The sequence below is a fragment of the Lacerta agilis genome, chromosome 11, assembly GCF_009819535.1.
Source record: "Lacerta agilis isolate rLacAgi1 chromosome 11, rLacAgi1.pri, whole genome shotgun sequence".
Taxonomy (NCBI): Eukaryota; Metazoa; Chordata; class Lepidosauria; order Squamata; family Lacertidae; genus Lacerta; species Lacerta agilis.
In genome coordinates this window covers 41507235-41757167 of record NC_046322.1, presented here as the reverse complement: position 1 = coordinate 41757167, position 249933 = coordinate 41507235, and the positions used below count along the sequence as shown (strand labels likewise).

General features: G+C 42.2%; 3 protein-coding genes across 7 annotated transcripts; 1 reads left to right on the top strand and 2 right to left on the bottom strand.

Moving 5' to 3' along the window:
* Positions 1–106751: 106751 nt before the first annotated feature.
* Positions 106752–117887, top strand: STARD4 (StAR related lipid transfer domain containing 4). 4 transcript variants are annotated; one of them, XM_033164383.1, is made up of 7 exons: positions 106752–106767; positions 109414–109416; positions 111468–111582; positions 112183–112232; positions 113183–113309; positions 114887–115001; positions 116102–117887. In XM_033164383.1, coding segments are annotated over exons 2-7 (636 nt in total). In that variant the 5' UTR covers positions 106752–106767; position 109414; the 3' UTR covers positions 116329–117887. The 4 variants fall into 4 exon arrangements, with proteins under 4 accessions (XP_033020274.1, XP_033020275.1, XP_033020276.1 ...); XM_033164384.1 differs by lacking the exon at positions 109414–109416 and having other exon boundaries at positions 106755–106767; positions 111472–111582; XM_033164385.1 differs by lacking the exons at positions 106752–106767; positions 109414–109416 and adding an exon at positions 108605–108753.
* Positions 117888–123073: 5186 nt separating this feature from the next.
* On the bottom strand, positions 123074–200949 carry CAMK4 (calcium/calmodulin dependent protein kinase IV). 2 transcript variants are annotated; one of them, XM_033163990.1, is made up of 12 exons: positions 200646–200748; positions 169778–169856; positions 163789–163842; positions 160843–160905; positions 160500–160582; positions 148202–148274; positions 133597–133687; positions 131753–131827; positions 128759–128834; positions 126263–126389; positions 125123–125275; positions 123074–124409 (listed from the first exon to the last, which is right to left on the bottom strand). In XM_033163990.1, exons 3-12 carry the CDS (start codon positions 163840–163842, stop codon positions 124188–124190), a joined length of 1017 nt encoding a protein of 338 aa, XP_033019881.1. In that variant the 5' UTR covers positions 169778–169856; positions 200646–200748; the 3' UTR covers positions 123074–124187. The 2 variants fall into 2 exon arrangements, with proteins under 2 accessions (XP_033019881.1, XP_033019882.1); XM_033163991.1 differs by lacking the exon at positions 163789–163842 and having other exon boundaries at positions 200646–200949.
* A 17027-nt stretch (positions 200950–217976) lies between these two features.
* WDR36 (WD repeat domain 36) lies at positions 217977–249605 on the bottom strand. The gene is made up of 23 exons (XM_033164075.1): positions 249426–249605; positions 247189–247216; positions 246547–246647; positions 245856–245973; positions 245621–245753; positions 244752–244806; positions 242391–242523; positions 241798–241973; positions 240454–240574; positions 239341–239406; positions 238868–238951; positions 237299–237453; positions 235990–236104; positions 234160–234325; positions 232889–232997; positions 231822–231901; positions 229524–229631; positions 228558–228655; positions 225271–225413; positions 224600–224719; positions 223719–223800; positions 219801–219988; positions 217977–218414 (listed from the first exon to the last, which is right to left on the bottom strand). The coding sequence occupies exons 1-23, from the start codon at positions 249588–249590 to the stop codon at positions 218265–218267; spliced, it is 2694 nt and encodes an 897-aa protein (XP_033019966.1). The 5' UTR covers positions 249591–249605; the 3' UTR covers positions 217977–218264.
* Between the last annotated feature and the right edge of the window lie 328 nt (positions 249606–249933).

Here is a 249933-nt window from a genome sequence, read left to right as displayed (position 1 = left end):
ACACTCTGCATCTCAGTTTTGCTTTAATCCATTACATTGTGGGAAGAGCTATCAACACCTTTCTATAGCATCTCTTGCTGTTACCTTCATTTGAAGCATCTTTGGACACCACATGGCATCTTAATCAAGTTCTTAGGTTCCTGTTGCCTTGCCCATCTGTTGTTTTGGCATCTACTGTATCATGTTTTCTCTAGGTGAATGGGTAGCTCAGTGTCAATAGGTTTCTGCTAAAAAAATAAAATAAAATAAAGAGGCATATGGCATTCCTGGGATAGAGGAAGAGCTCTTTGAGGAAAGGGAGAGCACTGCCAGCCTTAATAAGGACCTGTTACAAGAACTGACATAGCAGCTTGCAAGTGGGAAGAAGCCTGGTGCTTTAACCGATGGGATTACTGCAAACTGTCAAGGTGATACGTTTTAAGAACCAATGAGCAGGTGGGGTGCATGATGTCCAGGAATCAATGTGCCAATTTATCTCACTAGGAAGTCCTTTTTTTAGCTGATGGCTGCATAAAAAGTTGAGGTCAGTTTTCTTTTTTGTGTGCAAGGGTACCACAGCTTCTGTATTGATTTCCAGTACTCATAAATTTCCCAGATAAAAGGGACCTTCATTATGATAATGATTTCTGCAGCAATAACCAAAACGAAGGAAGTATAACCCTTAATTCAATTAACAAAAAAGCCTAGGGATGGTTAGATTTTCTTTTTCATCTAGATAGCTGAAAAGGTTCTTCTGAGTTGATTCTCACCATTCATATCTGGAGAAATCATTTCGGTCACTTAATATAACATCACTTCCATCTCACATGGTTATTACAAATGGTTCCACTTTTTGGATTTCCCCCAGAATGGTTAAATATGGTTTAAGTGAGGAACAAAACAGGCTGTCGTTTTGATGGAGGCCCCCTCAGCAAAAGTGAAGGGATGTTTCTTCTTGTGCCAGGCACTAACATAGAGGAGGTTTCGTTCCAGGTGTGTACAGCCCATTGTTCTCTTTACTTGGTGCACCAAATATATACAGTCCATACAAAGTTCTTATTATTTCTTAAACTAGGTTGCAATTGGATATCAATAATCACATCTACTATTAATAGCTTTCTTTGAGCTCAGACTATCTCTGCTGTTTGTAGTCCAACTGATGTAATTGTTAAAAGTGTAGAATTCAGTTCTTGTCAATTTTTACTGGAAGGGCAATGTGACGTTGGTCTTCTGCACTTTGCACTGTATAATTTCGGTGCTTCCCTGCTCCCAGCATCCTCCCTTGTGATATCAGCTCGCCTACAGGTGGAGGAGGGCTATGTGATGCACTCAGCACCATGCACAAGAGACCATTTGGATGGGGCCCAAAGCATACTAACGGTATATACGGTAATATTGTAATGACATTCAGTACATTCAATCAGTTTATCATGGGCATATTGCCCAGTGAATAACACATGCTCAAGATGGATGGTGAAATAAATGATTTTCTAGCACTTTTGAACACTGCAAGATCTCATCTGAGAAATGATTGCACCACGGAGAAAATTATGGAAATCATCTTACGTTGTTCAAAACTGATCTTCACAACAACCCCTTTTGTGCTTGGATATTCATTTACCTTTTGGATTCTTGTGAATATAATTTGTTTTAAACTCTTTTTAGTACCGTATTTTTAAATTGCTATAAGCCAACCCTGGAAGGGAAAGTAAGAAATGGAAATAATAAGAATAGTAAATTGCACTTAATCAACGTAGTTCTTTCATTTTTCCATTACTGCTGCCTTTGATGTATTCATCTACATATTTAAGTGCATTTTAAATGAATTATTATTGATTTGCTGCTGTTCTGACAAGCCCAGGTAACGAAGAGGGAATGTTGTCATGGAAACATTAACTAATTTGTTGACAGAGATTCACAGACAGTTGTAGGTAACAAGGTGTACTGCGATCCTGCCTCTCACAGGTAGTCAGAAGTCAGAACATGCGGCAGCCCCCTGTAGTGGATATGAACGCATTCCTATCTGAATGGCCAGCACTGTGCATTGTGCTCACAGGTTTTGCATGCAGTGCATACAGATTTCCATGAAGATCTGGAGGTGCATTATTCGCATATTATCTCTGTTGATTATGTGCAACCTATCATTGCTAATCCGATCAGGGGCTCCATGCTTACATCCCCTGGATGCACAAGTAAAAAGAGCTGTGCATGGAAAAATTGTTTCTGAACAGATTTCCCCCTAAAATTAGGCCAAAGGTTTCAAATACAGTATTCACATTTGATTAATACACTCTATTGTGCAGGTCCATATGCACTACATAAGCAAGCCGAAGAACCACTGTTGGAACAGCAAGGTCTTTGGAAGAAGCTATGTGCCATCTGGCAATTGCACTCACAGAATACCATGCAGTGTTACAGTGGATACCAGAGCACAATATCATACCCTCCAACATTTCTCCAATGAAAATAGGGACATAACACCTCATGCTTCAGGAAGAGCCTCAATGTTACCCTTTGAAAGGTACCAGTGGACCTCAGTCAGCTATAACACATGGTATGTGAGGCTACCACTGAAGATTTTTCAGTTGGCACAGAATGCTGCTGCAAAAAACCTCAGCAGCCAGCCCTAAATTTAGAGATCCTGTTATTCTGACCGCATCAACTAGTGGTTCATTTCTAAGTGCAATTCAAGGTGCTGATTATTATCTTTGAAGCTCTAAATGGCTTGGTACTGCATTTTCTTGAGGTCCGCCTGCTGTCTACAGTAATCTGATCGTGCCCATTCACTCATGCCACAGACGTCCAAAGCACAGATGGTGGCAGTATAACAAGGCCTTTTCTATATTGGCACCAAGCATGTATAACCCCCTGCAAAGTGGCTAGGTTAGCTGCTTCTCAGGGTTCTGCCAACATTTGAAAACCTTTCTTTTCAGCAAGCTGTTGATTTTTCAGTTGCTTTGAGTTACCGCTAATTATTATGATTTTTTTAATTGCTATTCTTGATCCTTTCTTTTGAAATATATATATTATGGTTAACTTGTTTTATGTTGTTTTTATAACTCATGTTAGCGGCTTCAAACATCTCAGTTTGGATGGGTGAAGGAGAATATAAACTCAGATATAACTAGCAAAACAATCCTATGCATGCCTTCTCAGAAGCAAGTCTCACTGTCTGCAATGAGAATTATCCTGACATAAGCCTGTATAGGATTGCAGCCTCATTCAGAGGTAAGTCCCATTAAATTCAGTGGAAATTACTCCAAGGTAAGTGTCTGCTTGCTTTGCTGGGAGTCACCTCCTCTGAAACCAATGAGACATATTTCTAAGTAGACATGCATAGGATTGTGTTGCAAATAAATAAAGTTCACTTCCACGTATATTAAGAATGGTATTTACTTAAATCAGTTTTTACTTAAACTGATTTACTTAAATCAGTTTAACCATTTGCAGTAAGTGTTCCCAAGGGTTTATTTTTAGAAAGGCTGGAACTATTAAATGCAGGCATTGCTACTGAATGCTAAAAGAAAGAAAGAAATCAGTGTGTGCAGGCTGCATTGCAAACCTCTTGTGTATGAGTATCTATTTCCTCTGCTAAGCCTTATTTGCTTATGGCTTAAAATAACATTTCAAATTATTATAATTGCTATTTAGCTCTTTTCCTTGGAAACAGTATTCTTATTCATGCATCTAACCTTTACTGCAGTTGGATTGTTCAAAAACCTCATTCTATCTCTAGATATTTTCTGTGTTTTTCAATAAAAATATGTTGTGAAAATGGTGCAGCAAAAAACCTGCTAGCGTATTTGCAAAGCTAAGCACAGGGTCCAATATGGTTTCAAATTGGATGGGAGACCGCACATTCCTGCATTGCAGAGGGTTGGACTAGATGACACTCGGGGACCCTTCCAGCTCTATGATTCTATGAGCATGAATTCTCTCCAAAGGTGGTTCCAATACTTTTGCAAGTTTAGAGAATGTGCATTCTCATTCTACCGCTAATGGTATCACACCAGCATTTGCAATGATGAACTATCCCTGTCCTTATTGGGAGAATACCTCTGAGGTCCAATATAGCACTACGTGTGTAATCAACTGTGTGAGTTTGGCCTAGTATGTAGCATTTTTCATGTGTAGGGCCCCATTCCGACAACCTGTTCACTTGTGGCTGTGGAGCCAGGGTGGATGCATCAGTAGAGGTGAAAACCCAGGAAAAGAAATAAAGAAAACAGTGGAGAGAGCCCCCCCCCCATTTCCCCCAAAGCGTTGTTTGTTTTTTTGCAAAATTGGGGTGGTGATGGTTATGAACAGAAGCAAATCTGATGACATATGCAAGCCTTCTATAGCATAGGAAGCATTCCCTGTAAATGCTGTCAGTAGTCATCTGTAACCAACATAAAAGATTGTTGCAAAAACCCCAAAACAGATCAGAGGTACAACACCTGGCATAGAGATGATCCACTTTAAATGCCAGTTTATTAGCTTCTCATCAAAAGGTTGCCAGGGGCAAGTTAAGACATGATCTTTTTAAGAGAGCTCTACATTCAATGAACGTTAGAATGAGTTGCATTGCCATGATTGCGTTCCTTTCTCTAATTATGGTGGGAAAGTGGAAATTTGCAAGTGCCTCAAGATCCAGCAGGATGCACCCAGATAACTTAAATCCTGCTTTGGGTTCAGAGTGGTAATAATCTCATTTTGACATATATAGTTGTTGGCATTTAGAAAGAGGTGGTGGCAGACATGCTGAAAAATGGGTTTATAAGCTACATCATAAAAAGGTAGTTTGTGATTTCGTCTTAGAAGATTTTGATCCATCCTAAATAAATCAATAGCTTGAGTACATTCAACTAGTAACGCTATTTGTGGTATGTGTGTCACAGCAGCATTACACATGATAGCTGAAGTAATTGTTTCCATCACAGTATCGTGGTGTTGCAGGCAAAAGAGGCAGGTCCATTTTGCTATGCTGTGTGTCGGTTCAACCATTCTACTGCAACTAAGTGTTGCATCAACATTGCTCCATGGTGGTTGGCACAACTTTAGGATGCTATAAAAGTGCTACCACCCACCATTTTGTCCATTTCTCTGTCTCATCAGTTCTGTATGCTGGCATGAGTCTGCAGTTGGTATTGGTGGCAGTTCTTGGCAAAGTGGCACCATCCCATTGCCTCTCGTTAATCGAACCTGCCTGGTAGGCTTCCCCACACAGGTCTAGTGCAATGGGCTGTGATCAGGAAGGTGTGGTGGGTTGTCAGCCCTCTTCATAATCATTTGTTTATTGGCAGTCTTGAACTCAGGATCAGCAGCATTTTATTAGCAGGAAACAACAACACACCAACGTCCCTGGTCCATCTTAACTCAACAGAAGCATTGCTGAAATTAAGCTCAAGGCACACCCTTCCTGCTCTGACATCTCACTCTGGATAGAGGCTGTGTCTAGGGGGTGAGCTCCATCTCTGGGACTGTCTGGCACAATGCTCAACAACATTCAGGACTCTCCTCAACCCAGGGGGGGGGGGTCAGAAGGGAAGGAGAGTCAGCAGGACTGGGACTGTCTGCACACATGCTGTGACTCTCAGCTTCTAATCCTGTGCTTTAAGGCTCCCCCTCCTTGATCACTCAACTCTCTTGCTTCTATCAGCTCCGAGCTCATCCCTTCTGTTGACTGCTCCTCAGTGTCCCACCACCAGGCTCTAAGGTGTCATCTTCAGAGCCTTCCCTGGGGGGCTCTTGGGAGGCAAGCCCCCACCACTGTTCTTCATCTAGCCAGTCTCTGACAACCAGCGGAAGTATCAGGTTATCTATTCATGGCCTGCCATCCATTTTAAGAGCCAAGAGGATATTGGTTACACCCTTCAAAGACGCAGCACTTTTCTTGGTTGTGTTGGTTACTGGTATGTGACTTCGAAAATCCTTTATGCCTATTAATAATGTATTTTATGGCATTGCAGTAGCAATTAGCTCTCTCTCCCCCCCCCCCCCGGGCCAACTGAACACTTTGCATGATGCGCTGAATAAACCCAATCGCTTAACATTCTGCTGAATAAAACTGCTTGATAGCTAGTATCGAGCTGCTCAATCCAGACCATCTTAAGTGCTCCCTAAAGGAAGGAAGAAACTCCCACTTAGAAGAAATCTTATCTGTTCCTTTCTGCAGATGTATTGTGCTGATGTTTATAGCCAGCTAGATGGGTTCTTGAAACCATTCTGCCTTGCATTGTATCTGCTTTTTTTGAACCTACAATGTAATTGTTCCTCTGGGTGGCAGTTTTGCATCTGAAACCAACATTAAATGCTAGTTTATGTAACCAGCTGAAGAATCAAGAGAAGCAACATATTTGTTTTACCACCCTGCAAAATCTCACTACCTAGGATCATGCTGAGACTAGAATGGCCACATAAATGCTCAAGCTCACTGTTGTCCCTAAAACCTTAAGGTTGCTTCCCATGTCACATTTTAAAACCTTGGGTTGTTCTTTCTTGAGACTGAAAGCATTTTCCTGAGCAGCAAGGCTTTCCAGGGACAATGCTGAGTCAGTTTTTGGTGTGTGTGTGTTTTTTGTTTTGTTTTTTGCCCCGGGTGAAGTCTCCAGAGGGATGTCACTGTGTGCGGGTGCCAAACTGTGTCTTTGACCTGAGTGAAATAAAGCCTCGTTTCATCCCTGAGCAACATGCGCATAGCTAGAGCTACATGCAGCTTAGCGCTGCTGCACACAACAAAACCACTGGTTCCACATCAGATCTTCAGAAAGCGCTCCAGCTCCTGAGTTGGAACCTTTCTCTCCTTGCCTCTGACTCAAGCTGCAGTCTTTCAATGCTCCTGTTCACACACAGGAACCAGATGACATCACCCCCATTAAAAAACCCTCAAGGAGGATCCATCTATCTCCTAGCTATTGAGAAAGTATCCGCCTGCCATTCTGGCCCGTCAGCCAAGTCATTTGCCTGACGAAGGTTCTGGCTGGCTGTTGAGTATTAAGGAACTTTAAGCAGCCCCCCTGGTATCATTCATCATTTTCTGTCCAAACCCAGAAGCCTTCAAAGCAAGTGATGTTCAGAGGAAAGCCATGCGTCCAGGGCAATTTTACAGATGCCTATGTTCCTTGCTCGATAACTGCAAGTGGTGATCAAGTGTCAAAAATTAAGATTAGCCTAAGAAACGATGGAACCTAAAATTATGGACAATCCTCAATGATAAGCTAATAACTGACACACTGCTGCCCTTTATCACTTCAAAACATTTTTTTTAATGGAGCCAATTTTGCTTTTCAGCTCTGATTCCATCAGGTGTTGTACATGCATATGCAAACCAGGTCACAAATCAACACATTATTAATATACAGCAATGAACACTTACAGTCTCACTTTTCGTACCTGTGAATATTTTTGCGTTCTGATCTATCTTTGCATTTTTGTTGTTTGCAATACCCACCCGGCCATTGGCATGGCTCACAACAGTGCAGCCACAGATTAGACAGATCGCACAGGTTTCTGGGGGCAAAGAAGGAAGCGGGTGGAATGGCAGCCATCTTCGTTACCTGCTCAGGGCCTTCACAATGGTATCTGGCAGCGTCCTGTTTCATCAGATACAGGATGCTCCATTAGTTGGCCCACATTGGTCGGATCCAGGTGGGTGCTACCCAACCCCAGTGCCTTGTTATCTTCCTAATCCATAGGCTTCCCCGCTTAAGTGAAAAACCCAGAGGGCACAGCTCTTCTCCAAGTGCCTCTTAGGCAACCATTGGATGCTGTTTCCAAACAACTCTGTCAGGTTTGGCACAGCTTGGAACAGGGGTTGGCAAACTTTTTCAGCAGGGGGCCGGTCCACTGTCCCTCAGACCTTGTGGGGGGCCGGACTATATATCGCAAGTGGTGAAGAAGAAGAAGAAGAAGATATTATTTGCGTGGCCAGGCGGAGTCCCCTGAACCCCGGGCAGCCTCTGAGGGAAATAACAACACGTGACAACGTTCTATGGGATTAAATTGACCACAACTTTATTAATATTCAGATGTAGGGAGACCTTGGCTCAGACATTGGGCGTTTATCCTTCCCAGCCCCACAGCCGGGGTTCTGGGTAATTTCAGGGTTATTCAGCATGTGTGGGGAGTGGGCTAGCTCTGGAGAACATATGTTCAAGCAGATAGCTCGCCCCCCTAATTCGCCGCCGCTGGAGGGGGAGGGCAGTGACGACCTCTGGGCGTATGGTCAATGCCTCCCCCTGAGACCCCTTTAACGGGAACCCTGTTTTTGACGCCGCAATGGGGGCGGGGGGTCACCGCCCCACGCCCCCCCAATCCTGTAGATGACTAAAGGATTCCTCCCAAGGCTTGCAACTGCCAAAGTTGTGACGAATTGCTACGGGAAAGGCCAATGCAGGGAAAGTCCTTTCCAGCCCTTCAACCGCGACTTTGTCATAGCAGCGCCTGCGTGCCTGTATGGCTGTGGAAAAAAGGTGGTTAACCTGCAACATAAACGACAATTGAGGGAGTGAAGGGTGGGGAAGCTCTGAATCCAATGGCAACTTCCCAGGTATGACTCAGTTCTATTGTGTGTACTGTATAATCCCTCCTACTTGGCCAATCCCCACGGCAACACCTCCCCAGCCAGGATTGGGCGGCTGCTGGAGTAGGTGGAGTCCACAGTTATCCAACCTGGGAAGGTGGTGCCAGGCCGTTTAGGGCATTAAAGGTCAGCACCAACACTTTGAATTGTGCCCAGAAACATACTGGGAGCCAATGTAGGTCTTTCAGAACTGGTGTTATGTGGTCTTGGCGGCCCCCAGTGAATTCCGTGAGATGTACTCCCAGGTAAGAGGAGCCTACATGCACTTTTATAAAATCATATGCTACCCAGTTATAGAAAACTCATTATTCAAGTGTGGATCCTTAATAGGGATGAAGGAGGAATTCGGTTTGGTTTGCCTTTAAAATTAATTCAGTCTTGAACAATAGGAAAACTGAAACACAGCCATCCTTCAAAATTTGCACTTCTCTGAATTTTAAAAGTCAATTTTCAACCAAGTAGTATGTATAAAAATAGGACAAAGAGTGAATAAAAATGCATATAACCATGAAGGTATCAGGTGGCCTGAGGGACCAACAAGATTGTCAAAAGTACAAAAGCAGTTTAGAAAAGAAACCCCTAAGGCAGTTTATCTGTTTTCACATTTTCAATGCTGTTGCTTCTGCAAAAGTTTCAGGGCACATATACTGTTCCCTCTCCAATATGTGCAGGTTCTGTAGCTTCCTGCTGAAATCCTGTAACTTTGCACAACAGTACAGGGCAAGTGTGTGGACGCAGGTGGCGCTGTGGTCTAAACCACAGAGCCTAGGGCTTGCCGATCAGAAGGTCGGCGGTTCGAATCCCCGCGATGGGGTGAGCTCCCATTGCTCGGTCTCTGCTCCTGTCCACCTAGCAGTTCGAAAGCACATCAAGTGCAAGTAAATAAATAGTTACCACTCCGACGGGAAGGTAAACGGTGTTTCTGTGCGCTGCTCTGGTTCGCCAGAAGTGGCTTAGTCATGCTGGCCACTTGACCCAGAAGCTGTCTGTGGACAAAGTCTGGCTCCCTCGGCCTATAGAGTGAGATGAGCACGCAACCCCAGAGTCGTCCACAACTGGACCTAACTGTCAGGGGTATCTTTACCTTTTTTACAGGGCAAGTGTGCCCCTCCACACAGCAGTAATGCAATAATATTGGGAAAACACGGCAAAACAACTAATAAAGAGGAATGATTTGTGGATGGTTCAGTATAAATCTACAACAAATGCCCTGTTATTGTGTTAATGACATGTTGCAAAAAAACACCACCACCGGTCTGGAGTGATCCTAACCACTGCAAAAGCTTTGTGCAAGCAAATCAGAATAAATGCTCAAGGTCAGGTGGAGGAATCCTTACTTAACATGCTTAGGTTGCATTCCTAGAAACACTTACTAGGAACGAGCCCCGTTAAAGATAGTGAGACTTACTTTCAAATAAACATGCGTAGCAGTGCATCAGACATTTTAAGAAGAAAAGCATTCAAGGCAACACAGGAATGTTGTCCTGGCAATTTCCCCCTGTCCGTAGTTGTTCTGATATCTGGCTGTAGTTAGATACTGTACCCAGGGCAGACAATCCTGTGTGTAATGTATTCCATCTGTCACAAGACTGAAATGAACATTTGGTTCTCAGGCCTGCCAAGTGAGCCTCAGCTTGCTGCCAAAATGTTGCATGTTCAAAAGGAGGGGAGATGGTTGAAGTCCACAATTCTCTTGTGTCTCAGAATGTGGCTTTTGGGAAGGAACTCCTAGAATGGTACAAGAGGGAAGCATTCTGAGGGAATTTTATGCACTTTCTTGTTCCTTATTTCCTTGTTCAAGTCCTGAATGCATCCATGGGTGCTTGAGGAGGGAAATGCAAAAGGCATCCTCTGCTACAGTAAAATAATAAAAAGAACAGCAACCAACAACCACCTAATAGCAAGATCCCAAGAGCATGAGTCTTCTTCTTCTTCTTCTTCTTCTTCTTCTTCTTCTTCTTCTTCTTCTTCTTCTTCTTCTTCCATAAACACGGTTTTAACACTGAGTCCGTAAGTGACTGTGGAGGCCAATTCTGGATCCACACGCCCTTCCACAGTGGGGACATAGGTTTCCAGGTGGGAGTTGATCATGGTGAGGGTTTGCCAAGCGTGCCTTCCTCTTAGTATGTTTCTTCCTTCTGTCCTGAGTTTGAGTGTCTTCAAAGCCCACGACACCTTTGGTAAAGGCTATTCTCCAATTGGATGAGTATCCTAGAGTGAAAGGGGGCAGGTGGTTGGCCATACTTCTTCAAGCAGCTTGTCCACATATGCATCAGTTGAAACCAGGGCTTTTTTTCAGCCAGAACTCACCAGAACTCAGTTCCGGCACCTCTGAGGTGGGTGCCAGTGCCATTATAAGAGAACAAGGGAGATGTTCGTGGTGAGTTCTGGTGCATTTCCCCCCCTAGAAAATAGCACTGGTTGAAACTGATCATGTACAGATGGAACAATGTGCTCCAATGGACTTGCTCATGGCACCCAACTCTGTCTGAATTTGAGCAACATTGTCCCTAACATGAAGTTATAACAGCAGGCCCCTGAGAGTGTCAGAGCAATGCTTCCTTGGCTAGATGACAAAAGCTCATTCACTACTTGGGAAAGCTCTGCTGGACAGCTACTTGTGGGTGCCATGGTAGTGGAGAAGTAAACTCTCTTTGCTGCTGCCACTGCTGTGTGTAGTGCAGCCTCACACATCTCCAGTCAGGTTCAGACTGAGACTCGCATCACCTGCATCCCTGCCACTGACCCCCCCATTCCATCGCACACAGGCCTCTGGGATATGAGGGGGGCCTACATGCTGGCAGGGACTGGCAGGCTGCTGATGAGTGCATACCATGGGCAGGGGGGCTGGAGTCGGACTCAGGAGAGAAGGGCAGGAGTTTGTGGGGACCTATACCAACCAGGAGGCAAGAATCAGAGGCAGGGGAAGCTTCAGAGCTGGAGGGTGGAGCACAGGATGGGTCAGAAGAAGAGAAGGCCAGGTCAGTGAAGGACCAGGTGCTTCCTCACCCTCTCCTGCACTGCTGTGTCCCAGAACCAGGAGGGAATTGAAACGGGAGGAGCAGAGGAAGTTTCCATGCGGGCGCAGTCTCCAGCTGCATGTGTGCAGCCCATCAGGGGAAGGTACATAAGTGGGAGAGACCCCTTGTTGCTGCAACTGCTCCATGGAGCACAGACCTGGGAATAGCTGCCTAGATGTTAGATTGGTAGCTGCAGAAGTGACTGTAAGTGTTATCTCTGACAAGTGTTATCTTTTGCGCCCCGAACAACTTTGTTCCCAGGGTAACTGCCCCTGTACCCCATGCTACGTCACTAGGTTCACAAACACCCCATTCTAATTTGTGCTGTCTGTTACACGGTGTGAGGAATGACAAAACTGTTGTGCAGAGAATGGCCTCTTTGTAGTGAAAAGAAGTCAAGGTTGAATGTTATTGATTGGTAGTGAAATGTCATTGAACAGCTGCAGACTCCCTTCAGCTTGCAGTTTTCCTACCTCCAGACTCTTTAGTATGTGTGTCCTTTCTCTCCTTTTGTTTTGATCTGGAAAGGAGCAAAGCCCAGTGGCTTTAGAGTTCAGATCAGTCCAGAATTCTTAATTCAGTTTATTCATTATGCACTGTTACCGGAGGAAATTGTGACTAGATTTTGAAATGCAAAAAAATATATATTCTTGCCTTTAGATGAAAGCCAGGGCTGATAGTTGCCAGGTCTTGATAAGTGAAGTAAGAATCACACATTTTATTCTTTTTAAAATAATTTGTCATAACTGAGATTATAAACTAATGGACATGTGCCAAATCTTGCAGCTGTTGCAATAGTGCATGAGAATAATTCAAAATGCTATTATTTTGCATTTCTCATGAACACAGCCCTTTGGCTGGATCCAGTTATCCCACCCCTGATTTAAACAGTTATGAACCTACAGACACGCCTCAGCGGTAATATTGTGTTAGCTGTAAAAGGGAAGTATTAATCTGTGTAAGGTCATTTAACGGCCAGCATTAGGGCATTGGCCATTTTCTCCACAGAGGCGGACAGCATACCTGTAATTAGTTCTTGATTTACAGAAACATTCTTATAAAGTAACAATCACAGCTTTAATTTGACACGAGGACTCATGCTCTTGATATGTCATCTGAAAACATCAAATTAGCAATTAATTTACCTTATAGAATCATAGAATCGCATAGTTGGAAGGGACCCCAAGGGCCATCTAGCTCCACCCGCTGCAAAAATGCTTAAAAACCTCCAAGGAAGGAGAGTCCACAACCTCCCCAAGGGAGACCTTTCCACTGCCGCTTACCTCTTAACCGTCTGAAAGTTTTTCCTGGTGTTTAGTTGGGCTCTCTTTTCAGGATGTTTGTGGAAGCTTGATTTAGAAAGAGCAGTTGTCAAATGTGCATATAAGTTTTATAGTAGCACACCAAGCTAATATTATTCTATTGAATTATTCACATCGATTCTGTTGTATTCATAGATGGCGTGTAAATAATTCAGAGCCTGGCTTTCCATTTCTCGTGTAGGAAGCCTTTTACAGGAATCATGTGACGGAATGTGATTAGACGGAATGCATTTATTACCGAAGGATCCTGGTACAATCAGTGTGTGCTAAGAGGAGTCAAACTCACATTGCCTAGACGTGTCTTTTTTATTATTAGTACCCAGGCTGTATTTCATCAAACCCAACACAGTGAAGCTGTTAACCCAAGGAGGGACCTCTGTGTCTTTAATAATCGTGTGTGACAGAGAACTGTTTAGCAAGTATGGCTTTCCTGTAAAAGAAAAGCTGCTGTGGGGAAAACCACACCTCCTGTACATTTGCACTGCATCGTTCTGCTGCACTGAATCATACAGTATACATCCTTGCTGGAAGGGTAGGTGTGGGATGCAATCAACAGGGCATCTGCCAGATAGAGGCTAATGGAATTAGCCAATGGAATTACTGTCAGAATTTCATCCCAGCAACAACTGAATGTAGGGCTCTTTCAGTTGACCTATTTATTGAGCGTCCATCTTCTGCAAAGCTTACCTGAAGAGTAGATTGCGTCCAGTCTTCATGGGCCATTTGCTCTTATTTGTTTATGGGGAGGTTATATGACTGAGCTTTCATCCTGATTTGCTTGCAAAGTGCTTATGCGACTTCCCATTAATTACTCCTTGTTCATTCCATGCTTTTGTATCATTTCCTCATCACTTCCCTAACTGCAAGAAGCCAGATCCATCCATCCTTCCTTCCTTCCTTCCTTCCTTCCTTCCTTCCTTCCTTCCTTCCTTCCTTCCTTCTAGTGGATTGTCACACTAGGGAAAGGTTTCCCAAACTTGGGTCTCCAGCTGTTGTGGGATCACAACTCCCATCATCCCTAGCAAGAAGGACCAGTGGTCTGGGATGATGGGAATTGTAGTTCAACAGCAGCTGGAGACCCAATTTTGGGAAACCCCGCACTAAGCTGACAATTTTAATTGCACAAACCTATATTTCCAAGTATGTGCTGGAATCCCTCCTGACACCCTAGAGGTTTCCTCAGAATCTACCTTACCCATTTTTAAGTGGTTTGACTCTCACAGGTGCATTCCCTCTAACATTTATCCGATGAAAATAGGGACGTCCCATTCCATAATGATAATTTTACTATTTATACCCCACACATCTTACTGGTTTGCCCCAGCCACTCTGGGCAGCTTCCAAAACATAATAAAACATTGAACTTTTTTTTTTAACTTCCCTATACAGGATTGCCTTCAGACAGCTCAGAGGTTCGATAACTCCATAAACTCCAACATTTCTGCTATGAAAATATTGTTATTTAGTCATTTAGTCGTGTCCGACTCTTCGTGACCCCATGGACCAGAGCATGCCTGGCACTCCAGTCTTCCACTGCCTCCCGCAGTTTGGTCAAACTCATGTTGGTAGCTTCGAGAACACTGTCCAACCATCTTGTCCTCTGTCGTCCCTTTCTCCTTATGCCCTCAATCTTTCCCAACATCAGGGTCTTTTCCAGAAGAGTCTTCTCTTCTCATGAGGTGGCCAAAGTATTGGAGCCTCAGCTTCAGGATCTGTCCTTCCAGGAAGCACTCATGGTTGATTTCCTTAAGAATGGATAGGTTTGATCTTCTTGCAGTCCATGGGACTCTCAAGAGTCTCCTCCAGCACCATAACTCAAAAGCATCAATTCTTTGGTGATCAGCCTTCTGTATGGTCCAGCTCTCACTTCCATACATCACTACTGCTTTCATAGGGACATCCTAAGGAAAAGTGGGACATTCCAGGCAGGATCAAATCAGAAACCAGGACAACTTCTCTAAATCAGGGACATTCCTGGAAAATAGGGACACTTGGAGGGTTTACAGGTATCCAGGAAGCCTTAATGGAAACTTGGCGATTGTTCTCTGAGATTCCTGCTGATCTCCCATGTTAACCTGCATGGCCAGGTGCTGGCAGCCTATGCAGGACAACAGCCACCTGGCCCCTTTCTTGTTCCTTCTCCCCCTGAGGCTCACAGCCAGTTCCTTGGCCAAGCTAACAATCCCTCCGCAGCTGGTGATATTGTTTATTCACATATTCATGATTGCATAACAAATTTCATAACATCCACAATACACATAGAAACAATTAGCATAAAATTATCAAGAGAACAATTAGCACCAAGTGAAACACAGCAGTTACAGCTAATTGAGCACTGCCAGCCAGCAGCAGCACCAGCCAGCCATTTAATTCGGAGAGGCAGTGTGGTTCAGTGGTTGGCCTGTCAAACTAAGGCTGGGGAGATCCATATTCAAATCCTCACTGAATCATGCTGCTCACTGGGTGGCCTAGGGCCGCTCACTACCTGTTAGCTTAACCTAGGGGAGGGAGCCATTTTCACCACCATGAACCTTGAAGGAAAGTTGGGCTATAAATGCAATAAATAACTTCAATACTCTGAAATGCCTTCTGAAATAAAGCAGAGATTTAGCAGAGCAAACCTCCCTAGAAGGCAGTTTCACAATCTGCTAAGAAACCCCTGTCCCAAGCAGCTGTCACTGCTGTTTCATCACCTGAGCTCCCTGGAGCCAACTGGGATCTAACCAAGGGGAAAGCAAGCCAACAAATGGTTGTGCCATTTCTCCATGTCAGAGGTAGGCCAAGGTTTCAGCAGGACTGTGACTCAAGTCAATAGGAAAAAACCCCAGGAGCATTCAGAAAACCTTCAAGATACCATAGTTTGCGAGATTTGTGGCCTCCGATCCAAATCAGGACCCTGGTTGGGGGGTGGGTATGGGGGCTTTAATCCTTTACCTCAGCTGTGGTCTCAACACAGAATGGGGGCTGTTATGTACTGAGTTGAATAGGATCCAAACTGCAGCAGGCTGATTGGTCCTAGAACAATAGGATTGAGATTGCAGCAGTCTGACTGGTCCCAGAACAATAGGATTGAGATTGCAGCAGTCTGACTGGTCCCAGAACAATAGGATTGAGATTGCAGCAGTCTGATTGGTCCCAGAACAATAGGATTGAGATTGCAGCAGTCTGATTGGTCCGCAGGAGCCACCCAATCCAGCTCCAGGTGGAAGTGAATCTGCACTCTGATTGGCATACAGGAGTATCCCGGAATTAGCCAATCACGTGGGGCCCATTGTGTAAATAGTGTATATAAAGCAAACGTTTTGGGGGAACTACAGTCCTCACTACTATGAGCTGAATAAAGAGCATGAAATTCACACTCGACTCCGAGTATCTTTCACTGGCGACGAGGATGGGATCCCGCTGAGCTGACTGCAACACACAGCACCGCAGCAACGCCACCTGCCGCACAGCTGCCTCGCACCGTGTATCCAGGCTTCAGCTCCGGGTCCCAAGGAACTCAAGATGGCAACAGACAGCAGCTTCTCGCCGTTCAACCCAGCATCAGGAGACTGGGAAGGATATGCCACCCGTTTCACCTTTCTTCTAGAAGCTAAAGGGGTCACCAACGATGCCAAGAAGAGGGCGATATTCTTCAGCGTCTGCGGAGAGGAGACATTCGAAATCGCCCGGGCTCTCCTTGCGCCTGATGATGTCGCTACCGTTCCTTACAAAACAATAGTGGAACGGCTGAAGGGGCACTTCTCGCCACAGCCCTCGGTGGTGGCTCGTCGAAATGCCTTCTATGCAAAGCGGCAAGCCCCTGGGGAAACCATAACGGGGTTTGTGACCTCCCTCCGCCAAGCCGCTCGGTTCTGCAACTTCTCAGAGTTGGAGAACATGCTGCGTGACCGCCTCGTCGGTGGCCTGAGGGACGAGAAGCTGCAACGACGCCTCTATGCCAAGAAGGACCTAACGTTCCAGGTCGTTCTGGAGGAGGCCCTGGCAACAGAAGCCGCCGAGAGGTCGATGCAAGAGGCACGGCCGAGCGTGCCGTCCCAACCAAGGGTCCACCAGGAGGACCTCATCGACGATTCAGGATCAGACAGGGAGGAGGTGCACAGAGTACAGCAGCGCACTCAAGCCGTGCACACACCACAGCTGCCTCGACCAGAAGGAGGGAACTGCGCAAGCTGCGGGGAGAATCACGAGAGGAGGACCTGCCGTTTCCGCAATGCCGAATGCAGGCAGTGCAGAAAATCAGGCCACATCGCCCGGGTGTGTCGGGCTCAGCCCACCCGACGCCAGGCATCAGATGACCGCCCCAAGAGCCCCAGGTCCCGGGGCCCAACGCACCAAGGCAACTCGACGGAGACCACGGACTACCAGGTATACCAGTTGCCCCACCCCAACATAGAGAAAATTTATGTAGAGGTACAGATAGAGGGGGCCCCGTGCCGCATGGAGCTGGACACAGGTTCAACCCTATCCATAATCTCGGCACGGACTTTAAGGAAACTGTGCCCTAGTGGGGGTCCCAAACTCAGGCCGGCCCCATTCACCCTCCGGGACTTCCAGAAACGTAAGGTCCCCACAATGGGGGTGGGGACCTTCAGGGTGCAATATCGAGGGCGGACGCGGCAACTGGACTTGCTCGTGGTCAAGGGCTCCTATGTTAGCTTACTGGGATTGGCATGGTTTGGACCACTGGGGCTAGCCGTCACCGGGGTGAACCGCACTAGCTTACAAATGGATGTGGACGCCATATGCAAGGAGTTTCCGGCGGTTTTCGATGGGAAATTGGGACAGTATACGGGCCCCCCTGTTGCCCTACAGCTGGACCCCACAGTACGACCTGTCAGGCTCAAGGCCCGCCGGGTCCCGTTCGCCCTGAAACCCCGTATAGACGAGGAATTGGACCGGCTCGTGGAGCAAGGAGTGCTGGAGCCTGTACCTAATGCCACCTGGGAAACCCCGATCGTCACACCCGTCAAGCCTAATGGTTCAGTCCGCATCTGCGCAGACTACAAATGTACCATAAACAAGGCCCTCATGGCCCACGCATACCCAGTGCCAGTGGTCAGCCATGTCCTCGCCACCCTGGCTGGGTCAAAAAATTTTGGCAAGCTGGACTTGGCCCAAGCCTATCAACAGCTGCCAGTAGATGAAGCCACAGCAGAGGCACAGACGATTGTGACGCACAGGGGAGCGTTCAAGGTAAAGCGGCTGCAATTCGGTGTCAGCGTGGCACCAGGCATATTCCAGAATCTAATGGACTCGCTGCTTAAAGGGATTCCTGGCGTCACCCCCTTCTTCGATGATGTGTTGATTGCCGGGCCCACGGCAGAGGAGTTTGAGGACCGCCTTCGCACCGTTCTGCACCGTTTCCAGATGGCGGGTCTCAAGGTGAAGCGGGAAAAGTGTCTACTAGGAGTGCCTCAGGTGGACTTTCTGGGATTTATGGTGGATGCAGAAGGGGTCCACCCGACTGGGGACAAGGTACGGGCCATTTGTGATGCCCCAGCGCCCAAGGGCAAGACTGAACTTCAGGCCTTCTTGGGGCTATTGAACTTTTACCATGCCTTCCTTCCCCATAAGGCAGCAGTAGCAGAGCCCCTACACAGACTCCTGGACAAGCGGGCCCCTTGGGTGTGGGGCCAGCGCCAGGAGGCCGCATTCCAGGCAGTCAAGGACTTGCTCGTCTCAAACTCGGTCTTGGCACACTTCGACGAGAGGCTGCCGGTGGTGCTAGCATGCGACGCCTCACCCTACGGCATTGGCGCTGTCCTTGGACACCAACTCCCAGATGGAAGAGAGGTGCCAGTGGCATACTTTTCCCAGACACTCACCGCAGCCGAGCGGAACTACTCGCAAATCGACAAGGAAGGTCTGGCAATCGTGAAGGGCGTAAAAAAATTCCATGATTTCTTGTACGGGCGGCCCTTTACCGTGGTGACTGATCACAAGCCGTTGCTTGGTTTGTTTGCCCCCGAAAAGCAGACCCCCCAAGTGCTGTCTCCTCGTGTCCTCAGGTGGTCAATTTTCCTTGCCGGCTACCAGTATGTACTGATTCACCGCCCTGGGAAAGCGATGGGCCACGCAGATGCTCTCAGCAGGCTACCACTACCAGAAACAGGCCCCGACCCAGCACCCGCACAAGAGGTTATGAGCCTGGAGCTGCTTCCCGACCGCCCTATTCAGGCACAAGAAGTTGCACACCATTCCAAGAAAGATAGGGTCATCTCCCGGGTCCTGGACTGGGTGTGGAGGGGATGGCCCAGCAGCAGCCCCGGGCCAGAATTCGCTGGCTACACAACCCGTAAACATGAACTGTCGGCCCACAAGGGGTGCCTGTTATGGGGAAGCAGGGTCGTCGTTCCTGAGCCCCTTCGCAAAAGGGTCCTTGCAGCCCTTCACGAGACACACCCAGGGGTAGTGAGAATGAAGGCCCTCGCCAGGAGTTATGTATGGTGGCCAGGGATTGACGGAGAGATAGAGACCTGGGTCAAACACTGCCAGGCCTGCCAAGAATCCCGCCCAGATCCCCCAAGGTCCCCAGTGCAGTCCTGGGAGTCCGCCCGAGCACCATGGTCACGGCTGCACATGGACTTCGCGGGCCCCTTCCAGGGGAAAACATTCTTCATAGTGGTGGACTCCTACACCAAATGGCTGGAAGTCGCACTGGTACCATCCACTTCTACGTCCGCAGCCATCAAGGTACTACGCAGGCTGTTTGCAACCCATGGACTCCCTGACACTCTCGTCTCAGACAACGGAACCGCATTTACGTCAGAAGAATTCCTGACCTTCACAACGCAGAATGCCATCCGCCACATCCGCTCAGCACCATTCCACCCTGCCACCAATGGCCAAGCAGAGCGCATGGTGCGGACCACCAAGGACACCCTACGCCGCATGACGCAAGGGGACTGGGAGTACCGCCTTGCCACATTCCTTCTAGCACAGCACAGCACCCCCAGCTCAACGACTGGCCGGAGCCCCGCTGAACTACTAATGGGCCGGCGCCTTGCAATCAGACTGGACCGCCTCCACCCCGACAGAGCTCAGGATGAGGTAGTGGTGGGTGAAGGCAGGAACCCCCGGACCTTTGTGGCCCAGGATCCAGTGTACGCAAAGAATTTTGGAGCAGGCCCAGCATGGGTACCCGCCACAGTCACCAGGGTGACGGGCCCTGTGTCATACGAGGTGCTAACAGAGGGGGGGCAATGCTGGCGCCGCCACTGCGACCAGCTACGGCGACGATTCCCAGGAGAAAACCAGGAGGAGGACAGGTCAGAGGAGTCCCAAGGGAACAGTGGGGCATTGAGACCCGTAGAGCAGGAGGGGCCGGCAGGGGAGGCAGAATCAGTAAATACTGAGAGGACCCGAGAGGCCGAAAGGGCACCGGAACCAGAGCCACGACAGAGCGAGCTGGTTGCGCCAGACCAAACAGCCCCATCACAACCAGCAGCCTCGGAACACGAGCCAGAACCAGAACCCCTGACCAGGGAACAGCCTAGGCCGCAACGCACACGTAGGCGACCAGCGTACCTTGAGGACTATGGATGCAACCTCCCAGGCAGGACTGGAACTTAGAGGGGAGGGGTGTTATGTACTGAGTTGAATAGGATCCAAACTGCAGCAGGCTGATTGGTCCTAGAACAATAGGATTGAGATTGCAGCAGTCTGACTGGTCCCAGAACAATAGGATTGAGATTGCAGCAGTCTGATTGGTCCCAGAACAATAGGATTGAGATTGCAGCAGTCTGATTGGTCCGCAGGAGCCACCCAATCCAGCTCCAGGTGGAAGTGAATCTGCACTCTGATTGGCATACAGGAGTATCCCGGAATTAGCCAATCACGTGGGGCCCATTGTGTAAATAGTGTATATAAAGCAAACGTTTTGGGGGAACTACAGTCCTCACTACTATGAGCTGAATAAAGAGCATGAAATTCACACTCGACTCCGAGTATCTTTCAGGGGCCCTGTGCCTGCGATTTGCATTGTGGAGTAGAGGGGGAAACTCTTATTTGAGCAGATTGGCATAGTGGTGGTGGGTCACCCAAACTGGGTGAAGGGGTATTAAAATGGCAAATGTGGTTCAGTGTGAGCTAGGGTAAAGTGATGCACAGCTGGGGAAGGAGAAGGGAAAGAGGAAGAGGAAGGGCAAAGCAAAGCATTAATAATTGACCAGGGACTAAAGTATTTGGGTTGTAGTAAGCATATTAATAAGAAAATTGACCAAATGTCAGGGATGAGTATCGATTTTGGTTTCTCTGTGTCTCATTTTTCCAATCTTAAATTCAATCCTCCACATTTGCACATTAGTTTGTGATTTTTTTAATTAAACAAAAACCAGCATTTTACTAGGACTTTTCCCTAACACAGACGTTTTCGTTCACATTACATGGTTGGAAAACTGCATAGCAATACAAAACAGAGGACAGCAACTTGCAAAGGATGGCTGTGTTTCAGTTTGTGCATTGTTTCAGAAAGTGTGAACTAGGTAAGTTGATTTTTAAAAGTGAACTGTATTGAACTTCTTCCTCCATCCCTACTCTAGACTGGGAAGGAGGGGTGTGGAATATAAAAACAAGGATAGACAGGGCCTGTTTTCAATTCCCCCCCCCTTTCATTTTTTTTTCTTGGAATATTCAGCCTGAGGAAGAGTTCTATATCTTTTGCATATTGTATGAATTATAAGAAAAGGCATTACTTCAATGTATTTGATGCAAATTTCATGCTATTAAAAAGAAAGCAAGTGGTATGGTTGTTTTCAGGTGCTATACATAAGAACAATCTCTGCACTTTATCATTTCCTCCATTTTGTTCCCATGCCCTTGAATTACATTGTCTTGGCTATGATCCAGTAATAATTCCAGTACGTCCAAAATGACATCACTGTAGAATCTTAGTACATAAGATGTACAGTTTGTTCCATATATTTTGGCCCATCTTGTGGGCTCTGCTTCTAACTCCAAATGATTAAACACGTGCCTAGATGCATTGTGGATTCTTTACAGTTTTTTTTTTAAGCATTCGTTACAGAAAGACACTTTCTATCCCAATATTTCTATTTTTCTTTACAGCATCAATCATATTCCATTCTGATGAGTATTTGGAGATATTATTCCTCACAATTGCCAATTAAACCCAATTTCCATGTTGGAAGGTCATGGTAGAAGTCAGTACTGTCAGAGAAGACTGTCACCAGTCAGGATTTGATGAAATGTTAACAGGAAACTCTTGACTCCACCATGGATATCGGGGGGGGGGGCGTTCCCTCCTTGAATGCTAAACATATTTATTTTTAATGTACACAGACACATGCACATCCAGCTTGTCAACATGAGGTTTGAGTGATTTCTGAGACCACTTCTATTGAGAGTGTCTACCGGACTGGGAGGCTGAGGTGAAAGTTAAGGAACTATTCCAAGGAGAAATTTATAAAAGAATTGACCATTTTATCCAGTACCCTCAAAGACTCCAGTTTTTAAAGAGTGATCCACTTTGTACAGACTGTCTGTGATTGGAGACAGACAGACAGGTCGTGTATCCACAGCAGTGACCGGAGGAGAAATAACTGCTGGGAGGAACACAGAGAGAAGAAACACTATAGTGTACCTGTAGCAGCAAAAACTGGATACCTTCATCTGCCCCAGGTGCAACCAAACAAGACTGGGGCTGGAAGTGGGCTCGTGTCCTTAGACCCACAACATAGTTACAACTTCCTAACACCCAAGGGGGCTCAAGTTTAAGTGGCAAGGTCTGAAGGGGGCTTGGAAGTGTGCTTGCTTGAACACAAACACAGAACTTCCCATAACTGGAAGCTCTTGCTGCTGGGGATGGAGGGGTGGCATGGCACACATTGTCCTGTTCCTTCAACATTACTGCAGCTTTCCTCGGCCTGAAGAGGTCTGAAGAGGACATCCACACAGCCCAAGGCCCCCAAGTCTATGCAGAAAATGAGACCAATTATAGATGATGTTGGGGAGGCAATAGTTATGGGGCCGTTGCATGGTATTTCCAGGCAATGTGATTGGGTACGATGAATGCTATTCACTTCATGGCATGTAAGTCAATCTGGTCATGCAAGATGAGTCTGGTGACCACATGGTAGCATGCAGTTAGCCTATAAAGTATATTATTGACTGGTTGTTGGATGTGTAGCTCAACCTGGAGTCTTCCTGAATGCCAAAGTTCTGGCCCAACTTCCAAAATAAATCTTCAGTGGCTGTGATCGGTGTTACAATCGACAAGCTCAAATGGCAGCTTTGCTTTGATTTCACCGCACACAGTCCACTCACTCCTTAATATGTTGAGTGGGGCTTGTAAGGACCATCCCTTAGATGTCCTCCATTGTGCAGCCTGCCTGCCTGTTGAACGGATGATGATTTGTTCCCTTCACAAGTCTGCTGGGAGCGCTAATTTGCCAACCGTCAAGGACATCCGATGCCAGTGCTGCTCTCCCAAATTGCAATGTGTTCTGGTGACCAGAATGTGCTCAATTCTTTCCTTCGCCCTCCCCACGTGGGCGGAAGCATGGCTGTGAAAGGCAGCAACATAGTCAGGGCAGAAGCAACAAGAAGGATAAATAAACCTGATGTAGACAGGGAAGGGCAGGTGCAAGAAGACAGCAGGGAAGGAAACAAATGGAAATGCTTACAGGTTATATAGTTGTGCAGAACTCAGGACTCTTCAGGCAGCAGTGGTTGGTGTGGGAACAGGGGAGGTGGTGTAGGCAGGTGAGGGCTGCTCCCAAGTTCTTACAAAACCCAAGCATCACTGCTGATTCCTGAGAGGGAAAGTCTGCAGGGTGGGGCACTGGTGCCAATCTGATACTTCTGTTGCTGTGCATACACTGTTCCCAGCGGTTCTCCCTCTCTAGGGTTGGCCATGATGCTGCGTGTTCAGAAGGCGGATGAAAAGCAGTGCCCTAACTGAGTTGCTCCACTAATCACTACTGTCTTTGCGGCATCCAGATATACCATATTGGCCTGAATATAAGCCTCACTCCCCCCCCCCCAATTCCGACCATGAAAAATTAAAGTGCGGCTCATATTCGTGACCTTATGGTATGCTGCCAGGAGCACGGGGCAAACAGTGGCAGGAACGTGGGAAAGCAGCGCCTGCCCAGCGCGTAGCCCCCCCCCCGTCCTCTTCCCCAAGACTGGGAAGGGAGAGAGTGAGGAAGGGAAAAGGCCGCTGGCAATGCAGCGCAGCCCCCCCCATTTTTTCTTCCCCCCCCTCCAATTTTAAAGGTGAGGCTTATATCCAGGTGCGGCTTATATTCGGCCCAATACGGTAAATTCTGCTTCTTTGTGTGTGCATGGAATACATCCTACATTGGCTTTGGGTTTCCATGAACATCTGTATCATGTCCCAACATTCCAGTACAGAGATCCACATAATTCTGCCAACCTACCAAGACTTTCTGCAGAAACTTTGCTTTGTTTTCTATCACCACCAATATTGAATTGTTGGGTATGTATGAGACATTACTTTCTCTGTAGTGGTGCCTAGGCTCTGGAACTTCATTTTTTTCCAAGTGTTTCAAAGCACAATTATTTTTAAATGTGCTTATAATATTTAGCTATTCCCAATGTTTAACTATTTTGATAGCCCCTGGTTGCTGATTTATTTCTGTGTATGTTATTTAAACTATTTGATTATCTGATCGTGATTTGATATCCTGGTATGTAAGGAGCCTTTAAACCACAGTTTCCTGTTTGAATGTAATGAGAAACTGTGGTCGAAGAAACTCATTATTGTAGATTTATTATGGTCAACAGATCAGAAATGAGGCCAAAAATAAAACCATACAATGTGCCATGATCTTAAGTAGAAAGCAAAACGCAAAGGAAGGCATAATATAAATGCTATAGCTAGATGCAAGATAACAAATTATGTGAGTGATCCTTACAACTTCAGATAGCCTCCTTGTTCTGATAGTCACTGATAAAAATTGGACATTCATAGAACTTTATCTCCCAACCTTTAACATAACATTGAGCTGGCCTTCCTGGTAGTTTAGGAAAGGGGCAACCACTTCTTAAATTATCTTGAAAACTGAGGAAAAAATTGCCAAAGTAAGATGTGCAACGAGAGGAGACGAAGGGAGGGGAGAGAAGGGCGTTCATGGGCACACCGCCCACTTCCAGTACAGCGAGCCATAGTTTATTGGACTTGGGTTTGTTAAATTAAGCTGCACCATAGACTTTGTAATACTGCATATTATTTGGTCTAATTACAAGTATTATAAAAGGTTCTCACTTTAAATATTATTGTATTAATTTGGCTGCATTAATTTGAAAGCGGTGATGGAAGTGCCTTTAGAGTTGGATACGCATAAGAACAACCTGGTAATATCTGTACCAGTGCAGCCTTTGTTGGCTGAGTATTTTCATTCATGGTGCACGATTTTGTACAGCTGGCAATTTGAAAGCATCCCCTGAGAGACACTGACCTCATCCTCCTGACTGTGTGTTTTCACCTTGTATCTTTTGATTCATGGTGCTTCATTTCACTGAGCAATTCATGGCGTGAGATATCACTGTACCGGCATCATCAGTGTAAGAAAGAAGTCACATCTACGGGTTATTGCATTTCTCAATCCAAGCAATTTCCTAAGGGAAGATATAATACTAAGCTTTCTGGCTATAATCTTTGATCAGGGGCCTTCTAAATTCAATTAATACAATGTGCTTCTTTTGCAGGAAGAGGTCTGTTTAATCAGCCATAACTTCAGGATTAATTTGTCAGGGATTATTGGCTGTGATCTAAACCACAGAGCCTAGGGCTTGCCGATCAGAAGGTCAGTGGTTCGAATCCCTGCAACAGGGTGAGCTCCCGTTGTTTGGTCCCAGCTCCTGCCCACCTAGCAGTTCGAAAGCACGTCAAGTGCAAGTAAATAAATAGGTACCACTCCATATTGGCCTGTTATATGTGTCTTGTAGACCATAAAATGCTCACTCTTGATTGACACAAGATGTATCCTATTATGTTGGTCTTTAATCTACTGTAGTTAACTTCTTTTAATCCTCTTCAACCGCTGAGCACTAGAGCTGAAGGGCCATTTCACACACTGCTCAGCAACAAATTCAGGTTTCTGAATCTTTTACCTGAAAACCAGGCAGCAGAGGAAAGAGAATATGAAATCCCCCCCCCCCCCCCCGTGGACAGAGTGCTTTACAAAACGTGATCTTCGGTGCCAATCCCTCTCAGGTTTTTGTTTGTTTATATTTGCCTTTAGCAGAAATAGCTTTCAACCTTGCATATGTTTTTGGCAGTAAGAAGAATGCCTAGAAACTTAAATTCAAAAGGTCTGGGCAAGTTGCTAGAGCTTACCCAGAAAGACACAAGGCTCAATTTACCCAGTAATTACAGCACAATTTCTTTTGAACTTCTGAATACTAGTCTGCAATGTACAGAACAATGATAATTCTACCCCAACATAATGTGACTGTTTTGGTGTGATATGTTTGACCAGGTGAATGCTCTGTGATGTCACCTTACTTGAGAACTCCAGCTATGGCCAGAGACCCCTGACGATTAGGTTTGTGCCCTGACAATATGAATTCCTGATTCGCCCCAAGACACCTGTTTTGAACCTACCCATCTAATTTCACCTGCATTCATTGTCTTCCCTTCCTGCTACTTCCCTTCTCCTTTTTTTAATCTGGAAGTTCTGTTTCTTTATCTCTCTAATCCCTATACCTTTACTGTAACTGACTTGAAGTACATCTAGTTGAAATAATTTACTGCTGGATTTTTTTATTGCGATATTTCAAATATGTATTCTGTTTTTATGCATTTTATTTTTATAACACACACCCACATCCAACAGATCATGAAAAAGATGAAGAACAGGATATAAGTACAAGAAACAAATAAGTCAACACATTTTGCTGCCTACCTATGCTTCTATTTCCCCCTGCTTCTTCTGTTATTTCCAGGTCTCTATTTTAGACTGCAAGCCATTCCAAATACACCATGAACATAGATGGAATAATAACAATAACAATTCTTGAACAATAATTTAATACCATTTTCATTCATGAATATTTGATTCAATTAAAATCATGCTGCTGCTGCTGCTGTTGTTGTTTTTAAAAAATAGAATTGAAAGTGAGTATCATCAATGGAAATAATATTTTAATCTTTCATCTACCCAGCTGTTGCTGTAACTCTTCATAAATAAGCATGCATAGTCCCTAATTACTTCATCTGTCCTTACAAAATCTTAATCTGTAATTAAAATATATTTGATATCAAGAGTAATTGATGGTTTTAACGAGTGTTATCAATGCAACTGCTGTGTTTTCATTCTGTAAATATAAGATGATTAACAAATCCAATTACCCAACAAGCTGGCATTCTTCTCTGTGTTGATTTATAGCTTAATTGTTTGGTACTCTTGTCTCAGAGCAGCTAAGCCCATGTGCCTAAGTCTACTTGTGGCACTGGGCTGGTACCAGTAACTGCCCTTTGTTTTGTAGAAACGGCTGCAGAAAAAAACTTACATGCAGTGTGAAATAAATTGTGAATACATTTAAATGGTGGCAAGCAAAGTTCCTACCGCAGTCAATAGAAGTCTACAGTATTGTGTTGTAGAATAATTAACAAATTACATTAGGCTTTTGTTCTTGATTGTCAACAAAGAGCGTGCCCAAACTGTTATTTTCAGATGGGAGTCACTCATATCCTAGCAAATCCAAGTTGCAAAATTATAGTTGATGCACATCCGCAAAGACCAGACTTCTTCTGAGAAGAAAAATGGCAGGAAAATGTGCTAAAAGTGCGTGATGATTCTTGCTTTGACACAGCACCATCTGACCTCCCTGCAAACAAATCAAAATGCATATGCATTAAATAGCTAATATCAACTATGCTCACTACAAACAGGATGAATGCTCAATAAACAGGCCATCTGGAAGGGCCAATAATCACAAGAATGATGTAAAAATGATCTGAGTGTGCCCATTTTAATGACATGAGGAACATTGCCATGTCCACTAGTGCAAACAGAACACTGTGCGATCCACACATACAGACACGTTATGGCTTCCCTTCAAGTGTGAAAAGCCAGTTGCAATTCCAGATGTAACATAGCAGACGAAGAATGATTATGTAGCCCCACAAACTACCAGGTCATATCCACACCATCCATTTAAAGCAGTGTTATACCACTTTCACAATCACGGCTTCCTCCCAAGATTCTTGGGAACTGCAGTTTGTGTCCTAACTACTCTCAGCATCCTTAAAAGTTCCCAGGATACTTTGGGGGCAATAATAACTGTTGAAGTGGCTTTAAATGGATGGTGTGGGTGTGACCTCAGTCTGGAAGCACCCAGAGAATATCCCACCCAATTGATATTGAAATTCCACCGAAGAAAGTAGGATACATCAACAGAAAACTGAAGTCTGAGGAAATAATATTGAACTCTAGCTGTAGTAGGGAAGAAAGTTATTTGATTTCATAATATTGTTTCCTAGGTAGCAGCAAGACTTTTTGTTTCCATCTCCTACCTTGTTGCCTCAAACTCATCTATATTTTTCCTTTTTTTATATCTAACTCCTCAAGCAGAATGCAGAGGTTTATAAGGATACGGTTTTGTTCCCTTTGTTGTCATACAGCTAATAATATTCTGGCTGATTCCTGGAGGGGGTGGGCTTGGAAGAAACCGTCTTGAATCTGTCTGCAAAGTAAGCAGATAATATAGCTTTATCAGCTAAAGGGCTGATGCTCACAAACAATTTATTAGCTGTAGTCCTAGACTCCATCCAGCAGCCTAAACAAGTTGTGTGGTTAGGAACTGTGTTCTGCCATGGACCTTGGCCAGCAGTGGAGGCTGGGCAAGATAACTTCCTGGGTTGGCATTTCCCCTTTTGCGTGTCGAGGTCCCCAAACCACCCCTCAAGTAAAACACACTTCACACCAGATATAAGTTTTAGGTTTTTGGCATTAATTTGGCCACAACTTTATTGAATACAAATTAAGTGAGTGGTTGCTTAGGCATTGGTTAAGACTATCTGTCCCTCTGGGGACAGAACTGACATCCACCCGCCTGTGGAGTCAGTATAGGGGAAAACACTTTGGGGAGAGAATGTGCACCCGTTCTCCCCAAATGCTCCCAGGGGCTCTTGCGTGGGCCCTGTCCCCCGACCGGGGGGAAACGGACAAGCATGGTGAGCCCCTGGATTCCTGTAACGGAATTCCCCTCGCAGCAGCAGCTTTGAAGGGGCAACCACAGCCAACCTGCCCCTTCGCAGCATAGGAGGGGCAACCACAGCCAACTCTGCCCCTCCTAAATCAATTTATAACCAATGCCTAACCGCCAACCTTACAAGTTGTGACTAATTGCTACGCAGTAGGCGAAAAACCAAATGGCAACATCCAATCAGCCAAGTGGCAAAAATTCCTACCAGGCCCCTGCTCAACGCAGACGACCCCATGACAGGCATAGCAAGGTCAACGCAGAGGCCTAATAACAGGGCGGGAGGGCGGGCGATCCGATGCACGAAGCCAGGAGGGCTCCGACGCTGAGTGCAGGGTCATATATAGGCTCTGGGCTGTCCATCAACAAATTGCAACATATGAATCTCCCCAACGACAGCCAGAGCCCAATCGCAGTAGTGGCCATCCAAACTAACCCGCCCAGCAGCAGAGGGGTGACTTGTTAGCCCCCACCGCAACACGTGCTCTCCATGAAGGGGAACACGCTTTGTCCCCTGCTATGGCTAAGACAGACCAGCTGGAGATACATAGACAGACTCTTTTTGGATCCAGGTTCCCAAAACAATTACTCAGGAGGTGGTGAAACACATGCATACTTTTGCAGAAAGGAACAGAATGAAAATGGTTTTGACTTACAACCTTTTCAGCTGGAAGGAGTCCTCTGGTCAAATATCTTGCAGCGATCAAATGATAATACAGTATTTATTTATTTCTTCTGATTTGCGTGATTTTTCCGGAGACTCTGCTGCCCTCTAGTGATCTTTAAGAAAGTAGGTTAAAAGGTCACGAGGCAGTGCTGGGAGCGGTGGGATTTGTTTGTTTTTGGTGTGTGATCTCTAAAGGCTCTCTAAGGACTAGGAGCTGAGCCTTCACCTGGTTACTTCCACACTAGGATTCCTGCTGATGAAGCATCAGTCTTCCGCTCTCTCAAGTAGAATCAAAACGGCGATTCCCCATAATGTAATATTATGGTTTATCTCATTAACATCCAGTAATGCCGATCCATCCAGGGATGGGGACCTGGGGAGAAGGGAAATGAGACTGCCATTTGGTGGGACATCTTTGACAAAGAGCAGGTGGGTCTTTGTGTGCAGCAACCACATTTTAAAAATACCGGTACTTTCTTTGTTACACTACTTAGGGGAGGGAGCACCTAAGGGGCTTTCTGCTGCACTGAGCCAAAGAGGTTCACAAAACATTTCATTTACCACATTCACACCATAGATTTGAAGCACCGGTTTGCTGCGTAAATTACTCAGCTTGTGGGGTCAGGACAAAACGTGGGGTATCAAACGGTTCAAAACTATTGCAAAAGCTGGGCACCAATTTGGAGTGAACCGGACAATGTTGGGTTTGGGGAGAATACCTATGGTTCCTGGTTTCAGTATCAGTTTGGGGTGTGGGGTAGGTACAAAATGTAGGGTTTGCAGTACAAAATGGTAGAAAACTTTGGCATCAGTTTGGAGGGGATCAGACAATGTTGGATTTTGGGGTGTTAACTTGGAACCCCCGTTTGCTGTGTCAGTTACTCAGTTTAGGGGTGGTACAAAATGTGGGATTTGTGGCACAAAAGGGCATAAAACCAGCATAAGACTTTGGCATCCGTTTGAAGGGGATTCAAGATTTCAGGGTTACATGTTAATGAAGCTCCAGTTCCCCCCCCCTCCCCCTGGAATAATTTGGTAGCTTTGGGGGAGGATTGCAGAACAAACCAAAGCATAATAAATCCGCCACTAATATAGTGTCAAGAAAATGTTGCAGAATATACCAGCCATGCCTGGAGGTAGTTTCTAGGTGGTCACCCATCCTAGCACTGATCAGAGCCAGATCTTCTTAGCTTCAGCAAGACAGTTGCCCCATGTGCCCTCACACGATACCATCGGCTTAGCAAAATAGTGTATACGATATTATTTCCATTCGTATGCCACTTTTGCCCGAGAAAGGGCAAAGGAAATGAGACGGCAATACATCATTATGATAAACAGTCTAGTTTCAGTTCGTTTCCAAACGTAATATCACAATCCAAATAAACAATTCATTTTGATAATGTGAATATGACAACATTTTAAATCCACTGCAAGATAGGCAGTGTCAATCACGAAAACAAGTCAGCGGATATGGTTTCTGTTAAAATCTGTCAACACAGTGAAACACTGCCCCAGCTCCATGTGGCCCCCCCTCCCGCCATTAACATTAAGGAACCCAAAAAAGAAAAGAAAACTATGTATAGACCCCTTTCTCTGACTCTGCCACATTCCCATTGCTGGTGTTTGAAGCCGAGTAGACGTAACGTTAATCCACACATATCCTGTTGTTTCTTGAGAAATACTCTTGAAGTATTTTCCCAAAGCAGCTTCCACCTGTTTTGAAAATATAAACCATGATTAAACGGAGGTGTGTACATTTGAGACAACCTTTGTGTATGCACAGACGACAGCGTCATTGAATAGGAGGTTGGCATGGGGAAACAAATCAAGTATTGCACATTTGATTGGTGAAGGCATCCCTGCCTCCCTCTGGTGTGTAGAGCAGCCAGGGGTGTCCCAGCCCATTTTGCTGCCTGAGGTAAAAGTGCTGTCCAGCCCACCACACACTGCCTGTCTCCCTTGCTGCCCCGCCAAAGCTTTGCTTACTGGGGTCATGTGGCAGAATCTTCCAGTTTCTGGTAAGCTCTCATGAGAGTCCCATGAGATTTTGAGGGGCTCTCACAGGAGTCTTACCGGAACCTGGACACCACCACCACAGCTTCTCCTTACTGCTCCAGTGGCCGGGTAGGTGGGGGCACACTCACAGAAGTGCCCATTGGATTCTGCCGCCTGAGGCAGCTGCCTCAGTCTGCCTCATGGACGGGCCGGCCCTGACAACAGTGTAAAAACAGTGACTTGAAATGCAGCGTGGGGGGGGGGGGGCGGGCGAAAAAAAACCTCCCTGTGTTTTAAGCTCTGAATGTGTACGTGGCCTAACAAGCATTTTCCCAGCAAAACAAAGGACTGCAGCACTAGATGAGTTATACAGTGGCACCTCTAGTTGCGGACTTAATCCGTTTCGGGGTGCACCCTGAAAAGTCTGCAACTAGAGCGCCTCTTCTGTGCATGTGCACAGTGTGATCGAGCACTTCTGCACATGTGCAAAGCACACAGATTGCTTCTCATGCATGGGTAGCGAACCTGGAAGTAAACACTTCCGGGTTTGCTACGTTCGTAAGTTGAAAGTCCATAACAAGAGCAGAACGCAACATGAGGTATGACTGTATTCACAAATCTTCTGATGAATAGAGAAGTTTATAAATGCAAGAGACATGGACCAGATCAAGACTGTTTCATACATCCCCAAATGAAATTGAACTCAATGGAACTTGCTTCTGAGTAGACATGCATAGGATTCTGCTGAAAATATCTGAGATCCTCTGAATTAGACTTGCTAATTGTTAGGGTTTAAAAAATAATTTTAACTGGGACCTGGCTACGGGCAGAATGAGCTTGGTGGGGCAGTGCCCCATCTGCTGTAATAGAGCAGCTTCCACTGCTTGTGTTATATTTATTTACATATTAAGAATATTTCTGCCATACCTTATCCCCAAGGCCTCAAGAAGGGTGGCAGAAAGAGGTCGGGGCTCCTGCATCTTTTGTAATTTTGCAGGGGATGGGAAAACTAACCCGACTGAGATATAGCACCCCCTGTCAGCTCCCCACTCCTTCGTCTCAATGGTTCTCTTCAGCAGGGAGCAGGATGGGGAGAAAACTAGAATTACGGTACTTGGCTCTACCTGTCTCCACCTACAATTTGGACTTCCTGTTTTCCACCCCAACAGCCCCAAAGGACGCCAGCTGCCACATCTGCCAATGAACTTCAATATCTTCAGCTTCCAGTAACAAAAAGTTAATTAAAACCGAAAACCTAATTATAGTAACCATTACTTCATATTCAAGCATTCGTAATTTTATAGTACAATGGTACCTCTGGTTACATACTTACCGGTAATTCGTTCCAGGGGTCTGTTCTTAACCTGAAACTGTTCTTAACCTGAGGTACCACTTTAGCTAATGGGGCCTCCCACTGCCACCACACATGCAATTTCTGTTCACATCCTGAAGCAAAGTTCTTAACCCAAGGTATTATTTCTGGGTTAGCGGAGTCTGTAACCTGAAGCGTCTGTAACCTGAAGCGTCTGTAACCCGAGGTACCACTGTAGTTAAATTACGTTTTCTTTAAAAAAAAATCTTACTTGTGACGAGAACAAATTTGATGTAGCACTGAAGCACTACAAAAATATTGGTTTTCCAAGACTATGTTTATTGTTGTTTGCATGGGTCGCTAAGGGAAGCTGCTGGCTGTGCACAGAACATTTATCATTATTTAGCCTTCTTGGTAGTATTTTCTTTTATGTCCCCCCCCCCAAAAAAAACCTACCTTAGGCACATTAACTACATTTAAATACATGTGTGCCTGTCCTCTCAGACTCAAAAGTCATGTCGCCATGTTGCATTTCAGTAAGTTCTCCCCTCCTCAGGGAGCAGGAGAAGTTGGAAATAACTCATTTGCTGTATTGATAACATATTATTCTTATATTTTCTTGTACAAGAAAGATGCTAGATTGGATTCCAGTCAAAAATATGAGTCAAACAAGAGAGAATTCTCCAAGTTTTCATCTCTAAAGAGAACAACTCCTGCTAATTACATTCAGGGAACTATATGATAGGAGATTTCTCTATCTGCATCTTGTTATGGTGGAATGTGCTGCTGGATTGTCACCAGAAAAATGTGGGCAAATGTATGTAAAGAACCAAGAAGGCTTGGGCTCTTGGGAAGAAGAAGAAGAATCCAAACTGGCAAATTTTCACCTAGGAAAGGAAAAAAGAACTAATGCTCAGGCAGCTGGCTTCTGAACAAGTTGGAGCTATGCTGAACTGAGGGGAATTCAGGTCACAGGAGTAATAAAAAAAACCTAGTTAAGAAGAGATTAATTGCTGAAGTCTTAGAAGAATAAAGCTCAACTTCAGGGGTAGGAAGAAAATCAGAAAGTGGACCTGGAAAGTTGCTATTCACTTTGATTTATTTTACCTTTTAAAATTAAAGTTGTGGTGCTTCCTTTGAAGTTATGCTCCTTCATTAATAAAGAATTTTTTTTGAGAGAGATTTGTTTGGTCCTTGGGGGGAGCTATAGTGTTTACCCTGTCTATGTTAGGATGTGTGATGGCCTGGGAGTCAGACTCTGATGCTGAACCTGAGGGATCCCAGCCTGCACGGGATTCCCCGCCTCCAGAACCAGCTGAGCCGGGGCCAGGGCTTGAGCCTGAAGGATCCCCACCTGTGCTGGATCCCCAGGTGCAGGCATCAGCAGAGTCTGCTCTGGCTCCTGATGGGAGGGAGGACCCATTGCCTGCAGGTGCTCCACTCCCAGCCTCTTCAGAGGAAGCTGAGGCATCCCCTGGGTCCAGTAACCCACCATCCTCTCCTGAGCTACAGAGGCTCAGGGCAGAGAGGCGAAGGGAGTTAAGTGTCTGCAGGAGGAGTGCTCGCCTCCAGGCCCGGAGGAGAGGCGAGTCTCCGGAGGATCGGGACCGCCCTAAGCATAGGGCCAGATAAAAGCCAGCCAGACCCAGCCCAAGTTGCGTGAGCAACTTAGTTGCAAGCGTGTGCTCAACCTGCAACCTTGTGCCTGAACCTGCCTTGGACCTTGATCTGCTCCCTGCCTCGCTCCCTGCCGGATTGACCTCCTTTGGACCCCTAGACCCAGGACTGGATTTGGACCTCGCTTCATGGACAAACCCTTGGGGCCAGCACAGGATGAATCAGTGCTTCAAAAGTGGTACATTAATGTGAGCAGCAAACAGGGGGCATGACTTTGCTTCTTCATGTATGTCTTATGTTTGCCAAAATCCAGCATTCAAACACAGCAGCTGTCTCCATTTCCAGTTTGTGGTGTAAAGCCTGGAATGTTAACTTAGGATCCTTCTAAGTGCTGAGTCTGCCGCCTCCCAAGATGGAAGGGTAACCCTGAAAATGTCACTTGATTTCAGTAATGACGCCATGGTACCCCATCTGACATGTTTAGTTGTTCCACAATTCAGCAGTGAACCTGCAGGTGTTGGTCCTGAACTGTTTTCAAAGTGGTTCTGCCATGACTATATTCATAGTTGTGCTGATATGTCTGGTGACAAAGAATGATTCTAGGGGAGAAATTAGATTCTACTACTCATATTTAAAGATTATCATACTCAAACCCGCACTTTCTGAAACAATATGCAAACCAAAACACAGCCACCTCTCGAAATTCACACATTTCTCCAAATTTTGCACTGCAGTTCCCCAGCTAAGTAATGTGTCCAAAAATGCATATACAGTGGTACCTCGGGTTACGTACTCAATTCGTTCCGGGTCGCTGTACGTAACCCGAAACGTACGTAACCCGAAAAACGCGCTTTGCGCATGCGCGAAGCACGCAGACCGCTTCTGCATGTGCGCACACCACTTCTGCGCATGCGTGGATTGTGCGCGTGTCGGGAAACACTTCCGGGTTATGGGAGTTCGTAACCCGAAAATTACGCAACCCGAAGCATACGTAACCCGAGGTACGACTGTAGTAAAGCCCCACTCACCTCACAGAGTGTTTGTTGTGGGGGAGGAAGGGAAAGGAGAATGTTAGCGGCTTTGAGACTCCTTCGGGTAGTGATAAAGCGGGATATCAAATCCAAACTCTTCTTCTTCTGCATATGAGTGCATATATTAGTGGAAATAACATACAAAAATGTTTCTACTAAGAAAAAAACATTGCTTTGCAAATATCTCTCAGGAGAAATTTGCACTAAAATGCTGGCGAATTTTCATGAGGGCTTGTTTTTATTATTGCAAACAGATGTGAAGAACTAAACTTCAGAATGGGAAAATGAGAAACGGAGAGAAACCAAAATTGTCAGACTTGCCTGTTTCTAAGTGAGACTTACATGGTGTCACATGCAGAAGAGGCAGCAGAATGCCTCACACACCATCCTGTCTTGGTAGGGTAAAATTACAGATTCCCCTCATTGCTATAGCAGCTTATGTTCTCTGTGCATTAAAAATAAAATAAAATTATCTCATGGCCTTGGGGTATGTGTGTCTTCTGCACAGTCCTTGTCAAGATTCCTACATGTCGTTTTTATGCTGCTTTCAAAGTTCATTCCAGCAATATGCTTTGTTACAGGTCACCATGACACACCAAATGCCTCTCTTATCCCCTCTTGACCATGGGTTGCCAAGTCCTTAACACAATGGAAGTCGCTATCTGTCTGATCTTTATTAAGCAACTACAGAATACACTGAGTCAGTGTGGGCGGGGGGGAGTGAGGACCTTGTTAGCAGGCTCCACTCAACAAGGATGCTGGGGAATGAAAAGAGCAGCAGAACCATTTTGTGACTGTGATGCTAGCAGTCTGCATGCTGTCAAAGCTCACAGTGCTATATCTTACCAGTGATTCTTAAAAGGGAAGAAAAGGTTTTCCTTTACACTTTGTATCTCCTGATGGTGCTCCAGAAGGTTCTGAAAACCAGACTGTATTCTACAGAGATATGCCACAGAAAGAGAGATTTTTTCAAGGAATCTCCAAGCTAGGCAATTAATGCAATGAGCTATTATGAGTTTGTGGGTGCCAGACGCCCCTGAATTCCTGGGTCCAGTAGGCTTGGGGAGCTTAACTGGATGCCAAACTCCTAATCCCTGTGTTCAGGAGATCGCCTGGGAAATGAGCCATTAGGAGAGTAAAGGAAAGGTAATGAGTAATTAAGAAAGCCACGGAGAGGAGGCTCTGTGCCAGATAGTAAATGGGTGAAGTCCCTCCTCCAGCTATGAGATAGTTAGAAGAACATAAGCCAGAGTTTAGAGTTGGTTGTGATGAGACCTAGAGGGGGGAAAGGTTGCAGGCTGGTAAAGGCAGCAAGCTAGAGAGAGGGTCAGAGCAAGGTGGTTGGTTTCTGTTCAAATCCAAGGCCGCAGCTATTTAGGGTGCTGATGTGGTGAGCCCCTTCATCATAGGCTCAGGTTGTATATATGTGTAAATAGACCATATATCATAAAGACACCACAGTCTCCGCAGTTTCTCCAAAAGGAAACAGGAACCCTGGGTAAGTGTGCCTGGGACCCTTGGAATCTCACACAGCTCGGCGATTGGGGTGGCATGCAACAATAATATTTAGCTACTCGGTGTTTTATGGAACTGTTGTGAAATTTGCCATTGCATGACACCAGACATAGTTTCCCTGAAGACTGTACAGATAGCAAAAATGTGAGGCATACTGTATGTCTCATGGCCAAGATTTAAGCCTCAGGATGCAGGGAGGCAATTCAGCCTGTGACAACATGAACCTGGCAGTGCAGCCATGCTTGCCATGCTCTTTTTACCCTGGAAGATCTGCTGAACACTCCCATTTCTGAATGTGGTGATGATGAGCAAAATTGTCTGTGCCTCTCAGTGTGATGCATTCCAGTTGTACTCTTTCTCCCTGCTCAACTGAAGGTTGCAATGATGACAATTTCAAAATGAAGTGATGGGCGGGGTATAATTAATAAATTATTATTATTATATTATTCTTATCTGCAACTCCAAAGCTTTTGTCATCGCCTGGTAACTAACTCTCTGTGCAAGAGAAGCGGGTTCAGGTGAGAACTGCTTGCTATTCTGCCTTGTTTTTACAACTTCTTCAATGAACCCTGGGTTAGAAATGTTCATTTGAGACATTCTTCCAATTCCTCCTCCCATCAAGTTCTATAAAGGAAGACAGAAAACAACCCACTGCTCCAAATGTGGAGATGCAAGCAGAACATAATGATTTTAATGCCTTATAAGAGCAACATTTTTTTGGGGGGGGAGATAAATATATTGAGAAGAAAATGATAATAGGACTTCACTGTGAAGAGTTGGCAGTTGCATTAACCCATTACCCTGTGCTGGTCTATAATCAGTGCAATATGCAAGGTGTGATACCGTGCAATGAATTCTTGCATTTGACTCTACCCACTTAGTTGCCTGTGCAGCTGTGGATAGGAGTTTTTTTTTCTTAATATGAGGGAGTTATACCCCAAGGTAACTTCAGTAAGAGAACTCTGGTCGTTATTGAACGAAGGACCATAGATCAGTGGTAGCAGAGTACATTCTCTGCATGCAAAAGGTCATAGGTTCAATCCCTACCTACTGCGTCTGTTCTGCATGGCTATATCTTCTGCCCGAACTCATGGAAACCCACTGCCATCAATGGTCTGACCTGGGAGAATGCGGATTCATAAGTTTGCTACCAAATTTCTTTAAAAAAAATTTTTTAAGCAAGACAGTGTCTTAATTTAAGCAAAGACTCAGCTCTTAAACTGTTTCTGTTTCAGCTCCCCACCCCCACCCCAAATTGGTATAATAAAATAGTTTTTGATGATATCCAGAATGCAGTTCCTTCACTGAAATACTCCAACCAGCTCTTTTGCACTAATGGTGGTGGACCAAGGGCATTCAGTCCATAAGATCCTTGGCACCTCTCAGTGTTGTGGGATGTAACAACAGTGTAGCCATCAAGTACAACATTTTCCATTTGCCCAGAATAGTCACACAGTGGGGTGTTACTCCAGCCTGGAGGACTTCCTGTGACACCTGGAGCATCCTTCCCCTGCGTGTGACCAGGTAGATGGGTGTGACCCTGGGAGACTCCATAAAGGACCATCTTCCTCTTGATGCCTTGAACTCTTGCTGCTCTTGATGCCATGTGCTGGCTCTCAGCCAGCAGCACATGGGCTCATTCCCCACATGGGATGAACCCACACTTTCTTCTGTAACTACAAGCTAAAGCCTGCCTTCAGGGAACCTACTGTGATCTGAATGTGAGCAAACTTCTTATTGCTTTTAATAGAAGACTGTTGTGTCTTTATTCTTTTAAGAGTGAATTAAAAGGGAATTTACCAGGAACAATCTGATCTGGACAAGCCAGACTGGATTGGTTAACTCAAGAGATTCAAACGAATCTACCAACTAGCTTTCTGCAATATAGTGGTACTCTGCTACCGGCTCACTAGCATAAGTGAGGAAGGATAATACTGAATCAATATATCCTCTTCTACTATCCACAAATGTAGATATTGGTGCCACTTCAGACATTCAGTGGGAGGAGGGTGTTGAGTACCTCGAGTTACAAACGCTTCAGGTTACAAACGCTTCAGGTTACAAACTCCGTTAACCTGGAAGAGTTGCCTCAAGTTGAAAACTTTGCCCCAGGATGAGAACGAAAATCGTGAGCCGGCGGCGCAGCAGCAGCAAGAGGCCCCATTGGCGAAAGCGCGCCTCAGGTTAAGAACGGTTTTGGGTTAAGAACGGATCTCCGGAACGAATTAAGTTCATAACTAGAGGTACCACTGTACTCACGGAATAAAACCGCTTCAACATGTACATATAGATTGTGCAGGTTGTAGGTGGAAACCCAACAGCAAAACTCTCCCACCATATAGAAAGTTTCCACATCAGAAAATCAGTCTCTCAAGAATTCCTGCAGAAATCATAGGGATTTAGAACGCTGGTTGTTAATAACTACAATGCAAACCTGTGATTTGAAATGTTCTGGCATATGCTCTCTTCTTTTTCTGTTTATCCCTCTTCTCGCTAGCACAAAATGACAGCCTGCTGAGCCTCTCTATACTAAATGCCCAAATGGATTTGGACAACTGGGCAACCCTTTCTATATGTCCCCTCTCTAAATACTTCTTGGAAACAGGTGCTATTTCTGGACTGAACTCTGCCCTTCCATCTCTCTGCCTCTAACCTTTCGATCGTGGCTGCTAGCTGGCTAACAATGCTGGATTTTGAAGAACTGTATGGAAGCGTTTTCATCTGTGTTGTGGGGCAGGTCTGTTCTTGTCTATGTAGTACAATTTCATAAAGAGTGCAGAGATGTCTATTTTTGACAGCGTTGACACAGTGAATTCTATAAATAATAGCTACTGTGACAGTTTTTATCACACCACCTTCAGTTTTCTTCCAAACGCATCATACAGGAATTGGCTCTGAAAATGCAGCTTATGGAAAGCCTGACTCTAGGCATATCCGTACATTACAAATTTTGAAAGTGATCCTACAGATATTTCTGATGTCGGCGAGGGCCCAAGAAATCTAAAGCTGTGTACTGGCAGTCCCCCTTCAATTTTTATTTTTTGGTATCTGTTAAGAATTTCCTTCTGATTGCTCCCAATGGGAGGGAAATTCACTAGGCACTGACAGTCCCCTTTCAATTTTATTTTTATTTTTTGGTATCTTCTTTCTGATTGCTTCCAATGGGAGGAAAATTCACTGTGTCACCTTCTGGGTGGTTCAGTTTTCTTCATGGGTGTGTTTGTCTCCAACCTTGGAAAAGGGAGGTTCACTCTAATCTATGGTCCCCACCACACTCTCCCAGAGACCATAGGATTGCAGGGCCCAACTATTTTGAAGCCTAACTTAGGGTTGCCATATCTTGAAGAGCAAAAAAAAAGGGACAGCCCAAGCCACTGACAGCCCGAGACAGGGAAAGAGGCGTGTGGGTGCCACAGTCCAAGCCCGAGCCCCCCCCCTCCGCCGCCGCCCATGTTAAGTAGTGGGTGGACACAGCAGACGACACAGTGATTTTCAAGCAGCTCTTGTTTATTCTCAGGCTGGAACATAAGTGAACTGAAGGGCTCAGCAGCCTGCTTATATAGAACTCAGCTGCAAGCAACAGCAACAACTTTCTGTAGTTACCCAATCCCTGAACGTCACTTTCAATCCCTCATTTGCATGTGCGGACCTGAGTGAAAACTGCAGCAGAATGAACTATCTACACACACCCCTAGTGGCCTAGGGTGAGAACTTCAATACATAACAGCCCAAATCCGACATTTCCTTTAAAATGTAAAAATATGCCCAGATGGACATGTTGGCTCCCAAAAAGAGAACATGTCCGGGGTTCCCTGGATGTATGGCAATCCTACCTAACTCCCATATAACCTCACAGTAACCTTAGTAACTTTGCTGTTTGGGCGGAGGGTCAGGCCTTTTAAACTAAGAAAATAAATCAAAGCATCCTCTCACAAAATTACAATTCCCAGTGTTTTCTACAGGAAGGCATGAGGGTCAAATTAGATTTTTGCCATTAATTGCAGAACCTTATTGAACTTCAGCTGCATGACAAGATTTCCTCATTCCAGGAGGAATTTTAATGTATTGTTCAGTTTTACAATTATTATTATTATTATTATTATTATTATTATTATTATTATTATTCTATTGTCTTGTTTTATGTGGGTTGCTTTTATGTACACTGCTTTGAAATGTGAATAATTAAGTGGTCTATAAATACCTTAAATGAAATAAATATTTTTTAAAAATACTTCAGTAATCAGTAATTGGGCCTGTTGACCTCCCTTTATCAGCAATGCATTGTAGGGAGTAATACTGCCCATTGCACTCTCAGTCATGATCCCCCACCTCCCCCCAAAAAAGCAATTTTAAAAGGGAGTGGAGAAACATCACACATAAAAACAAATTATTTGGAAACGGAAAGGTTAGAGTTGATTCCTAGAGAGAAGAAACAGACCACAGAGCAGAAAAAACTCTACAGCATAATCTAGAAAATGGCTATCAATCTAATTCCCATGAGAGCAGCTCAACAGGCCATCTATACCTGGGGAAATTTTGCAGCTATTTCATTGATTTAAAACATGTTGAGGTTGTTAAACAAAGTAATTTTATGTAAGTATGGTTCCCCTTTTTCACATCTGTTTTTTTTTTTTTTTAATGGAACAGAGGTCTTTAAACCACCAGGGGCTCAAAAATCAATTTATTTTGTGAACGTTTGACGCCTGTTTTATACTGTAAGTGTAAATGTAAACCTGATATCATCTGCTCTGTAACTATATAAGGTTGGCTCACTTTGTATATGAGTGTCTTTTAAATGTGGCTTGTCTCTATATATCAGAGAGGAAAAGACCTCCATCTGGCTGCTTTAGAGGTCCTTCTCCAAAACTATTAGAACAGAGTGGGTGAGTTGAGGGAATCCATTTGTTCCCACTGACACAGAGGGATTCATAGTAGAATTTCAAAGGAGACTGTAAAGAGGAAAATATCCTATGTCTTGGCCATTCCTTTGCTTTCACCTGTGAAACATTTCACGGAACCGTGCGCTAATTCTTAACCATTAGCTTTAATGAAAACAGAGTCCGTCTGAAAACTTTTCATGCATCAAAGACATCATCTACAGTCACTGCATATATAAGTGTGATCACACACTGTACAGAGCCAAAGGGATGGGGGGGGGGTTAGGGTGTGCCTGTTATTACATCCTGTACATCTGGTTTATTCCTTTTCAGCAGCTGCACTGACTTGGATGTCATTGTAACATTATTACTTTTCATTTTGGATTTATAAAATATACAGAAAGTGCTCTTCTTTGGCATCTTTCCTAACATTTGTCCCCAAAATTTGCTTAGAAGTTCTGACTTCCTAATAATAATAATAATAATTTTTATTTATACCCCCCCTCCCCAGCCAGGACCGGGCTCTGGGCAGCTAACATCAAAGTATGATACATTAAAAACATAAATCAAACAATTGATTAAAATACACCTTAAAATCAAATTTGGAGCAGAATAAAATCAGACGCCAACTCGCGGATTATAGCTATAGGAGATGGGGAACACTGAGTGGCTGGGGAAACCCAGCCAGATGGGCGGGGTATAAATAAATTATTATTATTATTATTATTATTATTATTAGGCCCAACTATTTGTGCTGGTCTTATATGAGCCGGTGGAAAGGGTTAGAGAGGCCACTTACACACTGGGTATCATAACAAAAAAGAAGGGGGGTGGGTCAGACTGTGCTCCGACCAAAGGCCTGTCGGAACAGCTCCATCTTGCAGGCCCTGCGGAAAGATGTCAAATCCCGCAGGGCCCTGGTCTCTTGTGACAGAGCGTTCCACCAGGCCGGGGCCACGGCCAAAAAAAGCCCTGGCCCTAGTCGAGGCCAGTCTAACCTCTTTGAGGCCTGGGACCTCCAAGGTGTTATTGTTTGTGGACCGTAAGGTCCTCCATGGGGCATACCAGGAGAGGCAGTCCCGTAAGTATGAGGGGCAAACCAAAATGCATTGCTACAATGTGTAGGCACCGATTGTGATGCTTTCTGTCTGATTTGGATACGGTTCCACTTTTATTTTTAAAAAAACAAACAAACATCTGAACATTTGTTAATTACGAATCTTTTCAATAATCCGTGGACCTAAGATTCTTGGAGAGGAAAGAAAAACAAAATGTCCCGGATACACAACTTGACATTCATAGGTTGGTTGTTGTGCCCATATCACTCTCCCCAGCACAGATAGTGCTCTAAGATTGGAGGACTGGCTTGGATGTCATCTTTAGTCCTTTCCAAGCCTGTGGTTTTAAAGTTGCAGTAACTGATTCTATAGCCAGAGAAGCTGCTATAGTGGTCTCTTTGGGTGCTTCCAGAGTGTTCTAAAACAGAGATGGCAGAGGAACTATGTAAGGAGAATGTCCCTGTGAAAAAATGTAGCTATGTTATCACTATTTGTAGACTATTTCTTTTGCTGGGTGGAATCCTTTAGTCTTTTCTTCCCTATATGGGGGGGGGGGGCTGAAGTGGTGATTCACCCCCCTGCGGCAGCAATTCCAGGGTCCCCCTCTTAAAGGGGTTCTATATATGGGTGTCACTGGCCATACACTGAAAGGTCATCAGTGAACTACCCTGCGTGCGGGGATATGGGTTTGGCTGCCGGCTACACTTACATCTCGCAGAGCACCCCCATATCCCATTTACCCTGATGAGCCCCAGTTTCCCCCGGCTGGGGAGCTGGGAGAGATACACGCCCAAGGTCTAAGCTACAATCGGAAGTTTAATAAAGTTGTGGCCTAATTTTAATTCCATATAACGTTGTCAGAGTCTTTATTCCTTCCTTATGACCCCTGGGGGCTGGGGATGTCGCCGCCTGGTCACGCAATGTCTCCGTGAAAAAAAATGTAGCTATGTCATCACTATTTATAGACTTCTTCTTTTGTGCATCTCTGATGCTCAAACAGCTAGTTCCACTTTCGGTGTGGTGGGGTGACTCCTTTGTAGAAGGCAAAATTGCTTGCTAAGGTTCAAAATACTGACTTTCCCAAGGCTTTCCTTCCCCCCAGCCAGAACTCATATGGGGGGGGCCTCTAAGGGGTTCAGAATGTCATTTTCTATGGACCTATGCCAGTGTAAATTCCACCAGCTGAGCCTTGACTGAGCCAGCATAGTCCCAGCTAAGTTGGACTGAGGAACTTACAGCAGTGTATCCCTGACTGACCCAGCATAAGGGGATTATGTTGATGGAGCCCTGAGTCATCTTGGACAACCCATGATCCGTCTATTCCAAACTCTCCCAGAGGATCTTGGGTTTGGATTACACTACTAATCTGGGAACTGCTATTTGAGCATAGGTATTTTATCCAAAAATGCTGCATGTTGTCCCTTAGCCACCACCGCACAATTGAGTAAGCCTGTTGTCTGATTGGCCTTTTGATTTAACCATAGGAAACTTTCCTTACCCATTGCTTGTTATATAAAACCAAATCCTGGCTGGAAAGCTTAAATCTAATATATAATTTCTGGTCTTAATCAAGTTTCCATTAGCATGCATTTAGATATTATTGATATAATAAACCTAACTGAATGTTGATGCTGCATTTTTCCTTTGCTGGCTACAGTGCGGATGGTTAAATACCCTAAATGTATTCAAAAGACAGGAGTCTTTCTCCTCCATAAACAAAGATTGCCGAGGATAAAAAAAAACACATCCATGTATGAAACTTTGAACTTTGCAGTTTATATAATGTACTGCTGCTATCACAATATACATGAATGGATTCACACAATCACAATTTTCAACATTCAGCAGCTTTTGTGGGAAATTGCAAAGGAGATCAGCGCAAGGAGCAAGAGAATGAGAATTAAGTCTAGCAAGGACCCCAGCTTTTTAAAATCTGCAGCATGTTGAGCCTCCTGGTTAATCAAATTCTTGCTTGGCTGCTTTTGGAACTGCAAAATAAAATCTTGATATTTGCATTTCTAATGCAATTTTGAATGCTGTCTGAAAATACCTTGAGGTGCAGGCTTTCTAGTTTCTTATGAAGAGAGATTCATTGTTAAACCACTGGAGAACTACAGCTACTAGGATTCTTTCTGAAAGTCCATTAAAAGTATGGTGTGAATGTGGTCCAGAATTGCCAAGGGAGTTGCCCTCACATGCCCAGCTTGCACATCCATGAAATTGGCCCAAAGCAAGTGAGCTGGTGATGTCACTGGGTAGTATGAGATTTCCTGAGACTTATCCAGGAAGTTTCTCCACACAGCACAGCCAACCCTCCAGACCATAGCAGGCAGGCTGGTGATGCTGTTCATGCCATGAAGTATAACTACTGAAGGCCACTTTAAAGGCCTTCAGGATAGCAGGCTGGGAGCTGTGAAGAAGATGCAACCAAGGTTAACTCAGGTAAGCTTGGATGTGACATAGCAAGCCATGGTTAATCCAATCACCCGCAAGGTACCTCCTCTTTAACCAAGGTTCATAAATCAGAGTTAGTGTTAAAAATGGGGGTGAGACCTATGTACCTTTGTCAAAAGTACTTGTGGGCAGATCCCAACATAATGAAAAGACGAGACAAAAACAGATGCACTCAAGATCTAATAGACATTCAAACGTTCCCATCCAAACAAGAATTATGAATACAGATGCTTCAAGGTGTGCATGAAGGAAGTTCTCAATCTGGTACGTTGGGGGGGGGCTGCTTATACATCACCAACAAAAAAGGGGGTGCTGATTTGCATATATAGAGATGCAAATTTAGAAAGAACCACCATAATTAAAATAGCAATACAATAGCAGGGAAGACTGTGACCGAGGGACCTCATTGAGCTGTCTGCATGCTGACCACTGATGGTCAGTTTCCAGGATACTGATGCTCTCCCTTCTTATGGATTTGGACTGGATAGCCCTTAAAATAGAGGGCTTTTTACAACAGAGGATTCTTCTCTATGAAGGACACATGGGTACTATTGCCATGTCTGGTACATTGTTGTGTGCCCAGCTTAATACTGGTACATCCCACATGGTAGGGGTGGGGTGGGGAGGCAGCTGAACCTTGAGGAACCCCACTACGGCCTGCTCTTCACAGCCATGGCCTGGATCCTTACTTCACAACTTAATAATTTGCCAGGCCTAATATCCACCATGCCCAGCTATGCATTATATCTTTTAGCAGTTTACCTTTATAGCCCAATTTGTGTCAAAGAAAATGTAGTACAAAGAGTTTAAACTTTGAAAGGAAAAAAATGACAAAACTGAGCCATAGTCTTCACATTTGCTCTGTAACAAATATCAGCTGTTAGCATGGATGAGTTGCCGTGCACACAGCCTAAGCTGTCAAGCCGAAGCACTTCAGTTTAGGCACTCATCTCTTCACGAAGTTCCTTTCCTTTCCCACAGAGAATTTATTTTAAAATAAAGTTAGCGAGCGTAATATGGTTCCAATTATTTCCTGAGACGGCTGGAACTGAATGAATGTGACACGCCACTTTGGAGGGGGAAAGAGAGAGAGAGAGGCTGGTAGCGCCCACATTCTCGTTCCCATTAGGGCTGACATTAGTTATGTTGTGCTGCCTACGAACATTGGTTGTTCATGTCAGAGTCCAAAACACGTCCAGTCATTTCCAGACTGCTATAAGTAGTTTACTCAGGTAGATCCGGAACGATATACCTCATGCAAGAATTATTGCTTTTAAGGTTCAGGCTTGTCCATTATTTGATGGTACCTGCTGCAATTTCATCCAACCATAGGCAGATTTATTTGTGTTTATGACAAACAGGCAACAGCTTCATGCCAAATGCCTCATCTAAACCAGTGCCATGGGTAATCTGAGCAGAATTTGTGTTTGCTGCCATATGGGAAAAGAAGCGAGGGATCTCACAAATAGCAGAAAAACCGAAAAGCCTGATTTAAAGATGCCAGGAGCCTGATGAGATGAATCATAGAATGGTAGAATTGGAAGAGATCATCTAGTCAAACCCCCAGCAATGCAGGAATCTGTTGCCTACAGTGAGGCTCAAACCCACAGCCCTGAGATTAAGAGTCTCATGCTCTACCAGCTGCGCTCCAAGATTCTAAGAATATTTATGGTTTCCTTTGAAAAGCAGAGAAGGCTGTTTTCAATATGTGTGTCTCTTTCTTTTAAAAAAAAAAAAAAATCCTCATTTATTCCTCCACTGTGACTTTGAAATATTCGTTAGTGTTCCAAAACCTAAACTTTTTGCCAGTGTGTAAAGAAAGAGAGCTCTGCTACAGTAGAAAGCCTGTTGTGAGCTATTCAAAGGGGCTGATCAGCAGTGGGTGTAATCAGACATAGCTCTGCTGGAAAGGTCAATCGAGTCTTTTGGCTTCTCAGAGTACAGAAAATGCTCAATGTTGTGGGACTTTCTTAATGGCAGATGTTTAGAGCCCTTGCGCTCCTGATGCCGGGCTAATTTCACAGGACTAAGTGGAACGAACACTTGCTGCTCTCACTCCAAATTGCTCCCTCTACTTTTTCCTGCTTAGCATGTAGTTAAGCCTGGTGCATGAGGTGAACAACAAAAGAGGTCAACAAAAGAGGTTTAAAGACTGTCTCAAGGCAAATTTTTAAAAATGTAGTAAAACACCAACAATTGGGAAACACTTGCCTGTAATCGCTCCAATTGAGGAATAGCCTTTACCAAAGGTGTCATGGGCTTTGAAGACACTCGAACTCAGGACGCAAGGGAGAAACGTGCTAAGAGGAAGGCACACTTGGCAAATCCACACCGTGATCAACTCCCGCCCGGAAACCAATGTCCCCACTGTGGAAGGATGCGTGGATTCAGAATTGGCCTCCACAGTCATTTACGGACTCATTGTTAAAACCATATTTATGGAAGACAATCTTACTCGGCTATGATTGATCGCCAAAAAAGAAGAAGAGGTGAAACAATCGTGCGGTGTTTATGTGTTTCCTTATCATCAGCACCAACAGAAAATGTTGTGATGCACATTCTAAAAGTTCACAAATAATTCCTGTAATTTAAATAGAAACACACTACATCTCACTTTAGTGGGGAAGATGATGACTGGGTGACCTGCATGCTTGCATAGCTTACTGCCCAGGTGCTAACTGCTGCTGGGCAATTTCAAGGCTGTTCTCCTACCCTACGGTTCTGAGATGGCTCAGTTGGTAGAGCATGAGACACTTAATCTCAGGGGTGTGAGTTCGAGCCCTGTGTTGGGCAAAAGAGTCCTGCATTGCAGGGGGTTGGACTAGACGATCCTCGTGGTGCCTTCCAGCCCTACAGTTCTGTGATTCTATGATCCTATAACTGGACTTGGATCAAAAAGTAAAAAGGTAAAGGACCCCTGGATGGTTAAGTCCAGTCAAAGGTGACTATGGGGTTGCGGCGCTCATGACTAAACCGCTTCTGGCACAATGGGACACCGTGATGGAAACCAGAGTACATGAAAACACCGTTTACCTTCCCGTCGCAGCGGTACCTATTTATCTACTTGCACTGGTGTGCTTTTGAACTGCCAGGTTGGCAGGAGCTGGGACAGAGCAACGGGAGCTCACCCCGTCGCGGGGATTCAAACCACCAACCTTCTGATCGGCAAACCCAAGAGGCTCAGTGGTTTAGACAACAGCTCCACCCGCTGGATCAGTCAGCCCTTAAAATAGCGGACTGTAAAGTAAGACACATGCCCCCCCCTGCACCTTGCTCTTCACAGCTGCAGCCTGGACCCTTGCTTCACGTCTTAATAATTTGGCAGGTTTCAGAGAGACAACGTCAAGTGCGCATTATTATTTTACAGTTCACATTGACAGCACAACTAGGGGCTACACCCTTGCTCACTCATCTTGCCAACTCGCTCCCTTGCCTTGCAGGATCCCAAAATGCCAACTGTCTGAGAAATAAGTCCGGGTTTTAAAACGTAAGGTTTTTGTTTCATAGTTCCCACAGCAGCAGCTGTGGGAGAGCCCTGCCATATCTCAGTGCTACCAAAGTGTTTTCTTCCTCACTACTCATGGCAGAAACAAGGCAGCAATGGGACATGGGAATGAAGGGAAGCAGGCCTATACAGAGGGGGGCAGCTGGGTACACTTGCCCTGGACTAAGCCGGCCAGGAACCGACTGCTTTTTTGTTTGAGTTTATAACTTTATTCCAACAAGATTCCCACCCCGGGCCTCAGAAAAATTCTGCACAGGCCTGAAGGGAAGAAATTACTTTGTTCTAGTCCCCTCTACCTCTGTTAGCAAGGGGAATGCGGGAAATCTTGCAAAGTCTGCCCCACATTGCTATTTTCCACCTTGGACATCAAAGGTTGAAAAGATCAGCACAGGGCAGCTTAGATCCTGAGATGCAGCCGCAGATCCTGAGGCCACTGTACCACTGCTTCCGGGCACCTTCCTCATTCCCTTTTCACTTCATGCCACCACTGTTGCAGATCCTGAGAGAGGCTGGTGGCTTCTTCTGGACACCTTCCCCCTTCCTGCACCACTCCCGTGACTCTTCATGCTAATCTGACAGCAGCTGCAGAGGAAGAAGGCGGTGACTAGCGGTACCAGCTGCCCCTCTGCAGCTCACCTAGGCATCCCCTTAATTGGCTCCCATCCCTCTGTAGTCTGAGGTGGCATCTGTTTGCAACCACACAAACTACCACCAGGTTTACGCAGAAAATGAAGGAAGTGTCTTCTGTAATACTTAGCTGATGACTGCCAATTTTAAATCTCTACATGGTTTTTGTTTTATAGTTCTTGTAAACTGCTTTGATTTTTTTTTTAAAAAAATTAAATTGTGGTGTACATATAAGAAGAAGAAAATGGATGACACATTTTTCTGGACAAGCTATATGCTTTGATACTTTATCACCAGTATGGTTCACCACCAAATTCTGACGAAGATAGAGAGATGTGACATCAGCTTGTGAAATAATGTTGGTTTTGCTGGTTTTCTTTTCTTTTTTCCATTGCTATATGCCATTAGGCTAAATCCCAGGAGCATATGCCTTGCTCTTCCCAGAGAACAGACCTTGAATAGATTGTTGCTTACCAATGTATATATCTATAGCCATTTTTTATTGTTACTTTCCATGCGAATTATCATATCAGTAGAAATATCTTAACCAGAGTCCCTCCAACCATAGATTTCTATCTTCTTGTTTCCTTCTCCTGAACATCGTAGCATAACAATAATTTCTTGCTATTACAGTTTAATTTTGTTATGCTTTCATTATACTTCTTTGTTGACGTCATTATGATCAGCGCATGGCTTCTTGAGAACTAGCCAAAGGCCGCAGCGCATGTGAGTAGCTGGATGAAAGGTGAGGACCAGATGGTTTGTAAAAATTAGCATAACGGAGCACATGGCAGCTGCTTAACAGTGCTGCAGGTTGCAGATGTGAAGGAGGAGAGCAGATCGATGTAATGGCTGCTGATGCAGTGGTACCTCAGTTTTTGAACATAATCCTTTCTGGAAGACCGTTCAACTTCTGAAATGTTCAAAAACCAAAACTCAATAGCCATCAGCTAGGCCTCAGGGTCTTGCATTCAGTGGAAGCCATGTTTCCTGTTCAACTTCCGAAAAGCGTGTTCGAAAACTGAAGCAGTTACTTCCGAGTTTGGGGTGTTCGAAAACCGAAACGTTTTCTATAGCACGAGTTCAGTAACCATGGGCAAGGCAAGAAAATTATTCTTTTCATGTATTTTCAATGTTCCTTTTTAAAAACAAAACTACCCCACCTTTTAGGGCAAGCCCAAACAACTCTTCTGGCTTTTAAACATACCTTCTCAGTCACTGATTTACAAGGTGGCCTTGAGCAAAGCATTATTCCTCATCTTGTTATCTCTCTCTGTAAAATGGGGAGTGTAATGGACCTGTCCGATGTGAGGGAAATGGAAGAACATTATACATGCAATACTGCTTCTTCTCAGGCCTCTGAATCATGAAACTGCTGCACATTTTCTGAGCTGCTATGAAGTCTAGACTTGACAAGAATCCCAGACATTCTAGAGTTTTAAAGGCTTTAATAGAGAAATCAAAGGAGCTCAGCAACCCCTTTTCTTCTGAAGCTTTGGAAGCTGTTGTTTGTCTCTGACCTTTTGGTGTCCCCTCAGTTAAAGACATAATGGAAATAACTGTTTCCATTTTAGCATCTTCACTCTAACAAAGTATAAAACCTCAATCTAGTGAAGTTCTTTAGGCAGCTGCTTTCTTTTATGGTTTCCATGGAAAACATCTGTGACTCACACTCATGGGGAAGAGAGCATATCACCTCCCCAAATGCACACATACAAAGAGCCCTGAAAAATGGATATTCCCCTCAATTAAGATATGTTTTTATATGTTAATTTGAGTATGATGTTATGGATTCCAAAGAAGCCTGCAGAACTGGTGGTATTAGATATATGCACAGCTGTAAATCTTATATGTAAACAAATGGGGAGGAATGTGTATGGACTGGTCTGTCATTGGTGTGAACAGAGATAAGCTGATCTGGGATGCTGATATTTAAAAGGGCCTCTCCCAAGAGATCCTAGCTAGTTTCATCTCTACACCTTCCACATACTTTCAGGGTTTCTAAATGGAAGACATGTCGTGTGATATGTCAGAGTAAAGAGCTGTTTTTGTTCTTAGCATGAATTCTTCAAACATGCTTACATGGTGGGGTGCCTCATTCAAAGAGTGCAAAAATCTGATTGAAATTCAGATTAGATTGTTCCTTTAATTGCCTGGGACATGTTAGCTCTCCTATCCTAGCTATCCCCTCTTCACACAAGAGATAACAAGAACATCAGTCTAATGTAGGCTGGCCATATTTCAAAAAGTAAAAACCAGGACACCCCGAAGTTGTTGAGCCTAGTCTCCCAGAACATGCAGAGAAATGAACTTGTTTCTCCACTAGGAGAAAGTTGCTGTGGTCTAGAACACAAATTCCAAAATATAAATACGCAGCTTATATTAAAAGCCATGCCCTGATGGTGCTTTGGCTCCCTGATTGGTTACTTGCTTACTTTGATGTTCCCTGTATCCAGCTCTTTATTGCTGCCATTGATTCAAGGTTGGGTTTTACCTCTTGTAGTTTCTTAAGACAAGACCTACAGTTGCTCATCAAATATGTTAAATAAACCATCTTAGGGTTGCCATATTTCAAAAAGTAAAAACCAGGACACCACCAAAAAGATCCAGAACAAAGTGCCATCCTAAGTCTTTATTGGTGAAAAATAATAAGTGATCCAAAACCTGCTTGATCCCACTTTGGCAATGTTTGGCAATTATTTGAGAATAACATTTCAAGCATCTGCTGAAGTGGACTCTAGCCCATGAAAGCTAATGCTATCATACGTCGGATAGTATTGTAATATTAATGCAAATATTGGCACTTAATAGAACTGAATACTGTATGTACAATGTGTTCTGGTGCTGATCTGTGAGGATCACCTAGAAGTTATATAAGTCATATGGACCTCTATGACTGAACACATGTGAAACTGACACAGAACAGAAGTAGGCAGGTGCAAACACTGTATTATATTTTGTCTTACCAAGAGCAATGGCAGATACATGCAATTGTAATCGTATTTTTAAGCCTTAAAATTATATGGACTAGTAAAGAAGAACTGTTAGCTCACACTGTGTCTACAAATTGCAAGCTACTGATTGTGAAGGACATCTAATTCTGGAGCAGATTAATTGACTGCAGCGGAATTACCCTACAATAAATGATGAGTGTTTGAAGCAATTTCTACCAAATGAGGCATCTTAACTATCCCCCTCCTCTCTATAGACATGAACGCATAAATGAAAGCCAGTAAACATGGTGAGAGACAAGTGGGAAAAAGAAGACATTGGGTTTCACATCTGTGAAGGCATTTGAATGAAGAGTTCCCTGCAAGGCTGCCTACAAACACCACCAAACACTTGTTCATGTTCATTGCAGGAAACTGATGCAAAGCCCCCTTGATTTTATTTTAGTGTACAAAAAAGCTGGCTGAGATGGAAAACTGGCCTCACTTTTATGCAGGCGTGTTGAGGAAAAGGTCAGGTGGTTTTTGTGGAGTGCAATGGCTCTCAAGTGGGCATTAGATGCTAGCTTTAAATCCAGTTTGCATGAAAACTTGTGAAATGCTTCTTCTGCATGTTTACAGGTGAGTTATACTGATCTAGACATGTGTATATTGTGGAATCTAGACAGATTTATGAACGGCGATCTTAGGAACCCTTCTACTGTAATGGTATTGTGATGATTTTGAACTGTACAATAAATGCAATGCTGCTAGCCATTTTATTTACCCTTTTATAGGCCTGATGTCAGTGATCTCATTCATCCTTCCATTTATTAGATGCCATGTTCTGTAATTACTTAAACAACATAAATGGACCATGAAGCAAGGTAGCCAAAGACAGTTACCTACACTGCTATAAATAAATTCCGTATGGATAACTTCTGATAGATGTCAGATGCAATTATGTAAAATATAGCATTTCATACCATGTTACATAAATGCTACCAAACCTGAACAACATGACCATTCCATCACAATTACTGGTAAATTATTTTTAAGTTGCCAAATCCAGCTACCTCTACCTTTTTGCTTTACTTGGAGAATACTGAATTTAGCCAATGAACTACAGGGTTCTAAACCGGAGGAAGGTGATTTCATATAATACTGGGAGATAGGTCTTTATTCTCAGAGGGAACATTCTCTACAGCTGTTAGGTATGGTAGTGTGCTAGATTTTTTTTTTAATAGTACCTAAATTGGGGAAGCTCTACCTAACATTAACCTGCAGCTCTGCTGATTGATATATATATATATATATATATATATATATATATATATACACACACACACACACACACACACACACACAATATATATATATATATATATATATATATATATATATATATATATATATACACACACACACACACACACACACACACACACACACACCCTGCCCATTCCACCCCCACCCCTTCTCTACCCACCTGCTGAAAGTGTTGAGATGCAACTGTCATGGACTGGCTGCACCCAGAGGAATGGTGGGAGGCACCAGCTGGGGAACCCCCAAGGGAACCCCCAGGGGAAGAAGGTTCAGAGCCAGGGGATTGTTGGTGGGACAATAATGAGTGGTCAGAGGGAGAAGAGGGAGCAGGCTGGGAGAGAGATGTGTTGGGAGGTGAAGAGGTGACAGGTTTTAGTGTACAAGGAAGAGGCTGGGGCAGAGATCAGTTCAGAAACAGAGGCATAAGCAGAGTGGGGGTCAAGAGGCAGAGCGGAGGCAGGCTGCTGAAGGAGCCAGGGAATCTCCCCCTCCTGCTGCGGCCAGTTTCCCTCCCACCTAGTCTCCCAGAACACACAGAGAAATGAAGAGGGTGGAGGAAAGAGAGACAAGATGAAGGAGCCTTCGGTCCTCACAACTGTCTCACTGGGGCAAGACCTACTGAGAAGAGTTGCTGTGATCACTGAGTGGGCTATGACCAAATCTTTTCTAAACAAATTTATATATGGTTTTCTTCCCTAGCTGCAGAATGTTTCTTCTTAGTCTTCCAGCGAATGCTCATCTGTAGCTATTTCTGCTTTCCCCCCATGCTAAGATCACTCAAAGAATCATGCTTAAGATGAGAAAATGAACGTGACAGGTAAAGTGAAGCAGGCCCATGCCGGGCTGTTGAAATATTTAGCATTTTGGAGCGTTCTTATTGATTGTACTGCAGTTGTAATGGGAGTCCTGTTCTGGTGAAGGCAGCAGCTATTCTTGTGATAAGTTTTCAGAGGAAGTATAGAATGCCCACAGAAACTATTTTAACACATAAAAGGTAGAAAAGGAACTCAACATTTTTCCAATAAGCAATCATCAGGTTTGATAATGTTTTGTCTCCTACTTTGCTATGATTCAGGTGCAGTTTTCAAACTGTTTACTGGTCTCTAGTCTATGCTTGCATAGACTTGCTTTGCCATCATTCTTTGAAAGGTAATACTGCTTTAGCATATTAAATATGTTGATTTCCCTCAGTTTCTTGCATCTTCTTAAAACAGGTCCCCCCCTTCTAGAATGGGAGCATTTCTGTATCAGCAAACAATAAGATCTGAAGTGCTCCCTGAAGATTAATGCAATTGTCTAGAACTTCCTCCTTTAATGTTTATGCATCTTTGCTGAGTCAAATACAGTAACAACAAATATTCTGGTAAACAAGGGTACTTTCAGGAAATGTGGCATACAAGTCAGCAATATTCTTACAGCCTTGTATTTGTGATAGATCCCTACTTTGGTCCTTGTTGTCCATATCCCAGAGTACCCTGAATAATTACAAATAAATTCATCCCAAATTATATAATGAACCAAAAAGACAGAGAAGGAAGAATTAGGTAAGATTTGACTGTAGGGTTATGTATATTACATAAGATTAAACACCTTATAATTAGGCCTTTTAAGATCAAGTCTCAATTCCAGCTGTGTCAAAGAGTCCCACTATACAGTAGTACCTTGGTTTATGAACTTAATCCGTTCCAGAAGTCCGTTCTTAAACCAAAACCGTTCTTAAACTGAGGCACGCCTTCCCTAATGAGGCCTCCCACCGCCGGTGCCCTTCCACTGTTCGGATTCCGTTCTTAGACTGAGGTAAAGTTCGCAAACCGGGACACTGCTTCCGGTTTTGCGGCGTTCGTAAACCAAATAGTTCATAAACAGGGCTGTTTTTAAACCGAGGTACCACTGTATAGGGATTCAACACACAATATATATCACTTAAAAATGCCATCGGAAGAATTTATGGTAGTGTTCTGCTCATAACGAGATTCTGCCAAGTTGAAATGTGCAGTAAATGATAAAAGCGTTCGTGGTTTTTATACTATACACAGACAAATATACACAGGTATAGAAATCTAGTTTCTACAGGACAGTGAATATCCATGGGGGTAAACACTAACTTTGCAACTGAAAATATTTGCACCAGTACATTGGGCTGTGATCTCTCCCTCTCTGATGAAAGCATAACATCATGTTCTGTGCACTGTGGTCTACGAAAGCTTATGTCATAATAAATAGGAAGATAATTTATGAGGGTGTGATTTCTGCTCCATTTGTTCACTTCTGTGCACTGATGTAAATGGGAACAAGAACAGAAAAAGGACAGTTCCATGAGGAGAAATATAAATTATCTCAGACAACATTTGTATAATATGCAAAGATATGACAAGGTTTTTACAGAAATGATACTTGTCATGACACCTGGGCCCATCCAGAGTTTTATTTTTTGTGTGTGTGCATGCATCAACATGTTGTTGACACATTAATAGTACATTTGCAGTTTATACTGGATCATGCACATATCACCCCATTTTATCAGTTCTGAGATATTTTCCCAGTGTTCTTGCATTATTGCACCCACATTTTAACTCGGCCCATTCCATCGTGTGCATTCCCATCATCTCCACTTTCATTTTTGCACTTAAAAAAATTATGTTCAGCCTGTGATTGTTGTGTTAAACCGTTACTCTCTTCCACAAAAACACACAGGAATGCCAGTATTTGGCAACAAAATTAAGTATGCAGGGCTGGCTACATCACAAAGAAGTGGATACATTTTGGCACATTGCTAAGGCACTCTTGTGCTATACAGTATAGCACTTTAAAATTAGGGGGGGGGAATTGTAGTATAAAAAGTTGTGCAGTTTTAGCAGGAAACCACACACCAATTGCAGCTGAGGGAGTATAACAGTCCCAGAACTCATGTGGGCACAATGGTATTGAAAGTGCAATTGTAACTGTCTTGATAGCATCATGATTAGAGGTCTTAATGAATAAAAAGGTTATTCTTGTTCTAGTGATGTGAATCAAACGTTTTTCTTTATTTTATAAAAGAATGGAACTGAACGAAGTTATAGCTCATAAAAAGAAGAAAGAAAGAACTCAGAAAACCTATGACCCTTGGCAGTATTCAAAAGCTGCAAAACGATAAGTCTGGGAACTTTTGCTAAAATTCTAAGGAAAATATATGTCCCTATTCTTTAAGCTGCAACAAGCCAACTAGAGGCCCAACTACACACGACACTAAACTACACGATGCTGGCAAAAGACCTTAGCTCAGTGACAGAGAAAAAAATGCTTTAAATGCAGAAGGTTCTAGGTTCAATCCCTGGCATGTTCCCAGGAAAGGCTGTGAATGTTCCCTGCCTGAAATTCCAGATAGGTAATGTCAGCCCTTGCAATCCTATACTGAGCAAGGCAGTCCAATGGTTTGACTCCACTTCCTTCATTCCTTATCACATTGGTGCTTTCTGTTTATTTCATGTCAAGGGTGGGGGGCTCCTGATTTTAATCAGGACTGAAACATGTAGGGAGGGGCAGTTTAACTCAATGCTGATCAAAATTCTACACACACACACACACACACACACACACACACACCTGTCATACCCGTCAACTGCCCCCTGCCAACAACAGGACACCCCATTTTTTCTCACAAGAGGACAAAACGTCCAAAACGGCCGCCACAATCTCTAATGATTTTGAGCCGCATTGTTTTTAGGCATGGCACCCAAAAATGTGAAAGTGCTTTTTTAGGATAGCAATCTTGCACAGCGCCCCTAAAAGCATGGATGTGTGAAGCTGGAAGATGGCTTCACATCTTGTTGGAAGCTATGCCCTGTGCTGCAATTAACAATATAGTAGAGGGGAAAGTTCCCATTGACACAAGCCCTAAATGACTCAGGCCCTATATATCTGAAAGACCACCCCCTTTTACCATATGTGGTGGTCATGTAAGGTAATAAAAGCTCTCTGGGAGATGATATATAATGAACTGAAAAACATGTTTAAAATAACTTTTGTTAAAAAAACAAACAAAACCAGAAGCTTTCTTATTAGGAATTGTAGGTACCGACATTCCAGAAAAGACTTTTTATGTATGAGACAACAGCTGCATGGATGCTACTAGCTCAGAGATGAAAAGAAGAAAGAGTCCCTACCAGAGAGGAATGGCAAACTAAGCTGTTGGATTACGCCAAAATGGCAAAACTGATCGGAAAGCTCAGGAACCAAGAAGACAAAAGCTCCAAGAAAGAATGGGGAGACCACTGTAAGCAGATGAAATCATTAGCAGGATTTTAATCTCACTTGTAATGTAACAAATTCTGTGGATAATATGGATAGATATGATATGGATAGATATAAAATAGATATTTGATATAATATGCAGCTGCAAACGCTGACATTAGGACCCATGGAGGGGGTGGGGGAGGTCTCGAGATTCAGAGAAATCTCTGTATATGGAAATGTATTTGGTTTGGTTATAAATCTATATTTGAAAAATCAAATAAAAACAATTTTAAAAAATAGAAGACCACCTCCTTTCCAACAGACCCTCTTGGCAGGAGGCAGCCCTCTTGGCAGTTCCTCTGCCCTCAGAACCTTTGGGGATGGTGGTCTAAGTTGTGGGACTCTCTCCCCAAAGAGGTGCATCTGGTAACTTCATGTACACCGTTTTTGGTGAATGCTTGAGACAGATCTCTATAACTTGCCCTTTTGACATTTGAGGTGTCTGTTTTCAGGACCCACCTTTTTGGTGACTGAAGTTTCTTTTAATTGTAAGTTTATTAAAATCTGTTTTAATGCTGTATTTTAAATTGTTGCAACCCATTCTAGGACCTTAGGGGTGAAGGACGGGCAAGAAATTGAAATAATAACAATTTTATGTTTTCATTATGGGGTTGGATTACTAAATGAAAATCATTTAATGCATTATTAAATAAATAGCTTTAACAGTAAAATGTTATTTTAGGAACAACATTTTGCAATATGATTTCACACACACTGGGGCATTAATGCAAGTAAAGTTGCTCGAGTCAGGCTTTCTTGGTCAAATTACAAGAAATAGATTTTTTTCTGTGTGTCGTTGTACAATAATTAGGGCCGGTTTTTTTTTGCCAGTAAGAGAGTACACAACAGTACTGTCTTCTGGGAGCCTTGGCTTCATTGCTGTTTTATATAACGAAAGAACTTAAAGGAGGAGAGGAGGTTATTCCCTTGTTTGGAATATTATCTTCACAGACGTGCAGCAACAGAGGAACAAGCAATCAGAACAGAACATAAAACATCTGGACAAACCCAGAGAGAGTTGGGTGGAAAATAAAAACGAAAAGTAAAGAAAGCATAGCAGATTAGATTTTTTATTCATTTCATTTCCCTTCATCTTACAGGATCGCAGCCATGTGTTTATGCTGTGAAGCAAGCACATCTTTCCTCCAGTGATAAGTCTCTGTGAATCAGAGTGCACACACTCTCTTCTTGCTGAACTGAGCAGATCCTAGTTTCCTGGCATGCAGAAAATTCCTGGAACGTTTTTGGCAACGAAGCTGCAGCACTTATCAACTTTACGGAGAGTGCATGCTCAAAGCCAAGGCAAATGCTCACCACTTAGTAATGCGGCTCTTACTAACTTATGTGATTATTGATCTCCTTTCTTGGTTTTAAGAGCTGACTTGTAACTAAAATAACTGGGAAGGGATTACAGTCATGGAATGCTGCTGTTGTACAACACCAGAATGAACTCAAAAGTCCAAAGGTCTGTCTGTCGTTCAGGACAAATTAGATGTTAGGAACAGAACTTGGGTGTCCCTAACTCCATGCTTCCCTTATAATGTTTTTACAGGAGCTGGGCGGTGGGAGCTGCCGGGAATAATCAGTAGGTGGCAGGTGGGTACTTCCTTCCCCTGTTAATCTTCCCCTGCAATAATGCCCCTCCCATTAAAAATATAGACTTAGGATCTGAAATCTGCCTATCAGAGGGGACAGGGGGACGGGACCATATTTTGTGAATGTTTTTTAAGCCAATAATTGGTGGAGATGGGAGAGGCATCCATAGGCCTGCATTATAAGGAATGATATCTGCAATCTTACTCATGCCTGCTTGGAAGCAAAGAAACCCAATAAACTATGGTGATCCAAATATCAGTGACTTGGATGGAGCCTATCAATAGTTACCTTAGTGCTCCACAACATTTCCCCATCTCATCACGGACAAAACAAAGTAAGCTCATTGAAATACAGATGATATAGAAAATCACTCCAAGTACGGTATGTGAAAAAGTGAATTTACAACAAGTAATCATAGGAATTCAACAAGAGGAAGGTGGGTGGGAGTAAGCTGCTTATCTTGGGTAGTGATAATCCATCTCTGGAAAGGTTAGTAAGACACTGCTTCAGTATATACTTGAAACTGATGCACGTAGAACTTACTCAGAAGATAAATATCAAAGTTGTACACCTATCATAGTTTAATCTTTTGGAGGTAGGCCTGCGAGTCTCAGTTCAAAAGCCCACACATAACAGATTAAGGACTAACTTTGCCTCACCGAGGAAGAGCTCTGTCACTTCTCCTCCCTCCACTTTTAAAAGAAGTGTGAATGTCATGCACAGGAAGAGCCTCCACCAAACTGGCGGCTTCCAGATGTTTTGCACTACAGATCCCATCAGCCCCAGCCAACAAGGCTGTGCTGGCTGGGGCTGATGGGAACTGATCCAAAATATCTGGAGGGTACCACTTTGGCAAAGGCTACACAAGAGGAAGAGAAGGTTAGCTTGGGAGTTGAAAGTGACCAGTCTCAAAACAAAAATATGAAGAAGCTCTTGGCAGTTTCACTTTAGTTAGGAACTTGGCTAAGATCAAAGTCTGAAGAGTGCTTACTTTGAGAGCAACAGAGAAAGGGATTGTCTTGTCTTTGTTTGAGACTGCTGAAGTTCAGCTCCTACAACAGACACAAGCTTAGAGGCCATTCCATGGCTTCAGCATGGCAGATAACTGGGTGGGTCGTATTGTTCAACTCCATTTATGTTGCAAATACTGCTTAATAGTTGCCAGGGATATGTACTTACACAAGTCTATTCTAGAGGGTACTCCAAAATTACAATGGCTCCATTAGATCATGAAGCAATACCATTTTCATAGCAACAGTATGTTGTGGATTGTTGGGTCTGAAACAGAAGTTATTCATCTGAGAGATGTCTGGATTCCTCCCACACAAGACCTGAACAACACGTAAACCTTTGTAGCACAGTAACAATTGATCATCTGGAAAAGTTACATTATTCACAAAATTTGCAGACTTTGATGCAAGTTGCTTTAAGAACATAAGGAGAGCCTGCTGGTCCATTTAGTCCAGCATCCTGTTTTCGTAGTCAGAGGTGGCCTGTCCTGTTTCGCCACCTGAAGCAAAATGGGAATTTGCTGCTCACTACCCTCCGCCTCCCCACTTCTGCCACTGCTGGAAAGCCCACCCCCACTCTTCTTCTTTCCCCGGGGATGCAGAAGGCAAGCGACAGTGCCACGTGCCACAATGCCTCCCTCTCACCAGCAAGAGGGTGGCATTCCAGTGGCAGCAGAATTGGTGGGGCAGGTGGGGCACTGCCTTTTACACTTCTGCTGCCTGAGGCAGGTACTTCACCCCACCTTATCAGTGGGTCTGCTCTGCTCAGTGGCCACAAAGATGCCTATGGGAATCTGAATGCATTGCTGAATTTTGTCCTTGCAACACTTTATTTCATCTCTAAACTGTTCTTTACCTGTTGATCGCAAGATGGTGTACAAATACATAAAATTCCACATAATGCAAGTACAATAAACATATTAAATATTGACAATAAATGCTATGCACCACTACACCAGGGTACAACCAGAATCTCAACAAGGTGATGAACTTTTCATTATTGCCACTGATATTTACATGTTGCAGATTGGGGTCAGTGAGGAGAGGGGGACTGGCTTCATCAAGGAGTCCGTCAACCATTGTTGTTGTTATATTGTGTACATTTGAGCTTTGTATAGAAATGGCATATGTGGTACCTCTTGCATTTCATCCCCTTTGGGCTCTGCTATTTTTTATTTTACATATTTTTATTAAAGATTTATTGGTTTACAAAAGTATATGCAATGTCTCATTTTTCAAGTTACATTTTCTACAGATCAATTTCATTTGTTGAGACATTAGTATTACATTAGGAAGAAAAGAGGGAAAGAGGTGGAGGGGGGTATGGTGAGTGGGGTTCTGCTAGTTATACTTTTCCATTATTGTATATATCTACCCATTGCAGATCTTCATGCACATGAAGAAGGGGCTCCAGTCCAAGAAAGTTTCTGCTGCTGTAAAGCTGCTTGAAGATGTCACATGATAGGACTTGAATACAGAACTCACAAGTGAAACTTTATATTAACTGCCTCTCAAGTGTTTTCAATGATTATCAGGAAGATTAAAATGGGAAATTTGGGCAGCTAAGGCCAGTCCAACCCAATCTGGATGTGCATGAGTAATATTTGAAGTTGGGTAGCACATACAGAAGGAATTTTTAGCCGCATACACACAAGTACCTCCTTAACCCTCTTTGCTTTCCCTTTACTGAATTAAATTGGGTCTTTTTTCTTTTGGTCACTCACATGTGTATAAGAGGACGACCCAGCCTGCTCAGGCCTGATGTGTGATGCTAATTATTTCCTCCAGAGGCAGCTACCGGAGAGTTATGAGATTCAGATGATTTGTCAATCCCAGCAGGTATATAAGAGGACGACCCGGCCTGCCCAGGCCCCACAGAGCACAACTATGCTCAAATTGATAAAGAGGCATATGCCATTCCCTCTGATGCAGACTATATATATATATATATATATATTTGGGGGGGGGGGGTTGCACATGTGCCCATCAAGCTGTGTGTGGGAATTATCCCTCCGTGTGTGGTGCTGTCAGGAGGGGGTCGTGCAAATGCTGCGCGTTGTGCAGAATGGAAATATTTAGGTGTGATGTTCTATCCATGGAATCCATGGATGCAGCTTGCGGAGGGGAAATTCGAGAGGGCGAGGGAGCATGGGTCCGTTGTGGGGAGCGGAGCGCATTTCTTGCGCACGGGTGCCTGCCTGTCTGCAGAAGGGATTTGTGCTGCAGAGCTGCTGTGGAAAATGCCTATGTGGTTGTGTTGACAGGTGTGCAAAGGAGGGGTGCAGAAGCCAAAGGTATCTGTCTATATGGCCTTTCCATATGCCAGGTTGTGCAGTCAGCTGGGGCCTGTAAAAAGCCAGGCTGGGAGCCACCTTAAGTTGAGGCTGCATAGGCCTTGTGGTGCATGTGATTCAGATTATATTCAGTTGAACCTCTGGTTACAAAGTTGACATATTTTTTTTTTAGCAATGCCCCCCCTAGTAAGCCTTCTTTTGTTCACTTCTTTTTATTTCGAGGCAGTGCACACCTATGTTTGTGGAACTGCAAACCTTTCCAGTCATGTTACTCCATGTGATCCCTTATTTTGAAAATCTGAAACTTGACAGCTATCGGGGGAACCCCGAAGAGAAGCTTATCAAGGCACACAAGACAACCGGGTTTGGGGAAAGTCACGAAAGGTCGTCGAATTGTTTATTGTTGCGTTTCATTTATACTTCCAGGGGTACGAGAGGCTTGTGGGCTCCTCGGCCCTGGCCGCGCGACCTTCACAGGTTAAACTTGAGGCGAGTGAGAAGAAGGCGCCGTTTGCTTTTCCCGCCTCAGGGCGGCCTGGGCCTGGGGTTTCTCCGATCTGCGCTGCGCGTAGTCTTCCGTCGGCGCCTCCTTCTCCGGGTGTGTTCGGGTTGCGTGCGCCAGTCCCACCGGCTCTCTCTCTCTCTCCCCCCCCCCAACCGCCTGCCCCTCTTTCCCCGCTGCCTTGTGTGGGTGTTTCTGTGTCAGAGCGCCGACTTCCCCCTCCCCCCTCCCCCCCGGGCCACCATTTCCCCCTCCTCTCCACGGCAGGCGGCGACGGCTACTGCCTCTACCTCTCGCCTCCCGCCCATTCTCCTCAGATGCCCTTTGCCGCCGCCGCAGGTTTATTATTACAGTATGTGGCTGCTCCCCTCCCGCCTCCCCCTCTCCCACCCCGCTCCGGTCTGGGTTGGCGCCGCGCCGCGGCTGTGCAGATCCCCTTGGCTGCGCTTCGCGATTGGCACCCCTCCCGCCAGCTCTGCTCTTTATTATTTGTCTGGAAAGCGGCGGCGGCGGCATCCGCGGGTAAGAGGGTGGGTGTAGGGGGGGGGGGGTAAGGCGAGTGACCGGCGGTTGAATTTACCAATGAGTGCCCTCCGCTTTGCCCACAGCTGGGTAGTTTCAGGCCTCTGGCACAACAGCGATTGGGGGGGGGATGGGGAGGCTGGGAAGGAGAAACTGAACTAGTTCGAAGCCTCCGCTGCCTCCGTCTCCCCCCTTCCCTGCTGCTGGGTTTCCAGCATTCCCCGGTCTGTGTGCCCAGTGATTGGTCGGGTGGTTCTCCGTCTGCTAGACAGGAGCAGAGGAAGGGCGGGGGAGAGAGAGGTTGGTTGGGAAAAGTGGGGGGCGGGGGAGATTTTGAGCTGCAGATTATTGCAGACTAAGCAGTCTGGCTCTGCAGCAGCAAAGGGAAGGGGGAGGGTGTGTGTGTGTGTGTGTGTGTGTGCTTGCAAGCTGGGGGGGGGGAGAGAGAGAGAGCTTGGCGCCCAGCCAGCTACCATCAGAATTAGCTCATTGTTCAATATAACCAGCACAGGAGGGAGGGCGAGAGAGAGAGAGAGAGAGAGACCCCCCCCCTCCTCGAGCTCTTGCTGTTGCCCCCACCCCCTTTTTCTTTTCTCCCACCCTCCCTTTGCAAGGCTGCCTCTGAAAGAGGTGCAGTCATTCCTACCCACACCCCCTTGCCCAACCCCCCTCTCTCCCCCCCTCTCCCCTTCTATAAATTCCCTGCTGTAGCATGCTGCCCTTTTTGAATCCACATTTGTGTTTCAGATCATGTAGAAAGGACAGAAAGTGAGGGAGCGGGGGCTTTTGTCTGTAAGTATATACGTTTCCCCGTCCAAATGCAGATTTTCTTCTTCTTCCCTACTCTTTCTTTGTTTGATTTCCTTTCCTTTCAGGGTTTTTTCCTTCCTCCCGTTTCCTTCCCTTCTTTTACTTGACTCTGCTGGGGTTTTAACTCTTCTTTTTGTAACACCCCCCCCCCCACCTTCCATATTGCTTAACGTTTCCAAAGAAGGCAGTGTTGAAGAAGGAGAGACTGTGCAGCATATGTAGATTTAACTCTGTCTTTCTGCGCAAAGGGAGGATTTTTAAGCTTGGGATATTAATGGTTGCCTTGCCTTGGGTGTATATTTTTAGAAGCAGGCATTCTTCCTGCAACAGCCTTCTACACATTTGCTTGTGCAGCAGTTAAGCTTGGAGTGAATTTTATATTTTAAATTATGCAATTTTTTGGGGTATGTGTGTGCAGATTCTGTCATCTCTGTTAGGTTGAAATTTGGTTTGCATTGAAGAAGGTTAACATGTTTTATGTAGCATATCTAATTTTAAAAAAAAACTAACCCCAAAACCCCAACAGCATGCAACCATATATTAAGTTTATCCCTGTAGTATTTCACTTAATGAAATTTTGCATGTTAATGAAACAGACATTACAGGCTAAACTGTGTGTATGTGTGTACTGTATAATGAACTCACTTGGATGTCATTGAAGCTGTATTCAGAAAACTGTTAATCAGTTGATTTTCTTGTAGCCAATTGAATGAAACTCTCCTGCAAAATTGCACTGAAAGTTAATATTCTCACAGAGAAAGAGGTGTGAACTTGCATTTAGTGCTTGAGAGAGCTAGAAACGGTTATGTAATGCGGTACCATTTCCAAAAATATCCCCTCTCTGGGCTATTACGTTGTGAAAGTGTGACTGTAATGCTGCTGTCTTCAAGGAGGGAGGGGGCGGACCCAGCTGCTAATGTGTCTGAGAACAATGGACAAGCTATGCAGTTGGCAGAGAATGCACTATTTTCGTCTTGTCTGGTTTTTAAAGTGGGTTAAGCATTAGATGTAGTGTACTTCAAAGAGTCCAGTGTGCTAAGAATAGCATAGAGTTTTTGCAGATCCAGGTATCAGGGATTCTGCTATCCTATAGTTAAGCCTATAGACCACTGAAGTGCAGAGAAACATGATGCATAAGCACATGTGGGAAGATTGATTTGCAAGCCTTAGACATGCATTTTCCTTGCTGTTTGTCAAATCGCCTTTTGTATTTTTAAATACAAATAGCCATTTTCTGTTTTAATTTTAATCTTTTACAGAGTGTTCTTCCTGTGCTGCTCGAAAGAACGTGCAGCCCTGTCTTAATTGAACCTGAGAATGGTAAGATTTGTTATAGTATTTTATGTATTTATTTTAAAAAACAGCTTCTGTTATAAAAATGAAATTGACCATGCTTATTACAACACATGTTCATAACATGGCCTTTAAAAATGCATCCATTGGAATTTTGAGGATCTGCCATGAAATGAATAATGCACTTGAAAAGTCCTTGTGAGTTGGATTTTCCATTTCCAGGCATTTTGAAGGGAGACCTGGAAGTTTCTCTTGAAATGAGACTTACTCAGAACAAGAGGAACTCCTTAATGCACCACATGCATTAAAATATATAAAATAAAAATGCAAAGCAGCATGCTGGCATATCTGTTCATTTGCTTTTAAAAAGCCATCAAAGCTGGTGCAGAAATAATTTCTATTTTGTCTGTCACATGTTCCTGCCACACAGGAGCTTTAATTACATAGCCTTTTGTAAAGTTTTATCTGGACATCCTTGGGTAAAGCAGTTTTAACTCAAATGTACCTTGCATGGTGGTGTTTATAAATCTACAGTAGAAGTACACCAGCTATAAAGTAATTTCCATGTGTTTTTCTTTTCAGCATCGTTTATGACTTAGGTATTTGGAATAGGGGGGTTATTTTGCTTCACACCCCCCCCCCCATATCCCTTTCTCACATTAAAGAGATTGCCATAATGACCTCTAATGGCAAACTCTGATGCCAAGATTGCAAACTGAGGAAATGGGTGGGAAGAGGGTGGCCTCAACAGTACCACATATATTAACCAATATATTATACTGTGAGGTCCAATTAATAATAATGATAACCAATGGAATGAAGGGGTGGGTGAGTATTAAGCAATGAAAGGGACCAGATGTTTAATGTCTGAGCATAGTCTGATGAGCCATTGTTAAAAAACATGGGAAGTCATGCGGGGTGACTCTTTTACAGTATTGCCTTCTGAGCACGAAGCTCCCTCTATTACCAAAGGAAGAAAGTAATGCAGACCTAGCAGCTTGACTGCAGTTACACTGCAATTACAGTGTTACAAAAGTGGTTCCAAAACAAAAGACAAAAGGCGGGATAGATGTTGTGAAGGGATTTGTACGTGGGAAAAGAAAAGGGAAAACAAACAAGCACCACGATCCTATGTACTATTGACTCTTTTTAAAAGCTGTTTTATTATGTATTTCATTTGAATTGTTACTTGTTTCATAAAATTTATACACCGCTGGATTGTAAACCAAACAAAACCTCAGAGCGGTTTACAAAAAAAAGGTAAAACAAAAAAAAAACCAGTTAATGTGATCATTTGTTTTTCATTTGTGTTTTATGAATGTATCTATGTTTATTTAGTTGTTGAGTGCAACCACAGAAGTGCAGGATATAGATAATAAATTTACTAATTACTTAGAAGTAGTAAGCCCCAGTGAACACATGCACAGTCTTGCAGTGTGAAACAATTAAACCAATAAAACAAGGAATGCATGACAGATTCAACTTTTCCCAAAGCATAATGATTAGTACTTTATATAAATTATTGTAAATCCTTTTTCTTTCTTGAATCCTTTATCTATGAAGTAATTTTCTCCTTTAACTATTGTGCTAGAAAGTTATTATTATTAAGATTTATCAGTTGCTTGTAATCTGAATGTTTAAAAATACTGTTAAAATACTGTTTAAAACACAAACAAATAGATCATACTTTAAAATGAAATGAAGAAAAAGCAACAACTCCATAACAGCCACAAGAAACTTTGGCAGCACGCTTTGTGAATATGGATTATATAGTTAGATTGTTCAGCTTATTTCACCAGACATGAGTCCTAGTTTACTATAGCCAAAGAAGACTTTTCATGTTCTTTACTAGGGAAGATTAATTTTCAAGCAGCAAACAAGTGGTTATAAATACCAGTTGAACCACAAGTGTACTAAAACTAACCACTGCTATGCATCTGTCATCACAACTGAGGACACAGAAGAGTCATTGTGTGTATTGGCTGGTGCCACACAACTTCCATAAAGCTGCAATTTGTTCAGCAATCTTCCCTCAAAATAATAAAATATTGCAGTATGTCCTAAGCACATTCACTGGGAAGGAGGGTCCACTGATTACAATATCATTTGTCTCCAAATAAAGCATGGTGCAATCCTATACATGCTTAGTCAGAAGTAAGCTCCACTGAGTTCAGCGGGAATTACAGCTAAGTATGCATAAAATCAGTGCCCAACTTTTTCAGGATTACAGACTACTATGGATTAACAACTCTGCCATCACAGAGCTTCTACACAATTGCTAAATTGCTGAGACCTTGTTCAAAAGGATTCTTACTATCTCCCATAGACATTCCCTATTCTTCATTACTTTATACAAACACTGAGTGGATCCAAATGGCTGAGCAGGCATTGGAGTCATAGGGGCCAAGGTCCCTTTGCTCCCCCATAAAATTGAGGGGGCCACCTTCCCAAGTTGATGGACATTCCCATTCAAACATTGTATGTGTGCCGCATTGTGTCATCGATTATGTGGGCGAGGTTTACCTGCTCCCCCCATATTTTATTCAAGATGGCACCCCTGATTGGAGTCCAATTGTGGTCTCACAAAAAAACCTGATAATCCACTCCTGAAGTCTCTGGAACTTTGGGAAGAAGCTTCAACACGATGAGGAGCCATGTATTAGGAGAAGAAGGGCATAAAAAACAGGCCTAGCAAAGCCCCAGTATGAAGGTGGAAGTGGTGGTGTATGCCCAAGGAGTTCCTGGTGTCCTCACCATAGTTTTTAAAGTCAAGTTTTAAAAATGTCCTAATTCTACTTAGAAGGGGCACTAGTGTCTTTAAGTAACCAGCATCTGGCTTTATTGAAAAACTGCCCTGAAGTATCTGGCTAACTTTATTATAATTTCTGCCCTCTGATCCGACCAGGAGCAGCACATGTAGAAACACCTGTATGCTACTCAGTGTCTTAAGCCTTATCTTTGATCTGCATCTTGCCCTCAGTCATCATCCTGGCTATGCTTCAGCAGTTAGCCCCTGGCTTTGACCCTCTTTTCTTCTCCAGTTACATCTTTCTGCTGTGCCCTGCACTTTGGCGCTGGCCCCCGGCACAATATTTGTCTGCCTGGTAGTCTGATTCTGTCTTGTACCCAAACTCTGATCTCAGTAAGTCTAATTCTTCATCTTGCCATGGAACATGGCTGCTTTTTGTGCAGGTAGGTCACTCCCACAGTTCTTAGTTCCCCGCAGGTCTCCACAGGGCTGGCCTTGGAGGGATTCAGTGTGCATCATGCCCAATCATATTCCAGAAATCTAAAGTGGGCGGCAGGATTGTGCTGCCCTCCACTTCCTATTAATTACATTCCATTTCCTCTCTTGCTTCCTGTGGAGCCAAACCTAAATCAGCATTCATTGAGATGTTAAATACTGAGGTGTGCTCCTGTCCGTTTAGTGTGTCCCCCCTTCTATGGGTTGGGGGACAGGGTCATGTGATATGCTAATGCAGCAGGTCCATTTCCTGAAAGGCGCATGGCTCCCACATGTAGCCTCTGCAGATGAAAATGAAGTTTAATGTGTTTGTTTGGCATGGAAACTGAAGCGGAGTTATTTGCCCTTCATATTTCAAGAGTTCCGGATGGGCCATGTGTACAGTGGTACCTCTGGTTACGAACTTAATTTGTTCCGGATGTCCGTTCTTAACCTGAAATCGTTCTTAACCTGAGGTACCACTTTAGCTAATGGGGCCTCCTGCTGCAGCCACGCTGTTGGCGCGCAATTTCTGTTCTCATCCTGAGGTAAAGTTCTTAACCCGAGGTACTACTTTTGAGTTAAAGGAGTCTGTAACCTGAAGTGCTTGTAACCCGAGGTGTTTGTAACCCGAGGTACCACTGTACAAAGATTCTGCAGGTGGTTCTCCCTGCTGTATTGCAGGGCTGCCCCCAAGAAAAGCCTGAGGCAGAAAAGCCTACCCTCCCCATCCGTTTACAAGTTAAGATGCATTGAACTCCTGGCCTGTCAACTTACTTTGGCGCCTGAGGCAGAAAACTCCACAGCTGTGTCTCTGTCTTGCTGGCAGTAAAAATGAAATAGCTGACAATCTGCTACCCTTTTGTGACATCAAAAGCAGATGGCTGTGGTGGCTGTCTCATTCTGCCTGAAATGGGTCATGCATCCAGCCCCCCAAATATGCGTGTCTGGATGATGGAAGGAACTGAACCTGAAGCAGGTGCCCTTTGGCACCATTGTCTAAAAATACCTGCCTGTCTATTTCTCTATCTATAATAATCTTTGTTATTTTTGTTGGTTTACAAATACAGTGCTACCTCTACTTCCAAATGCGATCCATTTTGGGGTGCCATTCACACCCCGAAAGGTCTGTAAGTAGAGCGCTGCTACTGTGTGTGCGCGAAGCGCGCAGATCGCTTATGCACAAAGCGCACAGATCGCTTCCGTGCGTGTGTGCGTGGCGAACCCGGAAGTAAACACTTTCGGGTTTGGCGCATTCGTAACCTGAAGAGCCATAATGTGAAGCAAACGTAACACAAGGTATGACTGTAAGATTATACTCTGCCAGAGAACTGGTCCATTGAGCCCAGTATTGTCTAATCTTTTGTGGCAGCATCTCTAGAAAGACTCAAGCACAGATCTTTCCTAATCCTGCTATCTGGGCCCCTTTTTGTTGGAGCTGTATCACTGAGCTATAGCCCTTCCCCTCAGTCTTAGCGTCTGTGTTCATATATGTAACTAGACACATTATATTTCACCATTCCTAATGGACGTCTGCAAGTATCCCCCCCCCCCGAAAGACCAGCTTCTTGCACATGCTGTAGAACCGATAACACTGCAGAAGTAGAACATTTAAACTCTGTGAAGAGAAGCACAATGCATAATTGTTTAGTGATTTTGTTTGTTTGTTTGTTTGTTTATATAGACATTTCTGTCCCATTCTTGTTTTGCCTATGAACTACCGAGAGTGACTTTCAATGGCACAAAACCACAATCGTATAAATTAAAAATACAACAATAATAAAAAAAAACAATTAAAATAATTTTCGCTTTTCTGGAAGGAAAGACCAGCCGCATGCGCTGAGTGAATCCTTAGTCTTATTCCTACAAACTCAAGATATAAATAAGGCTGTACATATTTACTGGAGAGTAAATCCCATTGAGCTCTTCCAAGTAAACCAGTATAGGATTGCACTGCATGGGTACAATCCTAATCCATTCCTGTAAATGATGGTATATCATTGATGGTATATTTGGGAGACAGTTTGTCCCCAAGCCTGTTCACAGTAATGATTTTGCCTTTGCAAAGTGGCTCTAAACTCCTTCCAAGATTATGGCACTGCATAAGCAAGTAGAAAGTTATGGTAAGGAACAAGTTTTTTTCTAGCTTGTAGTATAGCTAGTTTCTTTTCTAGGCTGCAGCGTTTCAGTTTAAGAGTGCCTGCATTTTTGTTATTTATTGAGTAGGTTTTTCATGCCATATTTAAAATGGAAATGCATTTCCACTGTCCACACCATGACTTTTCTTTAATATATTAAGTAGCTTTTAGTTAGTACTGCACTGCCATATTATTGCAATAGGAAGTAAAGCTTGTTTATTAGCTCTAACCAAAACATGAGGTCATAAATTTTTAAACATAAGGCCGTATTATAGTCACTTGAGCTAAACTGAGGAGGCACAGATTTGTGTGCACTAACTGAGCCACCAAGAACTATACCTTGTGAAGAAAGTGACCAATAGAAATCACTTTGGGATGCAAACCTGCACACAGCTACTGTAGAATATAATCTTCTGAAATTAATGGGAATTTTTGAATCACAGCCTAAAACAATTACTGACTCATTGAAAAAAAAATATAGATGACATAATATCCTCTGAAATGTACTGCGGCTAGGTGCATAATCCTGTGGAACGAATCTTCTAATTAATATCCGCAGCTGAAGAAGAGGAAGAAAAGGGGTGAACACAAGGAAGGTGTTAAAACGGGCAGGTGGGATTTACTTATCCGCATTTAGTTGCTTCCAGCCTGTTAATGTTTAGCAACTTGAGTCATCACAGATATCATAGAATCAAGTTGGAAGGGACTCTGAGGACTGTCCGTAGCCCAATCCCTGCAACTTAGGAATATACAGCTGTCCCATATGGGGGGTCAAACCTGCAACCTTGGAATTATCAGCATCATGCTCTTAACCAGCTGAGCTATGCAGGCACATCGTGTGGGGGTGGGGAGCAAAGAAGATCTATAGAAGAATGCCAGCGTAAATGCAACGCCGGAGAATTTGACTATGAAAACAAGAGAGGGTTTTTTTTTTCATGGAAGGCTTAGCAATGCCATTTACCTTTACTGGCTCTCCTTAAATAAATAAATAAATAAATAAATAAATAAATAAATCGCCAGCCACACACTGCTGGGCATTGATTACTACTATAAAGTTGAGCCAAAAAGAACGCTGGCCTATTTCCAGTAAGGAAAACTACGACAGAAAAGCATCCTTGTTCACAACAGCTGGCTGGCAACCACAAAGTCTACAGTGCACTGCTATACTGAAGTTGCTGAGACTTCCACTTCTGCTTGCCTTCCTCTCCTGCGATCCTGGTCATCTCCAGTTGCTTACAGTCAAAAGCTTTCTATACCAAGGAGTGATCCACAATAGGTTTGGGCAGAGTGGATGCTTACACAAATTGGCCCTGACACCTTAACTACTGGCTGACAGCCTTGCTGAGAAGGATCAAGCACCAGTTCATATCATGCCAGCTCGTGTGCAGGTATACTCATATCACATCTGGGTGTGCCCCATGTGGATCTTGTGAATAGGTCTGCAGGAAACAATGCAGGCTGCTGAGTGCTTCTGTCTATGGCGTTTGCTTCTTGCTACCAGCCAACTAGTGCATTCCCTTTCATCTTGCAGTATGTTAGAACATGTCTTCTAACATGTCGTTCCCTATCTCCCTGAGCATCTAGCTCTGAAGTGCTTTGAGAAGCTATAGGGGCCTCTGAAGGCTGACGGCAAGTTCTATTTATAAATTTAGTATGTCACAGCAATACACTAGGGCACTAGAGCAACGAAATGCTTTCTGTTGGTTGCCTAGATCTTATCCTGCCTGCAGAATTCTGTAAATATGAAGGGCACCGTTTTTCCTATATTTTTGTTAACCAGAAAAAGTCGACCTCCTTATTACCTAGGTACCTGTAGTTATCAGTGTAAAAAAGTCAAAGATATTGCCATCTCTAGCTAGCTACCTGATAATGAATATAAGACAGAATGGGACTTAATTCAAATTGTTGCCTTACCAAACTAGTTAATCATCTGGTCTATTGTAGTTGACAACTATAACCAAGGTCCAAACTAGATGGTATGTGAAATGCATTTACATATTTCATGTAACTGTTTTCCCTCATAAGTGAAGCTATCATTAGCTCTAGAGGTCTTCCTCCTGAGATGTATGGCAGCTTCAGGTAGGGAATTTTCTCATTGGCCATGGTGCTGTGTGAAAGTCTTAACATCCACCTGAGGCAGCACAATCCTGGTTCTCATCTTCCCTTCTGGTTACCACTCATTTTGTGTGATTTTTTTTAAATCAAACAAACTGATAAAGCAGATACATGAAATGCTTCAACACACTTCACATATTTCCCAGTTTTGCTTTAAGGTGAATTGAAATTGGGGAGAGAGGGAAGCAAGATTTGTAAAGCAGTTTGGCCCTGTCTGCATTATCTGTTTACCATGGGACCAGTAATGGAGGTTTCCCTCAAAATCTGACAGGATGTGGTTGTCCCACCCATAAGACACCTCTCTGTTTCCAGTCTTAGCTTCATAATTTCCACTTCCTAGTCCCTTTTTTTCTCTCAGCTTCCATTGTTGCTGCGCCACTCCTTCTGATTGCATTAAAGTAATCTTACAACCGAATTTAAGCCACATACAGTGTCTTAACAGAAGCATGGCAAATGAAAGATTAGAGGGGATGCCTTCTTCTGAACCGTACCATTATTTAAGCTTCTGTGCTTTTAAATTTCTGTGCCTCAACATTCATTTAAAGTTCCAAGGAGTGGACAGAGCAGTCTATTTCTGGACCACGCCACTTCCACATGTTCTTATTTCTAATTCCATATTAATGTGCAGTTGGGGGGGGGGAAATCCAGGTGATTTAAAAAAATTAAATCTGTACTTGCAGTTTTATGAGGTGGTCCTCATATTGGCTTTTTTAAAAAAAAGTTCCCATCTTACTCTACCAGTAACAGCTTTTCCCAAGTGGCCAGAAAGCCTGGCTGATGTTGTAACAGCCACACACTTTAAAAACACTGCTACAAATGCCCTTATGCTTTCCTTCCTAGCGAAGCTGTATGGGGAAAAAATGCTGCCATTTTGTTTAAAGGCCACCTCATAACACTGCTCATTTTCAAAGGCAGGATTCTCACCGTCATCAATTTACAAATCACCACCTCAACAACTATCTCATGGCGACCCACACATTAGAGGATTAAAAACAGTTAAAAACATGAAACGGCAAATACCTGAAACCCTAACAAGGAGACACTTGTGGAAAAGACCAACTGGGAAGGCTGTCAGGAAAAAAAAAATATCTTCAGCTGTGCTGTACCTCAACAGGAATGCTATTCACAGAACAGCCACACTAAAAGCCCTGTTCCAAATTACTGCAGAGTGGGCTTCTGTGATTATTGGAACTTGCTGGAAAAGCTCGACCACAACAATTTACTGGAATATGTAAGGGATGTCTCTCAGATAACCTTAGGTTACTTCTCCCACATTGAACTTGGCCCAGTAGCAGATTGGCATCTAGCCCAAATCGTGCAAGCAGGGTGTTCTGTGGTGGCTTTGCCTCCACAAATAACCAAGCCACCAAATTCTGCATCAGCTGCTGCCTCTGAACCAACCTTGGGTAGTCTCACATAGAGTGTGTTGTAATCCAGCTGTGAGGTTACCAGTGCAAGGACATCTGTGGTCAAGCTATCCTGATCCAGGAATGTATGTAGCTGCCTTATCAACCAAAGTTGGTTAAAGCATTCCTAGTCACCAAGGACACCACCGCCGAGCTAGAGATAGATAGATCCAGGAGCACCTCCAAACAGCACACCTCCTTCAAGGAGAGCATGGCTTTCCTTCTTTGCCCTGTGCACCTACCTCTCCCCTCCCAGACTTTGTGCTTCATACCGCATCATCCTTATCACAAAATTTGAAGCCCAGTCATAGCATTATTCCCCAGAAGCAGTGATTGGAAGCAGCAGCAGCAGCAGCCTGTGGACAGATGGTCAACATTTCAGAAATGCTTAATCCTATTGCTTCTGTGGTGGTCTTCAGGTAAAAAGCAATGAGGAGGAACTTAGGAATTGTGCAAAGAAACTCCCTGAAAAACTATAGCCTACTAAAACTTGTCCTTTGCACTCCTTCCCTACATTCACAAACTGATTCTAAAAAAATATTTCAGATTCAGCTATTTTTCACACAGTGGCAGTTATTACATCAATTTACAGAGCAGAGGGAGAGAAGGGAAGCAGGCCTATTGCATCGCTTCTGCTGAGAGACTAGCTGCCTTGGGCTCTCCCTTGGCTGTCACTTGTTGGCAATCATCCCATCAGACTGCTTGATCTGTGTCCATCAAAGCTGATAACTTTAAGAGCTGGTACCTGATGTTGCTTTTTCTTAATTCCTTATCCCGTTTTCCCCCCTTGGGCGTTGTATCTTTTAGATTGTAAGGCTGAGTGTGAGGACTATGTTGCTCGTTATTTTTCTAACCTAAGCTGCTCTGGGAGCCTTTCTTGTCTAAAGAAGCGAATACTAAACCATTGGTGGCTTTCCAGGGCTGAAGATTGAGTGTGTCCCTCATCCAAGCCCTACATGGAGATGCCAGGGGATTGAATTTGGGATCTTTAACATACAAAAATGAGTTCAACCATTGCACAGTGCTTCTAGGAGATTCCTCACAAGTGACTTCTCTTGTACACCCTGTTTCAAGTTTTTGCTAGTCAGAAGAACTAGAAATTTGCTTTAAAAAACTAAGGAAACAGAAGGCTGGTGGAACCACTGGGCACCAATGTGGACCCTTCTTGCATTTTGTTTCAAATTATGCACTGCAATTCTGCAAACGACCACAACCTCATGATTAAGTTTTGTTTCATTGTATTAATATTTCTGTAGGTTTATCATCCGAGGTTCACAGAAAGCCAGAAGCACATTCCAATCAGCCATGAGCATGGAGGGTTTCTTCAGGTACTTTTCAAAATATCTCAGTTGGCATTTTAAAGCTTGAACTGTGTGTTTGCATAGAGTCTTAGTTCTAGCTGCACACAGTCCCACACATAAATTACACACAAACACATGTTACAGAATTTCAACAGCATTTTGAAGAATTGAAAATGGGGGGGGGACATTACAGTGGCTACACATATTTACATGCAAGACATATTTGGCCCCTGAAGTTCTATCTTCACTACCTTTGAAGCCTTCAGTGGAATTAAATACAAGTTTTTGGTTGTATTGTTGATAAATAGTAATATTATTGTTAAAATGGCTTTAGGTTTCTTAAGTCGTCCTGACAAATTTAAACAGCCTTATTTCTGTTTTATTATATCCAAAATTGGATCTGAAATTTGCACAGGATAAAAATGGTTTCCTCAAAGCCACAAACATAACTGGTCTTATTTTCTTATCCCTCTTTACTGATGACTCAGATATTTGGCAGCAAAATTGGCAAGTAAGCAAAACAGTGAACAGTTGAAAAATAGTTTCAGTTATAGTCCTAGAGCTGTCCTAAGAAGATTCCCACAAACAAATCTGTCATTCAGGCAACAGCACATTTTCTATGCACTTCAGTGAAGGGAATTTCTGAGCTGCATGCTGGTTTATATTACAATATGGAAGTGGTTTTATGATAGTCTGACACATTTTAGGACTCTCATGGACCTGAGGCTATATCAGGCCACATGCAGAATGGAGGTAATTATAGTACTTAATTAAAGTCAGTACTATAAGTTCTAAAATTAATATGTTCTGTAATAATATGATCATTTTTAATGCCATACTTTTGTCCATTTAATCAAAAATTATATTAGATAGATGTGAATGTATTGCTATTGTGTATCTATCTATCTATCTGTCTGAAAGATAGATAGCTATGCAATAGCAATACAGTGGTACCTCTGGTTATGAACTTAATTCGTTCCAGAGGTCCGTTCTTAACCTGAAACTGTTCTTAACTTGAGGTACCACTTTAGCTAATGGGGCCTCCTGCTGCTGCCACACGATTTCTGTTCTCATCCTGAGGTAAACTTCTTAACCCGAGGTACAACTTTCGGGTTAGCGGAGTCTGTAACCCAAAGTGTTTGTAATCCGAGGTACCACTGTACATTCACTTGAAGGGCAAGTGTACAGAGATGCTCAATGTGAGAGTACAGCTGTTTCACAGAAAAACAAGCCAACTGCATGCTCATTTGTAGAGCATTCAAAGCAGCCTCCCACTCCTCTCAAGTCTCCAAATAGCCTCTGTGTTTATTAAGAAACAGCTACAGTGGAATCTTGGTTCTCAAACAGCTTAGGTGATGAACAAATCAGCTCCCAAATGCTGAAAACCCGGAAGTAAGTGTTTTGGTTTTTGAACATTTTTCGAAAGCTGGACATCCGACGTGGCTTCCGCTTGAGTGCAGGAAGCTCCTGCAGCCAATTGGAAACTGCGCCTTGGCTTTTGAACGGTTTCGGGAGCCGAACGGACCTCCAGAACAGATTAAGTTCGAGAACCAAGGTTCCACTGTACTTTCACATGCCACACAAAATTTGCAAGCTTTGGTATGAAGATTGTCATGCACAGTCGTCATGTAATTTCACCCACATGGTTCCTGAAAATGAAATTATGACCTATCTTAATTGCTAATCACATTTATGCATTCTGTTACAACACTGATTGTAGACCACTTCCCAATTTTCATTACTTCATGTGTATTATGTATATGTATGGGTGGGTGAATCAACCACTATACCTTAAGGTCTGATTTAATGCTGCAGTGTACTGCTCACACCTCAGAGCATAGCTGTCAACTTTCCCTTTTTTTGCGGGAAATTCCCTTATTCCAGCACCGTTTCCCATTGCAAAAAAGGGAAAGTTGACAGTTATAGCCATTTCCCAATGCAAAAAAAAAGGAAGGTTGACAGCTCTGCCTCAGAGCATGGTGATGGGAAATTACAGTGGTATCTCAGAAGTCGAATGGAATCTGTTCCAGAAGTCCATTCGACTTCCAAAATGTTCAAAAACCCAAGACGCGGCTTCCGATTGGCTGCAGGAAGCTCCTGTAGCCAACCAGAAGTTGCGAAAGTCACGTCGGACGTTCGGGTACCAAAGAACATTTGCAAACAGGAACACTCAATTCCTGGTTTGCAGTGTTCGGGAGCCAAAACATTCGACTCACAAGGCATTTGGGATCCAAGGTATGACTGTATTCCAGTGTCTGTTGCTGCCACTGTGCCATCCATTGGATCTTTGCTGCCCTGTGCAACATGGTAGTGCTATGGTAAGGCACAGGCAGTATGGACTAGGGACAGGAAGCCTTGTTCCCAGGGTTATGAATATCACTTTATTACTCTTATAGTATACGCCCATCAGGTAGAGAGGAAAGCTTGATCCATACACCCTTTTGGCTTCGTCTGGTGGGAAGGGTCACTCAGTTCCTTCCCCTCTGGCTTCCTCTCTGACCATGTGGAATCCAGGAGGTCAAACGCTGGCCAAAGGCCTAGGTCTCAGAAGGACCCTAGACCAGCCCAACGTGCCCCCTCCACACTGCTGGGCCTGGGTGGTCATGTTTGGTTATGGTGGCCAGATAGCTTAGAAATCCTTCGTTCTCAGTCTCTCCCTTCGTTCTTGGACCATCTGATGGGGAGAACCAGCTGCTAGCTGCCTCTGTGTCCATGCCACTCCCCTTGTGATTCTTCTGTCTTCTCATCCCTCCACCTTCTTTTTCCCTCTGAATGATGGGCTCTTCTATTGCATCAGGAGGTGCTGGCAAGGGGGAGGAGCCCTCTTAACTCCCACAGTGTGATGAGAGTCTCCATTGTAGGGAGTAAAGCTGAATAGAGGATTGCCAGCATGCCACTGCAGCAGTGGTTCAATAGGACCAGGTTGCTCATTTATTTCCATAGTGAAGGCTCTGGGGAATGCTTTGGGCTGGCAAAGTGCCCTGTGGGTTGCAGTTTCAAAAAAAAAAAATTCTATCTCCCCTCCCCAATGTAAAGAGCCACCTCTGAAACCTAGGGAAACTTCAGAAATTGCCTCTTCCAATACAACTCTTTGGTTCATGGCTAGAGTTTTATTAACCAAGGAAGAAGCTTACAGTGCAGCCCTATTTGTGTTTACTCAGAAGTAAGTCCCACTGTGCCCAATGACTTGTTTCTTAGTAGGTATGTTTAGGATTGCAACCTTATGGATGTTATTAAAGACTTAAATCATTGCAATTGGTCTTTCTGGATATTATCGTTAGAATATTATATAGAAATAGAGAACCTTTATAATCACAATCTTAAATTAGGTTTATACAATCAGAGCTAATGGAACATAACAGACAAATAGTGAAAAGGGCTCAGTCTTTCAGTTTTATGAACTCCTCTTGCTAATCTAAAACAGCCTTATATAATGAAGGAGCAATAAAAAAGAATAGATTCATGAATTAAGAATTACAGACAAAAAAGCCCTTTCTCTTTCTCATGGACTAGACAAGTGGAAATGGTTTGCAAGGAACAGAGAGACTGTATTTGCAGATCCTAGTATGGTCACATGGAATATATATATATATATTTAATCTTATGACTGTATGGCAGAATTTCAGGGTTGAGATTGTTTTTACAGCTGAAAAGGAACTGCACAACACAATACTTTTGGCACCCTGCCCAGATCTTTCATCTGTCTGTCTGTCTCTGTTGCTTGCATGTTAAGTTTTTTTTAGTTTTCTTCCTATATCCTCTAAGAGTAAAAAAAAGAAGAAGCCATGAATAAAACCAAACGACAAGCAAAAACAACTGAGGAAATAATTGACTTATTTAAGGGAATGTTCCTGTGTTCTCTAAAATGCAACAAATGGAGCTTTGAATTCTAAAGATCTCGTGGCCAAATTCTCGTGAACCAGAGCTTTAACATAAACACATACATTATTTTAAATGTGAAATGTGTCTGTGAATTCTCAGCTCAGGAGTAGACAGGATCATAGCACAAAACTTAGCGCTGTGTGTGTGTGTGTGTGTGTGAGTGAGTGAGGGAGAGAGAATTGTATTGCACATACAATGTGTACTGCTTCTAAAGCCAACGTTTCTTAATTGTTGGGTTTTCCTTATAGCAAGAGATGAGCAGGCTCTTTCTCTTGACTTAGCATTTTTGACTGTGATTGCCATGCAGGCAGCCTGGCCATGTTCACTTCCTGGCATGGGGTCATATTAGATCAGTACTTCTGGAGGTAGGGGGCCGCTGTGGGAAAATAACAATCTCCACAGAGGTTGTGGTTAAAGGCAGCAAAATACTAGATGAGCCACTTCATCTCCTCCATTTTATCCACGAGGAACAGGAAAGTCAACATGGGGCCCATATGCCATTTCTGGCCTGCCAAGATTCTTTCTCCTCCCGATTCTTCTTAGAACAAATGGCCTGCTGGAGAGTTGCCACATGGCGTCAGGGCAGGAGTGCATGATCTCAGGGTGAGGTGGAAGACTCACTGCAGGGAAGGGGAACCCGTGGTCCTCCAGATGTAGCGTTAAGTACAGTTCCCATCATCCCTTGGCCAGGCTGGCTGGGGCTGATGGGAGGTGGAGTTTGAAGGAACCACAAGTTCCTCACCCCTGCCTTAGTTCCCTGGAAACAGTTCAAGGACTTTATATATGCCTACGCCTGCCCCCAGAGTGCTGCTGTTTCCACCCAGTGCCAATCTGCTTTCTGCCAGCCCCTGACACAGAGGCCACTGCTGGTTTGTGCTCCAGCTGATGACCCCCCCTTTGCTGGTGTTGCAATAAAATGGGATTGGGCTGCTGGATATTCTCTTGAGTGGGTATAACTGCAGAGACAGCTTGAATTGATAATGTACAACAGTTGGATTCCAGCTTCAAGATAGCTTTGCTTGAACAGGCTCAGCGGTAGGGCCGTAGAGTAAAAGAATTATTAGCACAGCTAAAAATGCTGGATATGGATATATCGTGAATATATGAGATATGGTTGTGGGCTCCTCTTCCCCTTTTCTCCATTTTTGCTTGGCATAGAGGCTAGGAAAATATTCCACAGCCAGTATTTTATTCTGATCGGGAGGCTGCCGTTATTCAAGAGTTTGCCATTTCTGAGTTAAAGAAAATGACACAAGTTTGGATAAGGGCAAGCAAGTTGAAATGTAAACTGGATAAGAGGGAGGTGCTATTGCTGATCCGAATGGAGAGAAGCAACCTGATTTGGATGAGAGGGCAACTCCCCCGCCCCCAATAATCCCATTTGTTGCATTGTGTTTTTTGTTACAATGTTGTGTGTGTGTGTGTGTGTGTGTGTGTGTGTATTGTTTTATTATGTGTTATGTGAACCACTTGGGGGATTTTGAATATTATCAGTATAGAAATATTATAAATAAGTATATTAGAATACTGAAACTAAACAAGGTTCATTTAGAGGTATGAAAACTGCTTTTTGATGCAGAATTTCAAGAAAGAAATGGGAGCATTTAATACTTACTGGAATTAATATATCCTAATTTTCAAGACTAATGAGTCTAGCCTATTTACATGTAGTCACAGAAAAGCAAAAAAAAACCCACATATGTTTAACTGTCTTGGTTACAATCCTGCACACACCAATCAGATTTATGTCCTACCTGTGTGCTGGATTTCACCTATAATGATTAGGACTTTGTGGAATTTATTGTTGGGACTCTCTTTCTGCAGTGTCTCTCTGCTCAAGATAATGCATAATCATGGGCTTTACTTTAAATCTCACTGACATTAAATAATAGACAGGCTAAACAGAGGTTTAAAGTTAGAGCCAGGCTTAAGCACTTGGTATAATATATTATAGGAACTAAGAACTAAACATTAGAAGTGACAGTGTGGGAAAGAAAGTGTTAGCAAGACAAACTAGATAGTAAAGCACAGCTTCTGGCAGCATGGCCTGTTACCATTCCTTACCACTTTGAGAGAATAAATATGCTTTTCAGTAAATTATTGCAGGAAAAGGGTTCATTACTGGGTGCCAGGAGCCTAAGAAACAAGCCATTTAAGAAGGCAGGAGAAGCCAGGAAGCAAAAAAGGTACATTTCAATAACTAGGCAATTTTTTGCAGCACAAATGGCTTTTCTGTGCACCAAATTAGAAATGCCAGTAAAAATGGATCCTCTGATTAACACCCAAATGAATTCATTGGCAGGCAAACTTGTTAGCATTAATGTTCTGTGCCTTTGAGTGATGGTTTAAAGCAATCTTCTTCATGCTATTATCAGTAAGTTATCTCCCTCAGATGTTTATTAGTTGCACTTAATATGATCCTCACCTGGTCTGTAAATTTATGCAAGCAGATTTTACCTTATTTTTTGCACACTTGCTTACACTTGGCAATTGTGTGCAAAGCACACAGCCAGGTGTCTAACTGCCTTAAGCACCAGCCTTGCACAACCGCATCTCATGTGTCCAAACATATCCAAAACATGCAGAATAAGGAATGCACTTGTTGTGGAGGTTTGCAGATACATTAAGAATAGGAAGTCTTCCCCTCTGTGCTACCTTGTGCAAACAATCTACCGGTATCTTGTTTTCTTGGTCAGAAAAAGACTAACAGCTGCTCCTGTTTGTATCTGAAGAAGTATGCATGCACACGAAAGTTCACACCAAGAAGAAACTTAGTTGGTCTCTAAGGTGCTACTGGAAGGATTTTTAAAATTTTGTTTTGACTGTGGCAGACCAACACGGCTACCTACCTCTAGCTGCTCCTGTGTCAGCTTGTTGGGGTTAGGTATTGTTCTTTTACCTGTAGAAGGCCCCTGTGATCTTGAAAAATTTATTGGGAAGGAGCTATCCAACAGATGGGGCCATACTCTTCAGTGTTGCAGAAAGAGGAAGAGTCATTAACTATGAAAATGGTAGGGATTCCCTTCCGGCCAGAAGTCTGAAACTTTACACTGAGGAAATCTCATGTACATTGCTACGAGCTCCTTGGAAGCAGGGTGCGATACAAATGCAACTGATAAATAATACTGCCCTTTTGCTTTCCAAGATGTAGGAAAGGAAAAGCTGTGCAATGCTCTACCACTTTGTTACACCAGCCAAAGAGCAATCTCTGTATGTTGGGATTACTGCTGCTATAATTGTGAGGAATTGTGTGTACCGTATTGACATGGTGGAAATTTCCCAAGGCATTGCTTCTCCACCTACCAAGACCCAGAACTCTAGAAAGCGAATTGTAGTGTGTGGTGTTTTCTCCATTCATCATAGTTTTGTTGATTGCATTATGTTTGGAAAACAATATCCTAAACAACATTCTTCCACCTAATACTTTGAACTTGAAGTAGTGTATACTTAATGTTTAAACCAAGTCTGTACCAAGTCTGTCAATTGTATGTAAGGGAAAAGGCTTTAAAACAACAACAACAAAAAACCCAACATTGGTATGGTAGAAATGCAGCTAACTCTTTTCTCTCCTCCCACCCTGCTTGTGTAGGACAACCTACCCATCCCAAAGGAAGTCAATCGCAAAAAGAACAAAGTGGAAGCTCCGTTCCTGGCACCAGCAAATCGCTATGGACACCATTTCACCAAAATAAATTACCTCTCCTCTTTTTAATCATAACTCCTCATTTGTATTAAATATGATGTATGGGTGTTGATGAGGTCATCATGGTGTCATATATCGGGAATTGTTTCTGTGTAATTCATACGAAGAAAACTATGGGACTCTGAGCCTTTCTATAGAGAATTACAGTGGGGAAAAATACGTATCATGAAACCGGTTTATAACCATTCTGACTCAAGTAAAAGCTCTCAGAATTTCACACTGTGAATCCATGTTTACAAACTTTACAGGTGGGCCTTCAGGCCTGGTTCTACCACAGCAGTGTCTTCCACTACTCAAAACTCAACAGACCGCATGCAACTAGTAACTTGCTGCCTCTTCATTTCCATGATTCCGAACTGCTTCTTGCAGAGGCTGAGAGTCCCCCTTTTATTTCATTTTAGATGTAACAAGCCTAGTAGTTTATTTTCATCGATTGTCTGTATATCTCTATATTTTATCCATGTACTCTTTTGATGTATAGAAGTAGTATGAAACTCATGGTTTCCTTGTGGTAAGTGACTGAGATGCTGCCACGGGATTTGAGACACTGATGAATGGTGCTATTTTGGACTTTAAACGTGCTCCTTGGCAAGGTAGCTCTGATGGAGTTATTTTTAATTTCCATGTTCTAAGAAGGTGTTGGTACTTCGTTCTCGTTCTTTAGACTGGACTGACTTGTTTCCTTTGTGTCTTCAGTGTGGCTTTCTTATTCAGTGTTGTAGGGTGAGTAATTACTAATACAGTAAGTGCAGAACCGATTCCCACCTGGGTGTGCTCACAAACTTGAAATGGTAAGTGGGAGCAATCACAAAACTGTAATTTACTACCAGTTCCTTTCTGCCATCCTGCTTATATCATTTGGATAAAGAATAGCAATAATTTTCATACGGTCTTTAGGGGTCTTAATGTTTTTTGTCTTTTTTATTTATTAGGAAGGCTTTTTTTTAAAGGGGGGGTTAGCATGTTTTTACATGTCCTCTTAAAATCAATAAAAATTGGCTGGTTCCCCTCCCCTCCAAAAAAACGTAATTCCTTTAAATGTGTAAAATGACAAACTCTTAAAAAGCAATGAGCAGAATTCCACAGTCTTTCCAATGTGTGGGTTTTACATTTTTGTTCTTGCTCCCAGGGAATTAGGAAACAAAATACAATACAAAATTGTACCATCTCCTCATGGAATGTTGTTGTGTTAGACACAGTCTGGAAGCCCACCTTGATTTTTTTATATAACTCTGTCTTTCAGCTCTTCCTTTGACTGGGCAGGTTTTGACCTGAACTGTTTAGCTTCTGACTGTTAAATACCAATGCATGCACTGCAATTCTTAGTTTTCTTTCCACTTCCTCCTCCTCCTCCTCCTCCTCTTCCTCCTCCTTCCCTATTCTTGTGCGCTTTCTTTCTAGTAGATTAGATAGTATCAGTTGTGCTGTATATACATATAGCAAGAATCAGTATTCAGCAGTTGTGGCATTTATGTATAGTTGCAGTTGTGTACTGCTGAAATGTAGGCTTTTGTAACAGTGTGATCATTAATAATGCACTACAAGTACCCAATGTATTTTAGCTCTTTTAGTAGGATTTGTTCAATAAATATGCAAGCTCTAAGAGTAACTATAACATCCATGGTCTCTTTTTCTTCTTCTTATCCTGTGTGGTCTGTGAAAGTGGGTTACGAGAATGAATGTTGAAAAGCAAATAATAAAAACAGTACCCACCAAATCGACAGAATTCCTGAAACCGAAAGCTTTTTGGAAATTACAATAGGTGCTATATAGCCTTTTCAAAATGTAAGCAAGGTGGTACTCCGGGAGGAACACCCCAAATTCCTGGGACCATCAGTGTAAAGGCCCTGCTTCTGCGCCTACAATTCAAATTTCCTGAACTGACAGAAATGAGAGGTATGGTCTTGTTCAGATAATACAATAGAACTGGGTTGGGCTACTACAAGGAAAGGTGGTCTCTAGGATATGGAAGCAACTAGGATCCTACAACTTGTCCCTGGATCTTAGCACAAAAATGTGACTGCATATATTAGTTCTTTTTTTATATGTTTCCAAGATTTATATCCTTGTTAAAAAATAAACTAAAAGCAGTCACCCCAATCCAAGCATGGGAAATACTTTGCAACCATGACACCAACTAGACTTCCCAGTGCACAAAGCATGCCTTCTGTGTTGGGTCCTTTCATTCAGCCCCCATGCTATGTTCGCCATTTTCCTTGCTGGATTTGCACATGCAGTAAGCAGCTGGTAGGTACTGCTAGAAGTGGCAGCATTGTGTATGCCTGTTTAGGGATGCAGAGAGTGAATCATTCGGATTACAGATAACTGGAGCCGATGGCTATCTTCACCAAGCATAGCCATCCAAGCATTTGCACCCAGTTGTGCAAAACACTTCAGATGATCTATTTACATACTGTAGGTTTTTGTAGTCTAAAAGGGAAGTTCTGCACATGTTCAGGGTGAAAGGGGAGAGAAATGCTGGCTGCACTGTTTGGGCACAGTGCAAAACGAATTAACAGGGCACACATTCCTATGTTGGCCCGTCAGATTCCTAGAAGCAATCTGCCGTTCGTGACTTTTGAGTAGATAAGATACATGAGCCCTTGTGATTTCATGATGGTAGTTACTTTGACTTTTGTACAAGCAATTATTTTAACATTTGCTGCTCCGACAAATAAGTGCACTCTGGGAACAGGCTGACTACTGGGATAGTGAAATGTCACATATATGCTGGTATTAGGAATAGGGAAACAATTCACATTTAAAGGCGAACTTAACCAAATTTGCATTTTCTGAAACAATATGCAGGCAGAAATGCAGCTACTTACTGAAATTTACACTTTTCGAAATTTTGCAACACAGTTCTCCAGCTGAGTAACGTTTACAAAAATGGAAGAGTCCTAAGAACCCATCAGTCTCTGCAGGCAGATCATCTTAACTGGTTTCCAGTCCCTGTGGAGGTGTTATGGTCTCCATGCTTCTAAACCCCACCATGTTGTGATTTCTCCATGGCATCTCTCCCACCATCACCTCACCTGGCAGAGAACACCAGATTGAACATATGACCCGTCACATTTATAGGACCACAGGCATTCTTGGACAACCTCCATGGTTGTTAACAGAAGTTACACTTGGTAAGGAGGTCTTGGCATGAATGTTGAAGACCTCCTCCACCCCCAGAAAGAAAAGCTTGGGGATTCTCAACATCAGGTCCAAGACCATCTCTATCAGGAGTAGTCACTGGGGTGGTTTAAACATGAACCAGAATCCTCCTTCAATCCCATGTGTGTGATATCGGGGGCTAATGCTTTAAATGTGAGCTCTGCTAGAAAGGAAATGGAGAGGGTGGGGAAATGCACATGCGAACTCCATCCATTCCCCACCCCACACACACCCTACACATGACCCCGGGCACTGACAATCAACGCTACGCAACCAGCCCTGCGCAGCATGGCCGATGGTCATGGATAGTTGCAGACCAGCAACATCAGGAGAGCCAAAAATCCCTCTCACCTGCTTTACGTTGTTTTTGTAAAACTACCTAAATCTATATCACATATGCTCATAGGATATCAAAACCTATTAATGAAAAATGCTGCATTCCAAAGAATGGGCTCTTATGTTAGCCAGGATCTTCAAGAGGCTGAGCGGTTCGCAGATAAACACATGCTGACTTCTCATTTCAGAGCATCAGGATAATATGCTGAAAAAGAATATCCCTGTTTGTGATGTAAGACTCTTGAGGTCCCCTTGCACTTGTCTCTTGATATCTCAAAACCACCTTCTCTGTGTGTACTACTTGTAACCTCAGAGCGTTCCTCTTAAGTCATCTCAAAGCTGTTTAAGAAATTATGCATTTACAAAGAGTCTGGTTTTTCCATGAATACATCAGGGGGCGGCTGGTTTTCCCTTCCAGCTGCAGCCCCATGTGCCACATCAAATGCTGGTTTGGAGATTTAAAGAAGTGTTATTAAGGGGGCTGCAACAGGAGGGGACTGAAAAGTCCCAGTACACGTTAAAACCATTTCTGTCTCTCCCTCTCTGTGTGTGCCATATTCCTAATCTCTGTGTAAATGTCATTTTTATTCTACTTGAGTAGCAAAAGTGGCTGGCAAAAATGGAGGAAATGTGGCAAAAATGGCAGTATGAACACTTGTTGGATGCTAGGGCATGTTCTATGTACTTAGGCTGTGCATTAACCTTTCAGATTTTCTAGTATAATCACAATAATATGCACATGGTCATAGTTCAAGATTGAGCTTAAACAGTTTACCACCTGAGCACAGATTGGACATGCTTCTACAGTGCTATCGTTATCTGTGCAAACATGAATTTGCAGCATTTCCCAGTTCCTCTGGCTTCCTCTTCCTAGATTCCCAATGCATTCTTAGTATCTTATCCAAGGTTGTGTATTTTAGAGCTCAAACATCTTGTTATTGAGGCATCATTTAGCAATTGTTTTTTAGAGTCAAACCACACATGATAGGTGAGATCTAGGATAGGTGAGATCCAATACTTTAATTTCTCTCTTTCCACTATCCTTTATTGCACTTAGCATGACAATATGGAGAGGACATTACACTAAGACCAATTTTGTGTGGGCTGCAGAGCTTTGCAAAATGGATAAAATGTGGATGGGGAACTCTTTGGATGATCTTCTGGGAAAACTGCGTGCAAATTAATTTTACTGCTGTCCCCACTGACCCCTGTGCACATCAGTTGTTACAGTGTGGTTTGCTAGCAAATTCTCACAGCAGAGTTTTATATAGTCCTGTTTCATTTCCCTCTGAGTCATTTTGGCTCCTACGGAGTTCTCCCCTTCCTGTTTGCTTAAAGGCAATGTTTCTGCCCGTGACTCACTAACTCCATTTGTAAAGTCTGCTTGCTCCGTTGAAGTCTACTCAGAAGCCACACACATTTCCTGCACAATCCTAATTTCCTCTTCAAAACCACCTGGATCCTCTGCACATCTTTAAAATCCTGTGTAAGTTCTCAAGCAGTTCACAAACATCTGCAGCCATAACTATTTATCCAGAAGTAGAGGAGGCTTTGAGAAACCTCCCGAGTGTGGTAGGTCTCTCCATCTGAATACCACTCTTCTAAGTAAACAGCAGTTATCTGAAACTGCAGGTTACTGTAGGAGCAGTAAAAAATTTCCATTGGGTTCTGGAATGTTAATTTAGCCACAGCAGGAAATTATTACACGCCCTGAAACCCTGTTAGTATGTAAGATTTTAGCCAGCAAAGGAAGGAGTCAACTTAGGTGAATTCATGTTGACCTGTGTGTTGAAATATTGTGACTCCAGCAGTTTGGAAGAGACCTTTTCTTTAGGACATCAAAGTGCCTTGTGAATCAACATGTCTAGAATGCTTCCAACTTTCGCTAAACCCCCCCCCCCCCAACCCTGGCAGAATGGTGACTTGCCCAGGAAAGCAGATATATAAATAAGTTGAGCAAATACTTGGAGAGATGAGACGCACTCATTTCTGAATGCTGCCTTTCTGCTTTGACTAATCTGAGCTTGCAGTTGTGCCCGTAATTACATTTAGGCTGGACACATGCAATATTGGTATGACAGAGACATTGTTGATCTTTGTATACATATACACAGCGCTCTTTCTGTGACGGTTTTCACTGGTGCAGAGTAACCTTTTATCTGTACTTTTATCAAGAGAGGTGTACCAGCACCTCATTTTTCACACACAAAAGCATTACATAGACATAACTATGGATCATTCACATGGTGCTAAACCATAGTTTCTATGCAGTGTTGGCTAATGCAAACATTTTTGCAGAACTTTTCTCCCCTAACATAATGCATTTCATATATTCTTTTCACTAATATGTGCACTTTTATGTACATTTTATTCCAGTACATGCATTTGGGTATATATTACTTTGCTGGAGAATGGCACTGCAAAATTAGGAGAGCTTCAGTTGTCAAAGGATGGCTGTGCTTTTTGGTTTGCATATTGTTTGAAAAGTATGGATTTACCTTTAAATGAGAACTAGATCAAATTGATCCTGCATTTGGCTTCTTATACTATAAAGGATGGATCGCCAACATGGTTATTGTAGGCACACGAGAATTTGCAGACATCTTCCCTGATTCCCGCAGGATCCCCTCCCTCTGGGAAAAAGAAGCATGAAAGAAGCATTCTGCAGTAGTCAACAGGATAGATTGCAGTGTATGCTTGGTTGTGGTTTTTGTGTAGTTCCTGCAAGTTTCTCCAGTTTTGCAAACAGGCTGGTCCTTGTTATATTATTATTATTATTATTATTATTATTATTATTATTATTATTATTATTATTATACATTACATTTATATACTGCCCTTCATCAAATGATCTCAGGATGGTTCACAAGATAAAATAATACAAAATAAAAGCACAAATGAATAGTTAAAACAGAAACAACGAAACAATAACCTCCCTCCCACAAACACATTTAAAAGACTGTAGAATACTAATCAGCCAAAAGCTGATATTATGGAGTCTATAGACTTCTCAATTTTGCTTCAGAGCCTCATGTTAAATTCCTGGCATGGTGCCTTAAAAATCAGTCCTGATGGTTAACTATAAACTTTAACATATTCCTTTCTTTTGCTGACAGTTGCTTTCTACAGATCATATCTGTACGATCTGCATTCGTTTATTTATTTGGTTACTTTTAGAAGTTGTGTCCTGCCTTCTCACCAAATTGTGTTCAAGGTGGCTGACAGTAAGATTCAAAGTGAAATGTAACGTAGCAATCAAAATGTAAAAAACAACAACAACAACAAATGACGCTCTTGAGACTAGAAAATGTATTCTCTTTCTCCATTAATAGAGCAAAGGAAGGGAGGACTAAGAGTTTAAAATTCTTTAAGATCTTCAAAACCTAAAACTCATTAGAGCTTGGATGCAAATGAAGTATGAGTGCATGAGAAGCATTACTAACTGATGTTGTTTGTGACAATTGCCAAGATTTCCTTCCCCCTTCCCTTTTGGCACCAGGTTTCTGCAAGGCTGCTGTTTACTTGAATGTGATTAACCTTGTGTTCATAGATCTCTCAAACTAAATGACTAATTATTTGGCTGGATGGGAATGTCAATGTCCTATTATGGTGTCTCTCGCTAAGGGACTGCTACTTGCTTTGGTGAGTGCAGAAGAAACCCAGTCCTTGTTTGGAAATTCTGATGTCAAGGCAATAGATGCAACCCTGATCAAGTTACAATCTGGAGGAAGCTTTACCAACAATTTCTTTTGAGGCAGAAGTCCCTCCGTTTGTACAGTATGTGTGTGTTTGTGTTTGTGTATGAGAGACAGACAAATAGTGAGCAAAGAGCAAAGAAAGAACAGGGCCAGCACTACCATTAGGAAGAGTAGAGTGGCTGCCTCAAGTGGCAGATACTGGGATGGTGGGCAGAGGTAGAAGCAGACCCTGTCCTTCTTCCTGACTTCCCAAGCCATTCATCTCTGTTGGAGGCAGGGATGTAAGAAGGCATTGTTCTGCCCTGTATTTGTCCTGTGCAGCTCTGTTTCCATTCCACTGCAGTTCGTCTTCAGCCAAAAGCTACATTATTCGTCTCGCTGTCTGCTGTGGCAACATTATGCAACTTACCAGTACATAGTCAATTACTTCATTACACTGTCTTTACATTATACCAACCCATTTATTTCAATGCAATGGAAATGCAACGCAATGGCGGGGAAACTGTAAGCAACTTAATGTGTTGTTTGAAGACTGAAAGCAACAACAACAACAACAACAACAACAACAACAACAACAACAACAACAACAACAGTGACTACTGATCATATTCACAGGATTGATTTCTGTTCTGGATATGGGACAAATAAACAAACACTGGCAATTTGTGCTCTAATTTCCATTTTGTCAGAATTCTCCCATAGCTGAAGAACACCCTTAGTTCAAGGACAGAACTAGTTGTGCCATGGAATCTACTTTGTGCCCCTACATTAGCCTCTTGCCCTCAGGTGTGGTTCAAGACACTGTCTCATCACTGGTGCTCAGGTAAGAGTCAAGTTCTAGTCCAGTTAGCTGGGATGGGGAGCGGTGTCATTTCAGGCAAAAAATGTCTTGGACCAACCCCAGCAATGTAAAGAGACAGGATGGATCTTAACAGTGCAAACACTGAAATCTAGAACACACCCACTAAGTCTCTGTTGGAGGATCATTCTACAGGACTGAACCAATGAAGCTAAGGTTTGCTTTAATTAATTAATTTATATCCTGCCTTTTCCTCCCAAAGGAGCCCAGGGCAGCAAACACATTGGTGATTTTAAAAAAATATACCATTTAAAATAACATTAAGACATCTGAAACACACACTGCTGCTGCTAATAATTTCATGGCTACCAGGAATAGTACCTCTTAACCTTCAAATGCCTGGTAAACCAGAATGTTCCTCTTTCCTCTTAAAAGTTCCTCCTGAAAGTTAGTAGCGAGGGAGAAATACCTCACCAGGGAGGGCATTTCACAAGTGGAGAAGCACCACCAAGAAGGCCCTGCCATGGGACAACACCAACCGGACACCCCCCTAGGCCTTACGAACAGGGCCTTCAATGGTGTTTACTGCCAGGAAAGTGTGTATGAGACTGCAGCCTCTCTCTCTCTCTCTCTCTCTCTCTCTCTCTCTCTCTCTCTCTCTCTCTCTCTCTCTCTGTGTGTGTGTGTGTGTGTGTAAAAGTGTGTATGAGACTGCAGCCTCTCTCTCTCTCTCTGTGTGTGTGTGTGTGTGTGTGTGTGTGTGTGTAAAAGAGCCATCATAAATGGGAAGAACAAGGTGATGGAGCCACTACAGTATCCAAGTCCCTGCTGACTTCTGCCAGCCAGAGTGGAAGGTGAGGGGTTGGGACATTTTCCTCTGTTTTTTTTTTTTGTTTTTTTTTTTTTTTGTTTTTGCTGTACTGACACAATAGAGGGTTTTGGGGACTAGCCCCCTCAGGGGATCAGCCAGGTTTTGGCTCCCGAAGCTCCCAATGCCCTGCCCTCAAACAACTCCTTGGGCACTTTGATACTGCCAGCAGGAAGATATTGTCCTCCTTTAAGTCCAATCAAGTCTATAGCACATAATTTGCTATCTAGAGAGGATCCCTTCCATGCCTGATGTATCGATATTATTTGGCAGCGTCTGTCCCATTATTTGCTTATTATGCAACAACAAATACTGTAAAAAACCTAGAATAAACACTGTCTGCCCTCTGACCACTTTTCCAAGAAACAGTTCAAGTATTTTCCAAAAAAGCAACAGCAATGTAGGAAGTTTTCCAATTTGGCATTGCTTGCATGCTAGGCATGCCAAAGGTTTTGTCCTACTTGCTGGGGTCAGAAATGCACACTGTACAGTGGGGCCACGTTACCATTCCTCCCGCATGGCTTATGTAAGCGATGTTTGTCGCGGATGAAATACTGTAACCATAAGGCTCAGAGCACTTCGCATAACTTCATTGCAATCCTCTTCTTGTCGAAAACAATTGCTTTCGACTGATTATAAATGCAACAATCCAGAACACTTGCTTATTACCATCCATCATTTATATAACCATTTTATATGGGTTCTACAGCCTTTTTTTGCTGCTTGTTCTCTCTACTACCGGGTAAGAAAGGTACAGAGGGTGACTTGAAGTTTACAGCATGTTATTCTTTGAAGGAGAACTACCTGAAAATGATTCACAGGTGGTATTTAACTCCGAGTAGGCTTGCTAAGATGCATAAGTCTGAGTCAGATAAGTGCTGGAGATGCAAAGAGGTGGAGGGACTTGTGGTCGACTTATAAAAGGGTAAAAGAGTACTGGGAAATGATCCATAATGAATTGAAAGAAAAATGTTCAGAAGTACTCCCCCCCCCCCAAACCAGAGTCCTTTCTGTTGGGGATAATTCATGCTGAAATTCCCAGGTGTCAAAAAAGGTTATTTATGTATGCTACTACTACGGGCCGTGTTTTGTTAACCCAAAAATGGAAAACGAGCAAGTTCCCAACTAAAGAAAAATGGCAACTTGAATTGACAGAATATGCACAACTCGCAGACTTAAACATATAGAATAAGAGAACCAGAAGGACATACCTTTAAAGAAGATTGGAAAACGTTTATTGAATATATGGAAAATAATTGTGCACAGCTGGAAATGCTGGCAGCATTAAGATAAACTCAACAGTGCAAACAAGTTTTGATGGATGCAATAATGGAATACTGAATGGTATAGTTTTTGTAAAATATGCAGGGATTTATGATATGTAAATTGAACCTATATATATGAGAGAAAGGTACAGAGGAGATTTTAGGGTAGCGCAAGCAGGTGCCACGCTGCAGGGGGCACTACAACAACCCTGTAGAACAGCGCAAGAGAGGCAGGGAGGGACAGATTATAGTGTTGCACAGGGTGCCGCTGAATTTTGAGAGCCCCCAAAATCCGCCACTGGCAAGTATCATTTATCTGTGAGTGGGGAACTAAATCCAGCCCCCTTCTTTCTAAGTAGAGAATAGGTGCTATGCTATCACCAACTCTCCCTCCGGGACTATGCAGACATGGCCCTAAAATCCAGATAAAGCCAGGGTCCATTCGTACAACACCAGCATATATGCCGAGTGCCGCATTCAGCTATGGATTTGTGCAAGAAGAAACATGTTTCCATTTGCATATACCCAAACTGGATTGGGGTTAAGAGTAATATCTATTCACTGTGGCAGGTAGGATATGCAATTCAAAATATTATACCACCATATTTTTTTAAAATATCCTTTTATTATTATTTTTTAAAATCACATCAGTGTGCAATAAAACACTATAATGTTCACAGCGTTAAAATGTCACTAATAGAAAATATTGATTTCTTATGTATAAGAAATTAGCATCTAAGCAAATTATTTATCTAATTTAGCGTTTAGGCTAATTTCTTTATCTTGCAGGGTAAAATTTGATTGGGATACCAACCTGGCTGGTGTGCTTCTTTAAGACAAGGTTTCTATTCAAAGCCGAGGCTGATGCAAAGACGTGACACAGGTTGTTGCTGGCATCTGTCTGTCTCGAGAGACAATGGAGTGCGTCTCCGGGCGTAAAGTCAAACCGCTGCATTAGCAGCACTGATGTGGCCTCCCCTGGGCAGCGTGTATGGAGGTCCTGGGCTGCCCAGATGACAAGACCTCCCTCTCGGCCTCACTGCTGTGGTCAAAAGGAAAGGAAAGCAATGCATTTGGCACCAGCTTGGCTGCAGGAGTTGTTAGATGGAGGATACAAAGACTCCACTCCAGACTTGGTTAGGGTTTACTCCTTAGCCTCTTCTTCTTCCAAAGATATCGCCCAAAGCACTGGAGGTTTAGGACCAGAGTTTTCCTTCTCCTAGATGGACTACCTTCCTAGGTTGATGAGCCCCATCTGCCCCTCACTTCCCTTTACAGCACATGCAGAAAACGCCTTCTTGACCATTGGACCTGCTATTGGTCTTGTCCGCTCAATTCACCAGTGCATGTCTTCACCTGCAGGGGAACTCCCATGTCCCATGTCCCAGGAGATCATCAGGAATAGGAATGTCAGAAAATGCTCAGATCAAATCGCTGACTTATTAAGCACTTCTTGAGACTTACGCTGTTTTAGGAATGTCAGCGTAAACATTAGTTCAAAGCTTGACACGACCAGGTTGTGTAAGAACAAACTTTTAATGAAAGATAAAACTATTCTGTAAATATTGTCTCCCTGCTTATTTAACTTATATGCAGAATTCATCATGCGAAAGGCTGGGCTGGATGAATCCCAAACCGGAATTAAGATTGCCGGAAAAAATATCAACAATCTCAGATATGCTGATGATACAACCTTGATGGCAGAAAGTGAGGCGGAATTAAAGAACCTTTTAATGAGGGTGAAAGAGGAGAGCGCAAAATATGGTCTGAAGCTCAACATAAAAAAAAACTAAGATCATGGGCACTGGTCCCATCACCTCCTGGCAAATAGAAGGGGAAGAAATGGAGGCAGTGAGAGATTTCACTTTCTTGGGTTCCATGATCACTGCAGATGGTGACAGCAGTCACGAAATTAGAAGACGCCTGCTTCTTGGGAGAAAAGCAATGACAAACCTAGACAGCATCTTAAAAAGCAAAGACATCACCTTGCCGACAAAGGTCCATATAGTTAAAGCTTTGGTTTTCCCAGTAGTACGGAAGTGAGAGCTGGACCATAAAGAAGGCTGATTGCCGAAGAATTGATGCTTTTGAATTCTGGTGCTGGAGGAGACTCTTGAGAGTCCCATGGGCTGCAAGAAGATCAAACCTATCCATTCTCAAAGAAATCAGCCCTGAGTGCTCACTAGAAGGACAGATCCTGAAGTTGAGGCTCCAGTACTTTGGCCACCTCATGAGAAGAGTAGACTCCCTAGAAAAGACCCTGATGTTGGGAAAGATAGAGGGCACAAGGAGAAGGGGACGACAGAAGATGAGATGGTTGGGCAGTGTTCTCGAAGCTACTAACATGAGTTTGGCCAAACTGCGAGAGGCAGTGAAGGATAGGGGTGCCTGGCGTGCTCTGGTCCATGGGGTCACGAAGAGTTGGACACGACTGAACGACTGAACAACAACAAATATTATTTGCAGGTATTGCACACATGTCCTGCTTGTGAGCTTCAACAGGGATCTTTTGTGAAGAAGAGTCCTGGACTAGAGATGGAAATGTTGGAGTACAGAATTCTTTCTCCCCTCTTGTTTGCTAATGTCTAACTCAGCATATATTGGGCATTTTGCTTGCTGTGTTTTCAAAATAATTCACAACCGCATAGAATAGTGTCTCCTCTCCGGGACTACAGATGATTTAAAACATATGCCTGTTATGAGAAGAGGAGCAGATTCAAGAACTGCAATGGCCTCACCAAACATCTTGCAGCTACTGATTGTGCTGCACAGAACCGCAACCCTAAAAGCCCTCCCAGAGGGCTACTAAATGGCAAGACAGGCCACCAATGAGATGGAAGAATTTTTTTTTAATCCATATGATTACATCATCAGAGCATAGTTTCATTGGCTGATGCTGTTTCTGAAGGCAGGGTGCTGTTACCTAGCAACGTCTGAGAGGCTATGACGAAACCCCGTTTTAACACTTTCTGTTGTTTTGTAACAGTGACCTAGTTTTGCTTTATAGGTCATTTAAAAATGCAGCAATTCCAATTGAAGTTGGATTTTTAATTTTTGCACACAGAATATCACATTGCAGCTCCTCTGTAGGTTTGGGCACTAACATCAATAGCCTGAGAAAAATACCATACCCTCCAACATTTCTCTGATGAAAATAGGGATGTTCTATTCCATAATACTAATAATTTTATTATTTATACCCTGCCCATATGACTGGGTTGGCCCCGCTACTCTGGGAGGCTTCCAACATATATAAAAGCATAATAAACATTAAAAATACTTCCCCATACAGGACTGCCTTCAAATATCTTCTAGAGGTTGTATAGTTACTTATCTCCTTGGCTCACGGGTGACATAACTCCATACCATCCAATATTTCTCTGATAAAAATAAGGACATCCTAAGGAAAAGCAGTTGGGGATGTGGGTGGCGCTGTGGTATAAACCACTGAGCCTTGGGCTTGCCGATTGGAAGGTCGGCAGTTCGAATCCCCGCAAGGGGGTGAGCTCCCGTTGTTTGGTCCCAGCTCCTGCCAACCTAGCAATTTGAAAGCACACAGTGCAAGTAGATACAGTGGTACCCCGCTAGACGAATGCTTCGCTAGACGAAAAACTCGCTAGACGAAAGCATTCGTCTAGCGGGAGGCTGCCCCGCTAGACGAAAAAGTCTATGGGGCTGCCTCGCAAGACGAAAAAATTTCGTCTTTTTTTTTTCCGTTTTGCGGAGCGCGGCTCCCATTGCCGCTCCGCAAGACGAAAACCCCGCTAGACGAAAATTTTCGCGGGACGAATTATTTTCGTCTAGCGGGGCACCACTGTACCAGTAAATAGGTACTGCTCCGGCGGGAAGGTAAACGGCCTTTCCATGCGTTGCTCTGGTTTCACCAGAAGTGGCTTAGTCATGCTGGCCACATGACCCAGAAAAACTGTCTGCGGACAAACGCCTCAGCCAGTAAAGCGAAATGAGCACCGCAGCTCCAGAGTCATTCGCGACTGCACTTAACTGTCAGGGGTCCTTTACCTTTACCTTTTTAAGGAAAAGCAGGACATTCCAGGAACAAATCAGAAACTGGGATGGCTTATGTAAATCCCTGGAAAATAGGGACACTTGGAAGGTATTTGTTCCAGTGGGAGAAATAAAACAGAACTGAATGCTGTTTCTCTCACCCAGTGGCCTCTCCAGGCGACCTTTTTATTGTGTATTCATGATGATTTGTGCTCATGATGAAATTGGGGACGCTTTCCATGCACCCCCATGTTCAATATTCTTTGTGCCTGCAAAAGTTTTGGGGCAGACATACTGCTTTGTTTCCAGTTAGTGTATGTCTCGTAGCTTCCTGCTGAAATCCAGTAACTTTTCATACCACAAATGTCCTGGGGTAGGGTAATTGTGTGTGTGTGTGTGTGTGTGTGTGTGTGTGTCACTTTTTTGTGCTATACCACAATCATGCTCCTTCAGACAGCAACAATACAATAACATTGATGAAGCACTGCAGAACAACTAATAAAGGGAGGAATGTATAGACAGTGTAGTATAAATCTATCCCTGGGGTATTGCTCAGTCAGTAGAGTGTGAGCCTCTTAATTTCAGGTCGTGGGTTCAAGCCCCATGCTGGGCAAAAGATTCCTGTTGGTTGTGAGGAAATCACTGACTTTCCATTCATTTTTTTAAAGCCCCACTGAAAGTATGGCCAACAACCAGAATTTTTTATTTCAGGGGGTGGCAATCTATCTGGTTAAAGTTCTGTATTCTCCTCACAGAACTGCAGTTTACAGGGAATAAAATATGAGTGTTCAGCCAGTGATTTTTTATGGCATTAATTACTATACAGTTTGCCTTGAAGGAAAAGAAATGTGCTCGAGAAACGTATTCCTTCATGAAAGACCATTAGTTGACGCAAACAATTTCTTAATCAGTCCCTAATATTAAAGTTGTAAACTTTATGTCTGTTTTCTGTCAGCTGTTCTGTATCATCTCAGCAAAACAAAAACTTTGAAATGCTAACACATTTGTTTACTTTAAGCCCAGAACTGCTCCAGTGAAGTGAAAAACGGACAGGAAATGTATGCTCTGAGGAATATATGCTTTGAATATTTGGCTTAAAATAGCTGCTATTGATTCAATCTGTGCACAGATTAGTATGAAGCATTTAAAATGGCTGCAGCAGTTCTCAAACTTTTTTCTCTGGGCCACGCCTTCAGAATAATTTGCTCAAGCCACACCGAATTTTTAATGGATAAGAAATGCATTGCAAAACAAAAATAAACAACTCCACTTCCCTAGGGAAATCCAGTTTTGATTTATTAACCATTGGATCAGACTTGGCTGATAGATTAATTGTACCACTATCAACAATTAAGAATATGCAGGGCAATAAAAGGGAAACGTATAAGAATATTTGGGGATGGAGGTGGACTGTGTGGTTTCTGTGTCAATTATATATCAGCCATGCTGTGATCCCCTCACCAAATTTCTGAAAACACATATGCAGAAAATGCTGCATACAAAATGATCTGTGGGACGGAAAGCAAAGTTTCAGCATTTAAACATCAGGCCAATTCTCAACACACTTGTGGGTAATAGCATAATTGAAATGAATGGGGCTTGCTTTGGCAGGCTGTTGGATGATCGCAGCTACAATCTTCCTCCGGCAACACTTTAATAAATGCTTCAAAATCACATTTATTCCAACAGATAAAACTTCACAGGCATTATATTACATGTTCAGCCAACCAGACTGCCAGATCTGATTGCACGTAAGCCAGCTATTATGGAAACTCAGCAATAATTTGGCCAGAATCCCTCTAAACAGGTAGATAATCTTTCCAACTGGAACAGAGAAATAAAATGTGTTTTTGCTTGAACAAACCCTTTAGACAGCAATTTTTGGCTCAAAATACCGGTGTTAAAAGCAAAATACAGAACCATTTTTCCTGAAGAAGAGCTGCACTATGCTCAAAAGCTGGCAAATGTTTGCTGGTGGTGGTTGATCTAGATCCTGTGTCTTGCTGGAATTGCTGTGTAGGCAGACCATCGTGCTTCAACAGATGAGGACATGTTCTAACATATTAACAATGATGATTTTACCTGGGGATCACTAGCTGTCTCGAAGAATTTGGTTAGTACTTATACTTTGGTAAGTATAAGTACCGGTAAGTACAGGCCTCTTTTTCAGCCAGAACTCACCAGAACACAATTCCGGAACCTCTCAGGTGGGCGCCATTGCCATTGTAAAAGAACAAGGGAGCCATTTGTGGTGCATTCTGGCACCTCTTTTTCCACAAAAAAAGCTCTGACTAAGTATACTGTTATGTACTGAGTTGAATAGGATCCAAACTGCAGCAGTCTGATTGGTCCTAGAACAATAGGATTGAGATTGCAGCAGTCTGATTGAGAACAATAGGATTGAGATTGCAGCAGTCTGATTGGTCCGCAGGAGCCACCCAATCCAGCTCCAGGTGGAAGTGAATCTGCACTCCGATTGGCATACAGGAGTATCCCGGAATTAGCCAATCACATGGGGCCCATTGTGTAAATAGTGTATAGTGTATATAAAGCAAACGTTTTGGGGGAACTACATTCCTCACTACTATGAGCTGAATAAAGAGCATGAAATTCACACTCGACTCTGAGTATATTTCATATACTTAGTAAGTAAAGGTAAAGGATGCAGTTGACGCTGTGTCCTAAACCACTGAGCCTCTTGGGCTTGCTCAGCGGAAGGTCGGCGGTTCAAATGTGCACAACGGGGTGAGTTCCCGTTGCTCTGTCCCAGCTCCTGCCAACCTAGCAGTTTGAAAGCACGCCAGTGCAAGTAGATAAATAGGTACTGCGGGAAGGCAAATGGCATTTCCGTGCGCTCTGGTTTCCGTCACGGTGTACCGTTGCGCCAGTAGCAGTTTAGTCATGCTGGCCACATGACCCAGAAAAGCTGTCTGTTGACAAACACTGACTCCTTCAGCCTGAAAGCAACCCCATAGTCACCTTAGACTGGGCTTAACCATCCAGGGGTCCTTTACTTTTATCTTTACTTAGTAAATATAAATACCTCAAACAAACAGACTTCTACTGAGATCCTTAAAACTTGGTCTGCGTTATTGCAGAGCCAGATGAGGTGTCCCATATGACATCTTGCCTGATCAGTAACTTGAGCAAATCATCAGAAATACAAAATATTTCAGATTATGGTCATAATCATGACTTGCAAAAAATAGCAAATTTGTATGGTGTCTGGTACAAGTGGACAGATCAGGAAAAAGAGCCCCGCCCCCCCAGTCACGAAAGTAGAATTCCTGTTGCTTTAAATTTAATGGAACAGAGCTGGTCCAAAATATTTTGCTACCTGAGGAAAAGTAATAAATTTAGAAATTATTACTACAATTTAAAGAGAAATACAACACCATAGTGAATAAATCTCCACACCTGCTCAGTCCATGGGATGTTCATGGGCAATTTCAAGGTCCCTTCTCTCCCTACTTATGGTTCTTCTAGAGCAGGGTTCCCATACCCTCCAACATTTCTCTGATTAAAATAGGGATGTTCTATTCCACAATAATATTATTAATGGTAATTTTACTATTTAGGTTGCCCAAGCCACTCTGGGCAGCTTGCAATGTATATAAAAACATAATAAAACATTAAACATTTATAAACTTCCCTATAAAGGGTTGCCTTCAGATGGCTCGGTGTTTGGATAACTCCATACCCTCCAACATTTATCGGATTAAAAAGAAAAAGCAGGACATTCTGGGATCAAATCAGAAACCGGGACAGCTTCTCCAAATCCAGAATTGTCCCTGGACAAAAGGGACACTTGGAGGGGTCTGGGATTCCCAAACTTGGGTCTCCAGCTGTTTGTGGAATACAATTCCCATCTCCCCTGACCACTGGTCCTGCTAGTTAGAGATGATGGGAGTTGTAGTCCAAAAAGAGCTGGAGATCCAAGTTTGGGAAACCATGTTCTAGAGTTTGACTGAACAGTCCTTCCCATAGAGGACTGCCCTCTGTACAGTAGGACACACAGTCACCCTATAAAAGTTGCAATTAACCTTTTCCTGTTTTTGGTAATGAACTCAAATCAGTCTAAAGATAAAATAGGTTGCTCAGTGAGTCAGCTGCATGGGAAGAACTGGGGTGGGTCACTCCTTCATAGGAAAACAATAGACCCTTCAGTTACAGGAAGTTTACAGATGCTTAGAGCTAGCTACCCCTGTACTCTGAATGAATAATATTTCAGCACTCCCTATTCTGTGTGCTTTTCTCAAACTTAATTGGAGGTTTTTTCCCCCTTGCTATGGCATAGATTCCACCACTCTCCATCACTGTGTACAACATATTCCATACGCTTGTGCCACCTTGTGGCATTCACTTAGATTTACACCACATACTGCAACTCATCTGATTCCTCAGTATTTTGATGTGTTCAGTCTTCAGCTGTATTCGTTCCAATGTTATCTAGAGTTGACTGTGCAAAGCAAGTATCTTGGGGTTAAATGACAACAGATTTGCTCTTAGGAGGAATGTCTCTGGTATACTTGGCAGTGGCGAAGCTGCATGCTCTGGCACTGGGGGCGGAAAGCAGGTGAGGGTGTGGCTGGCGCACGATCTGGGAGCATGGCGCCCTGCTCCTGCAGGGGAGTGGCGCCCGGCATGGTGGGGTGTATGCGGCGGCGGCGCATGGGGGGCGGCTGCGATGGTACCCCCCTCCCTGATGGTGCCGGGGGCAGTGCGCTCTCCCCGTCTCCCGTTCCTCCGCCAGTGATACTTGGTGCAATATATATGTGTCTATATCTACTGGGTTTTTTTTTTTTACTGTTGCTACGATAATTGCTTTTGTTTCTGATGTTTCTGATCTGTTTTGTATTTGTTTTGTGATTCTCTTTTGTAGACTATCTTGAAAATTTAGATTGATAACATTATGTGTTTGTGTGTGTGTGTGTGTGTGTAATTTAATAATAATAATAATAATAATAATAATAATAATAATAATAATAATAATAGAAAATTCTTTCCAGTAGCACCTTAGAGACCAACTGAGTTTGTTCTTGGTATGAGCTTTCGTGTGCATGCACACTTCTTCAGATACACTCTTCTGTTTCAGTGTATCTGAAGAAGTGTGCATGCACACGAAAGCTCATACCAAGAACAAACTCAGTTGGTCTCTAAGGTGCTACTGGAAAGAATTTTCTATTTTGCTTCGACTATGGCAGACCAACACGGCTACCCACCTGTAACTATTATTATTATTATTATTATTATTATTATTATTATTATTATTACCTTTATTGTCATTGTACAACCTGTGTACAATGAAATTAAACAAGCCTCCCCCCCCCCCAATACTCAATCTCTTATGGAACAACACACCACCTCGCAAGTGTAACAATTGTAACAAGGCAGCTTTTGTTTCCAAGTCCTGTGGATTCGTTTCATGGGCAATCAGTTCAACCGCCATGTAGGTAACTGGAAACAGCAAAGTAAGTACAGATATGCCAGTTCTAGGAGTTCCAGGAGTCATCAAGATCAATAACAGAACTTCTTATGTCCATAAACCAGTTGCTTAGCATGATCTCAGCTGATGCTGTGGAACAGATGCTGGAAGGCTTAAATGAAGATGCTTCTTCCCTTTACCCCTCTTTTCCATTTTACTGCACTCCAGGCTCATGTAATTGGGTTTGTTGATTTTGTATACAGTAGTGAGGTTAGATTCTTATCACCAGCTCTCAACCCTAACTCAGATAAGCAGTGATGGTTCCTCTTAGAAATATACTCCTGCATATCTGCGTATAGTTAGGAACAGCTTTCATGGGAAAACACACCTGCTGTATTTGATTTCGACTTGTTGGAGGACTGTTGTAATAGGATTAAGAGGGAATTATTGTACTTTTTTTTTAAAAAAAAAAAACCAACCACAATAAGAATAGAGATCTTGGAATGTGGAGATTTCATGGACATTAAAAGAAATCAAATCATGAATCTGATCTAGCACAGAGAAATATGGATCTGTAAGTCTTGTCACCCAAAATGAAAGGTATTGTTTCTGGGGAAAGTACTTTTGAGTGGGAAAGTACTGTAAATCTGTGAACTCATTCTAAGAAGATGGCGCCTCTGAGTTCCTGAAGGAAAAGATTCGGCCAAGCACTGCCGCTGGAAAAAAAAAGGAAAAGGAAAGTCTCAACTTCTCTTTCTGGAAAGGCACAAAACTGCAAATTGTTCTTCTAGTTTGATTTTTGTTATTTCTAGCCTGAGCCATAGGTTCTTGCTCAGTCACAGGAAGTGACTTGAGGATCTTGAAACGTACTTTTGTTGCCATGTCGGCTGTGGTGACAACTTCTTCTTGTTGGTTGATTCATTATTTTGGGGCGGCCTTAAGCAGTTAATTAGTTCATTGCTTAGATCACATGTAAGGCATGCAAACAGGCATTCTGGGCATTGTTGCTTTAAAGCCAAATGTGTTGATCTTGATGAGCTGTCTTTTTTGGGGGGGGGGGTTAAAACTTTGTTTGCCTCAGAGGACAGGCGCTGTCCTTCAGGTCCCCAAAGGAATTAGAAGGAAATGATACATAGAGAGGGATTTTGCACTAATTCTTTTGGGTTGTGGAGGGGCCTTGGAATTTTGGTTATTTTGGTTGAATTATTCTGATTGCAGGGGGTACAGTACACTCTAGGAGGCTAAAGCAGGCAAGGACCCAGGGCCGGCGCATCCATTTAGGCGAACTAGGCAATCGCCTAGGGCGCCAAAATGGAGGGGGTGCTGCTGCTTGCCTCTCCACCCCCCCCCAGCTCCCGCTAAAACAGGCTTTGGCAGGGGGCGGGGGGCGCCAGAAGATTGGTCTCGCCTAGGGCGCCAGAAGCCCTAGCACCAGTCCTGCAAGGACCCATGGCCCAGGTGGGGCTCACTAGCTCGCAGAGGAGGTGTGTGATTCCTCAGCTGGAGTAGGCTCACATGCTTTGTCAAGCCCAGATGCTGCAATGAACGTACAGTGGTGCCCCGCTAGACAAAAATAATTCGTTCTACGAGTGTCTTTGTAGAGCGAATTTTTCGTCTAGCGAAGCGGCAATGCAGCGCGGAGGTTTTCGCACTGAATTTATTTTATTTTTTTGTCTTGCGAGGCAGCCCCATTGACTTTTTCGTCTTGCGGGGCAGCCTTCCGCTAGCGAATGCCGTTCGTCTAGCGAGTTTTTCGTCTAGCGAGGCATTCGTCTAGCGGGGCACCACTGTACAAGATATAACAGGAAAGCTGTCCTGGCCAGGCCTGCGTACCATTCTCCATTCTGTCCTGTATTCCTTGCATGCAGCACTGCTTCTGTTCCACTGCAGTTTGTCTTCCACCCCAGACTATGCCATTTGTCACACTGTCCACCGTGGCAAAATTGCATATCTTATATAATTTATGCAATTAATTGTGTAAATTATGTTGTCATTACGTTATTCCACACCATTCATTTTAACGCAAAGGAAACGCAATGTGAACTGAAAGCAACAACAGCAAATACTGAACACATTTACGGGATTGATGTCCATTCTAGACATTAGACAAATAAATAAATGCTGGCAATTTCCACTCCCGTTTGTTCTAATCAAATGACATCCAAAAATGCATTATGTTAGGGGAAATGACTTAGCAAAAATGTGCAGATTTGGCAAAGCAGCCTACAAAAATGTATATAAGGAAAAATTCACACTAACATGCTAATGAATTTTCATGAGGACCCTGTTTAAAAAAAATGGCATACTGATGTGAAAACCTGAAGAACTGAATGTAAGATTGGAAAAATGAGAAACGGAGAAAAATTAATTCAGGTGGGCAGCATATAAATAATAAAATTATTATTATTATTTGCCATCCTTAGTACTTAATTCTAAATGTGCATCTATATGTATAAATTTACCATGCAAATTTTATGCAAATTCATGTCCCCCTTTCTCCTCTATTAAAGCAATGCATAAGTGACTATCTTATCAGAGCAAGGATTTGAATCCAGGTACCCCCAGCACACTATTGACTATGCCATACTTGTTTCTGCAGCTGTACATTCTGAGGGATTTCTGATGTCATCCTGCCAAAGGCGACTTCATCTTGCACAGAGCATGTATACGGGTTTAATGATCTTATTTTCTTTTAAAACCTTATTGATTTTTACATGAAGATGGATAGCTTGGTTAACAGTACAGAAAATTGCAGAGCGGGAGAAAAGAAAGATGTGGCAGCCATCTTTCTAATTGTTCATCATTATTGATCAGTTTGCAAGGCAGAAAGCTTAAGAAACCTGACCTTCAGTAAACCTTTCGACTTTCAAAATTAATCTTGGTTTAGAAAAGCTATTCTTAAGGACATTTTGAGAAGAGACAAATTAAAGTAGCCATATTTTTAATTTGGTGTTCTTAGCAATTGCACGGCAGCCCAAATTCAATCTTTGAAGCTTTCCTAATCACTGTCTTCATTCTAAGATAAGCATCACCTGTTGACTATCTGCCCATTAGGAGCAGATGCCATGCCAGTAAGCGGCAACTTCAGAGGACAAGCCTGTTGACTCAGAAGTAAGATCCACTGTGTTCAGTGAGGTTTACTCCTATGTAAGTGTGCACAGGGGAACGCGGGTGGTTCTGTGGTCTAAACCACAGAGCCTAGGGCTTGCCGATCAGAAGGTTGGCGGTTCAAATCCCCGTGATGGGGTGAGCTGTTGTTTGGTCCCAGCTCCTGTCCACCTAGCAGTTCGAAAGCACGTCAAAGTGCAAGTAGAGAAATAGGCACCATGCCAGCGGGAAGGTAAACAGCGTTTCCGTGCGCTGCTCATGGCGTTTCCATATGCTGCTCTGGTTCGCCAGAAACGGCTTAGTCGTGCTGGCCACATGACCCGGAAGCTGTCTGCGGACAAATGCCGGCTCCCTCGGCCTATAGAGCGATATGAGCATGCAACCCCAGAGTCATCCGCAACTGGCCCTAACGGTCAGTGGTACCTTTCCCTTTCCCTTTAAGTGTGTACAGGATTGCAACCTAAGTTTTTAATCTTTTTTTAAATGTTTTTTTTAATTGCAGCTGAAATCCAAGAGAGTTTAAAGTTTGGCCTGATTTTACAGTGTTTTCTCCTTTTGTGTTATAGATGCAACATAAACTTCACTGTTCTTGAAATGCTTATTATTTTAGGTATGATAGAAACTTTGATAAAAAATATTATCAAAGCCCAACGAAATTCCATCGTTTTAAGAAAGCCAGACCTTCCAATTGTCCCTCTTTTCCATGGACAGTCCCAGATTTACAGAAGCTGGCCCAGTTTCTGATTTACTCCCGGAATGTCCCACTTGCCCTTAGGACATCCTTAAGTAACTATACAAACTTTAGAAGACATCTGAAGGCAGCCTTGTATAGGGAAATGTTTTAATGTTTAATGTTTTATTGTGTTTTTAATATTCTATTGGGAGCTACCCTGATTGATTGGGGAAACAGCCTGATGGGCAGGGTATAAATAAAAAAAATGATTATGGTGATTTTATATACAGTATGTCGGAAGCAGCCGAGAGTGGCTGGGGCAACCCAGTCAGATGGGCAGGTTATAAATAAAATAAAATAAAATTATTATTATTATTATTATTATTATTATTATTATGGAATAGGACATCCCTATTTTCATTGGAGAAATGTTGGGGGAGGTATGAAATATGTGATTACATCATAGCAGAACGTATTATATTAAGTGCTTGAGTGTTTAGTATTCCTATATCTCAAATGGCCAGACGTTTTCTGGAAAGCCTTCCGCCCTCTTAATTCTTTCCTGTCATCTCTGGAGAGGAGCATCCTCAACTCCACTTTTACTCCACTTTTACATTCACACTCCTAAGACTGGGGTGGGTCCAGTTAGTCTGTTGCACCAAAACATCAAAGAATCTGGTGGCACCATTAAGACCAACCAACTTATTATTATGCCACAACAAGGCAGCTTTCCTGGACCGCACAATCCTCCAGGTGATGTTTTTGCACCACATGAGCCGGACTTCGGTCCAGAAAAGTTTCTGCCAAAATAAACGTGGCAAAAGCCTCTCTCAGGCGCCGCAAAATTCTCTTTGCTGGTCTCTCTCTCTCTCTCTCTCTCTCTCCCCGCCCCCGCCGTTTTGTCACTCCACATGCACGTCAGCCAATCCCCGCGCTTCATCCCGCCTCCCTCTAGCCATGTGCCCAATGAGCACGGGCTGCCTGTCATCCGTTTTGCGAAGAGAGAGAGAGGGGCGGACAGTTAGGGCGTGGTTTAAGGGCCATGAATTTTGCATTGGGAGATCGATACCGACGGCGGGTTTGGAGGCGAAACGGTGGGCGGGGGAAGGAGAGGTGAGAAAAGACGGGCGCGCTGCGATTGGCTGCGACGAGGATGCCGGCTGAGCTCTGATTGGCCCAACAACATGAGCTGCTCGACCGGGTGAGCGCTGCAGAAGGAACAGAAGCGCAGAGCTGGGGGGAGAAGTAACGGGGACAGCGGCGGGGCTCGCGTGGCCGGAGTCCGGGGGACCTTCGACGTGGCGCCGAACCGTCCGCGGCGGAAAAGTCGCTCCTCGCAGCCCGGGATCCTGGTAAGCGTACGCTGCCTTTTTGCCCGGCTGGGGAAGCGGGGCAGACGCAACGAAAGATCCTGTCTTGCTTGGGTCACCCGTGGTGGTGGAGATGCATCCCTGACCCGCGAGACGCTTCCGCGCGTGAGCACCTCTCACTACCCGAAAAAACGTGCCGTTTTCACACGTGACGTTTTCTCACACGTGCCCGCATTCCGAGGCACGAGCGAAACCTCACGTGTGGAAAAGAGCCCAGCCTTGTGGAAACGGGGAACGCGAAGAAAACCGCCCCCCCCCGCGCCAAACCTATAACATTGGATGTTGAGATTAGAAAGCGGTGGGCTGATTAGACCCCCCACCCGCCCCCATGAACCCGAGGACAGGCAGCATGTATCGAATTCATTGGTATTTATATTGCATCTATATCAGCCTGCCTCCAACGAGCTCACTGGTGGCATATATGCTCCCCCCCCCCGCCCCCAGTTTTATCCTCAGGAGAATATCTGGTGTGAAGTTGATAGTGACTGGCCCAGTGATTAGGCTATACAGTAGATGGAGGAGTAGGGATTTGAACCCTGGCCTCCGCAGATCTTGGCTGACACGTACATATCATCACAGTGGCATTCAGGTTATTCTGGAGTGAAAGGATATGTAGCCTTACTCTTTATTCTGGAGTAGAAGAATGTGGGCCATTACTCATCTCAGATGAGTAGGTTGTCGGTTTTTTTATCCACTTGGCTAAGGAGAGGCAGGGCAGGAGCAAATAGTTTTCAGCTCCTTGCTCTGAGCGTGGCACCTGCTTTCGTAAGTAGACGTCTGTTAGAGAGCTGGCACACAAGCCTCAGCTGTTCTGGTTGGCCAAGCACCTTATTATCTATCTGTGAGAGAGATAATGGGATGGGAACAAACAGCACATTTAATTAAGACCAATTTGCATAGTTGTATAAAAGTAGGTCACAGGTGCTTCTAAATAGTAAACATTCAGACTTGTTTTTTAGCAGCTGCACATTGTGCATAGATGGCTCTTTGGCTCTATTGGTCACCTGCCATGGTGTAGCCGGGGGGGCAGTTGCCCCTCCCCCAATCAAGCAAATAATTTAAAAATACCTAACTAACTAACTAACCAATTGTATCACAGATAGCTGGGTTCTGTCCCCTGGAACATAAATCCTGGCTACGCCTATGCATCTGTATCAGAGGCCATGGGATCAGTGTTTGGTTATGCAACCTGCATGACCAAGACATTGGTAGAATTGTTGTGTATTGATTCAAGGGTTATCATATCTGTATTACTATTGTCTGTATTCAGACAATAATTACTGGCACAACAAAATAACTACACGTTGTAAGTTTCTCTTAGGCCAGCTACATGCCGTCTCTGTTTAATGCCCAACTATGAGCCAGTGTTTCAGTTCTAGGAGTAACTTGGAATATATTGATACCAGTGGATCTTACTTCTTAGTCGCCATGTTTAAGATTATGCTAAGAGATGTAGAAGTTACCAGCTGGATGAGCCATTAGAGAGGGGATAGGAAATCTGTGGCACTCCAGATGCTTTTGGCATGCTAGTTTATTTTATTTTAAAGGTTTAATCAACTACAAAAGTGTCTCTCAGTTAATCAGGCATCAGATATTATAAGAACAATATTTTAATACATGCACTTACTGAAACTGAAAATGGCATCTTAATGGCCATCCTTAAAAAGGCATACTTTTAAAATCTTCAGTCTATATTTGTACTGATTGGCCTTTCAGTGAAGGTTTCATTTCTCTGTTAACAATAAGCATTTAATTTAAGCAATCTGCTTTACAAATGCCACTTGTGAAAGTAACAACCCCTTCACCCACAGTGGTTTCCTGCAGAGAAATAAATTTCATGTAGGAAAATGTGTGCAGTCGTATAAGATGAGCATGCACATGGCAAAACAGATGGGTGCTTATCATGAGTGTGACATACAGATAGTGGTTGTACACACAGAAGTGACACCCATCACTGGAATCATTGTATGTGAAGCACTTTTACTAGATGGTGCAACAGGGGACACGTCAGTCACCATTTTAACAGGTTGCTATGTTAATGGAGACATCTGGGTTAATGTTAGGTTCTGTTTTTGTCCAACTGACTCTCATTTGACAGTCTTCCTGTGCCGTTTTTCATAGTCTTCTCTTGAGCTTCTTCATGTTTTTGGCACTAATATCTGATCTTGTAGGGGGCCTGTTCTGGCATGAGCCACACAGCCCCTCGGAATGCCATTTGCTTACCTTCCCTGATGTCACAGAGGCGCACGCCAACCTGGAGCCATGGAGCAGTGTAAGCATATACCCTGTGAAATCTTAGCACCAGAGTTCCAAGCTCCATGTTCAACCTGTGTGAACCTTAACCACCTTATCTGGGCTAGCGCACTACAGCCTTTCAAAGGTCACTTTCTCACTTGCTTAGATTGTTTGGTGTTCAGAGCTTCTTCCAAGAAGGAGGCTGGCAGCACTTGCAACATATGTGTTTAGATCTTGAAATGTGTGTATTTTAATTGTCGGACACTGCAATAATATATTGCTTCTTCTTTGATGAGAAAAACACTTGCTGCTTGCTCAAGATGATCCTGAATCATGCAGCTGTGCAATTTAGAGAGAAGTTGAGGCTTGTATGATTATTATAGTGTTAATGCCAAACAGGGAACTGAGAAGGAGCAGTAAATCACTGTGTTTTGTTATTTTTACCTCCTGATTTTCTGTAGGCAGAAGAGAATGGCAGACTTTCCTGATGTAGCTTCTGTGGCTACAAAGCTTAAAAATGCGGTCATCCGGTACTACAATGTGGAAGATGGTGAATGGAGACTTACTAAGAAAACAGTAAGTTACCAAGCCGTTACTTTTCCAGATTCTTTTCTTTTGTTAATAAATGAGTATGGTGATTTATATTCTATTTTTGTGTTTTAGGTGGGCCTATATGGTGTGATGATATGTGAAGTACCATACATTTGAGTGGGTAGATGTCAAAGCCTTGTTTTTGGTGTTTAGTTTTTTTGAGTGATGAAAATCACACAAGGAGATTGAGGGCACTTTCCTCTTTTTTCTACCTTTCCACAATCTAGAGGTCACACAGGGATCCTCCACATGGGCGTAGCCAGGATTTTTGTTGGTGGGAAGGCAGGCCTTTTGTTGTGGGGGGACAGAACCTGAGTTTGGTGTTTGTTTCTCTCCTCATTCACCAGAATAATTTACATGACAATTTAATGCATGCATTTATTTATTTTTAAAAAGCTACAGTTGAATTAAAATGTGTGTACTGATGAACAAGTTGGTAAAAGATGCACTATATTTCAAAAGTTCCCTCTGTGGTCTGTGTAGTTCTTGATTCTGTCATTATATTTGTACATTCAGAGGTGTGAAGTGATTGAGTCATTTTTAATAAAGTACAAATATTGTGATCTTCATTTTTTTTTCCTGCAGAAAGATACGACAGTTTGGCGTAAGCCGTCTGAAGAATTCAATGGATACGTGTAAGTTAACTTACAGAGGAGATGAATTCTTTCATAAATATAATTTCCAGTAGAAAGGGAGGGGGCTGTTTATGAGAGGAAGAATCTTGCCATATTAGAGCAGGAGTGAGCCACTCCCCAATCCATTGTGCCCTCCAGCCATTGTTGCTGTATCATACTTCATTTCAGGATAGTTTCTCTGCATCTACAATGGACATACTGTAAAAGCATAAAAATGCATAGTGGGAGGCTTTGATTGCTTTGTGGAATATAACGCCTCTGGTGCTAAGCATCCTCCTCTCTGCTACATTTTGTTTGTTATAAATATGGTTATTTTATTTGTAGACAGTTCTCTGAGGCTGAGTAGGTCCTGTTGTAGCTTTCCTTTTAGGGAGTCCTCATTAAAAAACCTTTGGCAGACCTCCTTTTCCCTCCGCCTCAGACTGAATGAATGAAATCCAACATGGTATGCCTCCATCCCCACCCTCAAAGTTCATGGAGAATAACTTTTTGCTTTGGCACAAGAGGATTGGGTAATCTGAGGAATAATGGATGGAATTTAACATTCCCAAGGCCTCTAGATACTGATGGAAAATAAAAGAGATATTGGCACGTGCATGACCCATGTATGAATTACTTTATTTATTTATGAGTTACTGCTGCTGTTGATGCTCCTGTGAGTGCTTGGGAAGACCGCTCCCTCCTCCGGCCAACTCCATTGGGCCTAGGAGGCGGGGCCTACACTCACCGCCACAGCTTAAAAGGCGCCGAGAAGGACAGCCTCGGCTCTTGCTCTGTAATGTACTAGTGTTTGTATACATTTACATTGCAATGTAGCCAAAGCAAATTCCAAGTATGTTGGAAAATGCACTTGGCCAATAAAATTATTCCTATTCCTATTTAAACTGGTAGAAAGTTGCTAGGTGCATTGACATTTTCTAAGCATCATTGTATTAAATCTGATTCTGTAGCTACAAAGCACAAGGAATTGTGGAGGATGTCGCCAACAGAATAGTAGATCACATACGTCCTGGACCCTATCGACTCTACTGGGATAGTCTGTTGACCTCGATGGATATTGTTGATGAGTTTGAAGAGGTAATGCTTCACTCATTTATCACACAACCGGAAGTTCTACTTGCATGCTTTTCATTTGGCACAGCAGTTGCAATGCAAGTTAAAGTGTTACAGTCAACAAGAAGGGAGCTTCTCTGCTTGCATATATCCACACTTCATACATTGTGCTTTGAGTGACACTTTGACATTCTTGTTGGCAGTGGTAGAACCTGTGATATATAAAAAAACCCCGAAGTGAACAAAATAGCTTTTGCAGTTTTCAAGAAAGCGACTCATTTTGAGGAGTTGAAAACTAGGGCGTACAAATACAACCATATCCAAGCTGTTTTGAGCGTTAATTCTGATATAACTTCCAACTAAATTTGAACTGTCCAGAAACAGTTTTAAATCCCATTGGCTTCAGTGGGAAAGTTAATCCCATTGTGATAGATTTAAACTCCTGACCTTTGGCAGCATCGTGCTCTCAATTTTTAATTTAAAGCCTATTTTCTTTTGATGTCCAAGGTCTCTTTTCTTGGCCAAGAAGTGACCTTCAGCAGAACTGTCCTGGTTTCAGCACAGCATCTTAATGAATCCTGAAACACAAGCAAATACCTTTTTTTTAAAAAAAGCCTGCAGATTCTTCACCAGTTCTGACTATTTACATTTTGCCAGGCACCTTTCATTCTGATGTGTGTAGCTTTAAGCTAGCTCCTTACTGTTTCTAGTGAATTTAACTCCTATTAAGAATCTGTTCCTAGCTTTCTTAAATATGTTTATTATTTAAGATAAGACTGATGATTCATCTCAGCGTGTTGGAATAATCAGGAGCACTTGTAGGAAAATCTGATTGTTTCTTGAAGTAAGAGAAATCTGTATAGTTCATTATTTGAGTCAGGCAGTCAATTAAATCCATATTAGGCCTGTAGCTGGATTTTTTTTTAGGTGGGAGACCTAATGGTACACTGGGTAAGTCTCTTGTCTCTTTAAACTTAAAAAAAATTCAGCTACATAGGGTCCTGAGTCATAATAATAATAATAATAATAATAATAATAATAATAATAATATAATTTATACCCCGCCCATCTTGCTGGGTTTCCCCAGCCATTTGGGGCAGCTTCCAAAAGAACATTAAAATGCAGTAATCTATTAAACATTAAAAGCCTCCCTAAACAGGACTGCCTTCAGATATCTTCTAAAAGTCTGGTAGTTGTTTTTCTCTTTGACATCTGGTGGGAGGGCATTCCACAGGGCAGGTGCCACTACCAAGAAGGCCCTCTGCCTGGTTCGCTGTAACGGCTTCTCGTAGTGAGGGAACCACCAGAAGGCTCTTGGCACTGGACCTCAGTGTCCGGGCAGAACTATGGCAGCTGTATCTCTTCACATTCAAGAGACAGCCCTCTAACCACAACCCCCAATACCACAGACCTGATCCAAATTGGGGTAGGGTGTGGAACTGCTGTTGCAGAGCTTAAAAAGATGAAACTGTCATGATTTATTTCTGGTCTCATCTAGTTTGACCCTTCAACACAGTCTCCATATTGCTTGGCATAGCTATAAACACTAGGTTTCTACAAATGAATACTACCTAAACAGGCATTTTGTGATTGCACTGCAGAACTGTTGTATTATGCGGTACACCACAGCTGGCCAGTTGTGGAACATCATTTCTCCCAGAGAGTTTGTTGACTTCTCTTGCACAACAGACTACGAAGACGGGATTCTGTCATGCGGTAATTCTAATTAAACCTCTTTTATCTTCTAATCTTGCTGTCTAAAGCACACCTAAACCTGTAGAAATCAAATCTGTGTACGTTAGTGCTGCTGTCTGCAACAAATTATTGGTTTGACACCCACTTCTTCAAAGCTAAAATTAGAAATAAACTAGCGCCACGAAGAAGGACATCCTGTCTGTCACTTGGCAGATCGAAGTACTATGCAAAAGTCACTTAGTGCAAAGGAAAGTAGAATGAATATGATTGCTAACTTGCATTTTCTGGTGAGTGAGCTGCACTTGGCCTCAGATTAGGATTGACAGGTTGAACCTGGACCCTGTGCCATTCCTGACTGCCTAAAATGCGGAATTTGAGCAGGTGCTGCTATGCTTGCCATTCAATCATAGAATCGTAGAGTTGGAAAGGACCTCGAGGGTCATCTAGTCCAGCCCCCTGCAATGCAGGAATCTCGGTTAAGCATCCATGACAGGTGGCCATCCAACCTCTACTTAAAAACTTCCAAGGAAGGAGAGTCCCAAACCAGTTCTCTCTTCTATGTAACTGTTTTGGGGAGCAAAGAACCAGACCTAGATTTTGCTTGGGAGATTGCCATGTTTCAGACCAGATTTAGAATATTGTAAATATTTCACATTGACTTAAAAATGTGTTCTTGGGTAACTTTGTCCCCAAATTCCGCCTCTCTCTGGATGGGGGATGGTTGGTTTGGGTAGCTTCTTTTAGACAGCACCATTTCTTGTTCCAAGAAATGGACACGTTCCCCATATGATTATAAGGAACTGCCTTGGACAGAAATCTCTCAGCTTTACTAGCACAACTTGAACAGGGGCAAGACAAATGATTACATATTGGGACTTCCCTTTTTAAAAAATAAATAAATAAATCTGCATATAGCTTCTCCAGATTTGTCAGCGAACTGCTGACACTCTAGATCCCCTGAGTCTGGAGTTTGGGGTTGTTAGAAGGAAGCCTCCCTCTACCACAGGATCCTTGGGATCCTGGCTGTAATAAAACCTTTAAAAGATTCCTCAGAAATAAAAATAGGTGCATTCCCTTTACTCGAGAGGTTCAACCCACAACTGTGTTTTATTTTAAAACAGGTGTCAGCCTGGACTATGGTGAAGTAAAACCGGGTTATGTTCGAGGTTTTAACCACCCCTGTGGCTGGTTCTGTTTCCCTCTCAAGGACAATCCTAGACACAGCCTGTTGATAGGCTTCATCCAGACAGATTTGCGTGGGATGCTCCCCCAGTCGGCGGTGGACACGGCTATGGCCAGTACTCTGACTAACTTTTATTCTGATCTCAGAAAAACCCTGAAAGCATAATCTGTGCTGACCTCAAGCTCTGTGTGTCTCTTGCAATCATATTCTGCACCTCATAGTCGATTCTCAAAACCTTAGGATAGGTTGGAAGCTTCCTGCATGAAGGTCTGTAGTATTTTCCTTATAGGTGCTGGTAGTCCCATTTGCACAGGAGAACTGAAAACATGGTTTACTCTGAAGTAAGATCCACTGAGCTCATTGAAACTCACTTGGCAAGCCTTCAGCACATCATTGCTTCTCAGCCAAGCCATGGACACAGAAGCCCGTGACACTCGCACAACCACATTCTGGACAGGACTCTAATTCAGAGTATTCTAGCAAGTTGATGGAAAACATGTGTTCCCTGCAGAAATACAGTCTGTGGGCTGACCTACACAACATAATTTCCAGAACGGTTATAGCTCCAAAGCATGCAAATCACAGTGCTCACATTTGTAGTACCCCCATGGAAGATGCTGGTTTTCACAAAGGGAAGGTGAAGAATGGGAGGTGAAAACATGTTCTGCTCTAGCTAATTTCACCCCAAAGGTAACTAAGCAACCCCTTTATTTAGTAAGACTGCTTTACTAAACGTTATTACTAGGGAGAAGCCCCATTGAGCACAGTAAGACTTGCTTCTGAGTAAACATGGAGTTGATCTGCAAGAGTGGGAATAGCAATACATTGGCATCTTTTCTTTTCAAGGGCTAAATGTATGAATGCGAAATACTAATGCTTTCATGTACTTTATGTTGCTTGCTAATCCTGATCTAAAAGATGGTTCAGAATCTATTATCTTTAACCTAAAAAGCTTTATGCACTGTAGAGAATTCTGTGCTCCTGTTTCCATACTTTACTGCTTTATAGAGTAATTCTGTCATTGGTTATTTGGGGTGGGATGCAACTGATTCTTACTCAGAGTAGACCCACTGAAATTAATGGACCTTGCTTAAGCTTTAATTTCAGTGGGCCTACTCTGAATAAAACTTACTTGCATACCAGCCATTGTAGCCAAAAAGTTAGCAGTAGTTGTTACTGGTAACAAAATAGTAAAGCATGTGGTTATTTGCAAAACTGCTCTGATTATTACTAGTACATGGTGACAAGTTTCAATTAGTAACATCTGTAAAATGTATCATCCTTCGATAGGAGATTGGAGGGACTTAACAGTGCTTAACTTTCACTGGGTGCACCTAAGAATTGAATCTAGATTTTCCGTAAAAACAGTTTAATAATATTTAAGGCCTATACTCCAGGACATCGTTTTCTTAAGATTGCTCTTATGTTAACTTACCAGGAAAGAATTCATTTGAGACGTTGGTAGAGCATAATCTTCTTAAAGCTTCACGATGATGTTTATTTTTTTAAATTGTTAATATGCTTCAATTATTTAAACAGATGTTTTTAAATCCACTTGCTGGTACAAGTGACCCACAGTTCTACTGAAATGACTGCTAGTCATTGAGATGGTGCTAGTGCTGGAAGAATATATAGGAATTGTGCTGCAGTTCTGTATTATAACTGGTGAGAGATTATTTATATAAGATGCTTAAGATGTATATTAAAGTATTTAGTTCAAAATATTGGTGGTGGTTGTTTTTTTAAAAAGAAAAAAATAAGATGACGTTTCCAGTCACACGAATCTGCTTTATACAGAGTAGCTGTGGAAACCCAGCCAGATGGGTGGAGTAGAAATAAAAAAATAAATAAAAAATTTATTGATTGTCTGCCTATTCCAGCACGGTCTGCTTCAGCCAGCACTGAGGCTCCAATGTCTTGGGCAAACATATTTCCCAGCTTTTTAGCTGGGGTTAAAGCAAAGCATGTGCCCTTACATAAGAGGTAGGGGAACTGGTTCTGGCCAGCTAGTCCCACCCACCTGTCAATTGCCTGTTGTCACTAGGACATCAGGCGACCCAAACAGGGCTTGAGCTTGCTGTCAATCAGCTGCTTGGCACTGACTTCAAGCCCTGCAGCCAATCCCAGCAGGCTCGACACTGGCACTTATTAGCTGTTTGTTCATTGACTAGAAAGGCTTGCCAATCAGGCATGCACCTTAAGATTGCCAGTTGTGCACTGGCAGCTGCATCTCTCTACCTGCCTCATGCCTGACACCCCATACCATCTTTGTGACAGGTGTGGGTGATCTGGAGGAAGCATCATGTTGGGGCTGTGGACTTTTAGCACTTGGTGTATTTTTATTGTGACAACTAAGTGCAAAAGTCCATGAGCGTATTTTTGAGCTTTCCTCCATAACTACAAGTTCACGCGTGCCTATTGTGAGCCATCGTATCATAAGGCACCAGCTTGAAAGCTGGTGTTGGATTTCAGGAGTTACTAGGCAGATCTTGGGATCCTGCACAGATGTATTTCCTGTCAGCTCATCTGATGTAAACATAACATAAAGCACAGAACCTGGGCACACTGTGGAAATTATTCCAGATCCTATCCAGTGCTCTGTCACTCAAGCATCACCCATCCAAATCAGAAACTCTGAAAGGCACAAAAGTGGGGCTGACTCTTGGGTTGTCACTGCATTTTCAATTTTCACAAATATATGGTGTTCTAAGTACCCCCCCCCCCCCCGCACAAGGTCTTTATATAAAACTCTGATATCACAGAATGACAAACAGACTTCTCTAGACATATGTGTTTATTTTTATGGTACATGCAAAGTACTAAAACTTTTCAGCATCAAAGTGCATTCTCTTCATTCTCCAGATAATTTGTTTTCATATGGGCATATGCAAACATGCCTAATTCTGAGACTTCAACAATACTTACTTTATCATGTGATAGAAAGGTTTTGCAAGCTTGAGCCATCAGATTCTTGGTTATAGTTTTCAGGCATTTCCACACACAACTATTTCTTGTTCTTTAGTAAGATTGCAAATGGTTTTTGTTTTTTTTATACACTAAGCAACCAAAATGTGCTAGATGTTTGGAGCAAATATAACAAAGCAAATATAACGAAGGTGGGGAAAATATACAGTACAGGGAATGCATACATAGCAATCACACATACACAAGTGTTGCCCAAACCAACTCTAAGGGTCCTTTGCTAGTGCTACTTTTGTGCAACATATCTTGGGTTAACCATAATCATTCAATGCTTTACCTGAAAGTGGTCCTAGGTGATAGTCCCACAAAAAGTGCACATATTTCATTAATGGGGAAAAGGAAGGTTTTTATGCTTCAGTCAAGTGCCTTGGGCCACAATCTAACACAGTTAAGTGTGCTTAATCTCATTCATTTTAGTAGGTTTAAGGCTGCAATTTTTATATACCTTTGCATCACTTCTATTAACACTGTTTACTTCCAAGTAGACATGCATAGCATTGTGCTGTTCTGTGTTGGACGATGTCTCCTTTTAAGAGTCTAGAAGTACACATCCCAATATTGTGCCCACCAAAATCCTGAGCAGGAGAGAATTCCTGTTCCTTCTTCAGTCAGAATATTAGCATTTGTAGACTGTTTTCTATACATTGATAAATAATTAGCACAGTAACTTTTACAACAGTCCTGTAAGGTAGGCCTATATCATGAGCCTATATTGCACATGGTGCTGGAAAGTTGAGGTTCAGAGATGGTAGCTTGCCAAAGGCCACCTAGGGAGTTTGAGGCAACCTCTCTTCACTTAGCCACTACACTAACAGTGCCAAGCTTCTCCAGTACGAGCCAATATTAGATGAAAACCCATAAACTACTTTATGGTTGTGCAAGGGATTGCAGCTGTGCAGCAAGCCATTCAATTTTTGCAACGAGAATCCTGAAGTGCATTGCAAACTTTTTGAAAGTTTCATGGTGCAATTGAGACCTTCCATATCCATGCTTTTCAGACATACTAATAAGGTAGACATACTACCTGCATTACAAATTGGTTATTAACAACCTAGTTCTCTTATACTAGACATGTATTCTATATTGCACACTTGAGATTATTCAACGGCAAATGGGCTGCAGATGCATGATCATGGTTGGGTTTCTGCCATATTCCTTGATCCCTGTTGTAAGAGTCAACCTTAGGCACTCCTAATCTGCTTCCAGGTCTGTGCAGTCTCTTTACCTGCTGTTCTCAATGGTCATGGTGCATGCTGACCCCTGAAATCCTTTCTGCTGATTATCTACTGATAATGCAAAAGTAAGAGACACCTCAGTGGCTGAGCAGTGGAGATTATGTACATGAAAATGCAGCAGTAGGAGCAGCAGCAGGACCAGTTGCTCTGCTTGAGGGAACCCTATGTCCTCAAGGTCTGCAGGAGTACAAAAATATTTAGGGCAAAAAAATCCCCCCCAAACCCATGGAGGGCTCAGTATGCTAGGTAGGCATGGGATGTTCTCTGGCTGTTAGAGAAAAAATGGGAAACCAGGTGGGAAGGGGGAACACAATGAAGTGGCTGGAAACTTGAGCAGGGGCAAGCCCCAATGCAACATTTAATTGCAGGTCCCCTTGACAGGGTGTAGCCTGGCTGAACAGAGACTTAAAATCAACTTAAGTCATTTGATAGATTTGTTGCTGTTCTGCAACCAGGAACAGTTGACGTGGCGAAATAAGTTAGCACTCACAAGAAACATACTCTGTGAAATAATTTTATAATAGTACTTGCTATACTAGACCCTAATCTTATCTCACCTATCAGAATAATAAAAATGCCAGTGTCTAATTAACTTTACCAATAGCATGCATCCAATGTTAGTCTACACCTCATTTTCCTCCCCTGTCACAGTAAGCTGCTTTCATACCATTATGTGAAATGGTAATGCTATTCCTTAGGCAACCACGGAATCAAAGTCGCATTTTAAGGCTGCAACCTTATGCACACTGAACCGGGAGAATGTCCCGCTGAATTCCACAGAGCTTACTTTTGAGTAAGTATACGTAAGATTGAGCTGAAAGACTCTTATAAACTGGAATTTCCATGACCCATACAGAATCAGATATAACACACTCCCTTAATTTTAGCTGATGCTTATTAGAGCATATGGTCCAGCATGGCAGAGATCATAGAATCTTAGAGTTGGAAGGGACCCTGAGGATCATCTAGTCCAACTCCCTGCAATTAGATCTGGTGAACAGCAACAGCTTCTGAACTGTACCATTGTCTGTTAGCCATACCCCATAACCTTGCATGGGTTTCATATTCTGGGTGTCTTTCAAACATTTGATTACAGATCACACCCACAGAACTATTCCTATGACATAACGAGCAGTAGTAATAAATCCTCCTTAACAAGCAAGGGTGTGATTTTTATGTCAGGGGTGGCCAACCTGGTGCCGTTCAGATGTGGGGGCTACAACTTGCATCAGCTCAGCCAGCATGACCATTGGTCAAGGCCAGGGATGATGGGTGTCCATGGTCCAACAAGACTGGTGCCATGTGGACTATCCCTGCTCTAGCAGTTTGCAATTTCATTGCTACAGAAAATGGGTAGCACCAATGCAGTGTGGAATCTTGGTTTCCCAAGAGCACAGATAATTTTGACATACCTGATCAAGTGCTTATCGTGATCAGATTTGCACACCAAATCAAATGTATCTAGAATAAGTATAGCTGAAGGTTCTGGACCGAATTTTGAACCTTCATGAGTTTTGATTGTCCCCAGACCTCATTGCTACCAAGATGCTGATTTTTAAAAATATATTTGGTGTGGTTCACAGCACGAGTAGCTTCCAGACTTCTGATAACATGCTACCAGAGAGAGGGGGGGTGGGGGCTAGTTTTCTGGAAGGATTTCTGAAGCAATTGTATAAGAAGCTAGGAAATCACTGCATGTACCCTGTGTTTCCCGAATGGCTGGATTTAAAAACAATTCTGTTTTCCTGGCAGCAATAACCTGCTTCCAACTTCAGGCTCAGTACCCAGAACACATAATGCAAGTCACAGTGTGCAGCTGAGAAAGCCCTTGATTCATTTCAAGCAGACATGCAGCTGATTGTACCCAGAAGCTGTGATCTGGCACTTCTGATGTGTGCACAGAATTTCACATGCAAAGGGGTCACCAGCCTTCTTCTATATCAACTCATGTTGCATGCAGTGGGCAATCTCCATGCAAGTCCAGAGCATTCCTCTTCACAGAAGAAAAAGAAATAGCCCCACCTGCGAACTGCTTGGGATTGTGCTGTGCTTTTCTAGCTAAGCACTTCGAATTCTTCCTTTTGCCAGACAAGCAAACACTTTCCAAGAACAACATTTTGGAATCAGTTCGTGTGCTTGGGCACAATGATTCCATGTGCAAAACAAATATTTTTCATGTAAGATCTACTTATTTATCCATTTATAAATGAGTTAAAATATCATGGCAGCTTTCAAAAGTCATATAGGAAACTTTCACTGCAAAAAACTAACTGTCGTTATCAGAGTTGTTTTAATTTACCAAGTCTTGTAGAAATATTTAACTACCTTTCTAACTACAATAGAACAGAAGACACAAAATATGTGCATCCTCCTGGTTTCTGTAGTTTAACTGATTCTTGTTTCTCTACAAGATAATACTATTTCAAAGGCAAAGAAAAAAGAATGCAAGAAATAACTAATGTATTGGGGTATTGGCTGTGTTCCTGAAAAGCAACAGAGGCTGCAATGCGACACCCACTTACCTGTGAGTAAGCTCCACTGAACTCTGTGGGGCATACGTACTTCTGAGTATAGGACTGCACTAAAAGTTAATTGTTGCATGCTAATTTCTTTGTATTGCTTTTATCTATACGTTAAAAAATTCAGGTGCTACAAAATGTATTACAAATGCTATCCATTCTGCTTCCCCCCCCCAACTCGCATAGGTTACACCTGGCCGAGTAAAGATTGTAACACCCAATATACACAAGTGCCTGAATAGAACATTTTCTTTCTTTTTTGCAGTGACAGTGTCCTATCCTAACCTCAACCTGTTCTTTACTGGCACACTTATACAGATCAAGTCTATGCTGACGGATTAAACGAAAAGAAAACAACAACTGGCTGCACAATTCTCATGTATCTCTAATCATGCAAGCATTTCTATTGCTGCCCATGGCAAGTACCTTGACTGGTATCCTAAAGCAAAAGTATCATGCTGTTGAATATTCCTCTTGTAGGACATTAATTGCAGAATCCCCCTCTGTATAAACAGGTGCACAGTTTCATAGTCATGACTAATTCCAATTGTACCTTAACAATGGCACACATACCTGCTCGGTTTGAGTACTATCCTTAACATTGTTTTGTAAAAGTAATACTAGATAGTAATGTGACCAAAGTCTGAAGATATTCTAGTTATCATCAAAATACTGTACAGAAATGGTTACTTATAGAGGTAAGGCATTCTTAAGGAACATAGTTTCATAGCCATTCAAATAAATCTTTCACAGGAATCAGTGGAATGTTTTTTTTTTTTTGCATATAAATATTTAAGTTTTCAATTGTAAACAGTTTGTAAATTATCACGGATGAATGGAAAATATTTCATATGCCATTTAAAAAACACTTGGCGGGTCTTAGCGCCCATGATCTACTAGGTGATTATGAGTTTGAAAAGAAGCAGATTGAAGAAATGTCAAGATCTCTAGAAAATCTTGTATAATAAGCCATAATCATCATTCACTTCTATAAACACTCTACATGAGATATACATGTTGGTAATAAGGAGTGTTCCCTGCTCTCCACTTCATTCGTTGGTATTACTGTAAATATCACTTTATCCATGGCATGCCATTAAAAGACTGTGAACTATTTATTTTTTTCAGAAGCAGTCACATGCATTTTGAAGTTCAGGTCACCAGCTAGAGCATTTTCCATCCCGAGGCAAAGCCACTCAGAGTAGCCATGCTTGTAATTTGTTTCTGAATGGTATCTTGGCTGGTGCACGGAATGTCAGAACTTGGCTAGAATAAGATACTCCAAGATTTAAGATTCTCCTTCAGTTGCTTCTTCATGAGCGTCCTCTTCATGAGATTCAGTGAAGTTTGCTTCTTCTTCTACTACTACTACTTCTTCTTCTTTTCCCTCCACGCTGTCCTCTCTTTCTGGGCGCAGAGACTGCCTTTGGCTGGGCTTATTGCTGTCGTGGGTGCTGTGACAGCTTGCACTCCCAAGACGAGTTGATGCAACAACAGCTTTCACTGCAGCCTGGGTTTTAATAAAAACAAACAAGAATGGTTGGATTTCTTGGCACCTATGCTGTGGTTTCGTGGCACCGATCCCATCTGTCTCCACTGTGCACCAACCCAGGCAAGGCTATAATCACTTCCCAGTAGATTCTCTCCTACATAATGTATGAATTAACTCTATTTAGACTTGCAGGTGTCCAGACAGAATGTGTCTCCAAACTGAACAAATCAGTATGGTCTAATGAAGGAGAATATTTTGCTAAAAGCCAGAATAATTGAAGTTACTGAGACACCAGCCTGTTTCTGCTAAGACTGGGTGATATGCATCTGTGCACAGAGTAGGTTTTAGGGGAATAAGCATGTTTTATCCACACATTTTTCACCTTTTTAGGTATTCTTTAGAGCAGCCCCTCCTTACCTTTTTCTAAGTGTGTTGCTATGAGGGATGGGAGAGAAATTCAATTCACTTTACATTTAAAGGGCAAACCTACTTCTCACTCTCCAAAGCAATACACAAACAAAAAAAATAGCCACACTTCTCTGAAGTTCTCTGGCCAGGTACAAAAATCCATGCACTTTGGTGACGCATGCATAAAAATACACACATCGGTGAAAATAGCATGCAAGTGTGGTGCTACGTAGAGGAGCCCTTGTGCTGTCTTCCGTTAACAAAGTAAGTTACTTGAATCCACCCAAAAGTAAACAATAAAACCCCACACCCCTGAAATGTACCTTAAGTTTACGTCGAGCATTGAATTCTTGGAGTTTCTTTTGGGCTGTATCCATATGAGCGAAATTGGCTGCCTTGCCTGTGACCCAAGGGTGTTGTAAGGCTTGAAATGTAGTGAGACGTTTCTTGGGGTCAAGCACAATTAACTTCTTAACCTGCATAATAAGATGATTTAAAAGTAAGGGGGGGGGAAATGCATTCCTCAGAAACCTTGTAGCCTCCAACCTAAGGATGTATGCACCCAGGAGAGGCTGCTGCACAATTTCATATGCTAGCAACTTGCTACCCAACCAATATACACTTCAAGCATCAAACAACTGTTTAGAAGCAACGTTAAGAGTAAACCTGATCTGAGTGCTCCACACATATTATTTATGATTATTTATTGCATTTTTATCCCACCTTTTCCTCCAAGGAGCTTAAGGTGGTGTATATATTCTTCTGCTCCTCTTTCAAACCCCACAACAACCCCACGAGGTAGGTTAGGCTGAGAGGTAGTGACTGGCCCAAAGTCACCCAAGGTAGCTGAGTGGGGATTTGAATCCTGGTCTTCTAGGTCCTAGTCCAAGACTCTAACCACTGGGTAGAAACATCCAGTGAATGCATGGATAGAAACTCTCAACACACATTATCCCTCCCCCTCAAAAATGGAGATGGAAAGGAGTCGGCCAAGCTTGTGCCTCTAGCATCCAAAGACTGTTGTCAGCTGAATCGGCATATGAACTGGGCTAGTAACGTGCTAAAAGTGCATCTGAACAATATTAAGATTCAAAACTTTCAGGCTATAATTTTACTGGGTGAAATCCAATGTCACACAAGCAGATTTCTGCTGATGCAAAGAGACTTCTCCTTGCTCTTCTGTCTCCTGCAGCCCCATGAATCCCACCTCCAAATCCGTTCCATAGGGTCCAGCAACCCTCCACAAATTTTGACAGTATGTGGGGGCTGCAGAGGTAAGGATAGGAAGTAGATGTGCCATTGCATTGGTGGAAGTCTATTTTGCTCATGCACAAACACTGTGGGGATAAAACCTATAATGAAGGATATAACCTATAATAAAGTAGATTCCACATGTATAGTACAATGCTGATTATCCGGATAAAATTATGGTGATGGTAAATGGCAGAATTAGCTGAACATACCAGATCCTTGGCATTTAGAGACACATCATCCCACCAGGGGGAAACAAAATCATATTCACAGTTCAGGATCCTTTTGAACATGTACTGGTCTCCTCTTTCATCGTAGAACGGCTCGAAACCACAGAGTCTAGAGACAAGCAATAAACAAACTTGTTACATCATTATTGGTGAGATAGCACAACCCCGTAGATCAGCTTTCGCTTCCTTGACACAAAGCACATGTTATGTCTGCAAAATACGCAGGAATGTGTAACCTCTGTAGTAATCTACCTTGCCCTGCATGTGCCACTTGACCACTTCACTTCAATCAGCGAAATTGGCACTACTACACATCATGCCACATAATATCTATTCAGCGTTTGTAAGAACTCAGTCATTTAGTGTGGCAGCATCTACACTTTGGAACTCCCCACCTATTGAGATCAAGCAGGAAGCTTCGCTGTACTCTTGTTGGCACCTGCTAAAAACATCCTTGCTTAGACAAGCCCACCCAGATGCTTAGGAAGTTGAGGCAATTTTAAACTGTTTTAGCATTTTAACTTTTGTGTGTTTTAAAATAGGCTTGTAAATTTCTCTTGATTTTACTGTTTTATGCTTTGTAAACTGCTCTGAGGGTTTGTTTGTTTTTACAATCAAGCGGTGTATTAATTTTAAGAAATAAATAATATTGGACATGCTATTCATATCATGTTTAAAAGTCTTCAGTACCAAGCGTCAAATGCAAGTGTGTACAGTAAGGAACATCAGATAGAATGGCCCTTCTCAGACTGTAGGGGCACATGTTCATCTCCCCATAAAATATCCCCATGCCTAAAGGAATAAAGGAATAAGTCCTAGACCAGCTTCTTCCTGCTACAGCAGCTTTTCACATATGTTCTTATGTGCTACTCTGTTCGGCCAATGGCTCACAGGATCAGGCCATAAGAGATTAACAGAGCACGTAGGATTTTGCAATAGGTATGAAGAATTTTTAATCTATTTATTTCTCTTCACAACATTTGGGAGGATTAAAAAGTATCTAGACAATTTGAAACCTAAGCATATCTCATACTGGGCTGTAGGTGGAAGCAAAGTAGCATTAGAAATATTCTGTTCTGGGGCTGACACAGCAGAAAACCTGGTAGGTATCAAGGCTGCCATCTATTGGTTTCTATGAAAAGAAAAGGATGTAGCAACACTTGGGTGTAAATAGTACAGTTGAAGAGTGGGATATAAGTAGTCTTAATAGATATCAAATAGTTGGATAGATCTGGAGGGTGGCAGTTTCCCCATTGCTGTTCTAATGGCACATCTAGGTTTACAAAATTGCAGCCACAAACACTAAAAGAAGGAGCACCATTGCTGCAATGGCGATTGCCTTCTCTGTAGATAACAATTGGCTCTATTCAGTGCTATTTTTTCTAGAAAAAGAGGTGCCGGAACTCACCATGACCACCTCCCTCGTTCTCTTGGAATGGCAATGGCATTGGGACTGAGTTCCGTCAAGTTCCGTCTGGAAAAAAAGCCCTGGTTCTATCATAGTTAACCAGGCAGAGGGCTTTCTCAGTAGTGGCGCCCTCCCATCATCAGATGTCAGGGAGAGAAAGAATTACACAACTTTTAGGAAACATCTGAAGGCAGCCCTGTTCAGGGAAGTTTTTAATGTCTGACATTTTATTATTTTTTTATATTTTGCTAGAAAGCCACCCAGAGTGGCTGGGGTATTAATAATAATAATAATAATAATAATAATAATAATAATAATAATTCAGATTTAACAAAAGAAGCCCCAATGCAAGTATCAACTCCAGTATAATTAAAGACCCAATGCAAAAGGGGTTTCCAAAAAATTGTTTAAGCTATCTTGGAGAACAGCCCCCCCCTCTCACCCTGTTCCCTATTCTCCTGGGAGAGCGCTGGGAACTTACTTCTCAACTTCTCCCACAAACATGAGGCAAATTGGATGTCCAACCTAAGGGGGTGACAATCTTTGATACTACACCTTCATGGCTGCCTGTATTGGCTAAAGGATAATGCTGATACCAGAGCAGAACATCATAGGAGTGGACAAAGGTGGTGTGTACTGCAATTGTACCCATATTAATTTGGAAGTAAGTTTTTACTGTGTTTAATAAGGCTTCCTCCTGTGTAAAGTGCATAAACTGCAGCCAAAAATAAATTCCAATTCACTCATGATCAGTGTGAGGGAAGCCACTCATTCCAGTTAAAGATCAATGGCTATTCCAGTTAAACATAACGGCTATCCATTAAAAAAAGCGTAATTAGAAGGAGAAGCATGCCAAAAGACTTCAATTTTCAACAAATGAGGGGCAGTACAAATTTTTAAATGTACGGTTTGAACCATCTTCCAAACACATTTCAGAACACAAAATCAGGTGGCTAGAAAAAAAAAACTAGCTCAGTAAGGCGAAATATTTATACGCTCTGAAGAGAAACCAAGCAAACTAATAAATGAATCACATCTGCTTATATAGGGTAAATTTTAGCCAAACTCACAGGATATAAGTGATTATTCCCAAGGACCACATGTCCACTTCTGGGCCATAGGCACAGCCTCTCAGTATTTCCGGTGCTGCAGATTATAAAAACCTTGTCAATAAAACAAAAAATTAATGTAGAAAGAAATAACAGTGAAACAGAGCAGCGGCCAGCATGGATGGGCCCAATGCAGAGGCAGTGGTAAGAAAAAGCAAAATTCTAGAAACCTAGAATTCCTATGTGAGAGAAGAAGAAGAAGAAGAAGAAGAAGAAGAAGAAGAAGAAGAAGAAGAAGAAAATAAAAATAATAAAAATAAATAAATCAGCTTAAGCTCAGCAAAGGTAGACCAATTTCTTTACTGAAATATGTGCATTAATTGTGCATTCATATGTGCCAGGAGAATGTGTTTCAGGAAAGAGATATAGTGAAGCTATTCAGAATGAATATTATTAAACTATTATTCTTAGGTAATATTATCATATAAAGCCTCTCCAGAAGCACAGAAAAAAGCACAGCCCCCTCTCAAACAATTGTCTCCTGCACTTCAATTGATTGATGATACTGGCTTATATTGTGGGACCTTTTGTTACAACCCTTAATTTTTTTTAAAAAAATTGAAATCTGGACCATGAAATCTGACTCTGCAGCTGTGTACTGTATATACTTTAAAGGACATTCGAAGCACATCGTTTCCCTCAAAGAATTCTAGGTACTGTTGCTTGGTAAGGGTTGCTGAGAATTACTGGTATAACTCTTTGTAATTACAATGTCCTGTTCAATTGTCTAGTTCCATGTCTGGCAAAAGGGAAAGAGCGAAAAACATTTGGTTCCAGACTCCAGTGGAATGTCCCCCAAATAGGTTCAATTTATTTTAGTCAAGGGATAAGGCTCTTTTTAAAGAAAAGAAAAGAAACTAGCAACAACCCCTTTTTCTTTCTCCCTCGTTCAGGATGCACACTCTTGCTGGTAAGTAAGTGCCAGGAAGCTCAATAGGGCTTAGTTTTGAGTAGGGATGCATAGGAGTCCACTGTTAATTATCCATACTTTTAATTTCCTTTCAGATTTGAAAAGTGAGTTTGTATTCCTTGCATGTCTTAATCAGTGCATTATCTGAGATGTCAGACCTTAGCTCGTTATACATAATGTGCTCAAAAAGTGATAATCTATTATTTCCATTTTGTGGTTGACTTGCCTTGCTACCCTCAGGCAATGCATGACTATTCTCAGAAGTTAATTATTCATGGACAAGTAACACCACCATTTCTCACTGCATGTGGTTGTTTCAAATTTTCCTGTTTGGAATCCTGCTTTTGTCTAGACATTATTTTGCTGCGTTTCTAATTTCTGAATCCCCTGCCCTTTATTTACATCTATTATTAAAAGCCCCAGGCTGGTGGTGCGTCGAAACATACAGATTTATTTCTTCCTATCAAAACGCAACATAATCTAATCTTGACTCTTGCTAATGTTTTAAACATTTACAGGGCAATTTTAAGATTGGGAAGGGAGGGGGGAATGACTCTATGGTGGAAAAACCACCACTTCCTAAGCTGGCAGTGGCCAGAGCAGAAAGTAAGTCTGAATGGATTTTCTGGAGACATTCCCCCAACTTGGCTTTTTAAATTCCTCTTCTCACTGACACCGATGGCAAGGGAAATAACTAGCTACAGGGCTGGTGTACATCTTCCAGCTTTTCTGGGGTGTCAAAGGAACAAAGAGACTTTGGATCCTGTGGATTCAAAGCTCTTCTGATATTCTGCCAGAACATTCCATTTTGGGGCCACCACCTACAGAACACTGCCACTGCTAGAGCGATGGCAGAGGAGCTTTCCAGTGCCCTACCTGGAGGGCCTCCACCTAGGGCTCAGTACATTTTGCTGCCTGAGACAGAGCAGCAACGGCACCCCTTTAGTCAAGGTGCATACTACTTAAAAGCCAGTCAAGATATTTTGGCATCTTGAGGCAGAAAATGGGCAGAGGCGCTGAGTTCTGCTCGAAACAGGGTGTGTGTGTGTCTTGTCACGTGGCGGGGAGGCCCGGCAGGGCCCAGCCCCTCAAGATTGGGGGGGGGCTCAGCCCCATCTCCATATATTTTGTGGGGACTGAGCTGTCTTCAGCCTCATAAGAGTTAGCACATATACAGTGGTGCCCCACTAGACGAAAATAATTCGTTACGCGAATATTTTCGTCTAGCGGTTTTTTCGTCTAGCAAAGCGGCAATGTAAACCGCGGTTTTCGCTAGACAGAAAAAAAAGACGAAAAAAATTCGTCTTGCGAGGCAGCCCCATAGACTTTTTCGTCTTGCGGGGCAGCCTTCCGCTAGACGAATGCCTTCGTCTAGCGAGTTTTTCGTCTAGCGAGGCATTCGTCTAGCGGGGCACCACTGTACCACAGGCACCTCTTAATCTCCTTTGCAGAAAAAACCACAGCAATAAGAAATGATTTAACCAGTCATTTGCTGTCATTTCATGACACTCAGAACCAGCTGCCTGACATGGCTGCCTCACCCTGCCTGATAGTAAGGCCACAGCTTCCAGTGGCCTTCAGTTGGGACTTTAGGAATGCTCACCTAACATTACCTCAAACAGAAATACCATTAATTTTCCTAAAATGCCTTGTCCTTTGTACTTAACGCCACCTTCTATACTTTACTATTTTTGCATTTAACACCCTTAAATGTGTCTTTAACACTGTTCACTCCATGTTAGTAATATTCATTTTGTGATTTATATTGACAGAAGTCAGGATAAAGAAAATGCAGTAAAGAATAGTAATATTCTTGTGTATCAGTCATAATCTGTATCAGTCATAAATGATGCCCCAAATGGAAGGAAATATCCAAAACCCTTTACAGAGCCCCCTATCAACTGTGCCTTTTTAAAGTGAAGCTACAAGTTATTTCAGTGGGTCTAATCTGAATAAAACTTAGGTGACCACCACCCTAAGCATTTAAGGCAACTGAATTCAAATAAATAGATAGCTAACATACTGTAAGGAATAACGGAACGTACCACAGTATCCTGGAGTCCCACAGACTGTTTTCATGGTCACTTGATCTGCAACAATCTTGGAAAGTCCAAAATCAGCTGTTACATATAAACCAGAAAGGATTCATTATTTGTTATTATCATTATTTTATATTTCTTGCACGATACCATGGAATGAAATGAACATAATATTTTGTCATTTGGAAATGTTATACTAATCAAATAGCAATCAAACACTAATCAAACTACTCATCGTATAAGGTACAGGAGTGAAACTTTCTGGTGGATGAATACATCCAATCCTAAATTCATTGAATCCAAAGTTGTCAGTGTATGAGTGGGAAACACTTCTGCTCAAGTGAGAGGGGCTTTCTTGGTTTGTGTTGATTTGCTTCTCCTGGTACATATCACCAGAGCATATTCCATGGCATCCCACTCAGCAGAGAAGAACCAGCAGACACCTTTCTGGTGCCTCGGTGAAAAGGCTTACAAGGTTAAAGCTTTCTCTCTGTCCTCCAAGGAGATTCTCCCACCCAGGGCCGGGTTTGGGTTTGATGAGGCCCTAAGCTACTGAAGGTAATGGGGCCCTTTATATGTCCAGCTGTCCTTTGTCAACAACAAATTGTCACTGTTTTTTTGTATTGAATATATGCTGTATGGTAATTCATGGACCTAATAGGTATCTAAAGCCATTTCATTTGTTTTTTATCTTATATTTTGGAAATGTACATCCAGTCCCCCCCCCCTTTTATTTTTTTGGGGGCCCCCAAGAGAGTGGGGCCCTAAGCTATAGCTTGTTTAGCTTATACGTAAATCCGGCACTGCCTCCACCCCAAATCCTATGGCTTCATGGATGCTTTTCTAGGGACCACAGGATTATATCCTCAGTTGCTTAGATAATGAACATTATTATTTTAACTTATAACTGAAGGACTCATATGCCCATTGGGGTAATAAAAGGTACCTATTCATTTGTTGATTATTTCCAAAACAGAATGCACAGAGGTATAGGGAAAGGAGGACAAGAGAATCCTGAGAAAATAATGTAGTTCAAAATAATGTATTTTTATATGGACAATTGATTCTATAGGAATGGGGATCATTGAAATTCAAAGGGTTTTTTGGCGACTTAAGCTGATGGAATATGCGCAGCTTGCAGACCTAACATATAGAATAAGAGAAGAAGAACAACAACATACGTTTAGAGAAGATTGGAAAATATTTGTTGAATATATGGGGGGAAATTGTGTACATTTGAAAACGTTGGCAGCACTAAGATAAATTCAACAGTGTAAATAAGTTTTGATGGATGTAATGATGGAATACTGAATGGTTTAGTTTATGTAAAATATGCAGGGATTTATGATATGCAAAATGAACCATGAAAAGAGAAGAAGGGGAGTCATTGATATTTTAAGGATGTTTAAATGAGTATTCTAGACTGCAAAACAGAAAAATTAAGAAAAATTACATAAAAAAATAAAAATAAAGGAAACCACTTCCCATTAAAAAAAAAAGGGTGGGGGGGGGGGAGAAAAGAAATTCAAAGGGTTTTGTAGGGCATGCAGAGGTCTCTGAAGCACCGGGTGCCCTATTCAAAGCTGTGAATAATATGAATGAAATGAAAGCATGAGCATTCCCTGAATTGAAAACTGTCGGGCAGCTGCACTAGACTAGAACATCCTTTTCCCAGTCCTGGGTCCCCAGATGCTGTTGGAAAACAACTCCAATCATTCCTGACCACTGGCCCTTCTGGCTAGGGGTGACGGGAGCTTATCCTGTGAACTGCCCAGAGACCTGCGGGGTACAGGGCAGTATAGGAAAGGCAACACGCCTTTCCAAAGCTGGTACAGAAGAACAGTATTTACCTATTTTTAAAGATGCATCCGGAGCTGGCGTTGCATACAGTAGATTTTCTGGTTTCAAATCACGGTGAACAATTCCATTGGCATGTAGATACTTGGAAGGAATAAGTGGAAACGCACAATTTTAAACTTGCATTTGTGACGAGTATTTCTCCCCCACCCTCCATAACACTGTGCATTTAAGAGTACTACAATTCCAACAGCAAACAAACCAATTATCTGAAAAAGAAAATTCTATCTCAAGACATTTGAATGCAAATTGTAACCTCAAGAGGAAACGGAAAATAATCACTTTTTATACAGCAAAAATGTATCTGGTGGATTTTTTTTAAAAAAAATTCCTTTAGGAATTACAATGGTAGCCATAGTTTTCTGTGTCTGCACAAAATGCAGCTACATATATTTTAGTGTAATTATTTTACTACTACAAAGGTCAATTTATTACGTTAATCTTGCTTTCTAACCATTCCTCTGTCATCTGTTATGTATTTTGGAAAGTGACTTGTCAATTTGTCCATCCTTCTGTTGTCTGTGGTGTTTGTAAAAGAGCACATTCCCCAATATGAACTATCTCAGACCATTATGATCAGCGGGTGAAGCCTTGGTGGTGATTCATGACAACAACACCTTTTCAGTGACAGATATTGACTGTGGAATGCCTTTCTTTGTGATGTGTGTCTATCTTTCTCATTACTGATTTCTCAGGAAGACCTTCAAAACTTTCCTGTTTACTTAGGCATTTGATGGCTGAAAGACACTGTTTTCTTGGCAAAACTCAGATCGCCAGCTGAGAAAATGTTTTAACTGTTTTTAGAATGAGCTGTTTTTATGTTTTAAATTGTGGTATGTTTTTTTTAGTGCCTTAATTTATTTTACTTATTACTGATGTCCCACCTTGGGCTTCTTCAGGAGGACTGAAAAAATAATTAAAATCAATCTTTTTTCCCTTGAAAAAAATTAAATAATAAGTAAAGGATCTGATTACAGTGTTAACACTCCAAATCACTGTCTTTACTCCACTACTCTAAAAATATTTAAGCATGGCAGATTTGTCTAATCTAGTATTCCATGAATGGTACCCTTCCATGGTAGTTAACTGCATTATTATTATTATTTTAAAAACTAGTTTATTCTGTAATATGAACTTTTTAAAATGTGTGCATACCATACATATGAATGACTGGAATAAAGCAAAATCTTCAGCTGGAAAAGAAATTAATTTACCAGACTTACATTAAGTGCTAAATATATTACTTGGAATTAAGTTGCACACCCTTTCAACATGTTACACTGAAGTAATACAATGCAAGTTAAGAATTGCTTCCATTATGAAAAGGAGGTCAAAGAAACAGAAGCTACAGGTTTATTCTCTGTAATAGATGTAACCTGCTTTGGAAGGGGAGGGGGGAGTAGAATCTAAAATGACACATGAATAAAATGATGTGTTTTCTGCTAGTGAATGCTAGGTGATTTCTGACTGCTTCTGAATGCAAGGGAATAATTCACATCACACCAAGTGTTAGCAAATTTGACAGCCTTATTAAAGTCCTCTCTTTTTTTGGATGACTAATGCTACAAGGTTAGAATTTTAAGTAGTTGTGAGCCTAGAATACTAACTATAAGAAGATGTTGACTTTTTTGGATGTGGATTTCTGCTGGACCTATGAACATGTCACATGACATGTTGATCAAGATAATTTAATAAAACACCTATGTTTATTTATTCAATGCAAGCGTATACATGCATTAATGTTTCTCTCTGTTGAACCTCACAAAGCAGTTCACATTTAAAAGAAGAAGAGGAAGAAGAAGAGTTTGGATTTGATATCCCACTTTATCACTACCCGAAGGAGTCTCAAAGCGGCTAACATTCTCCTTTCCCTTCCTCCCCCACAACAAACACTCTGTGAGGTGAGTGGGGATGAGAGACTTCAAAGAAGTGTGACTAGCCCAAGGTCACCCAGCAGCTGCATGTGGAGGAGATGCGAACCCGGTTCCCCAGATTATGAGTCCACCGCTCTTAACCACTACACCACACTGGCTCTTAACCACTACACCACACTGGCTCTCACTGATGCTTAATAAGCATCACTAAAATCAATATAGGGGGGGGGGAGCATGGTATTCAACTGAGCTTTAATCAAAGTCTGGTATTTTTCCATGTATAAGACGCCCCCATGTATAAGACGCTTCCTATTTTGGGGGACTCTGAATTAAGAAAACACCCCTCAGCACCACCCATGTATAAGACGAGCCCCAATTTTAAACCTAATTTTTGGGTAAAAAAACAACCCTAGTCTTATACACAGAAAAATACGGTAAACCTATTGAAAATAACAGACCTAACTTAGGCTGTGTACACACCATACCTTTAAAGCACATTTGAAGCACATTGTTTCCCTCAAAAGAATCTGGGTACTGTAGCTCAAACCTCACAGAATCACAACTCCCAGCAACGCTTAACAAACTACAATGCCCATTATTCTTGTGGGGGAGACCAAAGGAATGAAGGGGGTTAGGCTAGATTCAGTTATGTCCACCTGAAAAGAAGTGGGAAGGATAAATATCTGCCTAAAAGAAGTAGGATGCCATTCTATTTCCACCCCATTTTTAACATAGCTTCTGTTAATACTGTTTCTTGCTTCTTCTGGCCTCTCGCTTGGTCTCTGCATTTGGATGTGAGGGCGATCTGACTGCGACATCTGTCACCCCATTGATTGCCAGGGTTGATTCAACTGATCTGGCTGGCTAGGCGGGTGTCCCCTCCCTTCCTCACCAGTTCATGTGCGCCCCTCCCGAAGCTGTGCGCTTGGTGGAAGAGGATGACCATCCCAGATAGGAGTGTGTCATTCTTCGGAAAAGTCTCTGCATTTACTTGAGCTAGCCCTGCCCCTAAATTCCACCCTGTCTTGCTTTTCCTGTTGTCTGATCTTTTCTCTCTTTTGCTTTCATTTTAACCTACAACATAACACTCTTCTTGACTCTCTCCCTTTCCCCTCCACTAAAACCCACTGCGCCCACCATTCATGTCTTTTATCTATAATCTCTATCTTCTGTCACTAAGATGCATCTGAGTTTCCATTGGGCAAATGAATTTTCTTCATGAAACGTGACTGATGTACCCAAAGGAAATTAATGCCTTGCTGAGCACTTCACCACACAAAGCTTTTACTTTTCGCTACTGCAAAGAGCTACTTTTATAAATCTGTAGAGAGTCCTCTCTGCTTTTGACAGTTGCATCTTCTCTGATTTCTTGATGCATCATGATGTTTGAACTGCAAATGCTTCTTAAGAATGAAAAGCATAATATTTCCATTTCTTGTAGTTTTTCCAGAGTTACTGTCAGGGCAGAATGTTTGGGACTTCATGGCCCTTTATTTCCCTTGTCACTAGCTTAATGTAATCAACTAGGCAAGCAAACTTCCCATTTTCCACTTACAAATCACTGCAATACTAATCTGGCAGGGTTGATGTAAATCTCAGTTCTGCCTCACTTCTACTTCTCTCATGTTAGCGAAAGATTTCTTAGAAGGTACAATTATTATCTTTATCAATTCACCAATGTCATTATGCAGCTTTCAAGCACTCCATTTTACAGTGCAGTGAGTGAATTAAATCAGAGGATCCAAAATAAGGATGAAGAAGGCAGACATTATAAAGTATGGCGAATTTGCTGCATTCTGACTTTGTTTCCAGGGCAGTCAGAATGGCTGTCTTCATTCTAATATAACATTGGTTATTTGATTTCATGATTTTGAATTACAGATATATTCCCCTAAGGTGGAAGGCAGATTTGAAATATACCGGTACATTAGGACAGCATTATTAACTCATTATAATCACAATTAGAGTGCAGGTCACCTAGAAGCAGAAGCTAGTCTTTGGGAAGTTAACAGGGCTGAGGTTAAAATTATATTTTAATTCTGAGGTGCCTATTTTCAGGAAGAATCTTGCAAGAATATTTGAAAAGCAGCAGATTGTGGACTTCTAATTGTGGAAAATGAGTCCGCTAATAAATTATATAAGGAGTACACCTTGTATCCATGGGGAATATGCCTCTGGATGAAAACACGACCGTTAAAAGTAGCCCTCGTTTTTCAAAACAGAACCTACTATGACTGCGTCATTTCAAAAACAGCAGCTAGAAATCTAATTACTCTGTACTATTAGACACACAACACACACACACTTGTCCTGCTGAGCTGCACAGCATGGCAGCTTGCTGAAAAGAAAGGATTGTATTCAAGTAAGTTGAACCACAGAGCCTAGGGCTTGCCGATCAGAAGGTCGGCGGTTCGAATCCCTGCGACGGGGTGAGCTCCCGTTGTTTGGTCCCTGCTCTTCCCCACCTAGCACATCAAAGTTCAAGTAGACAAATAGGTACCGCTCTGGCGGGAAGGTAAACAGCATTTCCATGCGCTGCTCTGGTTTGCCAGAAGTGGCTTAGTCATGCTAGCCACATGACTCTGTCTGCGGAAGCTGTCTGCGGACAAACGCCAGCTCCCACGGCCTATAGAGCGAGATGAGTGACCCCAGAGTCGTCTGCAACTGGACTAGCAGTCAGGGGTATCTTTACCTTTACCTTTAAGTTTTAATGAGAGTAGACCCATTGAGATTAGTAAACACAACAAAGTTAGGTCCATAATTTCAGTGGGTCTACTCTCAGTAAAACTTACTTGAATACCACCTTAAATGAAGGAAGAATATGCAGTATATTCTTATGGGTTTGTGGGCGCTAGATATTTGTAAATTCCTGGAAGCAGCAAGTGCTAGAATTTAATCAGGATTCAGTGTGTTAAAACTCTGGGTGTCAGACCTGTGTGTATTAAGCCAGACCCATGTGTATTAGGCTGTGTGCTGGACATTTCTAATCCTATAATTAAGCCAAGTGTTAAAAGCTAATTAAGCTAGGCTAAGCTTCTTGTGTTGAGGCGATAGCCTACAAATGATCAAGGGACTCTGTCTGAGACAAATGGATGGGCCTCTTCTCTCCCTCAACAAATAAAGCCAAAGCTTAGAGATGTTAGAAGGAGGTGTTATGTGACTGGGTGACACAAAGCAGCAAGCAGAGCACAATGTTGGATCTCTCTTTTGGCTACACCTATGGAGGAACAAGACGCTCTTGGAGTGCTAATGCTATGAACCCCTCCATCGTAGGTTCAGGCTGCATATATGTGTACCTAAGCCATATATCATAAAGACACCACCATCTCTGTTGTGCCTCATTTCCTAAAGGAAACAGGGAACCTGGGCAAGTGTGTCTGGAACTCCTGGAATTTCATATCACTGTGGTGACTGAGGTGGTGTGCAACGATATATTGAGAGAGGTGCATGCAACATGGATGAAATATAACACACATGCATCCCAATGGAATTTTACAATAAATGTCTAGTTGAAGTATTGGAATTCAGTTACATTTTTTAACAGATTGTTTAGAGCTGCCATACACCTGGATTTTCCCAGATATTACTGGGATTTCAAAGGCGGAATTGATGTTCCTGGCGAATTTCTAAAAGGCAGTGCTTCGTCCTGGATCTCAGGCAAGTTAAGCAAGAAATTGTGGTTTGTTTGGCATTTTTGTAAAAGAAAACACTCTGGGGTTTGTAAAAAAAAAAAAATTCTGAACAACTTGGGGGTTTTCCTTAAAAAAGCTCAAAAGTTTTGGTGGTTTTCTTAAAAAAAAAAAGCTCAACAGGACATGAGTGCAAGCTCCTGGTTTTTACTTTTTGAAATATGGCAACCCTAACATTGTTTATTTAACATATTTGATGAGCTACTGTAGGTCTTGTCCTATGAAACTACAAGAGGTAAAACCCAACCTTGAATCAATGGTAGGAATAAAGAGCTGGATTCAGGGAACATCAAAATAAGCAAGTAACCAGCAAGGGAGCCAAAACACCATCAGGGTATGGCTTTTAATATAAGCTGCGTATTTATATTTTGGAATTTGTGTTCTAGACCACAGCAACTTTCTCCTAGTGGGTTTTTACATCTGCTGTATCTCTGCTCTGCTGTTGAATCAGAATGTTACAGCTACAGTCAGCTGTCCTCTTCACCCCTGTTTACAAATTTCACCTCTATATATTCCAACGCTTGTGATACAAGTCACCTTCTTATGGCAAAATATCCAGGCTTGGACATGTAAAATTAGTGTTAGTGCTGTCTTACATGGACTGCTGCACATTTGCAATCCTCATTTGTCATTCATTTCATGCACAGAAGCAAGTGAGAGGATGAGCTTCGCTGGGAATTTAAAATGATCGTAGGCAAATAGTCCTGAAACCTAATCTGACAGGACTGGGTTGTCCAAACAGCTTTCAGTCTGCTTCTTCCTCTGCAAGAGTCAAGAATCCTTTAAGATCAGTGTCCCACTTGTAAACAATGAAAGCTTCGTACATTTTGGTCCGTATGTTAGCAATAGCTGTGAGAAGAGGTGAAGGTAGTTTGACAGACCCTCCGTTGCCCTGGATGTATTTTCTACTCTAAAAACAAAGTTTCCTTATTTCAGATCAGATTATTTCCTTCTCTAGCCTGGGATGGGGAATCCTTTCGGCTCCACAAACAAGATTCTTATCAGGACCAGCCTTGTGAGCGTTTGGCAGGTGGACTGGGAGCAGGCCTGGGACGGCAGGCACAAAAACCATGCCTTTCCACTCTGATTTGGAGTGGCTAGGAACCTGCCCACCAGTCTGTGGACTCCCTTTTAGACTTTCAGGTCCATGGTATCTCCCAGTATAGCTCCTTTCCAAGGGTGTAAGGGATGGAGGGGAGGGACAATATAGCTCCCTCTCAATGGTGCAAGGGAGCCTAGGTACACCTCTACACATGCACAAAAATACATTGATGCATTTTCCTCTACCCTGTTGCATTTGTATTTTTGCAGATTAATATACAAAGCTGGGGAGCAAAGGAACTTGTTATATAAAGCAATAAGGCACCAGTATTTTTCTAAAATTGCCAGTGGTTTCTTGCTCTTTATGAGAATGGCAGGCTTTAATTTAGCTTGTACACAATGTCTCCAAATTACCAAAAGTACTAGTACAAAAGAAAATGGCCAAAAGAAAGGAAAGAGTAATTTAAAATATATAACCATTAATAAAACATTGTATCTGAGTTGAATAACTCATAAATATAAAGCAGCTTTTTTTTTTTTGGAATACCAAGTCAAGTGCAGTGAACTCAAAGGGTTTCAGAACTGCAGTCTTTGCCTTCACAGATGAAAGGCTTCCTGAGGATATGACAGTATCTGCAGTGTTACAAAGGATGTTCATTTAAAATCGATTTGATGCAGGCTCATATCTAAAGGCAGACCACAACAGAGCTGGCACAATGCTGTCTGCAGCAGGATGTAGAGTCAACAGAACTTGAGCTTTAACCTTGCATGTCTATACTTAGAGCATGAAGTCCTAGCTTATTCGAGAACGCTGGCAAAATCAGCATTACTGAATTTTCAGGTGCACAGAGGCACCCTTTTTGGTATATTTGTATGTTGGCAAGGTTAGTTTTCATTACTATGTAGGTGTGCTTCATTTTCTAGTGGACCTGCAGAAAATACCCATAATTTCCTCAAAACAGAAATGGTTCTAACGCTGTTAACAATTCCACATGTTTTGTGTTTTTTAGTGTCTATCAGCTGTTGTCAAATTCAGCCAGGAAATTCTCAGTTGGGCAGAGCAGCAATGAAATTACTACTAACTGTTCCCGCTGACTAGAGCTCAAGTAATCCCTTGTGCTCCATGTGCTGAAACATCAAGGATGACAACTAAACTGCAGGTAGAGAAATAAAGCCCCTTCTGCCCCTTTAGGAAGGGGGGGTTGCAGTTAGCACGAGCCCCACATGTGGGCAGGGGATGATTCCATCCCCTGCCCCTGTTGGCTGAACCCTGGGCGCGGTGCCCGGCTAGTTGACCAATTGGTACAGCTGTCGGGCATGGCTGGCTGCATTTAAGCCAGCGCGCGGGCAGGGCTCAGCCTCTCGCTTCTGGACCCCATCCTGCTCATGTTCCCACCCTCCCACCCTTTAGGTAGGCAGCCTCATGACCTTGCTATGGACCATGGTTGGTCGCCGTTAAGGGGCCTGGTAGGAATTTTCCCATTAGGCAAATTGGCACCAGCCTGGTGGTTTTCGCCTACCTCGTAGCAACTCGTCACAACTTGGTTTTGGCGGTTAGGCATTGGATTAGCTCAGGAAGGTTGAAGGTGGGGGGGGGGAGGTTCGGCCATCACCTTCCCCCAAGGCTCTGAAGGGTACTTCAGTAAATGAGTCCGGGGGGCGTGTCCCTGTCCAAAGCCGTGGGAGGTGAGGGCCAAAGGCACGCCCCAGATCGGTAATCACAGGGTGAGTCCCTAGCTGATGTGCAGCAGCAGGGCTCTCTCCCATCGGTGGTTAACCCTTCCCGGACTGCCAGCACAACGTGCTGGAGTCGGATATAGTCGGTAGTTCCAATGCCTAAGCCAATACCGCTCAACATCCGTAACCAATAAAGTTGTGGCCTTTTCATGCCCATTTAACCTTAATCATTGCATCCTGTGTCTTTATTTCACTTTGGGGGGGGGGGAGATCGGAATATAGACATGCAATTGGGCAAAAAGAACTAAGCACATCTAGATTCCGCTTTTGAGCATACTGAGCAGTCATGGTGGTGTGATCAATGAAATGATTATGGTTCTTCACTGTTGCATCAATGAAATGTTGGTCATTTGAGGCTTTTCTGGGTAATTCTGAGTCTTAGGATATCTGGGGACAATGGAAATAGTACATAGCCATCATGGTCAATGGCTACCGTACCAATGCTGGCTGTGTACTGCCTCTGAATACTACGGGCGAGTCCTTTAAAAGAGGCCCCATGGATACAGAGTACACATGTTCCATGGGACCTCTTTTAAAAGACTCGCCCTGTATTTGCTGGGGATTGCAGCTGGGAGAGTACTATTGCACCCACGTCCTGCATCTGGTTGTCCACTGTGAGAAGAGAATGCTGGACTAAATGGACTTTTTGTCCAGCAGGGGTCTTCTTAGGTTCTTATGGACTACTCAGTTGAGTGATTACTCAGTGATCTGTTATGATATGTTAACAAAACACTTTGTGAATAAAATTTATTGCATCCTGCTTTGAACGGCCTGCTGGTTACAGAGCAGTTTAGTGAAGTGTCATGGGCCTCGTATTAGCACAATTGCTTCAATATGTTTTGTTTGCTATGGACACATTCCAGAAGGTATTAGGTTGATGACCTACACTCTAGAACTTTGTCCATCATGTCTAATTGTAGCTTGCCAGAAGAGAATGACCAGCTCTGGTAATAGGCCTCTCTGCGAAGACTCTTGGCTTCTCAGTGGAGTTCTTCCCAACTTCCTGATTCTCCAGCGGCTTTTGTAGCACCCAAATCCTCCAACCTTAGGTCTTGAGTTCTGCTTTTGCTCTGTGCCAAACTGACCTTCCAATTTCCTTAAGCATAGTTGCAACTGACCTTTGTTTTACGAAGGGTAAAATAAATGGATATTTGGAAGTTGCAATAAAACAATGTTTCATATTCGACAGTAAGTTGGTTGTCATTCAATTGTATTTCATGTCTAACAGAGTTTGATAGACAACATGCAATGATAATTAGTAGTTGAAGGCTTCGTGAGATTTCGCATGTTTTGATTTTGACAGGTTTCAGTCAGGAAAATCTGTTAAGGCTAAAAGCTTTTTGATTCAAATTTCTGAGGTAAGTGTTTCACATTCAAAAATGAATTTGGATTCTCCATTCAAAATCTGGATAGATATATTGGAAAGTACATTTTTTAAAAAATCATAAAATTAATTTTAATGTTTGGTTCAGACCTAATTTTAACAGTTATATTTGAGGAGCTGCCTTTATTTGAGCTGGATTTAGGGTCTGCAGTCCAGTATTATTTACCCTAGCTGGCAGTATCTTTTAAAGGGCTGAGCTACTTCAGCTGGAGAAACGAGTCATGAACCTGGGACCTTATACATGTGCACTACCACAAAAATTTGCCTCCTCCCTGCTCTAACGTATAGTTAGCACAAAAAACTATTTTTGTGCTAAGATGTGTGTTTAAAGTATCCATATGATATAGGTGACCCTTCCAACTCTATTATTCTATTACAGTTCAAGAAAAACAAATTAAGACTACTACATACTTTGCAATGTTTATGTGCTAATCGTCCATACTAATATTTATGTTCATACTTCATTATAGAATAAAAACAAAGGCAAAAAAATTGACTCCTGACAATAAATTAATGACCAGAGCACTCAATATTTCATGAAATAAACACTGTCAAAAGTTCAATTTCTGAATGGACACTGAATAATTGCCCAATTTTTCTCATGAATTTAAAACCACTGGAAGAAGGCAGAGTTCTAGGAATCCTACTTCGGTTCCCCAAGTTGATGAATGTGAGTTCTCCTTTTATAGTTTACTTCATTTATCAGTTTTTGAAAGGGGTTCTTAATAGACACAAACAACGGAAAAATAAAAGCCCTTCTACTATTATTTAAACTTTGTCCTAAAGTCCTAGAGTAATGTTTTTATGGGGCATGGTGTGTACTGTTTTTCTATACATTTGCTAAAGGACATCATCCAGAGCCTTTAAAAAAGTGGTTAGAAGAAGAAAGGATGGTTCGTTTAACAGAGGTAGGCTTTGTTTATTTCCACATAAAAGCACAATGCACATAACACAGCATTGTGACTGGGGATTATTTTACCCTAGAACTTCTAATTATATGAATCCCAGGGTCAATCATCATCCTGGATCATGTCTACTGTAGAAAATTATAACAAAATAAAATAAAAAATTCCTTCCAGTAGCATCTGAACAAGTGTGCATGCACACGAAAGCTCATACCAAGAACAAACTTAGTTGGTCTCTAAGGTGCTACTGGAAGGAATCTTTTATTTTATTTTGTTTTGACTATGGCAGACCAACAAGGCTACCTACCTGTAAGTAGAAAATTATGTCCCACAAATCATTTTAACTAGGATTTAGGGAGGGTGACATGCTAATCCATTCCTACCAGCTGTGTGATACATCTAGAAAAGCTCAGTGTGTGGAATTACCTGCCAAGGAGACTCCTGGACATTCTATAACCTGGATGTTCAACTTGGGAATCAGATGCACTGGCAGAAAATGAGGCAAAGGGAAGTGGCAGAACATGGGAATGAGAATAATTCTTTCGGACATAAAAGACATGCACATAAGCATGAGGAGCTACAGGGAACTGGGGTATGTAGCCAAAGCAGAATTGAACTTCACCTCCTGCCCATCAGCTGTCACCCACCCATTGGAAGAATGTCAGCTGATTGACAGGTGGGCGTGTTTTTGGGGGGGCTGGGATGCCCTCAAGGACTAAACTGAGACTCCTGGTGGGCCAGGACTGGCCCGTGGGATGTTGGTTCCCAATTGCCTAAGCCACAGTGGGGGCTCTGGGGTCCAAGAACCCTAAGTCAGTTCTTTCAGAGCCTGCACTCCTGATGAACCAATCACCTCCACATGGACACATATACCCAGGCTGACCTACCAATGTATGTGGTAACACATCTCGAGGGAACTTCTAGGCTCCAAGCCATGTGTCTGCCCTGGTAGAACAAAAGTCTTAAGTCCTCTCTTTGTTGGAGCCACTTGCTCACTTATAGCACTCCCAGGGGCTGCAACTACCAGCATGCCTTGTTCCACCATACTGCATTGGTTCCTTGGTTTAAGGCCAGAAGAAAACACCCAACGAACTTCATGTTGAGTGAAAATTTGAACTTCTACCTCCTCAGTCTTAGTCTGACCTCTATGCTACATTGGCTCTCTTTTCCTAAACTTTATATCTCTATCGCATTTGCATCCCAGCTTTTCCTTATACAGTGGACGCTCGGGTTGTGAACGCGATCCGTGCGGGAGGCGCATTCGCAACCTGCAGCATTCACAACCTGCGCCACAGCATCTGTGCACATGTGTGATCCAATTTGGTGCTTCTGCGCATGTGCAAAGCACGATTTAGCGCTTCTACACATGCGCCAAAACCCAGAAGTAACCTGTTCCGTTATTTCCGGGTTTGGCGCGGTGCGCAACCCGGAATCGCGCAACCTGAAGCAGCCGTAACTTGAGGTATGACTGTACTATGACATTTATTCTAACAAAATACCTTTTGTTAACTTTTTCTTATGTGGCTACAAACATGAAGTAAAGGAAGTCAGTTAGAAGCCATCAAGTATCAGTTCAGTAGTCCTGTGTGAGTCATCATATTTAAACTAGCATATCATGAACAGGATTCTAATGAACTTCATTGAAAGAGCAACAGAAGATCAATTAGTTCTGAAATTCCTCAGTTCCTACAGAATGGAACAGATTATTCTGGCACTTCAAAACCTGACATTTGTAGTATAAACAACCATATAACCAAGGCAATGGAATTAAAATGAGACACAATGCCTCACTTTCCCCCCTTTTAGTTAAATGGAACATAATATTTGGCTAATTCCCCTACACCCTGCACACACACATTTTTGGGGCAATTTGCTTCAATGTCTTCCTGTAACAGTCTCTTTTCTCTCTGGACATTTGTAATTTCATGTGTTTCCAAGTTAATGCTTTTAAAATAAAATTGTGCATGCTGATGCACATGGATAATAAGACTTGAATTCACTGCACAATAAACGCAAAGGGAGTAGTGGTGGAATATTCCTGAGGTGCAAACCACTGTGGTGATTAAAATAGTTTCTTTAACTTACAAGGATTTCTCATTCATTTCAGCATCATGCATGCACCGAATGTATGTGCAGAGATGATGCTGACGTGACAATGAATGGGGTAGCATGTCATGACCCTTTACACAGAAACAGACTTGGAAAAAAACTTACAGATGAGGAGGATAAGCTTGAAGAAGCCATGCTGGTGGGGGTGAACACACAGGAGGAACTCATGACAAACTCTTGTTACTGGATAGCACTCCTTGCTGATTCCTCCACCAAAGAGGAGAAACAACAACAACAACAACAACAACAACAACAACAACAACAACAACAATTTATTTATACCCTGCCCATCTGGCTGGGTTTCCCCAACCACTCTAGGCAGCTTCCAACAAAATATTAAAAATACATTAAAACACCAGTCATTAAAAACTTCCCCAAACAGGGCTGCATTCAGATGTCTTCTAAAAGTCAGATAGTTGTTTCAAGCTGAAATCGGTATGGGGATGAAGCAGAGCCTTCCTAGTTATTGCCCCAACTTTAAGCTAACAGGTAATCATTTAGAAGAAAACATAGAACTTGATACTTATATTACTAGGCAACATGATAGCTGCTAAAAAAAACCCATTTGCTCATGGTTTGGATCAGCAGTGGAACGCAGTGGACCTGTTTAAGTATGATGACTCACACAGGACTACTGAACTGATACTTGATAGTTTCTGACTTCCTTTACTTCATGTTCGTAGCAATGTACGAAAAAGTTAGCAAAAAAGGTTAATTTGTATTTTGTTAGAATAAATGTCACAGAATAAGGAAAAGCCGCTCACCTGACCTCCTTCCAGGGGAGGGGGAGGCAGCAGAGACGTCAGCGCAGTGCAAACATATTGGAAGTAGTGCCAGATTGGCTCCACATTGTGTCTGCATTACCCTTATGTCATTGCTGCTTTACCTGCCCCCCTCCAGAAGCAATGGAGCTAGAGGGAGGTCGGGTGAGCAAAGCAGTCCCAATGTGCTGATTTAGTTTCCGCAACGCAATGATCTGCTCCAAGCTTAACCCAACCCTCTGGAGCAGATTTTGAGGGTGCACAGTGGGCTGCAAGAGGGAAAGAGGAAGGTGATGTCCTGTTGCACAAGCAGAAGTCTGTTCCACTCATGCACAGAGAGCATTGGATCACAACCCAATGAATGCAAGGTCCTGTCCTGCAGATTGCTTGGATTGTATAGTTACTTCTCAAGCCTACACTGGCAATGGCTCAGGTATGAACGCAGGCTAAGCTTTCAGTTTGGGACGAAGCAATCTTTAACTGCTTCACCACATGCCCAGCCACTCATCATGAGCAAAATGAATCATGTGGATTTTAAAACCTTCTCCGTCAAATGGTAACCAGGGGAGATGGTGTGTAGAATGCTATCTGGCCTCAAATTTTTGGACTCAGTTTATACCTTTCCAAGGGCTACAGATCCATTTCCCATTTGAATAGAAAACTCAATGCTGCCCTTGAACATCTGCTGTTATTTTGTTAACTCTCTATACAGTAAGAAACATACACCCCAAACTACCTAAATATAAAAGCAATATACTAAAGATGCTTTACCAGAACGAACGGATAGCTATTGGCACACAGCAGAAAGTGTCAAAGCTGCCTCCTCATTCTTGATATAAATGACCAAGAGTGAAAATCAATAGGTTTCACAGAAAGTGAGCTGTGATAACAATCATTCAGGTATGCAGCATGAAAGATGATGCTGTTGCAAGATCACTTTTGTCTCAAAGATGCCGCTGATTTAGACAGGTAAGCAGAAAATCAGCCCAAGAACTGTAGGCAAGAGCTGTCACACCTATATGTATATTGATTACATAAATTGCTCCAGGTAAGTGAAAGATTATTCTAAGCCGAGTCTGCGAAACTAGTAATGCTTACAGCAACTGCCTCCAGGATTTGTTTGACAGCATCAGCAGCATCTCGTTCACTGTAATATCCTTTTTCCACAATCCTATAAAGAAATAGAAGATTTATTTATTTATAATAAATTTGTATACTGCCCTTAGCATAAGCATACAAACCATACAAAACACAGCATAAACATACAAAACACATAATAAAAGCAAGAACAAAAATGAAACACACCCATAACCCCTCCCCCCAACACATTTAAAATGACAAAGATTGCAAAGCAGCCCAAGGCCTGGCTGAAGAGGAACGTTTTCACGGCACGAAATTTCACTTCAGACTCAACAAGTTACAAGGAAAGCACAGTCCTAGGTAAATGTGCTATTAAAAATTAATCACACAGTAATCAGAGCAGACACATCTTATAGTCTAGGAAGTCTCCTGCAGAATAATAATAAAAAATGCCACTTCCTCATAGCTAAAAATAGATTTACCAAGTATACAGCAACTCTTGATTCTCAGCTAATAACAAAGAGATTGTTTTTCAAGACACCAGCTTAAGTGCTATGGGAATGAAATGAATTTGTGCTAATAAATGCAGGATCCTTAAAAGGCTACCATAAAAAAAATGTTCATACTTATGAACTCCAGAATTAAAGGGCAGATACACAAACGCCATACTCTTAGTCAGGAATAAGCCCTTCTGAGTCCAATGCTATTTATTTCTGACAGTGTGTAAAGGACTAAAGTCATTGCTTGCAAGCCTAACCAAGCTATAATGAAATAAAAGTGACATACAGGAAAAGGCAGGAATAGGTAAGGCCATAATATGCTTTCTATTTTGTGTATATATGCACTAGTTTCATTCATTCTGTGATACAGCATTCAGGTCTAAGTGCTGTTCCGTATTGCCTTATTTTTACAGAATGGAAATCTCAGTGTTGCCATTGATAACTACTGAAAAGCTAGGCCACACAGTTGGCTTCCCAAACAAGGAAACCATGAACCAGGCTCTATGGATATAGCTGAAACTATTCCCAGGGTTATCTTGGCTGGACATGCATATGGCTGAGAGATTGGCCATACTCCTGGCATTTAGGTAGTAACAGTGATTTTATGATTTAGTCTTAAGTAAACCATCTAGCCCTAGTTAAGAGGGCAAGTGAGGTGACTGCACCCTAAGGCTAACAAAGCATCAGGGTTTCCTAAAGGTTGTACAGGATGCTACTTGCATTCATAACTTTTTAGGAGCTTTTGATTGCACTGCAACTGCTAAAAGCTGCAGCATAGGACCAAGCATTCACACTGCCATAGCTCCATTGCACAGAAGATCATTTTAGAGCAGGGGTAGGCAACCTAAGGCCCGGGGGGCTGCATGCGGCCTGTGAGGGATCCTATCCCCGATCCCTCCCCTTCAATGCTTCCCCAACAGTGACTCTCCCTAGGTTTCACTGACAACTAGGATGAATCCTAAAGTGTTCATATGGGAGATGTCTCTGGGGTACCTCAGGGCTCTACGTTTGAAAACCTCTTGCCACCTATGGGATCTCCCTACCAGGGTTCCCAACTACAGCAGTTTGCCTTCCCTTTAAGCAACTACGTGGCAACTTTGGCTTCACTGTCCAGCCCTCTGTATGACAGGAGAATAAGCAAACCGTTTCCTCTTCCACAGGAAAACTTTGTTCTCTCCTCTTGGTCACACCTCTTAAGGTACGGATACACTGCCAGAGTCAACGAACGTTGAAACACATTTAACTTTATTAGGTAACTTAAAAACATGGATGTCCAGGGTTATTACTGTTACAAATCTTCTTCTCATGTAATTCAGCTTGGTTATAATATAGCAATGGTAAAGACCTTTCCTCCCATCCCCCCAAAGCCTAACCTCTCATTATCTCTCTCCAACCCTCTAGCCCTCCTGACCAACTGCCATTCTCCCCTTTTTAAAGGGCGAAAAGTCCCGCCTCCTGCGAGTGAGCCGCCAGTCACATAGAGTGTATGTTAACTCCTAACACGCTGGGCTCCTGACCATACCCTCCCTAAGGGCTGATCCGTTACACGGCCCAATCGCCTTCTCAATCCGGCCCACGGAATCAGCGTGTTTTTACATGAGTAGAATGTGTGCTTTTATTTAAAATGGATCTCTGGGTTATTTGTGGGGCATAGGAATTCGTTCATTATTTTTTTTCAAAATATAGTCCGGCCCACCACATGGTCTGAGGGACAGTGGACCAGCCCACAGCTGAAAAAGGTTGCTGACCCCTGTTTTTGAGGAACAATCCTCATACCTTTTACTCTGTGGCAGTTGCAGTGAAATCAATGGATCTACTCCAGAATAAATGATTTGAAGACTGCAGAAATAATCTGTTGTCTCCTGTACAGAAGCAGCATTTTGTTTTCAGGCTGTTCACTGACTGAAGGCTCCGTGAACTAAAATGTGATCACAGCACAGCTCCTTAGAAAAGAAGATTGCTTCCATGCTATAGTAATAACCACAGTACAATGAAAATAATACAGCAAAATAACCTTGAACAATCAATTATTGCAAAGTGCTTCTGAGTTAGAAATAGAAAGAAAGGAAGTTGGTATATTTTGAGGCACTGAGGCATTCGACAGCCAACCTTTCCCACAGACTCACTTTTATTACTCTATTGATCCGAAAGAGAAAGAAAAAGATTAATCTAGCTCAGCTCGGGGGGGGGGGATACCACAGAAACATTGTTTTGTACAGGGTTTCCAGCTTTAAATTTAAGAAATATTGGCCGCCTGAGTCCAATGGGGGAGAATCAGAGGAGGTCAGAAATGGCACTTGGCAGGTCAAGGGTATGAGGTAAAATATCATTGCCTGGGCTTTCTCTGATATTTACCGGGTTTTTAAAGATATTGATTCTAGTTACTTCCCAGAACATTGTTTTACTAATAATAATGGATAGTTTGGCAATGCTGCTTCAGCAGTTCATTAGACAATTGAGACACATGTGAGTATATGGGACACAAAAGAAATATACTATCTTGTCAGAGGCTATAAACACACACACACCCCACACGCACACAAAGAACACGCCTAGATCATTTATCAGTGCTCTCACCTTCAATTGTCAGCTCATGCTTTTCAAACTGCTAAATTATCTAATTTATTGATGTCCAAAAATATCTCAACAATGCAAAAAGTTTATGCTATTACTCATCCCCCTACTCCTCAGTTTTAATGAAATGAGAAGGCAACAATAACTTCACTGTATGTTCAGCAAGGGTTCCCCCTCTCCTTCCATTGAGAAACGACCAATGCAATCCCCCACCAAAAAAACCCAAAACTTATTTCTTTCTGCTCATATGAAGACCTGATAATTATCACTTTGCCTTTTAACCGCCTACTCTCAGAATAAATTTTCATGAAGAAGCAGACAACTCAGTGGGTTGCATCCAGTGGTGGCTTTGCCTTACACAAGTCAGGGCATTCGAATTTTGCCAATCTGCCATGCCCACTTAAGTCCCCCAATCACCCTGGAAACTGGTTCTGAGAACTAGTGGGACACCCCCACAAAAAATAAACACATAATGGGATATGGCTCAGAGGGCTGCAGTAGGTAAAAGGGAAAGCATGATGTCACAACCCCATTTCCACTAAGGCAAAATCGTATTTGGACTCAATGCAACATTTTAGATTGCTAAAATTCTTTACATTAGTAAAGAAAAACCATTTATATGTGTTATAACACTGTGACACCAGGAGGCGCTGTGGAGTCCCGTCTTTTGTCAGAGTGATTTCCCTTTATGAAGCTTACAACGCATTTAAGTGAAACACTTCTTTGATGTGTCTAGATCCAGCCTGGGTTATATGAACTTTTTTTTTTTTTTTAAACTGATTTCCCAGGGACAGAAATCAAACATTACGTTTCTGGATCAAATTTTAATAATAAAAGACGTTAAGGTTTGGAGCTGACAGCTATGAGAATCACCACGGAACACACTGAATGACAGGTTTTGCTTTCTTTAAACTTTTGCAGCTTCCATAGTACTGTATTTCAAAATTCCATAGAGGGATCATCCAGAGCTGTGGAGTTTGTTGTCATCAATACGCCTAGGACACTGAATTTATATTTAATTAACTTAACTTCCAGAACAGCTATCTCAACTTGGAACCAATGTCTGGAAGCAACGGATGTAGTAAAAAGCAAGGGAAAAAGAAAAGCCCAGGTGTTTAATCCAGAGAAGATGGAGGTGATGCTGGTGGATAACTTCAAAGACCTTGAAGGACTTGTTAGGAGAAATGGTAAAAAAGGTAAAGGTAAAGGACCCCTGGACAGTTAAGTCCAGTCAAAGGAGACTATGGTGTTGTGACGCTCATCTCACTTTCAGGCTGAGGGAGCCGGCATTTGTTCATAGACAGCTTTCCGGGTCATGTCATGACTAAACCGCTTCGGCGCAATGGGACAAGTGCCAGAGCGTACAGAAATGCAGTTTACCTTCCCGCCACAGTGGTACCTATTTATCTACTTGCACTGTTGTGCTTTCAAACTGCTAGGTTGGCAGGAGCTGGGACAGAGCAATGGGAGCTCACTCCGTCGTGGGAATTTGAACCGCTGACCTTCTGATCGGCAAGCCCAAGAGGCTCGGTGGTTTAGACCACAGCGCCACCCGCGTCCCTAGGAGAGATGGTGTCCCGTATCAGAAACACTGGGGGATGGGGAAACATGAACTGTGCCTTGCTCTTCAAAGAGCAGGTAGTGGCAGCAATCAGAGGTTACAGCAGGATTTCTTGACCTGGCCCCATTATGATAGGGAATGTCTTATCTCATCACGCTGATCCATGTTTTGCAGCCCCAAGGATTAACTACTGAAATGTGCTTTATGTGGTGCTTCCATGAAAATGGTGTTGAGGTCGCAGCTTGTGCCATGCCTCCTGATGCATGTATGGAAGCAAGAACACACATAACCACTTTTTCAGCAATTGCACAGATTGACTGTGAGTTTCCATGTCCCATTCTAAACTTTCTGCATTAGCTGGCATGAACTAGCAAGGGTTGGGATGTGGTGACGAATCCTCTATGCTGCTCCCTCCCCCGTTTAGGTTTGCTCTGTAAGGCTGTAAACCTATTTACACTTAACTTCCAAGTAGGAGTGGCTAAATCTTTCCATTTCATTCTCTCCCCCCCCCTTCATTATTTTCTCAATTGAGAGCCAGTGTGGTGTAGTGGTTAAGAGTGGTAGACTCGTAATCTGGTGAACCAGGTTCGCTTCCCCGCTCCTCCACATGCTGCTGCTTGGTGACCTTGGGCTAGTCACACTTCTCTGTCAACCCTCCCTGCTGTTTCCAATGCTATAATAAGGGAATTTCCCGCAAAAAAGGGAAAGGTTGACAGCTATGCGTTCTTCTTCTTCTTCTTCTTCTTCTTCTTCTTCTTCTTCTTCTTCTTCTTCTTCAATTTCCCGTTCTCAAGTTAAGTTTGTCACATTTCCACATGAGCTTGCAATTTTTTTTAAGCATGTTGTTTTGGAAAGCGCGAAGTGGGTAAATTTGCCTTTAAATGCAAACTGAATTAATTTTCTACCCACCTTCCCTCCATCCCTACCTGCAAATAAGGTCCATGGAACTCAATGGCTCTTCCTTCTAAGTAGACATGCATAGGGTTGCACTGTAAGTGGCCTTTCACCTTGTAGAATGTTTATGGGCCTTTCAAGATGTTGTGCACAATAAGAGGAAAAAGCAAAGCATTGAGTCTCATTGATTTCAATGGTAGAATTATGCACATGTTTAAGATACCCTGCATTGAAATAAAGTAAATTAAAAACCTGGCTGAGGCTGCTAGACGTTGTGGTCCAAAACATCTGGAAGGCAGACTAAGGTGGGTGAGGACTTCTATAGTGCATTCCTGGAAACCACATTCCATCTTGAATGGCAGGGTTTGACCCTTAAGCGTGTGTGCTCATAACAAAGAAGCATGGTGCCTCAGCATGCTATAAAAGATTCCCCCCCCCACACACATCTTGATCTTGCTCTGAAACTAACAAACTAAAAATCTACTTTTACCGCAGTAAAAAACACACTGATCCTGTTTCAACAGTGTGCAACAGCTGGAGATGCACGTGTAAAGCCCTTTCAGAATATTGGCAATCATGCTGATTAGTTGCTCTTGGAGAGGGAGATGAACAGCTGGTCAATGTTAACACATATTTTCTAAGAAGCATGAGATATGCATATAGCCCCATTAGCTGAATCAGTGTAGCTCTCTTCTGTATGTATTGCTTCTCAACCAGCAGGACGACGACATACATATGGAAGCCTGCTCCCTACAGGTGTACTCCCAAGCAGGATCAGAGATTTTAACTTCAACTTGCCTTTATCCCTGTTTGCTACCCTTTCTGAGAACTACTGGCGATAAACAAAGTGCAAGCTCTACCTGTTTCGCTGAACAGGTGCATTCTCCAGCATGCCATCATTTGTGTTGCATTTGCTGCACTTTTCTGTGCTAGAAGCTGATTTATCATTATAAATAAAGTATACAATTTATTTTGTGCTTCTGATTAGCAAAAATGGAATTTTATGCTAACCAGACCCGTCAGTTATTGCCCAATTTGAATCTTGTGCCACTTCAAAGCTGTCTTCAGCTCCTGGTTTTACTTAATGCTGATGACACAAACATTTCAAACAGCAGTCTTTTGCTACGACAGAGTTGGCTGCCATTTGGAAGCAAAACTGGAAATGCTTTCAGGAACCAGCAGTCCCCATCCTGGGATGAATTATACATTCCAAATATCAGTTGCCCATTGGCTTCACTGAACTATATTATTGCAGTTACAGGTATTATTGCATAATGTGAAGAATTCGGCACTCCACTGAATAAATATTTCTTCTACTCTCCTATTTTAAATAGCTTATATTATTTCATTTTTCTAACATTGTATAATAGCTAGATGCTTGTCTAAAGCAGAGACTGATGCACAGATTAAACTTGCTACAAAGCAATGCTTTCAAAATTACAGATATCTTGGGATTTTTTTTCTTTTGCGGAATGAAAGTGTTGAAAAGTTTGTAAAATATTTAAAACAAAATGGGATCTCTTTATTCCGCTAAGAAATCTGAGAGCATATGGAAGGCTTTCCCCAGTGCCTGCCATCAGCATTGATGCAGTTCCAGTTTCTTAAGCCAAGATGTCTTTAGATAGTTACAAAGTGATGTGTCTTTGGAAATGAATCCAGTGTGCTAGTTTTGCACTTACTTCAGAATTTTTAGCAAATCTCAGCTAGCTAGCCTTGTAAGAGGTCATAATATCCTGACTTGTCTAGCTGTCACAAAGGAATTGTGCTTGGCAATGGTGCTTTCCCTGCTTCTGACACTTGCCTACACAGCGTGACGCTGTCTCGGGATCCGGCCATTTAGCACAGATGAACATGAACTTATGTTGCAGTTATATAACCCCAAAGACCTGGAAACAGTGTTATGTTTTCTGTATACCTCACCGTCATCATGTGCACAGCAGTTTACAGCAGGGATGGGGAACCTCTGTCAGCCCTAGATTGGCACTGCTTACTAGACCTTCAACCACCACCACCCCAGCCCTTCAGACTGAAATGTCTGCAAAAATGCACTCAGGCTTTGTCACTGGACTTCACTGATTGCCCTTTCTGCCTTGCTCCTTATTCATGTTTTCCTGCTCAATATTCTTGATTAGAAACTGTTCCAGTGCGGGCCTTGAAAACAGATCCTTTTATTTTATTCTTAATCCAGTTCATGGCTCCACTCTTAAGAAACAGCCTGTCATTTCTCTGCACCCTTCACAACTCCTTCTTAATTTCTTTGGTGGGGGAGTCAGCTGCAGACTAAGCCAAGATAACTCCATTCCAGGACCATTCGGAAGGAGAGTGTTTAAGGCAGGGTGGTCCAAAATCGTGCACTCTTCTTCTTCGCAGGCTGTGTTTATTTACATGTGAAAGTGAGGCTGCTTCATGTGGTGGGCTCTCGTGAAGGAAAGACAGACCATACGTGCTGAGGTATCAGTCGAGGGACGAGAGCGTCGGGCACTCCCTTACCCACATATTTATTGGTGACAATTACATACATATGTAAAAGCAATTAACCAATCACCATTATACACTTATATTCATATGTATAAACCATTAACCAATCAACGTTGTGCACTTCTATAATAATTAAGTGATTAATCAGTTATATTAGCAAAGCTTAATCATGCCCTTGATGGCAGCAGCCCTTTGTTCTCTTGCAGCACACTTCAACCTTATGGTATGCTTGTGATCTTAGCAACACACATTACTCTTAGAATATGTTATGATCTCAGAGGCATACTATATTGTGTTTGTCAGGGATGTGGAACGGACGAACTTTCTGCCCTACTGCACCTGCAGTTGCCATAGTGCCCGCTTACCAGTTGAGTGTGGAGAGTGGAAGCACGTTATGCTGCAAGCACACAGGCACATCCTGTATTATTCCCACATGGTCTGTATTATCCTGTATTATTCCCACATGGTCTGTATTATTCCCACATTGCAAGAAACTCAACTAGTTTTAAATATTCTGAAATATTATTATTATTATTATTATTATTATTATTATTATTATTACCCCGCCTTTTATCCTGACAGGAACTCAACACAAGTGCTTTCGTTAACAATGCAGACAACCAGTGGAATGTCTGAGTTAGACAATTCTTCACCAGTTGACCGATGTCCGCCTTGAGGTTGGTTGTTGACATTTGCAGGCAACTCTCAAGTGAATTATCTACTAAGTTGTTTTGAGTTTGGGACTTTATGAAGTTCATGTTTGAAAATGATTGTTCACAGTTCACCCACCTACCCTCTCTGGCACCAAAGTTCCCTTCTCTCCCCCACCAATTGGTGCACCCCAAAGCTCAAACTTCTCTGCATTGCAAAAAAAGAAAGAAAGCAAAGTCAGTCTCTCTCTCTCTCTCTCTCTCTCCCACACACACACCCTGTGATTCTTCTCTGCACCCGGTGATGCTCTTCTGGAACAGCAGCAGTAGCCTGTCTTTGGCTGCGGCGACCGTCTTCACCACCCTGATTGTGCTGCCCCGGGTGAGGTAGAGGGTGAGGAGCTGGAGGGCCACAAAAATAGCCTCAAGGGCCACATGTGGCCCACGGGCTGCATGTCAGACTGCCCTGGCCCAGGTGATATGAAAGCCATATGAAAGAATCCATGTAATGTGCTCTCTGCAGACAATCACCCATAGGAACCTGCATTAATAAATTCTCAAAGTTCGCAGATATAAGCAAATAAGGAAAACAGGGCCTCCCTGGTTAAATAATGTTTAGCACAGAAAAATGGACCTAATTACTATCTATCTTACCTCTAGGATCATGCAGCACTGCCGTCAGAAGGAAAAATGCAAGAATGGGAAAGTGTTCAATGTGGTCTGATTTTTACAACTCATTATAATGAGACATATCTTGATGATTGGTTATTTTATCCTCTACTTCCTTTTCCTATTAAATGCCCATCTTTTTCTTGTATACTTTTGCCTCACCTGCAGATCTGTTCACATGCGTTCGCTGGCAATTTGCCCACATTCACCTTCTGAAACTCTCACTGTTCATTACTCACTTCTGCTCTGTTGACCTTCTATAAATAATAAACCTGTTTGACATATTGATGTGACCAGAATGTTCATGATACATGCTGTTTACTTTTTGTCAGGGTATTTGAGCCTAAGAGGTATGAAACTTTGAAGCTATGATCCACATTCGTGGTATAAAATGTTATCTTTGAAAGAATATGCCTGTGTGTACGTATGTATGGCATTTTTATCTCAGCTTTTATCCAAGGAACTCAAGGCAGCATACATGGTTCCTTACACCCTATTCTATACCCATTAACAACTCTGTGAGATAGGTTAGGCTGAGAGAGAATGACTGTCCCCCAGGTCACTCTGCATCATAACCCAGGTCTCAGAGATGCTTAGGAAACAGGAATAAGCACCCCTTCCTGTTTCCTCTGTTAGACCTTCTAAAAACGGCACCACACCAGAGAGAGAATGGGTCATTTTGCAAACTTAAAAGGAGGCTTTGCTTTTGCTCCCCAGGGTAATACTGGAGCATTTGGAGAGCATAAATGCTGCTGAGTCTGTCCAGCGGCTGTGGGGGATGGTAGGTGCATGTACATGGTTCTGCTGTGCGTATATCTGTGCATGCAGGAGCGTGGGGTAGCTGCACTCATTTCTGGCAACATACGCTGCTGGCATGCAGCCCCTGATAGCTCAGCTGGTAAGAGCATGAGGCTCTGAATCACAGGGTTGTGGGTTCGAGCCCCACTTTGGGCAAAAGATTGCTGCATTGCAGGGAGTTTGACTAGATGACCCTCGTGGTCCCTTTCAACTCTATGATTCTATTATTTCTATGATTGGCCAATGGTGAATGCAGCCATCTGGCCCTCTGCCCTGCAAGGCTAGTCACTCCTGATAAATATTGGTACATAAAATATGGTTTATTGTTACATCTGAACCCAGCAGAGTGCCTTAACTATAGTTTATTAACTTTTTAAGCCATGATTTGTTGTTGGCTCAGTGACCTTAACTATGGCCAAGTGTTATGTATAAACATGAGCACCTCCCTAACTATATAGTTTAAGTGACTCTTGTAATGTCACCCTTCCCAAATTGTCCCCCAAGAAACAGAGACACCAAACAAGAGTGGCTGAAAAATGAATCCACTCCTAGTGCTCGGTTCCTCTCATTGGCACTTTTCTTGTAGTTGACATTGCTGCTAACTTTGCCTGGTAACGGGATCCTTTTCGCCTTCTATTCAAAGTTGCAGCTCAAGCTGGATTTGAACACTTAATGGAAACACTGATGAATTTTTGCTTTGCAAATGTTTCCACTGTTGGGTCCTGGAATGGTTTTGGTTAGTGAGTGGAATGATTTCTGGGAATGTGCCTCCTTTAAATTTGGGCAGCTTTTGAAGGAAAAACTCATTATGCATGAGTTCGAAATGAGATTCTGTTCCTGACAGTCATTACAAACAATTAACATATGAAACTACTTAAGTGTGCATTAGTCAAATCAGTCTTTCAATACCCACCGAGCAGGAGAAGAGCATAGATAGGGGGTCCAATGTAAGGAATGCTTACTTAAACCAATTGCCAGTTGGGGGGAAGAAAAGTAAAAGGCATGGTTGCAGAGGAAAGGAGTGCACTGTAAGAAACAACAAGCTGCAAAGTAGTGTGGGTGTTTCTTTCCTGGCAGAATGGAAAGAGGGAGCAGCCGACCAGTGGAAAGGTAAATGGTGGCATGGTAAGGCGATGCCAGCAACTAGGTGCTGCAAACACTTAAGTGATGTCAGGAGGAGGGGCAGAAGAGAGTTAGAAGCCAGCTGGGATGAAAGGGTGAAACAAACCAGAATTACTTTGATAATTTGCAGTTCATCCTTTGGTTTAAACAAGGTTCATTGACCTGTTTAAATAAACCACGGTTTAAGAATGGTTTAACTTGATGTGTGAACCACACCACTGCTGTGACAAAACAGGCTTCAACCTTATTAATATTGACCAGGTACCAGAAATGTCAGCAGAGACACCATGTGGTGTGTAATGCAGCCACAGTTCTTGCTAAGAAGCCTAGGTACCTCGGGTTATATACGCTTCAGGTTACATACTCCGCTAACCCAGAAATAACGCTTCAGGTTAAGAACTTTGCTTCAGGATAAGAACAGAAATCGTGCTTTGGTGGCGCAGCAGCAGTGGGAGGTCCCATTAGCTAAAGTGGTGCTTCAGGTTAAGAACAGTTTCAGGTTAAGAACGGACCTCGGGAACGAATTAAGTACGTAACCAGAGGTACCACTGTACATTAGAAACAGGCTGTGCTTGTGTCTGAGGTCATGGCTTCTTTTGCAATTGTAGTACTGGCTATGATGCATTTGTGCCCTGAGACATTTAAAGTACTGCATGCAACCTTTCTCTAGCTTAGAACCCCAGATGTTGGTGGACTACAGCTCCCATCATTCCTAGCTAGCAGGACCAGTGGTCAGGGATGATGGGAGTTCACCAACATCTGGAGATCCAGGGTTGAGAAAGGCTGCCTTAGGGGCTTAGCTGGGAAGGGGCCTGAGGCCTGTTCCTCTTACGCCCTAACAGGGAGGTCCTTGAGAAAGACTTTTGCTTTGAAGTCCACCCTGTGAGCCACAGTAGAGCAAGATCACAGCAGTTTTCAGGGCACGACAGTGTGCTGAAGTCCCTCCCCAACACCTTTGGCTTCCTGCCTTCTCATTCACTCTATGCCAAACTAGTCCCCATTCAATGGTAACTCTTCATTATAACAACATTCCTTCAAGAGATATGGAGTAACTTTCACACATCGCCTACCTGTCAAACAGTTCTCCTCCCGTGACCAGCTCCAATACAAGGCTGATTTCTGTGGGGGTTTCAAATATCTCCTTCAGTCTTATCTGAGAAAGGCACAAAATAAGGAATTTTTCAATTCCAGAGAAAGTATGTATATACTTTGAAGTTCAGCAGCAAGCAAGTTACAGTGAAGGATGAATGTCTCATTTATCCCATTAACTTGGTCTTGGGGTTTGTTTGAACTTATTCTTGTTTTTAACTACTTCTTAAAACCTCTGCTTTTCATTCTGCCTAAAGGTTCCACAATAAAACATCTGTATCGCAAGCAAACAAAAAATTGTGTTGTAAAAAATACCCAACTTACAATATTTGGATGTGAAAGTCGAAGTAGAACGCCTATTTCTGTTCGGACAATCTTCTTGTCTACCTAGTTAAAGCGGGGGGGGGGGAGAGATGCATAATAAGTTGTTGGTATTCATCTTAGACATTTTTAACTATTACTGTGCAATCCTAAACACATGTCCTAGGAAGTGAGTCTTACTGAAGTCACTGGGACTTGCTTGCATGCAGCATTCTTAAAGAAAATTCAAAGATTTCAGTGACGTTTCATACAAAATTATGATGGAAATTTGATCAGCACCCATTGTTTCAGCTGACAGGAAGTTCCACTGGATCAAAAAGTTTTCTATCTGCAGATAGCACAACCTGCTACAGCCACCTCTCTCATTCAGCAAGGCTACTTTTAAAAAATCCTGCATTACTATTCAAACATCCTATATATTTACACAATATATTAGAAACACATTATTATTCTGAAAGCTGCCTTGTGCGCAATTACCTTCTGAGCACAGTTCCAATGAAATCAGTGTGACAGCAAAAACCAATATAAGAAAATATGCCTTCCTTCCTTGAGTTTAATGTCTACATAAAAAGACAGTATGTTGTTCCAAGACTAGAGGTGCAGCAATAAAACTGCTAGCACATTTGCAAAGCTCAGCAGGGTCCGGCATGGTTTCAAAGTGGATGGGAGACTGCATGTTGAGATTCCTGCATTGCAGGGGGTTTGGGCTAGATGGACCTCAGTGTCCCAACTCTATAATCCTGTGAAGTGGAAGGCAAGAAAAGAAGTCTCAGGGGCTGGAGGGGGTGGGGGAGGGAATCTTGCTAATACCAGTGAGAGGAGAAAATGCTCCAGGCACCGAGGTCAACATCATTGAAACCTATATAAGGAAAAGAAATCATAAAAATAAAATTAATAGAAGGTGTGATCAGGGCCACGAAGAGGTCTGAAGACTGAAACAAAGATGATCAGCTGTTTTAGACAGATTTGAGAATATTGCAAGATACTGAGGAGACAAGAGAAATAAGTTTACACCAAGTCTGAGGAGGGGGGGGGGATGTGTTCAAGAAACAGAAGCAAGGTGTACATGAAGCAAGACTTCCCTTTGTTTTATTAGTTTAGTAAGCACTCCCTGCTGGCGAATATCTGTGCCCCTAAGCTCCTTCTGTGTGAGGCAGCAGTGACCCTCTAGTGCCAACATGTCACAGAGGATTCTCTTTTTACAACACTACAAAGTTAATTTTAGAAATGTGCTCAAAGACAGAATTTTATATCACTTGTTTACACATTTGGGAGAGGGAAAAGGTTTCCTCTGCACTCTGAAAAGACCCAGCAAGCTAGCTGAAACAAGAGGGTAAGGAATAAGTGCCTAGAGGGTAAACAAGAATGGAAGAAAGGAACAAGGGGGGGGGATATCTTACTGTTTTGTAAGCTCCAGTAGTTTTTCTGACTGCCTCTCCACTTAAGATGAATGTTGCATGTTTCAGCAGAACTCATCACTCAGTTTTATAAAATAAAACATTAATTACTCAGTCCTTCAGTGCACTCTGCCCACCCAGCAGATTTTTGTTTTTGTTTGTTTCCAGTTTCCAGTTCATACAATGCTCAGAAATTCCATTTGGCAGTTTCCATCCTTGATTTGCCAGTATGATATCTACACATGTTCATACCACGGTGTAATAGTTGGCATTTATTATTGTCCTGCTTTAACATTTTGAAGTCTCAGGATGGAATTCAACGTCATGCTATTACAAGGTTCCATCTGCAAGCATATTTGCTTGCCAGATGGAACATCCCCCCTCTGCGTGCTGTTCTGGGGGTTCTCCTGACCCCCTCAGATGCAATTTCAGGGCAGGGGGCATGTTGGTGTTGGGAAAATGCTCTGGGGCAGACGGCAAAGTCCCCAAGACTCCGGAGCGTCCTCCCGGTGGCCCTCTCTGGCTGGAACATCCCTTCAGTCCAGAGTGCCAGTAATCTGCGACCCTTTCCTTATGAAAAGAGCACAACAGGTCTTCCAGCATCATGCAGCAAGAAGAAAGACTAATCTGTAGTGCTAAACTACTTTATTTACAGTCTATATACAGAGACTCCATTTCTACGTCTGTGTTCTCCAAACAAGAGTACAGAACTGCGACACGACAGAAGTGAAACTAAACATACAATAACAACACTTAGACGGAAGAGATAAAGCAGACTTCTGTTCCCATTCTATCTCTCAGACTCATGTGATTTACACTAAACATAGCAGTCCTGCTGAAGCAGCATAGGATAAATAAAAATCCCAACAGTGGGGTGTGTGTGTGTGTGTGTGTGTGTGTGAAAAAATGAGGAAGTTCTATTGCACAAGTGGAAACTCTTGCACAAAGCTTCCGCTGGCAGGGTTCATTAGGTGAATCCTGTCCTTAATGTTTGTTCAAAATCGTTACATAGAATTAATGACAAATAGTTACAGTAAATGCTATCTACCAAGCAACAGCTGCTACACACATGTTATTTATTTCCATGCAGAATGAATGCTGCACATTTAGCTGAATGAGTAGCATAAATACTAGGCGAAATGCACTCTTTACCATTACAACAAACAGGCCACCGTCCAGGTTCAAGGGACAATGTTCTTCTTACTGTTCCTCCCTGCTATATAGTCCAAGTAACAAGGCTACTGACTAGCAATAATTTATTTACATGAATGGAGTTGACCTAAGGCTGCTTTAAACACAAGGCTTCGAATGTGCGACTCAGTGTGTGTGCAGACATCAAATTCCTGCGTGAATTAGCCTTTCACTTCCCATGGAGTAGGCAGCCCAACATCCATGAAGAGAACGGAAAAATACTTAGAGAATTTCCCCTGCAAGCAGATCTTTTGCTGCATGGGATTACTAAACTGGGCGGGTATATTTTTGCAGTTCTAGTTTTTCTGAAGCCACTTAATACTCTTTTCCTATTATCAAATAGATATAAATATAGCAATACCTTTTCTTGATACAACTTCTTTAGAGTTGCACAGAGCTCTTCAGCAGGCAACATCTGAAATAACATGTTTGTTTACAGATTACTATAACAGCTTTACGCCCAGTTTAGCCTTGGCCCAATGGATACATTGGAGCTCATGGTACAAAAAATAGTAAATCCTTATACAGTGCTATTTTTCTAGAAAAAGAGGTGCCGGAACTCACCATGAACGCCTCCCTTGTTCTCTTATAACGGCAATGGTGCCCAGCTGAGAGTTGCTGGAACTGTGGTCTGCCAAGTTCTAGCTGGAAAAAACCCCGTCTTCCCTAGGTCTTGTTAAAAATGTATCCAATCTCTAGACTTTGCTCTGAATACATGTGTGAATTAATGTTTGTGAAACATACTACCTATGCTTACCCTTAAAATGTTTTAGCAGCCACTACCATAGCTTGTCGATCAGAAGGTCAGCAGTTCGAATTCCCATGACGGGGTGAGCTCCTGTTGCTCAGTCCCTGCTCCTGCCAACCTATCAGTTTGAAAGCCCGTCAAAGTGCAAGTAGAAAAATAGGTACTGCTCCAGCGGGAAGGTAAATGGCGTTTCTGTGCGCTGCTCTGGTTCAGCAGAAGCGGCTTAGTCATGCTGGCCACATGACACAGAAGCTGTCTGCGGACAAATGGCAGGTCCCTTGGCCAGTAAAGCGAGATGAGCGCCACAACCCCAGAGTTGTCCGTGACTGGACTTAATGGTCAGGGGTCCCTTTACCTTTACTTACCATGGCTTTAGTGAGCTTTTCATGTCATGACAATTCAGGTAAATGTTTATGAGGATGCTCACTGGTATATCACACTGCAGTGTTTCTGTGTCTCAACGTTGAAGGCCATATTTATTTGATGATAATAATAATAATAATAATAATAATAATAATAATAATAATAATTATTATTATTATTATTATTTATACCCCGCCCATCTGGCTGGGTTTCCCCAGCCACTCTGGGTGGCTTACAGCAGAACATTAAAATGCAATAATCTATTAAACATTAAAAGCTTCCCTAAACTTACTTATCATTTGTTATATAATTTATAAATGATAAAGTATGCATCATCATTAACAATGCAAATGTTTAGGATAAAACCTTGCAAGGAGTGGGGGGTGGCGGCAAAGCAATAATCTGGATAAAGTGATAACCATTCTACTGCTTACAAACCTATTACCAAGCCCTACTCTGGCACTAGTTTGGTGTTCATAGAAACAAGATTCAGCTGCATATTACCTGGCTTAGTTCCAACAGTCTGGTCAACAGATGGTACAGTGAAATATTGCTGGCTGTTTCTTGCTTTACTAACCTTGAGCTTCAGGATTCAAGCTGTGTTTGGAACCCTACAGAGTGAGTGCAGCTTATATATGAGGGAAGTAGCAATTGGGAGCACAGGAAAGGGTTAAATAACTGCTTTCCACTATGGCTGCTGTTATTTAGAAAGAGAGCTGGTGCAACAGCGGGTCTCCAATCAGTAGTACAGCCGCTGCTTGGCATGCAGAAGGTCTCTGGTTCAGATCCCATCATCTCCAATCCAAAGGGTCAGTGCTAAGTTGCTGTAGTCAAAACCACTGAGTCTCTTGGGCTTGCCGATCGGAAGGTCGGTGGTTCGAATCCCCACCAGCTCTTGCCAACCTAGCAGTTTGAAAGCACACCAGTGCAAGTAGATAAATAGGTACTGCTGCGGTGGGAAGGTAAACAGTGTTTCCGTGTGCTCTGGCAGTTGTCACGGTGTCCCGTTGTGCCAGAAGTGGTTTGGTCATGCTGGCAACATGTCCCGTTGTGCCAGAAGTGGTTTGGTCATGCTGGCAACATGACCCAGAAAGCTGTCTGTGGACAAACGCCGGCTCCCTCAGCCTGAAAAAAAGGTGAGCACTGCAACCCCATAGTCGCCTTTGACTGGATTTAACCGTCCAGGGACTTTTACCTTTACCTTACTTAAATTAAACATCTGGCTGTAGAACAGCAGCTAATTGGAAAAATGGAATCACAGCACTGCCAGCTTTACTTAGCTGAGAAATAATCATGCTAGGTCTAGAAACTAGAGTAATAATGAAGACGGGTCTTCTTTACAGAAGCAAACAGGTTTTTAAATGATTTTTTAAAAGTTCTCATAGTTAAACTATGCTACATTTGACATTCAAGCTTCAGGTTATCACTTTATCAGAGCCAGACTCCATATTACATTCAAATGTGTGTAATGAATCTCTGACAGTCACTTTCGTGTAAAGAACCCCCTTTCAGCTAAGCCTTCTCTTTTGAAGGACAAAGGATGGACAGCGAATAACGCTGAAGTAGCCATCCAGGCAGGCAACCACTGAAAATGTTATCTCCCTCTCCCTCAACCTGCATGACAATTAAAGCTATGGTATGCCACCCCAAATTCAACAACATTATGCTGAAGTTTCACAGGAAGTGAGATAACCCAGTGTAATTCAGCGTTCAAAAGGAACAGTATGATGAAAACATAGGAATGCAAATGTTTTAGCAGCATTGTCATCTGGATTTTCTGTAATCACTAGGTCAATGAATTATATTAATTTCAGGGTCCAGTTCAACTCTGCCACTTGTGTGGTGCAAGATCTTCTGAGATCTGAATCTCCCTTCTTTATCTTTCCGCTCCTCCTCCTGCTCCCACGGAGAGGCTGCATTCTCATGGACATGTTCTTTTAAACAAATCCTGCAGAATCACTTGGGACTTTCAAGAAAGCATAGGCTGTTGCCCATGGTGATGAACATTGCGGGAATGGTTATGATATATGCAGCACTGCATGGAATTGCTGCTTTGATTTTGCTTACAGTGGACAGTGGGAAAGCAATGCCCCAGGACTACTAAAAGGCCAGACTGTAGAAACAACCCAATAATGCTCCCTCCCTGATCTCTGAAGCAGTTTTACACTTTAGAAAGCTCTGTTGTGTAATTAATTAGGTGATGAATGAACAGAGAAATGCATAAACGTTCTTGTATTTCAAGTTTAAGCAGCGAACACCAAACAGAATGTGGAGAGCAAGACTGATGGCTGGACTAGCTATAAGTTTGCTGGTATGCACATGGAAGCAGCAGGGGACTGTAAATGAGCAGGAGATTTGATCAAAAAGGGGAGGAGCAAGTTGGCAGAATTTGGGTGAAAGTTGACATGACAGTTGAATGGTTCTTCATACATTCCTGTGTATGTCCACTCACTTTTGAGGAGGACTTACTTTTTCCTATTGAGTTCAATTGTGCTTACTTTCAGGTAAATGGGTGCAGGACTGCAGCCCAGTGCAATTTTACTTTAGTGTCTCTTAAGCCTGAGCATAACCCTCAATCTTTAAAGACATTCAGTTAAAACTGCCTCACATAACCTCAACTGCTGTAGGTAGGTAAGATTTATTTTTGAGGGACAAGTGGACTTGGCTCCATCTCTGGGTATTTTATCTGCTGGGATGTAACCTAAAATTGCCTCAAGTCCCACATTAACAGTTGCTGTAAAAACTGTTGCCAGTTTGGGTCGTGATCAGGAATAAAACATATCTTTTTCCTCTTCTCTGGGAAGATTAGTAGAATGATTTTCTCAAGGATCATCCCCGAGGGACTCCCTTTAATGTGACTACTTTAGAATGCTTCCACGTCCCTCAGGGGATCTGTTTTAATTTATAAATGTCATTGGTTTATCCCAAAGGTGCTCTCTATCACAACACACTTTTCATTCCAGTTTCAAGAGAGGAAGTTGGAGTCAACCAACAACTAGGGAAGGGGAGGGGAGCCATTTTTTATATTACCCTTTTTAATTTTTTTTGATAACAAGACACCTTTAATCTATTTTCCTTCATTTGCCCAGAGTGTCCAACTTAAAAGCTCCAGCTTCATTTCTTTAGCTTATTGAGGACTCTATACAAAACATGGGGATTAAGGACAAGCTGTTTTCAAATAAAAGTCACCTATCGTGAACTCCCCTTTTCAGAAGGGTAAGCAAGTTTTGCGACCTGTATATACCTTGATCATCAATGAAATTCCACAGGATCCACTGAAAAATAATTGTTAACATAAATGTGCCTACACAGCCGTGTATGCCAAATTTTGCATTAATCTATTTCCTTCATAATGTTCTACTTGGTCCTGTTAAACTAAAATCTCAAAATGGAAGAGGCCATTATAAATTTATTTAACCAATGTTTCCTGCAGCTTTGGTTGGATGTGCTGAATAACCATGCCTGTCATTCAAGAAAGCATCCATCCGAAAGCACTTACTGACTTCTCTCCCAAGATCATGGGCCTTAATCTGGATTTTTTCCATATAGAAAATGTTCCATACCCCTTATTATTAATTTGCTGCTTTTTTGCATATTAACCAATTTGCCAATTTCTTTTTAACATGAGGGGGCTAGAACTATACATATTAATTCCAGGCAGACAGATAGTTGCAACATGGTTGCATAGCTCCATTGCACTGTGTTTACGCTTTCAACGGTGGTGTCAAGATATTTTACCACATAGCAAACAGCTACATGTGAGGCTGAAAATGAGGAAAATGAGGTCTCAAATAGGAATATCTGCACTGTACTAAATTTTCAGCTTGCAACTCTAGTCTTTCAAGCCCCTTTGGTGAGAACACAATAAAACAATCTTAAAGTAGGACTAATTAAATTTACTGTCAGAACATTTTAAAATTTGGAGGAGCTACTGTTGAAGATAAGTCTAAACTCCATGGAAGAGTAAATAGTGCTTGAAGCTCCCCCGGTGAAATAAGAGGAACCGAAAGAACAGTCCTCTTATTTGGTGGAATAAGCGGCCTACAGCGATACAGTTGGTACAGACGTGCTATTCCACATACAGAAGACCTCTTTCCATTTGCAGAAGTGACTTGGATCTCCACTGATACAAATCTCATTCCTCTCTACTGAATGCCTCCCCTCACTTACCCACTGAAACCTGAAAATGTTTTCACAGTCAATATGGCTGGATCATAAAACTGTTGTAAAGGAAATGCATCTAGCTTGGCCGCCCCGCCCCCCACCCTCCTGTATCCAAATTCTCTCCCCTCACCCCACTATTCTGCTTACTAATTTGAAACTCCATAACTTATATGAATTTCAGCCTCAAAGCTAAATATGATGCTTGAATAATAGCAACTCTTTTGAGAGAGTTGCAGGTGCTTATGTAATAACCAGCTCTAGATGAATCTCCTGACTGTACTTCTTTTGAATTTTTTAATCCTAATGCTATTTTTATAATACCATGAAACGTTCAGCACTCAGAGAACATGCCACAATGCAGAGTTCTCAAAGTACGGCACGCTAGCAAAGTTGAAGCAGCACCTGCCATTAACCTACTTACAGTAGAAATTAGCAATTCTCTAGCAAGACATAAACAGTTTTACTCTTGTTTTAAACCTCTCTTTCCTCCCCCCCCCATCCCTCTCCTGAGGGCTGCATTGAGGGTTGGCCACCCCCTGAGTCAGAAATATTGCTCAGGTAAAAATGCAGCATGAAACAAAAGAACTGTTGTATTCTTTCTGGCATGGGGTCTTGGGGTGATAATATCTTTCTTCTTCCCCCACCCTCATGCCTGTGCAGAAGATTCTGCTTTCCACAGAATGCTGAGTTCAAATCAGGAAGTCATACAAGATATACGGGTTAGTTTGCAGAACCTCTTATTTTTCATGTCCATTACATTGCTTCCTACTGCTTTGTTCTCATCAGGAATTCATGCACTTGGTGTTTTCTAAGTATAGATTTTCTACTAACCATTTTACAATATGCAGATAGAATAGTAATATACAAAAAGATGAGTAAATGCATAGCATGTCTTTGGGAATAATTTCCTCTGAAGGCTGCTGGTGTGCACATCATGAATTTAAATCAAACGAAGCTGGAAAGTCCTCATTGGTCAGACTGTGCAATTAAAGCCTAAATACATTTGCAATGGATCCTCTGAAGAAAACCTCTGTAAGAAAAATTTGAGAATTTGGGGGGGGGGAATGAAACTTACAGTTTTCTTCAAGATTTTGACAGCAAATGGCTTTTGTGTTCCCTTCTGCCTGCATCTGTAGACAATAGAGGTTGCACCCCTGAATAAAACAGAATATAAAGTTATGTTCAGATATGTAGAATGTATTCTATGCTATGCTATGCTATGCTATGCTATGCTATGCTATGCTATGCTATAAAACGTTATTTCTCTGAAAGCTGAGCTTGCTTTAAAATTTGAAATTTAATTCTTGGAAATTAAAATAAGTTACGATTTTTCACTGTACTGTTTTGATTTTCAGTTTTGATCAAGTGCTCGCTTGGAATTTATTTTGGCTATTTTCCTCAACAATGTAACACCTACACAAAGTAATTCTGTTCATTATTCCAATCCCATTGCCCAGAGATACACTATTTAACTACAGTACTAAGGAATTGTGAAGAGTAAACAAATAAATAAAATCCAATGGTAGCGACATTGTAACACTCCTGCAGAACAGAAAACTGTTTCATTTGTAGCTCTTACTGTTCCACAGGAGAGTTGTTATTTCACTGCTGGAATGACTTTGGCACATTGGAAAATGCAATCTTCAGCTGTCAGTCTTGAAAATTTCTTTGCTCTTTTCAGTATTCAACTTTTCATACATGCCCCAATTCCTTTTTAAAAAAAAAAAAAAACCCCCCAACAACGACAGAATTAGGTGGTGTGTTTTCTTATATGGAATATTGATACTGCAGTTCTAGAAGTGTTGTTTGGTAGAACTCTTTGAACATTAATTTTAAAAAAACCAGACGCATCCACCATTTCCCTAATGCAAAATGTGTTACTCTGAAAAATATTTTAGCCAGACCTTCCAGTTGCCATTTGTGTGTTCACACAAACTTCTTATCTACATGTTAAGAAGGGAGGGAAAGTGATGTGTGAATTTGCATCTATCCTGAGCATATACTCACTGAATGAAGAGCATCCATTTCTAACTAATATATTTGTAGGATATATTATAGAGAAGGAAGGGAAGTTGAAATAATAGGAAATGCAGTTAATGTCAAGTAGGCCTGACCCAGCAGCATAGTCAGAACATTTTAAAGGAAGTTGTGGCACAAGGCAGATGTGGAAGACACAAAACGAGAAAGAAAAGAAAAAAAAGATCTCTGAGTAACGGTCCTTTCAATAAAGGTGAAGCAGCCAATAATTCTGTGGCCACTCAAGAAACTGTCAGAATTGCAGTTGAGAAGAATCCTGTTATTATAGCTGAACTTCCTTCCATTCCCATCAGCAACCCTTCCTTCTTCTGGGCATTGCTTGACAGACAAAATTATTGCCTCAAATGTTTCCATGGGACATAAGTGTCTCTTTGTTCTATTTCAGATTCTCTGAGAAGGGTGAGCAGGGAGTGGAATGAGGTGGTGCCAGATTTTAAAGGATTTGGGAACTATGGTACATGCTAGGCCTGCGTGAACCATTTGCAAAATAGTACGCAAAACAGCATCAGGTTTAAGGTGCTGGTTTTAAGGCCTAGGACCCTCGTATCTACAGGACCGCCTCTCCTGGTATGTCCCACAGAGGACCTTACGGTCTGCAAATAACCACACCCTGAAGATTCCAGGCCACAGGGAAACCAGACTGGCCTCAACCAGAGCCAGGGCCTTTTCGGCCATGGCCCCGGCCTGGTGGTACGCTCTCTCACAAGAGACTAGGGCCCTGCAAGATTTGACATCTTTCCGCAGGGCCTGCAAGGCGGAGCTGTTCCGCCAGGCCTTTGGTCAGGGTTCAGCATGACTCATTTTCTCTTTGTATAAGAGCAAGCATGTAGCAGGTTTCCCAGCCCGCTCATAGGTCCTTATAGTATCAGTGGAAACAGTTGGTCTTGGCGAGTATTAACTGCTTCCAATTTTAACCTGAAGATTGCCACTTGTCCAGTTTTAATTTTAATTTTAATTGTTTGAATTAATTCTGGGATGTATCTTAATTGATTGATCACTTGTATTATGCATATCATCTTATTTATATGCTGTTAGCTGCTCTGAGCCCGGCTTTGGCCAGGGAGGGCAGGATACAAATAAAATTTATTATTATTATTATTATTATTATTATTATTATTATTATTATTATTATTATTGTTATTGTTATTATTTATTAGGTCACATGGTGCCAGCAAAGCATGCATGCATAATGCTGAATAAAGCCAGGCTGTATACATTTTTATTTTTAAAAGCATCACATGATGCATTTCTGTGCTCATTCGTTATTAATAATTTATACACTTTTTATTATTTAAGTGCAAGGCTGCTCCAAAGTTTGAAGAACCAGAGAAGTTTTTTTTCCTTGGTATGGAGTCAGCCAATGAGCACCATGCATAGCTGGTTTCTGCAGAAAATTTGCAGAACCTTTTTCGTTCGAGTTCGAGTTCAACAACAGAGGGGAAATGTGGATCAAATGTAGTGAAGGAGTTTCCAGAGTTGCTCCACTGTTCCAAAATGTCACATTTGTCTTTGCTCTATGTTTCACAAACCAGCTGCAGCACATTCAGAAGGAAAAGAAATGTTTTGCTTAATAAAGCTACAATTGCACTATGCATCTTTAAAAAAGAAACAGATCAACCGTGTACTGCATTTCAAATACAATAATCACCACCACCACAAATCCAATCCTGCCTAAATTTGATCTGGATAAATTATTCAAGTCTTAAACAGATTTGTGTGAGTATATTTTCAAAATCCAATTTCTATTTTATCTAATCGGAGAATTGCTACCCAAATCAAAATAAAAAGATGTAAAAGGATGAAATGAAAACGGGTAAATGCTTTGCATGAAATGGTCCTGATAAGGTACTGGATCGAATACTATAAAAGCTAACTTTTTCTACATGCATAAGAGATTAGGTATGTAATTTTGTAAGACCATGCAAAATTGGTAGTCTGTACTCCACAGTAGTCAAATTTCTGCATAGATCATAGAATCATAGAGTTGGAAGAGACCACAAGGGCCATCCAATCCAACCCCCTGCCAAGCAGGAAACACCATCAAAGCATTCCTGACAGATGGCTGTCAAGCCTCTGCTTAAAGACCTCCAAAGAAGGAGACTCCACCACACTCCTTGGTAGCAAATTCCACTGCCGAACAGCTCTCACTGTCAGGAAGTTCTTCCTAATGTTTAGGTGGAATCTTCTTTCTTGTAGTTTGAATCCATTGCTCCGTGTCCGCTTCTCTGGAGCAGCAGAAAACAACCTTTCACCCTCCTCTATATGACATCCTTTTATATATTTGAACATGGCTATCATATCACCCCTTAACCTTCTCTTCTCCAGGCTAAACATACCCAGCTCCCTAAGCCGCTCCCTAAGATAATGATTCAGAGAATGTTGTAGTCTCAGAAACCTTGTGTGTTGCACGTGAAACTCCCCCCTCCATTTATTGAATGTCCCTGTGATTATCCAGAAATAATTTGTGGGGAAGGCAACAAGGCCTCTCACCACCTAACAATACATGGTGAGTTGGAAAATCTGGCTTTGGGCACACTCATTTCTGGCTATTGTTTCAGAATTTGACTCTGTTCCTTTCCCCTTTTTGATTCAGCTCCTTCCCTGCCTTTAATTATTATACAATCCATTTCCCCAATTTCTTCTCAGGACAAAGCAGATGATTTATTTTATCATTTAGTATTACATCCATATCTCACATGTCCTCTAAGGTGGCATAGTTTCAGTGCTTTTTTCTGGGGGTACTCAAGAGGACACAGTACTGACACCTTTTTTCAGATGTTAAAAGTGTGGCACTTACTGTTATAACTTCATGGTGAGTACTGGCACCTTTTTTTCTTAAAAGAATATGAGAGCACTGCATAGTTCTCCCCCTCCTGTTTGATCCCAACAACAAAGCTCTGAGGTAGGTTAGTAGCCCAAGGTCACCTAGTGAGCTTCATGAATGTGCGGGGATTTGAACCCCCATCTCCTAGGTCCTAGCCCAGCTCAATGACATGAGAGATCCAGGAAAATTATCTCCTGCATGTTTGTTCTGTTGATAGCAGCTGTAGAGGAACAGGCACTTCTAGATTTTGGATCTATATCTTTTAGCTCCCAAATGGATTTTTGTTTGTTGGCTTGTTTTACTATTGGGTCTGACAAGTGAACCTATCACCAACACTGGTTTATTGTGCACTACATTTCCATCATAAGCCATGCCCAAAGGAGCTCACCATAATTTAAAAAAATCTACTCTAATCTGTGTAGGCTTACAAACAATAAGCGGAAAATGTTCTGAATTGTCTGCACATCAAAGAAACCATGGCTGGAAAGCAGAACATACAAAACTGTTGTGCAAAACACTCTCTTCCCACTTCTTCTGTCTATCTCCTTGCAATTAAGACAGCATCATCTCTAAAACATGTCACAAAATACAGTGGTACCTCTAGTTACAAACTTAATTCTTTCCGGAGGTCCGTTCTTAACCTGAAACTGTTCTTAACTAGAGGCCTGCTTTCGCTAATGGGGCCTCTTGCTGCCAGCACATGATTTCCGTTCTCATCCTGGGGCAAAGTTCTCAACTCGAGGTAACTCTTCCAGGTTAGCGGAGTTTGTAACCTGAAGCGTTTGTAACCTGAGGTGTTTGTAACTTGAGGTACCACTGTACAGTATAACCAAATCGGCATAGTTCATTTTTTCTTTACTTATGCAAATCAAACACTTCACCAAGCCAGCTATTTCAGCATCAGCCTAATGATAGCAAATTTATTCCCAAGCTCTAAAGAGTGTCCAGGCTTTTCCTAGCCCAGTGGAAAGTTTGTTTATTTTTCTGCCTTGAATAGCTTCCTACCCTACTTACTGCCACTATGCCACATTGTGAACTTCTTTTGAAATGCTGTTTCAGTATTTGTTTGCCATACAGCATAGGAAGTCCCTTGCCAGGACAGCCTCTTCCTCTGCTTCTGACATGTCCTGCACTTGCCCCTCTGCCCTGGACTGCTCTGACCTGTCTTCTTCCCCCCTCCCTGACTCTTGCCTCACGCAGACACCAAACCCTATAAATCATTAGTCTGCTCTCCTGTGTCAGCAGCCCCCAACCCCCTGCCTCCACAACTCACTCATCAGAGCCCCACCAGTCCCTGACAATCATCCCTCAAAATTTGCAGTTCTCCAAATTTTGCAGCGCAGTTCTCCAGCTAAGAAATATGTTAATACTACTACTACTACTACTACTACTACTACTACTAATAATAATAATGCACAGACTAGGTTAAAGTGTGCATAAAATGTTTTACTGAAAACAACATACAAAAATGTTATTTTTGTTTTTTGCAAAATTGTTTTTGCAATTGTTTCACAAAAATGTGTATATTAGGTAAATTTGCATGCATTAAGAAAAATTTACATGGAAATGCTGACAAATGCACTTATTTCTACATATGCACATATGTATTGCCAAGAAGCCCACTACAGTGGTACCTCGGGTTATGAACCATCCTACTTACGAACGCTTCGGGTTATGAATTCTGCAAACCTGGAAGCAGGGGCTCCAGGTTGCAAACTTTGCCCCGGGATATGAACATAATCTGCTTCCAGGGCCGCGGGAGGCCTATGTAGGGAATGCGCACCTCAGGTTAAGAACGCTTCGGTTAAGAACGGACTTCTGGAATGAATTAAGTTCGTAACCCGAGGTACCACTGTACTGCAAATGAGGAAAGCAGCCACTTGCTGTTTGAAAAACTGAGGCAATGCAGTGGGGGGGGGGATGAGAAAAGGGGCACTTTATCTATATCCCTTCCTCACTTTGTGACCCTTTCTCCCTGTAGCACATTCTGATCCAGTTGGGGCTTTCAGTTACTTGTGGCAAAGGAGTCTATATGACAATCATTGTGCATAAGGGTGTGGTGCTGCATACAAAATGAGAGCCAGCTGCTTAGCAATTCACATGGGTCAATATAGATATAGATGTATATACCTGTACATGGCTGTGAATATATAATCACACGGAAAAAGAAAAGCTATTCCTGTTGGGTGGCTTGCTTCCTTTTACTCCCCCCCTCCCCACTTTTCTGCAGAATCTTTAACATATTGAAAAAACTAGATATAGAACAATAGTATCTAGTTAATAATATTTAATTTTAAAAAAATCACATGGTGGAATAATAAAGGTGCAGGTCAGGTAGATGTGGTCATTTATAAAAATGAACAGTGGTCATCTGCACAATTGTCAGATAATAACAGAGCAAGCACTGAACAGAAGGCTAATGTCAAGTCTACACATGCAAATTATGACAGTTATGAATATGGGCCTCTGGCTATAGATGTAAGCGCTGTTTTCTAAATCACACTTCCACAATCCTCCAATGAATCATATTTCACCCGGGGGGGGGGGGGATGTTCCGTAGAACTACACAAGTAGAAATACCTACTGTGGATTATTGAATCTACAGCCGCAGCAGAAAGCCTAGTAGATTTTGTGACAAAGGACAAAACGGGTCTATAGTAAACGTGAGTAACATACAGCAAAAGTGAGCATAAGCACACACACACACACACACACAGAGAGAGAGAGAGAGAGAGAGAGCCAGAGATGTGGCAAATAGAGCAATTCAAACAATAGGAAGCCAGCAGAACTTATGCTAGAGGGCTGGGATTTATGCCAACTGAGCCAGAATGGGGGATTTATACTGGCTTAGTACTGGAGAGCTTCTGGGTTGCGGGCATTCTTAACTCGAACGTCCGCAACCCAGGGTGTGCGCAACCCAGGGTATGACTGTACTTGACTTATGGGATAATATGCAAGTCTACAATACTCGGAGCCGTTGTGTTAAATGGGTCTTCCTCTCAGATTTCCGCTTGAGGTGCCATGGATGATGGCTGAACATTCCATTGCTCCTACTCTAACGGGGTAATTAGAGGCTGAGATGGGAGCCTTTAATAATATCTCATTATATTTGTACGTCCAGTTTGACTTGGCAACCCTCCCCTGGAAAGGTTAAAGTTTGATGCAGCCACTTTGGAAAAGTTATTGAGCAGATGCTTTGTTTGGATTTTTGGATTTGACAGAAACACCAGTGTGTTAGAAGGTACTGCAATTCATGGAGGAGAACCATGGACATTAAATCCACAAAGAAATATATCTTGGTTTGTTTTACCTTGCTTGTGGGAACAACTGAGAAAGAATGAAGGATAATATCAGAAAGGATATGGGAATCATCGGAAAGGACTATGGAATGCAATAGAAATTTGATGTTGATCAGAGCCCTCCAAATTTGAAGCATGGGAAGCCTAATAAATTTATAATTTGGCAGATTATTTGGACTATTTGATATCTATATGTATAATGTGGAACATTTAATGTGATTATGATTGGTTTGTTAAAGTGGAAAATCTAATAAAAATGATTTATTTTTAAAAACGGGTCTTCCTCTCACATTAAGTGTGTATCTGAACACAGCTTTAGTTGCGATCCTAAACAGCTGAACAATGAATAAGTCCCACTGAACACAGTGGAACTTATGTCTGAGTAAACATGCAAAGGAGTTTCTTGTTAGGCATCATTCACATAACAGATATTAGTTCTAACAGTAAAACCACTGGGAAAGAGAAAACATTCATTATTAAGGTATAAACACTTCCCCCCCACCAACATGAATTGAATAAATATTAAGGCTGTTTAATACAACACTGCACTGCAGTAACTTCCATGTAGGAAAAATGTATACAAGAAGATGTGTGAAAACTGCAGCCTGTTATATTTTGATGCATACAAACACCTAGAAGGAACTTCATGCCCTGGTTTCTTAATCCCATGTACACATAACAAAATAAACTATGGCATGATTTTCACACATGATAATTCTTCCTTGACAGTTCTCTATTTAGGAAAAATCTTATGCAAAAGATTTTAATTAAAACATATTTGGAGATAACAATTTTTGTGTGTTTTTTTCAGACTGAGTAATTCAAGTAACAGAAGTTGTCAAAAATAAATGACTTAACCTGGATAATTACCAGCCGTGAGAAACCCATTCCGTGTTGCAAATATGATTTTTGTGACAGCAGTAGCTTTCCTCAGACAAGTGATATGATTAGCAAGGAGAAGAGTGACTCCAGAGTGTTATTTTCTCTCGGATGGGAGAGAAGGAGAACTGTACTTTCTGAAAAGAAACAAATTACTGTAAAGAAGTCAAGGTTGTGCCAAGAAAAAAAGCTTTCGCCATTGACTGCCCACCAGCGTTTTCATAAGTAGCCTGGGCATATGGAGACGGCCACATGCCGGGGTGGGGTGGGGGAGTGAAGTGACCTTGCCATATGGAAGCAGTCTCCATAGAGGAAAAAGTTGGAAGACAACATCCAGAAAGGTTACTTTGACACAGAACAGCGGCATGTCTCCATCTGATTTATCTGGGTCATAAAACAGCTGCTGGCTTATATTGTTTGATTGCTCTCAGTGGGCAAGGAGGTGTGGATGGCAGATATGATGCATCTGCACATGGAAAGGAATAGCCCAAGAGAGGGAGGGATGGTCAAAGTTAACAATTTTGCTTTGAATTGAATATATATATAAAATAGCCTCTTTTTAGGTGTCAAACACTTGTCCCATAAATCATTTATTTATACTTTAAAAATAATATTTAATTCTTAATAATAGTAATATTTACTGCTAATAATAATATTCAGTATACAGTGGTACTTCGGGTTACAAACTTAATTTGGTCTGGAGGTCCATTCTTAACCCAAAATGATTCTTAACCTGAGGTGTGCTTTCACTAATGGGGCCTCCCGCTGCCGCTACACAATTTCCATTCTCATCCTGGGGCAAAGTTCTCAACCCGAGGTACTTATTCCGGGTTAGTGGAGTTTGTAACCCGGAGTGTTTGTAACCCGAAGCGTTTGTAACCCGAGGTACCACTGTACAGTACTCGTAAGGCAATTTCTAGCCCACCTTTCATCATATGATTCCAGAGCAGGTCGCAATACAATAAAACAGTGGAACAGTACTGCAATAAAACTGAATTTAGTGCCATTTATAAAAGCAAATAAAATTACACACGTTCTTAAAAGCACACAAGGAGCCACAAACCAAGTTCCTAGCTTGCGGCAGTGACAAAACTCCTAATTATCTCTAAAAAGCCGAGGTGAACACAAGAGTTTTCACATGGTTCCAAATGACAAAAGTGTTGTAGTCAGTTGTGCCTCTAGGGGGAGGACATTCCACCGGGGTGGGGGGCTTTCGCAGGGTGCCGTGTAATGTCATGCGCTCGCCGTGTCGGGTATCACACACATGCGCGGGGCACCCCCAATGGGGGGCAGAACTCAGCACACATGCTGCTATTCTTTTTTATTAACACCCCCATACACATATCAGCATGCAAGGGTAATCAGTAGCTTCCTCATAGATTCACATATCAAGATACTAATGCTCTCTCTCCTATATATTCCTCTGAAGCTACAAATAAAGCCAGCAGCCAGTAAATATGACTTGTTTAACTGTCCATCTTTATGCCAGAGCTACATTTGTGCAAAGTGCTGCAGTGGAGCAGTGCCCATTCTTATTTAACTCAATCAAATATTAAAGCACTCTAGTTCCCCCCGCCTCCCACCCGCCACAGACTTTTGACCCCAAGCATTTCAAAATATGCTAAAGTGAGGGCAGGGTACCATGACCTAGATTATAATTTTCAAGAACTCATGCATGCCTTATCTATTGATTCCAATGTGCAATTCATATATTACTTTGAAAAGTGAGATTATGAATCTTACTATGACTCAGAGAGCTGAGCTTTAAGGTAATTAGTGATATTATATGGGTCAGCTTTTGACATATCAACTTGCAGCAAAATCCTATGCGTATCTACTCAGAAGTCAGCTCCATTTAATTACCGGTATGTGGAATTCAATCTTAGGTAAGTTTGCATAGAACTATGCCTGTTAGTGACAAGAATTAGCCATGTGGTAAGAATTGTGCATATCTCATTGTGGAGCCACATCAATGATGTTCTGTGGGTTTTAGGGTTCATCACATTCTCCCTAATTTTTATGTCAGAATCTTAATAACTATACTGTAAGAAGTATAGAAAGGTTAGGTGAATAAATTCACATAGCCTTCCAACATTATTAGCATTATTTTTAAGTAAACATATTTATTTTGTTTTGTAACATTTAAACATTCCACTAAAATCCACTTTAATACAAATAGTCTGGGATTACATCAGATGACTTTCTGTCAAGAAGTGTATCTTCTTCACAGCTTTTGTTCTTGGTCTTAAGCAAAATCTTTGAGGAAGGAAAATGATTTTTACTCTTAACGTTGGCAGCATTGAGATAAATTCAACAGTGTAAACAAGTTTTGATGGATGCAGTGATGGATTACTGAATGGTTTAGTTTATGTAAGATATGCAGGTTTATGTAAATATATGCAAAATGAACCATGGAAAGAGAAGAAGGAAAGTCATGGATGTTTTAAGGTTGTTTAAATGAATATTCTAAATTGTAAAACAGAAAATTTAATAAAAATTATGCACAAAAAATGATTTATACTCTTTAGACATAAAAGACAAAAGGATTAAATCTGGAGAAGATTCCGTTTGTATTTCTGAAACTGGTATTTGTTTAACTGGAAATGCTGTCTATTATACTCAATTTCTTCCCTTCCTTTTTAGTTTATATTCAGTAGTAATTCAATTATTATGAACAGATGGTTACCATGGCCTTTGTTTAATGCATGTGATTTCCTGGTACCCCTTTCTGCTTGTGTTTCATGATCAAAATGGATTTCCTTGCATATTAAATTTTAGTCTCTGCGCCATGTGCATGTCCAATGAAATTCTCACCATGTCATGTTTACAGGCATAAATTCCCATTGCATCACTTTATTAATATTATATGACTTGTTTGGTCAGCTTTAATTGGCCCAGGCATTGTAATTGTGATTTATTTATTTATTTTGTGCTGTAACAATGATGTTCCTGTATGTTTATTGCTGTTGCTTCTGATCGGTTGTAAACCCTTTGGGGATTCACATGAATGTGAAGTGGCAAAGAGTTAAAACAAATGAGTAAATAATTAATCAAACCAGAAACTAGGTAAAATCCTAAATGGCAAAACCGAGTGGATACCTGCTACAAACCACTGTTCCTTCCACAGTTCTGAATGTTCCCTAATGCTTACCGGTATTATTCCTCCTGGAAAATCAAATATTTAAACAATATCCCTTTGCCAATAATTATTGCCAGGTTTTACAAGGGGCGGTGTTGTAATTCTGGGACAGATGGTCTTTTTTTCTTTTTTTTTCTTTTCTTTTTTGAGCTCAAGTTCTAAAGCACTATTGATGTATATACACTACCACTCCTTCAAGAACAGAAACCTTTTTAAACTTTAAAATGGTCACATCCCGACTTGAAGATAAAAGGTTCTTGCATAACTTGGGATGAGTTTAACTCCTGCTTAGCATTTGTTCACATTAGCAGCTCAAAATGCAGCATGGTCACCCCCATATTTCAAACCACATTTGCACAGCCCTCACATCAGATAAAGGGTGAGGAGCCCTTCACCTGATCCACAGGGTGCTTTGGGTTTCCCGATCCTGCAACCCTGTCGGAACTTCTACTCATGAAGCTGTCCTCTGTGCATGGGTGCTCATCTGCACATGCACAGCGGCTGTTAAGATATGTTCACATTACCTCTAACGTCACATCCAGTTTTCTAGTTGGATTGAAGCTTGTCGAAGGGAAAAAAATCACATCCAACAGCAGTGCTGGTCAAGAAATGGGAGGATCAATATGGATTGTGGCTAATGTCATGTGTGACTGAAAGCATAGTCTGTGGTAATGTGAATATACTGTATTTTCCCATGTATAAGACAAGCTTTTTAGACCCAAAAATGAGGTTCAAAATTTAGGCTCGTCTTATACACAGGTAGCGCTGAGGGGAGACACGTGAATGGTTTTTTTGGCGCGAGCTCAAGATTGTAAGTGGCGATTGGCAGCTTGATTGTTTGGGGAGATGCCGAAAACCGCTTACCCGCCAGAACGCAGCACACAACCGCTCGCGTTGAGGCTGCCTGATCGCTTCCATTAGCCCTCCTGCTTGCCACTTCGGCAGCCACTAGACAGCTGCCCTTGTCACAGCAAGCGGGAGCGTAATTGGCGGCCACTGGTGGCAATTGGGGAGCTGATAGCAAGCGGAAACCACCTATCAGCTCCCCGATCGCTGCCAGTGGCCTCCAATCACACTCCCGCTTACTGTGACAAAGGCAGCTGTCTATTGGCTGCCACAGCAGCAAACAAGAAGGCTAATGGCGGTGATCAGGCAGCTGCAACGCGAGCGGTTGCATGCTGCGTTCCGGCGGGTGAACGATTTTCGGCACCCCCCCCCAAATAATCCTCCCCAGAAGCTCAATCCCCCCCTATTTTCTAAATTTTGAGGCTCCTAAAATAGGGGGCGTCTTATACATGGGGAAATACGGTACTCCTAGTTAGTTCATCTTTCTCAAATTAAATTGGCCAGAAAACTTGTAGAGACCTAGGTGGCTTAAACTTTTACATTTCATCATTTAGCCTCTACTTTATCAAGAACTGTTGCTTATCTTGTCATTGAAATTCTACTCAATGTTGATCCAGAGCAGATTCCAACATATAGCTAGCAGAGTAACAACTTAAACGCGTTGCAGGATTCCCCAAAAAATAGACCAGAGGCAATTATATTTCATCCAGCAGAGCTTTACTGCTACTGAAGGCAAATGTCCACAAATCCAATACATTCAGGATTGGCACTGTCCAAAAGAAATCCAGTTGCAGCAGACTTAACTTAAACTTACAATAACTTATAATAAGTCCAAATCTTAACACTAAGCATACTACAGTATGCACAGAACCCCACACCAGAAGGAAAAGAGATAGAAAGAGAAACTGAAACCCAGGCTCCTTCTGGCCCTACTTTTATAGTCAGCATGACCTTGATAGAAAAAGATAAGAGAACCAGTTTAAGCCAGCTGCACTCAGCTTCTCAGAAGGAATAACCCAAACACCATTAACCTTCTGCTTGTTTCTTTCACAAAGAGAAGCTTCCAGAACCCTCTTGAATTAATTAGAATAGGAAAGATCTCTACACATCGGATCAATATTTTCTGCACTAAGAAATGCAAACTGACATATCTTTCAGTTAGCATCACTTCATAAACATCTGCTTGATTGATGAAGGTTTCAAGGCTAGTTGGAAAAAGGAAAAATATATATTCTCTTCCCTACGCCACCTAAAACCTCCTGCTCCCACCATCTCATGAGCCCTACACAGTACTGCAAGGCTCCAGTCCCAGGCTTATATAATCTGCATTGGCAATTGGAGATGTGTTTTGGAGATTATCTCAGGAATGAGAAGATTTAAAAGTTCAAACACCTTATGTAGTCATTCTTTATTAAAAGAAAGACGTGGGCACACCCACCAGTGGGCTACATGGGCATGTTTCTAAGTATAGCAGAAGGATGAGGGTTTTGAATGACAGGTAAATAAATACTGCTACACTTCACAGTATACAATTCCTAGACCTTTATTGCTACCCAGCCTCCTCAAAACCACCTCCATGAAACTATTTTAAAGAATTTATCTGCTTTCTGCACCACACACCTGCAGTTCCCTCTGACTTCACTGCCTATTTAAAAATGCTTGTGTTTAAATAGTAATTCTGACCAATTTATCTTTCATCTTAGAAAAATAAAAGCAGAAGCACACAGCAGAACTTTAAAATCAGCAAAAGCACTGTTAAACACTACTGAAAATTTCAGTTGGCTCCCTTTTCACGTGAGGCTTGTGCATATTCAGAAATCAAAACCACCCTTTAGTATAATATAGTTTTCTTGGTACAGATTACTTTCAAGGCTGAAACAGTGCTTCCACAATACAAACTTACTGAGAAATTGCTGTGGTTTGTTCCCTTACTTTTTGCAGGACATCCATACAACACCATCATGCAATTACAGTCTTTCTGAATTTCCTCCGTGTTTCTTCTATCTTCTCTCAGACCACAGAAACTGGCATTTTTTTTAGAAGGATGGAAGGGTTTTGCAGTCTCCATTGGTATAAATGCTGTTAGCACTACTATATTTTTAATGACGTGTGGTTTTGAGATGGGCAGCGATCAATGAAAAACACAGTACAATGGTTTGGACATCACACTGTGCCAAGGCTCATGGTTTGTTGCTCCTTGCTAGACAAAAGAAAGAGCAAAATGAGAGCTGTGTGATTGTGCACGTTGTCGGTTAAGCAAACCACACAACTTGGCTTAGCTTTATGTGTGAATGTGGCCATTGTGTCAGTTATTTAAAAAAATACATAAATGTAATTAAGTGGTAATAATGAACGTACCCCACATCAAATGGGATGCGCCTTTTGCGTGGTCGCATGTAGCCCCCTTGGATCACGGTGCAGCTCCTGGCAGTTGGTCCTGGTACCGCCTTCCCAGGTTGGATACCTGTGGACTCCACCTACTCTAGCAGACGCCCAATCCTGGCTGGGGAGGTGTTGCCGGGGGGATTGGCAGGCAATTGAGCGGGAATAATAATTTCTACACATCATACAAGCCTCTGCTGTTGGTGAAAGTCTTTTTGAGCCTGACTGGTTATTTTCAAATGCAATAAACTGTTTCCTTACAATGAAATGTTCTTATTAACATATGGTCTACCTAACAGTTGCAATGCTGGGCACAGAAGGGTTTGTTCTGATTTAAATATAGCACGTTATATATAAATAATAATAATACCAACAGTAGCAATTACAAGAGATACCCGTTTAACTCACCAGCATAAAAGAGGATGCCAACAAAAGTGTATTTTCAGTTTTTTTGGAAACACACATAGAAATAGAAGTTAAAACAAAAAGACACTAGAAGAAGTGGGATAGGCCAGTCAGTAGAGCATGAGATTCTTAATCTCAGGGTCATGGGTTCGAGCCCCATGTTGGGCAAAAGATTCCTGCATTGCAGGCAGGGGGTTGGACTAGCTGACCCTTGTAGTCCCTTTCAGCTCTATGATTATTCTAAGTATCATGCCGGACCACACAAATAAAGGATAATGTGAGCCAGCACTAAATATCTCACATGGCCATTGAGATGCCCCAGGGAAGCTTACAAAGATTGCACAATAAAGACAGTCTCACAGACCATAGTGTGCTACAAGGGTTATTGGAATGTGCCTTGAAAAATTATACCATGTAAGACACATCCACTATTCTCTCTCTCTCTCTTATTTTAGTTATAAGATAAATAAAAAATATAAGGGGAAAGTAGAAACATTTTTAAATGAGTTTACAGAATATTAGGTATCAAAGACTATACGTATACAAAATCTTAAATAACACAGGAAAAATAGGCTGCATTTGCAATGTTATACAGACTTACCTGGAAGTCCAATTGGGATTGACTTCTTAGTAGATAGGTACTGACAGAGACTTACCATAGTTCATGTCATCGTCATAAATCAACTTCATACCATAAAATCAATCCATTTAACTGGGTTTTTGAATTGTGCCAGATCAAACCTATCCATTCTCAAAGAAATCAGCCCTGAGTGCTCACTAGAAGGACAGATCCTGAAGTTGAGGCTCCAGTACTTTGGCCACCTCATGAGAAGAGAAGACTCCCTAGAAAAGACCCTGATGTTGGGAAAGATGGAGGGCATAAGGAGAAGGGGACGACAGAGGATGAGATGGTTGGACAGTGTTCTCGAAGCTACTAACATGAGTTTGGCCAAACTGCGAGAGGCAGTAAAGGATAGGTGTGCCTGGCGTGCTCTGGTCCATGGGGTCACGAAGAGTCGGACACGACTGAACGACTGAACAACAACAATTGGATGTGGTTGGGTGGTGTCTTGAACCTTCTGATTTTAGTACATGTAACGTCCTTCAAGTATACTCAAGGTACACCAGTAATGACTTACAAAGCCCTAAACAACTTGACACCTACATTTTTGAAGGAGCATTCCTCCAGCATGAATCTGTCCATGTGCTAAGTTCAGTAGCTGATACACTGAATTCTGGTTGTCCCACAGCATAGGGAAATATGAAATTCAGCAACCAAATGGCCTATTCTGTGGGGGTGTTTGGAATGTCCTCTCCCATAATTTACCACTGGCATGGTGATAAGCTTTCAGCAACTCTTGAAGGTTCAGTAGGACCTTATGGTGCATAAATGCGTACCTAAGTTTTGGTACTATTACCGTACGTCTGGCCAATATAATAATAATAATAATAATAATAATAATAATAATAATAATATTTATTATTTGTACCCCGCCCATCTGGCTGGATTTCCCCAGCCACTCTGGGCGGCTTCCAACAGAAACCAAATACAACAATATCAAACATTAAAAACTTCCCTAAAAAGGGCTGCCTTCAGGTTTTTTCTGAATGTCAGGTAGTAGTTTATTTCCCTGACCTGTGATGGGAGGGCGTTCCACAGTGCGGGCGCCACTACCGAGAAGGCCCTCTGCCTGGTTCCCTGTAGTTTTGCTTCTCGCAGTGAGGGAACAGACAGAAGGCCCTCGGCGCTGGATCTCAGTGTCCGGGCTGAATGATGGGGGTGGAGACGCTCCTTCAGGTAAACAGGACCGAGGCCGTTTAGGGCTTTAAAGGTCAGCACCAACACTTTGAATTGTGCTCGGAAACGTACTGGGAGCCAATGCAGATCTCTCAGGACCGGTGTTATGTGGTCTCGGCGGCCACTCCCAGTCACCAGTCTAGCTGCCGCATTTTGGATTAATTGCAGTTTCCGGGTCACCTTCAAAGGCAGCCCCACATAGAACGCATTGCAGTAGTATTTTGCTGACTGAGGCAAAGCAACAGATGAAGACTCCCTTTGCAAGTCAAGGTGCATGGTAGGAAGGCCCATAGTTCAAAGACAGAACATCTGCCTTGCATGCAGAAGGTCCCCAGTTCAATCTCCAGCATCTCCAGGTAGGACTCGGAAAGACTCCTTCATGAAACCCTGGGCAGTTGCTGCTAATCAATGTACGCAGTAATGAGCTAGACAGACCAATGCTCCTCCTCAGCATAAGGCATTTTCCTATGTTTTCTACTGTTTATTACGATAATTTTTATGTCACATAGGACAATGGTTTAGACGCATTATTATTTTATTTATTCATTTAATAAGAATGCTTTTAGGCTGCCCTTCATCCTCACAGATACAACAAGGTTTATGTTCTTTAATCACACCAAACCATGAGTGCAATAAAGCAGTAAGACCAAACTGTCATTAAAACTTATGAAAGACTTTGGAGACCTAACTTATTTTCCTAGTTGCATATTATAAGGGGAAAGGAAAAATCCATTGTTGAAAAACAAAAAACATCCACGTCAACCAGTCTCACGTTTGTCAATTCAACGTTTTCTTGCTCTTCTTGATTCTTTTAAACTTTCCTGTCTTTTATTCACTTTTGCGTGCCATGCTTTGAATCTAGCAGTATCCCCTACTCACCCCTGCACACACTTGCTCCTTGTTTGCATTTCTTTTCCATTGTCCGTTCATTTCTAGTTTTTCTAGTTTTGGCTATATTTCTGGTGTCTACCTCCCTCTTTCTTTCTTTCTTTCTTTCTTTCTTTCTTTCTTTCTTTCCTTCAACCAAGAGAACTTGGTCTTATTTTGTTATATGTTCTTTTTCTCAGATTTCATCATTTCCTAAGTTTTGCTGTGTTCACTTGTCAAACAATGTTAACATTTGCTCTTTTCTTTCTGTTTATTCTGCCCACACTTATTTTATCCTGACTGGATAATTGGTATGCTCTTTTAGTTGCTTTTTTCCTTATGCTCACCTTAAGCTTTTTGTTTGTGTTTTGCATTCCATTACCTACCTTTTTTATAATGATCATGTATTTATTCTCATTCTCTAGTTCTGACTTGACTTTTATTTTTTATTTCACTTTGCTAGATGCTATATCGTTCCCACCACTTCATGCTTCTTCCTTCCTCTCATGTATGGAATGCTTTTACCAGCTAATTTACTCACTTAATTAGTCTCTTAACATTTCTTTAAATGTTCCTTATCATTCCTTATTAAAAAAAATTTTTATGTCAGCTAGCTTATGCCTAATTATTTCTGTTCATCTGTTCCTCCTCCAGTTTTCAGTCTCTTAGTTATACTTATAGTTTTAGTTTTGCCTAATTAGAATGCAAGCCCAATGGACAAGGTCTGTCTATTTATACGCACTGCATCGGGCCTAGATTCTTTAGACACTTCACAATTATATTGTTACAATATAACCTGCAACAAAATATTGTGGTGTATCATAAGGTGGCTACGTGTGTATCACCAAAAAAGTATTTTGGGGGGTAAGTGTGCTGTGTTCAAGATTTGGGTAAGAGTGCTGAGTTAGAGCTCAACCCACTGGGGCACCAGAAAGCAAATGTGTTCCAGCATCTATTTGACAGTTCTTCAAATACAGTTGTACCTTGGATCCTGAACGCCCTGGTACTTGGACGTTTTGGCTCCCGAATGCCGCAAACCCAGAAATGAGTGTTCTGGTTTGCGAACGTTCTTTGGAACCTGAACATCCAATTGGGCTTCCGCTGCTTCCTGCAGCCCATCAGAAGCTGTGCTTTGGTTTCCGAAAGTTTTGGAAGTCAGACAGGCTTCCGGAACAGATTCCATTCAACTTCCAAGGTATGACTGCATTTTTAAATGGCCACCATATCACCTCTTGGTGGGGACGTGGGTGGCGCTGTGGGTTAAACCACTGAGCCTAGGGCTTGCTGATCAGAAGGTCGGCGGTTCGAATCCCCACGACGGGGTGAGCTGCTGTTGCTCGGTCCCAGCTCCTGCCCACCTAGCAGTTCGAAAGTATGTCAAAGTGCAAGTAGATAAACAGGTACCACTCCTGCAGGAAGGTAAACGGCATTTCTGTGTGCTGCTCTGGTTCGCCAGAAGCGGTTTTGTCATGCTGGCCACATGACCTGGAAGCTGTACGCTGGCTCCCTCAGCCAGTAACGCGAGATGAGCACCGCAACCCCAGAGTCGGACACGACTGGACCTAGGCCAGGGGTCCCTTTACCTTTACCTATCACCTCTTAATCATCTCCTCTCCAGATTGCACATACCCAACTTCTTCAATATTTAAACATTCAAACATATAATATTCCAATATTTTATTCCCCACAACTGGGACAAATTGAGCTACATTTACCTTTTTGCTTATGTAGCTTTCTTTCACGATACTAATAGCTATGCACACTTGCCTTCACAGCCTCCACCCTACCCCTGATTTGGGAATGAAGACTGCCATTCCATGGGGAAGTGGGTGTTAGGGGGGGAAACTCTCAGAGATTTCACCGCACTTGAACTAAAATCCTTCCGACAAAACACCTGTGTTTTCAGGTTGCCATCCCATTTGAAAGAGCTTCCTTCCACATGAGCAATTTCTTAACATTGCTCACATAGGAGTTTCCCTTTCAGAGAGTCTGGACACTGGCTTTAACAAGTGGGCACAGTCAGAAGCCACTGCACAGGATCACTTGGTGTCTGCATCATCTACGCAGCATGTGGCTTTCTCCTTGATCAATAGAGCAGAAGAAGATTTGGTAGCATCCTTTCTAGCCACAGCTGCTGTTAAGAAAGACCTCTTTCCTATGGAAAGCTGGGCTGCAGGTTCGTGCTTTATAAATGAGCATGTGCGTAAGAAAAACTAAGTGCATTAATTGTAGAGCTGGACATCTGGTGGAGAGCATTTTGCTAGAATGTGGGTTTTCTTTGGGTAATTGTTTAGAACCTCAGGACTTCATCAGGACTCTTCAATAACATATATGCTTTGAGTCAGTGTTGTTTTATCATGCACTGCAATGCTTCAGAGGGGAAGTCAGTTCAGAAGAAGCTGCCTTATGCTACATGTTCATCTAGTCCAGCCTAGTATTGTCTAAGGACCACCTGACTTCTTATGCTTCACCTGTATTGCTGAGGTCTTCCAATGGGGCATTTTCAGCAGTCCCACATACTCCTGAAGTTTGGCTGGCCTTTACCAGGGACGGACAAGCCCTGCTCTGTGGAGCTCCTTGCCAAGAGAGCTTTGGCAAGAGTCCTCCCCACTCTGTTTCAGACGTCTTTTAAAAACTGTATTATTCAGACTGGCCTTTTGTTTTGTTTTGTTTTGCTATCCAGCTTTTACTGGTGTGTTTGACATTTTTATTATGTTTACTGTAGTATTGCATTTTTAGGTTGTCCACTACCTTGCAACGTTTCATATGAAAGTATGGTCTATAAATATTTAAACAAATAACATAATGACTGTAAGTAAGTCCATTTGAGTCTTTCCTGTCTTTTCGTTACCAGTCTCCCCCGTGTCATGAATTTTGCAGCACACTGAACCCCTGGATTCAGCAAATGTTAAAACATAAGCCAGGCCAGTTTCCTGATGAGGAAATCACCTGGGGTGAAGGTCAAGAGGGGCTCTGTGCCAGACAGCAACCCCCCCCCTCAACTCATGATTAGTTTTTGAAGACAAAGGCAGAGTTGGAATAAGGTTTTTAGAGTTGGGAGTTATGCGACTGGGAGAAGCAAAGCAGCAAGCAGGAGAGTCAGAGAGATGTTTGAGAGCAATGGTTAAGGTCTGCTTGAATCCAAGGCTGTGGCTATGGGAGAAACAAGTCCCTCTTGGGGTGCCAATGCTGTGAACTACACTATAGACTCAGGTTATATATGTGCGTTGCTGTCATTGACAACCATCTGTCTCAAGAGACAATGGAGTGCACCTCTTCCAGTGATAAAGTCAAACCACTGTGTTAGCAGCACCAAAGTGACTTCCCTGGGGCACAAGCCTGAGCAGCATGTATGGAGATCCTGTGCTGCCCAGATGACAAGACCCCCCTCTTGGCCTCGCTGATGTGGTCCAAAGAAGAGCAGAACAATACGTTTGGCACCAGCTTAGTGGCCAGGAGTTGCCAGAAGGATGCACACAAGGCATAAACCATAAGTCATAAATACACCACAGTCTCCACGGTGCCTCATTTCCGAAAGGAAGCACGAACCCTGCATAAAGCATCTGGAACCCCCCTAGAATCTTGCACTACTCAGAAATTGGGGGTGATGTGCAAACAGCACCCTTCTGCATACAGCATATGCTCAACTTCTATGGTCCCTCTCCACTGCAAAAGGTTTTCTCAGCAGGTAGCAAAATTCAGAGCCATATGCACAAAGGTACACAATGCACATTTAGGCTGAGCAAATAAGAGTCTTGTGGCACCATAAAGACTAAATTGTTGCACTGCAGATTGTTGCTCAATCTAATAAGAGTTAAGGGTAGCCCATAAACATCCATTTAGCATTGCATTTCATGCTGATCAATCTCTAAGGGCTTGTTCATTCACTTTTTAATATATTGCAAGATTTATGGTTCCCCAGATAGCACTGGCCCAGTTTCACAGTCTCCTTCAAGAGGTACTGGAGATCTTGTACAAGCTGGAAGCACAGTATGATAAAACAGTGACAATGACTACAGCTATTCTTATCTTATGGCCATTCAAATTCTTTCTTTTATAGCTGTACTGTGCACCATGGGTAGGAAAATCAAGAATTTTTTAACTTTGACACCCACTAAGGTATTGAAAGATATGCATGGAAGATATCTAACTTGAACTCAGCAGAAAAATAGGCAGTAACTCACATGGAAGTGAGAGAACCGCCTCTAATATACCAATGGTGTATTGGAACAATTGTACTTCACCTTCCATTTTCCTTCTAATACTTTTTACAAACTGTTCGGTGCTGCTTCATTATTAGAAGCGCAGATACTCAGAGGTAACACATGAAAGGGAATGAATACCTGATAACTAAAAGGAAATTAATTAGTTGTTGAATAGCTGCAATGATGGTACCAGAGGTATCCTTTACAGCAGGGGTCAGCAAACTTTTTCAGCAGGGGGCCGGTCCACTGTCCCTCAGACTTTGTGGGGGGCCAGACTATATTTTTTTGGGGGGGGGGGAGAGATGAACGGATTTCTGTGCCCCACAAAAAACCCAGAGATGCATTTTAAATAAAAGCACACATTCTACTCATGTAAAAACACGCTGATTCCCAGACCGTCTGTGGGCCAGAATTAGAAGGCGATTGGGCCCGATCTGGCCCCCGGGTCTTAGTTTGCCTACCCAGGAACAACTTCTAATCTTGAGGATTTGCATTAAGTCTAGAAAAAGGTAGAGACCTTCTTTGAAGTGGATGGTATTAGCTTTGGCCATGATCCAAAAGACTGAGTGTTTGAAAGATGATTTACATGTGCCCTTTGAAAGCAGCTCTTTGCCTTTTCATAACCAACTGCAGAAGCACCGTGGTTTTCCTCAACCGTAGACTACTGTCCATTGCTGTTGCTTATATTAAGACAAGACTGAGGCTGGATCTACATAAGTAGCAGAATGAAGTGATGGAATCCTAAAGTGGTAGGCTATACATTAGATATTGTAATCCAGCCTTCTCATGTGGTTCTTTTTTAACATTTGAGATCATTAAAAAATGTATCTGGCACCCTCTACCTCCAGACTTGATACAATTCTCTCCCCTACCTCATTCTGCTGCACTTGTGGCTAATTCACACAATATTTGCTACATGTATACTAAACATTATGACAAGACTTCCAAGCATACAAGCTTCACTTAAATTGTATGAACTCATTCGAACCAAATAACCATGCACAAGATGATGCCAAGTTGCCTTTGTTTTTAGTGCAGGTGTTATGAAGCAGGGACGTGGGTGGGGCAGGGATGCGGGTGGCGCTGTGGTCTAAAGCACTGAGCCTAGGGCTTGCCGATCAGAAGGTCAGCGGTTCGAATCCCCGCGGCGGGGTGAGCTCCTGTTGCTCGGTCCCAGCTACTGCCAACCTAGTAGTTTGAAAGCACATCAAAGTGCAGATAGATAAATAGTTACCGCTCCAGTGGGAAAGTAAACGGCATTTCCGTGCACTGTTCTTGTTCGCCAGAAGCAGCTTTGTCATGCTGAACACATGATCCGGAAGCTGTCTGCGGATAAACGCCAGCTCCCTCGGCCTATAGACCAAGATAAGCGCCGCAACCCCAGAGCCTTCTGCGACTGGACCGAACAGTCAGGGGTACCTTTACCTTTACCTAATGAATCAGGTCAAGTGCATGCATCTGTGTGGGGATGAGATGAATGAATGAATGAAATGAGACACTGCAATACAGGGAGCTGATTAGCACAGGAATTGTGTAGAAAAAGATTATTGCTCCTGAACAAAACACTATATTGCATTGTGTTGCTGCTCTCAAATTATAAATTATTAGAGCTTTGTGTTTTCCCCAAACACAGATGTATGCAAAGGGTGCTGTAATATAGGGTCATGGATAATTGTTTGCCAAAAAAAGAAAGGAAAAAAAGGTCTCAATTTGTCAGAAGGCTAGTCCTGCAAAATGAACAATAATTACCTGTCCAGCCATGTTGTGTATATATCTTTTATATTCTAGTGACTGGCTATTGTCAAGCAAAAAAGTTTAAATTCCAAATTAAGCTATAAGGGGGTGGGGAAGCATAGTTGAGACACTTCCATTGCCAGACTTGTCCTATAATTATAATTATAATTATAATTATAATTATACTTACTTACTTACTACACCAAACCTTCATTAGGCATTACAAATATAGGTAAAGGGACCCCTGACCATTAGGTCCAGTCATGTCCGACTCTGGGGTTGCGGTGCTCATCTCGCGTTACTGGCTGAGGGAGCCGGCATACAGCTTCCGGGTCATGTGGCCAGCATGACTAAGCTGCTTCTGCTGAACCAGAGCAGCGCACGGAAATACCATTTACATTCCCGCTGGAGCGGTACCTATTTACCTACTTGCACTTTGACGTGCTTTTGAACTGCTAGGTGGGCAGGAGCTGGGACCGAGCAATGGGAGCTCACCCTGTCGCAGGGATTCGAACCGCCGACCTTCTGATCAGCAAGCCCTAGGCTCAGTGGTTTTACCCACAGCGCCACCCGCGTCCCTATTACAAATGTAGGCCGTCATAAAACATCCATGTATAAAATTTTAAAATATATACAAATAAAGAGCCATGTAAAAATATGTAATAACGAAGGTTTTCATTGGAGTTTATTCCCACTAAATAGTGCCATTCACCACTCTTAGAGATACTATTGATAAATACTCAGTTACTTCCGGTTTAATGTCAGACAGATAGAATCTGATATTTTCATTGTGCCGTGATGTTAGACTACCCAAAAAAGAGGATAGCATGCATGGGCGTAGCTGGTTGAGACAGATACGAGAGAAACAATTCAACTTGTGTTTGGCCATTATTATTAGTTCAGCAGAACATTAAAAAAATGCATAAATAATATATACAACGAAACAAGCCTCTTAAAAAGCAAAACAGTTTAAAAATCAATTAAAGCAATTAGATCAGGAAGTTCTGAGTTCAAGGGAATGCTTGCCCAAAAAAAGTGTGTCTTCGAGAGCTGGCAGAGTGCCAGTACGGAAGGGAGCCTCTCATTATTCAGCAGGGAAGGGATTCCACTACACATCACCAGTTGTTGTGGGACTACAACTCCCATTATCCCTGGCCACTGCTCATACTGTACTGGCTTGGGTTGATGGGAGTTGGACTGCAACAACATGTGGCAGGCACATTTGCTATCCCTACTCTAGAAGATCTATTATATCTTGCCATTATCCATGAAAGAGAACAAAAGTTACCCAGATAATTCACATACCTTCTAGCTTAACTTCAGCTGAATATCTAGTAAAGGAAAGTTTTTGCCTGGCTGAGATCCTGGGAAAGTTCTCACTATCTCATTATATTTAATGTATCCCAATATCTGTTGGAAGCCGCCCAGAGTCTCTGGGGAAACCTAGCCAAATGGGTGGGGTACAAATAATAAATTATTATTATTATTATTATTATTATTATTATTATTATTATTATTATTATTATCATCATCATCATCTCTTTCACTCTTTCACATACGCTCTTATCTTTCTGGGGCATCAGAGGCCACAATGGAAGGATGAAAGTGAATTATAGTGCAATCTTGTACATGTCAGAGGTAATCCTCACTTCATCCTAGGTAAACGTTATGCATCCATACATGTGAATAAGATTTCTAAATTACTTCCTGAGTCAATTGCAGCTTTTTTGTTTTGTTTTCAGGCAAATTTTCTTACCGGAGAACACAGTGTTGTTGTTATTGCCTACTTTTGCTACTCTGTGATCTGATGTGTGCAGCATTGATGTGTTGATGGTCATGTTTTGTGACCAGGGTTTAGAAAGAAAAATAAAATAGCATTTTGGTCCTTCAAACACAACTGGTGTCAGCAATAATAAACCATACTTGAGCTTCTACTAAGATCATAAGAATAGCTGCATCAGGCCAGCACCCTATTCTCATAGTAGCCACCCAAATACCCACAGGAAGCAGGACTCAAATACTGTACAACAGCACTCACTCTCGGTCAGTAGTGTTAAAATGGGAGAGGGGAAAACAGAAGGAAAAACGAATGGGCATTCAAGAAATGTAGGTTTCCTTAGAAGCAAATTGCATTCTCATGTACAGTGGTACCTCACAAGACGAATGCTTCATGCAACGAAAAACTCGCTAGACGAAAGGGTTTTGCGATTTTTTAGGTGACTCGCAAGACGAATTTTTCTATGGTTGTGCTTCGCAAGATGAAAATTTCAATGCATTCCTATGGGAATTAAATTTCAATGCATTCCTATGGGAAACCGTGCTTCGCAAGATGAATTTTTCACAATACGAAACAACTCGCGGAACGAATTAATTTCGTCTTGCGAGGCACCACTGTATAAAACAACTTACATTTCAACAAAACCTTGCCTGGGGTTGTTCAACTCCACTCTGATATGAATGGCTTAACAATAAGCTCCAAAGCAAAATGAATCAGAACTTTTTATGTATCTGGAGTTTCTAGAATATATTGCTAAAGTGTTTCGCAAAAGGAGATTTTGCTAGCAAGAAATAACTTCATCATAACTGTGTAAGATAGATGTACACTCTAATGTCTTCACCACTAGTCCCAGAACTCTGTGTGCTTTAAATATTAACACCATATTACAGATATATACGACTAAATTATGAATCCGTGTAAAACATTAAAATATGAGCTATAGAGCTTTGAAACTTCACCCATGAAAGTTTAATACCTTCTGGAATGAATAAGTCAAGTAACTGTGCCAGTTCAGATTTAGTATGGCACAATTTTTTTTACTGTCAGATTGTTTATAGGGAGAAAGAGTAGAACTGTTTTATAAGCATTCTCCTTTATATAAAACACTTTTATATTTTCATACATAGGCATTTTTTATTTTTCATTATTATTTTAAGAGAATGATTAAGATAATTACAAAACAAGAAGGGGGGAATAATTCATTATTTACAAAAACAAATTCCCTTTGGGGAAGAGTGAATGCTCTCAAAATGAGTATTATTCCCAGATTCATTTATATCCTGAGAGGACTTCCAGTTTTTATATCTGAATCATGTTTTCAAAAGACAAACTCATTGTTTAGGAAATGCCTTTGGGGCTCAGCAACACCAAGAATATCCTTGCAGAGAATGCAGCTACAAATTAAAGAAGGCGGTTTTGGAATCCCAAATTTGGATTTATATCACTAAGCTTACATACAGTCAAGTACTAAGCATTAGAATCCCACTATTGGCCCTAATTTTCTGATGTGGGTAACCCTACAATATATGTACATAGCACCTTTGGTTGGTTGGACAATACTAGGATTGAAAAAATTGAAATCTCAGGTGACTCTGGAAAAAAATTAATCACTTAGAATAATACGGAATATATTGGCTAATAAAAACAATTTTGATCCATTTTCACATGCTAAACTTACTCTGTGAGGAAACCCCACAGTAAGAATTGCAAAAAAGAGATGGCGATATGGAAAAATTGGATGAAAGCAGGTGTTTTGACATTGGACCAACTGATAGATGGGGAAGGTGAATTTTATACTTTTGCTATTTTAAGACAAAAATACCATCTATCAGATGCAGCCCAATGGCAATATCTTCAATTACAACATCTCCTAACCAAGTGTGTTTGCTCCATCAGCCCTTTCAGCTTCCGAGATACCTGAGATACTGGAGCAATTGGAAAACTCATTCAAAAATAAAAAGCCAGCAATTACTTTTTATAGATATATATTAACAATACAATAATTCAATACGCAGACAGTAAGAGGTGATTGGAATAAAGAATTAGAACTTTCATTATCACCCAGACAGTGGGGAAATGTATTTAAACAAAAGCAACATTGGACTAAGTTGCAGTGCAATCCACATCATTTATTTCACGGTACATATTATTTGCCTCGAAAAATCATATACCTTCTTAAACGTCTGTCACATAGGAGGTTAGTGTGCACTGGTGCCAGAAAACTTTCAACGTTCTAACTAGATAGACTTTCTTAAGTCTATCTGGTGTTAGATACTACCAGATAGACTTTCTTAAGTCTATCTGGTGTTAGATACTACCACAGCAACAATTTATAATGAGTTTCCCATATTACAATATTTTAATACAGATGCTACCAAATATCTGGTCTTAAATTTATTTTATTCCATGTTTTTAACAGTTTATATGGAATCAAATTGTGTTTCTGCTCTTGTTCTCCATCTTGGCTGTCAGTCCTGGCCTTGGACGGTGGGACTATGACTGACTCCAGCTACAAAAACTGAGGCTGCATAACAGATTCGGGTTGGGGGTATTGTTTAGAGGGTTTTATAGCTGCTATTGATATTAAATTTGTGTGTCTTTATTTTGTATCTTTGTTATGATTTATGTGGAAAGTGTTCAGTTTGGCTGTGTGCTTTTTTGATGTTTTACTTATTGTTTACGACTACTTTTGTTGTCTTTGAATTGTTTTGTTTTTAATCTTGTAAGCCGCCTTGAGCATGGTTTTAAATAAAATGATGTATGTTTGCAGGTATGTTCTCTCTTCCACATAAGAAGGGATGCTTAAAGTGTATTTTAACCTACACATACACTTTGTAATTTGGAACGTCGCCTAGACCCAATATCATAATGTAACTATTTCATGCACTTCTAAAATAGGTTATAAAATGGCACCAGTCAATATAAGCCACTGAGAATGGGAATTGCCCCATGATGCGGTTTTGTATTTAGATATGATTGACTTTATGCTTTAACAAAGTCTAGATAACATATATTTTTGTGGATGCTTACCTATTCCCTCCTCCCCCCGCCCACTCATCCAGGCTTTTTCTACCTTGTTTAACTCCATTGGCTCCTACCAAGTGACTTCTGTTCTCCCAGTTCTGCTTCTGCCATTGCTCCTACTTCCCTGTGTCTGCAGATGCTAGGCAGCCATCATAGTGCTACTTTCATTAGAATCTAATTCTGCAGCAAAAAGAGGAATGCAGTGCTTCATAGCGCTGAGATGCCATAAGACACGTTTCAGGAGTACAGATGGGATGGGATATACCGGTAGGTGCAGTTTGTCAAATGGCAACTCACTGGAGGGTCTCTGCTCTTCATCCCATATTGAATAAGAAAGTTAGAAAATGCATGGATGACTTCGGCTGCAATCCTATATAAACTTGTCAGGAAGTAAGTTCCACTGCACACAGTGGAACTTATTTCTGAGTAAACATATACAGGGTCGCGCTGTTAATGGAGTTTTGGCTACTTGATTTCTTGATGGTTGTGAAGTGTCAGGTTACAGGTACCAATGGCATACGGCTGTATTATAACCATGCCTATTGCATACCACCCAGGGTCTGAAAAGATGGGTAGTTTTAAAATATTTTAATAGTAAAATACATAAATGTTTTCAGCTGAGATTTCCAGTTGCATATTACTAAATCTACCGCTGGATTATTCAGCACTGGTACAGGCTATTAATTGATATTTTTCTTCTCCCCTTCATTGACTTCCCTGATGTTCTTACCCCCCACCTTATTTGGGCTTTACAGACAAGGCGCTGAAAACTCCTCTTACACTTGTATCAATGTGTGTGGAAAGGGATGCCACATGACAGCACCGTCCTCCTCATATCTGAGTGGGAAGCTGCTGCACTCACTTATCTCCCCACCATTAGCCAACTAAAATACTGGCCCAGCAGCTAAACCAAAGGTTGGTGTTTTCACAAACTCTCCAATTAAATAAAATATTGCTTCAGGAGGAAGCTACTTTCAGATGAGATGGAGAAGGTTAGATAAATGTTCTAAACATTTTTCGCCTGTAAAAAATTTCAACTTGAATCTTTCAACTTGAATCTTTCTTTCCAAAAGAAAACCATGTGGGTTTTTGTTCAACCTTTCTATCATCCCCTGTTTAGATTGCAGGTTGACACCCCCCTCAATTCAAGAGGAACACAGAATTTTTGGAAATGCTTTATCCACGCAAACACAAATGTTCTGTCAAGTCGTAAGTATGCAACAGCTGTTACCATTAAATAATTATCCAGAATAATAATGCTCTTGAGATGGTATTTGCAAAACATTTCTTCATGTTTCAGAAGATGATGCTGCAAGCTTAGCCTCTTCCTAGATAATTAGTGCTAGGCTGTTCATTTCTTTGAACCAGGGCATCACTTTATTATTCTTCCTTTCAACTGCTTTAAATGATTCATTCCCACTCTCTAGCACCTACTGACAGAACCACAAATCCAAACTAGTATTTAAATTCCATTTTCAGTGTCACTTGCCTCCATACGATAACAATAAGTTTAACATGGATAAAATAACGATGCTGATTACCCAAATCTGTATGTGGGTTAAAAAGAAAAAAGATTTTCCATCTCCTATTAAGAGCACTACAGATGGCGCATCTTTCAATACTGCCTCCTACACATGTGAAACAAGCGGCAACAGCTCTATCCGTTTACAGCTTTCTTCCCTCAATATAAGAGGGTTGGTGGGCGGGAGGGAAGGAGGGGAGACTTGGGGGGAAGAGGAATAAATCTTTGGCAGTGTGTGGATGCTGAGCAGAAGTGCTGAGGCAGCAACCCAGCACACTCGCCCCAGTCAGACCCCTGCTCCCCAACACCAGCAAGAGAAAGATGCCAAGCAGTTGTCCCTCTCACATATACGGCCTCTCTCTCCTCTCCAACTTGCCGCCTCTCCCGCAGAGGGACGGGATATCCCTCTGCCTTCCGGGATCAAGCCCTGAAACTGTCGCACCGCTTTCTCTTTCCTAGCCAGGGGTGTCCTAACCAAGGTTGTGCCAACTTGAAATAAAAAAGGGGGGGCAGATAAGCCCCACCCTGCAAAACTGATCACAAGACACATACTATTTGAATAGCAATGCTCATCAACTTGGGGTGGGGGGCGGACCCCTCATTTATTGGTTGGATCGAAGGGATCCTCGGCTCCCTAGGAGCTGGTTCCTCTGGTCCTAACTCTCCAGTCCCCAGCAGCGCCACCTGGCTGTCTTTCCCCTCTCCATCCCCGCTCTAAAGCGAGACTGCTGGCCGCCCACACGGCTGTCTAGGAATGTCTCCTCTCTGCGGAACCACGATCTCTCTCTCTCTGCCTGGACCGCTCCGCGCACCCCCCACAATCCCTTGCACCGCGCAGGACTTCGCTGGCCCTGCTGTGCCCCCTGCATTGCCTCGCCTGCCGACAAGCGCCCCTGCTGCTGCACCACCGGCTCCTCCTCCGCCCCTCATTTGGCCGGCGCTTGGAAGCTGCCCCCCCCCCGCCCCGCTTTGTCCAGGAACGCCTCCCTCAGCCTGGGCATCCCAGCGCCACCCTGCCTAGTGATAAGGGGACCGCCGCCGCCACCCTGACGCGCCGCCAGCAGCAGCAGCAGCAGCAGCAGCACACAGGATGCTGCCCTCCCTGAAACGCTCGAGAGCCCTGCTGCATCCCTCCCCCCCCCTTCCTCACGCCTCGCCCCCTCCTCTTCCCCGGCGGCGCCCGAGCAAATCTGCCCCCTCCTCACCGTCCCAGCTCCGACTCCAGGTCGTAATAGTCGGACAAGGTGTCTCTGTTGGAGCCGTCGATCCAGTAGTCCGGGACGACGGTGGCGGTGGGGCCGGCGGCAGGGGCGCCCCCAGCCCGGCCCGAGGTCGGGGCAGAGGCGGAGGGGGCGGCGGTGGACGTGGTGGGGGCGGAGGAGGGCGACGACGAAGACGACGACGACGAGGGCATGGTGACTTTCAGCATGCTGCGGCGCGCGGCAACGGCGCGGGCGTCCGGCTCTTCAGGGGCTGAGGGGGAGCGAGAGGAACAAAGCGGCGCTAAGCAGAGAGGCGGGCTCGGCGGCGGCGGCGGCGGCGGCTCCGAGAGAGAGCGGCGCTGCTTGCTGGCGCTGCCGGCAGCGGCGGCGGCGGCGGCTGCCTGAAGAGCCGGAGCTGCCGGCCAAACTTCGAGGCGGGCGCAGCAGCAACAGAGGCGCTCGGAGACTGGCGGAACGGAAAGGGAGCTGGGGAGGAGGCTGCGGGAGGAGCGCGCGCGCCCGCTGTAGCGCGCGCGCCCCCGGACACACCGAAAGTGTGTGTGTGTGTGGAGAGAGGGGGGCGTCGCCCCGAAGAGAAGCGGCTCTGGCTGAGGAGAAGCCCACCCTTCTCGCCCTCTTGGCAGCAGCCTGACTAGGAGGGCAAGTTGAGGTTGGGCGCAGCGCGTAACGTGAGGGAAGGCGAGAGGGCGCGCGCGTCTCCCTCTCTATCTCTGCGTGTATATGAGTGAATGTGCGCGCGTGTGTGTGCCAAGTGGACGGATGGTGGAGGGAGACAGCCCTGCGCCGGGCTTCAGAGGTTCATTTGGTCGAATGAGGGGGTTGCCGCCGCCGCCGCTGCCATCGCAACACACGAAGGCAGCAGTGGCTGCTGGCAGCCGTCCCGGGCTCGGCTCAGCGCAGCGCTGCCCTGCCAGCCAGCCACTCTGCGCGCGCGGGCAGGTGGGCGGGGTGTGTATGCGAGACCCAGACAGGCCGGGCAGAGGGACCCCGCTTGGGCGCTTTCCCGCAGGGCCCTAATGCCCCGGTGCAAGGAGGCAGCTCGCGCACCACACTCCGCTCCACTTTTGTGTGCTTCAGCAATGGAAGCAAATTAGAGAAAGACTCCTCGCTATCATTCCTCGACCTCCTTTCTCTACAAGGGTCAGGTTGCAAAGTCATCAGTCCCGCGCAAAAGGCGGTTTACTTTGGATTCGAAACAGGGGTACCAACTTGAACGAAATATTGGAGTGGGTGGGTGTCAAGGAAGCTCCGCTCTGCATAATCGATCACAAGACCCAGCACACACACACACAGTCACACCGCATTTGAATGGCGATGCCCATAAACATGGGGGGGGGCAGGCCCCCTCAAACATTTTATTGAGGGGGAGGCGAAGGGTTCTCTGCCCCTAGGAATTGGCTCCTATGATACAAGAGGATGATTTGGGGTTCTGGACCTAAGTATCAACCAACCCCATTGGTCGAGTATCAGCATAGGCAGTTTCACACACCAGGCAAAGGCCAACCCAAGTTGCCCACCAAACTTCCACTCAAGCCATCACAGCTCCCTAAGGAGTGTGCCATGTGATATGATGCACATATTTGCAAATGTGCCTTTTTCCTTATCATATTCATCCTACTTTTTTTAAGGCAAAGCTTTCCTACCCTAGAGTCTGCTTCACATGCAAGGAGTGTTATCCTCCATTGGAGATTGTGCAGGCATATATATCAGAGGTAAAAAGGTAAAGGTAAAGGGACCCCTGACCATCAGGTCCAGTCGTGTCCGACTGGGGTTGCGGTGCTCATCTCACTCTATAGGCCGAGGGAGCCGGCGTTTGTCCGCAGACAGCTTCCGGGTCATGTGGCCAGCATGACAAAGCCGCTTCTGGCGAACCAGAGCAGCACACGGAAACACCGTTTACCTTCCCGCTGGAGCGGTACCTATTTATCTACTTGCACTTTGGCGTGCTTTCGAACTGCTAGGTGGGCAGGAGCAGGGACCGAGCAACGGGAGCTCACCCCGTGGCAGGGATTCGAACCGCCGACCTTCTGATCAGCAAGCCCTAGGCTCTGTGGTTTAACCCACAGCGCCACCTGGGTCCCATATCAGAGGTAATGTGAGCCAAATGGCTGATGTGCATAACAACCAGACACTGCACCCATTTACCGTGCTTTGTGGATTATGTGCACACAGTCTGAAATCACTTTGTTGGAAAACAGTGAAGTATTCTGGGAGACCAATATTATGTTCCTTTGGTTTCTGAATGTTGCCATTTCTGATACTAGAGATGTGTCCATCTATTTGTTTGCACAGCAACTGACCTGATGGTCCTATGTGGAAAACTGTATGCTGAAAATACTTGGAAGGTAGGTACATTTTGACATGTTTAAGTGTACAATTAAAACATCTAAACCATATAGGCCTATAGGGTTCTTACATAGATTAATGTATTGCCAGTAAGCATTAGAAATAATGAAATTTAAGGAAAGAAGAGTGTAATGTGAAAGCTAGCCCAGGTGACCTTTGGAGTAAGGTAGGTTGGAAATAAAAGGGTAAAACATGATGTCAAACACCTGAGAAGTGATGCATTCTATTGGTGGCATGGAACTGCTGTACTCAGAAATTATCTGTAGATTGATGTCCACAATTATGAACTATTGAAATTATAGTGTAAAAATCTGGGGGGGGGGGGTAGAATAAGTTAGTGCAGGTTTAAATATTACAGGTTTGCCGGCCACACCACAAAGGCTTCCTTGCTTTTTAAGGATTTGAACAGATTCTCAAGCTCTCTCTATAGTCAGTGAAGATTGTATCTGACATTACCAAAAGGCATTAACTGCAATATTGTATGCCAAATGTGTGTAGTTCTGCTGGTGGTCTAGTGGTAACTTTGATCGTGACATTACATGTGCCATGCAGGACATTTTTCAGCCCAAAGGCCAACTTGCTTAGCTGTGATTTGTTCCATCCCTGCTGCCGGAGCCAACTCCCTTTCTTTCCTGCTGAAAGGTACCTGGTGAAGGCAGCAAGAATGGAACAGGCTGCAGCTGTGGCTTTCCTTCATCACTTCAGTATCATTTGAGCACCAAGACCTTACAAAGGGGCAATAAGGCCTGGGAAATTATAATTCTCATGGATCCTGGTGTCCAATCCACTGTTCCTCCAACATTCCAGGGTAAGGGACGGGGAACCTGCGGCTCTCCCAATGCTGTTGGATTACAAATTCTATCACCCCAGAAACATTGGCTTGGGGATGATCGTTGGAATCCAACAATATCTGGAGGGCCACAGGTTTCTCGTACCTGACCTAGTCAATGCTGCTGCTGCAAATCTTCATTTTTCACTGTCCGCAGTATAGGTTTGTGGGGAGGATGAGAAGGGGGTCGCTTAAGAGAGCCCCAAATGGACTTGCTCTTAAAATGAGCTAATTTGGGCTCGATCTAAACCAAGTCCTAATTTTAAGCAAGCCTGGGAAGGCTCACCCATCACTTGTTAAAAGATTCCTGATATACTCACCAGGGCGTTGTTTTCATCAGTGTTGTTGGATTGTGAGGCCTTTGTTCTTTTAAGACACCCAGTTGACGCATGCATGCTCCCTCCTTGATGCCCCGCTTGCTGTTTCTTTCTGCCCAGCCTGGAACTTTTCTTGGCTCCTGCACTGCACTTCCTGTTGCTAGGTGACATGCTGCTTGATTTTGTGACACGTTATTTTGTGAGAGCAGAGATAAATAAATATCAAACAGTAGCCAATGACTACAATGCATTAGCACACTGCATGATCTATAAATAAATAAAAAACCAGCACTCGTAACATTATAGTTCGCTGTATAGTTTCAGCAAGGCAACATTAATATTCTGTTACAGTGGTACCTTGGGTTAAGTACTTAATTCGTTCCAGAGGTCCGTTCTTAACCTGAAACTGTTCTTAACCTGGAGCACCACTTTAGCTAATGGGGCCTCCCACTGCCACTGCACCGCCAGAGCACAATTTCGGTTCTTATCCTGAAGCAAAGTTCTTAACCTGAAGCATTATTTCTGGGTTAGCGGAGTATGTAACCTGAAGTGTATGTAACCCGAGGTACCACTGTACTAGTATTTATGCATTCCTTTGTATTGATGAGGCGATTTATCATTATAGCCTCATAATTCCAGATACGGTGAGACACATTTATGTGGGAGAGTTCAGCTGCCATCCCCAGTGTGAAGCGCTGTCACCTTGTACATTGTAGACATACAGGGCCACATGTCACAAAATCAAATATGGAGAGGGTTATGAATTTAAATGGTGCCCACAATCTGCTGTGAGATTAAAGGCAACAATGACCACAGTGCTGACAAATCCATCATATATATAAATGGGCAATTGCAGATCATGACTCTGAGTTTCCTCCATGCTTCCTCCAACTTTTCAAACAAAAACTGCATAAAAAAGCTTTCGGGTTTAAAAGTGGCATATTAAGTCTGGTTTGCTAAACCAAAACTAAGCCAAAACTTAGCTTAGTAAGTGTGAGGAAATGTGGGCTTCTGGATAGATTATGGCCACTTTTCCTGCTGCACTTTGGTGAGACATAGTTTGGCTTACTATATCACCTGAATCTGGACACGTGTTTTTGCATTCCCAGACAAACCACGAGCAATTAACCATAGCACGAACCACGTTACAGCTTGTAGTTTGTTTGGAGTGAGACACTTCCATATGTCTTCTGACACTTCCATATGTCACTGTCTTCTGACTCTGCTCACAGCTACTACTGGTGTATTAAACCAAGCACAGGTCTACATTAACCAAACTCATACTGACAACAACAAAAAAAACCCCAAATGAAACAAATGTGAAGTTGATTGGATGAAGAAGGCAGTGGCAAAACAAAAGGCATTCTAGGAAATGGTTGGTTCTGTTACCTGAAATAATAGAATTGTAGAGTCGGAAGTGGACCACACGGGTCATCTGTTCCAACCTCCTGCAATGCAGGAATCTTTTGCTCAAGGTGGGGCTTGAACCCACAGCCCTGAGATTTAAGAGTCTCATGCATAGGCCATTGATTGGTCCTTGAATGACTCCCTATGGTGGCAACACTGTAGGCTTAATGGCTCTGTGAGAGCCTACCGCTCACCCCAAGCAGTAGTAGCCATTGTCACCTGTCTTCTCTGTATGATTACCCAGGAGCAGTGAACTTTGGACAAAAGTTTCCCGAAATTTGCCATCCTTAAACTGTATCACATATTCACCGCCAGCAACAGAATGGCCTTGTTCTTCACTATTATGTTACTTGAACTGAAGGCTGTATGAAATAAAGCTGTGAGGAGGGCAACTTTCTCAAAGGTCCAATGTTTATTTCCTATATAATCACAATCACAACAAAGGAATTAGAGCGATTAAAAGAGATTAAACATTTCCCGGTAATAGCATCACACCAATGGCTTAAACACTGGCAAATGGAGTATGCTATCAGTTGTAGCTAGCCTGGTGTGTAAGGGACAAATAACAAACTGCTTTTATAAAGCATGAAATGGTATTGTTTGTGTTTTGACACATTGAGGTCAAGCTGGAATATAAGCATGCAGTAGCTAATAGATATTTCAGCTCTTTAGAAATTATATAAAGCAGAGGTGTCAAACACATTAGCAGGAAGGCAATCTTCCCCATGCTGATACAGACATAAAAACTTCATTCGCAAAAGGCAAACATCTCATTCCAGTTGAATTTTCAAGCGCAGCAAAGCTAAATAAACTATTACCGTGTCTTCATGCACAGCAACTATTTGTCTGAATTTTCTCCCCCGTTGCCTGTGACCCTGCTCATTATTTTTTTTATTCATTGCCTTGCATTGCAAACTTAAATATATAACGTGGAAGCGTATCTCATGAGTTTCATTGGGACATACTTCCAAGTAATGGGCTGCAACCAACACTCCCATTCTGCTAGTGCAAAAGACACGGGCTAATAGAACCAAATTTTCATTTTCTTTCCCTTTCAGTCCTCAAACTCTGCTGCAGAGAAGAAAAACCTCTGGATAATTTTGTGTGTGTGTGGGACATATGTCAGATGGAGAAGGAAATACTATATGTATACATTTACAGTGGTACCTCAGGTTACATACGCTTCAGGTTACATACTCTGCTAACCCAGAAATAACGTCCAGGTTCTTGCATTTAGTCAGAAAGAAGATGTCGGTAAAAATAACGCTTCAGGTTAAGAACTTTGCTTCAGGATAAGAACAGAAATTGTGCTCTGGCGGCGCAGCGGCAGCGGGAGGCCCCATTAGCTAAAGTGGTGCTTCAGGTTAAGAACAGTTTCAGGTTAAGAACGGACCTCCAGAACGAATTAAGTTCTTAACCCGAGGTACCACTGTATTAGTAATTTGTATTAATGGATTTATTGTCTATTTTTGTGATGTTTGCTGCTGTTCTAATTTTATGTGCACTGCTGAGAGAGATTGGCATTTAAAAATGTTGACATATTACAATTTGGCATCTAAATATGAGGAGTTAAAAGGGATAAGTGAGATAGAGAGACAGGAGAATTGGAAATCATTTAAAGAGTATATGAAATTGTATGTTGAGAAGGCCGACCTCTTGGCAGAATGTTAAAGACCCAAATAATTGACGTAAAGGAATATGATGGATACAAGGGACAAAAGAGCATGTAGATAGAGTAAAGATTGATACTAATGCAGTAATGGGGAGGTTGAGAAGTAACAGGGGGGAGGGGAGAGGGAAATCAGGGAGGGTGGGGTAAGGGCAGGGAATGTAATTGTGATACAGGATTTATGTTTTGTTTATCCAAGTTATGTTGGTTTACGTAATTTTTATGTATTCATTTGAAAATGTAAATCTGGAATTTAAATAAAGTTTATTTTTAATTAAAAAAAGAGAGAGAGAGAGATACGGTGTAGAAATGGCCTAAACAAAACAATGCATTTGTGCCTGGAAAGGAAAATAAAATGTTTTGTCCTGTATGAAAACCTCAGAATGGCACTACCTTGGCTAAATACCTGTAGCTCATCGATCCTTGCAGAACCTGAGCCAGTACAGTGATCTAAAGCAACTCCTCATGTAGGATGGAAGAGTAATGGCTTATCCAACCGGGGAATCCTCAATGCATGTCGTTCAGCAGTTGTTCATAGAGATTTTTAAAAGGGGGAGACTGGCACAGGGCAGAAGAGCTTCAGGCCACAAAATCCTGGGCGCATTTACGCAGACGTCAGTCTCATTGTGTACAATGAGGCTTGCTGCTTGGCAAGCTTAGAGTTGCAGCTTTCACCTTTTCGTAGCTTGGGCGACAGAGAATAATCACCACTTCCGTTGATTTATGCAGAAGTCATGTTTGGTTATTGCGCCAATAGCTTAACAACTGACTGTGGATCAAGAGGTAAACTACTTCCCTCTTGCAGCTACCCTATTATTTTCCTGTTGAAAATCCTGATTCCCCCTTTGGGGAGAATATACAACTATCCATACTTTCTACCTTTTAAAATCCTTATCATTCTTGTGATCTTGCACTACTGAAAAGATGATGAAGAAGAAAAAACACTTTTCTGGCTTATCAGTGAAACAAAACCCACCCATTTATTTTCAAAATAGACTACTTTTTAATAATTTAAATGCAAATTATTTCTTTTTCAAAACCAGAGCTTATAAAATATGCAGTATCTTTTCCTGGGCTTATTATGCATAATGACAGAAAACAGATATAAAAATACTGCAATTTTTAGTGTTGGCTTCTAATGATTTTGGCAAATGACTCTAATTGTATTTGTGTAATGCATCGAGAACCATTGCTAAAAAGCCATTTAAATATATATTACATCAAGTCAATATTTATTTCTTCCATTTATTTCCTGCCTTTCTTCAGTTTTAAAGGAATCTATTTTTATAAGGGGGGGTTAATTGATAAAAAACATTTCTATACAGTCACATGATAACATATCAGGGTGGTGTACAACAACAACAACAACAACAAAATACAAATCTCATATGTGCACCATTCCTCCCCCCACAGAAGAATTAGTTATTTTGTTGCATGATATAATTGTTCGTATGTTTTGAGGAAGAAGTTGAGAGAATGTTCCTCATGATCCTAAGGTAAATAAATGCACAGCTGGGATGGTACAGAACAGTTATCACTGTCGCAGAAATAAGTAGTGAAGTGGGGGAGGACTCAGGACTGGTGCTAGGGCTTCTTGCGCCCTAGGCGAGACCACCTTCTGGCGCCCCCCCCCGCCAAGGCCTGCTTTAGCGGGAGCTGGGTGGTGGTGGAAAGGCAAGCAGCAGTTTCTCCGCTGTAGCGGATAAGCTGCTGCTCACCCGCCCCGCCCCCCGCCAAAGCCTGCTTTTGCAGGAGCCGGGGGTGGTGGTGTAGGGGGCAAGCAGCACCTCTCTGCTACAGCAGAGAAGCTGCTGCTAGCCCGTCCCGCCCCTGCCGCCCAAGCCTGGCCAGCGCCCCCTCCATTTTGGCGCCCTAGGCAATTGCCTAGTGCGCCTTAATGGACGCGCCGGCCCTGGGAGGACTATCATATTGTGTTGAAGGTACAGTCTCACAGCATCACCGATGATGTGCGGCTACCCTTTGGTCTGGCCCAGAGGCTCCAGCTGGTGCAAAACACCCTACCGCCCTAGACTATTCAAGGTGACAAGAGATTGTCAGCACATAACAGTGCTCAAAACTGTCATGGAATTCTACTCAGTATTGATCCAGAGCAGATTCCAATGTTTAGTTAGCAGAGTAAAAACTGAATACTGTACACGTTGAAGGTTTCCCAAAAAAATAGATCAGAGGCATTTAATATTTCATCCAGCAGAGCTGGGCTTTGTATAAATAATAAGTTGTTATTATTATTATTATTATTATTATTATTAATGAGCATAATGGTCACAAATCCAATACATTCAGGATTGGCACTGTCCAAAAGAAATCCAGTTGCAGCAGACTTAACTTAAACTTACAATAACTTATAATGTCTAAACATTAACACTAAGCATACTATGTACAGAACACCACACCAGAAGGAAAAGAGATAGAAAGAAAAAGTGAAACCCAGGCTCCTTCTGGCCCTACATTTATAGTCAGCATGACCTTGACAGAAAAGATAACAGAACTGGTTTAAACCAGCTGTACTCAGCTCTGAAGGAATAGTGCAGGCATCCCCAACCTGCAGCCCTCCAGATGTTTTGGCCTACAACTCCCATGAGCCCTAGCTAACAGGACCAGTGGTCAGGGATGATGGGAATTGTAGTCCAAAACATCTGGAGGGCTGAAGGTTGCGGGTGCCTGGAATAGCCCAAACATCATGAACCTTCTACTTGTTTCTTCCACACAGAGAAGCTTCCAGAACCCTTTTGAATTAATTGGAATAGGAAAGATCTCTACACATCAGATCAATACTTTCTGCACTAAGAAATGCAAACTTGACAAATACATCTCACCCATCAATCACAGATCTGATTTCATTCATTAGCTAAAAATGGTTGGGGAGCAACCAGGCTGGTACATCTCACAGAATTCACTTGGGGGCAGTTTGCTTCTTATCTTCCTTTCTAGTGCACATACAAAATTAACCTTTCAAAGAAGAAGAAGAAGAAGAAGAAGAAGAAGAAGAAGAAGAAGAAGAAGAAGAAGAAAGTGAAATGAATCCTTAGTTTCAGTGCTTGTATCACATGGTCAAAACACACAGCTGTGAGCACTGTTTTGCATGCTACTACAATGGCATATATGTGGAGCAACAGCAACTCAGCCGACCGGATAGAGTTGAGGACAACACAGGCCATGATCTAGGAAATATGAATTTGGGGAGAAGTGAAGGGTATGACAAAAAACATTGGGGAAAGGCATGGGGTGGGGGTGGGGAGTCAGCTGGTGGCAGCAAAAGAAGAGTTTGTTATGTTGTTGAGCAGTGGCAAGTGGTACAATTTTGCTGAATCAACACCTCATTCCAGTCAAAGGAACATCAAGGAAAACTGACCCGAACTTCAACAACTCGAGATTTATAGCCATTTCCCCCATCTGTCCTGTTTCATTTCATTTCATTTTTTAATTTATAGTCTCACGTAAATTTCATTTGCTGCACATTTCTGTTTTAGATTTATTGCAAAACAGTCTTTCCAAGTCAGAATCATCTTTATTTAAAACTAAAATCAGAAGAATATTCTCTTTTCTTGAACAAGTAGCTTTGGCAGAACCCACATTTGGCTAAGCCCTGCATGTTCTGCCTTTCTGAACCACACATATTAATAAACGCTGGGTTTTAAAATCTTGGCTTGGACAGAGAGTAAATAGAGAATAGGGGAGAATCCAAGAACAGCATTTACGAACCGCTGGGTTGTTTGCTTGCTAGGCCGTCTTCCAAACAAGATTTATTCATTCAGGTCAAACCTAATAAATTAAATACATATATGAAGAAGCAGGAATAGTTCAAATATTTGAAGTGCAGGCAGATCTGGCTTTTCCATTAAAAAGTCATTTTGCAAACGGAAAAAGGCTCCTGTAACTGAGTCATCGATACTGATAATTAAAGGGGGAAGAGCTATGTAATAGTGGGGAATGTATTATCAATGTATGTACAAGTGGTATCCAAAAATATTTCAAAGTCAGAAATGGTGGGAATGAAAAAAAATACTGCTATTCACATAACAGCTCCATATTAATTTGCACAGTAATATTCTATATGCTGCGATTAAACCTTTTGGTAAATTATTATCATTCTGGCCTCCTGATTTCCTCCTGCCAGCTACCTCTGGTACATCTAGCTACGAACTTTCACTAATGGGGCCTCTTGCTGCCGCTGCACCGCAGGCACATGATTTCTGTTCTCATCCTGGGGCAAATCTCAACTCGAGGTAACTCTTCCAGGTTAGTGGAGTTTGTAACCTGGGGCGTTTGTAACCTGAGGTACCAACTGTACAAGCTAGAGGCTCAATCAGGTTCATTCCTGTAGCACTAACCTATGGTTTAGCACCTCATACAAATGCAGACCACAGTGTTTAATGAAAATATGTTAAAAGCCTATTTCATTCTATGTCCCTTTAATGTTTGTTGTCATTTTGGCATCCTGACTGGCACTCTCACATTGTGTCAGCAGGAAGAACTAAATACAGAAAAGATGCAGTGAAGTAAAACAATAGTAATACAGTGGTACCTCGGGTTACAAACGCCGCTAACCCGGAAGTAGTTGCTCTGGGTTGCAAACTTTACCCCAGGATGAGAACGGAAATTGCGCGGCAGCAGCGGGAGGCCCCATTAGCAAAAGTGCACTTCAGGTTAAGAATGGTTTCAGTTTAAGAACAGACCTCCGAAATGAATTAAGTTCATAACCTGAGGTACCACTGTGCAGTCGTACCTCAGCTCCTGAACACCTTGGAAGTCAAACGTTTTGACTTCCTAACGATCAGAAACCAGAAGTGAATGGTCCGGTTTCTGAACTTTTTTTGGAAGCCGAATGTCCGACGCGGCTTCTGCTATTGTTTCCGGCATGCCTGCGCAATCGGAAACCAATCAGAAGCCCCGCCTTGCTTTCCGAACTGTTCAGAAGTTGAACGGACTTCCGGAACGGATTCTGTTTGACTTCCAAGGTACGTCTGTACTTAACTAACTGACCAATCTCATTGGTTCTGCCCCCCCCCAAAAAAATCCTGGCTATGGCCATGCAGTGAAGGGGTTAATCAACCCCTACCCTGCTCAATCAACTGGGAATGAAAACAAAGTCAATTTACGGACATCAGGTCAAAATGGAAGATCAGGACTATGTGTGTACCACATGCCTTAAGAACATATAGGTAAAGGTAAAGGGACCCCTGACCATTAGGTCCAGTCGCGGATGACTCTGGGGTTGCGGCACTCATCTGGCTTTACTGGCCGAGGGAGCCGGCATACAGCTTCTGGGTCATGTGGCCAGCATGACTAAGCCGCTTCTGGCGAACCAGAGCAGCGCACGGAAACGCCGTTTACCTTCCCGCCGGAGAGGTACCTATTTATCTACTTGCACTTTGTTCTTTCAAACTGCTAGGTTGGCAGGAGCTGGGCCCGAGCAACGGGAGTCACCCCATTGCAGGGATTCAAACCACTGACCTTCTGATCGGCAAGGCCTAGGTTCTTGGTTTAACTCACAGCACCACCTGCTGTGTATGTGTGTGTGTGAACATATATCTCAACTCATTTAAACAAATTATGCCCTTTTTGCATTTGCCCACTGTCTACACTCTTTTGAGCAATGAATGGACAGCCTGTTCAGCCCTCCTTCCTTCTGATTCATCAGGTCCTGGCCACACCTTTCCAGCATTTTTTGTTTTGTCTTGTTAAAGGACTGATTCCAAGAGTGCTGAATTCTATGCTAGACAACCCTTCTGTGCTTTCATGGTCCAACCACGTTACTATGGAACACACCTGGTCCTAGCAACCGCTTTCAAGGAGAGCTACTTGGATACCAAATGCAACCAACTTCAAATTCAGCACATGACCCCGCCATTTTAACAAAGATACTACTTGCTGTCATATTTGGCGAGATGGGTTATCACTTTATTCACAAATTAGCACCCATTTTAAAAAGCACTGTTTGGAACATTCCCTTCCCCTCATAATTGCCTATTCAGTTCCATAATGGCATTCGCAAAGAGATTCCTTTGAAGCCCAGATAAAGATCTTGTCACCAAGATACTCATTTTCACTCAGCGATGAGAGCACTATAGTAAGCCTTCATTTTTAGGATATAATGGAAATTTAATTTCCATATCCATTTAGTGTATGGCCTTTCCCTAAAGACTACTCATAAAAGTATTTTTTGATGTCCTGAGGGAAGAGCTCTTAAAGCTCTTAATCTCCACTCTGCACTTCTGTACTGCTCAATTTGTACTTATATTGCAGAATAACGGGCACCTTTCCAGAGCCGAGGAAAAAGACAAAGGAAAGCTAACAGTACACAAGGGTTAGAAATTCTTAGTAGCTGCAGCGGAAGAGACTCAAATCATTCAGTTTGGAAGAAAACTGCTCAGGGGGTTGACATATGAAGTATGCTAATACTTTGCTTTTCCCTCAATGAGTAAGCTTTTCTGCTTTCTCTAGTCTTTAATTGATAACACTTCAAAGATTCCTTTTGTTCGATGGCGATGCATTCTGGGATTCAGGGCAATGTTTTGTTTAGATTTATATCCCACCTTTCAACTTTTGTGATCCCAGTGGGTAACCGTTTAAAAAAAACTATAGCTAAACAAAATAATTTACCATAAGAGACACAAAGTAATACAGCAGCAAATGTAAAAAGTATCTCCAGCAACATTACTCCCCACAACAATAAAAAAATGTTTTTAAATGGCATCAAAAGAAGGCCAAAGGTGATGCCAATCATATTTTAGAACCCTCCATTACACATTATGGCTAAAGAGCAGAAGGAAAGTGAAGCCCAGATAAAATAGCCATTTCAAATGCCCAAAATCAATTGCTAGGTAAAACCAAATCACAAATAATTTCACTTTCTATATGGTCTGTGGAATTTTCAGATTTTTACACCAATCTGGTTCACACATCATGCAATACCAAACCATTGCTAAGCAAGCAGGCTCCAAGAGAGACCATCGTGGCCACTTTGCTCCCTTCTCAATTGTGCTACTGCTGTGCTGCACTAAATCAAAGTATGGCTTAGTGTGGGTTCAAGGTTTACTTTTCCTAGCAAATTGTGAGTCATAAACCACAGGACAAACCTTGGCTACAGCTCACAATTAGTCTGGAGAGAGCTAAACCACAAGCCTGGGCTAGGGTGAAATACTAATCCAAACCAAGGCTAACTAAGTTCAGCATGGCTATCTCTCCCCACCCCCCAAAAAACATATACTGATGTCAGACATGTTATTTTTATGTTCAAAAGTCACTCTGGGCATGCCAACCTATGCCTTGAGATGATCAAGCTGGCTCTCAAGATTTACAAATGTTTTTGAATCCCTGCCTAGACATAGTATTACAAACTGGCAACCAAGTGGAAAAAAGAACAACCAAAATATTATTTCCCTGAAGGGAAATAAATACCATATCATGGTATTTATAAATACCATATCATGGTATTTATAAATACCATATTAGGTTCAGGTCTGGTTAACTGCAATAACAATCCCCCCCTTTTTGTAATGTACGCAATATTCTTTCGTTTGTTCTGTTTTGTTTTCTACCTGGCTACTATTTCTTGTTCCTTCTTCTTTGCGTCTTATCTTACTCTGTGCACTAGGCAATTTTGTACTTTTTATTATTTTTCAATAAAGAATATAAAATTAAAAAACCAAAATATCATTTCCCCGAGCTATTCATCCCTCAGACAAGATTTCACACATTTCTTCATAAAATGTTGAGTAGGACCACCAACACACGTTGAGCATTGAAGCTGAAGTGCCCTTGATGTTTATTACTGACATACAGTTGAACACAGGACAGAACCAAAATGGTAACTTAAAGGGTAGTCTTAATAAAATCTTGCCCCTTCAACTGTAACAAAATGGCACAGAATGCAACAATTTCTAGTAACAAGTTACACAAAGACCTATTTCCAAGTTACTATTCTGAAGGTAAAGTATTAAAATAATGGGCCTCACCAGGTACTTCCTAGAACAAGTGCCTAAATATTATTAAAGTTTATTCAAAGAATTATGCACAAGTTTTTCTTCTTACTTTATTCAACATTCGCCTTATCAGCTTACTACAATTTGCAACTATTGGCTTGGATCCAAACTTGGTCCAGCTTAGAAAACAGCCCTTGAAATTAAGCCTTGACTAACAAGACCCATTTATTTCAAGGGTTCTACTCACAAGCATGACAATCCAATTTGTTAGGTGCAAAAGGATCTGAAGACATTTGATCAAAGTTTGTGGCTACTCTAATCTGGTTAGTATTGGCCTTGCCTGATAAAACTCTTTCCATGCCATGGTGTCTGGATTACAATCAGTGCTTTGACTTAAATTTAGGGAAAATGCTCTGGGCTCCACACATTTAAGGACCCCCAAAATCTTGCACAAAATCCTGTCTGCCTTGCCAATAACTCAGAAGCTCTATAGACAATCAAGTCCTTCCCTGCAAAAATACAGGCAGAGGAGGGCCTCCACCCCACCCTTAAACCAGGCCCATCTGCACCAGATCCTTGGCTAGGAGCTCCTTGTGCCTTTTCTTCTGCACAGGGCCAGTTACAGAGTTCACTCACAGGACATGGTTCAGGAGGAGGCAGCCATTGTGTTTTAGTAAGAGTGGGAAAGGGAAGAAAATCACAATTTCACAGGTACTGCTTCAGCAGAACGGAGGAGGAAATAAGTCCTGCAGCGTTTTTCTGTATGTTGTGGATGGGAACAACATCTTTACCCCTCTGGAGCAACAAACAGAAAAGCTAATACAGTGTTATTTTGGTTCTCAAACGCCTTGGTAGTCAAACAACTTGGAACCCAAACACTGCAAACCTGGAAGTGTTCTGGTTTGTGAACTTTATTCGGAAGCTGAATGTGCTCCATTTTGAGTGACACGCTTCCAATTTAAGTGCCATGCTTCCATTTTTGAGTGCCACGCTGATTTGAGTGCCACATTTAGAGTGCCACACTTCGGTTTTGAGTGTTACGCTGAGGTCTGTCTGTTTTCGCTATATATATTGCATTTTTGTTTTTGTGGCTTTTTTGTTTTGTTTTTGTGACTGTGTGGAACCCAGTTCAGTTACTGATTTGATTGATTGTGTGACTGCAGTACATTGTTTATTGCTTTCATTTTATGGATCAATGGTCTCATTAGACAATAAAATTCATGTTAAATTGCTCTTTTAGGGGTTGCTTTTAAAAGTTTGGAACAGATTAATCCATTTTGCCTTAATTTCTATGGGAAAGCGTGCTTTGGTTTGGAACGCTTTGGTTTTGGAACGGACTTCCAGAACGGATGAAGTTTGAAAACCAAGGTACCACTGTTAAGGCCGCAACAGAATCAAGAGTTAGGCAAGGAGTGAGGTGCTTTGGAGAAATACATCGCTGCTACACAAAGGAGGAAAGCATAGCCCAATTCACAAGAACAAGTCGCAGCTGCAGGGCTGCCTGAAACTGCTCTCAACACTCAGAACAACAAAGTGACAGTTATTTTGATGAAAAAGCAGCTCCATGAGAATTCTCTTAGCACCTCATTAACGCCAGACCCTGCAACACGAACAATTCACATGTCACAAAACAGAGATGGTTTGATTCAAACCGGTGCATTAAAAGACAAAAATTTACATGATCCAGTAATAAATGGCAGGAGAGGTTTATATCATCCAGCTTCTTCAAAATTCTAAGGAATGGACCCAAGTGACTTGTATATTCAAATATTAGTGTTGTTCTTTGCTGCATTCTTTCACTGCAGCTTCATGTATTGAATTAAGTGAAGCTTTATGCTCTAACTTGACTTCATACCTTTGATGGGTGCCCAATGACTTGCTTGCTCAGGGCCCCCAAATCCTAGGGCTTCGCTATGTGCAGAGCATAGCACTGGGCTCCAAGAATCCTTTCAATCAATACGTTAAATAGCAATATCCTTATTTTATCAACTTTTTGTTATAGCTAAAATTTAAATGCAGCAAAAGTTGCTTTTCACTCTAAACAGAATTCTGTATAATTCTAGAGCTGGGTTTTCAATATTCTTTCCAAACAGTATTTTTGTATTACTAAATCAATATCCAGTGAAAAGTGTAAAAAGGCAAAGCGCCTTCCATGGTTGAAATTCTAATGGCCATTTTAGTTTTCCTAAACTGAATTAGTAACAATAATGGTCTGAATTAGTCAACACACAAGAATAATAACAATAATAATTTTATTATTCGTACCCCACCCATCAGCCACTCTGGGCGGCTTCCAACAAATATAAAAGCAAAATAAAGCATCGGACATTAAAAACTTCCCTATACAGGGCTGCCTTCAGATGTCTCTTAAAAGTTGCATAGTTATTTAGCTCCCTGACATCTGATGGGAGGGCGTTCCACAGGGTGGGTGCCACTACCGAGAAGGCTCTCTGCCTGGTTCCCAATAACTTCACTTCTCGCAGTTATGTAACATTTGATTGGAACTTAAATAATATGGCTTATATGGCAAGTTTCTGCTGCATTCTGTGATGTCTAGAATTTATGAAAACACCCAAATTGGTTTAAGGTGATGCACAACATTGTATTTGTTAGTCATTAAAGAAATTTAAATTTTGTAGCTACTGCAGACATCTATTCAATATACAAAAAGTGTTTTTCAGCACACAGAATTTCGCATCTTTACCATTTTTATTATCCTACTCTTACACGGTCTTCCGCTAGGTAGTGACTACGACCACATCTGTCCAGCATGAATGTTCCCAAATAATTCATCAGGCATCACCTCTTAAAATTTATTTAGATTCATAACTGCATATTGAGTGTTTTACCATATTGAATATATCTTAATTTTTGACAGGGATCTTTACCGTTTCAGCAGTCATTTACACAATAATAAAAACACACTTCATTTGTGAAGGTAGCACAGATTCATGTTTAAATTTGTACAAAATGAAGTTACGAAGTCAAGCTGTACAGTTACCTTTCCAAAACTTGAGAGAGAAAACATCCGTTATTAAACATGATTTGTACATTAAACTGGGCATTCTTAATAGAACAAAAGGAATGTTACAACAAAGCAGTCTTCATGTAATTTAAAATGCAGAGGCTTTGGTTGAAAAGAGTCTGTAAATGCACCCAAATTTCTTCAAGCTGGGGTGACAGTCTGGATAGTTCAGCCAGCAGATCTGGTTCTGATGAAAGGATTTTTAAGTGCAACTGAAATGGAAACATGAAATTAATTACATAAATACATGAATCAAATTTTAAGGAACACATTTCTTAAATTTCTTGATTAGTGTGTTAAACCACCACATCACTTTTTTATTAGTTAAGAAAAGTTGGTAAATATCCTCCTTAACACGATGCCAATGCTTCACAAACTGATCAAATTATAATCTAAGTAACTCATATTAGTAACTCCCCTCAGATGCAGGTAGGTAGCCGTGTTGGTCTGCCATAGTAAAAATAAATAAATAAATAAATAAATCCTTCCAGTAGCACCTTAGAGACCAACTAAGTTTGTTCTTGGTATGAGCTTTCGTGTGCATGCACACTTCTTCAGATACACTGAAACAGAAGTCACCAGACCCTTATATATAGTGAGAGAGTGGGGAGGGGTATTACTCAGAAGGGTGGTGGGAATGGGTGATTGGCTGATAGGTGTGGAAAACCTGTTGACGACTGTTAACGACTGCAATTAGTCTTACAGGAAAAGGCAAGGGGTGAGATGACTGAAGATAGCTTTGTCATGTATAATGAGATAAGAATCCAATGTCTTTGTTCAGACCAGGTCTCTCCATGGTTTTAAGTTTGGTAATTAGTTGCAATTCATCAACTTCTCTTTCCAGTCTATTTTTGAAATTCCTTTGTAATAAGACAGTTAGTTTGAGATCTTGTATAGAATGTCCTGGGAGACTGAAGTGTTCTCCTACTGGTTTCTCTGTCTTGTGATTCCTGATATCAGATTTATTTCCATCTATCCTTTGGCGTAGTGTTTGGCCTGTTTGTCCAATATAGAGCGCTGAAGGGCACTGTTGGCATTTGACGGCATACACAATGTTAGAAGATGAGCAATTAAATAGTCCTGAGATGGTATGTTTGATGTTGTTGGGGCCAGTAATGGTGTTGTCCGGGTGTATGTGGCAGCAAAGTTGGCATCTGGGTTTATTGCAGGCTCTGGTACCAGTGTCCATGTTAAGTCCTGTTGTTGTATTATTGTGGGTGAGGAGTTGTTTAAGATTGGGTGGCTGTCTGTAGGCGATGAAAGGTCTTCCTCCCAGAGCTTGAGAAAGAGAACTGTCATTGTCTAGGAGAGGTTGTAGATCTCTGATGATGCGTTGTACTGTTTTAACTTGGGAGCTGTATGTGATTACTAGTGGTGTTCAGATGAGCATTGTAAGGCCAAGCAGTGCTATCATACAGCAATAATGAACGTTTCAGTAGGGGGAAATGCTATTGCAAAAAGGAACGGATGCTGTCAGTCATTCTTTATTCTTCCCCAAGTGTCCCCACCCCCACGGGCATTCAAATTGGGGACTTCTGCACTAAGCAAACTGTGCAGCACAGAATGTCACTAGCAATTGTATCAAATGATGCATTTACCTTCAGAAACAACGCAAGGTATGCCTGAGCCAGTTCAAAGTCGCATTTTGTAGTCAGCATGGCCTCAATCATTCTTAGGAAGCTTTGCATCGCCCTAACAGAGCCACCGCCATCAGGGGACAAGCCTCTCAGTTCTGCCTCGGTGTTAGATGGTCCCATGTCCTTCAGAATACGGAGTGGAGATTTATCTGTCAAAACAGGAATAATATGGCTACAAGTTCTAGAAAGCGTTACGGAAATGGTGTATATATCTATCAGTGTTTTAAATAGCTATCCTACACCCTGCAGCATTCAGCTGGAGCCCAAAACAATTTGGTCAAAATCAAAATCGTTCATTTTATTCAATTAAGAGAACAGCACAAGCTGGTGGAATTTTCTTTGATCCCCATTTCCCAAAGTCATGCCATTTGAAACCTTGCCTCTTTGGTAGTGGGAGGCTCCGGCTGTGCATATGGGCCCCTCCACTTACCGAACTTTTCAGTGTATAAGACTAGGATTGTTTCCTGAAACATTGTGTTAAAAATCAGGATTCGTCTTATACACAGATATTGCATAGGGATGACGTGGGATTGGCTGCTGCCGCGAGTTGGAGATTGTCAGTGGCTATTTGGCGTGTTACTGGTGGCTGCAACAAGGGCTGGCATTGATTGGCTGTTGCTGCAGCAACATGGGGGTTGTTTGGCAGCTTCTGCCGGTGCGGGGACAGACAAAATGTGGCTTTTGCGAGTGGCAGCGTAGGTCAGACGGGTGAGCGATTTTTGGCAATCCCCCCTAAAAATATGCTAAACAACTGAGGGCAACACTCCCCCCAAAAAGCTCAACAACTGTGGGCAAGCTCCCCCCAGTTTCTTAATTCTGAGTCCCCCAAAATAGGGGGCGTCTTATGCACACGGGGCGTGTTATACCCGAAAAAATATGGTATGTGGCTTAGGACTTGTGTGTGTACTGATCTGCTACAAAACGCCATGGGTTAGAGTCCTTTCCCTGAGCAAAGGCATACACCTGTGTGCCAAGGAATTCCCCAAGCTGAGCACAGCCCAGTTAGCGCATAGAGAAAAAAGTACAAGTCTGGGGGACATATGTGCAGCACACCTTCCACTTCCTCACCCAGCCCTTCTCATCCACTCCATCCTGTGTTTGCTTTAAAGTTTATTTGCTGATGAGGAGTCCGGTTCTTCAGTGGTTCTGACTACAGCACTTTGTATATCGTTTCATCACACAAGCAATGTTTTCTTATTTATTGCCATTAAGATGAATTTTTTCATTAACCCCACCTCAGGAGCCTTGTCTGAGAGCCATTACAAAATCCGGGGGGGGGGGGGGGAGGGTTAAGTAAGTTGAACTTTCTAAGGGAATTCAGGTAGGTAGCCGTGTTGGTCTGACGCAGTCAAAATAAAAAAATTTTTTTAAAAAATATTTTTATTAAAGATTTTCTTGATTTACAAATAGTCTAGTATCACCTTAGAGACCAACTAAATTTGTTCTGGGTATGAGCTTTTGTGTGCATGCACACTTCTTCAGATACTCTGAAACAGAAGTCACCAGACCCTTATATATAGTGGGAGGGTAGGGTGGGTTTTTTTTCAGAAGGGTAGTAGGAGATGGGTGATTGGCTCAATAGGTATGGTAAACCTGTCGACGACTGCAATTAGTCCTACAGGAAAAAGCAAGGGATAGTATGCAGATGACCAAAAATAGCTTTAGCATCCTTCTAAGGGAAGGAATACAGCCTGCTTGTGAGATGTAGTTATCTGGAGCCGAGTAATCATACTAAGAATACTAGATTCCTCAAAGCAGTGATCAAGGACAACTCTGCAAGTTCATTACATCCACTTAGCCTTGTAGAAGTTACAGAGTCTGTTCCTCAAGTATGAGAATCTGGGCTTTTAAAAAGGTTTTCACACCACAGCTGGCAAACTGCGGCTTGGACTTGGAAGAGTTTAAAGACTGCAGCTCCTTATAATAAAATCAACCCAATTCATACTCTGTCATACATCAGTTATGCTCTCTTGAGGACTGAATTGCTTTTAGACACCTGAAATATAGCCCTTTTTGGTGTGCTTAGTTTGTCTTGCTTTAATTGAGAAAAGTATTTGTTTCGCCTCATATTTCACACTGCTTTGCCCTGCTCCCTGTGAATTGAACAAAGGTTTGAAGGGGGAGTTTTCTGTACTCATTAATTCAGAAAAATGTATACAGATGGCTTAATCGGAAAAAAATCTTAGGTGTGGCAAATAATTAAATTGTTACTTATCAAACCTTTATTAGGCATTTACATGTAAAATCGCGAGAGCAAGATTCACGTACAGGAACTTTAAAATATATATACACAAAGAAACAACATTTAAACTCATAGGCTGATTGTATGTGTGTGTTAGTAAAATCTAGAATTTCCTCCTGTTAAAGTACTCCTTGAAGCACTGCTGCCAAAAACTCGGCTACTCCCACAGTCACCCCTTGGTCAATGTCAGAGAGACAGAATCCAACACTTCCACCATGCTGCGGTTTCAAACCACCCAAAAGGGGGGACAACACACGTTCACGCAGCGTACTGTGTAGTGGACAATAAAAGAGAATATGCTCTAGAGCCAGTGTGGTGTAGTGGTTAAGAGCGGTAGACTCGTAATCTGGGGAACCGGGTTCGTATCTCCACTCCTCCACATGCAGCTGCTGGGTGACCTTGGGCTAGTCACGCTTCTCTGAAGTCTCTTAGCCCCACTCACCTCACAGTGTTTGTTGTGGGGGAGGAAGGGAAAGGAGAATGTTAGCTGCTTTGAGACTCCTTCAGGTAGTGAAAAGCAGGATATCAAATCCAAACTCTTCTTCTTCTTCTTCTACTACAGTGTCCGGGACATTCAGGGAACATCTGCAGTATCTCTTGGTTCTGGGAATATTCTGATATCTACCCCTGACAAATGCCGAGGGAAAGATATTCAGTCGGGCCAACATAAATGCCCTACGTTGGGCTGGTATTATTAGTTTAGTGACATAGTTGACCCTGCTATCTAGGATATTTAAATCATAGAATATGGGAGAGCAAATTTTATTTACTGCTGCCACAATATTTTGTCTCTCAACATCCTTTAGTCTAATTAGGACATTGTGAAAGATATGTTGCTCACTTGAATTGTACAAGGGCTCCAGCTCAATGCCTATTGATCTGATTTTGTTTTCTAGGAGTTGGTACCATCTAGATTTATAGGAGTCCTTAAGCAGGTCAGAGAGCAAGCTTGATAGTGGACAGCTGAAATGGCAGTGCAGCCAGTATTTTATAGCGGTGGTCCAGGCCCAGTATTCCATTGTGTGTATGCCTAATTCTGCACACATTGTTTTATTTTTAATAACATTTGGGAGTCCAAGGATACGTCTCAAGAAACTAGAGTGTTAAATGCTTGTACCCATAGTGGGATCCCATAAAATATCTGGGATAGCACTTTTGCTTGGAATATCTGGTTGGCCGCAGGGATAAATTGATTTCCCTTCTGATAATAAAAACGAGTAACTACTAATGAGGTACACTTTGCCTGTTTTATAGCATTTGTGCGATGGATAGACCACCCTAAATTGCTCTTAAATAGAATTCCCAGATATCTATATATCTTCACTTGTTGGATTTCTTGCTCTCTTATTTTCCATCTCTCTAATTTGCAGCCGTTAGAGAAGACCAAAATTTTTGTCTTCTCATAATTTATAGAGAGTTTGTTAATTTCACAGTAGAGGGTCAGGGAAAGTATAAGACGTTTCAAATCCAAGCTCGTTAATGATAGCAAGACAGCGTCATCAGCGTATAATAAAAGAGGAACATGTTTCTGATTAAGTTTGGGGGCGTGTGATTCTATTTTTTGAAAGTGATCTGGCAGATCTGATAAAAATAAATTAAATAGAAAGGGGGCAAGAATACATCCTTGTTTTACTTACAGTCACAGTTTATCAGAGCTTCTTCAAGCTTCAGGTAGAACTCAGATTTTTGTGCCAGTACTCCAAGATTTACTACTTTTGACTGAAATATAAAAAGGTTGTCAATTGAATTGCATGAACGACAACTTTTACTGACAAATATATGTGGATGAAATTTTAAATGTAACATCCTTACGAGAGTTAAAGGGGGGGGGAATTTGGAATGTTGAATTAAATTAGCTCTGTACTCTTAAATTACAATGCCATATTGAATAATGGCATAATCAGGAGGAATCTCACCCAGTAGGATGAATATCCTTACATAGGCGCTTCTCCTTTCAAGACATTCATGTGTACATGCACGCACATGAGAAAACATGCATCACATAAAAACAAGGAAGAAAGGGCATCTGGAGAAATCAAAACAAGGATTTCCACGAGGTCTCTTCAGAAAGCTAAAGATAGATGAGGACTAAAGGTTCATCTATGCAGTACTTAACAATGTATTTAGGATTAAACCTCAATGAGAAAGCGGTCTTAGATATGACAGAACAGCAAGTTCTTTCTATATATGATGAAGCTGACCGATATTTAAGTACCAGTTTCAAGTATTAGATTGCAGATAATTCTCTGCATTATCACTTTAATACCCAGTAATTGTGCAGTTGAGGTGCCAAAACTGTGTGCTTTTATCAAAGATGTTGTAAGTGGGAATAGAAAATTGAAGAGGAAAAAATGCTAAAAAATACAGTAGGACCAAGATCAGTTATTGCAATTCACCAGTGATTTAGCACCCATTACATAAGAAATTACTTCCAAGAGGCAGTCATAAATCCAGAGAGACAGAGACAGAGAGAGAAGTACTACATGAAGATGTTTTGTATCATCAGCTTTCTCTTTACCTGTTGTCCACCATTTTCATGTTCAATGGAAGCATATTGTGGTATGAGGCCAGGAATTGTGGGGATGAAGAACGGCGCAGATTTTGGCACTTTTGGTGGCTCTTTGGGTTTGTTCTTTTGCTGTGGATGGGAGATTTTATATCATCAGACAATCTCCATATTCACACTGTAACCTTAAGAACACCAAACGTATTAACTTTCCATCTGTGAAAGCGTTAGAATCTCAGATGGCGTGTTAAATCTAGGTTGACTATGTGTAAAATAGTTCTGATATTTGTATACCCTAAAAACAACCTAGATGTTATCCCAAACTATGAAGACATTTTGTCAAGTCTTTGTTGCATTGAACATAACATAACCACGTACAGTGGTGCCTCGCTAGACGAAAATAATTCGTTCTGCGAGTATTTTCATCTAGCGATTTTTTCGTCTAGCGAAGCACCAATGCAAACCGAAGTTTTCGCTAGACGAAAAAATAATATTTTTTTTTTCGTCTTGCGAGGCAGCCCCATTGACAAATTTGTCTTGCAGGGCAGCCTTCCGCTAGACGAATGCCTTCGTCTAGCGAGTTTTTTGTCTACCGAGGCATTCGTCTAGCGGGGCACCACTGTAATATGTAAAAAAACAGGTCCTGGTCAGAAACCTTTTAATAAATAGCATGAACATGCTACCTTTATAATATCAAGATTGAGGAGGTTCTTCCATCTAGATTTTGGCAACATAGAAAGGGTCACTAATGCTTCTCCCAGCTGTTCTGGAGAATCGTATTCTATCATCTCATCGCTTATTTCTTCCTCTTCTGTGACATCTACATCTTTAAAAATGGTAACAGACAGGGGGGGAAAGTTTAGCAACATTGGGAAATATTCCAATTAAAGTAGATCCTGAACAACGTTCAGATAAACACAGCTGGTTAATTATACAAGCACATTAGGATGATATTAGATTTTGGTAGGTAGCCATGTTGGTCTGACGCAGTCGAAATACTGTATATAAAAAAATTGTCCAGTAGCACCTTAGAGACGAACTAAGTTTGTTCTTGCTATAAGCTTTTGTGTCCATGCACACTTCTTCAGATACACTGCAATTTCAGGCTTGCACCTTAGAGACCAACTAAGTTTGTTCTTGGTATAAGCTTTCATGTGTAAGCCTGAAATTGCAGTGTATCTGAAGAAGTGTGCATGGACACAAAAGCTTATAGCAAGAACAAACTTAGTTGGTCTCTAAGGTACTACTGGACTATCTATCTATCTATCTATATATACACACACACACACACACACACACACACACACATATCGATTGGGATGATATGATAATGTTAAATCTGTGAAGAAAATAAAACAGAAACAATTCTGATACAGTTGGACATAACAAGATGAACACAGCCAGAGACGATGGCCAAGGAGGCACATTCCTGTAGCATGAATGGAAAGCCATGCCTGAAATTCCTCACAATGGACGATGTCCCCTTGGCTAAGGGTTTCATACCTGCATTATGTATCTGGTTGTCTAACTAACTATTTTCCTACCCCCAATCTGTCAAAGTTGGCCTTTCAGAGGTCAAGGAGATAAGGATCTGGTCTTCTTGTCAGAAAAGGTTCATCACCTCTCTTTAAGAGGCATAGTTATTCAATTTTACAAGAACTAGAATGCATATGTGGGGGCTGGCAAAGGGTATCTTCCGATTTAGCTGCTAAATCTTAGCTGTGGGAGCTCCCTCAGTGCACTGAATGACACAGAATCGGCAGCAACGAAGACGTCATTTTCATGCCTCTTTTGAAAGGTATTACTCACAGAACATACAGCTGCCAATCTGCTTCAGGGAATGAATCTAAAGTAGTGCCTAAACTTGAATCTGCAGGGTAGATATGAAACTGGATTGCTTCCAGTTTCCTTACATATTTTGTTTATGTCATTTCCTCACCATTACACAAAGTCTGCTTTCAGGAGAAATCATCCAAGTTATCGGAACACTGACTGCGCCATCAACAACAACTGGAAGCACTGCCAACATCTGCATGGACTCTAGACATCAGTGTCTCACCAAGCAGCAGCCTACTACATGGGAACGCCTCTCGCAGGATGTAGTTTCTGTAGTGTTTTGTACCAAATAAATATTTAAATGTGGCTCATTTTGTCCATATGGTAGAAATATACTTAAAAGCAGGGCCTGGATCACTGCAAGACTGAAGTGCTGAGTTGACAGATCCTCTGACTAGTGGAAAGGAAACCCCTTAAGTTTGCACTCTTAGCATGCTCTTGGATCTGCAGCTGGGCCTGGAAAAGCAGCCTGTGACGGGTTCAAAAATACTATCTGCTAACATCAGCAGCTGAGAACTGTGGTTTTTGTTTAGTGTTTTTTTACATCTGATCTGAAAGCTTACACACATAACTGCTTAATACTACATTACTGCAATGCACTCTCAGAGGAGGCTGGCCTTTGTGGCTGTGAGCTGGTACAGCAGGCTAGCTCAGTTGGTTAGAGCGTGGTGCTAACAATGCAAGGTTGCAAGTTCAATCCCTGGGTGGGACAGGTGTGTATTCCTGCATTGCGGGGGTTGGACTAGATGATCCTCAGAATCCCATCCAACTCTATGTTTCTCTGATTCTACGTTCTGCTTATGAGCTTCCCATAACCACTTTGGGAATCTGGGTGCTCAACCAGATAAGCCTTTCGTATGATTCAACAGGACTGCCTGTCATAGAATAAACACCAAACATACAGTACATCAGTGTTGATGCCAGCTCTCCATCATCTTCTTAACACAATCCCATGCTGGAACCTTCATGCTTCAGACAATGCCTTTGCTATCATAATCACCAAGAGTAAATGAGAGCACCACCTTGACTGCATCTCTGCCAAGTTCCAAGACTTAAGGATGAATGCAGTCTGGTTCTTGGTGGCTGCCCCACAATTACCACATTCCCTTTCCCTAGAGGGTTGCCTATATAGCCTAACATAAAATATATATACTGTTGTTTCTCTGTGTTGATTTTCAGGTTGTGGGCCTGTCCTATATTCTCTGAAGTGCCCACTGATGGTTATACATGAATATTATATTTGGGCTGGCCTTTTGACAGTCCAGGCTGGACTAATCAATTTTATAGCACATTTTACTTCGCTATTTTCAACTCGTTTTATGTTTTGAATTATTATCTGACCCATCCTAGTTGTTGGAGAAAGATAAGATATAATGAAGCAGACAATACTTCACAAGCTTCGTGACTTTCAAATATTAAATATCCAATATTAAAATATTGGATCAGATTGTTGCTGTTAATGATTGATATGTTTTATCATGTTTTTATGTGTGTTGGAAAGCGCCCAGAGTGGCAACCCAGCCAGATGGGCAGCGAATAAATAAATAAAAATATTATTATTTATTATGACGCTACTCACTATCTGGAGTGAAAGCTCTCTAGGTAAAGAGTGAGATTCACCAAACAAATCCTGTCAGTGGAAGCATCCCCCTGTGAAATTGGCTCTATGCGGACTGGAAAACCCCCCAGAACAGAACACACGGGGAGGGCTTGATATGCTGACATGTTTGCAAATGGAACGTTAAACATAGCATGACATTAGATTCCACCCATGACTTCAAATATATGGTCATTAGTAAGGACAACTGGTTACACACTCTAGGGCAGGGGTGAGGAACCTATGGTTCTCCAGATGTTGCTGGATGCCAACTCCCATCAGCCTCTGCAGTCCTGGCCGCTGGTCAGAACTGGGGGGAGTTGTAGCCTAGAAGCATCTAGGAAGCCATCTCTACTCTAGGATTTACAAGCTGAACAATATGTTAGAACACAAGGGAGCATAAAATCTTTCACGAATTCAACTTTGCACTGGCCTAGTAGTAGTAAGCAAGCAGTTTCTTTGCAATTACACAAACGAGATTCAGAAAAAGCACACTAACTGCCCCCAAAAAACACCCCTCAACAACTCCTCTGGTACCTTGTGCTGGACATGTTCCAGGAAGCGTTACTACGGAAGGCTCATAATCCGGTGGAAGTGGACGCAAAGAGACAAGCGAATACAGCGAACGGTTAGACCTGTAAAATCCAAGATGGAAGAAATTGATATTCTGGCTTTGGGGTGGGGACAGAGGAGAAAGAAAGAACACCATGTTCTTTGTGGATCTATTCGCTATAACCATGAGCAATTAATGTAAGCTATAGGACTAAGTTGTTCAAGAGTGCGAGATAGTAGACCAGAAAGAGAACATTTTGAAGTTAAATGGAATCCTCATATTGATATTTATGTAGAATATAATGCAAATGTTGATTTATTTAACAGCTTTTTATGTTGTAAAATATTAAAGTATGTATACTGTATTTATTATGTATTTAGCTATTTGGTATAATTACTGTTTTCAATTTAATGTAGTTTAAATTAAAGGGTTTTTTGTTTTTTAAAAAACTAAATTGTTCGCATTCCTAAGAATATTGATTGGGATTCAAAGAACAACCACCCCGATGCCCCTAATAATGTTTTGAGCTTATTTTCTGGACAGCAGAGCCCCACCATGTTACATTGTCATAAGGCAAGCTGGTTTTGAAGATAAATACAATTTCAGAAGTCGTTTTTGACATAGGATAAAAGAATACAGTTAAAAAGTGTAAAGCAAGTTTAACTGACATAAACAGAACTTGCTTCCAAGCAAACGTGTCTAGAATTTCATTATATTAGGAAAACAGTCCCAGTATACTTAACTGATTTTTTTTTTGGGGAGGGGGGTGAGTTACAGATGAATTTTCCAAAGGGCAGAACTTGCACCTTTTACTAAAGTGCCAAGCCAACAATAGAAATGGGCAGTCTGGTGTCTTATAGTTCTGCTCTAAAAATGGACACTTGTCTATTTTTAGAGCAGAACTATAAGACACCAGACTGGAAGACTCAGAAGACCACTGGAAGACTTACCACAGGTAAATTCCAAGATCATCTACATGGGAAGAAGCTAAGAAGTCTCCCGTAGGAGACATAGTAATGCTTACTGCTGCTGTATCTAGTAGGAAACAGTCAACAAGGCTGCAAAGAGAAAAACAATTAATCACATAACAGACAATATATAGTTCAGTTACCAGTTATTAAATGCATGAAACCAGTCCCAGTCATTATTTATTAGTCTTCTTATTCTGCTTTTCAGACAAATGTATAGTCTTCCCAAAGACGTTCATGTCAACGTTTTAAAAAGGAGACAGGGCAAGTTCTTGTGTTCAGGATTACAAACTGAAAAAAGAAGCCATATTAGGGAGCAGGAGTGTGGGGAAAAGGGAGAGATGGGAAATCAATTTGAAAATGTCACAGTAAAGGGGCATTTAAATTCAGCTATGTCGGGCTTGATTTCATGCTGGTGATCTCGCTTGCGCAGAGCTGAGGCAACAGATCCAGCAGCCCTTAGAGCTCTGGATGATAGAAGGTGCTAGAACATTATTCCCTTCAGTTCTCCAGACAGTTGGAGCAGAGCGTTCAGAGTATTAGATTTAAGAAACATGGACATCTACAAAAAACATACGAGGATAAACACATAAGTATGACTGGGTTGACTATCCTACATCATGGTTAACATAACAAAAATAAAATATAATGGTTAAATTCAAAACCCTGACAAACACTGTAAAAATGACTTATAACTTTAAAAAAGTTATCCAGTATTTCTCTTTATTTTCGCCTTTTACATATGTCTCAAGGCAATGTACTGTGCAGGCATAAGAAACCTTAAATGTTAGTCCAATTATGTCATGTGAGTTAACGTAATTGGTTTAGTATTGCAGTACATTCCTGTTAAAATTGAAGTGCTATCAAACTAAATCAAGAGTTGCACCACCTGACTGTAGAGTTCCAGTGGATATGTAAGGGAATGGAAAAACAAGTACATTATGTACTAATCTGCATACGGACAACTCTTCTGACGTATGGGAACCATTTTGTCATTTCCATTTGACATCCATACTGCTATCTGAAAAATGTCATGATAACAAGAAACCCTAAGACTTTTTTTGGTAGGGGGAATGCTGCAACATTTAAATGTCGGTGCATTCTAAGGTGAATGAGAAAAACCACAAGTTCAAACAAGGAAGCCTGTCGTAATATCTAATGTCTCAAATGCTAATTATTTCAAAGAAATCTGACAAGTCTAGGTTATGCATATGCCAAAAAGGCAACAACACAGGAAATCTGAAAAGGAAATGGGATTTAATACACCCGACAGAGGAAATTAAAAGAATACGAGACATGAGAAATTACACAACCTTGGGGCACCTAAACTGGGATTGCCAAGTAGACAAGAGAAACAATTTTAACGCCAAATGCTTCATTAGACTGAAGTCTGTCCTGTTCCAGTAAAAAGGATGGAGACGCATTTCAGGTTACAAACAGAAGAACTACAAAAGCTAGTCAAAGACTACAAAAGTCATCTAAGCCATAAAAAAATCACTTTCAATTAAAGAAAGGGATTTTAAAAAATGAAACAAGTATTAGTCAGCATGATTTGATTCTGCTGAAACGCAGAGGCTGCCCATTCTAACTTTAGTTAGAACCTTTACCATATAACATAAGGCATAATACTCTGTTTGGGTGAGTGGGCTGGATGTCCTTTCTCCTCCTCGCACTAGGAGCCTACAGATGATTAGTATCATGATACTGTAGAATTTTTCTTCGGAAAGGGGGCACTGCATTACATCTAGGTGCCACTTCCCCACAGCAGATGAAGCACTGGGTTATTTTTTTTGGGGGGAGGGGGTGTTCCCACGCTCACATGACTTCTCTTGTAAACGGCATCAGCCACTGCAAGCACCATTTTCTATTAAAATAAAAATTTAAGAAACTCAACTTAAGCCCTCATCTACCTATGAAGCAAAGAAGTGCCTTAATATATTGCCAGCTGAGACTGGAAACTGAATATGGCAGAGATCACTCGTGTACCTTTGGCAGGGCAGATTCAATCCTCAGGCATAAAGGCAATAAAATACAAATAAGTGAAGATATTTGCAAGTAGACCAGTTCGTTTCTGTTCTTGCTTATTATGTGTTTTGTGTTCTCATTTTCTATTTTCATGTTGTGAACCACCCAGTGATCTTTGGATGAAGGGTGGTATACAAATTTAATACATAATAAGAATAAGATAGAAAGGTTTTAAAACTGATTGTGCTCTTTTGTCAGTACACACATGTAACATATCAAAGTAACAGTTTCACTGCAATCTCTAAATTTACTTACCACCCAGATGGCAGGTCCCAGGTTCTAATGGTGCAGTCCATAGCTGCCGTTATTAGCCAGCGGCCATCAGAACTGAAAGCCTACGAAAAATTATGATTTGTCTTTTGAGTAACAGCTGCATAGATTCCCCTGACAATGTTAACTAGGATATTTGGATGAATGGGTCAAGCGTAAGGAGCTAATATGGAATTTATCACTGGTTGCTAGTATGCTTGTTGTGTTGCAAAAATGGAATAATAAAGCCACCAGCAACAGTGAAAGAAAGCCTGGCAAAAAACGAGAATTAATATGGCTGAAATATGGTAAATAAGAGAGAAAACTTGAATATAAATGGAATCCTTTAATTGAATTTATGAAGACTAGATACAATATGATATTGATTACAACCTTTTACCTATGCAGTATTAATATGCTATAATTTTTGGATCTATAATATTGGTATTTATAGCTGCATGACACACACACACACACACACACACACACGGTATTACAGGAACAGGTGTTTACTGGATATATCCTTGCAATCATGGTATTTTATGTTTTATAAATTATAATGAATATTTTTTTAAAAGAACTGGGGTGATACTTGCTAGACAAGCAACAAAAAAGCATTTCAAAGTTGAGTTGTTGAAACACTGGATATATTCGAAGCTGAAGAATACCTGGGGAAATGTTTAAAGTTAGCACATAGCAACTGTATCCATTAACATCATTTATTGTAATTTATATTCCTGTTCTTCTTTTAGAAAGCTCAGTGTCCTCCATGGGACTCCCATTGGTTTTCTATTCAGGTCCGCATGCCCTTAGCTTCACTCTTGCTAAAGGATTTGGTGACCCCAATCAACTGACCCACATACAAGAATATGCATTTGTTTCTGCACGAAAGGCAGCATAGTGCCCTGTTGATACTGCGGACTACAACTTCCATAGCACTGGCTATGTTGGCTGGGGGTGATGGGAATTACAGTCTACAAAACCTGGAGGTCACTACGTTGCCTGCCCAATGGAGATGCACTCTGGCAGTAGGTAACCGCTACACAATTTATAGTAAACGGATACAAACTTACCAGGTCATTTATCTGGCCTTGGTGCCCTGAAAACTTCCTCACGATTTTTCGTGTTTCTATATCCAGGACACTAATGGTGAAGTCATCCGTAACAATTCCCAGAATGCAACTGGTAAAATCAAGAAGAATATAGAGTATCAAACACATGGTAAGGAAGAGGCAAAAAAAAAAAATGCATTATGGTTCATTAGTTATTTATATTCTTGGAACACAAACTTTAGGGGAAACACCCAACAGATGTTTAGGGTAAGGCTACCCTAAATGTTTTCACAGGAGAAAGGACAGGCAAAAGCTGGATATAAGCAGGGCGTAATGAGCAAAATGAACAGGTGAATGTAGTGGGTTGGATGTGTAAAGGGTAAAAACCTAATTAGAACAATAATTTTATTATTTTCATCAGTTAAGATTATTCCAGTTATTCATTTGTAGCTTTTCACAAAGCAGCATATGGAGAAATAAAAACAATGGAACATCAGACAAAATACCAAGCACTGAACGCATACAGACAACCAAGGTGAGACCCTTTCTCTTAAGGAAAGGCCACAGTAAAGATTTTAAGGCAGGAGTGGCTCCAGATCCAGCCTGCCAAGCCAATGCCAGTTGTCTGTCAGCCGCTTGCAGACTTGGCCACCTCTTCACTTTGCAAATGTGCCTCCTCTTCTTCCTCTGACATCACTGTTAGGTCTTACAAGGGGCTGGGGGGGGGGGAGGAGCTCAGGACTCTCCTGCTCATGACTGGCAAGAACTCCTAATAGTAGTGCCATGCCAGAGGGAAAGATAAGCTGCATCACAGATAAGAGATAGGCTTGTCTCTGAAAGATAAGCTGCATCACAGCAGAGGGAAATGGTTCTATTTCAGCATGTTAGTACTGCTATGGAGACATTCATCACCTTGTGTGCATGGATGTCTGGTCTGCATGTCTGGGTTTTTGTGTGGTGTATTTGCATGCATGCATATGCTTGTGTGAATGACTAACCTTCAATGCAGCCCTTGGACCAGAAAAGGTTAGCCACCCTCTTTCTAAAGCCTTCTTGAATGTCAAAACTGAAGAGGCCAAGTGAATTTTAATTGGAAGGGAGGTCTGCAGCTGCAGGGCCACCCTCAAGAAGACCCTGTCCAAATGAAGAAACTAGGGAGGAGGCATGTACTTCAGCAACTAGGAGGGGTGAAACACTTTCAGTACAACTTTGTTCTGCAAATATGAATTATGAAAATATCACGGCTGAAGTAAGGAAAGTTATAAATACAATGTATCTTGCAATAATCCCACCTTTCTCTGTGAAGCAACATTTTACTTGGAGAAGAAGGGAGGTTAATAGAGTGAACAAATTTTGTGCTCTTGAATTTCCAGAACTTGATCAATCCTTCACTTCCTGCTGTGGTTGTCAGCTGGTTTAATCCATCCACGGCTACTCCTCTTATGGAGCCTTCATGAGCTTTGATAGTGAAGAAAAAGAGTCAATTAATATTCCAACAGCTTAATTTGGCGTCCTCCAACTATTTATTATTATAAAGTTATATACAGATCCTTAGCACAGCTTACAATCTAAGCACTTCAGGAATAGATACCATACCATGGTTAATCAAATTCACTTTCTGTCATATTTTTCCTGTAGTGCAGTACATTGTGTCCACCATGGAACTGAGATCCTGAGTAAAGCTTCCTTCTTCACTGCATGGCTAAACCATGCCACCAAATTCCCAATCACCCCCCTCTATGGGACCCTGAAAGTTACCTCTTTGGCCTTTTTATCGGCTCATGTGGGACCAACATGGATAGCTGGCCCTGATGAATACTTGAGGTTCCCAACCCTTATGGTTGTAATTCGTGCGCAGTCATTTAATTTTATCCTGATTCTAATTTTTAAGCTGTATTTTAATCAATTGATTGATTGTGTTTTAATGTATTTAATATCTGATGTTAGCCGCCCTGAGCCCAGTCTTGGCCGGGGTATAAAAAAAAAATTACTTAGTTACTTGCATATGTACAAGGGAACACTATCTTATGAAATTGGAATCCCAAACTTGTTAATGCAGAGACAACTTAACAACTCACTGTGCGTGCAGCAGGCAGGCATGTGTATCAGAAGTAACAATATGGACCTTTGTTACTGCTGGTTTATTGCCATCATATCCTACAGGCATGCAATAATCCATCTACAGTAGTTGTTGTCTGACCACAGTGTGGTTATTTAACCTGTGGGCCTCCAATTTTGCTAGACTACAACTTTCTCCATCTCTGATCAGTGGCCATACCGGTTAGGGCTGATGAGAGTTGGAGTTCAACAGTATCTGGAAGGCGACAGGTTACCCACCCCTGAGCTATATAACCAGTGTTGTGCAAAAGCTTCTTGGTGAACTAAGCTCCTGCCTCTTCTCTGCAGCACATCAAATTCAAAGGCTCAGTTTAATCTGCTGGCAACATTCATACATTTGAAAATGCAGCTGGAAATTTGTCACACAGTATGTGCCAAAGAGGGTTCATTGGATTATGATCACACACCCCCCCCCCCGCAATACAAAATAAAGATTGTGCTTGCAGTTGGCCATGCTCTCTTATATCCCTGTATGCATATGCTTTCCTCATGTACACGCATATTCCTCATCACATGGCAAATACTACAAATGATGTTCAGCGTAGGTGTGTCAGAACATGCCAGAACATCCCATTCTCTGTATAGCAGTAATAGCCATATTGTTACAGGAGAGCATTCTGAGGGTGTATTTCCGATCCAGAGTCTCAACAACACTGAAACTGTTGTTAAGATGGTAAACTCTGATGCGACTGTCCACTCATGGAACAGCTTTTGATTTAGCTGAGGCACCCACTAATTTAAGATATGGGGAGGGAAATTTCACTGACACCCTGCCTCTTACTTGTGCGATCTTCCAAACTGTTATAAAGCGTCCCCGTGCCTTCTAGAGCAGACTTTTGGTGTCCACAGAGTGCAGCAGCAAAGAGTAGGAATAGGCAAAAATCTCTGCCTCCCTGCCTTTTTTTTACATTAGCAGGTGCCTTGGCTGGATCAAAAGACATTCTGCGACAGAGAAGTCAGCATTGAATTTCAACCAGAATGTTTTCTAAGTGCCCTATTTTCACCTTTTTCTTTGCCATAACGCCCTCTATGAATGCCAGACTGCATGTTGTATACATCCACATGGCCTGTTGAAAGTCCAATTACAGCGAAGTTTCCACAGGAACTGATATCTACTGCCTTTTGGGGAAAGAGAAAGAAACTTAAGGGTTTTTTTAATAGAAGGAAATATTTGAAATCTTACTTCCAACATTTGTGATTAACAATGACAGCTTCTTAACCGTTTAAACAGATACTATTCAATACAAACTGATTCTACTTTCAAAATATTACTGAGCTGCTCAGATAAAGAATAATTCTTACTATTATTGTGATTTAGCGTACAGTGGAACCTCGGTTTCCGAACTTAACCCATTCCAGAAAACCTTTTCGGCTTCCGAAAAGTTCAAAAACCAAGGATCAATGGTCTGGCTGCAAAGTCAATGGGAAAAAATGAAAAACGCTTCAAAAAAACCATGTCCGGCTTCTGAAAATCATTCGAAGACCGGAGCAGTTACTTCTGGGTTTTCGGCGTTTGGGAACCGAAAAGTTCCAAAACAGAGGTGTTCGGGAACCGAGGTTTGACTTTACTTATTTGCCACTTTACCCTAAAGTGTGTCAGAGCAATTTACAATGTAATAACTGAAGTTACCAGAAGTGGCAACTTTGAGGCAGGGGAAGAGACTGACCGTCACTGCCCTCCCAAGCATTTGCCTTTTGCTGCTGCCAGTCTCCTCTGGAGTTAGCATATGTGCTAGTTGTATGTCACTTAGCCTGGTGAGAAGTCCCTTCCCCTCTGAGCTGTAGTTAAGCCAGGCTCTCGTGTGCACGAAGACCAGAATGAGAACCCTTCTTAACAGTTAACACTTGCTTTCTTTGTATTTATGTACTTAAACCTAGACTGCTTTTTTCTTTGTAATACTGAATTTAACAATCAAGCAACAGCAAATTGTTGATTTTTGTCACTTTGGAATTTACTGACATGCTCTCTGTATTTTGTATGCTTGCATTTTGACATTTTGGGTGTTTCCTGTAAGCCGCTTTGTGGAAAAGTGGCATATAAGTACACTCAACCAACCAACCAACCAACCACAGACATACCTAATTGCCCTCCAATTAAGCCCTAAAGTCCTAGGTAAACAAGAATGGGACCTTTCAGTGATAGCTCTCCGTTTGTGCATCTGGTTTATTGTATTTTAAATATATTATAGCTTTTAACAACAACAACATCAACCTAACTTGGTTATGTCATTCTGAATTATGAGCGGGTTTTTCAGTACACTTAAAAACAACAACAGAACTATATCCTTCAATCAGTTAAAAAACAACCCTTACTGTTGCATATACACCAGGAGGTTTATTTTTGCTGAAGTCTTGTGGCGTCAGTTTATGAACTCCCATTGACCCTTTCTGATAATTCCAGGTAGTACAGGTTACATAACCTTGATGGCAAGCAATGATCCCATCCCAGTCACTTTGACGGGCCACCTCTGTAACACAATCAAAATACGTCAAAGGCAAAACTCTTAATCAAGAAGCAGTTATCCCATGGAAAAATAGCTTCTCACGCATTTTATAACAGTTGTTTAGCAGTTGTTTAATTTATTACATGGTTACAGTAAGGGAGTTCCATGCCTGCCATTATCCCAACTACAGGTGGGTAGCCGTGTTGGTCTGCCATAGTCGAAACAAAATAGAAAATTCTTTCCAGTAGCACCTTAGAGACCAATTGAGTTTGTTCTTGGTATGAGCTTTCGTGTGCATGCACACTTCTTCAGATATGTGAAGTGTGCATGCACACGAAAGCTCATACCAAGAACAAACTCAGTTGGTCTCTAAGGTGCTACTGGAAAGAATTTTCTATTTTGTTTCGATTATCCCAACTGTAAAGAGTCCATCCAGCACAAGGAAGTCCATCAAACGATGGAAGTTGCTCCCCTGGAAGCCACCAATTATGGATGGACTGTACAAATTCATGGTGGAGAGGCTTGTCAATGGCTACTAGCCATGATGACTATGCTCTATCCCCTGCAGCTGGAGGCAGCAATGCTTCTGAATAACAATTGCTGGAAACCACGTGGTGTGTGTGTGTGTGTGTGAGAGAGAGAGAGAGAGAGTGCTCATGTTGTGCTCCCCAGTTTCCCATGGGCATCTGCTTGGTCCCTGTAAGAGCAGTATGCTGGACCAGATGGGCCACTGGCCTGATCCAGCAGGCTCTTATGTTCTTATGTGAAACTACCCACTTAACATTTAACAATGAATATTGTAAGAGCAACCTATAGTACTATTCTGAGGCTTGTTGCACCAAGTGTAGAGAAAAAACAACTCAAGAGCAGCGCTGTGGAATCTGACTAGTAGTCTATGCAGTCCAGTGTCCTGCTCCCAACATCTAACTGCAGCACACTGCCACCAAGTCTAGAACTTCCATTTCATTGTCATAGCCAAAGCCCTTGATAGTTCCGCCCTCCGTGAATTGGTCTATGCTACTTTTAATGTGAGGTCAGCCAGAGCCCATCACAACACAACGTGGCAGCAAACGCCATAAATTAAATATACAAATAGGCTGATAGGAATTCAACTGTAGATTTCTGTACATATCCATTATTAGAGGAGCCTTTCATTTTCAATCTCTTCTCTATAATCACCTCCAACATGGGATTTGACCTTTTCAACACAACTGCGCAGCGAGTTAGTGTTTTCACTGAGCCATCCACCAATTACTTTTCTGGATAATCACAGCTACTTTGGTTCCAATCAGTGTGCATTGTTTTCCCCAATGCACGTCATTCTATATTTACTTGGAATCTCATCAGCCACGTAGGATGCTATTCATTTGGGGGGGGAGGGGGGAAGACTTGATGTCATATTACTTCATTCATTCAAGACAAGCAAAGAATTATGCACCTGTAGCAAATGTTGTAATAGGTGGAAGAGCCATTGTATCATACCGGAGTCCTTTCTTTTTTGATTTCTTTTTGTTTATGGAACCTTCAAGAGATGAGAAACATGACACAAATGTACACCAGGCACTGACAGTTTGAACATATTATGTCTTAGGGAAGGCTTGGTTTCCTAACTCTGCCACGCCACCACCCAATACTATGTCAAAAGCAAATTACACTAAAATTAGGATCAGGTGTTAAGTTTCAAAAACACAAACAAAAACATTTTATCATAAGAAATTGCACTTTACAGAATATTATTTCTTCTGGTTCAGGATTGTTTACCAGTCATTAAACAACAGGAGTCTTGAGTGCAGAAACCATAAGTAATCTGGGTGTACCGAGCAGCTACACAATATTTTAACACTTGTACAGGTTCAATACACCAAAATACCTTTACAGACATTTGGTTATGCATTGCGTAGTCCTACTCACCGCGTCCTAAGCTTTTATTGAATCGCTCATGCACCGTGGAAAATGACTGCAAGGTACTATCTTGTCCTACAGTAGAACAGTAAAAAAAATGTAGGTATACCTATGCATCAGTTCATTTTAGTCAACTTTTAAATGTAAACCATTATAGAAATTATTGGAGAAAACCTTGCTTTTGCATCCAACATCTCATCAGTGACTTGCCTCCTCCCCCTCCTCTCTGCTCTGCAGGATCTTCTAACCCTTCTGAGTATATTTTTTTGGGGGGAGGAGATGGGCTGCAGAGGAGAGGGAGGAATTCATTCTGCCAGCAGTGTGTTCTGTTGGTTAATAACCAATCAACAAAGCTTGAAATTATCTCCTAATGCAGTGTTAAAACTACAGTGGGCGCACTACTTACACAATGGTTTATTTCCAGGGGTCTGAACACAAAGGCAAAATCACATGAAGTCAGGAACCCCCGAACCCCCCCCCCACAAGGCGGAGAGCTGATTACTAGCGTCTGGGAAGGTCATGGGAGGGCCCTGAGTGCAAGTAGGGTGCCTTCCTTACTGGCCTCTGGGATGCTCCCACAGCCCTCACACCTCCTTCCCAGAGGCTGGTAAGGAAGGTACAACCATGCTTACTGGGCTTTGGGGAGGTGGTATGAGGGCTCTGGGATGCTTGTAAGAGTGGAAGATATAGCTGGGTGTGCTGGTGCTGGTGGGGAAATCAATAAATGAAAGATCAGAGAATGGTGGGTTTCCATGGCTCTCTATTTATTTATTTATTCATTCCCCCCTCCGCAATGTTGTAGTCACATTAAGTAACACATGCACAAGTTGTGGGCTTATTGTATTACGATATTTTGGACAGAGACCAACTTTTACGAGAAAACCAAATCTTCAATTTGAAATCAAAACTCCTAGTATTTTTGTGAACTTAAGGAGCAGCAATGGGAAAAGGTAAAACTATGTTCAAGATCCAACCTGCATACTGGACCAAAGCCAAACAAGTCAGAGATACAAGTGGCTGGCCTATGACTAATCCTTAATAATGAGAAACTAAACACCATATGACTTGATCCAAAACAGTGTTACTCATTTCAACAGAACAGGAAGCTGAGAGAATTCCTACCGGCACTGAGAATTTGCTGCCCATTTTGCCCATGATATCTGATTTTTGTTGGTGGTGCACTGTGGCCCATTCGGAATCTTAGCAATCTACCACTTCCTCCAGGGCCATCAAAGATCCATACCTATTCAACAAGTAAGCAAATGCAAGAAAACAACAGTGTAAAGGAAAGCAAGACTTGAAAATAAGCTTGAAGCAAAATAAATGCACAGTAATGAACCAATAAATTAGTAATATTCAGAAGCTCTGTATGTGGCCACACTCATGTTTCATTCAAGGACATACAAAGCCTTCTCCATTATTTATGCAAAAAAAATCCACTTTGCACAAAAAAGGACACGCCATGCTTCAGAATACCTAATTTTAGCAAAGAAATATTTCCTAATGTAAGTACTTAGATCCTAGTTTTTGTGTTTGTTATGTGAACAGGGAACAATGCACACTAAGTGATTTTTAAAATTTTTATCCAAGAGCACAAATATGCCTTTTCTTGTTAAAAGAAAACGTGTAAAAAGACTGTTCTAGATTGGGGACAGGAAGGGAAGGAAGAAGTGATTTAACGGTACATGATTCAAATCCTCAACCAGATTAGTGATAGTTATAACTTTCCATTGAAAGCAATGACTGGTTTGCAGAACTGTGCAGATTGCCTGCTGTTTCTCAACAAATGAAACCTAATTATGCAACAACACATGTAAGAGGGCATCTTACAGATGCACCATAAAAGAAACCCGATGCTCTACCCGGAACAGTTTTGCACAACTACACAGTATTTTTGTTCCTAAGAAAAAGAAGAAGGAGTATACATTGTGTTTCTAGGTGCATGAATTAAGTAATTAAGTATTCTATGTATATGTTTAAATCTACTTTTGGTTCTTGCTCCTATTTATTTAATAATTATTCGCTTAGATTCATACTGTTATGCTATTTATTTAGGTGTTTTGCTTATGCTGGTCTATGACCGTAATAAAGTACTTGACTAGGTGCAAGAGTCATCTGAGGATCATCAGAAGGGGTGGGGGAAATGACTTTGGAAAGAAGAAGAAGAAGAAGAAGAAGAAGAAGAAGAAGTAGTTTGGATTTGATATCCCGCTTTTCACTACCCGAAGGAGTCTCAAAGCGGCTAACATTCTCCTTTCCCTTCCTCCCCCACAACAAACACTCTGTGAGGTGAGTGGGGCTGAGAGACTTCAAAGAAGTGTGACTAGCCCAAGGTCACCCAGCAGCTGCATGTGGAGGAGTGGAGACGCGAACCCAGTTCCCCAGATTACAAGTCTACCGTTCTTAATCACTACACCACACTGGCTCTCAAACAGAATATTAATTAGTTAAAGACACATAACTTACCCTTATTGCATTGTCCGAACCATTGGTAATAAGAAGTGGTTCCCCTTGGACAAACGACATACCCGAAATTGCTGTGGAATGGGCATCTCTCATCTGGCCCTGAAGTTTCTTTTCTTCTAGATCCCACAACCCAATATGCCCAACAGGACTTCCAGCAGCCATAACTGGGTGTCCATCTGATCACATGCAGAAAATAAACAAAACATAAATACAGATACCTTAAATCAAAACAAGTAAGACTGAAGAGCATACAACTGGGAAAGAAAGCCAACTAACATTAAAATAGATTGGGAGAGTGAGTGAGTAAATCACTCATGCCACAATTTTCCTGTTGAGACATAACAATAAACTATTGTTTGATTAGACCAGAAAAATTTCCATAAAAACTGTGCATGCAAGGGGAGAATAGAATGTTCAAAATCATCTGTAATCTTCAAGCCATCGGTTGGAGGACTGTCTGAATGCAACTACAACAAGACCAATTACCTGTACATGTCAGTCCTGGCCTCATGATAGCTTGCAACAGTTGACAAGTAGCTTATACTTAAATCTGCATTTCAACTTAAGGCTTCCTAGTAAGTGCTGAAGTGTACCTGTACGGAATGATATTGCTGTTATGGGACCCCAGTCTTGTTGAAATTTCATCAGCGTTTCATCAAATTTAATATTGTGCACTATGATGTGACCAGACACAAGACCTACTGCAATGACATCCACTGCTGGGGCCTGCAAAGAAAGTTATATTATTAAACAACAACAACTTTTTATATTTTGCAACAGAGCATAAACAACCTATTAAGAATGTGTGGTAAGAATGTGGGGGGGGGGATGAGGGAGGACGTGGGAGGGGTGGGATAGAGGGATAAATTGTTGGTGGATTTGTATGGTAAGGTATTGTATGAAGATTTGTGGTATGTAAAATAGAAGGAGAAGTTGTAATTTCAAAGGTGAATTCAAAGTATAAAAAGTAATGTAACAGTAATGTATAAGATTTGTTTTACGTTTATGCAAGAAACCAATAAAAAAATTATGAATAAAAAAAGGGGGGGGAGAATGTGTGGTAAGATCCCATTAGAAACTTTTCCTGGGCACACCTGAATGAAATCACCAAGTTCTGAGAAAGTACACAAGTTCATTCTAATTAGACTTTTGTTACTTCTTAGACAAGAATGAACTTGCTGCATCAAAGCCATGCTTTTCCAATTTCAAAGCTTGTTTACTGTCATGCATTTTTATTATTGCATATTGAATAGAATGAGATGCATGTAATCGTTATTCCATGGCATATTTCCCAGTCATCTTCTAATATTTCCAAAATGGAAGGAGCCTCTGGAGAGTTCAGACTATGAGAGATGTTGCCTGTCTCCAAGATGTTGCCTGTTTCCTTCAACCTCCACAGAAGCAGCAAGAGAGGCTATCGGAGACTTCGGGCGATACAATAGGTTTGGTCAGCTTTCATCAAAATGTTGTTATTGTGGAGGAAGTGCAAACAAATTAGTTCTACACCTACTTACATCTTTATTTGGAGTGTGTTTCACCATTTGAAGCCAGGGCAAAAGAAGCTGTGGAAGCTGTAGACTAATGCTCTGTAATAATATTCTCTTTAGCAAACTTTCACTTGGATTCAATGGTGCTCTGTGCTCATACTCTGCACTAGTTTGGAGCGTTGGGGGGGGGAGATTTATTTTGACTCCCCCTCCCAACTGCAGCCCACCACTCCAGAGGGTCTTTCAGAGGTCTTGGTCCATGAGCATAAGTTTGCTTGTTTCATATGATTCAACCCTCTACCTCCAACTTAACACACACTTTGATTATAACAGGCCACAGAACTTACTGTATTAAAACTAAAGCCCAGTTTCCAACACCTTGCAAGCCTTTCTGACAGGTTTGTGCAAACCTTAGGGTCTTTCATATCAAATATATGAATGCACAGCAAGGGTACATACATTCAAGGCCACACCACTCACAGTACACATAACATTTTAATTACAACTCTTCCTCCTAAGATTGGACTTTAGGATGAAATCAAATTCCGGTTGCATATATTTAGCACTAACCTCACTGGGGCTTACTTACAAACAAGTGTGCTTAAGGATTACAGCCTTGGGTAAAACCTGCTAGTATATAATTTGGGACACTGACACAATTCTAATTATGTTCAAATAGAAGTGTTTGGAAGCAGAGCAGAAGCAATGAGCTCCATACAGGTTGAATTCTTAAAAAAACAAAACCCAGCTACAACACATGGTCCCAAGATTACTGCATTTTAACAATATGTGATTGTGGGCCATGGTTATCAGTCTCAACCCAAACATACTGCATTAATAAAAAATCCATTAAATGGAACAGAACTTACTTCTAGAGAAGGATGTGTAGACTGAAGCCTGCATGTGATCGTTCCATTTCTATTCTAGTGCTAATTTTTAGCCTAGACTTTTTGAATGAATTTCAGATTGGCAAGAGCTAGGTTCATTTATTTAAAGAAAAATCCCCTATGTATATATTATTTTTGCAAACGCCACTAGCAATATAATACGGCCCAAGTATACAGTGTTTTCAAGAGTACTGACATGTACATTGACTTTGCTTACTAAAGTCTGTCATTCAGAATCCTGAAGTAGTAGTAGATCTGCTAATATGAACTAGAAATTAAGGGACAGGCTTAGCATTGTGGGCTATACCTATTTAATCTAGCAGAGAACATTAATAAAGCAATCTGAAAATAACTATCAAGAAACAGTATGTAATTGTTGCTGGGCTGAAACCAGAGATAAGCCGGCAGTAGGTAATTGGAGCTGCCACTCACAGAAGGTGTTTTCACTTGATTTTCCATCACCTTCCCCCTCAGTCCAAGCTATTTAGCAGGGTTCCCAAACCTAGGAAAAGCCTTTTTAGAAGGGCAGACTGGCCAGACTGATCTCTGGATCCAACCCTCTATACATTCACATACTTACCTGTTGAAGGACTGTCACTCCTGCTCCCCAGCCGGGAAATGTATATAAAAGTTTGCTGGGGGGGGGGGGGAGAGAAAGAGGTTAGTGAATTTTAATGTCACAAAACAAAACTACATCAGAATGGATGTTAAACACAAAGCCAGCATTTGCAGAAAACATTATTAGAACTTCTGGGGTGCTATTTATGGGGGGAAATGCTACTAGCATTGTCTTAGGCCCCAAGAACTAAGACCAGGTGGAAACTCCACTCATGCAAAATGCCTCTGCCCAATTTTAGCCAATTCCCACTTCCCCAGGACCCCTCTGTCCTCATAGCTTTCCCTTCAGGAGAGCTCCTTTTTGGTAGAGACCCAGGAGCCTGCACTGGGAAACTTGGGACAGGAAAGCTATGGCGGTTCAGTCTTCTCACAGTTGTCAGGGCCATTGTCTCTATGCAAAGACACCCCAAAGGCAATACTCAATCAATGTCACAAATATGTGCACAGTGCAAGTCTCATTTAAATAAAACTAAACAAGGAAAATAGACTTTGGCCCATAATTTTAGATCAATACTACGTAACCCTTCTACTGTCTTAGAAACATAAACAAAATTCCTATGTAATTTCCTATGTAATTTGAACAGACTCATTGCTAAACAACCCCTTCAGTATAGCTTTAGTTTGAGAATCACTAGCATGTGATTGTTTCACTTATGGCCATATTTACAATTTAGTCTGTTAGAATCAAACAACATTGGAAAATTGTCCACCTCCAATCCATCAGCACTCTACATTAATTCCACATTTTATGGGAGTAAATGATTGATAACCAGGCTAATAAGTTTTTAATTTGGGTCAGGAAGGGCGGGAGGGGGGGAGAGATGTTCTTACTTGGATTTTACATTCCACAACTGTAGATTTCCTTGTTCACTACCAAGAAGAATTTTATTCAAATAGGTACTTGGGTGCATAATTGCAGAAACAGCAAACACTGTCTTATCAAAATTCATCTGCAAGTATTCTTCTGCAGGACAAAGAAGAGCATTAGCTGCCATATATGCTACAAATTTGTTTAATGTTTTTAGTTCTCTGAATAGTTACTACTTTTAAAAGGGTCAAATATTACCTTCTGACTGTACATCCCAAATAATGAGAATGTTATCACGATCAACAGAAATCAAATGATCCCCAAATGGCAGTACAAGGTGAACATCTGCTCTGTGACCTTTGTAAGTGTGAACCACCTGCAATTCAAAGTATCTTAGTTATTTCCTTAGAGGTATGAAATCATATCTGGACATTAAGTGCCTTCAGCACTATTTAGCACAGGTACAGGAAACCTGTGGCCCTCCAGATGTTATTACTTCAACTCTGATCAGTTCCAGCCAGCATGACCAATAGTGAGGGATGAAAGGAGACGCACAGGTTCCCTGACATTGATTAGGTAGAAAGGCAGAATACAAGCATAACATACAGCCCAAACTGGATTCAAGAGTCATAATATGATCCATACAACATCCCAGCTTTACCAATTTCAGAATTAATATTTTAAACATTTCAAACGTAAACCAGTTATTGACTGTAACATCATACTAAGGTTTCAGAGGAACTCCAGACACCTCTGATATGCAGGGGCAAATCACCCATACATTAATAATACAGCACCCATATCCTGAATACAAATGTATACTCAAAAGCAAGTTCTATAGAATTCTGTGAACTTCAACTACTCCCAGGTTTGTGGATATAGGTTTGTAGCCTAAATACTTTCAGGATCAGATACAAATTGCTATATCTTGCTTAATAATTATACAAACCTCTTTGTTCCGAGCAAAAGCATGGAGAAGACTGCCATAAGATGCAAAGACCAACATTCTGTCGGCTGCCAAGCAGGTAATGTCCTGTGGCAAAGCATTGCCTAAAAGATAAGGGAAACAAAAAGAGCAAGCTCTATCAGTTTTAAAGTACATGCAGCAAAGAACATACATTGTGATGTATTGATAATTTCTCTCAACTTTACAGTTTACTGAATATCAATTGCTACTAGAAATACACACAAAAAATGTTGACACGTGCTTAGAACTAAAACACACAACTTACTGTGTGCTCCATCAGTAAGAATGACCAGAAGGCAAATTCATTTGAATGCTCTAAGATAAACAGGACTTAAAACACAAAATTTACTTGGACACAAGTTCCTCCAGCGCATGGTGGAATGGCAAAAAGTTGTTATTTTTTAATTTATTGTTATTACTCCCAAGTAGAGTCAGTTAAGAGATTTTCTGCCTCAGGTGTCCAATTAAACTTGGGTACAAAACACTCCATTTTGTAGTGGGCTTTACAACTTTTAGCTGGATTTTTTTTTACATAAACAGTATTCACCGCAACTTACAATTTGTAAAGAAAGATATAAAACTAAACCACATATTAAACGCACATACATAGAACAATATACTTACTAACAGCAACTATGCCTAGTTTCTTCACCTGCAATAAAAGCATAATATTTTTTTAGAAAAAATAGTTCAGTATTACAATTATTAGACAAGCTATAAATGTTTCTGGAGAAAGAGACTAATGTGCATGGAAGATGGGCATAGTTATTCATGAAATAACTGCTGTAGTTAGAAAAGTTATAATAGTAATGGAACTGGCCTCTTGTTAAGTCTGTGGAAAAGCACCCCTTTAATGAAATTCAACTGCATTCTTTCAGATTTACACACACCATGATATGAAAACATTTTATGTTACACAACAGCTGCAGTCCCATTCATTTTGGAAAGGATGTGAAAAGGATGTGAAAATTAGGATTATCTTGAGTGATATAGAATAATTTATTTTGTATAGCTGCAAGTCAAATGTTATGCAACACCACAAGCCCCACTCCTTTCGTAAAGGATGTGAAAATGAGGATTATATTGAGCAGCACAACAGAAGACACCCAAGTCATGTTTCTCTCTTCCTTTCTCAGTGATGGATTTATGTTCCCACTCCCACTCCTTCCTCTTCATTTAGAAATTACACCCAAATTGGAAGTTCATCAAGTTGCTATGAATGAATTAATCTTTATTTGCGTCAGCCATCAGCCATAGCAATAAAAGAACAATGTGATATACAAAGTGCAGAAATAAAAGTCAATTATATAAAAAAACACATTACAGTCCTGAATCAACAGTCGAAGAGTGGACCTTATTTTGATTGCCCCAGCTAAAAACCTTGCAACCTTTGCTGTCATCTGCTCATCTTGATCTGCCAAGAGAAAAGACACTGTGGCAGTGGTTGGGTGACCCGGAATGAACAATAAAAGAGGGGTGATAATCTCGTTCCTCAAGTCTTTATAAAAAGTACAAGTCAAAAGGCCGTGCGCCACTGATTTGGTACAGTCATACGTCATGTTACAGCCACTGCGGGTCATGTTGTTTCAGGCTGCGCTCCGCGCCAAACCCGGAAGTACCGGAACAGGTTACTTCTGGGTTTCGGCGCTCGCACATGCACAGAAGTGCTAAATCGTACTTTGCGCCTGTGCAGAAGCGCCAAATTACATCACGTGCGTGCGCAGATGCAGTGCTGCGGGATACGAACGCTGTGGGTTGCGGACGTGCCTCCATCACGGATTACATCCATAACCTGAGTGTCCACTGTACTGCCATCTCCACAGGGACATAAGCATTTTTTGTGTGGAATCTGTTGGAATCGTCCCTCAAGTACCGCTGAGGGCAGTACATTCAATCTTGTGAGGGTAAAAGCGCATCTATATTTTGCTAGGTTATGCAGATAGAGTGCCAGAGAGTCAAAATGGGAAGGTGGGAAATAGTCATACCATGGGCAAAACTACTACAACAAGTAGAACAAAATCCTTTCACGCCTGGAGCAGGCAAAATGCACTGGGTGTGCACCCCACTGAATCATGACGCTCATTGGGTGACCTTAGGTCACACGCAGCTGCTTAGTGTAGTCTACCTTACAGGGCTGTCGTGAAGGTAAAATGGGGAGGGGGAAGAACCGTGGGAAGCCACCTCGAGCTTCTTAAGAGGAAAGGTAGGGTGCAAATGTTTTTTAAAAAAAATGTTTCCCCTACAAATCTCCCTCATTCAAGGCTTTGCTTGGAGGTTTCCAATTCTCTTATGAAGCCACCTAGGATAAGGACCGTGACATTTAGTGGCAATGAACCCCATAAGGTAAATAGGCATTGGGTGACCAATAAACTCTCCTCATTTTTTAAGCTTCCTGTATAGCCGAACTCAGTTGTTTGGCTCTAAAGCAGTGTTTCCCAACCTTTGGGGGGGGCATGCCCATCTAAGCATCTCTAAAACCCTGGCATATAATTCTTATTGTTCAAAAAATGAACTCCTATTCACGCGTAGCCTAAAAGAGCACCATTAACTGTTAATAACTCATTCTCGAATTGCCCCCCCCCGCCCTTAAAAATCAAAGTGCCCCCATCTGTGGGGCGTGTGCCCCACGTTGGGAACCACGGGCAGTCTAAACAAAAAACCTGCAATTCTTTCAGCCTCTCAAAGAATTTGGGGAGGGGGGTTAAAAGGGAAGCATGTTCAATTTATGCCCCTCGACCCCGCCCACTCTCCCCACACTTAAGGCTGCTTTCTGCACGCAGCAAGCTGGTTTAAACACGAAAGATACACTCCGTGGCCGGGGATGCCAAGTCCCGGCAGTGCGGGGATGGGGTCGGACTCACGTTGTACGTGTGGAAGCTCTTCCCCACCGCGGTGACCAGGTAGAACTCCCGGTGGCGGCGGTGGAAGCGCACCACGTGCGCCAAGTGGTTGGAGAAGAGGCCGAGCGCGCGGAAACCCGAGAACAGAGCGTTGCCCCCCTCGCAGGTGCTGCCCTCCGACGACATCGCCTTCCTTTGCGTAGGAGGGGGGGGGAGGGAAACGACGACCACCGATACACGACCACCAACCGCCTCGACCACGTTCCCTGCTGCGCGTGCCGGACGCTCTGCGCGGACAAACCGGGCGTCCCCCGCTGCTTCCGGCCGGGTGTGCGTTTGCAAAAGTGGCTCGGCTTGGCATCACGCGCTTGGCACTTTAGTTCCGCGGCGAGCGGGGTCCCCTTCTTGCCACCACGGAGCACCGCTTTCCTAGATAGTGCTGGGCAAGGATGCAGTGCAGACACGTTGTGTTTGGGCCCCGATGGCTTTTCCAATAAAGCTTACGTATAAGCTAAACAAGCTATAGCTT

Excerpts from the sequence above, each read along its gene's own strand:
- STARD4 (XM_033164383.1), top strand. Across the intron at positions 112,233-113,182 it reads GAAGAATTCAATGGATACGT|CTACAAAGCACAAGGAATTG; the intron begins GTAAGTTAACTT and ends CTGATTCTGTAG. Across the intron at positions 115,002-116,101 it reads AGACGGGATTCTGTCATGCG|GTGTCAGCCTGGACTATGGT; the intron begins GTAATTCTAATT and ends ATTTTAAAACAG.
- CAMK4 (XM_033163991.1), bottom strand. The coding sequence starts at position 200,869 with ATGCTGAAAGTCACCATGCCCTCGTCGTCGTCGTCTTCGTCGTCGCCC. Across the intron at positions 131,828-133,596 it reads GGATGCATCTTTAAAAATAG|CTGATTTTGGACTTTCCAAG; the intron begins GTAAATACTGTT and ends TATATGTAACAG. Across the intron at positions 128,835-131,752 it reads TGGGACTCCAGGATACTGTG|CACCGGAAATACTGAGAGGC; the intron begins GTACGTTCCGTT and ends TATAATCTGCAG.
- WDR36 (XM_033164075.1), bottom strand. The coding sequence starts at position 249,590 with ATGTCGTCGGAGGGCAGCACCTGCGAGGGGGGCAACGCTCTGTTCTCG. Across the intron at positions 245,754-245,855 it reads TTGGGATGTACAGTCAGAAG|AAGAATACTTGCAGATGAAT; the intron begins GTAATATTTGAC and ends TTTGTCCTGCAG. Across the intron at positions 228,656-229,523 it reads GATCTTGGAATTTACCTGTG|GTCTAACCGTTCGCTGTATT; the intron begins GTAAGTCTTCCA and ends TGGATTTTACAG.